This window comes from Sorex araneus, chromosome 2 (assembly GCF_027595985.1).
Source record: "Sorex araneus isolate mSorAra2 chromosome 2, mSorAra2.pri, whole genome shotgun sequence".
Lineage (NCBI taxonomy): Eukaryota > Metazoa > Chordata > Mammalia > Eulipotyphla > Soricidae > Sorex > Sorex araneus.
In genome coordinates, this window is record NC_073303.1 from 244,310,018 (window position 1) to 244,582,687 (window position 272,670).

Consider the following 272,670-nt stretch of genomic DNA (forward strand, 5'->3'; position numbering starts at 1 on the left):
TATATATATATATATGGCTTTTGAGCCGTTTTGCTGCTTGTGCCCATGTGGACAAGCAAATGTGTTGCCTGAGCACGTGTCATACTTTAATGCTTCCATGGCTAACTCTCCCTTGAGTGTGTTAACTGTTAACTCTCTTTCTCCCTCTTTCTCTCTCGCTTTCCTTCCCTCCTCACCTTCAAAAACCTCTAAATAAAATCTGGCATACAGTCTACTCCTGAAATTCTTTTCCGTGAGGCCAGACAAGAACCCCTTAGCCCTGGGTGAGGTTTAGGACCAACTCTGCTTTCCTGCCAAGAGCGATTCCTTGTCCCACCCCAAGTCTGTTGCTTCCGGAGAAATTGGGCGTTGGGGACCAACTCCAGTGCAGAGACGACCAAGCGGGCGTCAGGTGTGGCTTGTCGGCCACCTGGTGGGGCTGGCGAGGCTTTGGCCTGTGTCCAGCAGGGGCTCATCGAGACTTTAGCGGTCTTAGTCTTCCCAGCTGGGTCTCGGGTGGCAGAGGCGGATCGGGAGAAGGTGATCGACTCCTCCCTGCCTCCCATAAGCCACTGGTGGGCCCAGAACACCACAGATACACAACTGGGAGGAACACCTGGGCAGCGCGAGGTGTGGCCCCTGGGCAACATCAATCGATAACCCATAAATAAGAGTCAACTCTCGGGGCTGGAGCGATAGCACAGTGGGTAGGATGTTTGCTTTGCACTCGGCTGACCCGGGTTTGATTCCCAGCATCCCATAGGGTTGCCTGAGCACCGCCAGGAGTAATTCTCGAGTGCAGAGCCAGGAGTAACCCCTGTGCATCACTGGGTGTGACCCCCAAAAAAAGCAAAAAAAAAAAAAAGTCAACTCTCTGTCTCTGTATTTTTTTGCTTTTTGGGTCACACCCAGCGATGCTCAGGGCTTACTGCTGGCTCTGCACTTGGGAATCACTCCTGGCGGTGCTCAAGGGACCAGATGGGATGCCGGGGATTGAACCCAGGTGGACTGGGTACAAGGTCAACAACACCTTCCCTGCTGTACTCGCCTATCTCTGTGGCCCCAAGAGGCAACTCTACGGGTTGGCTAGGACAGCAGGCTGGGCTCCTGCCTCACACATGGCTGACCCAGGTCCTCTCTCTGACACCCTATGGGGTCTCCTGAGCCAGCCAAGAGGATCCCTGAGCACAGTGAGGAGTCAGCCCTGAGCACTGCTGGGTGTGGCCTGAAAAACACACACACACACAAGTGGGCTGGAGCGATAGCACAGGGGGTAGGGCGTTTGCCTTGCACCTGGCCGGCTGACCCGTGTTCGATTCCTCCGCCCCTCTCCGAGAGCCGGGCAAACGACTGAGAGTATCTCTCCTGCAGGGCAGAGCCTGGCAAGCTCCCTGTGGCATATTCGATATGCCAAAACAGTAACAACAAGTCTCACAATGGAGACGTTACTGGTGCCCACTGGAGCAAATCGGTGAGCAATGGACAACAGTGATAGTGATATAGATATATACACACACATATATGTGTGTGTGTGTAAATGCCAGAGATAGCTTAATAATCTGTGCAAGCTTTCCCTATAGGAACCCCACTTTACCTATTCAGCCCCCAGAACCATCTGGTTCCCCCACAGCACCACCCGAAATAACGGCCAGGCACAGAGCCAGGAGGAAAGAGCCCTGGAGAACCACTGGGGTGGCCCAAGATGGGAAAACGCTTGTGTGACAGTCGTGAGACTTGAGTCTAGGGACGAGAGCTGGGAGGAAGGACACTTTCATGATGAGCCTGGGGTGGATGAGATAGCACAGAACTTGAAGTACTTGTCTTGCGTGGGGCCAGTCCTGGTCAAGCCCCAGCACCACATACACTCCCTGAGCACTGCCTGGGATCACTCCTGAGGGGAGCCAGAGAGAGCACCGGGCATGTTAGGGGATGAACCGCCAAGAAAATGAAGCAAGGGGCTGGAGCGACAGCACAGTGGGTAGGGCGTTTGCCTTGCACGCGGCCCACCCAGGTTCAATTCCCAGCATCCCACTGGTCCCCTGAGCACCGGGAGTAATTTCTGGGTGCAGAGCCAGGAGTGTGACCCAAAAAGCAAAATAGAAGCTGCAGGGCACAGAACTTTTTCTTTTTTTTGGGGGGGGGGTCACACCAGCGATGCTCAGAGGTTACTCTGGGCTCTGCACTGAGGGACCACTAGGGGCAGGGCTTGGGGGACCCTATGGGATGCTGGGAATTGAACCTGGGTTGGCAGCGTGCAAAGCAAACGCCCTCCCGGCTGTACTATGCCCTGGCCCTCTAATGCTTTTCCCAATTCTTGCAACGTCTCTGTTGGGGATGGACTCAGCTATCAGGGCGAGCCCACGGTAAACTGTACTATAGACAGGAACATTTTCCCCCTTCAAGCTACCTTCAGAAAATTTCAGTGTATTGAAAAGAGTTGTTTTCCTTCTCTCACAGAAGCCAGGCTGGTATTTGACATGCAGATGGTGTTAGCCAGGCCTGACCTTTGATATTGTAAATTGTAGACTGGGCCCAGCCTAGTCTTTGGGATGTAGATTTCAGGTGGGGGGGAGGGGGGAGGGGCCCAGTTTTGTCTTTGGGATGTAAATCCAAGTGCTTTTAGCCCAAGAAAGGTTTCAGTTTTGGTTTTGTGTCTTCTTTCCGGAGGCCAAGAATACTGGCCTGCAGCTGCAAGGAAATAATGCATATTCTACTGCCTCAGTGTTCTTCCTGTAACTTCTTTGGATGCCTTTGGTGACGTCACTGTATTGAGCCCTTTAGAGGTACCATGATCAATAAAAGGAGATCACGGGGCTCTCTACCTTTGTGTAAGAGTCAGAGAGAATCTAGGCCCTCCAAGATCACTTTTCTTCTGCTTTCCTTGTCTCAGCACTTCCGATTGCAGGAATATTCACACAACACACACGAATATTCACGCAACATGTCTCTGCTTGAGAGCTATTACCCCAAGCAGGGCCCCCACAGATGGATGTGGGCAGGCAGGGGGATGTGGGATGAATGATGAGGTATTGGATGATGGGCGAATGAATGATGCAAATGTATGACAGGTAGATGGATGGGTGATGGGCAGATGGACAATGGGGTGTGCGGGTGGATGGACAAGGGAGGGGTATGGCGGGAGTGAGGAGGACACAGAGACCAAGGGTCACATGCTTGAGCATTTCCTGAGACACTTGACATAGAGGCTGTTTCCTGCAGGCTGAAGCCTTTTTTTTTTTTTGCTTTTTGGGTCACACCCGGCAACGCAGAGGGGTCACTCCTGGCTCTGCACTCAGGTATTACCCCTGGAGGTGCTCGGGGGACCTTATGGGATGCTGGGAATCGAACCTGGGTCAGCTGTGTGCAAGGCAAACACCCTACCCGCTGTGCTATCGCTCCAGCCACCCCCTCACCCCCACCCCCCTGAACCCAACTTTGGTTCAAAGAACAACAGGATCAATGGCCAAACCTAATTTGCTTCGGGTAAGCTAGTTTGTTTTGGACCATAACTGCTTAATGTGGAGGTTGACGTTTCCCCCCGACCCTGCCCCTTTTTTTTTTTGCTTTTTGGGTCATAAACTGATGCTCAGGGCTGACTCCGATATATACTCAGGGATCCCTCCTGGTGGTGCTCGGAGGACCATGTGGGATGCTGGGGATTGAACCTGGGTTGGCTGCGTGCAAGTCAAACACCTTCTGCACTGTACTCTACTCCAGTCTCTTACTCCCTTCTTTTGGGTACCATATCCCCCACTGCTCAGGGGTTACTCCTGCCTCTGCATTCAGAAATTATTCCTGGCAGGCTTGGGGACCAGATGGGATGCCAGCTAGCCAATCTGGGTTGGCAACGTGCAAGGCAAACACCCTACCTGCCGAGCTATCGCTCTTGCCCCTCTACCTTTATATTTTTTTTGTTTTGGGGCCACACCCAGCAATGCTCAGGGTTTACGAAGCATAGCTGGCTTGTACTAAGGAATCACTCCTGGTAGCGCTCAGGGGGGTGCTGGGGAATCAAACATGGAGCAGCTGTGTGCAAAGTAAGCACCTTGCTGGTGTGTTCTCTCTGCAGCCCAGAGAGGGCGGAGCTCTCAGTCATGCTCAGGGCTCAGGACATCATGAGGGCTGTGCATAAAACCGAGGCCCCGACATGCAAAGCCCGTGTTCTAGCCTGTTTCGTGACATTTCACTGGTACTTCCCCCCCGTTTCCCTTTCGGTTCGCACCGGTGGTCCTCGGGAACTATGGGGGATCATGAGGTGCTGGGGATGGGACTGAGGCTATCTGCGTGGTAGCCGAGAGAGGCAGGCACTCACTCTGAGTGTGGGACACTCCCTGGCGACCCTCTCCAGTTCTCTGGACAGAAGACAAGGAAATCACGCAGCAAGTAGAATTAGAATTCAACACAGCCAAGGCCAGAATTGGGACCCAGGGTCAGGGCGTAGGGAGCTTGCCTGGCACAGGGTTTCAATCCCAGCCGTTGTCCCCAGAGCACCAACGGGTGTCACCCCAAAACAACAACAAACAGGGACCTAGAAGGATGTAGACATACAAGTACTACTATGAAAACTTTATATATATATATATATACAGGACTTTTGCACACACACATAATGCAGAGGCATATACAGGAGGCATCTCTAAATGGACTGTACTGTACTGTACTGTCATCCTGTTGTTCATCAAATTGCTTGAGCGGGCACCAGTAACGTCTCCATTTTGAGACTTGTTACTGTTTTTTGGCATATGGAGCACGCCACGGGCAGCTTGCCAGGCTCTGCCGTGCGGGCAGGGATACTCTCAGTAGCTTGCCGGGCTCTCTGAGAGGGATGGAGGGATTGAACCCAGGTCGGCCACGTGCAAGGCAAACACCCTACCTGCTGTGCTATCGCTCCAGCCCATCTCTAAATGTACATCATATAAAATATACACATTATCTACACACACCAATTACATTTGCATGTATAAACATGCGTGCACATGGACAGAATATAGACATGTAGGTCACCCAAAGTATACAATATATGCAGCATATATATTAACATATTACTCATGCCTGTGGACTGTAAGAGCTTCCTTTGGAGAGGGGTGGTCTAGCCTTCTCTGGTCTGTGCAGGCACCGGGCAAACGTCTTTTTTTGGTCACACCCTGAGATGCTGAGGGGTTACTCTTGGCTCTGCACTCAGAATTACCAACGCGGTGCTCAGGGCACCCCATGACATGCAGGGGATCAAAGCTGCAAGGGGCAGTGCCTTACCAGCGCCTCCAGGCAAAGGTCTAATCAGTTCTTAGTTCACAAGGTGGGTCCTGACAGCCTTAGGGCTAGTTGGTTTTATTACTTCCCAGGAATTCTACTGCCACGGGATTTCTTCCCTATCTACCTGCATGCTTCCTTACCTACATTTGCACACGCAGAAGGAAATACTGACATGCATACAATACAGGAGCCATTCCCCAGCGGGGAGGGCGCCTGCCTTGCTCGCAGCCCACCCGGGTCCGACCCGTGGAATCCCACGGGGTCTTCCGAGCACCGCCAGGAATGATTCTGAGCGCAGCAGAGCCAGAAGTCAGTCCTGAGCACCCCCGGGCATGGCCCCCCAACCCTCAACCCCCAACCCCAACATGCACAAAACACACAGCAAAGTCGCACATCACGGGCCGTCCGGTGGCCTGTCCGGGCAGCGTGCGTCCTGCCCAGGCCGCCCTCGTCGGTCCTGCCAGCTCGCGGTCCTCCGACGGCGGGATTCGAACGCCCCGCCGGGTTCCCCGCGGCGGCGGAGGCCCGCAGAAGGGCAGCCGAGGACGCGCGGGCGCGCGGGCGGGCGCGGGTGCGCGAGCGTGCGCGCTGACGTCACGCGGGCGCGCGGGCGAGTCCACCTTCCGGGCCGGCCGCGGGGGCGCGCGCGGGGGCGCGGGTCTGCGCGCGCCGCGGCCCGGCACCGGGTTCCCCCCCACTCGCGCGCGCCGAGTGGTCGCGCCCGGCCCCGGCGCATTGTGCTCGCGTCCCCGCCGGCCCAAGATGGCGGCGGCGCTGGCGGCCCCGGGCCTGTGAGCACAAAGAGGGAGCCCCGGGGCGCCCCCGGACGCGCGGGCGGACGGACGGACCGCGGCGCGGCGGCGCGGCGGCGGCGGCGTCGCGGCCCCCCCCGCCCCCGGCGCGGGGCCCGACCTCCGCCCCCACCCTGCGCTCGGCCCGCCCCCCGCCGCGCTCGCCCCGCCCCTCCCGCACCCCCTCCCGCGGCCCCTCCCCCACCCGCCCGACTAGCATGGTGCGGCGGCCGCGCGCGCCGACATGGGGGAGAAGCTGGAGCTGAGGCTCAAGTCGCCCGTGGGGGCTGAGCCCGCCGTCTACCCGTGGCCGCTGCCGGTCTACGTGAGTGTCCCTCGGGTCCCCGCTCCGGGACCCCCGCCCGGGCTTCCCCCTCCGCCTTACCCCCCCCTCCCGCCCCGAGGCTCTCCGGCGCCGGCCGTTTGCAGCCTCCTCGTGCGCGCCGCTCCGGGGACGCCCCGAGCCGGCTCTGCCGTTGCCCCCCACCCCGGGACACCCTCCCTCTCCAGTCCCCCAACCCTTGGGACCCTCACTGTCCCCCGCACCGGCCCGGAGCAGGCGCCTCCCGCTTTTGGCACTTCCCGGGATGTTGGGGACGTTCGCGCTGTCAAGGGGACCCCCGCGTTCTCACCGGCTGCGCCCTTCTTCCCCGGCCCTGGGAGGGTGGGAGGGGTGATGGACCCACTCCCCTCGCCTCCCCACTTCTGAGCTCCAGGAGTCGCGCCGGCCGGACCCCGGAGCAACGGGGTGTCTGCCTTCACTGGAAGGGGTGCGCTGACTCCCCCGGGTGGTGGGCGTCTGTCTCCTACTCTTTGGAGGGTCACGCCGCCCGAATCCCCCTGGGTCGTGGTCTCCTAATCTGGAGCGTTGTGGGCGGGGGTCCTGGCTAGTAGGCGTCTGCCCCGTGCTTGCCCTTTTCCTTTCTCCCTCCGGCTCTGCCGGGGGTGCCGGCCGTGGTGGGTCCCGGCTCTGGAGTGACCGTTGGGGAAATGACAGCCTAGTGGAAATTTACAAGGGACGGTTTCCGCACTCCGGGGCGCCGCGTCCGCCCCCACCCCGGACCCGGTGTCCACCCTGGCGTAGGGGCACGGGCTGTCCGGTGTCCCTGCGCCCGCGCCAGGCCCGGCGCGGTCGGAGAGCGCGGCCGGTGTCTTTGGGGCGCCCTTTGGCGCGCGCGGCTCGCGGGGGAACCGGCTGGGAAGCCCGCGCGCCCCGCCCCGCCCCGCGCGCTGGGGCCGGTGTCAGTTTTTGGAAACGTCGCGCCCGGGGGCGGGGTCTGGAGCGGGAGAGCGCCGGGGAGCGCCCCGGTTCTCAGCAATCGCCGGGCCCCTCACCTCTCCTCGGGCCCCCCAGGTTTCCCGCCGCGCGCGCGCGCGTGCGCGCCTGCGCGCACTCGCCTCCGCCCGACGCTTTCCTATTTCTGCTCATCCGGAGCCTCCGGAGGCGACCTGAGGCCCCGGGCCCTGGCTTTTCCGGTTGGGCAGCTCGGGGCCAGGGCGTCCGGGCGGCGGCCTGAGCCTTGGGCAGGGCGCGGATACCGAGGCCGGACGCAATCCCCGCCCAGGGCTTGTTTGGCCCCGCGCGTGTGAAAAAATGCTGGTTGCGGCCACTCCGAACTGTTCAAGAGGTCTGGCCTGCACTTTGGAAAGTTTGGTTTGTTTGGGGGTCGCTTTTGGAGGTGCCCTGGGTTGACTCCTGGCTTGCAGCTGGGGCTGGCATCCGGGCGACCTGCCGGTAGGGCTTGAGTTGATAACTGCCCCCTCCTCGCCTTACTCGAGGTTTGCTGCTTGTGGAGGTCACACTGGCAGTGCCGCTGTGATGGAATTGAGCACGTGGGACTCTGCGGCTCCTACGTGCATGGGGGGGTGCCCTGCTGAGGCCCCACCCCCTCCAGCCAAAAGAGTCGCAGAGGCCTCTTTCATTCACAGGAGTGTTGTTGTCAGAGGTGAGGGCTGACTCCTGCCGCTGCACCCAGGGGTCACTCTCGGTGGTGCTTGGGTGGCTCTCTGGGGTGGCAGGGGTAAATCCAGGTCCGATGCCTGCCAGGCCAGCGCCCTCCTGCTGTGTTTTGGGCCAGGCCCTCATTTTCATTCCAATGGAGTTTCCACCTGCTCCAGGTGGTGAGATTCCCTTGTGCTTCTCCCCCCAATCTCTGCCTCCCTTGGGCACCCAGAGGGTCCCCATCTCTGTGTGACATTGCATTTACCTTCAGGGCAGGACCTGAGGGATGAGTCCTGCTCCCCTCCCCCTGGTGGGGGATTAGGAGCCCTCCCTTCTCCCACAGGCCCTGCAGGTTTTGTTTTTATTTATGGTTTGGGGCCACACCTGGCGATGTTCATGGCTGACTCCTGAGTCTTTGCTCAGGGATCCCTTCTGTGGGGTTCTCGGCGCGCTTGGGATGTGGGGATCGGACCCAGGTCCACTGTGCTTGCAAGGCGAACGCCTTCCCCGCTGTCCCATCTTCCTGACCTCTGGCCCTGCAGCTTTTGGTCCTGAAGGTGACTTTTCTCCTGGGAAGACCTGGGGTGGGGAGGGGCCTCCACTGCTGCCCCAGGGCTGGGTGGGTGCCTGAGGGGGGGGGGTGGGCAGGTCCAGAGCCTGGCTGGGATTGCTAGTTCTTGCAGCCCTAGGATGGAGCAGTTCCTCAGTGGGGGGCTGGCTTCCAGGGGTCCTGCCTGTCTGCCGTGGGCTCTGTTCTGTGCCCCCGACTTTTTCTCCGGGTCCTTTACGCAGAGCCAGGGAAGGGCAATGCATGCCGTCTGGCCTCGGGTGCTTGTACTCAGCCGCAAGCTGGGCACCTTCCGGCCAGCCCCAGGCCCTCCGGAACTGCCCACAGAGGGACAGGAGGGGACCGGCTGAACCCGCAGGCCCCGGGGTCAGCTGAGGTCAGGGAGGGTGGGGCTGCCAGCTGGGCCCTGGGCGAGGCCAGGAAGGACCAGGGCCAGCCAGCCGCCTCAACCAGCTCATGTCCCCGTTCCCACGGCGACCAGCCGCCCGCCCGCTGGGGCGTTTGGGAACAGTGGGCCGACGACTCACCGGAAGGGGCAGAGTTTTGGGGGGTGTTGGCAGCAGGGCACCGGGGGCTCTGCTGCTCTGTGGTCAGTTCAGCCGGGGTGGGGCGCCTGTCCCTGGGAGCCCCCCCCCCTCCCCAGGCCGCTGGGGGAGTGGCAGAGGTGGGCGGTGCTGAGCCAGCATCCCTGACTCAGAGGATGCCCTGTCTCCCACAGCTCACCCCCTTGTCTGTGTGGGCAGCCTGGCATCTGCGTGGGGCCGCGGGGTCCGGTCTCGGGCATCCCCCTCGTCCCCACCAGCGCTCTGACCTTTTTCTCTGAATCATGCGGTGACTCGCTGGGAGCCCGGGGGGGAGGGGAGCGGGGCGGTGTGACTGTGTGCGTGTGTGACTGTGTGTGTACGTGTGTAGGTGTTTGTCCCGTTTCCCCCGTGAGGGAGGGATGTGGGTCAGGACACGGCCACATTCCTGCTCATCTGTGTGGGCTACGGAGAGGGGAAGGGGTGACGGAAACCCCCTCCTCATTCTCTCCCCTTCCCTCCCCCTCCCCCACAGGAGCTGCCGGTAGTGGGGGGGTCACTACACTTGGAATGGGACCTGATTGTTCCCATTTCTCTGTAGCCCCCATGTCTCCATGGCCCCCCTTCTCCCTGGGTGCTCTATTCCTTCCGGCCCTCCCTGTCTCTCCAGGGACCCCCAGTTCTTTCCAGGGCTTCGGGCTCCTGTGCTGGTTGCTCCTGTCCTGTGGGAGTCCTCCCTTCGGGGTTCTGGACTACATCTGCCAGTGCTGGGGGGACCCTGTGCTGTGCTGGGGGTGGAGCCCAGGTTGGTGGGGTACCAGGCAAGCACTTGTCATCCTTACTGTTTCTTTAGATCTTTTTATTTTGTTTTGGGTGGTGAGGCGCACTTGGCAATGCTCAAGGGTTAGTCCTGGCTCTGCACTCAGGAATCACTCCTGGTGGGCTCAGAGGAACCATATAGGGTGCTGGGGATCAAACCTGTGTGCCCATTCTACTGTCTCTCCAGCACACCACTTCTTTTGTTTCTTTGAGGGGGGGCGGCCGCAACTAGTGATGCTCAGGGGTTATTCCTGGCTCTGCACCCAGGGATCACTTATTGGGGTTGGGGGACCCTATGGGATGCTGGAGATTGAATCTGGGCCGGCCGGGTGCAAGGCAAGCGCCTGCCCCGCTGTTTACTCTCCAGCTCTCTTCTTGAGTGAACTTACTTTGGTTTGGTGGGTCTCTGCAGCAGTGCTGGGGTGGCCCCTTCTCTCTCTGACTGGCTTCGGCTTCGGCCCCTCTTCGCGCCTTTCTCTCCTGCCCCTGGGCCTTGGGGCTCCTCGACGGACTTTTGCTCCGGGAGTGCCCCTCCGTGCGAGGCACAGCCCCCATTTGTGTGTACAGCTCTTCCGGGCTACACCTGACCCCAGCAGGTCTGACACCCCCACCCAGCCCCAGCACATGCAGAGGAAGTCCCACCACCTCCAGTCCCCAGAGCCTAGCCCCCACTTCCTTTCCCTAGAGTCCTGCTGTGGACCATGCCCTTCCGGGGGCAGTGGGGGGCTGCTGCTGCCCCTGCCGTTGCCTGGGGGTCTGCTCTGGGGCTTCTGAGGATCCCTGAGGACCCGGGCCTCTGCCACACCGGAGTCATGGTTAGGGCTAGAGCTGTGTGTGTGTGTGTGTGTGTGTGTGTGTGTGTGTGTGTGTGTGTGTGTGTGTGTGTGTGTGTGTGTGTATGCGTGTGTGCGCTTGTGCCTTGCACACCGCCGACCCTGGGTTGATAGCCTGTACCCCACAGGGTTCACTTAGTCCCACCAGGTATGATCACTGAGTGCAGAGCAGGAGTAAGCTGGGTGTGGCCCCCAAACTAAACAGTAGGTGGTGGGGTGTGTTTGTGTGACTGGAGACAGCTGCAGGTGCTGTGTGTGTGTGTGTGTGTGACTGGGGACAGCTGTAGGTGCTGTGTGTGTGTGTGAGAGAGAGAGACTGGCTGGTGACAGCTGTATGTGCTCTGTGCACGTGTTTGTGTTACTGGAAACAGCTGTAGGTGTGTTTGATTGGAGACAGCTGTAGGTCCATGTGTATGTTTGTGTGACTGGAGACAGCTGTAGGTGCTGTGTGTGTATGTATGTTTGTATTACTGGCAGCAGCTGTAGGTGTGTGTGTGTGTGTGTGTGCGCGCGCGCGCGTGCGCACTTGCCCGTGTGCTGCCTTTGGGGTGCCGCTGTGTTCTGTTCTCGTGTGCACAGCCCCCAGGGAGGGCCCCCAGTGCAGCCTGATGGATTCTGCAGCTGCGTCATTCTCGGGATCCCTGGGTCTCCGGCAGCCCAGTGCAGCCCGGCCTCCAGGGGGGGGGGGCCGTGGGCCCTGACTTTGAGCTGCTTGCTGAGGGGCTTCCCGAGGCTGCCTTACAGGACAGGTGTACTCTCCAGCCCCCTCACCCCACGGCTGAGTCACAGCCCCCAGGGCCGAGTCACCAAATGTGGGGGCATGGGGGACCCAGGAACCTGGGTGGCTGACTCAGCTGCCGGCTCCCCCGGGATGGAACAAAGGTCAGCCCTGACACCAGCTGGCCCCCTGCCCCTAAGGGGGGGCACATGGGCGGGTTCCGGGATGCAGTGAGTTGTGGACTCACGGGTGCCTGCTGTGTCCTCGCATCACCCGGATTGCTGAGCTCCGTTGTCATAGATACGCAGCACAGGCCCCCCCCTTCCGTGATGATGGTGGATTGGGGGCTCCCCACGTGGGGGGTGCAGCTCGTGTTCCTGTTCTGTGATGGGCCGGGGTGTCCCTGTGTGTTTGGGGGGCACAGGTCGCTCCTATAGCGGGAGACCCCAGCGGGAGAGCAGTTCTGCATGCCTGTGTGCGGGGCTTCCTGGGCGGGTGCTGGTGCTAGGTGTGACAGGGGCTTGTTCTGGGTGTATTTGTGCCGTCACTTCTTTGTGACATTTTTTTTTCATTCTTTGGACTGGGCTCGAATTTGGGGCCTGTACGGAGGCGCCCCGCTGCGGCCCCTGATATTGTCAACTCCAACTTCTCCTGAGGTTGCACACCATTGTTTCGGGGGCACCGGCAGGCCAGTGGGTGGGGGTGGGGGCCTGGGGCGTTGCTGGCCCGTGGGGGCTCAGAGGGGCAGTGGCCTGTGTCATCTGGGTGCACAGAGGGGGTGCTGCCTGGTGGGGGCAGCTGGGAAGCTGAGGGCCTGGTCCCCGGCTGGCCAGAGAGCCAGGGTGGGGGGGGGTGGGCTGGGTGTGTGAGCCCGAGGGAGGCCCCTGCTGCTGCCCTCTGGCCCCACCACGCCCCCGCCAGCAGCCAGCAGGGGCTTGATCCCTGGCCCATCCCTGAGGGCTGCAGGGGACAAGGGTCACCTAGAAGGCGGATTGGGCTGGAGTCCTCCAGGTGGTGCCGGCCTCGCCTCCTGCTACAGGGTCAGCTCTGCCTGTGCTCTGCAGGAGCTGCCTGTGATCTGCCGTCCCCATGGGTTCCCTCAGGAAGGCGGGGAACCCCGAGCTGGAGCTGGGCCACCCACAGCGTCCCCTTGAGGCCTGCACAGGGAAGGGCGTGGGGGGGCACACCCAGCGGTACTCAGGCTTACTCTGGGTTCAGTGCTCAGAAATCACTCCTGGCAGTGCTCGGGGGGGCTGTGTGGGGTGCCGGGGTTTGAACTGGCTCTGCCACGTGCAAGGCAGAGGTGCTGCCCACTGTGTTCTCCGCAGCTTCTGGGCCGTGTGGTCGGATCCAGGGTCTCAGCCTTGGCTTCTGAGGCTCCGAGCTGAGGCTTCCCCGGCCCCTCAGTGAACATCCTGTCGTTTCCTGCTCCAGCCCGGGGACCTCAGCATCTTCCCAGTGCAGAGGGCTAGGCAGAGGGCACCACTGCCCCCACCCGGCCCCATGCCCTGGGTCTGGGGCTGCTGAGGCCAGGCCCCAGGGCAAGGCTGGTCTGACCCTGAGATTCATCCCGAGACACAGGGACCGCAGAGACGTGTCCTGAGTGCTCTGGGTAGGGTAGAGCAGCACAGAATTTCCGGCAGAAAAAAACGGGGAAACTGGCCCAGTGACCTTTCAGGGCTAAAAACCCTCTCTGTGGGTGCCCGGCTCGGGGAATTCCTAGTGGGCACAGGTGGGGATGGGCACTGTCAAGTGTGGGTGCCTCTGGGGGTGGGCACTCCCAAACAAGTGTATACCCACTTGGTGTGCCCGGATAGTACTTACTGCTGGATGGGTGTGGTCTGACCTTGCTGGATGGGCATAGCATCGCTTGATGGGTGTGGCCTTGTGGGATGGGTGGGGCATTATCTGGTGGGTTGGCCTTGTGGGATGGGCGGGGCTTTGCCTGGTAGGTGGGTGGTGCTGCGGCATGGGCGTGGCTCTGCCGGTTTTAGGCACTGAGACCTTGTAAAGGGACCAGCTGCCCCCGGAATGTGTGCCTGGGTTGGGAGGGAGGGGATAGATACGACATCACTGCCCTTACCCCCCACTGCCCGCCGGGGAGGGATCTTGTGGTGGGAAACAGCCCTGCCCGGACTGGCATGTCCCCCAGATCAGGGTCTCCCCGCAGAGCCCCTGATTGTGGGCCGCCCATCTGTCACCCGCCCTGTGGTGACTGGGAACTCCGTGGGTGGAGAAGGAAGAGCTGGGAAGGGTGTGGGTGCAGCGCCCCTTCTCCAGGGACCATCATCCCTGGTGGGCGCAGGGCTGGCCGGCCGCCTCTGAACCCTGTCCTTTGCCTTTCAGGACAAACACCATGATGCTGCTCACGAAATCATCGAGACGATCCGGTGAGCAAGCGAAGCGCAGCCCCTGGCGGGGCAGGCCCGGTGGGCGTGGCCACACACGGGCGTGGCTTGCGGGGAGGCGTGGCCTCCTGTATGGGCGGGGCTTGGGGGCCTAAGGGGCTTGTGCAGGGTTTGGGACAGCATAGGCAGATAGTGGGGTGGGTTCGTGGGGGCCTGCGGTAGGCTGGATTTTAGGGTTGGGGGGTTGGGGCGGGGATCTGGTGGGAACACTCTGAGACTATGGGACTTAACAGAAGACGTAGGAACTCCTGGGCCAGAGCCTCAGCTGGGGTCTTTGGGCTGTCCAGGAGATGGGGGTGCATGTGGAGAGCCTTTCCAGAGCTCAGACTTTGTGGGTTTGTGGGATCCTTGATTGGGGAGATGCTTCTCGTCATCGCTGGGTCTCAGGGTGAGGCCCTGTGTGGGGGGCTGGGGCCAGGCCCCGCTCTCCCCAGCCTGCCTTTGCGAGCACTGCCCTGGTCTCTGGGCTCTCTGCGGAAGGGCGCGAGTGTAGCGTCTGCCTTCCCAGTCATTAGCGTGTCTGATTTCCCAGACGGATGCGAGTACTGCACCCCGCAGTTACTCCTGCAGACAGCCTCGCCCGGGAACAGGGCTCCGTCTGGAACAAGGCTGTCTCAGCAGCAGGTCTTGCTGGGAACGAGGCTTTAGCTGAGCTCGGCTCATGCCGGGCGCTGCCCCAGCCTGTGAGCGTTCATCTGTCCGGTCCTTTGCTGTGTGGTGGGCATGCCGAGGGGCTTTGGGAGGCCCCTCATGTGGAGAGGTAGGGGCGATTGCAGAGGTAGATAGGGTCCCCCTGAGCCCTGTCTCCTGGAAGGGACTGTCATCTTCATGGGGTTCCTAAGAGGCAAGGCAAAGCCAGGGCTCGGAGTACATGCTCCAGGCCGGTGCCTGTTCCCCAGACTACGAGTGTCACCCTTAGCCATTGTGCTGGGGGGCCAGGCCTCTGGTCTGCTGGCCCCTGAGATGGTGGCCCTGGCAGCAGGCTGCCTCCGCCTGCACTGACCTCTCGGCTTGGCTTGGGGGGCCACCTGTGTCAGATGGGCGTGGGGCAGATCACTGGGCCGCTGTACTTCGCTTCCCAGGTGGCCCCCGTGCTCTTGACCTCACCGCACGGTGGTTGAGGGGCGCAGCGGGAGTGCTGTGGCTTGTCCAGCTGCCTCATACCGCAGTGGGGTCGGTCCGACTGAAGGGTGAATGCCGGCTTTTAATTTTACAGTGAGTTTTTTTGGGGGGGCAGGGCAGGTTGCGGCTATGCTCTTTGGTGTTTGGGATACTCGTGGCTCTGTGCTCAGGAGGGAGCCTTTGGGGTGCTAGGGATCGGGGCGGACTGAGGCCTGTACAGGCTAGGGGCTCCTGCACTCCCAGCCCCGTTGCTTCTTTCCCTTTTTCCTTCGTTAATTTTATCCCATTCCTTTTTTTTTTTTTTTTTTTTTTGCATTTTGGGGTCACATTCGGTGATGCTCAGGGTTTACTCCATGCTCTGCACTGAGGAATTACTCCTGATGGTGCTTGGGGGGGCGGAGGGAACCATATGGGACCCGGGAATCGAACCCGGGTTGGCTACGTGCAAGGCAAATGCCTTCCCTGCAGTCCTATTGCTCAGCCCTCCCCCCACCTCCCCACTGCTTTTTTTTTGGTGGGGGGGGGTCACACCCGGCAATGCTTAGGAGTTACTCCTGGCTCTCCACGCAGGAATCACCCCTGGCGGTGCTCAGGGGACCCTGTGGGATGCTGGGAATCGAACCTGGGTCGGCTGCGTGCAAGGCAAATGCTCTACCCGTTGTGCTATTGCTCCAGCCCCCTCTCCCCCCATTGCTTTTTAAAGAAACTTTGTTTTTTGTTTTTGGGCTATACCTGGCAGTGCTCAGGGCTTGTTCCTGGCTCCTGGGATGACCCCTAGCAGGGTTGGGGAACCCAATGGGATGCTGAGAATCGAACCCAGGTCAGCTACGTGCAAGGCAAGTGCCTTCCCCGCTGTGCTGTTACTCCAGTCCTGCTTTTGTTTTTATTTCACTCTTACTTTGATTTAATTTTACTGATTTAACTTGAGGGGCGTCTTCCAGGTGTGGGTGGGGGGCGGGGGGCTAGGAGGCTCTCCTGGAGCTTCTTGGCCAGCCGGGCTTGGCTCACTGCTTGGCTCCTGCCATGTCAGTGACCGTGGGGCTCCCCTGTGGCCACCCTCAGAGGCCTCCCAGGCCACACCCGACAGGGCTGAGGATCGAACTTGGGACACTGTGCAGACTGGGGGTAGTGGGGGGAGCCTCTCCGGGTGTTTCCTGGGCTTCCTGCCGGGCCTATGTATGGGGTTCGGAAGGGCTTGCAGCAGAGAGGGGGGGCCAAGCTGTGGCATGGGCCGGGGCTCCCCGGAAGCCGGCGACAGCAGCCCCAAGGTTCCTGTCAGTCTGGGGAAACTGCAGCCTTCAGAGTTACAAGGATCACCTCGATTATTCACAATAATCGAAGTTTTTTTTTTTTTTATTGTTGGTAGGTTTGTGGGCCCCACCTTTCCCGGTGGGTTGTCAGATAGCGGGTGAACGGGGGCGTCTTGCCTGGGCGGCCCCCCTGTCCCCTCCATTGGCATTGTGATCCCGTCTCTTGGTCAGACTGCAGCTTTCCCTCCTTACTTTTATTTCCGGTTTGGGCAGGGGGCACTTCTGGCCACACCCTGGCTATGCTCAGGGCATCCTCCTGGCTCTGCACTCAGAAATCGCTCCTTGCTGTGCTCAGGGGACCATATAGGGTGAACCTGGCTTGGATGCATGCAGGACAAAGCACCCTCCATGCTGTACTATCTCTCAGCCCCTCCAGGCTACTCTTGGCAGTGTTTCAGGACCATGCAATGCGGCGAAAGAATCTAGGCCTCCTGCACACAGATCATGCACCCCAGGGTCCTCCCGGCCCTGGCTAGAAAGTCTTTCTTGTCCGCCTCACTTGGCGGTGGCTGGTTGTCCGGCCCGAGGGGTTTGGGTGAGGGGGTTTGGGCTTGTGAGGGCCCTGGTCAGTTTTTAGACATGGACGCCAGCCCCAGCCTGGGCCCCTCTCCCTGGCACCCTCCGGGATGTGCCGGAGGGGTGGGGTCCAGCCGGGGTGGTGGAACCTCCAGTCTTTAGTCTGCGAACACTATGGGGCTGCTCTTCCTTCCCCTTCTCCAGTGCCCTCCTGCTGGCCTTAGAAACACTGGGTCACCCCCGCTGTTTCTTGGGACGGTCCCAGCCGGTTGCCCCCGTGCCTCGCGCAGCTCACCGTGTTCTCGAGGCTTCTGTGCAGATCCCTTGGCCAGGGCCTGTGTCCAGGGATGGGTTTGTGTGGTCCTCTGCCGTCTCAGTGGGTCCAGGGACGCCCAGCTCTGCCCGTGGTGGCTGAGGTTTCTGGCCAGGCAAGGGTCCGAAGGGGAAAATGTTCCTGGAGGAAGTGCAGCCCGGACAGAAAGGGGCAGAGTTAGCCAGGAGCCGAGGGTGTGCTGGAAGGTGGCCCCACACACCTGTGGAGCTTGAGTTGGAACTTCTGTGTGCAGGGGGCTGAACCCTCCCACATCTGGACCGAGTAGTCACTCCGCCGCCCAGCTATGTACCCTGCCACGTTTGCAGGGGCCTGGGGGTGGGAGCTGGACCCGAGGGCAGGGGCGTTAGCTGGCCCTGTGTGTGTGTGTGTGTGTGTGTGTGTGTGTGTGTGTGTGAGTGTGTGTGAGAGAGAGAGAGAGACAGAGACACAGAGACAGAGAGACAGAATGCAAGTGTGAGTATAAGTGTGAGGATGTGAGGGTTAGTGTGCGAATGTGCGTATGAATGTTCGAATATGAGTGTGAGTACGTGTGAATGTGAGTGAGTGTGACTGCGTGTATGAGATTATAAGAGTGAGCATGAATATGTGTGTGAATGTGAAACTGAATGTGACAGTATTAGCATATGAGTGTGAATAAACACGAGTGTGTGTGTGATAGTATTAGAGTAGGAGTGTGAATATGTGTGTGTGAATGTGAGAGTATGAATGAATGTATGTGTGTGTGTGTATGAAGGTGAGAGTGTGTGATTGTATGTGCGGGAGTGGGTCTAGACCACTTCCTGCAGTCACCATGTGACCCTGTTTCTTCTTTTTTTTTCTTCTCCTTTCTGGGACTGAGCGGAACTGGGGTGGTACTGGGGCGTGGGGCTCTGTCCTCCTCCCCAGGGCGTGGCTGTCTCGTGTGGGCGCCCTGGTCAGCCTCTGCCTGCACGCCTGCCTCCTGGGTCTCGGCCCCTCCCCTCGCCCCATCAGCTCTACACTGCTGAGTCCCTGGGGGTTGGCTCTTTCCCTGGGGGTCCCCTGGTGATTTCCTCGCAATGCTTGTCTGTCGGGGTTCAGTCCTCCTCCCTGTCGGTCACTCTTGTTGGCCAGGAAGAGCAGTCACTTCTGGCTCGGGCTTGAGCCTTTCGCTTCACTTGGAACAGGAGGGGCTGACCATGGCCACCTGTGGCCACTGGCAGGGCTGCGGGGGTGGGGGCGCCCCAGGAGTGCTGCGGGCCTTCTTCTCCCGCCGGGGCTCCCCCCATTCAACCTTTGCTGCGTCTGCTTCCAGGTGGGTGTGCGAAGAAATCCCAGACCTCAAGCTGGCCATGGAGAATTACGTCTTGATCGACTACGATACAAAAAGGTGAGCATGCCGGGCACCCCTTACCTGCTGCTGCCCCCGTATTTGCTATCTATCTATCTATCTATCTATCTATCTATCTATTTATTTATTTATTTCTTGCTTTTTGGGCCACACCCGGTGATGCTCAGGGGTTCCTCCTGGCTCTGCACTTAGGAATTACTCCTGGCCGTGCTCGGGGACCATATGGGATGCCGGGTGGAACCTGGGTCGGCCACGTGCAAGGCAACCCCTCCCCGCTGACAGACCCCATGGCAAGGGTCTGTCTCCTCCTGCGGTGCCCGTGCTGGCTGGTAGCCCCCACACCCGGGGCCGAGAGGGCCAAGGTGGGAGCTCACTGGGCCCTTTTGCTTTTGTTTTGTGGTGGTGGGGCCGCATCCCGCTTACTCAGGACTGATTCCTGGCTCTGCATTCAGGGATCCCGTGGGATGCCAGGGATTGAACCCGGGTCAGCCCCCTGCAAGGCCAGCGCCCGCCCCACTGTGCGATGTCTCTGTTCCCTTGGTATTTCTTGTGTATGTGTTTTGAGCTGTATCCGGGGGCTCCTGGCTCTTTAGGATGTGCGGGGGGTGATGGGGAGGCATTCTGCACCAAAGCCTGAGCCCCTGTCCATGCTCCGGCCCTTGCACCTGGCTTTAAACACCAGAGGAGGGGCCTGATCAATAGTCCAGCCAGGAGGGTGCCCGCCTTGCGTGCAGGCGACCCGGGCTCAAATCCCGTTATCCCATAGGGTCTCCCAAACCCTGAGTGAGTAGCCCCTGAGCACAGAGCCAGGAGTAAGCCCTGAGCAAAGCCGGGTGTGGCTCCGAAACAAAACAAATAAAGAGATATATGATCAATTGGTGGCAGTTCCAGGCTGCTCCTTCCCAGTGTGACTGGGACCACATGTCTGTCCTGCCTGAGGACGGCTGGGCACCTGCTGGGAAGGATGCCTTGTTCCATGGGCAGGGCCGGGCCTCTGCCCCGAAGTTTTTGTTTTGTGGTGGGGCCGCATCCCGCTTACTCAGGCCCAGCTGGAAGGGGAGTTGTGAGAGGGACATGCACACCTGTCCCTTACGTCTGGGGCTCCTGCCTGGGCTTGGCCCCCAGGCCCTGCTCCCTGTTCCACTATAACCCCGATCCCAGCCCGTCTCCGGCAGGGGCCACTGCCTGTGCCCTCTCGCGATGACTTGTGTCACCCCTTCTCAATTTTCCATTCTGGAATTCCTGGCAGGGGCTCGCCACAGTGCTCAGGGCTCTGAGGCAGTGGGTGGGGGCATGGGCTGCTGGGCCCTGGTGTGGGGGGTCCCTTCTCTCCTTTAGAGAACTGGCCGACCCCCTGTGGCCACCGCCTGACCCTTGCAGGAGGGGCCACTGGTGCGGAGTAGAAAGAGACCCAGTGCTCCCCTTCCACACGGACCCCCAGGTGCTCCCCTTCTACGTGGACCTCCATGTGCTCCCTTCCACTCGGATGCCCATGTGCTCCCTTCCATCGGGTTGGCACGGGGCTCCCCGTGCTCCCGGCCTTACTGGCGTCTGGGCTCTCTGGGCACTGTGGGGTGTGAGCGGCTTTCCTGAGCCCCGCTGGAGGCAGGTGTCCCCGTGATGGTATAGACACCCCGAGACACTGGGTCAGGGGAGCTGACCCGCGGTCCTGATGTCACTGGCAGGCGTGTGGCGCTCGCCCTCAGGACCGGGCGTGAAGCCGGGGGGTGTGGGTGGTCCCGGCACCTGGGGGTGCTCTGGTGAAGGTGCCCCTCGGGCCGGGGCTGGGCAGCTGGGGAGCAGGTGGGGAAGACAGGGGTCCCCATGCTCAGCCTGAGCTGGGGTGCCCCCTTGTGTTGCAGCTTTGAGAGCATGCAGAGGCTCTGCGACAAGTACAACCGGGCCATCGACAGCATCCACCAGCTGGTAGGTGCCCAGGGAGCCGCCCACATTCCCGGCTGCACGCGGGGTCCCGTGGCTGGCGGCCTCAGCAACCCTCCTCGTTTCTGTGTCCGCAGTGGAAGGGGACCACGCAGCCCATGAAGCTGAACACGCGGCCGTCCAACGGGCTCCTGCGGCACATCCTGCAGCAGGTGTACAACCACTCCGTGACCGACCCTGAGAAGCTCAACAACTACGAGCCCTTCTCCCCCGAGGTGTATGGCGAGACGTCCTTTGACCTGGTGGCACAGATGATCGACGAGATCAAGATGACCGAGGACGACCTGTTCGTGGACCTGGGCAGTGGTGAGCGGGTGCCCCGGGACACCCCCTGGGACTGCCCAGGTCTTCCCTGCGCACTTGGCTGTGTGCACCGGCGCCTGCCCCTGGCCCACAGCTGGCCCGCGTCATCCTGCCGCCCCGGCCCGTCCCCCCGTGGGCCACGCTGATGGCCAGACTCTGATTGCTATATGTGGGGCCTGTCACGACCCTTGGGGCGGGTGCCCTGTCCCCTTGTCCACACCCGGCAGTGCTCAGGGCTTCCTCCTGGCTCTGTGCTCAGGGATCTTATGCAGGTCGGCCACGTGGGAGGCAGGCACCCTCCCCTCCGTGCTGTCACTCCAGCTCCCATTCCAGGCACCTGGCTGCCCCAGGAAGGGGCTGTGATGGGGCCAGAGGTGACTGCTGGTGGGGTCCACAGGGTCGCAGCTCATGTGACTGACGTACCCCACCAGCTGCACACTCGGCTTTCCGAATGTCATATGCTGCTCTTTCTTTCTCTGCTCTCTCTTTGGGCCAGACCTGGTGGCGCGTGGGGGCTGCTCCCAGCTTAGTGCTCGGGCCAGGCACTGCATGCAGAGTAAAAACTCCAGCCTGTCCTCTGAGTCATCTGCGCGCCCCCTTTCCTCAGCCCAGGGCATAGGGGTTTTTTGTTTGTTTTGTTTTGGGGCCACATCCGGTGTGCTCAGGGGTTCCTCCTGGCTCTCTGCTCAGGGATCGAACCCAAATCAGCTGCACTGTATCTCTCTGGCCCTGTGTAGGTTCTCGCCTTTGTTTTACCCATCCTGTGCCTTGTTTTGCGGCTTCCTGTGTCTCCTGACCCCACTGACCACCACGGCCTGGGGTCTCCTGCTACCCCCAAGCCCCCAGATCCCAGCAGTGCTGTGCTGAGCTTTTCTGATGAGCGAGTCAGACAGGGATCCCCCCACCCCTGCCATCTTCCTTCAACCCTGAAACTTGGGCTAGACTCTGGAGAGCAGGAACACCCTGTTTCTCGACACCCATCCCTGGAAGGTGGAGCACAGCTCACTGCCTGGGTGGGGTGGCCTGTGACCCCTAGCCCCACAAAGCCCCTCTTGAGGAGCCTGTCCTGGTCCGGGATGCTGGGCTGTGTCGCCTACTGAGCTTCTTTTCTCCAAAGGTGTGGGCCAGGTGGTGCTGCAGGTCGCGGCGGCCACCAACTGCAGGCATCATTACGGCGTGGAGAAAGCCGACATCCCGGCCAAGTACGCGGAGGTGAGTGCTTCCGGGCCAGCCCGCCTGTGCGTGGGCGCGCATGCTCGCATGGTGGCGTGTACGCGTGCATGTATGGTAACTCCTGCGAATTTCCTGCTGGGTTTCCCTGCTGAGACGCAGGCTGGTGTGCTAGGATGGAAGGATGGGGTGGGAGCTCTGAGACCCCCATTTCCAAACGCGCTGCCTTCCTGAGCGTCATTCCCCTCTCCTGCTTGAGCTGGTTGTGTCCACCGAGATGGTAGGGGCCAGCATGTGCATGCGTGCGTGTGTGTGTGTGTGTGTAGGGGGTTAAGGGGCCTTCCCGCCCAGACATCTGTGGGTGACACACTGCCTGCCTCCTGCAGACCATGGACCGAGAGTTCCGGAAGTGGATGAAATGGTACGGGAAAAAGCATGCAGAGTACACAGTGAGTGCCCGGCCCAAGCCCCGCCCCGGCCCTAGCCCCGCCCACTGCTGTCCAGGGCGAGACAGACACCAGGCAGCCCCGCCTACTGCCTGCTGTGCCCCCCTCCTGCCTTGGCAGCCCCACCCACCACTGCCCAGGGTGTAGCCCATGGTCCCCCGGCCTTCCACCCCGAGCCTTTGCCTCCCTTTACCCCTTGTCAAGCCCACCGTTGGGGCCCGCACACATACACCCCCTGAATCAAGTAGGTGTACTATTCCTTCATGGCTTTACCCAGTGGGCCCATGCCTGTGGGTCCCTGCTTGGCTGCAGTGGGCAGGAGGGGCTGCAGCAGGGTGCGTGTCTTCACAGTGGCTTCGGTGGGCCGGGGGCAGGTGCTGACCCCCCCCCCCCTTGCTGGCTCCCTCCTGCAGTGCTGCGTCCGGGGGAGAGCCTAGAGGGGCCAGAGCGTTGGACAGTGGGGACAGCACTGGCTTTGTGGACAGCGGGTCTGGGCTCAATCCTGGCTGCCCATAGGGTCCCCTGAACACTGCCAGGGATGATCTCTGAGCACCAAGCCATGACTAACCCCTTGGTGCAGCTGGGTATAAGCCCCAAAACATAGCCCTGGTGGGTGCTCTGGAGTCACATCTGGGAAGCTCCAAACTTCCTAGGGGGCCCTGGATGTCTGCAGCTGCTCTGCCTGCCTCTCAGTGCTGTCTCGTCTTAGCTCGCTGCACCAGTCAGGGCCTTTGGCGTGTTCCCCTGCGCCTCCCCTGAAGGTCTGGCTCTGCATCGGTGAGGGGGCGTCTCTGGGCTGAGTCTGCACAGACTGAGTTCAGGGCTCCCCTTGCAGACCCCGGGCCTTGGGACCCAGGCTCCCCTAGCTGATCTGGCCTGCTGAGGCCGTCCAGGCAGGGCTGCTGGCTGACCCCTCTGTCGGGGCCAGAGCGCTTAGACAAAGGTAGGGTTCTTGCTTTGCTCGTGGCTGACCCAGGCTCTGTCCCTGGCCCCTCTTGACATATGGCCCTCTCTGCCCTGCAAAGGATGATCCCTGAGTGCCAACCAGGAGTCAGCCCTGAGCGCCACTAGTTGTGACCTCAGAACCCTCCAAGCCCCAGTTAAGCGGAACACATCCTGCTTCCAGTTGGGGGCCACCCAGTTCAGGCACTGAGTTCAGAATTCTGTTCTGGCCCCTGGAGGCCTCCAGTGCTAACCGGGTGCAGCACTGCCTCTGGTGGCTTCGGGAGGGTGAAGGAGGCGGCTGCTGGGCCCCCCGCTCTGGCCAGCACCAGCCCCAAGGTGCTGCCTGGCTTGGCGTGTTTGGGGTCAGGGGGCCTACGGAGGGTCTGTGCCTCCCCACGTCCTCTGTACTCGAGGGCTGTGGTGCCGGGGGTGTGTGTGCTCAGGCTGGAGTCCAGGGGCGCCCGGACGTGTGGCCTGGCGTGAGCGTGGACCTGCTTCCTGTGCGGTCTGCGGGGCGCCGGCTTGGCATGTTGAGTGCTGCAGGCTGCCGCGCCCAGGCGCCCGGCCAGCTCCGGCTAAAAATAGCGCATGTCCCGCCAGCCCAGAAGGCACAGCCAGGCCTCCTGCCATCACCGCCGCTGTGTCCCCGCGTGTCCCCACGCTTCCGGGCCAAGCCCGCCTCCTGCGAGGCTCCGCTTCGGGCTGGGCCCCCGGAGGCTGGGGGCACCTCTAGCGGGGCCTCATCCTGGGAGAAGGGGCTGGCGCTGAGGGACTTCCTGGGGGCGCCCCCCGTGGACGCTCGCTGGGACGGTTGGTGGGTGCCGCTTCGTGCCCCGACTCCTGGAGCGTCGGGCAGTCGCTGGGCTGCTCTTTACTAGTTCTGGAGCCAGCCAGCTCGGGGTGCGGTGCTGGGGCATGTCCAATAGGACCTCCCCCCCCCCATCCCTGACCCCAGTCAGTGGGCTTGTGGCCCCAGGACACACAGGCCGGAGGTCATGGGAGAGACCAGCGGGTGTGGGTGGCCCAGCCCAGCGCGGCCCTAGGGTGAGGGCAGGGGAGTGACCACACCGATTGTGTGCTCCCCGCCCTTCCCTTCCCTGCCAGCCCTTGGGAGGACTTCTTGAGGGTGTTTGGGAGCACGGTGGCCCCTCTCCTAGGGGCCGGAGTGATGCAGTGCTTGCTTGGCATGCGGTCAACTCGGGTTCAATTCCCAGCGCCCCATAACATCTCAGCAGTAATCCTCGAGTACTGCTGGATGTGATCCAAAGCCAAAAAGTAAATGAATGGATAGCTAAAGTCTTCTTAGGAGTGAAGAGCCAGAAGCAGGCGGACCCCTGCAGCCCCCAGGAAGTGGGGGCCAGGATCTTTCCCTTCTGCTCAGTCCCCTGCCCCCACCCTCGCCCAGCCATGCCGCACCCAGGGCCCAGCCTGTTCCTGTGGACAGTGGCTCCAGGCCGGCGGGAGCCCGGCTCAGCGTGTGATCTTGGGGTGCTCTGGGGGCCCCCTCCTGTTCTCTGCAGGGTCGGGCCATCCCGACCATCTCCCGGCACCCTGCAGGGCACAGACATGGGTGAGCAGTGTGTGGCCTCACCCCTCCAGCCCCTGAACACACTTCTGATCTCCGCAGGGAGGGGCCTCTTCCGGAGTTTTCCATCCCTGGAGTCCTTCCCTGTGTGTGAGGTCCCGGGGATTGGGCTCTGGGGGTGCCCACGCGCCCCTGCGCCCCTTCACTGCTGTCCTGGTTGTGTCCTGTGGAAGAAGCAGGTTGCTCCTTGCTCTGGGGTGGGGAGGGATTTGCTCCCCCAGAGGAGATGTGGGTTGATGACGGTCCTGTGCGTGTGTGTGGGGCCTGGGGGACTCCAGTGGCCCTCGGGTGCTCCACACAACCACGTCTCCCCACGCAGAAGTGCGGGAACTCCCGGCCTCCTGGGTGACCCTGACTCCCCCCTCAGCCCTGTCTGCGTCCTCCACCCCGATTGGCTCCGACCATGTGGGCGTTCAGGGAGGAGGGGGCCTCCTCTGTCCCGTCCTTGCCTCTCTGTCTCCTCCAGCGGGTGGGCAGGGGCGCTGCCCTCCGCCAGACCCCTGAGCGGGCCTTTCCCGTTCCCTTTCAGCTGGAAAGAGGCGACTTTCTTTCAGAAGAGTGGAGGGAGCGAATCGCCAACACGAGGTATGTTGGGGGGCTGCCGGGCAGACCCTGTGGGGTGCCTGCCGGGCAGACCCTGTGGGGTGCCTGTGGTGGTTCTCCTGGGCAGGGACGCTGTATGTGGAGGCTTGGGGACCTGGGAGGGGTGCCAGGCTGAGCCAGTTTGGGCAAGGGCCCTCCCCAGGTTCTCATCTCCCCACCCGGGGCTGGACAAGAGCTTGTGTGCTGGTACCCTTTGCCCTCCCCTGCCGGACTGGGGGGCGGGGTGGACTCTCAGCAGGTGGCCCAAACCCTCATCCCCCCAAAAAACCTGGCCTTCTTCCCAGTTGACTGGATGGAGGCTGAGGAGGGTGGGGGTGGGGCAGGTGGCGATGATGGCAGTGTGGGCAGGTGAGGTGCTGAGAGGTGGGAGATGCTGGACGTAGGCAGCCTGGGCATGCAGGCAGGTGGAGGTAGTGCGGGCTCCGGGTGGGACTGGGGGGAGGAAGGGTCAGTGGGGGGGGGGTCTGCGTGCGTCTGGAGTCTTGCTGGCTGGCCCGGTCACTGAAGCGGAACATTGCCTTACAGTGTTATATTTGTGAATAACTTTGCCTTTGGTCCTGAGGTGGATCACCAGCTGAAGGAGCGGTTTGCAAACATGAAGGAAGGTAGGGCCTTTGCTGCCTGAGCAAGCGCCTCATCCTCGGGGCTGTGGGCTGCTAGCCCGGGGCTCTAACCTGGGGCCTGGGGGGCTTGGGGGCCTGGCATGGCCCTTCTGGGGGTGCTGTGCAGGTTGCCTAGCAACGGGGCCTTAGGGTCAGAGCCTTACCAGTGTAGAGTCTTGCCCACAGGTTTCACAGGAGAGTGATGAGCCTTTGTTGCTGGCTGGTGCTTGACCGTGTGTGTGTGTGTGTGTGTGTGTGTGTGTGTGTGTGACACACGTGCACACAGATGGCTTCCTCTGCTCTGACCGGCAGCAATGGGCTTTCTGTTTCAGGTGGCAGAATCGTGTCCTCGAAGCCCTTTGCCCCCTTAAACTTCAGAATCAACAGCCGGAACTTGAGCGGTAAGAACTGGTCCTCACCTGTGTCGTTCGGGTCCTCGGGCCTGTGTGAGCGTGGGGACACCTTGCCCCCACAGCTCTCCACGTGGCCTGAGTGTGCATGTGGCTGTCACACAGACATTGGCACCATCATGCGCGTGGTGGAGCTGTCCCCGCTGAAGGGCTCCGTGTCGTGGACGGGGAAGCCAGTGTCCTACTATCTGCACACTATCGACCGTACCATAGTGAGTGCCGGTGGACAGCACAGTCCAGCTGTGCCCCCTCCCTGCCCCAGGCCGTCCCCAGAGGTGTCCTGGGACCCTGTCGGTCTCTCTGGGTGGAGACCAGCTGAGCCCACATCAGGGTGCTGGGGGTCTCTGACAGGGGCGGGAGTGGTGGGATGTGGAGGCCTGCGGGTGGGCGGGTCCCTGACTGCTGACCAGACTGTGCCTCTTTTCTCTACTTTCCCTTTTTAGCTTGAAAACTATTTCTCTAGTCTGAAAAATCCCAAACTCAGGGTAAGCGGAGCTTCTCTCCTCAGCCGCAGGCGTTTGGGGATGAGAGGCACTGTGGCTCTCTGAAAGGGGACGCTGGCTGCCAGGAGGGCTGGGATTCGGGGGACATGTTGGGGGGCTGGCCTGGAACTGCTTGATCAGGGTGGGAGGCTAGGCTCCCTGCCCCTTGCCTGCCTCCAAGGCAGAGTAGGCCATGTGATAATGGACCCTTCTGGGGGCGCCGGCCATGAGGGACTGGGGCTGAGGGAGTGGTCTGAAGGTGGGGTGGTGATTGGGGTGGGCAGGTGTCGCCTGGAGGCAAGGCCAGCTGAAGTTGGGGTGGGGGGGGCAGGGCTGGCTGAAGTTGGGGGCGTGGTTTAGGCAGACTGAGGTGGGGGCGTGGCCCGAAGGTGGGTGGCTTGTGCGCATGCTTTGACAGGGTGTGTGTGGTAGTGGGTATATCTGAAGGGGGCCTAGGGGACCGGGTTGGGCGAGGCGCAGGGACAGGGATCGGGACTGAGGGGTGCGGATGGGCTGTGGGCTGAAGGGGGCTGAGGGGTGCGGATATGGGAGCTTGAGGGTAGGGGTTGGGGAGTGGGTCTGAGGGGCGGGAGTGGGGGTGTGGTCTGAGGGGTATGGGGGCTGAGGGGCGGGGTTGGAGTGTGGTCTGAGGGGGGTGGGGGCTGAGGGGCGGGGTGTGGTCAGGGGGTGTCGGGGGCTGAGGGGCGGGGGGGTGTTGTCTGAGGGGGGCTGAGGGCCGGGGTTTAGTCTGAGGGGGTATGGGGGCTGAGGGGTGTCTGAGGGGGAATGGGGGCTGAGGGGTGGGGGTGTGGTCTGAGGGGTATGGGGCTGAGGGGCGGGGTCGGGGTGTGGTCTGACGGGTGTCTGAGGGGGTATGGTGTGGGGCTGAGGGGTGTCTGAGGGGGTCTGGGGCTGAGGGGCGGGGGCGGCGCCCCAACTTGGCGGCATCTCCCCCCAGGAGGAGCAGGAGGCTGCGCGGCGGCGGCAGCAGCGGGAGAGCAAGAGCAGCACGTCCACGCCCACCAAGGCGCCCGAGAGCAAGGCGGCCGCCGCGCCCGTGGACGCGCCCCTGGTGAGCCCCGCGCCCGCCCCGCCGGCGCCCATGCGCCCCTCGCCCCGCCCTGCCGCTCATGCCCCCCCCCCCGCCCCCCAGGACTCTGGTGCTGAGGAAGAGAAAGCCGGGGCGACCACCGTCAAAAAGCCATCCCCCTCCAAGGCCCGGAAGAAGAAGCTGAACAAGAAGGGGCGCAAAATGGCGGGCCGGAAGCGGGGGCGCCCCAAGAAGCTGAGCGCGTCGCACCCCGAGCGCAAGCCCCGCAAGGGTCAGACGCCGCTGGAGCTGCTGCACGCGCAGGCGGAGCCGCCGCCCGCCTCGCCCTCACCCCAGGGTGCGCCGCGGGTGGGGGTGGGGTGGGGTTGGAGGTCGGCGGCCCGCTGGGCGCTGACAGACCCCCTCTCCCCTCAGATGCCTACAAGTCACCTCACAGCCCCTTCTACCAGCTACCTCCCAGCGTGCAGCGCCAGCCCCCCGACCAGCTGCTGCTGGCCCCCACCCCGCCCGCACTGCAGAAGCTGCTTGGTGAGCGTGGGGGAGCGCAGGGGGGTGCCAGGGGTCCGCAGGGGGCCGGGTGGGGGGCCCTGGAGGCTGCTCACCGCCACCCCCCAGTGGCCGCGTCGTGCGGTGCAGGGGAAGGCTGAGGGGAGCCCGTGTGTCCCCGCGGTCCCCGGGAATTAGGAACCTTGTGTTCTCACCCAACCCCACTTCCCCCCTCAGAGTCCTTCAAGGTCCAGTATCTGCAGTTCCTGGCCTACACCAAGACCCCACAATACAAAGCCAACCTGCAACAGCTGCTGGACCAGGAGAAGGTGCTGCCCCACCCCCACCCCCCAGTCCTCCAGACCCCCCTCCCTCGGGCCCCTGCAGCTGGCTCTGGGCCTCCCATGGGAACGCGTGGCCGTGGTAGTTCCAGGCTGGAGCTGGGCTTGACAGCCCTTGTGGCGTCAGTGTGTCCTGGCAGGCAGTTCCGGTGTCCTGACCCGCATGCACCCCCCCCCCCAACACACATACACACACACACACACACACACACACACACGTCTTCTGAAACGCCCAAACGCCTTTCCCACAGGAGAAGAACGCCAGGCTCCTGGGTGCCGCGCAGCAGCTGCTTGGCCACTGCCAGGCCCAGAAGGATGAGATCCGGAGGCTCTTTCAGCAGAAGCTGGACGAGGTGGGGTCGCGCCCGTCCACAGGGGTGGGGAGGTGGAGAGAGCTGGCCCAGAGGAGCCTCCTTGGCTGCCCCCCCACCCCCCATGACCACCACACTGTGTTCTCAGCTGGGCGTGAAGGCGCTGACCTACAACGACCTGATCCAAGCACAGAAGGAGATCTCGGCACACAACCGGCAGCTGCGCGAGCAGACCGAGCAGCTGGAGAAGGACACGCGGGCACTGCGGGGGCAGAGTCTGCAGCTGGTGGGTGGGGGTGTGGGGACCCCAGTGTCAGCATCTGCTGGGTGGGGGTGCGGGGGCCCCAGTCTGCAGCCAGTGTGTGGGGGCTCCAGGAAACCTAAAGCCTATCAGGTTTGTGAGGAATAGTGTCCGAGAACCTAAAGCAGGGGTCCTAGGGGACCCCAGAGCCTGTGTCTGCTGGGTGCATGGCTCAGGGGTCCTTGAACCTGGGGTGGGAGGGCCTGGGAGACCCTGGGCTCCCCTCCCGAGGACAGACTTCTTACAACCTGCCTCCTTTTGCACCGGACCTGGGGCCTCCTGTCCACTGAGACAGGAGGGGGCGTCACGGGCCAGTGGGGACATCAGCCTACTGCCATGCTGCTCCCCTGGGACTTCTCGTGGGGTGGGAGGGGACTGGGGAGCGCTGTGTCCCTGGGGCTGCCCTCTGGACCTCCCCGTCCCGTCCCGTGGTGTAGCTCAAGGCTCGGTGCGAGGAGCTGAAGCTGGACTGGTCCACGCTGTCGCTGGAGACGCTGCTGAAGGAGAAGCAGGCGCTCCGCAGCCAGATCTCCGAGAAGCAGCGGCGCTGCCTGGAGCTGCAGGTGCGGGCTGGGGTGGGCCCCTTCTCCCCGATCCTGTGCGGGTGAATCTGGATCTGGCCCCGTGGCTTGCTTTGAGGGGTCTGCACAGCAGGTCTAGAAAGGTGTCTGCTGGGAGGCGGAGGGCTTGGGTGCACCATGTGACCCCCGACCCCCGGTGGCCTTTCTCCGCCAGAACCCCCCCCCCTTGGCAATGGGGACTGACCCGCCCCTTCACATTGCAGATCAGCATCGTGGAGCTGGAGAAGAACCAGCGGCGGCAGGAGCTCTTGCAGCTCAAGTCATGCGGGCCCCCCGACGAGGGCCTGGGCCCCCAGCCCGGCCGGCTGCCCCCGGAGTTGGACGCCTCCAAGTTCTCCCTGGCACCCTTTAGTGGCTTGAGCCCCGAGCTCTCCCTCAACGGCCATGCGGCGGGCTACGAGCTCTGTGGGGCACTCAGCCGGCCCCCCTCCAAGCAGAACACCCCCCAGTACCTGGCGTCACCCCTAGACCAGGAGGTGGTGCCCTGCACCCCCAGCCACGGCGGCCGGCCTCGCCTCGACAAGCTGACAGGCCTGGCCCTGCCCGACTACACCCGCCTGTCGCCCGCCAAGCTGGTACTGCGGCGACACCTGAGCCAGGAGCCCGCAGCTGGTACCAAGGCCTCAAGCGAGCTGCACCCCCGGTGAGTGAGGCTATCCCCGGAATGGGAGATGGGACACTGGGGGGGAGTTGCTGCTGGCCTGGAGGGCTCCCGCCAACAGCTCGTTTGACCCCAGGGCCGAGCACGCCAAGGAGACTGGGAGCCCCGGCCTGGCCAACGGCATGAAGCTGAGCCCACAGGACCCGTGGCCTGCGTCCCCCGGGGCCCTGCCCACAGCCGGGGAGAAGGGCAGCGAGAAGGTGAGGAGGGCGGGCGTGACCCCTGAGAGGGGTGCAGCAGCACCATCGACCTTGGGCTCAGAGCTGGTCTGGGGCAGGTGAGCGTGCCGGGCGCCCCGCCCCGCCGTCAGCAGCTGCTGTGGGGTCCGCAGGGTGTGAAGGAGCGTGGCTCCAGCAGCAGCGGGGAGGCCATCACCAGCCTGCCCGTCAGCATCCCGCTGAGCACGGTGCAGCCCAGCAAGCTGCCCGTCAGCATCCCCCTGGCAAGCGTGGTGCTCCCCAGCCGTGCCGAGAAGGTGAGTGTGGTGGGCAACTACAGACCTGTTTGGGGAGATGGGAAGGGGGGCAGTGGGGGGCACAGGGGAATCCCGTTGCCCCTGCTTGGCGGAAGCCGGAGGGCCGTGTTCCAGAGACGCAGGACACACCACAGCACTTGCGTGGGGTGCTCAGTGTACTCCGGAACATTCCATGAGCTCACAGAGAAGTCCCGTCCCCATCAGTGTCGAACTGTCTGCTTCTTGTCTGGACAGGACCTAATCCTGAGGGGCAGGGGGAGTGGAACCTTGGGGGTCTGACTGTCCCAGATCCCCCTGGGGTCAGGACTACCCACATGATACAGGGGTCAGCTGCACTACCCTTACAGCTGCAGGGCATTCCTTGGTCCACTCTGGGGTGGGGTACTTTGTGTTCCGGGACAGCCCACGTGCAGGTTTGGGGTGGTCCTGGCCAGGATTCAGCTTGGTGTTTGTCTGCATGCCCCAGTTCTCTGCTGGCCTGGAGCCCACCATGCTCCGTGCCCACGTCTGGGCCCTGGCAGCTCAGCCGTCCTCTTCCCCCCACAGAGAAGCACTCCCAGCCCAGTGCCCCAGGCCCGGGAGGCCTCCACGCTGGACAAAGGGGGTGCAGGCAGCAAAGGCCTGGCACAAGTGCCCGCAGGTAACGTCCCCCTTACCGACCGCCTCTGCACTTGGTGCCCAGTAAGCAGGAGTAAGGAGGGGGCAGGTTGAGAGGTGGGGGTGGTTTCTGCAGGGAGTGGAGGGCCTGTGAGGTACCTCGGGGATGGCTGAACTCTGTGTCTTTCCCGCAGGCTTCTATGCGGGCTCAGTGGCCATCAGCGGGGCCCTGGCGGGCAGCCCGGCCTCCCTGGTGCCCGGGGCCGATCCCTCGACCTTCGATGAGTCCTCAAGCTCAGGGAGTCTCTTTGCCACCATGGGCTCTCGCAGCTCCACCCCGCAGCACCCACCACTGCTGGCGCAGTCCCGGGGCGCGGGCTCCATCTCCCCGGCCCACCAGCTCTGCACCAGCCCCCGGCTCGGTGGCGCCCTCCAGGGCCCCCTTCCGGACCCCGGCAAGGGGGAGCTGCCAGCGGAGGCCAGCTGCTCAGACCCCGAGAGTGACGCCAAGAGACGGATCGTCTTCACCCTGGCGGGCGGCGCCAAGCAGTCACCCTCCCACAAGCACAGTGGGCTGCCTGCGGGCGCCCCGGGCCACGGGCCCGACAGCCGCAAGCGAGGCCGCAGGAAGAGGGCAGCAGCAGCGGGCACCCCCAGCCTGAGCTCGAGCGTGTCCCCCAAGCGCCGGGCCCTGCCAGCCGTTGCCGGCCTCTTCTCGCCGTCGTCGGGCTCCCCGCTGAACCTCAACTCCATGGTCAGCAACATCAACCAGCCCCTGGAGATCACCGCCATCTCGTCCCCCGAGAGCTCGCTCAAGAGCTCCCCCATTCCCTACCAGGATGACCAGCCCCCCGTGCTCAAGAAGGAGAAGCCGCTGGGCCCGAGCAACGGCGCCCAGTACTCGCCGCTCACCTCGGACGAAGAGCCGGGCTCTGAGGACGAGCCGGCTAGTGCCAGGTGAGGCTCCCTGGGGCAGAGACGCGGGACGAGCACTCCCTTCACTCCTGCCCGCCCCCTGCCCCCCTGCTTCTTATCTCGGGGAGGAGGGGCTCCGCCAGGATGTGTCCCGGTGTGTCTGACTTTTGTCTCAGACACAAATGTTGGGCCAGAGCCATGCTACAGGGGGTAAGGTGCAGGCCTTGTTCATGGCCACCCCAGTTCCATCCTGGCACCCCATAGGGTCCTCCGAGCCCCACCAGGAGAGATTCCCGAGTACAGAGCCGGGAGTTACTCCTGAGCATCACCAGGTGTGGCCTAAAAACCAAAAACAAAAACGATGGATGTCGTAGCTGGGGTTAGCGTATCCTTCCTCTTCAGGGCTGAGAAAGGGGGTGCCAAAGAGCAGATGGGGTGACTCTGTCCTTGTATGTGGCTGACTCTGTTCAGTTCCTGGCACTGCTTAGGGTCCCCCCAAACTAACTCACCAGGGCTCACTCCTGAGCACTGAGTGGCCAGATGCAGAATGGCTGAGAAAGGTCCAGAGGGGGGAAACGGGGGACATGGCCACACACACATTGTGTGTGTCATCTGCTCATGGGCACCGCGGAAGCTTCTAGGTGCTGAGCACATGCAGCTGTGAGCCCTGCTCTGTGGGTCGGGGGTGGGGGGTGCTGGGACATGACAGTACAGGGGACCTTCCCCTGGACCTCCCAGCCTGGCCCCTCCGTGCTGAGCACTCTCACCAGGCTCCATGGTCCGGTTTCCACCAGTGTCACCAGCGTCCCCTCATAGTGGCTGCCCCTGGAGGCCTCACCCACTTCATTCACGTGTGCGCCCTCTGGTGGCCAGCATGCCCAGCTCACCCCTAGGACGAGCGAGGTCTTTGGCCTCTTTTGGAAGCACTGCAGCCCTGGCCCCTCTCTGTTCTTGTGTCCGGCTGAGTCAGGGCCCATCCGATGCCCAGGTCTCCTGGCAGCTGTGTCTCTGCCATCCATGTGCACCAGGGGCACAGATGCAAAGACCAGTGTAAGGGGCACTGGGACCACTCGGGGCAGACACTCCAGGCTACCCTGGGAGATGTGGCCCACCAGTGGGCCCGGGATCTGGCCCCGGTGTGGGCAGAGCCCGAGGCTCACACGCTGACATGCTCTGTCCACACAGGATCGAGAGGAAGATTGCAACCATCTCATTGGACAGCAAGTCGCCCCCAAAGTCCTTGGAAAATGGTGAGTATGGGGTGGGGGGCACTCCCTGCCGCCAGCCTTCCCCCAACAGACACACCCACCTGCCTGGTTCATCCCCACCTCCCACGCTCCCTGTGCCCCAGAGCTGATGTGGAGATGAGGCGTGGGTGCTGCTGACCACTAGGTGCCCATTCTTACCTGCCCTTTCCTTTAGCTCCTTAAACTGTGTTTTCCAAAGTGGGGGATCCCCACCTCCCAGGAGACACTTGCAGGACTGGGGGGTGGGGGGTCAGTCATTTTTTTCTGGTTCAGTCAGAGGGAACTTTGTGATGGTTGCTATTTAGTGGAGGCAGAGTTGGGGGAGAATGGGATTTTTTTTGCTGGAACGAGGCCCGTCAGTGTGGGGCCTCTGCCCGCCGGCCCTCTGTGGGCATCTGTGCCTGCAGCCTCACAGCTGCCCCTTTGCAGGGGGCAGCGTGACCGGCAGGAAGGTCACCCCGGTGGGCGAGCCGGTCAACAGCAGCAAGTGGAAGGCTACCTTCTCACCCATCTCGGACCTCGGCCTGCCCAAGGCCGCTGACAGCCCCTTGCAGGCGGGCACGGCGCTGTGCCAGGGCTCCCTGTTCGCCTTCCGGTCCCCCCTGGACGACGCGGCCGCTGACCCCAAGCTGGCTGCGCACTCAAGGAAAGGCTTCTCTGGGCCCCTGGCCACGGGGGGCCTCAGCCCTAGCAACCCCCCCAACGGCTTCGCCTTCGCCGACCTTAGTTTACACAGCTTCAACGATGGTGCTGGGCTGGCCCTCAAGGGCCCCGAGGCAGCCGGCCTGAGCGCCCCGCTCAGCTTCCCCGGCTCCCGCGGCAAGGAGGGCGCCGCCGAATTGGGCTCCTTCCTGAACAAGAGACAGCTGGACGGACTGGGGGGTCCCAAGGGTGAGGCTGGCAAGGGCAAGGAGGCCGCTGAGCCGGGCCCACCCTCCAGCGGGGCCCCCGACAAGCAGGCCCTCGCGCACGGGGCCAAGACGGGCCGGAGTCGCGACCGGGACCGCGAGACGGACTTCAAGGGCGGCCCCAACCTCTTCATCTCTGCCGCTGCCGTTCCCCCTGGGGGCCTCCTCAGCGGCCAGGGCCTCAGCACGGCGACGTCGACCTCGGCGGGCAGCGCGGCCACCTCGGCGCAGACGCACCGGCCCTTCCTGGGCACCTTCGCGCCGGCCCCGCAGTTCGCCCTGGGCCCCATGTCCCTGCAGGCCAACCTGGGCTCGTCTGTGCTCCAGTCCCTGTTCAGCTCCGTGCCCGCCGCCGCGGGCCTGGTGCACGTCTCGTCCGCCGCCACCAGACTGACCAACTCGCATGCCATGGGCAGCTTCTCCGGGGTGGCCGGCGGGGCCGTCGGAGGTAGGAAGTGGGGGGGTTCCGTCTGACCGGGCCGCGCTGCCCTCCAGTGCCCGGGCTTTCATCTCCACCGCCTTGCAGGTTCCCAGGGCCGCCCCCTACAAGCCCGGGCCGGCGCCCTCACCAGGAGCCGCCGCTTGCCCCGCGGGGCCTTCGAGCTGCCCCGCGGGAGGCGCCCTGGCGAGCCCAGAGGAGCCGCGGGATGCGCCCGCCCGCCGAGGGCACCGCGGACTCCGCCGCCTCCGTTGCAGGCCTTGGGGCGGGTGGGCGCCTCGTGGGTTAGCCGGGGTGGGATGGCGGGGGGCCTGGAGCTGACTACCAGGTGAGTGACCCTCCCTGGCCGCCTGAGCTGCTGCTGTTTGCCGCTTGGCCCCGCGCCCGCCCCTGCCGCGGCTGCTGGCCGGCGGCCCGAGAGCCGCTGTTGAAGCCGGTTTTCTCTCCTGTTTGCAGGTGTCTTTAACCACGCGGTGCCTTCCGCCTCCTCGCAGTCGTTCGGAGCCAGCTTCGGCAGTGGGGCTGCATGCCACAGCGCCGCGCTGAGCTTAGCCCCGCTGCAGGCCGTGGCCACCACCCCCGCCGCTTCCTTTCAGGGCCCGGCCCCCGCCGATCCGCAGCCGCCCCCGCCTCCGCCAGCTCCGCACCTGGGCCGGCCCCCGCCGGGGCCGCCCCCGCCCCACGTTCCCGGCCCCCCTAACGCTGCCTTGCCTCCCGCCCCCGCGCTGCTGGCGTCTAACTCGGAGCCTGTGCTTCTGCAGAGCCTCGCGCCCCGCCCGCCTAACCAAGCTTTCTTGCCCCCCGCTTCTGCCGCCTCGCTCCAGCCTGCTAACGCCTCTTTGTCCATCAAGCTCGCCTCCCTCCCGCACAAGGCCACCCGCCCCTCCTTCACGGTGCACCACCAGCCTCTGCCCGGGCTGGCCCTGGCGCCGGCCACGCCCGGGATCCCACCCGGCAGCACCACGGGGCCACCCGCCGTGTGGGTTTCCCTGGGCATGCCGTCTCCGTATGCCTCGCGCCTCGCGGGGGTTAAGCCACGCTAAAGACTTGCTTAGCTAGCAGTTCGTATTCTGTAAGGTAAGGAAGGCCGGCGCCCGCCCGGGGCCCGTGCTCGGAGAACTGAACTGCTTCCTTTGCAGAGGGCGCCCCGTCCTGGCCGCGGGCGCAGACCTCGGCCGTGCCTTGCCGGCAGGGCCCGCGGCACAACAGCTCCTTGGGGTGCCCGCCGGCCACTTGTCCGCATGAGGAGGCTGCTTAGCTTCGCGGCCGCTCTGCTTGGACGGGCGTGCGGGCAGCTTTCAGAGATTGGCGTGCCTGGGGCCGCGGGCAGGGGTCAGCTGTACCCTGCTCCTGCTGGGGTCCCCAGGAGCCAACAGCAGTGGCCCTGGCCCCCTCCCTCCGGGTGTGAGGCTCGGGGCCCCTGCAGGCTTGCTGGAGCAATGCAGGCCTCTTCAGGGACAGGCCGAGGAAAGGCGGGGGAGGTAGAAGTGTGGGGAGTCAGTAGTCCTGCGCTGGACTCACTGCCTGGCCCCTGGCCTGGGTAGAGAGCCACGGGTCAGGAAGTTGTGTGCCTTGGGATAGCACCTGTGACCCCCGATGGGCCCAGGCCTAGGGTGGGAAGTTCCGCAGAAAGGCCGGGAGAGCAGGCAGGACTTGGGGACACGCTTGGGACAGCCGCCTCCGGCCTCCTGTGCCCGCCGGCGGGTCCTGGCACGGCCTCCAGGCGGGAGTTCCCTCTTGACAGGACATGGGCTCCCTGGCGGGAGAGGCCACTGCTCTAGCCACTGGCATCCCTGCGTCCATCAGTCCTCTCCCCGTAGGGGAATAATGCCCGCCCCCACCCCAGCCTAGCCCTCGCTAACCAGTGCACTTCCCTCCCGCCATGTGTCTGCAGGTAACTAGGATTCTACCTCAACTGCGAGACCTATGCAAGGACGGGCCAGCGCCGCCGGATGGGCGACAGGACGAGCGCTACTGTGAAGCCGCGCGGCCGCCTCGGCTGTCCATAGTTATAGATAAAATATTTATCGTTTTTTAAAAAGTATAAAACTATTCTGACTTATTTTATTCCACCGAAGTGGTCGAGGCAACTCGCGAAGATGTATATAGTCTCTGGAGAAGAACTAAGCTACCGTCGATGGCTGCGAGCCGCCCGGCCCGGTGCTACCCGCCCGCCGCCTCCCGTCCTGGTGCTGACTCTCCACTCGGGGTGCTGGTGCTCGGGGCGGCGGCCTGGGAACAAGTGCATTGCTCAGGGCCTCGTGGGGGCCAGTGTGTCTGTCTGTACAGCAGAGGGTCGCGCTGAGAGCGACAGTATTTTATAGAGATGTGACGAGAGTTTATAAAGGGCAGGTCTGACTGCTTTATTTTTCCATGGGATAATGCACGGGATACTGAAGCCAGGAGGGGAGGAAAGCCAGGGGCCGCCTTGTTATTTATACTGTGCCGGGGCCGCAGGGGGGCCCAGCCTCAGAGGCTGAGGGAGCCCCAGGTCCCCTGGAAGGGGCCAGTGGCTGCCAATAGCTGTAGTCCGAGCCCTGCTCTAAGGTGCTGACACCTCCCCAAGGGGGGGCCTTGGGGTTGGTTTGCTTGTTGCTTGTGGGGAGCACAGCCCATCCCCAGATACGGATGCTGGGGGCAGCCTGAACCCCGAGCCAGAGCAATAGTGGGGCTCGAAGAAGGTGCTGGGGCGGGTTCCCGACCTGCCCATCCTCGAAACGGCTGCCCCCTGGCGCCAAGGTGCTTGCCCAGCCCTGCCCACCTCTGGGCCTTCCCAGCAGGGAGCCAGGGTTCCTTAAGCCACAGGACCAAGCACACGTCCCTCTCCTCTGTCCAGGTGCGAGGCTGACCCCCACCTCTGCATCCCACCCACCCTGGGCAGGCACCCAGGCATTAGGTTCAGGGTGTGGGGGGGAGGGGGTCCTCCTCGCTGGGACGCCACTACAGCTATGGAAAGGCCTGGCGCCGCTGCTGCTGCTCACATGGGCATTTGGGGGGGGGCGGGGCAGGCACCCCGTGGCTGGGACTGGCCTGTCTGCTTAAGCTCTAAGTTGTGACTAAGATCCTGCTTGCTCCCCCTCTCCGTGTGCTCCTTTAACTTGTGCCCAGCAAAGTAACCCCACTGGGGCCACCACTGCGTCCAGCCTCCCACCGCTGTAATAAACTGTTTCCACCAAAACTTGGCTGCGGGCCTTTTCTTTTCGCGCCAACGCCTCACTGGGGCCACCCTGTCCAGCAAGGACCCCTCAGGGTCTACAGCCACAGCACACAAGTAGAAAAGAGGTACCTTTATTGTGCAAAGTAAGGAGCCAGCAGGGCCTGCCCAGGTCAGCAGGTTCCCAGGCTCCCCACCCACCTTCACAGCATAGGAGCCCCAAAGTACATTCAGCCCCGCGGAGTGCACGCACTGCCCAGCTCCTCACTCGGTGGTCAGCATCGTACCGCTGGCCTGAGGGCGGCTGTCGAGGTGCTTCTCCAGAGACTCCCATCTTTGAGTCCAAACCCAACCACTGGGCGGGTGGGCAGCCCCAAGTGCAGTGTTCAAGCTTTCAGGCCACCCAGCTGAAACCTGGCCTCCTCGGAGATGCCAAACTGCTCCAGGGGGTCCTGTGGGCAGGGTAGTGGAGGGCTGTTGGGGGGACCCCGAGCGACGACACCCCACCCCACCCGCACCGGCACCCTCCACACCCACCTTGCCCGTCATCTTCTGGATCTCACTCCTGTAGAAGATGAGGCTTCGGCGCATGAACTCGTAGCTGGGGGCAGGAAGTAACTGGCTCAGCGCCTGCCTCACGTCTCCGCGGTTCCCCCTGCAGCCCCGACCCACGCAGCCCCCCGAGCCCCACCTGGCCCTCCGCAGAGCCTCCATCCATTCCTGACACTGCTCAGCACTGCAGCATTCGAAGTGGTACTTGCGGTCCGGGTCTTCCAGGAAGCCTGGGGGAGGGGGCGTGTCCCGTCAATGTAGATCACCAGGCCACCAGGCCACCCTGCGAGGAGGCGGGGCCCTCACCTGGCCGCGCCCTTGAACAGAAACGCGGAAAACGGCCAGCGCGGGCAGGGACAGTGATGGGGGGGGACCCCAGAGGCTGGGAGGGCAGCTACGGCTACCCCCCCCCCCGCTGCCCCCGGCTACCCCCCCCTGCCCCCGTTGATCAAAGACCACCCAAACCCTGGGGCGGAGGGAGGGAGCATACAGTCGGCGCCCTTCTCCCCCTGCAGCCCAGGCCTTAGCCTCCAGGGTCCCCCGCATCTTGTGGAGGCAGCGGGTCGGGGGGTGCACGCAGCCGCGGGTGGGGGCGCCCCACACTCACTGATGGAGAAGCCGCTGGGCTCTTCCAGGCTCACTTTGCAGTGCTCCAGCAGCAGGGCTCCGACAGGCTGGGGGCACACGGGGGGGGGGGTTGGGGGACGCATGTTGACGCGTGGGGGCAGGGCGGGCCCTCCGGGGCGGCTGCCACCCCGGCACCGCCCCCCCGCCCCGCCGCCCTACCTCGGCCTCGTCCGTCCGGAAGTAGAAAAGGAAATTGACCACCAGCTTCACCAGCCGCCGCTTGACCACTGCGAGCACAGAGCGGGCACGTGGCCGGCTGGCCGGGCGCTCCCCCCCCCCCGACCCCCACCTCCCCACGCCGTCCCGGGACCCCCGGCCCGCTCACCGCTGCCCTTCTTGGGGCCCCGCATGCCCAGCTCCGCTGCCAACTCGGCGGGCTGCCGGGACAGCGCCTGCAGCTCCTTTTCGTTGTAGCGCATCGCGCCCCGGGGACCGAGCGCGAGCGACACCGCGGAGACCCCGCCGCCGCCCTCCGGGCCGCCGTCCCCGCCCGCGCCAGAAACGTCGCGCGGCGCGCTCCCGGAAGTCCCGCCGCGGCGACTGCGCCTGCGTGTGCCCGGGTCGCGCCTTTTGTCGTTCACCGGGCCCGGGGGCCGGGGCGGCGGGGATGACACGTCAGACGGGGCAGGCTGAGGAACTCGGAAGGGATGGGGCGTTGTGACATGGCAACAGAAAACAGGGGCGGGCCCAGCACACGGAATCCAGAGCCCCCCTTCCTGGGGGCGAACTTTCCGACACGGATGTGTGGCGGCGAACGGCTTGGCCGCTCTCCCGCGAGAGAGACGGAGGCGAGCGCGAGCCCGCGCGCGAGAGAAGCGGGCCGGGAGCCTGGAGCGCAAGCGCACTTGGGCTTCCGACCTCGCTTCGCTCCCGCCCCCTCTCCCTGACACCGAAGAGCGCCGGGCTCAGCGGTTTGGGCATGCGCACAGGGGACGCTTTGGGTCCCTTTGACCCCGGAAGTGATTGGTGCGCCCAACCCGCGCGTGCGCAGAACGTAGTGGCGGCGGCGGCGGCAGCGACTGAAAAGGCGACGACGGCGGCGCGGTCTCCGTGCAGGTCTGGATTGCGGCAGGCGCCCTCGGGGTGGGCTGGGGTCCGGGCTGGGGGGCGGGGGACGGCCGTGCGTGACGGGCGCGGGCCGAGGCCGGCGAACCCGGGTCCGCGTCCCTGGCCGAGCAGGCCTAACGCCCCCCTGAGCTCCGGGAACTGTCCGCGAACATCCGTTGGGGTGGGGGGGGGGGGTTGCCGGTCACGTGGCCCGGCAGCCTTTGCGGGATCGCTGTGAGTTCCCGTGACGGGGGCGCGACCCTGGGACCCGGGGGACCCCCCCTCACGTGAATTCCCGTGACGGGGGTGGGCCCCCTCTCTCGGGTTTGCCTTTGGGCCGCACCCCGCGGGACTCAGGAGGACTCCCGGCTCTGCACGCAGGGATCACCCCTGGCAGTGCTCAGGGGACCCTGTGGCATCCGGGGATCGAACCCGGGTCTGCAGCAAGGAAGGCGACCGCCTTACTCGCTTCAGTCCCAACTTAGTGCTCTTTTTGTTTGCGGGGCGGGGGGGAGGGTGCACATCCAGCGATGCTCAGGGCTTCCTCCTGGCTCTGCACTTGGGGATCACTCGGGATCCGGTGGGATGCCAGGGCTCGAACCCGGGTCTGCTGTATTTAAGGCAACCTCCCCCTCCGCCATACTATGGTTCCGGCACCCCTCAAGTTTGTCCTTTTAAAAGAGGGGGGCGGGGGGAGCGGGAAAGTGGTACCTGGGAGAGAGCCCAGCGGGCTGGAGCGCAAAGTTGCAGGAGGTGCTGGTTACACCCCCTCGCGCTCCTGGTCCCCAGCGCCCCGCCCAGCCGGGGAGTGCATCCCCTTCCCCCGTCCCAGATAAAGGACCACTAGGGGCTGGAGCAATAGCACAGCGGGGAGGGCGTTTGCCTTGCACACTGCCAAACTGAGTTTGATTCCCAGCATCCCATATGCTCCCCCAGCACTGCCAGGGGTGATTCCTGAGTGCAGAGCCAGGAGTAACCCTTGTGCACCGCCAGGTGTGACCCAAAAAGCAAAAAAAAAAAAAAACCACCAGATAAAGGACCACTCTTCGCAGCTCCCACACTTGCCCAGAACCCGCCGTTTCTGGTTTCAGGCTGGGGTCCCCGAGAGAGGACAGCGGGTAGGGCGGGTGGGGCGCTTGCCTGGCATGCAGCGACCTCCTAGTCTTGTGCCTGTTAAGGACCCGCGCGTCTAGGCTGCCTTCTCCCCCCCCCCATTCCCTGCGGACTCCCCTTTATGGTCTGGGGTGCCATAACCACCCTGCCAACTGCCACAAGCGACAACCTCACGGCTCGAATCCAGAGCAGATCTGTTTGCTGGTGTTCTGGCCCGCCACCCCCACCAGGTCCCTCAAGCCCGGCAGGGTGCTGCTGTTCTCTTTGGGGGACCAGGGAACCCCAGTTGGTGGCACCTGAGGAAGCTCCCTCTGGCCCCTCTAATTTTTTTTTCTTTTTGGGTCACATCCGGGGATGCTCAGGAATTACTCCTGATGGTGCTCGGGGACCATATGGGATGCTGGGGATCTAACCCCAGTCAGCCACATGCAAGGCAAACACCCTCCCCGCTGTGCTATTGTTCAGCCCCTCTAACTTTTTTTTACATCCCCCACTCCATCCGTTGGGGGCTGCAGGGTGCTTGGGGGCCCTCCCTACCCAGACCCACTCCTCCTGCCATTATGCTGCGGGCAGGGGGGGTGTCCTTGGAGCTTTGGAGCAGGGGATTGAGGTCTGCCCCAGGAAGTAGGGGGAGGGGCACGGCTCCCACAAACCAATGAGCGTATGGGTTTGGGGGGCCTGGGGGCCCTAGCAGGTGATCTCGCTGACTTGGCCCGGAGCCGCTCACCCTGGCCCTTGGTGGACGGATGGGGCATGTCCACAGACAGTTGGGAGCTCTGGCCTATTTGAAGCCCCCCACCCCACCCCAGCCCTTGGCCAGCTGTTGCAGGGCATTGGGCTTTTTGCTTGTTTGGGGGGGAGGGGGGCGGGCTTTGGTTTGGGGACCGTACCCAGCAGTGCTTTGTTCCCTGCCAGGGGTTTAGCAGAGTTGTTCTTAGAAGGGGATGACAGTGTGAGCAGAAGAGCATCAGCGTGCACTGGGGAGCGGGTCCTGGCTCCCAGCGCTCCCTGTGGATGAGGCAGCTGGACTGCGGGGGGTGGGGGTGTTTCTAAGGGGCTGCATTTTGGGGGTGTAGGTGTCACTGCTTTCCGCAGGGTTATCTGAGGCCAAGGCTCTGGGGGTGGCAGAGCTTCCAGGAAATGCCCCAGCACCCAAGGAGTGGAGTTGGGGTTGGCAGTGTAGACCTCTCACAAGCTCTGAGGGAGAGGGAGGCAGCCTGGGAGGCTTCCTGGAGGAGGTGAGGCCTGGGAGTGGGAGCAGGGGTGCCTCTCCCTTACTGTCACCGCTGGACTCACCCATGGGCCCAGGGAGGAGGGGGCGTGGCCTTGCTGCCCCCCACCCCACTTCAGCATCCTGGCGTCTCCCGGGTAGGTTTCTCCCCCGGAGTGAAGCGCCCAGGCTTGCACCATGGACTTCCAGCACCGCCCCGGGGGCAAGACCGGCAGTGGGGGGGTGGCCTCGGCCTCCGAGAGCAACCGCGACCGCAGGGAGCGGCTCCGGCAGCTGGCGCTGGAGACCATCGACATCAATAAGGTGAGCCGGGCCCGCTGCGGGGGCGGGCGCGGGCGCGGGGCCTCGGGGGGCAGAAGCGCTGCCCTGGGCCGGGCCGCGGCGTGACAGGCACCTTCCCCCCAGGACCCCTATTTCATGAAGAACCACCTGGGCTCCTATGAGTGCAAACTCTGCCTGACACTGCACAACAACGAGGTGAGTCTCGGGACGTCCGGGTGTGTCGTGTCCCCCCCCTCCTCACTCCCCAGCCCACCTGAGCCCGCCTCTGCCCCACCTCCCACCCTAACTGGCCCCCTCTTCCCGCCCCAGGGCAGCTACCTCGCACACACCCAGGGGAAGAAGCATCAGACCAACTTGTGAGTGCCCGAGCCCAGCCCCGCTCCCCTTCCCTCCCTGCCTGGGCCTGGGGTGGGGGGCGTGGGGGCGGGACTGGGAGGGGCCAGCGCCGCCTCCCGGTCTGTCCCCTCTGCAGGGCCCGGCGAGCCGCCAAGGAGGCCAAGGAGGCCCCGGCCCAGCCGGCTCCCGAGAAGGTCAAGGTGGAGGTGAAGAAGTTTGTGAAGATCGGCCGGCCTGGCTACAAAGGTGCCAGTGTGTCAGTGTGTCTGGGACAGGGCCGCCCGCCACAAAGGTGCTCTGTGTCTCTGTGTATGTGTGCATGGGCAGGGCCGGCCCGCTATAAAGGTGCTGTGTGTGTGTGCACACACGTGTGTGTCTGTCTGTCTCTGTCTGTTAGAGCCGCCCCAGCTGCAAAGGTGCCTGTGTGTCTGTGTGTCTGTCAGAGCTGCTCCTGCCGCAGAGGTGCCTGTGCGTGGCGGGGGCCCCAGCTACAAAGGTGCCTGTGCCTGGTGTGTGTGTGTGGTGGGGGTGCCCACACCGTCAGCACACACGGCTGCCCTTCTCTGGGCCCCAGAGGCTTCTGCCTGCGATCTGGGACCAGGGGTTCCTGGGCAGCCCCAGAGCACGGGAGACGGGAGGCCGGAGGGGTCAGCACCGCCACCCCCGGCCACGGGTGGTAGCTGAGCCATCCCCCCGCATTGCAGTGACCAAACAGAGGGACACAGACATGGGCCAGCAGAGCCTGCTCTTCCAGGTGAGGGGTCAAGGAGACCAACTGCTCTTCCGGGTCAAGGGTCGGGGGATAGGCTGCACTTCCGGGTGAGGGGGTGTCCCGGAGCTCCGAGCAACGGTGTCCCCCTGGGTCCCCGCAGATCGACTACCCCGAGATCGCGGAGGCCATCATGCCTCGCCACCGCTTCATGTCCGCCTACGAGCAGCGCATCGAGCCCCCAGACCGGCGCTGGCAGTACCTGCTCATGGCGGCCGAGCCCTACGAGACCATCGCCTTCAAGGTGAGCGCCGCCCCCCGCCCGGGCATTGGCCCCCGCCCCCCCCCAGTCCCGGGCCCGTCCTGAGGGTGCCCCCACCCCGTGCCGCTCTGCAGGTGCCCAGCCGCGAGATCGATAAAGCCGAAGGCAAGTTCTGGACCCACTGGAACCGTGAGACCAAACAGGTGGGTGGGGTCGGGGGCATGAGCAGGGGTGGGGGTCCCGAGTCCCCAAGATCCTGCTGATCCCCCCACCCGCTGTGCACCCCAGTTCTTTCTGCAGTTCCACTTTAAAATGGAGAAGCCGCCGGCGCCCCCCAGCCTGCCCGCGGGGCCCCCGGGAGTGAAGCGGCCACCGCCGCCCCTGATGAACGGCCTCCCCCCGCGCCCCCCGCTGCCCGAGTCTCTGCCCCCGCCACCCCCCGGGGGCCTGCCTCTGCCCCCCATGCCGCCCAGCGGGCCCGCCCCCTCGGGGCCCCCGGGGCCACCCCAGCTGCCCCCCCCAGCGCCCGGGGTGCACCCTCCGGCTCCAGTGGGTCACCCCCCCACGTCTGGGGTGCACCCTCCAGCTCCTGGCGTCCATCCGCCTGCTCCCGGGGTCCACCCCCCGGCCCCAGGGGTCCACCCTCCTCCCGCCGCGGGGGTTCACCCCCAGGCTCCCGGGGTCCACCCCCCTCCAGCCGCGGGGGTTCACCCTCAGGCCCCCGGGGTGCACCCGCCAGCTCCTGCGGTGCACCCCCAGGCCCCCGGGGTGCACCCGCCAGCTCCTGTGGTGCACCCGCCCGCCCCCGGCATCCACCCCCAGCCTCCAGGGGTGCATCCCCCGCCCCCGGGCGTCCACCCAGCAGCTCCTGGGGTGCATCCCCCAGCTCCTGGCGTCCACCCGCAGCCTCCTGGCGTTCACCCCCCAAACCCGGGGGTGCACCCTGCAGCCCCCATGCCCCCCATGCTGAGGCCCCCGCTGCCGGCCGAGGGCCCCGGGAACATGCCCCCGCCGCCCCCAGCCAACTGAAACCCCGCCCCTCCCTGCAGGCCGCGCCCCCCCTCCCGATTTCCCACGCCGGCCTGGTGTTTTTATACAGGTGGGGGGCGGCCCCGAACCCAATAAACAGCCTCCCAACACCTGCTGTGCTGCCTCTCTCTGCTCCTCCGGGGAAGGGGGGTGCCACAGGCGGAGATCACATGTCCGGGTCCGTGGGGCTGCCGTGTACTCGGGGACGGGGTCCGCGACTCACCGGGACTCCTATTGTCCCTGCTGGGACCGAGATGGACCCCCGCCACCCCGCATGGGCAGGTCTGAGGTGCCCCCCCAGGTGGGTGAGCAGAAAGCACCTCCACGCCGCCGCCCCCCCACCCCCCCGTCCCAGGTCCTGTCCCCTCCCGGGCGAGCTCAAGGCCAGGCCTGCGGGCCAGCAGACACTATCAGGCTGATAGCCGCGGGGACAGAGGGGCTTTGCTCACAAGTGGGGCGCAGCCCGGGCCCCAAGGTCACCGCCCGCCCGCACACATTCCACGCTCAGCTCATATAAGCCGGGGCGCCCGACCCCTCGCTGCACCCACCATGCGCGCTCCCCCTCTCTCCCGGCTGGCTCTGGTGTTGGGCTTGGGGGCGCTGCTGAGGGCCGAGACCCCCACCGAGGAGATGCCCAGTACCCGCGCTGTGCCGGGACTGCCAGCCCCAGGCGCTGAGGGGCTGATCTTTAGCCGGGACTGGGACTGGGGGGACTCTGACCCCTGGCCGCCCAGGTGGCCCCGCGAGCCTCTGTGCCTGCTGACGCTGAGCGGGGGTGGCAACGCCCCCCTACGGGTGGTGGGAGCCCCGAGCGCCTCGGAGCAGGCCTTCCTCCAGGCCGTGGAGAGCGCCCGCTGGGACCCCCATGATCTGGCCACCTTTGGGGTCTGCAGCGCGGGCCCCAGCCAGGCTGCCCTGCGTTCTCTGCAGCAACTGGGCGCTTGGCTACGGGGGGCTGGGGGGCAGCGGCTGGTGGTCCTGCATCTGGAAGAAGGTATGTGAGCATCCCTACTCACCCCCCCATCTGCTCTGGGGAGAAGCCCAGCAGGACCCCCCAGGGCTCAGGGAGGGCCAGGTGGGACACCCCCTATACACTATTGCTACGGGGACTGCCCGCAGCACTCCAACCTCTCTCCCACTAGCTCCCCTAAGAGTGGGGACCCTCCAAGCTTTGGGAAAGGATGCAACTCCATGGGTCAGACGCCCCCTATCCCCCTGTGCCCCCGCTGCAGTGACCTGGGATCCGGCACCTGCACTGAGGTTCCAGGAACCCCCGCTGGGAGCAGCCAGCCCACCTGAGCTGGCGCTGCTGGTGCTGTACCCGGGCCCGGGGCCTGAGGTCACCGTCACGGGGGCTGGGCTGCGTGGCACGCAGGTACCCGGGCTAGAGAGGTGGCAGCGGGCTCGGGGCCCTCCCGGGGTCTGAGAAAGGGGGGGCAGGATCGACGCCCCAGCGCTGACCAGGCCCCCCATCTCTGTAGAAGCTCTGTCCGTCCGGGGACACCCGTTACCTGGCACTGGCCCTGGAGCGCCCGTCGGGGGCCTGGCAGGGACGCGGGCTCGCCCTGACCCTGCGCACCCGTCAAGACGGTAGGCGCGGACCCAGGGACCCCCAGCACTTGGGCCGCGGGGGATCGGGCGAGGCGGCGGCAGCCCCGGGGTCCTCGTCCCGGGGAGTCCCCGCCCCTGAGCCAGAGCCTCCATCCTTGCCCGCAGGTGTGGCCCTGAGCGCGGCGCAGGCGCAGGAGCTGCTCTTTGGCCCGGGGCCCCGCAGCTTCACGCGGCCCAGCCCGACCCTGTTCCTGCTGCCCGCGCCTCTGCCCGCACCGCTGCCCGCGCACGGTCGCCTGGACACCGCGCCTTTCCCGCGGGCCAGGTGCGCGGGGGGGGGGGGGCGCACCGTGGGGGAAGGGTCCATGGGGACCAACCCGAAGCTCACAGCCCCGTCTCCTTCCCGCCGCAGCCCGTTCCCGGAGCCCGAGGAGACCCCGGCCCGCGCCGACCCTTTCCTGGAGACGCTCACGCACCTGGTGCGCGCGCTGCGGGGGGCTCGGGGCCCGGCCTCGCCGCCCGGCCTGGCCCTGGACCCCGGGGCGCTCGCCGGCTTCCCGCAGGGCCTCGCGGTCAACCTGTCGGAGCCGGCGGCGCTTGAGCGCCTGTTGGACAGCGGCGAGGAGCCGCCGCTGCTGCTGCTGCTGCTGCCCACGGCCCGCGCCGGCGACCCCGCGCCGCCGCCGCCGGGCCCCACGTCCGCCCCGTGGGCCGCGGGGCTGGCGCGCCGGGTGGCCGCCGAGCTGCAGGCGGCGGCCGCTGAGCTGCGGGGCCTCGCGGGGCTGCCGGCCGCCGCCCCGCCTCTGCTGGCGCGGCTGCTGGAGCTGTGCCCCGACGGCGCGGGCGAGCGGGGGGCCCCGGGGGAGCCGCTGCGGGCTCTGCTGCTGCTGAAGGCGCTGCAGGGGCTGCGCGCCGAGTGGCGAGGCCGGGAGCAGGGGCGCGGCGGGCCGCCACGGGCCCAGCGCAGCGCGGGCGCCGCCGACGGGCCGTGCGCGCTGCGGGAGCTGAGCGTGGACCTGCGCGCCGAGCGCTCGGTGCTCATTCCCGAGACGTACCAGGCCAACAACTGCCAGGGGGCGTGCGGGTGGCCGCAGTCGGACCGCAACCCGCGCTACGGCAACCACGTGGTGCTGCTGCTGAAGATGCAGGCGCGGGGCACCGCCCTGGCGCGCACACCCTGCTGCGTGCCCACCGCCTACGCGGGGAAGCTGCTCATCAGCCTGTCCGAGGAGCGCATCAGCGCCCACCACGTGCCCAACATGGTGGCCACCGAGTGCGGCTGCCGGTGACCCCCCCGCACTCCCGCCCCGTATTTATTCCGTCCCCATCGCGCCCCAATAAAGACCCAGCAAGACCCAGATGGAGTGTCCGTGTGTGTTTTTTCTGGGGGGGAGGGGGAGAGAGAGGGGCTGACTCCGGGGCTGGGTCACCCCCCCCACCCCCCAAGGGCGCCCACTCCCTCCAGTCCAGGCTCAGTCCCGCCCTTTGCCCACACGGTGCTTCCGGCCCAAACGCCGGTCCTCCTCTTCGTCCGAATGGTGCCGCGAGGCCCAGGCCGGCCGCTTCCTGGGCTCCGGGTCCCCCGAGGCGCGTGCCCGCGGCCAGGGTTCCGGCTCTCGCGCCCTCCGAGGCTCCCTGGCGGCCCGGGGCTTCTCTTTCCGCAGCCCGGAGTCTCGCCGCGGCCTCTCCTGCCGCGGCCTCTCCCTCCGGGGCGCCTGCTCCTTCCTGCGCTTCTCCTTCTTGGGCTCCGGAGCTAAAAGGGGCGCGGGGTCCTCCTCCCCCGCGGGCTCCGCGATGTCCTCCTCTTCCTTCTCCGCAGCCTCCTCGCTCCCCGCAGCGTCCTCCCGCTCCTCTGTCCCGGCCGCGGGTGCCGGCGGTGGCGGGAGGGAGGATCTCGTCTCCTGCAGCTGCAAACAGTGGGGGTCCTATGGGGTGTCCGCCCCGTCCAGCCGAACCCCCGTCCCACCACTCGGACGGTGCGCTTACCACGGGCGCAGCTGCCGGCACTTCTGGCTCCTTGGGGGCCGAGCTCGGGGGGACCCCGGGCGCTGGGGCGTTGGCCACCCTTATCACAGCGTCTGGGAAAAGAAGATCCCCGAGCCTGGGGTTACCTCTTATCGCCAGGCCTCACCCCCACCCCCCTTTTATTTTTTGTCTGTGCTTGGTTGGTTGCTAGGGGTTCCCTCCAGGCTGTGCGCTCAGGGGTCACTCGGGATGGGAACTGGGGATTGAACCCCAGTCCGCTGCTTGCAAAACCAGCGCCTGACCCGCCCGCCCACTTCTCGGGCAACGCAAAAGGGGATTTTTCTGCAGGTTTTGCAGCCTGATGAAACCAGGGAATCCAGGGGTGCACTTGGCCATCCCGAGGGGCCCAGAGGAGGGAAGCGAGCGCGCTTGGAGAGAGACGAGGCTTGGGGCGCAACAAACAGAAGGCGGGGTGCAGGGTGACGGGGCCGCCTCGTAAGGCGCCTGCTCACCGCGGCACAGCTGGAACCCCGAGCCCAGGAGCGCCACGAGCGAGGCGACCACCAAACACTTGTTGAGCGATAGAGCACCCCAGAGCGGCTCTTCCCTGGGCGGCGGCGGAGGCGGCGGCAGCGGCGGGGGCTGCGCGGGCGGGGCGGGCTGCGTCTTCCTGCGCGCGGGGCTCCGGGGCGCTGCGGGGAGCAAGGGCCGCGCTGGGCACCGGCACCTCGGGCCAGCCCGAGAGCCGCCTGGCCGGGGCGGCAGCTGCTTGGCGGCCCTCCCCGACATGCCGAGAATATTCGAGACGACGATTAGCAGAAGCTTAGTCGCACCTTAGCATGAATTAGCGGCAACTCGGGTTCCGGGGACGAGGCGGCAGACGGACACTCGGCCACCAGGGCACCCCCAGGGCATCTCCCCCCCAAGCATCCCAGGACGCACTTGCCCCGCGCACACCCCAACCTCAGTCCAGACCCGCCTGCCTCCCCCCAAGCCCTTCGGCACCTGCTCTCAGCTTCTCCTTCCCAAGCCCTGGGTCCGTTTGCGACGCAGGCTCCATCGGCGGCTTCTTGGGCCCCACATCCTCACCTCCTGCGAGGCTGCCCTCAGCTGCCAAGTCCTGAGAACCGGACGGGGAGTCCCAGCCCCTTGCTCTGAGGAGGGGACCCAACCCAGAGAAGCCCACCTCTCTGTGAGAAACATATCCCGCCAAGGGGCTGGAGTGGGAGTACAGCAGGTAGGGCGTTTGCCTTGCACGCGGCTGACCCAGGTTCAGTTCCCAGCATCCCATATGGTCCCCTGAGCACCGCCAGGAGTAATTCCTGAGTGCATGAGCCAGGAGTAACCCCTGTACATCGCCAGGTGTGGCTCAAAAAGCAAAAAGAAAAGAGAAGAAAAGAAAAGAAAAAGAAACGTATCCAGCCACCCCAGAGACACACCAAACGGGAATTCTAGCCTCCCCCCACCCCCAATCCACCCACACACACACCACTGGCCCCGGAACTCACCAGGGGCCAGCTGCCGGCATCTGCCCTCCGGGATACCACTGCTAATGTGAAAGAGAGGCCCAAGATTATGGGGAACCCTCCACCTCCCACCCCAGACCTATCCCACCCTCTCCAGGCAGTGCCCGGTGCAATTCTCCAGCTAGCAGGCTTGCGGCACCCTGGCCTAAATCCCGGCCAAATGGGGATGCCGCCCCCAGCCCAGCCACATGACCGACGCATGTTTTTGCTTTGATTTTGGATTTTTGAGTCACACCCGGAGGATGCTCAGGGGTTACTCTCCTGGCTCTGCACTCAGCAATCACTCCTTATGGTGCTCTGGGGACCCTATGGGATGCTGGGGATCAAACCCAGGTCAACCATCTGCAAGGCACATGCCCTATCCACAGTACTACCACTCCGGCACCAACAACGTGTGTATGTTGTGGGACCCAGGGGGCTGAGATACAACTGGATAGCAAGGGTGTGTGTATGGAGCGCGTGTCGGGAATATGCCATTTGGCTTGGCGTGCACCGGGGGCAGGGGGGTACCACGAGCTCTGTCCCCCTGCAGGCAGTCTGCTCAGGGACCCCCAGACCAAGAGGTCCTTACCTGCTTGCAGGCTTCCCAGGCCTGTGTCCAGCTCCTCCAAGGCCCTGGCCGCCATGGAGACACCCCCAGACACAGCAGGACACTTCAGGTGGGGGCTGAGGAAGGGCCGGCAGGCGATACTATTAATTAGGTTTGATTTGGCTTCGTTTTGGGGCCACACCGACTGTGCACAGGGCTGACTCCTGGTTCTGCACTCAGGAATCACTCCAGGTAGGGCTCAGGGAACCCTACAGGGTGCCAGGGATCGAACCTGGGTTGGCCACATGCAAGGCTAATGCCTTCCATACTGTACTATGGTTCTGACTCCCAAGATTATTATTTGGGGCTGTTGGTGTTTGGGGCTGGAGCGATAGCACAGCGGGTAGGGCGTTCGCCTTTCACGCGGCCGACCCGGGTTTGATTCCTCCACCCCTCTCAGAGAGCCCGGCAAGCTACCGAGAGTATCCTGCCCACACGGCAGAGCCTGGCAAGCTACCCGAGGCGTATTGGATATGCCAAAAACAGTAACAAGTCTCACAATAGAGATGTTACTGGTGCCCGCTCGAGCAAATTGATGAGCAACAGGATGACAGTGACAGTGACAGTGTTTGAGCTATAGGGGTGCTCGGGGGACTCTCTGGTGCTGGGATGGAGCCTGGTTCCCCCACACGCACAGCCCGAGTTCAGGGCTGGAGCTGGAACAGCGGGAAGGGCGCTTGCCTGGCATGCAGCTGACCCGGGGTTTAGTGCCCGTCACCTCATACAGTCCCCCTGAGCCCTGTCAGGAGTGCCCGCTGAGCACACATCCAGGAATAAGCCCTGAGCACAGTTAAGTGTGTCCCCTCACCAAAAAAAAAAAACTAAATAAAGGGGCAGGGTGGGGCCAGAGCGATAGTACAGTGGAGATGGGATGGGGGGGGGCATTTGCCTTGCACAGGATGACCCAAGTTCAATCCCCAGCATCCCATATGGTTCCCTGAGCACCTGCAGGAGTTATTCCCAAATGCAGAGCCAGGAGTAGCCTCTGGGCATCACCAAGGGAGACCCCAAAAGACCCCCAAAAAATTAATTAAATAAAGGGACTGGAGCCATAGTGCAGCAGGGAGGGCCTTTGCCTTGCATGCGGCTGGCTCCGGTTCAATCCCTGGCATTTTATACGGTTCCCTGAGCACCTCCAGGAATAATTCCTGAGTGCAGAGCCAGGGGAGCCAGAAATAACCCCTGACATTGCTGGGTGTGACCCCAAAGCCAAAAAAAAAATACCCTAAAAATTAAATAAAATGTGGGGCTGGAGCGATAGCACAGAGGGTAGGGCATTTGCCTTGCACGTAGCCGACCCGGGTTTGAATCCCAGCATCCCATATGGTCCCCCGAGCCTCCGAGCACCTCCAGGAGTAATTCCTGAGTGCATGAGCCAGGAGTGACCCCTGTGCATCGCCGGGTGTGACCCAAAAAGCAAAAAAAAAAAAAAAATTAAATTAAATGAGACCCACACTCAGCTGTGAGCTCCTGCCCCAGCCCCACCTCAGTGTATGTTATTAGGACTTTGGGGGTCACACCTGGCTATACTCAAGGCTGGGGATTGGGCTCCGGTCAGCCACGTGCCAGGCAAACTTCCTCCCCGCTATACTATCACACCGGCTCCTCTCGGCCTTTTATTGTGTCGTGGGGGAGCATATGGTTTCTGAGATCTGGCTGGCTATTTTGTTTGTTTGTTTTTCGTTCACACCCGTTGATGCACAGGGGTCACTCCTGGCTCTGCACTCAGGAACTACTCCTGGCGGTGCTCAGGGCACCCTATGGGATGCTGGGAATCGAACCCGGGTCGGCCTCGCGCAAGGCAAACGCCCTCCCCGCTGTGCTATCGATCCAGCCCCCCTGGGTGGCTACTTTCTATCTGCAGGGCACTGCCCTCCCTTAGGCCTACCCCTGTGCTCCTGCCCCCCTTAAGCCCCGCTGACTGCCAGGGGACCCTCCCAACGGGCCAGCTGTGCCCGGGCCCCACCCACAGCATCCAGGAAGCTGCCTTGCCCAGAGGGGTGCAAGGGCATGACTCAGCCACAGCTGGACCCCGTGTCCATCTGCCCCGCCTGCTGAGGCCAGCGACTATTTTTATCTGCTGCCCAGGCCAGCGGGACAGAGCAGTCTGCGGCCCCGAGGCCTCCCCCACAGCCCGCCCCCCTAGATCTCTGCCCCACTGGGGTCTCTCTGTCTTTCTTGCCACAACTCAGGCCACCTAATTAATCCCCAGTCCCGGGCCCCTGAGGTCACTCGGGGGTCCCAAAGCCAGAACCCGCCTCACTCCGGTTTGGGCAAGGCAGGGGCCCGGAGGTGGGGGGACCCCAGGTTCACACCTTCCCCCATGGGGCCAATGAGGAAACAAAACCTAAGGAGCATCTTGGGCTTACAGAGTCTGACGGAGTTTGGGGGTGATGCCTGGATCTGGGGCCGGAGCGACAGAACAGCAGGGAGGGTATTTGCCCTGCATGCGGCTGACCCGGGTTCAATCCTCGACATCCCCCAGGGTCCCCCGAGTCCCACCAGGAGTGATCCCTCAGTGCAGAGCCAGGAGTCAGCCCTAAGCACAGCCGGGGGTGGCCCCCCACAAAAAAGAAACACAAAAACACAAAAGCACCTGGATCTGTCAGCTGACCCAGAGGCTGTTTTATTTTGGGGTCCCCAGTGACTCGGCCCCCCGAGGCTGAATGATCCCCACCCTGGGGGCAAAGGTGACCCCCCTTTTCTGCAGCTGAAGCCAAGTGGGAGAGAGTGAATGTCCCGAGGAGGGTGAGGGACCCCCAAGAGTCAGTCTGGGGCCCCCCTCGGACCCCAGACACACCTCCCCAGATTCTAGGGGCTGCCTCCTCTGCCAGACACCCCCAGTGCCACTTACCCCCCGAGCCGCCGAGCAGGACCCGTGGACTGGCTGGAGTCGGGGGAGGCTGGCCGTGACGGGGGAGACAGACAGATGGACAGTGACAGGTGGCCAGAGCGGGAACAGGAGGAGGCCGCACGCAATGGCTTCTGGGCACCCTCCACCCCCACTCAGCACCATGCCAGGCCCTGCGGACCCAAAGGATGTTAGTTCCTGTCTCTAAGCCTCAGAAAAGGGGGGTCCCAGGACCCAGCCCCCCAACCCCCGCCCCCCAACAAGGCTAATCTTTTCTCCTTTGAGTCCAAGATTGGGCTCCACCATTGTTGTCCCTGCCTCGGGTGCATAGGCCAGCAGAGCATCAGGGAGGGCTTCCTGAGGGAGGAGCAAAATGGCTGTGAGAAACCTCAGTCAGCCACACTAGCGCAAATGCCTCTGTATTTCCATTTGAAAAGTGGGGTCACTGCCTCCCTTTCACATTTTTCTTTTTGGAGGGCGCACACTTGGCAGTGCTCAGGGCTGACTCCTGGCTCTGTGCTCTGGCATCACTTCTGGCAGGTACAGGGTATCCTTTGGGGTGTCAAGATCAAACCTGTGGGCTGGAGTGAGAGTACAAAGGGGAGGGCATTTGCCTTGCAGACGGCCAACCCGGGTTCGATCCCCAGCATCCCATTGGGTCCCCCAAGCACTGCCAGAAGTGATTCCTGAATACAGAGCCAGGAGTAACCCCTGAGGTTCGCTGGGTGTGACACCCCCCCCAAAAAAAAAAAAAAGATCAAACCTGGGTCAGCCGTGGGCAAGCAAGTACCCTAGTCCTGCCCACTGTACACTCACTTTGGCCCTTCACTTACTCCTTTCTTTTTTTTTTTTTCTTTTTGGGTCACACCTGGCGATACACAGGGGTTACTCCTGGCTCTGCACTCAGGAATCACCCCTGGCGGTGCTCAGGGGACCATATGGGATGCTGGGAATCGAACCCAGGTCAGCCGTGTGCAAGGCCAAACGCCCTCCCCGCTGTGCTATCACTCCAGCCCCCCTTCACTTATTTCTTTATCTATTTTAGGGTCGCACTGCATCTATTTCAGGTGCTTACAAGCTTGGGGGTCCTTTCCAGTGACCATATGGTGCTGGGGATTCAGCCTAGGGCTCCCACTAACCCTCAGTCCTTTGAGCCACTTCCTGGTCCTGTCTTACAGTTTCAATAGCAGCTTAATTGACATAAAAATGCAAGCCAGGGGCTGGAGCGATAGCACAGCGGGTAGGGTGTTTGCCTTGCACGCGGTTGACCCGGGTTCAATTCCCAGCATCCCATAGGGTCCCCTGAGCACCGCCAGGAGTGATTCCTGAGTGCATGAGCCAGAAGTAACCCCTGTGCATCGCCAGGTGTGACCCAAAAAGCAAAAAAAAAAAAAGCAAGCCATACAATTCACGTTTTTTTTTCTTTTATGGGTTTTGGGCCACACCCAGCTGTTCTCTGGGCTTACTCCTGGCTCTGTGCTCAGGTATCACACCTGGTGGGGCTTGTGGGACCATATGGGGTGCTGGAGATTGAACCCAGGTTAGCCGTGTACAAAACAAACCACTACTAGCTGGACCATCTAGTAGGGTTTGTTTTTTTCTTTTTGGGTCACACCCGGCGATACTCAGAGGTTACTCCTGGCTCTGCACTCAGGAATTACTCCTGGCGGTGCTCAGAGGACCATATGGGATGCTGGGAATCGAACCCGGGTCGGCCACATGCAAGGCAAATGCCCTCCCCGCTGTGCTATCACTCCAGCCCCACATCTAGTAGGTTTTTTTTATTTTTTTTGGGGGGGTCACACCCGGCAATGCACAGGGGTCACTCCTGGCTCATGCACTCAGGAATCACCCCTGGCGGTGCTCAGGGGACCATATGGGATGCTGGGATTTGAACCCGGGTCGGACGTGTGCAAGGCAAACGCCCTACCCGCTGTGTTATCACTCCAGCCCCACATCTAGTAGGTTTTAAGTGAAGGTTTTTTTGTGTGTGTTTTGTGTGTGTGTGTGTGTGTGTGTGTGTGTGTGTGTGTGTGTGTGTTTTGGAACACATCTGGTGATTCTCAGGGGTTACTCCAGACTTTGCACTCAGGAATTACTCCTGGGGGTGCTTGGGAGAATATATGAAATACCACCAATCACAGTGTAAGGCCAAAGCCCTACCTGCTGTACTCTTACTCCCCTCAACCCCCCACAACTAGTGGGTTTTAAGTGAAGGGTTTTGTGTTGAGCATCTGGCTGCTCAGCCAGAAAAGGAGAGACACGGGATGGTCTCTCTCATCTGTGGCTTGTCGAGTGACTGGAACAGAGAGCGCAAACTATGGGAGAAGGAGAGAGGAAAAGAAATAAAACGGGGGCTGGAGCGATAGCACAGCGGGGAGGGCATTGGCCTTGCACGCAGCTGACCCGGTTCGATTCCCAGCATCCCATAGGGTCTCCCGAGCACCGCCAGGAGTCATTTGAGTCAGAGCCAGGAGTAACCCCTGTGCATCACCAGTGTGACACCCCCAAAAAAAATAAATAAAAAGGAGTAGCAAGAAGTGAAGGAGAGGGGGCTGGAGTGATAGCACAGCGGGTAGGGCGTTTGCCTTGCACGCGGCCGACCCGGGTTCGATTCCCAGCATCCCATATGGTCCCCTGAGCACCGCCAGGGGTAATTCCTGAGTGCAGAGCCAGGAGTGACCCTTGTGCATCGCCAGGTGTGACCCAAAAAGCAAAAAAAAAAAAAAAAAAAAAAAAAAAGAAGTGGAGGAGAGGTAATGTGGAGTATGGGTGAAGGGCGCAGGTGCCTCGGTGGGTAGAGGAGTGTTACAGCTGCAGATCCAAACTGCAGAGAAGAGCCTGGGAGATGGCACAGTTTACACACACTTGACCTGGGTTGAAGTGCCGGCACTCCACCCTGATTCTCACCGGGAGTGACCCCTGGATTCAGAGCCAGGAGTAATCCCTGAGCACGGAGAGAGGGGTGTGCCCCCCTAAATGAATAATTTGAACTGAGCAAACAGGAGGTGGCTAGAGTGTCCGGGGGCGGGGGGGGGTGGGGGGTGAAGGAGAGGGATGCAGGGGTCACTTGTGAGCAAAACCAGCCTGGGGCATCAAGTCATGGTCCCCAAGTATCCCTGTTATGGGGTAAGGACATCAAGGGCAGACCAAGGCCATGTTGCATGAAAAGAGCTTGTGTGACCCATAAAGCAAAAATAAAATAAAATAAAATAAATTTAAAAAAAATAAAAGAGTTTGTGGCTGAAAGTGGGAACATGGGGGTCTATGTGTGGTCACAGTCCCCAGAAAGCAGGACCAGCACAGGCAGGACCTTGGAAACGCAAACCAAACTCCTGCCTGTGGCTCCTTTGTCAAGGGAGAGAGGGTGGAGTCAAATGCACGGGCCAGTCCCTGGGCGGGCACAGCCTGTACAAAGGTCCTGGGGCCAGACCAAGGGGCAGGTGGGAGGAGCAGCAAGGGGACAGGGCTGGAACAGAGGATGCTGGGAGCTTTGGAGGGGCGGGGCCAGAGCAGAGGATGCTGGGAGCTCAGGGAGGGGAGGGAAATTGAGGGGGAGGAGCCCTGGCAGTGCTCAGGGGACCATATGGGATGCTGGGGATCGAACCCGGGTCGGCCGTGCGCAAGGCAAACATCCTACCCGCTGTGCTATTGCTCCAGCCACCAACCCCCCTTTTAAAATTTATTGTAGTGATAGTAAAGCACCCGGCCGACCCTGGTTCAATCCCCGGCCTTCTCTCCCGCAAAATTATTTTTGTTTGTTTGGGCTCAGAGAGATGGGACAGCTGTTAGGGCACTCGCCTTGCACAAAGTGATGTGGTTTGACCCTTGTCACCACACTGGGTTCCCTGAAGCCTCGCCAGGAGTGATCCCTGAGCTCAGCACCTGGAGTCAGCCTTGAGCCCTGCGGGGTTTGTCCCAAAATCAAAAATAAAAGGAGGCTTAGCTCAATATAGGCTGAGGACATGCTTCGCGTGTAGGAGTCCTGGCTCGGGCCGTCGGCACCGTATATTTCCCCAAGCACCAAGCCAGGCGCCCTCCCCAAATACAATAAAGTAGAGCAAGTGTATCTTAAAAAAATAAATACAGGGCCTGGAGCGACAGCACAGCGGGTAGGGCATCTGCCTTGCAAGCAAGCTGCTGACTGGGTTCGATTCCCAGCATCCCATAGGGTCCCTCGAGCACCGCCAGGAGTAATTTCTGAGTGCAGAGGCAGGAGTAACCCCTGTGCATCACTGGGTGTGACCCAAAAAGCAAATAAATAAATAGCACTGTCATGTAGCACTGTCATCCCCTTGTTCATCTATTTGCTCGAGCGGGCGCCAGTAACATCTCCATGGTGAGACTTGTGGTTACTGTTTTTGGCATAGCGAGTATGCCACGGGGAGCTTGCCAGGCTCTGCCCTGCAGGTGAGATACTCTCGGTAGCTTGCCGGGCTCTCCGAGAGGGATGGAGGAATCGAACCCAGGTTGGCTGCATGCAAGGCAATAATTAATTAATTAATTAAATTTGAAATAAATAAATTTTGAAATAAATAAATAATAAAGACAGGTCATAAAGAACCAGAAACACAGGCATTATTTTTGTGGGGTGGGAGGGGGGCACGTCCAGCGGTCCCGGGGCTCCTGCTGTGAGGGTGCTCAGGCGTCACTCCTGGTGGGCTGCGGGAAGCCCAGGGGGTGCCAGGTATGGAACCTGGACCGGCCTCCTGCCGGGCGGCGCCCCCCCCCCCCCCCGCTAGCCCTCAGGCCTTCAGCCCCGGCCTTCACGAGCACAGCGGGAAGAGCCTTCGTCATCAGATGGGGGGAGAGGGGGTGGGGAGGACCCATGCCTAGCACCTCACCCACCTGGCTCCATCGGGGACCTCCCGCAGGGTCCCCGAGCCCCTGAGCGCGCTGGGCGGGGGCACCCTCCCCGAAATAGAGGGGGCTTGGCCCTGCCCTCCGGACCAGTCTCCCCCCTCCCCCGCCGGCCCCTCCGCCCATCAGGGAGCGACTCATCACACGCCCTCTGCGTGGTGTGCGGTCTGCGGCTTATCAGCGGCCAGCAGATGCCCTCGCACCCTTCCTGGCCATCTGGGGCGCCCTGAGGAGTTTCCCGGCTTCCGCCTGGCTTTGCGTCAGCCACTGAGGCCCCTCCCTGAACTTGTGCTCCCCAAGCGGCCAGAAAGGGGGGCTCGCCCAAGCTGGGACTGGGGTGACCCCAGGAACACTCACTCAGTCTTGTCTCTTCCTCTCTGTCTTCTGGCTTTTTGGGCTGCAAATGGCATGCTCCAGGGTGACTCCTGGCTGTGTGCTCAGAAAGCACCTCGGGTGGGACTTGGGGGAACCGTATGGGGTGTTGAGGTTCAAACCCCGCTTGGCTGTATGAAAGATAAGAACTCTATCCACTGTACTATTTCTCTAGCCCCTCTTTTTTATTTATTTATTTTTGTTTGCTTTTTGGGTCACACTCAGCGATGCTCAGGGGTTACTCCTGGCTTTGCACTCAGGAATTACTCCTGGCGGTGCTTGGGGGACCATATGGGATGCTGGGGATTGAACCCAGGTCGGCCGCGTGCAAGGCAAATGCCCTCCCCGCTGTGCTATCGCTCCAGCCCCCCCTTTTTTTTTTTAATAATGTAAGAGCACTGCTGTGTATTCAGCCATGGATTAAGCTGATTGAATTGTAGCCCCACTTTTTATTTTGTTTAATTAATATCTTTTGTTTTGGGGCCACACACAGTGGTGCTGAGGGCTGACTCCTGGCTCTGGTCTCATCTATGGGAATGCCCGGAATCCAACCCGGTAAGTCGCAGGCAAAGCAAGTGCCCTCTTGACTGTCCTATTGCTCCAGCCCTTTGTTTTTGCTTTGAATGGAGTTTCTGTGAGTAACAATACTGTTTGCTTTAGTTTTCCGCCTGAGGGGTGTCTTTGCATCTATTCTTTTTCTTTAATTAATTAATTATTTTAAAATTTAAAATTTTATTTATTATTATTATTATTATTATTATTTTTGCTTTTTGGGTCGCACCTGGCGATGCATAGGGGTTACTCCTGACTCATGCACTCAGGAATTATTCCTGGCGGTGCTTGGGGTACCATATGGGATGCTGGGAATCACACCTGTTTGCATCTATTCTTACCCAATTTTATACAACAAAATGTCTTCTTTTAGGCTTTTTTTTTTTAATGTTATTAAAAACCAGAGCAATAGTATAGTCGGTAAGACATTTGCTTTGCTTGTGGTCGACCCAGGTTCGATCCCTGGCATCCCATAGGGTCCCCTGAGCAATGCCAGGAGAAGTTCCTGAGTGCAGAGCCAGGAGTAACCCCTGAGCATTGCTGGGTGTAGCCCCAAAACAAAACAAAAAAACAAATAAAGTGTTATTATTATTATTATTATTATTTTGCTTTTTAGGCCACACCCGGCAATGCTCAGGGGTTACTCCTGGCTCCGCACTCAGGAATTACCCCTGGCGGTGCTCAGGGGACCATATGGGATGCTGGGAATCGAACCCGGGTCGGCCGCCTGCAAGGCAAACGCCCTACCCACTGTGCTATTGCTCCAGCCCCAAAGTGTTATTATATTCTTCTCTTTGGAACTTTTTAGTTTTTGGATGCTCAGGGGTTACTCCTGGCTCTGCACCCAGGAATCACTCAGTAGGGCTTGAGGGACCCTCTGGGGTGCTGGGATCCAGCCAGGCATATGCCCTACCCATTATACTATCTCTTCGGCCTTGTTTTTTTGTTTTGTTTTGTTTTGGGGCCCCACCTGGCAATGCTCAGGGCTTGCTCATGGCTCTGTGCTCAGGTATCACTCCTGGCAGAGCTCAGGGACCCTAGAGGGTGCCGGGGATCAAGCATCAAGCACAGGTTGACTGGGTACAAGGCCAGTTCCTTTCCTGCTGTCCTCTTTGACCCTTGTTTGTGTTGTGGGTTTTAGTTTTTAAATTTATTTCCATTTTTGGGTCACACCCAGCGATGCTCAGGGGTTACTCCTGGCTCTGCACTCAGGAATTACTCCCGGTGGTGCTGGGATACCCTATGGGAAGCCGGGGATCGAACCTGGATTGGCCCCGTGCAAGGCAAACGCCAAACCTGCTGCACTATCCCTCCATGCGACCCCCCACCTCGGATTTATTTTTGTTGGGCTTGCCTCAGTGCTCAGGAGCTCCTCCCAGCCCTTTATTTAGGGGACCACACGCGGTGTGGGGCCTAAACCCAGGATGCCAGCCTGAAAAGTCTAAGCTCAGTCTGTTGTGCTGTCACCCTGCCTCCACAAATCCTTTTTATTTTATTTTATTTTGCTTTTTGGGTCACACCCGGCGATGCTCAGAGGTTACTCCTGGCTCTGCACTCAGGAACCATATGGGATGGATGCTGGGGATCGAACCCGGGTCAGCCGCATGCAAGGCAAATGCCCTACCCGCTGTGCTATTGCGCCAGCCCCCACAAATCCTTTTCAAAGTTCAGCTTAGGCCAGGGAGATTGGAGGCCACTTACCTTGGACACCAAGAGGAACCCCTGAGCCCCTCGGGGTGAGGCCGCCCCACTAGATTGTTCCAGATGAGGGGCCGGAGTGACAGGATGGCGGGGAGGGTGTTTGCCCTGTGTGCGGCCGACCCAGGTTCGAGCCCCAGCATCCTATTGCTCCAGCCCCGTGGCAGCTTCTTTGGGAACAAGAAAACTGCCCAATCACTGGGCTCTCGGGGGACTGTCTTTGCTGGCAGGGCCTGTGTCCCAAATCCCCCCCCCAGAAAATTCCTGAGTGCACAAGCCAGGAGTAACCCCTGTGCATCGCCGGGTGTGACACAAAAAAACAAAAAACAAAACAAAACAAAAAGAAGCTGCCTGGAACTTGAATTAATTAATTAATTTATTGCTTTATTTTTGGGTCACACCCGGTGATGCACAGGGGTTACTCCTGGCTCTGCACTCAGGAATTACTCCTGGCAGTGTTCCAGGGATCATATACGATGCTAGGAATCAAACCCGGGTTGGCTGCGTGCAAGGCAAACGCCCTACCCACTGTGCTCTCGCTCCAGCCCCTGGGAACCTGAATTTATGCCCCAAATGGTTACAATGAGGGCACTGGGCTCTGGGCGCACCCCCACATCCCCGTAAGTACTTCCCAGGGCCCTGGATAGTGCCCTGATGAACTGGGGAAAAGAAACATAAGAAACAAAAGAAACAGTTGGCTGATAAACCAACTGACCCATCCACCAGCAGCTCCCAGCTCCAAAGTTCCCAGGTACCAGATTCTGGCAAGCGAGAGGCAAAAGGAAAGGGAAAATCAGATTTTGAAAACTGGAGCCTTTCAAGAGCTTGGAAAAATGCAAGTCCCGGTCAGCACCAAGAACCAAGCAAGCAAACCAGGAATGGGGGGTGTTCACTGTAGGGAATGGCTCACAGGGTGTGGGAGAGCGCCCCCAAGAGGAACGAGGGCGCTCTGCAGATAAATCCAGGACAGTTCTCCTAAATTAAAGCGTCATCACCCGGACCTGAGCAATAAATAAGAGGGCGGGGAGAGTTGCTGCTTTTTTTTGGGGGGGGGGGTCATACCCGGCGATGCACAGGGGTCACTCCTGGCTCTTCACTCAGGAATTACCCCTGGCGGTGCTCAGGGGACCATATGGGGTGCTGGGAATCAAACCCGGTCGGCCGCGTGCAAGGCAAACGCCCTACCCGGTGTGCTATCGCTCCAGCCCTGAGAGTTGCTGCTTTGCACATGGCCAACCCAGACTTGATCCCGACACCCCCATAGGGTTCCCCCAAGCTCCCTCAAGAGTGATTCCTGAGCACAGAGCCAGGAGTAACGCTTGAGCACCCCGGAGCAACAGTATAGCAGGTAAGGTCACTGTCACTATCATCCCGTTGCTCATGATTTGCTCGAGTGGGCACCAGTAACTTCTCTATCGTGAGACTTCTTGTTACTGCTTTTGGCATATCGAATACGCCATGGGGAGCTTGCCAGGCTCTGCTGTGCGGGCAAGATACTCTCGATAGCTTGCCGGGCTCTCCGAGAGGGGCGGAGGAATCGAACTCGGGTTGATTGCGTGCAAGGCAAATGCTCTACCTGCTGCGCCATTGCTCCAGCCCAGGTAAGGTTTACCTGCTGTATAGGTCTAGATGACCCAAGCTCTGCCCCCAGCACCTCATATGGTCCTTTGAGTCTGCCAAGAGTAACCCCAGAACACCGCCGTGTATGGCCCCCAAACAAAACAAAAACCAAGCCACGTGCTCCTATAGATAGCCATCAGCCACGTCGCTAAGGAAAGGCACTCATTTACCTTCGCTGGGGAAAATTTCTTTGGCAGCTCACAGCCTGGAGAGAGAGGCCAGGGGCTAACGCACTTGTCTTGCAAGCAGCCAACCTGCGGTTTGGTCCCTGGCACCCCAAGGCTCCCCGAGCCCCACTGGAAGTGACCCCTGTGTGCAGAGCCAGGAGGTCAGCCCTGAGCACCACCTCAGGGCCAAAAAAAGAAAAGAGGGCTGGAGCGATAGCACAGCGGGGAGGGCGTTTGCCTTGCATGCAGCCGACTCGGGTTTGATTCCCAGCATCCCATAGGGTCCACTGAGCATCGCCAGGGTGATTCCTGAGTGCAGAGCCAGGAGTAACCCCTGTGCATCGCCGGTGTGACCCAAAAAGCAAAACAAAAAAAAAAGAGAAAAAGAAAAGAAAAGAAAGTTTTTGGTTGTCTCTTTGATTTGCAAACTTTTTTTTTTTTAATTTTTTATTTTTGTGGGGGCTGGGAATCAAACCCGGGTCGGCCGTGTGCAAGGCAAACGCCCTACCCACTGTGCTATCGCTCCAGCCCCTTTATTATTATTATTTTTAATTGGTGATGGCTAGCCCACACTCAGCAGTGTGCTCAGGGCTTGCCTCTGGCTCTGTGATCAGGGGTCACTCCTCCTGGCGGGCTTGGGAACCTTATGCAGCGCTAAGGATCGAACCCAAGTTGGCCAAGCACAAGGGAAGTACCTTACCAGATGTCTTACCACTCCACTTCCCGCCCCCCGACCTTTTTTTTTTTTTGGTGTATGTAGGGGGATTGGGCCACACCTGGTAGTGCTCAGGGCTGACTCCTGGCTCTGTGCTCAGGATCCTTCTTGGCAAGGCTTGGAGGACCCTCGGGGGTGCCAGGGACTGGACCTGGAAATCCTGTTGGTGGTGTGCAAGTGCCTTCCCCACTGTCCCATATCATAGGCCCTCCCTGATCCTTTTGTTGTTTTTCATGGGATTTTAGAGAGGATCACGCGTTATCTGCATTTGAGGAGATATAAGCTGTAATTAAACTTTAAAAATGTACTCCTACATGGGGCGGAGCCTGGCAAGCTCCCCGTGGCGTGTCCGATATACCAAAAACAGTTAACAGTAACGGGGCTCATTCCCCTGACCCTGAAAGAGCCTCCAATACGGCAGCCAGCGTTAGGAAAGATGAGTAAGTAGAAGATGCTAAAATCTCAGGGCTGGGGGCTGGAGCCATAGCACAGTGTGTAGGGCATTTGCCTTGCACGTGGCCGACCCAGGTTCAATTTCCAGCATCCCATAGGGTCCCCTGAGCACCGCCAGGAGTCATTCCTGAGTGCATGAGCCAGGAGTAACCCCTGTGCATCACCGGGTGTGACCCAAAAAAACAAACAAATAAATAAATAAATAAATGAAATAAAATAAAACCTCAGGGCTGGGACAAATGGAGGCATTACTGGCGCCCACTCGAGTAAATTGATGAATATCAGGATGACAGTGATACAGTGATACGTGGGGCTGAAGAGTTAGTGCACGCGGTAGGTATGGCGCTTGCCTTGCACATGGCCAACCCAGGTTTGATCCCTGCCATCACATAGGGTCCCCAGAGCACCACCAAGAGTGATCCCTGAGTGGCCTCCTGAGAGCAGAGCCAGTAGAAATCCCTGGGCATTGCTGGGTGTGACTCAAAAATACACAAAAATACTTCTAAGTAAATTACTACTAAGTAAATTAGTAAGAAGTAGTGTATGGCCACAGAGATAATCCACAGACACATTCATTGTTCTGAGGTTCATCCTATTTATTTTTATTTTATTTTGCGCTTTTTTTTTTTTTTGTCACAGCCCATGATGCACAGGGGTGAGTCCTGAGTTCAGTCACTCCTGGCTCTGAACTCAGGAATCACCCCTGGCAGTGCTCAGGGGATCATATGGGATGCGGGGAATCAAACCCCGGCCGGCCACGTGCAAGGCAAACGCCCTACCTGCTGTGCTATTGCTCTAGCCCCTTATTTATTTTTATTAATTTTTGTTGTGGGGAGCCACATTCAGCGCTTGGTGGTGCTGGGAGGACCCTATGGGATGTGGGTGATCAAACCCAGGTAGGATGCAGGAGGCCAATGACACACGACCTGCTACTGTCTCTCCGGCTTCTCTGAGCCGTTCATCTGTGGGACCAGCAGGAATGGACTCCAGCACACTGGGAGTAGAAATTCGTTTTTTTCTTTGCCAGGGCAAAGATACCAGGCAATGTTTGGAGTCTGGATTTGTGCCTAAACCTTAAAGTTGGGCTGGAGAGATCACAAAGTGAGCCAAGTGTGAAAAAGTCCCACCAGGAGTGATCTCTGAGCACAGAGTCTGGAGCCAGTCGGAGCACACAGCCAGGATTGATTCCTGAGCACAGAGCCGGGAGTTAGCCCTGAGCACAGGACCAGGATTGATCCCTGAGTGCAGCCAAGAGTGAACCCTGTGCACAAAGTCAGGAGTAAGCCCTGAGCACTGCCGGGTGTGGCTCCAAAATAAATGCAAGAAAACTGAAAGTTTTGAAAAGAAAAAAACCACTATAAAAAAAAAATCAAACCACCCCCCCACACTACCCAGACTAGGACCCGCGAAGGACCCTGTTTTTTTTCTTGACGAATGCAGACTGGGATCTGTCCTAAAATCTCCTTCCAGGCCCCAGCAGGGGAAAGTCTCCTCTTCTCGTTTGTTTTCGTGCCAGTCAATCCGGGCCTTTGAACTGGAGCCTCCCATCACCGTTTCACCACGTAAACAACAACATTTCGTTCCATTCACGTGCTTTCTTTGCCACCGGCTCCCCAGTTCCTCGTTACGGTGGTTTTTGAAACCAACGGAGAACACCCCCCGACTCCAGAACCCCCGTCTCCACGGGCTCTGGCCGAAAATGAGGGTCTCCGATAGGAAGGGGGCCGCTGGGGACCCCCGCAACCCCGAGTATCCGGGGCCCTCCGGGGCCCACGCCGCCAAGGAGACAGAGGCCCGCCGGGGGAAGGGACACTGGAGATAGCGAGAAGACGCATGCAAAGCAGGGGGTCCCCCAGAGACCACCCCCCCGCAACAAAATCGATCGGTCCCGACACCCCCGCCCCCCACGGCCCGGCGGTGGGGGCGGGACGGGGCGGGGCGAGCGCGGCGCGTTCCCAGCACCGCGGCGGCCCCGCCCCTCCAGGGCCCCGCCCCGCGGAAGCCGCATATTGCCCAATGGGCGGCGCGCGCCCGGCCCCGCCCCCTCCGCGGCCGCCAATCGGACGCCGCGAAGGGCGGGCGCGCGGCGCCCTTTTTCCCGGCGGCCCCCACGGCCCCGCCCCGTGGCGCCGGGCGGCGTGAGGGGCGGGGCCCGGGCGTGGCGCCTATAAAGGCGGGCGGCGGCGGCGGCGCCATTTTGCGGACGGCGAGCAGCGGCGGCGGCGCGGAGAGGCGCAGCGGAGGTTTTGCTGGTTTCGGACCCCAGCGGCCGGATGGTGAAATCCTCCCTGCAGCGCATCCTCAACAGCCACTGCTTCGCCAGAGAGAAGGAAGGGGATAAACCCAGCGCCGCCGTCCACGCCAGCCGCACCATGCCGCTCCTCAGCCTGCACAGCCGCGGCGGTCGCAGCAGCGAGAGGTGAGCCCCGCCCCGCGCCCCCGCCGAAGCTTCCAGAAGCGGCGCGGCGGCGGCGGCGGCGGGGGAGGAGGGCGGGGCGCGGCCGGGCTCGGGCGCCCCCCGGAGCGCGAGCTCCTCCCCTTTGTCGAGGCCACAATCGGCGCTGGGGGCGGGTTCGCGCCGTGGGGGGCGGGGCCATCCTCTCCCCTCCCCGGGGGTCCCGGCGGGGGGCGGGGCAGCATCGCGGGAGTCCCGCGAGGAGGGCCGGGGTGGACTGCTGGAGGGCGGGGTCCCCGAGCAGATTAAGAGACCGCAAGTGGGGGGGTTCTCGCGGGAGTTGGTGGTTTTGGGGCATTGGGGTGCGGGGGGGCAACCCGGGGGACACGTGACGGGCTCGGAGCGGCCCGCGGGGGCGCAGGGGGATGGGCTAAAGGGGGATCCTGCGGGGAAGCGCGAGTCCGGCTTGCGGGGCAGGGGGCAGGGGTCCCGGAACCTGCACCTGGTCCCCCGGGTCTGGGGGTCCCCCGCGGACGCCCCCCGACCCGCCGCCGCTTCAGTTCCAGGGTGTCCCCCAACTGCTGCAGTCACCCGGGTCCGGGGCCTCGGTGGCGTTCCTGATGCCCCTCACCCACCCCCGAAGATCCCAGGTGGGCGAGGGAATAGCCAGAGGGATCGCAGTCCGCCAGCTAACTTATTGTACTCGGTGAGTGGCGGGGGGCGCGCGCGCGCGTGTGTGTGTGTGTGTGTGTGTGTGTGTGTGTGTGTGTGTCCCTCGGAGCGCCGGCCCCCGCGCCCCCAGCCCTGACCGCCGCCCGCCCCCCGCCCGCAGGACCACCGGCTGGACGTGACCGAGGAAGGGACGAGCAGCCCGACGCGGATCCTGCACGTGCAGTCCCGGCTCACAGAGGCCAGGGCCGTCCACTGGCGGGCCGTGCTCAGCGGTAGCGGCCTCTACATCGAGATCCCGGGGGGCCCGCTGCCCGAGGGGAGCAAGGACAGGTGAGGCCCGCCCGGCCCGGGTTCCGGCCGGAGACCCCGCCCCGCCTGACGCCCCTCCCTCCCCCAGCCTCGCGGTGCTGCTGGAGTTCGCGGAGGAGCAGCTGCGCGTGCAGCACGTCTTCATCTGCTTCCCCAAGAGCCGCGACGACCGAGGTGGGGCCCCGCCCTCGGAGGGGAGGGGAGGTGGGGTGGGGGTCCCGGGGTCGGGGTCGGCCCCGCTTACCGCCCGCCTCTCCCTCCCGAAGCCGCCCTGCTCCGGACCTTCAGCTTCTTGGGCTTCGAGATCGTGAGACCGGGCCACCCCCTGGTCCCCAAGAGACCCGACGCGTGCTTCATGGCCTACACGATGGAGAGAGAGTCCTCGGGGGAGGAGGAGTAGGGGCGCACCCCCTCCCCGCCCCGCGCCCCGACCCTCGGCTCCGCCCCAGCCCCGACCCGGGTTTGCCCGCATGTTGTGATTGTGCAAATAAAACGCTCCGGATTAGCCGCTAGTTCCCGTGTAATAGTGTGTGTGACACTCAAGTATTTGCTTTGATTCTGAATAAAAGTTTCTATTTTACTTTCGTACCGCTGGTCCAGGCTGTTTGGGACGCCCCTGCCCGCGCTCAGAAACCCCAATAAAGTGACCTCAAGACGTGCGGCTCAGTGGTGTTCACTTGGGCGGGCGCCCCCCCCCCCCCCCCCCGTAGTTCCTGGGGCTGCACGGGCTTCGGCCTTGCCGCGGAGGTGGGTGGGGTTCTGGGCTGGTCAGCCTTAGGACTGGCTGGCCAGAGACCCCCTGCCAGGCCTGGTCTACCCCGAGGATGGGGGGGGGCCAGACCCGAGCGGTAGGGGCTGTGGCGCCACCTGCCGGCCGCATCTGGGAGAGTCGCCCAGAGTCACCTGCAGGGCCAGGAAACGACCCTGGCTCAGAGGGCTTCAGTATAACCACGGGTACCCGTCACCTGAGGGTTGAGGGGGCTGGGGGCGGGGTGTCGGCGCGCGGCCCTGCTGCACGGCAGGTGCGTTGCAGGAGGTAATTTGGCACTGCCAGAGACGGGCCAGCACAGCACCTCGGCAGGGCTCCAGCCTTGCACGCACCTGGGTTCGAACCCCGCACCCAGAGGGGTTTCCTGAGCTCAGAGCCAGGAGCAACCCCTAAGCATCGCCGGGTGTGGCCCAATGTACAAAAAAAAGGGCTGGAGCATTTGAGGACAGTGAGGCAGGGTGTTTGGGCCACACCCGCGGTGCTCAGGGCTCTCTCCTAGTTCTGTGCTCAGGAGTCAACACCTGACGGGGCTCAAGGTACCACTTGGGATGCCAGGAATTGAACCCAGGCAGGCGCCCTCCCCGCTGTCCTATTACTCTGGCCCTACTGTGTTCATTGTTAACTTCCCTTGGCCAGATTAGGGGAGACCTACCTGGGGGTGCTGGCGGTTGGGGCGGAGGGTGGGGGTAGAATCCAGAGCGTGCTGGGGTTTTGAGGTGCCTCGATGTAAAACCAACATTTTCTTATTTATTAAAAAATAATTGGGGGAGGGTGGACTGGAGCGATAGTACAGTGGGTAGGGCGTTTGCCTTGCATGCAGCTGACCCGGGTTCGAGCCCTGGCGTCCCATATGGTCCCCCTGCACTGCCAGGAGTAGCCCCTGAGTATCTCTGGGTAAAAAAAAAAAAAAAGTTGCATTAAAATAAAAATAATTTGGGGGCTGGGGAGTACAGCGGGGAGGGCGCTTGCCTTGCACGCGGTCAACCCGGGTTCGATCCTCAGCGTCCCATATGGACCCCCGAGCCGCGCCAGGAGTAATTCCTGAGCACAGAGCCAGGAGTAACCCTGACCACATCCCCGCCACCCTCCCAAATATATATATTTTTGCCACACCGTGCCCAGAGCTTATTGCTGGCTCCGCGGGGGCCCCTGTGGGATGCGGGGATTGAACCCTGGGCGGCCACACGCGAGGGGAACACCCTCACCAGGGTCCTATTGATACCGCCTGGAAAATAATTGGCGCTGGGGACCCGCCAGGAGGGGGCGCCAGTGAGCCCAGGAAGAGGCGCGGGGACCGCGGGGCCTGGAGGCGGATGAGGCTTGCGTGGGTCCTGGGAACCGCGCCCAGGAACGTGGGGGTGTCGGGGCTGGGGGAGGGGCAGGGATCACGGGGACACATACCGCGCAATTCTCCACCCGGACTTAACACTCAGGATTAGGGGGTGCTCCTGGCCCTGGATGGACAGTATGGACCCCGACCTTCAGACCCCAGCACCAGAATAGCCCCTTGCAACAAGACGGGGCCGGGTGTGGGGGGGTGGTCATACATTCAAAGTAAAAGAGGTCCCCACTTTTTTTCTGTGTGTGTGTGTGTGTGTGTGTGTGTGTGTGTGCGCGCGCGCGCGTGTGTGTGTGTTTGGGCCACGCCTGATGCTCCGGAAACTTACCTGACTCTGTTCTTAGGGATCCCTCCTGGTGGTGCTATGGGGTACCCGGGATTCAAACCCGGGTCAGCCACATGCAAGGCTGGTGCCTTCCCGGTCCTGTCTCTGCATCCTGGAGAATCTTAAGGGCTGAGAAGATAGTACAAGCGGGGAGGGTGCTTCCTTCCCGTACACTTGGGCCGATCTGGGTTTCATCCCCAATACCCCAGAGGGTCCCCTGGGCCCCAGCTGCAGTGATCCCTGAGCATAGAGCCAGGAGTCTTCCCTGAGCACCACCGGGTGTGGCCCCAAAAGCCAAAAACAAACTAATAAGTGAAAGGCAGAAAGAAAATTCAACTCCAGTAGAAATGAAGAAATGCAGAACATTTGTCGTGCAGGGTGGCAGGGTCACAGTGATAGCACAGCAGGGAGGGTGTATGCCTTGTTGCATGCCTAGGACCCGGGTTCAATCCCCGGCATCCCATAAGGCCCCCTGAGCACCTCCAGGAATAATTCCTGAGTGCAGAGCCAGGAGTAACCTCTGAGCCTCGCCAGGTATGGTCCAAACAACAACAATAACAACAACTGTAGCACTGCACTGTAGCACTGTCACCCTGTTGCTCATCGATTTGCTGGAGCGGGCACCAGTAACATCTCCATTATGAGACTTGTTGTTACTGTTTCTGGCATATTGAATACACCAAGGGGAGCTTGCCAGGCTCTGCCAGGTGGGCGGGATACTCTCGGTAGCTTGTCGGGCTCTCCGAGAGGGGCGAAGGAATCGAACCTGGGTCAGCTGCGTGCAAGGCAAATGCCCTACCTGCTGTGCTATCACAACAAAACAAAAACCAAACACCAGAAAAGACAGGGAACAGCACTGGGACATGAGGAACAGAGGAGACTAAGACAGGAAGTGAGGCCCGTGCAGGGGGGAGGGGTTTATGGCTTTGGGCAGCCCTGGGGCCTGGGGGGTTGACACTAAGGCTGACAGGGAACTGAGTCCTGATGAGTCAAGAGAAAACAGCCCCTGGAGATTTCTCTGTGGTTTCTGTTTTACTTCCTCCAATATTCACTCCCCACCTCACTCCCCCCCAGTGGGAGCATCTGAGAAGCCTCCGTCTGCCATCTCCCATTCCCCCACCACCTTGGACCCTCAATTGTGTTGGGGAGACTGGGCTTGAGATGTTGCTGGTGTCTGTTTAGTCAAGAGCCCAGCATCTGGCTTGCTGTGTGACATAGGTCAAATCGCTAGCCCTCTCTGTGCTGCAGATAATCAAGAATAGCTTCTTCCAGCAGCTGTGTTCTTAGGGCAGGGCATGGGCTGGAGTTCTCCTGAAGAAAATATGATGATCTCGGGCTGGAGAGATAGGACAGCAGGGAGGGTGCTCGACTTACTCATTGCCAGCCAGGGTTTGAGTCCCAGCACCCCCATAGGGGGTCCCTGAACGCTGTCAGGAATGGTCCCTGATCCCAGAACCAGGAGTAAGTCCTGAGTACTGCTGGGTGTGCCCCAAGCAACAAAAACCAAGTTATGAGCAGGTCCTGGTCACCCAGCAGCAAAACACGAACATGGAGGGGGCAGGGGGAAGGGGAGGGGGGAGAGGGAGATTGGGGGCCGGGGAAATGGGTCAGCAGCTAAGGCGCTTGCCTGTATGCAGCGGGCCTGGGTTCGATCCCCAGCACCCCATAGCCTCTCCCAAGCCTTGCCAGGAGTGATCCCTGAGCACAGAGCCAAGAGTCAGCCCTGAGCATCAGAAAGAGAGGGAGAAAGAGAGAAAGAAAAAGAAGAGAGAATGACAGAGAGGTGAGAGAGAGAGAGAGAGAGAGATGGAGAGGAAGGAAGTGAGGAAGGGAAAAAAGGAGAGAAAGAGAAAGAGATGGAGAGGCAGAGAGGGAAAGATAGGAGAAAGGGAGAGAGGGGAGAGAGAGAGAGAGGGAGAGAGAGAGAGAGAGAGAGAGAGAGAAAGACAATGCCTGCCATAGAGACAGACTTAGGACAGACGGGGGGGTGGCAGCAGGAGGGAAACTGGGGACATTTGAGGTGAAATGTAGACTGGTGAAGGAATGAGTATGAGTGTTGGAACTTTTTTTTTTTTTGGCTTTTTGGGTCACACCTGGCGATGCACAGGGGTTACTCCTGGCTCTGCACTCAGGAATTAACTCCTGTTGGTGCTTGGGGAACCCTATGGGATGCTCAGAATTGAACCCGGGTCGGCCACGTGCAAGGCAACACCCTACCCGGTGTGCTATCGCTCCAGCCCCGTGTTGGAACATTTTATGACTGAAACCAAATCATGGACAATTCTGTAACTGTGTATCTCATGGTAATTAAATATTTAAATGATTTTTAAAAATCAAGGCATCTGTCTTCATTGTCTGAAGCTCCAGGTTTGATCCGCACCACCAAGCACGACCCCAATTTATTTACTTTATTTTATTAAAAATTTTATTTTTGCTTTCTGGGTCACACCCAGCGATGCTCAGGGGTTACTCCTGGCTCCTTACTCAGGAATGACTCCAGGTGGTGCTTGGGAGACCCTGTGGGATACTGGGGATTGAACCTGGGTCGGTCACACGCAAGGCAAATGCCGCCCCCGCTGTGCTATCTATTGCCCCACAACCCCAATTTAAACCGCTACAGCAGGGGCCGGAAAATAGCAGAAGTGGAGAGGGCGTTTGCCTTGCATGCAGCCAACCTGGGTTCAATCCTGAGCACTGCCAGAAGTCATTCCTGAGTGTAGAGTCAGGAGTAACCCCTGAGCATCGCCGGCTGTGACCCAAAAAGTCAAATCAATCAATCAATCAATAAATGAACCACTACAGCAGGGAACAGAAGGACAGAGAAGGGCGCCTCCCTTGCATGCAGAAAACCCAGCATCGACCCCCGGCCCCTCCTATGGTTCCCTGAGCACCATCAGGGAATCATGCCTGAATACAGGGGCAGGAATGAGCCCAGACCATGGCTGGGTGTGGCCCCCTAAATTAAAAAAAAAAATCGGGTCCTCCCCACCGTGCTCCCCTGACTCCCCAACACAGAGAACAGGCTTCCTGGCAGACATCAAGCCGTGTCAGAAGTGGGGCTGCAGCTCGTCCCTGAGAAATGGCCATGACGTCACGGGCAGGGGTGTCACCATTGTGTCTGTCCCCCCACCCTTCGCCCCTCTCCCCTCTGCGTGTCCCTGATCCAGAGTTCCCAGGAACAAGGCACAGCGGGAAGATGCCAGACGTGTGTTCACGCACCAGCGCCTTTCTGGCCTGGCGGAGGCGCCCGCAGCCGAGCCGGGCGGGCGGGTGAAGGCTGAGGGTGGATTGGGGACAGGGGCACTGCTCATTAGGATCTGCGGGGGCGGGGGGACATCCTGGAACTAGATTGAGCCTCCCAAGGCTGGAGAAGGCCCAAGAGGGTCCCCCAAGGCTGAGGAGTCCAGAGCTACACAATCAAGATGCAGTGACTTTGTTATTCACCCTCCTTTTGTCAGTTTCCTACAAAAACCCAAAAGGGCCTGAGCCTAGTCCAGCAGGGAGGGGGTTTGTTTGCTTTGCCGGCAGCTGGCCGGCCCGGGTTCGATCCCAACACCCCGTATGTTCCCCTGAGCACCTCTAGGAGTAATTCCCGAGTGCAGAGCAGAAATAGATCTTGAGCACCACTGGGTGGGCCAGCCCCCCTCCCCCACCCCCCAAAAAATATCAGGGGAAGAATTCAAAGAGAAGTGCAGGGTTTTTTTTATGGGGGGGTGAAGTGGGAGGGGTGCACACCCAGCAATGCTCAGGGTTTGCTCCTGGATCGATCACTCCTGGCAAGACTTGGGGAATTTTTTTCCTTTCTTTGCTTTTTGGGTCACACCCGGCGATGCTCCGGGGTTACTCCTGGCTCATGCACTCAGAAATGACTCCTGGCGATGCTTGGTGACCATATGGGATGCTGGGAATTGAACCCAGGTCGGCCGCATGGAAGGCAAACGCTCTCTCCACTGTGCTATCGCTCCAGCCCCTGACTCCGAGAATTTTGTGTGGTGCTGAGGATGGAGGATGGAACCCAGGCCAGGTGCCTTATCCACTGTCCTATCTCTCAGGCACCTGCCGTGAGAATGTTTTATAATGACCCCCGGGGTGAGGGGCCAGAGTGATGGTAGAGTCGGGGGAGGGGGCAGCATTTGCCTTTCCTGGGGCTGACCCGGGTTTGATCTCCAGCATCCCAAGGGTTCCCCGAGCACTGCCAGGAGTCATTCCTGGGTGCAGAGCCAGGAGGAACCCCTGAGCATCAATGGATGTGGCCCTCAAACAAAAAAATAAACTAAAAATAAAGACCCTGGCGTGCTTGCCTTGTGTGCAGCAGCAAACCCCTCTTCATTCCTGCCTACTCTAAGGGTCCTGAACCTCACCAGGAGTCACCCCTGAGCACTGAGCCAGGAGTAGCCCCTGGGTACCACTGGGTAAGCCCTCACGCCCAACACGGAGAAAAAAAAAAGTCAGAGAGACTCTTTCCCTGTGGAAGATGTGGGTTCAATTCCCCTTTATGCATGGGTCCCTGGGCACCACGGTGACCCTTCCCACACAGGACCCCGGGGCTGGAACGACAGGACAGTGGGAAGGATGCTTGCCTCGCGTGCGGCTGGCCCAAGTTTGATTCCCGGCGTCTCACGGGGTCCCCAGAACCCCACCCGGAGTAAACCCTGAGCACCAAGCCAGGAGTGAGCCCTGAGCACTGCTGGGGTGGCCCCAAAAGACCAAATGAAAACAAAAACCAAACTTACCCAGAAGACACCCCTCAGCCCTCAGCACTGCCTGGGGTAGCCCGACGCTACCCCAAGAAGACTGAATGAGAGGCAGGGAGACAGCCTGAAGGGCCCAAGCCCGTGTGCCTTCCGTTCCCAGCCTCCCAGGGTGCTCTGCTCTGCCAGGCGTGACCCCTCACACGGCCCCACTGAGAATATTGTCTAACGACCCCATTATATAATGAGCATGGAACCATCCTGCACTGAGCACTGTTTATGGGAGTCCCCTCACTCTAGGGGGAAAATAAAAAAGACCTCTAGTTTGTTAGTAAATCAGTTCTGATTTTATTGGATTCCAACCAAATACAGCGTCGGGCAGGGTGGGGGGGGCTGGTGGTGAGGGCATGAGACGGCACAGGGGTGGGTGGGTGATGGGGGGGTCCTGGAGGGCGGGGTTCCACATATACTGGCGTTCTGGGGAGGGGGCTTGGTCTTGGAATCACCCCCTTTCTTCTGGAAGGTGCTGAAGGCACTTGGATGTTTTGGGGGGGCTCCTTGGAGCTGCTGTGACAAGCAAGATGAGGAAGAAGTCAGGGGGAACACTTGCGTAGCTCTGCGAGAGTCTGGAGGCCCCCAGGAGCCCCCCTTGGCCCTCGCACACATCCCCTCACAATTGGGGGTTTGGAGGTGGTGACCCCCTATGGGTTAACTGTGGTCGGAGGGTCACCATTTGGCTCTACTGGCCTATCTGTACATTGTGGGGGCTGGACCAGGCTGGGGGGGGTCTCCCAGAGTCTCGGCACCAGCCCTAGCGCTGGCTGTTCTCTAGAAGATCTCTTGAGTCTCCAAGTTGCCCCCCCCCAAAAAAACAACCTGGCCCCTGCAGGTGCAGCGGGGCTGGAACCTCAGATCCCTCCGCCGCAGAGGAATCTGAGTGAGGGTCCCCGCCCAGCTGAGGTGAAGCCCTTTCTCGCCCTCTCCCATCACTTCCGGGCCTGCCCCCACCACCCCATTGCCTTAGTGGAGGAGGTGGAGGGAGGGCGTGAGACGGGGCAGCAGGGAAGGCAGGATCAGAATCGGTCCCTTCCGGTGTCCTAACAGGGCTTGATACCCCCCCTCAGCATGGTGGACTCACCCCCGCGCTCTGCCAGCCTCCCCTGCCCACAGAGGCACACACCCAGTGCTCCCCGTACCCCCTCGCCCCTCCCCGCACCCCGCGCGCCGGTCTCCGCGGGCTCCCCCGCCCCTCCACTCACACAGCGGGACGCCCGGAGACCTCTCCGCACGCACACTGCTCCTCTCTCCCCGAGGGCAAGGGGCCTCGTGCGCCAGGACCACCCCCGAGACGGCCAGCTGCTGGCCCAAGGTGAAGGGTCACCCCAGCTGGGCTGTTGGGGTGGGCTCCAGACTCCACGCTGCTGGCCCGGGGCGGGTGGAGGGGGGCTCACACAGGCCTGGTAGCCAGCAGCCACGGGAGCAGAGGGCGAGGAGGTGGACAGCGCCGCTGCCTGCGGGCCTGGAGGGAGGAAGCCGGGTGGGGGCGGGGCCCTCGCGGCCAGTCTCACCCCAGGGAGGCCTGAGCTGGGGCCGGGTTGCAGCGCGGGAGCCAGGCGTGTCCCCGGGAATGAGCCGAGTGTCTGGGTGTGAGCCGAGTGTGACCGGGAGTCAAGTGTGTCCAGGTGTGAGCCGACTGTACCTGGGTGTGAGCTGAGCGTGTCCGGGTGTGACCCATATCCACGTGTGAGCCGAGTGTGTCCAGGTGTTATGTGTGTCCCTGCATGAGCCAAGTGTGTCCGTCCACATGTGAGCCTAGTATGTCTAGGTGTGAGCTGAGCGTGTCCTGGGTGTGAGTCCAGGTGTATCCGGGTGAGAGCCAAGTGTGTCCGGGTGTGAACTGCGTATGTTCCGGTGTGATCTGAGTGTGTCTGGATGTGAGTTGAGCGTGTTTGGGTGTGACCCATGTCCAGGTGTGAACTGTGTCCCTGCATGAGCCAATTGTGTCCAGGTGTGAGCCCAGTATGTCCAGGTGTGAGCTGAGTGTTCCTGGTGTAAATCCAGTGTATCTGGGTGTGAGCTGAGTGTGTCGGTGTGAGCAGAGTGTGACCTGGTGTCAACAGTGTGGGTATAAGCAGAATCTGGGTGTGAGCAATGTGTCCAGCTGAGTGTGTTCGGGTGTGAGCCCAGTGTCTGAGTGTGAGCCGAGTGTGTCCAGGGTGACTGTCCAGGTGTGAGTCCAGTGTGTCCGGGTGTGAGCTGAGTGTGTCCGGGTGTGAGCAGTGTCCGTGTGTGAGCCCAGTGTCCGGGTGTGAGCCGAGTGTGTCCAGGGTGACTGTCCGGGTGTGAGTCCAGTGTGTCCGGGTATGAGCAGTGTGTTTGGGTGAGTCCAGTGTGTCCTGGGTGTGAGCCAAGTGTGTCCAGGGCGACTGTCCAGCTGTGAGCCAAGTGTTCTGGGGGTGGTTGGGGTGACTAAGAGCAGGGGCAACATGAGTGTGACCCGGGGTGACTGTGTCTGGGGCGGAGCTGGGTGCGTCAGGGGTGACCGTGTCTGGGGGTGCACTAGTGGTACCCCAAGCATCACCCCCACAGAGGGCACGTGGTCAGTGCTGGCCTCAGAGAGCCGTGCGCACCCCCCTTTGGAGAGCTCGCCCTTATGCGCCCCATTGCGGATACACGTGAGCTCTGGGTCCAGGGAGGGGGTGTAGGCGAAGTGGGGGGGCAACCATCAGGGGAACCTAGCCCTTCCCTCAAGGGGGAGCTGTGTGTGTTGTGGGGCAGGGGCACCGTGGCTGTCAGGGTGTTATTTCCCTCTGGGGGTTCCCACGGCCCTCATGTCACCCCCACCCTGCTCAGTGCGCCAGCCTTGGGGACGGAGGGGGCAGAAAAATCGCGTCGAATTTTAGAAAAAAACGCAGGGGAAAAAAATCCAAGTCTGGAGGGAAAGGGGCGTCCTGCGGGGAGGGTCCCCCAAGGGGTGGAGGGGAATGCATAGGTGGTGGTTCCCAGGGGCCCCGGTGACGGGGGGAAGAGCGGGGAGCCTAGAGGGCCCCCCAACTGCGCGTTCTGGTAACTTTTTTGGGGGCCACACCCGTGGGCGCTCAGGGCTGACTCCCGGCTCTGCGCTCAGGAATCATTCCCGGTGATGCTCAGGGGACCCAACGAGATGGCGGGGATCGAACCCGGGGTCTCCCGCGTGCAAGGCAAGATCTCTGGGGTGGCGTTGGGGGGGGAGGGGGCCCAACACCCATCAGATCATTTTCATGTTGAACTTGCGCGCGCCGCCCTGGCCCGCGGCGGCCGCGGGCCCGTCCACCTTGCGGAATGAATACTCGACGGAGAAGTTGTTTTTGTGTTGCCCGCGCCCGCGGCTCCACACGAACAGCAGCAGGAAGCAGAAGAGCACGACGCCCAGGAAGGTGATGCAGCCCATGGCGGTGGACACCAGGATGGTGGTGAGGTCCAGCGGGAAGCGCGCGGCCGCCTGCGTCTCGTTGCGCCCCTCGCCCGGGGTCCGGTTGGCGGCCGGCTCGGGCTCCACGGCCAGGGTGGCGAAGTAGGTGTCGTTGCCGCCCGCGTTGCTGGCCACGCACGTGTAGGTGCCGCTGTCCTGGGGGCGCGCGTCGCGGATCTCCAGGGTGCCCCCGGGCAGCACGCGCGCGCGCCCGGCGCTGGCCGCGGTGACGGCGAGGTGCTGGGGCGTCACCCAGGCCACCGTGGGCGCCGGCTCGCCGTCAGCGCGGCACTGGAAGCGCACGGGCTCACCCGCGGCCGCCGTGACGCGCTGCAGCCGCCGCTCGCGGATCTGGGGCTTGCGGCACACGAAGTACTCGAAGAGCGCCGAGTCGGGCAGGTGGCGCAGGGCGTCGCCGCGCACCTCGGCCGGGCTGGCGCACGCCGGCAGGCGCCCGTCGAAGTTGAGGGTCTTGCGCCGCTGCACGATCCACAGCAGGCGGCAGTCGCACGCCAGCGGGTTCCCGTCCATGCGCAGCGTCTCCAGCGTGTTCACCGAGTGGAACGTGCTCTCCTCCAGCGTGGACAGCAGGTTGTCCGACAGGTTGAGCAGGCGGATCTGCCGCAGCCCCAGGAAGGCCTGCGGCTCCACCACGGCCAGCAGCGCGCCGGCCAGGTGCAGCTCGCGCAGACGCACCAGGTCGCGGAACGAGCCGCGGGGCACGGTGCTGATGGGGTTGTGCGAGAGGTTGAGGCAGGTGAGGTGCGCCTGGTGGCGCAGCGCGGCGGCCGGCACGGCCGTGATGTTGGTGTGCGTGACGGACAGCGAGGTCAGGTTGAGCCCCTGCAGGCTGCCCGCGCCCAGCTCCTCCAGCAGCGGCCAGTGGTCGATCTCCAGGTGCCGCAGCGCCGGCAGCCGGCGGAAGTTCTCCTCGTCCAGCGCGGCGATGGCCAGGTGGCGCAGGCGCAGCGCGCCCAGGCCGCGCAGGTGGCCCAGCGACTCGGCCGACAGCGCCGTGAGGTTGCAGCGCTCCAGCGTCAGCTCGCGCAGGGCCAGCAGCCCCGCGAAGGCGCGGCGCGAGATGAACACCAGGTCATTGTCGCCCACCTCCAGGCGCCGCAGGCTGCGCAGGTCCTGGAAGGCGTAGTCCAGCAGGATGACCAGCTTGTTCTGGCTCAGGTCCAGCAGCGTGAGGTTGTCCAGGCGCGTGAACACGCCCGGCGGGATGAGCTTCAGGAGGTTGCCCCGGAGGCGCAGCACGCGCAGCCGCGGCAGGTTGGCGAAGGCGCCCGGCTCCACGTGCGCGATGACGTTCTCGCTCAGGTCCAGCTCCTCCAGGCCCGGCAGCGCCGCCAGGTCGCCCGGGTTGAGGCAGCGGATGCGGTTGCGGCTGAGCTCCAGCACGCGCGTGTCGGCGGGGATGCCGTCGGGCACGGCCGTCAGGCGGCGCCGCGCGCAGGTCACCACGGCGCGCGCCGGGGCGCTGCACTCGCACCGGGCCGGGCAGCCGGGCGCCGGGGCCGCGGCCGCGGGCAGCAGGAGGAGCTGGAAGCTCAGTAGGCTGAGCCAGCGGGTCATGGTGCGGAGCGTGGGCCTAGGGCCGCGCCACCATCCTCGTGGGCACCTAGGGGCGAGGGGGCGGGGCAGCGTTAGCTCCGGGAACCGGCCGCCCAGTTTCCCCCCCCCTCCACCCCGTCCCTGCAGGAGAACTGAGTGGGGGGCGCCCCGGAGCCATAGGACAGCGGGGAGGGCGCTCGGCCCACCCGGGTGCCAGTCCCGGCATCCCGTAGAGACACCCCAGCGTCTCCAGGAATGATCCCTGAGCGCTGAGCCAGGCGCCGCCCCTGAGCAACGCGGGGTGTGACTCAAAAACCCAAAACCCCAAGAGAACCGAGTGGGCCGCACGACTACCTTCGAGTCTGCTGGCAGAGGGGAGGGCGTTGGCTCTGTCCACCGTGGACCCGGGTTTGATACCCGCAACCCCATAGGATTCCCCGGAGCTCCGCTGGGAGTAATCACTGAGCACAGAGCCAGGAGTCAGCCCTGAACACTGCTGGATGTGACCCAGTAACCAACAACCAAATAAACTCCTAGTGGTTCTGGGGGCAGGGAAACTGAGGACATTTGTGACAGGGAATGTAGTACACTGGTGAAGGGAGGGTGTTGGAACACTGAATGACTGAAACCCGATCATGAACAACTTTGTAACTGCGGTGCTGGGGAACCCTATGGGATGCCGGGGATTGAACCCAGGTCGGTCACTGCAAGGCAAACGCCCTACCCTCTGTGCTATCGCTCCAACCCCAGATTCAATGTTTTTAAATTTAGAAAATAGGGGCTGGAGCGATAGTACAGCGGGGAGGGCATTTGCCTTGCACACGGCCGACCCGGGTTCGATTCCCAGCATCCCATAGGGTCCCCTGAGCACCACCAGGAGTCATTCCTGAGTGCAGAGCCAGCAGTAACCCCTGTGCATCGCCAGGTGTGACCCAAAAAGCAAATAAATAAATAAAATAAAATTTAGAAAATAAAAATTTTCAAGGACAGATGCTTAGAAGGGATGGGTGGGGGTGGGAGCCCTGTACTTGATTCTGAAACCTCACTCTCTCCCCTACAGATGCCAGCAGAAACCAACCCAGCACTGAACTGGCCTCACCAGGAGGGTGTAGCCCCCTGACTGCAGCCCCCAGCCTACCGAGAACCGTTTTCCGTGCACCGTGTACCTGCCTCCCCTCAATAAAACCCTCCAAAACTCTCAGGCTAAGAACATCGTCCTCCACTAAGTTCCTCCTCCACCGGGGACAGGTTTTTGGTTTCCCCGCGGCTCTCAGGGCTGACTCCTGGCTCTGCACTCAGGGATCACTCCTGGCAGTGCTTGGGGGACCCTGTGGGGATTCCGGGAATCAAACCTGGGTCGCCGCGTGCAAGGCAAACGCCCTCCCCGCTGTCCCAGCGCTCCGGCCCCACTTTCCCTTCTACTTTCCAATAAACCTTTCTATTCCCCCGGCCCCACAAAGAAACTCTCAGGCAGTACTGGGTTAATTCGAAGGAAGGGGCATGGCCTGGGTGTCCCCACACTGTTTAAGGAAGAGACCACTTGGGTGTGAAGGGGAGACAGTTTTCCTTTTCTTTTTTTTTTTTTGCTCTTTGGTCACACCCGGTGATGCACAGGGGTTACTCCTGGCTCTGCACTCAGGAATTATTCCTGGCAGTGTTCAGGGGGCCATATGGGATGCTGGGAATCGAACCCGGGTTGGCCGCGTGCAAGGCAAATGCCCTACCTGCTGGGCTATCGCTCCAGCCCCGCAGAGCCGGTTTTCGAGACCCATGTCACGTGGGCACCCCTGGAATCCAAGAGGCTCAGGGAGAGAATTAGACCGCCAAAGGTGCCCCCTCCCCCGCACCAGGGGGTGTTTCGTAATCCTGGGGGTTGCAAATGTCCAGAACAGACAGGAAAGATGTGGGGGAGGGGAGACGGCTGATGGGCCATGGAATGTTCTGGAATTAGCATTCTGGGATGTTTAAAAATATAGTCCAAGCAGGGCCAGAACAGGAAGTGCACTGGCCTTGCATGCCCCCTCGCCCCCAGATTCATCCCCGGCACATCCCATGGGGTCTCCCAAACCCCCCCAGGAGTGATCCCTGAGTGCAGAGCCGGGAGTCAGCCCTGAGCACCGCTGGGGAGGCCCGAAAACCAAACCAAAACAAAACAAAAAAGAAATCCAAAGTTGACAGACTATGTGAGCCTCGCTCACCCCTTCAGAACCAAATGCTAGGGGCTGGAGCGATAGCACAGCGGGGAGGGCGTTTGCCTTGCACGCAGCTGACCTGGGTTCGATTCCCAGGATCCCGCTGGGTCCCCCGAGCACCACCAGGAGTAATTCCTGAGTGCAGAGCCAGGAGTAACTTCTGTGCATCGCTGGGTGTGACCCAAAAAGGAAAAAGAAAAATTTTTTTTTCAATCAAATGCAACAAGATGCCGAAGTGGACTCAAGGTTGGATGGTTGGATGGACACAGGAATCCCCAGGTTCCCTGCCCCGTCCTGGTACTGGTCACCCCACCCAGAGGTACCCGGGTGAGTGGCATGATGGGGTTGGGGGCAGCTCAAACCCAAGGGACGCCTTGATTCCAGGCACCCCTGGGGTCTGTCCCAGCTGGGCAGCATGGTAAGGGGGGCAGACAGGTGGGGGACCAGCTGCCAACACACCCCACCTGGACACGGCCGGGGAGGTGAGCCCTGCCGGGTCATTCTTCTAGAGGAAGTTTTTCGTGTCTTTTTTACTTTTGGGGTCATACCTGGTGATGCACAGGGTCCCTCCTGGCTCTGCTCTCAGGGATCACTCCTGGCAGTGCTTGGGGGACCCTAGGGGATGCCGGGGATCAGTCCTGGGCATGTGCCAGGCCAGCCCTGCTGCGTGACCTCTCCAGCCCCCCAGTTTTTTTTTCTTTTTAGGTCACACCTGGTGATGCTCAGGGGTTCCAGCTTGTAGGTATCAGGGTCTCGGTTGTGTTTCTTGTATTACATTTTTTTTTTTTTTTTGCTTTTTGGGTCACACCCGTCTGATGCACAGAGGTTACTCCTGGCTCTGCACTTAGGAATCACTCCAGGCGGTGCTGGGGGACCATATGGGATGCTGGGAATCGAACCCAGGTCAGCTTCGTGCAAGGCAAACGCTCTACCCGCTTTGCCATTGCTCCAGCCCCAGATCCCTTACCCCCCGTTTTTTCTAGGTCATTCTTCCGCAGAGTGATGACCTGAGGCAGCTAGGGAGAAGTTGGGTCTCCAGAGGGGCCAGCAGGCCCCCCACAACCAGCACAGCCCAGTCCAGCTGGGACCCCATGGCCAGGCCCTGTGCCCAGGCCGGCCCGCTGCCCTGGGCTGCATCGCTCAGTGTTCATGCCTCCCCTGGCCAGGAAGAACCAAGGTGGTCTGCTTGGAGATCAACCTGCTTGTGGTGGAGGAGGAGGAAATAAAGGGGTGGGACCTCTCAGCGCCCCAAAAACACTAGCCAGGCAGAGCCCAGCAGCACTTCCTGGAGACAGTGAAACTGACACAGAAAATGAAACAAAGTTGCTATACGGCTCCAAGGCTGGGAGGGTGTGTGTGTTTGTCTTGCGGGCACTGTGATTCCCCACGTCCCTTATGGTCCCCAAAGCACCACCAGGATTAATTCCTGAGTGCAGAACCAGGAGTAACCTCTGAGCATCCCCGGGTGTGACCCAGAAAGAAAAAAAACAAAAACGGTTCCCCAGCTGCCCTGTCCCTCCATCCTCCGCTCCAGCTCTGGGCCTCCCCCTTCCGCCAGAGCATACACCCCGGTTCTGGCCCCAGGCCCTGGTGGGTTGTGCCCGAGTCCAGCTTCCCCGTGCTCTCCCGCGCTTCACCTATCCGGTGCCCCTGTGCAGAGAATCTCTACCGTCCATCCCAGACCGCGTGTCCCCCCGGCGCCATCCAGCACCTTGCTTAACTCTCAGGCCTCCAGGCAGTGAGCACCACGGGACAGGGGAGATAGCACAGCAGGTAGCACAACCGGGAGGCGTCTGCCCTGCACTCGGTCAATGGGGCTCCATCCCCGACACCCCATAGGGCTCCCTGGGCATGGCCAGCAGGAGTGATCCCTGAGCACAGAACTAGGAGTCAGCAGCCTTGAGCACCACCAGGTGTGGCCCCCCCTCAAAAAAACTAAAAAGGCATCCACGTCACCATCACTGTCCTCATCATCACCCTCCCCCTTTATCTCACCATCAGTGGCATCACCATCACCATGACTACCATCACCATCAGCGGCACGTAACCACCATCTCACCATGATGACCTGATATCACCATCAGTGGCACATAACCACCATCTCACCATGACTACTATCACCATCAATGGCACGTAACCACCATCTCACCGTGACTACCTGATACCACCATCAGTGGCACGGTAACCACATCGCCATGACGGCCATTAACGTTGCCATCACCACCACCCTTGCTACCATCACCACCATCATCCTCATCAGCATTTCTACCACCATCAGCACCACAATTACCATCACCATGGCTGCCATCACCACCACCACCATCACCGCCACCACCACCACCACACTGTTACATTGTTGTTTTGAATCACACCCGGGGATGCTCAGGGGTTACTCCCGGCTCTGCCCTCAGCAATCACTCCTGGCGGTGCCCGGGGGGTGGGGGGGCCTATGGGATGCCGGGGATGGAACCTGGGTCAGCCGCATGCAAGGCCGGCGCCGGCCCCGCTGCCCTACGGTCCTGGCCTGCCAGGCCTTGCTCTGTGCCGGCCTTGGAGCGAGGTGCCACCTGGATTCTTCCATGCCACCGCAGGCTCACAGTGCGGGTGTTCTGCTCGTCCTCGTCCCTCTTGACAGGTGGAGCCCTGAGGCTCGAAGCAGCTCTGACAAGCCGCCCGGGTTCATGCCGCCAGCTGGGATGTCGGGGGGGGGGGGGAGGGGGGGAAAGTTCCGGGATGAGGCAGCTGGCGCCGACACCCCCGTGTCACTCTCATCGCCCTTGCTGTCATTCTGGCTTTGGCAGTGCCGGGAATGGAACAGGGCCCCGCAGGCCAGTGCTCGGTTCCTGAGCCCCGCGACAGCCCCTCGCTCGCTCGGCTGCTGAGGACAGCCTGACAGCTTGTCAGCAAAAATGTGCAACAGCCTCTGTGGCACCTGAACCGGCGTTCATTGCTCCCCCCTCCGAGATGCGATAATGCTGGTTTCCTGATTCTATCTGTCAGTCAGTCAACAAACGCGGACTTCATGCTGAGAGTCGCCGAGGCGTGGGGGACATCGGGGAGGGGACATCACAGGAGGGGACATCGGCGAGGGGACATCACGGGAAGGGACAAAGAGAACCTCTTACTCAGACCAACAAACAACCACGAGGTCATATAAATACCCCTTCCAGGGGCCGGAGTGATTGCACAGCGGGGAGGATGTTCGCCTTGCATGTGGCCAACCGGGATTCAATCCCCAGAATCCCATAGGGTCCCCCAAGCACTGCCTAGAGCGATTCCTGAGTGCAGAGCCCTGAGCATCGCCGGTGTGACCCCAAAAGCAAAATAAGTAAATAAATAAATAAATACCGTTTCTCAGGGGCTGGAGCGATAGCACAGTGGGGAGGGCGCTTGCTTTGCATGCGACCACCCCAGGTTCGATCCCCGGGCCCCCTTGTGTGGTTCCCTGAGCACCACTAGAAGTGATTCTGGAACACAAAGACAGGAGTAAGTCCTGAGCACTGCTGGCTGTGGCCCCCAAACAAAACCAACCGGCCGAACAAAAAAAAAAAATGCCACTTCTGGGGGCTGGAGTGATAGCACAGCAGGGAGGGCGTTTGCCTTGCACGCGGCCAACCCGGGTTCGATTCCCAGCATCCCATATGGTCCCCTGAGCACCGCCAGGGGTCATTCCTGAGTGCAGAGCCAGGAGTAACCCCTGAGCATTGCGGGGTGTGACCCCCCCAAAAAAAAGCCACTTCTCCTGTGTGTGTTGGAGGAAAAGTGGGAAAAAAAAATGCCCCCAGGTGGGGCCTGAGAGATTGACAGCCCGCGGCTGACCCCAGTTCAATCCCTGAGCACCATCAACCCTGAGCACCATCAGGAGCACCCTGCGAGCAGAGCCAGGCAGAAGCCCAGAGCACCGCTGGGTCCATCCCACGCGGACAGGGACAAAGTCAGAAAGGACTCAATGGCCAGCAGGTGGGGACGCGGAGGGGGGACGGCTACGGGGACGCTGAGGCAGAGAGGCCGTGGGACGCTTCTCTCTGGACGTGCTGTGTGACCCCCGGCAGACACACATCCTCTCTGGGCGCGCGCCAGCTGCCCTGCCCGACTGCCCCGGGAGTGCTCACGCTATAATTACTCCATGGCATGAGAGAACAGACGGCCGGCGCTCCGCACCCCAGCAGAGCCGCTCCAGCTGTGACCCACTTTGCTGGGCCGACCTCGCCCCCAGGAGCCGCCTGTCATCTCCCGGGCAAGGGGCACGGCGAGTCGGAGGGGGGCGGCCAGCAGCTGGGCTGGAGCTTCTGACACCCCCGCTCCCCCCCCACATTCGGGGATGCTCGGGGTCCGGGCGGAGGGAGAGGGGCCCGGCTGGATTCAGGGCTTCAGTGATCACCTCCCCCCAGCCCCCCCGGCCCCCCGCCGGCCTCCAGACCCCGGAGCCCCGCTGGAGGGCAGGGCTCAAGGCCAGGACCCCTGGCACTGTTCTTTCTTCTTGGGGCGGGGGCACACCTGGCGATGCTTAGGGCTGACTCCTGACTCTGTGCTCCATGGTCACTCCTGCCAGTGCTCGGTGGACCCTAGAGGGTGCCGGGGTTCGGACCCGGGTCGGCACTATTGCTCCGGCGGCCCCATGAAACAAATTTAAAGGAGAGCCGCGGGGAGTCACTGCAGGTTCGGGTGCAAGGCGTGTGACCCGTGAGTGGCTGTTCAAGACGGGTCGGACCTGTGAGCGGCCCCATGTCACCCCCGCCTGGAAAGTCCCGTCTCCTGCCTGGAGGAAGGTGGCGTGTGCAGACTGCCCAGGGCCAACCTAAGGGGCTGCGTCCTTTTCTGCAAAGGGCATGCATGCGTGTGGCCAGTGGCCAGTGAGAGGTGGGGGGTCGGCCCGGAGGGGGCTTGGAAAGAGTCTGCACAGGACCTCACCGAGGTGGTCCGCTCTAGGTCAGTCCCCTCCCTCCCCCCTCCCTGCTTTCCCTCCTTCTCAGATTCTTCCTCCCTCCTCCCCTCCTTCCTCTCCTCTCCTCCCTCTCACCCTTTCTCCCTTCTCCACCTTCCTCTGTCCTTTCTTCCCTCCTTCCACTTTCCCTCCTCCCCTCCCTCCTCCTCCTCCTCATCCTCCTCCTCCTCCTCCCCCTCTCCCTCCCTCGAGCATTCTGGGGCACCCTCTTCAGCTGTTCATTTCGGAGTCAGTACTGGAGCCCCCAGACAGATCCCTGCTGTTCCATCTGGGCGTGGGGGTCCCACGGAAGAGCCCTAGGGAACAGGCAGTGCTCAGGGAGCACCCATAAGGCGGCGGGGGGGCTGTGACCGGCAGAGCCACGGCTGCTCTGGGACCCACTTGATGGACCCCAGGACCACGAGGGACCCTGGGGGGGGTGAACCAAGGATGCTAATGAGCCACCTGGAGAAGGGGGGCTGTTGGGGGGGCAGTATCCTCCCACCGGGAGGGGTCGGGCCCAAGTGAGGTGGGCACTTCACTGGGGGGGACTGAGGAAGCCCCCCACCCCTGGGAGGCTGCACCTCTAGAGGCTGGAGGGTCCCCCGGAGCCTGTGAGCTCAGGGGTCTGGGCGGAACCCGAGCCCAGGACAGACGTTGGATTTCTTTTCATTATTTTTTGTTTGTGTATGTGTTGGGTAACACCCGGCAATGCTCAGGGGTTACTCCTGGCTCTGCACTCAGGAATTACTCCTGGCAGTGCTGGGGGACCCTATGGGACGCTGGAAATCGAACCCGGGTCGGCCATGTGCAAGGCAAACGTCCTCTCCGCTGGACTATCACTCCAGCCCCCTCATTTCCTTACTTTTATTCTTTATTTAGGGCTGGAGGCCCCCACCTGCTGGTGCTCAGGCTCCCTCCTGGCTCTGCACTCAGGGATCACTCCTGGCCGTGCTTGGGGGGCCCTAGGGGGTGCCGGAGATTGAACCCGGGTCGGCCACAAGCAAGGCAAGCACCCTCCCCACTGTCCTACGGCTCTGGGCGCCACTGCAATGCTTAGCCCTGGGAAGGGGGGCGGCAGAATGAGACTGGTGGGGTCCGAGGAGCGCCCCCAGCTCGCCCGGTCTCTCTGCGAGGCGTGTCCATGTCCCGGCCCCGGTTACGATGCGGATACGCTCCTGGCCTATCCCAGAAAAAGCCCAACTCCTGGGGGAGTCCAATGAGAACTGGGGGGCACAGCCACTCTGCACCCCCTCCTCCACTCTGGCTTGCCAGGCCAGGAGATGCCAATCCCCCCCACCCCGGCAGCCCCAGGGTGAGAGTTGAGCCCTGTGCGGGGGAAGGGGGCACGGGGGACAGATGCTGGGGACCCTGTCCTGAGGCTCCCTCCACCCCCCACCCCTGCAGTCAGCCGGAGAATCTGCTGCTACATACCCCCCCATCCAAGCACAGACCCCGGTATTGGGGGGGAGTCTAGCTGTGTGCAGCGACGGCCCCCAGAGGCCAGATTTGGGGACACAGTGCCCCCCATCGCCAGGACCCGCACCTCCTACGCCCCAGATCTGGACCCTCCCGGGGCACTCGGGCGTGACAACTCATTAAGTCCTAATTAGCCTCCGTCTGCCCTGTCACCCTTTGGGAATCAGAAGTTTGGATTCCCGACCCATTTTCTCAGCCGGTTGGCGCTGAGGGGCGACAGAGAAGCTGCGAGTGAGCAGAGAAGTCTCTGGACCCACACACGCTTTTTTTTTTTTTTTAAAGCCGGAACGATAGCTCGTTGGGGAGGGCGCTGGCCTTGCACACGGCTGGCCAGGGTTCGATCCCCGGCATCCCACAGGGTCCCCTGAGCACCATCAGGAGGGATCCCCGAGCGTAGAGCCGGGAATACGGCCTCAGCACCGCCAGGAGTGGGCCCCCCCAACAAAAACCCAAACCCAGATGCCTCCTATCTCCCCCACCCCTCCTACCAGCACGAAGCTGACTCGGCAGAGACCCGGGGTCCGAGGAGCCCCCCCCACAGCTCGCCCCGTCTCTCTGCGAGGCGTGTCCGTGTCCCAGCCCTGGTTCCGGAGCTGACACACAGGGGAGCCCGCCGCCCTGGGTGGGGTCCCATTGGGGGGGCAGGGGGGCTCTGACAGGCAGGTGGGCGTCCCGGCCCGGGCCCACCCCAGCCAGGCTCTCTGAACTCTACCTGGTGATGAGGTTGGTGACTCAGGAGGGCCCTGGAGTGACAGCTCCGTGGGAAGATGCGAAGCGGCACCTCGGATCGGCTCCCTGTGCCCACTCAGGCGCCCGCAGATCCCGGCTCCTGCTGGGGGTGGCTGGGAGCAGCCTCAGTGCGGGGGCTGAGGGGCAACGGGATGTCCCTGCACCCAAGTCTGCAGCAACTCCCCCCGCACCTGGACATCCATCCCCCCCACCCCCTCATGTGAGGTCACTCCGGGGGTCCTGCTCTCCACCCCCTGGGGAATGATAACACAGGCCAGTGCGCATCCCCCTCCCCCCTCCCCGCCCACCTCATTCACACAGAGACCCTGAGTCCAGCGCCCTGTCACCCACCGCACTCACTCTAGCTGCCACACCTCCTCCTCCAAGCAGCCCTCCCAGGTTGCTCCAGGCCTCACCACCGTTCTGCTGGGCCCCGAAAGCCAGACCCCTCTGCACGTGACCTCAGCGAGGTCCCCAAACTCAGAAGTTTGGATTCCTCAGAATGGGGGTGGGGGGGCTGGCGGTCCCCTGCTGCAGCAGCTCCAGCTCGAGCTGCTGGCCTGTGTCTGAACAGCTCAGCCACAGGCGGTCTCCAGGGAGCCCCTTCCTGGGCCCAGAGCGAAGCAACACGCGGGGTGCCTTCCCTTCCCCCAACTTGTTGAATGGGGTGCAGTGGCCGCCCCAGCCAGGCCCCCCCCAGCGGTCCAGCCCCAGCAAACGGAGCTGCCGGCCTGGCTGTTCTTGGTGCCTGAAAAAAAGGGGCCCACGGTGGTGTTGGGGGGCGGGGCGGGCAGGGGTTGCTGGGGATCAGCCCTGTGACCCCCAAAGCTCTGCCTGCCACGCGGAGCTGCACCCAGCCCCTGGGCACAGACGTCCTGGCCTGAACCCCAGACCTTCTTTTCCCCCTGGCAGTTCCGCGCGCCCCCAAGGCGGCACCAGCCGGGGCTCCCGGGGACAGGAAATGCCAGCGACGCCCCCATCCCGACAGAACCTCATCCTCTTCCCCTGGAGGGGGACGCGTCCCGCCAGGGGTCCCTCCCAGTCTGCAGGGAGACGCCCACCCGGCTGCCCGCTCCCGGGCGCCCCCCGCCCAGCTGCGCGGAGCCCCCCCGGCGTGGGGAGTGGTCCCCAAAGTTTGCCGGGGGGAGGCCTGGCGCGGGAGGGGTGCGCATGGGGGGGTCCGCGCGGGGGTGGTGGCGGTGAGGGAGGGCGGATGCGGGGCGCCCGGGCCCCCTGCGGCTACTCACCTGGGCGGCTCGGCCGCGGACACCGCGCGGGCTGCGGCGCGGGGGCCGCCCGGAGCCAACACCAGCCGCCGCCGCCGCCGCCGCCGCCGCCGCCTCCCGGGCCCGCCGTGCGCGCCCCCGCCGGCGCGTGCCCGACACCGCCGTCCGCGGGGCGGGGGCGCGCGGGGCTGCGCTCGGCCGTGCGCGCGGCCGGCGGTGCGCGGCGCCGGGGGCCGCAGGTGTGTGGCGCGCGCCAGGACACGTGCGCGCAGGTGCTGGGGCGCGGGGCCCCGGGGCTGGGGTCCGAGGACCCACCCGCACCTTCCCCGCCGGGCCCCGCTCCTGGACCCCGACACGCAGCATCCCCGCCCCCCCACCTCCCCCACCCCAGCGTGCAACAGATCCCCTCTAGGACCTACCCGCTCACTGGTTCAGTCTCGGGGCGCCTGCACAGCCCCCCTGGCTTCCAGGTCCAGGCCGCTCTGGACCCCAGGAGAAGCACCTCCAGGAGCCCCGAGCGTCCAGAGATCATTCTGATCCCGCCCCCCAATCTCAGCGCACCCGTGGACCTCCAACATGCAGGGTCCCCCACCTCAAGGTCTCTGCAGACCGCCTCCTCCCCCCCCCCCCCCGTTCCCCATGCTCCTCTGCCCACAGCCTCCCTCCCTCCTCTGCCGAGAAGTCCTCCGTCTCCAGCACACGATGTTCCCTGAATCATTGTGGGAGAAACCAGCCTTTGACCCGGCCAGGCCTGAGCAATTGTGGGGACTCCCGCGCATGGGGGCTCCTAGCCCTCAATATCCTTGTCACAGAACCAGATGCCCAGGTGGTCCCAAGCCTCCACCCCTTCCCCCAGAGTAGCCCTCACCACACATACGCGCTTTCTTTTTTTTTTTTTTGCTTTTGCTATTTGGGTGCTCAAGGCTGACTCCTGGCTAGGTGCTCAGGCAGCCCTTCTAGCGGGGCTCAGGGATTCTAGGGATGGAATCCCGGTCAACCACGAGCGAAGCAAGCACCATGGCCCCGGCGCTGTGCACCTTTCATTTAGAGCGCACGCAGTGTGGAGTTTGGGGGTGTCATTACTGCAGTGAGGTCAGGCAGAGGAGTCACAACCCCCGACCCTGTGTCAGCCAATGACACCAAGTCCCACAGGGTTGGGTCCTTCTAGCAGGCTCCTTCTGGCCACTTCATGATGAGTGGGGTGGGGGTGGGGCGTCGCTCCTGGCCGTGCTGTGCTGGGGCTCCCGCCCCCCGCCCCCACCCGGGACCTCCTGCATGTCCAAACCTGCGCTCGGCCCCTGTGGCCGTTTCTCCCGCACCGGCTCCCATATCACAGAGCCACCGTCGGAGGCTGAGCCAGGCTGGGGCTGGGAAGGTGTGTGTGTGTGGGGGGATTAGGGGGGAATGGAAGGATGGACTCTAACCTTGTCCCACCCCTCCTGCCCGCTGTGTCCTCCCGCTGTCATGAGGGGTGACCTGGCGTCAGCTCAGCCACCTGTGATGCCTCCGGGATGCTTCCCCAGGCTGCTGCATTGGCGGGAAGCCCAGACAGCGCATCCCGCATCCCGGGAGATGTGCTGGCTCGGCCCCCCACGGGAGGAGGGAGGGTGCAGCGAGATCCGGGAGGCAGATGTGAGATTCTCCCCCCCCCACCTCTCGGGCCACCCCCATTTACTTTTTTGTGACACTCCCAGCGATGCGCAGGGCTGACTCCTGACTCTGTGCTCAGGAATCACCCGTGATGGTGCTCAGGGGACCCTATGGGGATGCCGAAGGATCGAACCTGGGTCGAAAGTGTGCGAGTCAAGCGCCCTCCCAGCTGCATTATCTGCTGCTTTTTGTCTGTTTTTTTGGGGGGGGAGGGTTTGATCACATCCGGCGGTGCTCAGCGCTGACTCCTCGCTCTGTGCTCAAGGGTCACTTCTGGCGGTGCTCGAGGGACGGGTCCCACACGCGCCTGCAAGGTAAGAGCCCTCCCCACTGTCCTAACTCATCTCTCGGAGCCCCCCAGCACCGACAGGGGGATGTGGGGGTGCGCAGATAGGATGGAGGGGGGCACATAGAGATCTAACCTAGGTCCCGCCACTTTCTGGCTAGGGAGCCCGTTTCCCCAGAGCCTCAGTTTCCCCGTCTGTCCCTAGGGGCGTGTCTAGAGGCTGCAGCCCCGCCGTAGGGGCGTGGTCAGTCCAGGCCCCGCCCCACAGCCGCGGGCTGTTCCCACGCTCCAGCCCTCCAACCTGAGCTGCCCGCCCGCAGAGCCCAAGCTCAGGCCGAGCCCGCCCCCCCGCTCCCCGGCAGCTGCAGGTCGCCCCCTCGCTTCCTTCCTGACTCAGCTCCCCGCCCCTCGCCTCCTTCTGGGGCCGGGCTGCCTGCTGGGCGCCTCCCCCTCCTGGAAGCTGTAATTTACTGATTTAGCCCGGCTCCCGCTGGCCCTGCCTTTTAGCGCCAGCGCATCCCGGGTGGCACCCAGTAGGCGTCTTAATGAGCCTTACAGGGTTGGGGGCACAGGTGGGAGGTGCGGGGAGGACGGGACGCAGAGGGCAGCTTAGGGCCCTGTTTTTTTTGGGGGGGTCTCTGAAACTGGCGTGTTCAGCCTCCTGCCTCATCCCCTCAGTATACAGCTGGTATTCAGAAAGTGCAGGGGTGCGGGCGAAGCAATAGGGCAGCGGGGAGGGCGCTGATCCGGGTTTGATCCCCGGCACCCTATAGGGTTCCCCGAGCCCGCGGGAAGTGAGCCCTGAGCACCGCCAGATGTGGCCCCCACACAAAACATCCACAAACATACAGGAGGACAAGATTCATCCTGATGTTCTGGTGTGGGGGGGGCAGGGAGAGGAACTGGGGTCCCCCAGCCTGGGGCTGGGGGGGAAACCTGAGCCCAGCATTCCCAGACATTGTTGGTCCTGGGGATTATAGGAAAGGGGGTTCATGTCTAGTTTTGCCCTTGGAAGGGCAGGTGGTACCTGGCTGTCAAGGTTACAACCTCTTGGGATAGAGTCGTTGCCATGGAGATGGAGCACGTGGGGAGAGACAGGATGGCTTGGATGCCTTGTTGGGGGTGCCTGTTCCGGGGTCTACACCCCCTCCCCCGTCCTTCTCGAGGGGAGGGGCCCCGTGGCTTCATAGCTTACAAAGCCAGCAGGTACGCTCAGAGCTGGGTAATTATTTCTAAAATTAAACGCTCTGTCTCCCGGGGCTGGAGCAATAGGACAGTGGGGAGGGCTCTGGCCCTGCACTTAACCGACCAGGGTTCGATGCCCAGCATCCCGAACCCCGCCAGGAGTAATTCCTGAGTGCAGAGCCAGGAGTAACCCCTGAGCACCGCCGAGTGTTACCCCTAAACCAAACTAAAGTCCATTGCTCTCAGGCTGAGGCCCGGGCTGTGGGGGCAGGGGTTGTGGGGTGGGGGGTGACTCCAGAGAGGGGCATCTCCCCGTGATGGAGGGAGCCAAGTCCCAGTTACTGAAATACGTGTGTGGGATTCTGAATGAAAAACCCCCAGAATCATGTTGGGGGGGGGGGAAGTCTCAACTGTGTGACATACACCAATGACCTCCAAAGCCTCAGCTGGGGACAGTGACAATAGTGAGTGGGGTCGGACAAAAGGACAGCAGCAGGGCGGGGGGTGGGGGATTTGCCTTGCACACAGCTGACCCGGGTGGTTTGATCCCTGGCACCCTATAGGGGACCCCAAGCCCCACCAGGAGGGATCCCTGAGCACAGAGTCAGGAGTCAGCCCTGAGCACCGCCGGGTGTTCCCCCGCCACCAAAAAAAAAAAAAAAACGTAACTGTGGGTTTCAGATTGGGGTGGGGTGAGCCTGGGCACCCTCACAGGGCACCCCCAGCCCCCAGGAGCAGGAACCAGCAATCTGGCTTAGCCTGAACTCACTGACTGAATTCACGCTGGGCAGATTCCTGGGGGGAAGGAGAGGGGTGCTGGGGCTCCCCCTAAGCTGCTGTCAGCATTCCTGCCGGCCAAGCTGCCTCGCTCAGGGGACGTCACTCGCGGTGCTACTAGGGAACAGGCCAAGAGTGACCTGGAGGCGCCCTATAAACACCCCCTCCCCACCTGCTCCCTTGGGTGCGCCTTTGAAAAATGAACCCCATGGCAGAAAATCCACTCTCTTTAGAAAAAAAAAATTATTTGGGCTGGAGTGATAGTTCAGTGGGTAGGGCGTTTGTCTTGCATGCGGCCAACCTGGGTTCGATTCCCAGCATCCCATATGATCCTCTGAGGAGTGTCAGGGGTGATTCCTGAGTGCAGAGCCAGGAGTAACCCCTGTGCATTGCCAGGTGTGACCCAAAAAGCAAGCAAAAAAAATTATTTTTTGGGGGGAGGCAGATTGATAGTCCAGTGGGGAGGGTGTTTACTTTGCACGTTGCCAATCTGGGTTTGACCCCGGCATCCCATAGGGTTCCCCAAGCACTGCCAGGAGTGATTCCTGAGTGCAGAGCCAGGAGTCACCCCTGTGCATCGCCGGGTGTGACCCAAAAAGAAAAGAAAAAAAAAGAATTTACTTGTTTTGGGGATTTGGGGTCACGCCTGGTGTTGCTCAGGGCCTCTCCCAGGCTTTCTCCTCAGGGGTCGCTCCCGGGGGTGCCCTGGAGACCACAAGCAGTGCTGGGGTTCAGAGTTGGTGGAAGGCAGACAAGAGATTAACCCCGAGGGTATCTCTCCAGGCCCCTTGGGTTTCCCTTTTTTGGGGGGTGTGGGGCCACACCTGGTGATGTTCAGGGGTTACTCCTGGCTCTGCACTCAGGAATCACTCCTGGCAGTGCTTGGGGGACACTATGGGATGCTGAGGATTGAATCCATGGGGGCCAGATGCAAAGCAACTGCCCTCCCCGCAATGCTCGCTCAACAGCTGCCCCTCCGCCGCTGCATTGGTTTTCTTGTATAAATTTGGTCTGCGGGGCTGGAGCGATAGCACAGCAGGTCAGGCGTTTGCCTTGCACGTGGCTGACCTGGGTTCAATTCCCAGCATCCCATAGGATCCCCTGTGCACCGCCAGGAGTAATTCCTGAGTGCAGAGCCAGGAGTAACCCCTGTGCATCGCCGGGTGTGACCCAAAAAGAAAAAAAAATATTTGTCTTCTTGGAAGACTGGAGAGAGAGCAGATCGGGGAAGGCACCTGCCTTGTACGCGGATGGCCTGGGTCCGACCCCCGGCATCCCACAAGAGTCCTCGAGCACCGTCAGAAGTGATCCCTGAGCGCAGAGCCCGGAGTCAGCCTTGAGCACCCCAAGTGTGGTCCCCAAACAAGAAAAAACCTTTTTTTTTTTTCCACATTTGGCTGATGTCAGGATGGACACTGGCCAGCATGCATTCCACCCCGATCTCTGCTTCTCTTTCTTTGCAGTCAAGACAGCGGCTCCTCTCAGTGTTTTTTTTTTTGGGGGGGGGGAGTTGTTTTTGATTACTCCAAGGCATCCCAGGTTCTGTCCGTGAGCAGAGTGTGGCGCAGGTGAAGACAGGCCCTGCGGTCCCGAGTCATTGGCCCCGGGGGACCCCATGTCGCTGGGATGTAGCTTGCTGATCTGCGTTGGGAAGGTCTGAGACTGGTCTGTGGGAGAACCTGTTGGGTGCAGGAGATGCAGAACATTCGGAGGGTCTGCAGGAGAGGAGGGAGCCGTTCACTCAGGTCTGGGTCCGGGACTGCAGCAAGGGACTGTCACCCTCGGCTGGAGCGGCCGCACAGCAGATAGTGTGTGCCTTGCTCAGACACATAATGCTTTTTTCGCGGGGTTTGTTTTGGAGGTCATATCCTGTGCTCAGGGCTGACTCCTGGCTCTGTGCTCAGAACTCAATCCTGGCTCTGTGCTCAGGGCTGACTTCTGGCTCTGTGCTTGGGACTGACTCCTGGCTCTGTGCTCAGGGCTCACTCCTGGCTTTGTGCTCGAGGCTGGCTCCTGGCTCTGTGCGCGAGGCTGACTTCTGGCTCTGTGCTCATCAGGGCTGACTCTTGGCTCTGTGTTTGGGGCTGACTCCCAGCTCTGTGCTCGGGGATGACTCTTGGCTCTGTGCTCGAGGATGACTCCTGGCTCTGAGCTCAGGGCTGACTCCTAGCTGTGTGCTCAGGGCTGACTCTTGGCTCTGTGCTCAGGGCTGACTCCTGGCTCTGTGCTCAGGGCTGACTCCTGGCTCTGTGCTCAGGGATGACCCCTGGCTCTGTGCTCAGGGTTGACTCCTGGCTCTGAGCTCGGGCCTCACTCCTGGCTCTGTGCTCGGGGCTGACTCCAGGTTCTGTGCTCAGGGCTCACTCCTGGTGGTGTTCGGGGACCATGAGTTGGTGCCTGTGCCAGGGATCCCACCCATGTTGGCCACATGCAAGGCAAACGCCTTCTCTCCTCTCGCTGGCCTGCTAATCCTTTTTTGCTGGGGTCACACCCGGCTATGCCCTCCCTGGCCCTGTGGTCAGCTGTGACTCCTGACGGGGTTAGCAGGGCTGTATTTAGATGTTTTTTTTTTTTTTGAGGGGGGCCACACCCAGTCTTGCTGGAGGGAAGACCCCAGAGCTTAGGGGTCCCTCCCATCAGTGCTGGGGGGGGCAGTCTGCGCCCCTGGACAAGCTTCTCCTCCTGGGTCTGGAGCGATAGCACAACGGGTAGGGCGTTTGCCTTGCACGCGGTAGACCTGGGTTCGATTCCCAGCATCCCATAGGGTCCCCTGAGCACCACCAGGAATGATTCTGAGTGCAGAGCCAGGAGTAACCCCCTGAGCATCACCGGGGGTGGGAGGAGACAAGCTTCTCCTCCTTTCCTGCCCTCTGCTGCGTCCACCTCCTCCTTGCTGACCAGGATGCCCCAGGTCAGCCACACCCCAGGCCAGGGCTGGTGGTGCTTCTGCCCCACAGCGCACCCCTCCATGGCCCGACCCTCCCCCCCGGGGGAGCTTGAAGCAAGATTTCCACCCCCGTTCTGGGCAGAGTCAGACCTGGAGGGTGGGGGACAGCTCAGAGGTGGCAGCTGTGTTCCTCCGGGCTGTGTGACCCTGGGGCGCGTGGGACGCCCTCTCTGAGCCTCAGCCCAGATGGCCGAGGTGCCGCAGGGCAGTCAGGGGAGAGGTCGGGCTGACCTGCTGCTGCAGCCCAGGGGCACAGCCCTGTGGTCTCCTATGGGTGGGGCTCTGCCTGGCATCCATGGGAGCCATCTCGGGGCCCCTGGCGTGGCTTCCCAGATCAGGGCCCCGAAGGCCCTGGGTGTGACTGAGGGTGCAGCCTGGGGGTGCAGCCCGCAGGAGCAGACAGGGAGCTGGGAGGACGGGCCAGGGCAGGGTCAGAGGGCAGCCAGGCGGGGTGCGGGGGCGGCTGGCATGCACCCCCCGGAGTCCTGGGCAGAGGCTGCGGACGGATCAGGCGGCTCATCCCCACCCGTCCCGTCCTCCTTCTCGCCCGGCAACCTGCCTCCTTGTCCTACATTCCTGTGTCCCTGGCTCTCCGGTACCTTGTAAAATATTAAAATTTCAATATATCGGTTGGCATGTAAAATATGAAATATTGAATTCCCTCTTGTAAAATATTCAAACGTTGAGAAAAATGGGCTCTGGGATTAATGTCGCTCATTCCAGATCTTTCTCTTGGGTACATCGGAGGAAAGCCTTAACTTTATTTTTTTTTTTGGCTCTTTGGGTCACACCCGGCGATGCACAGGGATTACTCCTGGCTCTGCACTCAGGAATTACTCCTCGCGGTGCTCAGGGGACCCTATAGGATGCTGGGAATCGAACCCGGGTTGGCCGCGTGCAAGGCAAACGCCCTCCCCGCTGTGCTATCGCTCTGGCCCCAGCCTTAACTTTTTTCCCCTTCTTTTCTTGGCCTTGGGCCACACCTGGCGGTGCCCAGGGGACCCTGAGGTGTTGGGGATCGAACTTGAGCCTCCCAGAGGCAAAATCTCTGTTCAGTCTCACATGGAGAGACTGGAAAAAAACCTCATTTTTTGGGGGGGCACACCCAGTGGTGCTCAGGGGCTACTCCTGGCCCGGTGCTCACGGATCACTCCTGGCAGAGCTCAAGGGATCATAGGAGGTGCCGGGGATCAAGCCCAGGTGCGTCACAGTGCACCTGAGTGCATCAAACGTCTGTTGGAGGAATTTCTCAGCCCGAGAAACCCTTGTGAAAGGTCATTCAGGGGCGGGAGCTGTCACACAGCGGGGAGGGCGCTGGTCCTACCCCAGGTGGACTCAGGTTAGATCCTTAGTACCCCATAGGGTCCCCTGAGCACTGCCAGAGTGACCCCTGAGCACTGAGCCAGGTTTCAGCCCTGAGCACTGCCAGGCATGGCCCCAAACAAAAACAAGTTGCCAGAGAAATAAATCCCAGCCTGAGCCTGGGTCGGTGGAAGCTCCTCTATGGAATCTGCCGCCTGAGGCAGCGGCAACAAGCCCCTCCAATCCCTGTCCCGAGTCGCTGGGGGCACTGCAGGGGCAGTCAGGGGGCTTGGCACAGATCCCACCGGGTGGTACGAAGTCCAGGGGGACCCTGCCTTCATCCAGCACCCAGCTGTGTGTGGGGGGAGGGGCGGGGAGAGAGGCACCCAGATGGTGCTCCTGACTCTGGGCTCAGGAGCTCTCCCGGCGGTGCTCAGTGGACCCTATGGGATGCCTGATCCCACCCGGGTCGATCCGCGTGCAAAGCCAACCCTCTACCGTCTGCGCTACCACGCTGGCTCTGATAATATCCAGCTCCTCAAGCTAAGGGCCGTGACCCCCGGAGGTAGGGCAGGTCGGCTCCGTGCGTGTTGGCAGAGCCAGGGATGCGGCCCGTCGTGGCCGCTGGGACCGTCTGGCCCACAGTGATGTCCTCTAGGTGGCCTCGGGCAGAGAAAAGGTCCCCCACCTGGGGGGGGCACGAGCGCTACTACAGCAGGGAGGGTGTTTGCCTTGTACACAGCTGACCCGGGTTCGATTCCCTGCATCTCACAGGGTCCCCTGAGCGGAGCCAGGAATGATCCCTGAGCGCAGAGCCAGGAGGAACCCCTGAGCATCGCCGGGTGTGACCCCCAAAGCTAAAATCATACATGGGGGTGCACCAGAAGAAGCGGGGCTCACTGACCATTTGGTCACATGGGTTTCGGCTTGGTGCTAAGGGCAGGACCGTCAAGAAGGGCTGTGGGCCGGCCAGCTCCCGGCAGGGCCCATTCGGCGTATTTTCCTGGTCAGCGCCCCAAGCCAACTCTGTCCCCCCTCCCCCTCCCCCCCCCCCGCCAGCTGTGGTGGGGCCCAGCCAGTCAAGGTCGGGGTCCAGGTGGCAGGGGCGCTCAGGCCTTGCTGCCCCCCTTCCCTGCCTGTCGCCGGCCGCAGTGCTGGCCCCCCTGGCTGCCCTTCCCGGGGGCTGTCCCAGACCCCCCGCCCTCGGCTCTGGAGGGGGCAGCTGAGGGAGGCTGTGAGGGGGGGCCAGGCCAGATGGCCGGGGAGGGGGCTGGTCCGCAACTAATCCCTAATCCCCAGCAGCAGGGGACCCACACAGATGCCCCGGATCAAGGCCATCAAGGCCGCTGGTTTCTGTCCGTTTCTGACCAGCCCCCCCCAGCCAACTTGGCTCTTTCCGCTTCCACCCTGGTCCAACACCCCCCCCCCGCCCCGCCCTGCCTGCAGCAAGGACACTCCAGCAATGACACTCTGAGGGCAGACAGCTCCGTGGGGGGTGGAGGGTTTCAGGGAGGGGTTGTGCAGGGGAGGGGCTTCTCTGGCCTCGGCCTTTAGGGGCTTTAGGGAGTCCGCAGGGGAGCCTCCCCCAGGTGACAGGCCTGTCCAGGATGGGGGTCCCCCCGCCGCCCCCCACGGGGACACACACACTGTGGGCAGCAGAGGTTTGTCATTTTATTAAGAAAACAAAGGCGAGGGGTCTTTGGGGTGTGGGGGGTGGGGGGCCGGCGCTAGGCGTCCTGCTGCTGGATGAAGGGGTTGGGGATGGCCTCCATGCCGTCCTGCGGGCAGATGAGCACCACCGACGTGCCTCGGCACACCACGAGCCCCAGCTGCCGCGTGTCCTCTGTCAGCTTGTACTGGTCGTCGGGGTCTGCGGGGAGGGGGCGCTGGGGACGAGGTACAGCCCCCCACCCCCGTCCTCATTCCACCAGCAGCCCGGGGCCCAGGGGACGCTGGGAGCTAGTGGGGGGCCCAGAGGCCTTGGGAGGTGCCAACAGATACAGGCCCACAGACCCCCCAATCCTGGGGCACCCCTGGCATTGTGGGGGGAAGTGACCTTGGGGAGGAGGAGATTGGGGGGGCGTGGGGAGTGAGCAGATCTCCTGGAACAGGGCTGGGGGTGGCGGAAGGACGGCGGAAGGACGGTGATATCAGAGCCCGGCCCTGAGAATCCCTCGACCCGCGCCCCCCCCCATGACAATGCACGGGGGGGGGGCGGGGGGCTGTGGAGCTTGGAGGGCTGGGTGTGGGGGAGCCAGGCACAGGCCCATCAGGAAGCCCACCCCAGCTGCCTCAGCCAAGAGCACCTCCCCCCCGCCAGGGGTCCCCTGGAGAAGCCGCGGGCTGAGCACTTTCCCCAGGGCCAGGCTGGTCTCACCACCTCCCAGGGTGCTCAGACCCCCCCTCTTTTTTTTTGTGTGTGTGTGTGGGTCTCTCCCACAGTTCTGAGGGCCACCAAGGCTACACCTAGTCCCTGCCCCAGCCTCTGCCCCCTCTCCCTGCCCCTCGGGCACTTTCCAGCACGGGGCCCAGACTGAGTGCGTGCCCCCCCGACCCGACCCCCCCCCCCCACCCTCTGTACCTCTCATGTACTCGATGGTGCCGTCCAGCACAAGGTTGAGGAGCGGGTCAAAGCCCTTCAGGATTCCACTGGCTTGGAGGAAGCACCGGGGAGAGAGGGGCAGAGAAAGGGGGAGGTGTGAGGGGGCCCCACCCCGCAGCGCAGCACAGACGTGGGGGCAAGAGATGGGCGGCCCGGGAGGCCTGAGCACTGTACCGGGTCACCAACAGTCGCTGCCTGGATTTGGGGTGGGAGGACCCACACCCAGCAGTGCTCGGGGGATACTCCTGGCTCAGTGCTCGGGGGACCCTGCAGTGCTAGGACACGTAAAGTCTGGGTCCCAGCTGGTCTTCTGGCTCGGCACCCTTGGGGCGGTCTTACGGGGGATCCTGGAAACCCCCCACCTTGCAGGCTTCACCTCCCCCCTCCCCCCTCCCGCTCTGAGTCGCACAAGATCATCACCATGGCCAGACAGTTCCACGCAGCCTGACTCCTGCGTTTGTGAATAAAGCTTTATTGGCACACAGCCTGCACACTGGGCTCCTTGGGGAAATGGCGAACATCTCCCAAGCCAGCCGGGAAGGGGGGAGCCACCATCCCAGCCCTGGCTCGGGGGAACCTCAGCACCGTGGCCAGGGGGCAGCATTCTAAGAAGCAAAGCCAGGCCTGCCCTGGCCCCTGTGAGGGAGGTCCCCAAGCGGGCGACCCTTTAGCTTATCTGGGGGCAGGGGGGTCTCATCTCCAGGAACTGACCCGAGGCAGGAAAGGAGGGGCCGGAGCGATGGGACAGCTGAGAGGGCGCTTGCCTTGCATGCAGCCTACCCCGGTTGGATCCCCGGCACCCCACAGGGTCCCCCAAGCCAGCAGTCAGCCTGGAGCACCGCCAGGTGCGACCCCCCAAAAAAGATTTAAAAAATAAGGAAATAGGACTACAGAGTCTGAGCTGACACCCCCAAAGCTGCAAGCTTGTGGGGCGCCCCCAGAGCAAGCAATGCCCTTTCTCTGCAGCCCCATGAAGTCTGGGGTCTGGCACCAGGGGCGGCCGCCTGCTGGCTCTGGGAAAAGCGGAGAGGAAGCGGCACGGGCAGAGGCTGGAAGTCCTCAGGCCTCAGCTGCTGGCCCTGGTCTCAGACAGCCGGGCTACGGGGTGCGGTACGTGCTGCCTTGCGTGCAACTCACCCACTTCCACGCCCAGCAGCACAGTGTCCCCCTCCCCCAGAGCCACAAGTGGCCCCTAGGCACAGGTTTGTCTCAACCCCCCGCCCCAATAAAGAGTGCGGGGCACCCAGAGCCAGAGAATCCATCCAGGGCGGGAGCATGCCGGGGACAGGCTGCAAACGCTGCCAGGCGAGGGCGCAGCCATGCCTGTTATCTCCTTGGCTCTGTGAACAAGGGGTGGGAGTGGGGCTCTCCACTTCTGGGGGCTTTGGGGTCACGTGGCGCCAGGGACGGTACCCGGGGCTTCCACACGCAGAGCCTGCACCAGCCTTGGAGCCACCCCCTGGGCCCCCGCAAAGAGTAATTTATGGGGTCATGTTTAAGATTTTTTTTTTTTTTTGGGTCACACTTGGTGATGCACAGGGGTTTCTCCTGGCTCATGCACTCAGGAATTACTCCTGGCTGTGCTCAGAGGACCATATAGGATGCTGGAAATCGAACCCAGGTCAGCCACGTGCAAGGCAAATGCCCTACCCGCTGTGCTATTGCTCCAGCCCCTTCTGTTGGGTTTTATAAGTCATGCTCCGTGGCGTTTAAGATTAACCCCCAGTCCTGTAGTCCTGTGCTCAGGGGTCACTCCCAGCCATGTGTTCTGTGTGTGTGAGAGAGAAAGAGAGAGAGACAGAGACAGAGAGAGAGAGAGAGAGAGAGAGGTAATGTATGCATGTATGTATGTGTGTGTGTGAGAGAGGCTGGGGCTCCATGTGTGGAGTGTATGCATATGATGCATGTATGTATATATGTATGCGTGTGTGAGAGGGGCCAGGGCTCGAACTCAGTGTTTCCACAGGCAATCAACACGAACCCCGAGCTCAGTGCAATGTCCCTTGGACTGTCTCAGCCTCCCCCACTCCATTTCCCACTCCCTACAAGTAGTAATTCCCCCCACTGGGACGCTACCTGACCCTCAGAATCTTGGGAGGAACTGGGGGGGGGCCTCTCCTGGGAAATAAACGGAAGATCAATGAGGTGGGGCCACCTCCATGTGCTTCTCACCTCCAGGTAGGGGGAGCTGTTATCCCGTGATCAATGAGAAGTGATTTGGCTTCTTTTTTTTTTTTTTCTTTTTGGGCCACACCTGGCGATGCTCAGGAGTTACTCCTGGCTCATGCACTCAGGAATTACTCCTGGCGGTGCTCGGGGGACCCTATGGGATGCTGGGAATCGAACCCGGGTCAGCCACGTGCAAGGCAAGTGCCCTACCCGCTGTGCTATCGCTCCAGCCCCGAAGTGATTTGTTTTTTTCCAGTACTCAGGAGCTAACTCGGGCGCTCAGGGCTTGGGGGGGATCCTCTGGGATGCTGGAGATCAAACCCGGCTTGGCCACGTGCAAGGCAAGCGCCCTCCCTCGTCCTGTGTCTCTGGTCCCCTCAATGAATGAGAACCCGGAAGCACAGGAGGGTGGAGGAAAAGCAGAGCTGAAACCTGGGACCCCCCAAAGGGTCACCGCTACGGGCGGCCGGCCAGGAAGCTGGCCCCGACCCGGGCACTTCCCCATCTCCCAGCGGCCCACCGGGCAGGTGCTGATGGCGCGAGAGGGCGCCCACGGGGTGCAGCTGCACGAGCCTCTCCCGGGAGCCCAATCTGGGAAGGGCCCGAGTCCTCCAGGCGCGGGGGAAATCAGTCCCTGCGCAACCCCGCGGCTGTCGCGGTTACCCTAGAGGCACACAAACCCCGCCCGGTCCCCGCATGGGGCCACGCGCCGGGAGAAGCAACTGGGCTTGGAGGGGTCCCTCGGGGGCGCGCTGCCGCGGGGGTCGCGCGAGGCCGCCGGGGGTCGGGACTGCAGATGCACGCAGCAAAACACTCCCGCAAGACCCCTGGGTGGGGGGGTCGCAGGGCCAGGCGCGCCCTCCAAAATGAGTCAGGGCGCTGCAGCCCTTGGGGTGCAGGGGATGCAGCCACCAGAGACGTGGAGGGAAGGGGAAAGCGGGGCCCCCGGGGGGCTGCAGGCGGCTCCCGCGGGGGAGGCCCAGAGAGCCCCGCGGAGCACGGCGGGAGCCCCCGGGGGTCCATCCCGAGCGCCCTCCGGGGGTGCCTCACCTTCGCGGCCCCCCTGGAACTTCACCCGGATGGTCTTGTCAATGTACTTGGACAGGTCCAAGATACTCTCCTTCTTCTTCTTCTCTTTGTCCTGCGGAGGGGACGCGAGAGCGAGTCAGGCCGAGCGCGCGGCGGGGGCGGGGTGGGGGTGCTCCGGCCACGCCGCCGCCGCCGCCGCCCGCCGCTCACCGCCATGGCGCCAGGTCGCTGTGCGCAGGCGCGCGGGCCGCTCGGCGCAGGCGCCCTGTTGCCACCTTTCACCCGCGCCGCCGCCGCCGCCGCCGCCGCCGCGCCTGCGCAGAGCCGCGCGCCGGGGCGTTGGTGGGAAACCTTCGCGGACGGCCGCGGCGGGCCACTGGCGAGATGGCAGCGGCGGCGGCGGCGCTGTCGCGGCTCGCGGCCGCCTTCCTCCTGCTGACGCCCCAGGTGAGGGCTGCGCCCCGCGGCCGCCGAGCCCCCGAGTCCTCCCCGCGCCGGGCCTCGGCCACGCCCGCCCGCGCCGCTCCCAAGTCGGGCGTGCGGGGTCCCCTTCCGGGACCCGCGCCCGCATTGTCCCCCCCGACCCCGCGCACCGGGCCGGGGTCCGGGCCGTGACCTTGGCGGGCCCGGGGCTGGCCCGATCCCCGTCACCGCCCCCTAAGCCCTTCCCAGCCGCCGCGGCGCGCGCTTCCATCCTGGCTAGAAGTTTTAGGGGCCGCCCTCCCGCCGCCACTCTCCGTTGCAGCTTCCCACCTTCCCCGCGCTCCTCTCTCTGGTCTTTTTTTCTTTTTGGGTCACACCCAGGGACGCTCAGGGGTTTCTCCTGGCTCATGCACTCAGGAATTACTCCTGGCGGTGGTGGTGGGGGGGAACCATATGGGATGCCGGGGATCGAACCCGGCTCGGCCGCTTGCAAGGCAAACGCCCTCCCCGCTGTGCTATCGCTCCGGCCCCTCTCTCTGGTCTTTACCCGGGAATTGGGGGCTATTTCACTTGCCTGAGACCTCCCCCCCAAGTCTAGGTCCAGAATCGGGGCTCGGGGATACTGCCTCTTTCCCCGGGTCTCAGTTTCCCCCCTGGCGCGCCCTGGGTGCGCGCCCCGCGGCGTGCGTGATGCTTGGGTGCCCAAAGCCGCTGAAGCCCGGCCCGCGGCGGGGACTCCCCCTCCCCCATCGCGTCCCCACTTTTGCACTGTGACCTTGGGCGCCGGGACCCAACCCCCGCGTTTTTCTTTCTCCGGGCGGGGGGGATAACGTGGCTTGGTGTGTGTGTGTGCGGGGGGGGGGGGCGTGTGTGTGTGACCACAGGCGCCTCTGTCTTCGCTGTCATTTCCAAGTTCTCCCTCCAGGCGCAGAAAGGGGGAGCCCCACCCCCCCGCCCGCCTTTTCTCCAACAGCCTTGCAAATGCAGCTGCTAAACTGGTCTCCGCTGGCTGCTCTGCTGCTCGCGGACCCCCTTTTTGCCCACCTCCCTCCCTCCCTCCCTCCCTCCCTCCCCCCAAGTCCTGTTCACGTCATCACAGCGGGAGCCGCATCTTTCCAAGTGGGTCAGATCTTGTGTGTTCCCCCCCCACCCCCAGGCTCTCCTCTTCCCAGCCCTGGTTTTGTGGAAGATACATCCTGGGGGGCCGGGTTGAGGGGGGGAGAGAATCCTCCCCCCCCACTAGATTAGATGCTCTTTCCCCCAAATCTGCACCTCCCCTCCCATCCTCAATCCCTCAGTTCAGTGTTGCTTCCTCTATCCTCCACTGCCTCACCCCCCCACCCCACCCCCCTGTCCACAACTTGGATCATAGGGACTTTGGACACTTGGAACGAGGGTCAAGTCCGATGGGTGAAGTGAAGGTTCATGGGAACTCCGGAGCAACTTGGGCAGCCCTGGAGGGCTTCTCAGAAGTGGTGGCAACCAGCCTACAGGGGTTCTTGTAGGCCTAACAGGGGCTCGTGGGTGGGTGTTTGTTTTTGGTGGGAGTTGTGGGAGGTGGTGATCTCCTGGGGTTACCGTCACTCATCGGAGCTGTTTGTCCTGTACTGAGTGACTCCCTGTGGACTCTTCCCCGGAAGCTGGGGTGTGGGTGGCCTCCCTGGCTGGGGCGCAGGGGCCAGCCTGGACCACTCCCCCCACGAGGGGGCGCCCTCTCGACGTGGGGAGCCTCTGGGCTTGCTCCCCGGCCAGCTGAGCAGCTCAGACTTCACTGGGCTCTGTGCAGGTAGAGCAGAAGCTGGGCGCGTCCCCCCCACCCCCCGACACCGCAGCCCCCACCCTGGACTGGCTCTGGGTGTGCTGGGTGGCAGCAGCTCCCCCCACCCCCGCCTCTGTCGTCCCTTAGTGGGGGGAGATGACGCCCCCCAGTGTCAGCCCCCCCTCCCACAATAAGACCCCTCTGGGGGGCTGGAGCAATAGCACAGCGGGCAGGGCATTTGCCTTGCACGCGGCCAACCCGGGTTCAAATCCCAGCATCCTATATGGTCCCGCGAGCACCGCCAGGGGTGATTCCTGAGTGCAGAGCCAGGAGTGACCCCTGTGCATTGCCAGGTGTGACCCAAAAAGCAAAAATAAAATAAGACCCCTCTCGCAGCGAGACTCCCTTTCCCAGCCGCCCAAGGACAGCAGACAGCCCCGTGTGGGGGGTGGAGCGAGGCGGAGGGGGGTCCATCCTCGGCACCCCGTGGGATCCCCTGTGCCCTGCCAGGATGGGTCACTGAGCGCAGAGCCTGGAGCCGGCCCCAAGCACCACTGCCAGGTGTGGCCTGAGAAGCAAAACAAATAAAAAGGGTCCCATGTGGTGGCAATTACTGCCACTCCCTTTCCCGGCCCCGCCCCCTCCCCAGTGGGCCCGAAGGCAACGCCCTATCTCGCCTGCCCTCTGCCCCCCCCCCACGCCCGGCACCCCCTCTAGCGGGGGGGGGGCGGGGGGGGTGGATTCCTGGGGTGACCGTCCTTCCTTGGGTCAGCTGACTCCTCGCCCTCCCAATCACGTATCACGTGCTTTTTTGTTTGAGCCTCACCCCAGCCTCACACGTGGCGGGTTCTTGACGGTCCTGAGCGGCTGGACAGACTTTTTTGTAGGGCCAGGCACTGGCCTTCTGCATTGGGGGGGGGACACACACACACAGGCCCTGAAAAGAGGGAGGGGGGTGTCCTCAGGTCTCTGAGCAGGGGTGACCCACTGGCAGCTCAGGGCCAGGCTGATGGGTCTCTGTGGGAGCAGGGCCTGGAAGTGGGGGGCTCCCGGCTCTGCCTCGGGTCAGGGGGCCCAGGTGGGCTGGGGCACAGGCAGTAGGGAAAGGCCCCCCCGGGACCCCATGGGCCTCAGATAGCTCCCCCCTGCCCGCTCCAGTGCTTTTTCTATGCCGTGCCCTGTACCCCGTTTCTAAGGAAGTACAGCTATAGCTTCTCCCCCCACCCACAGCAGTCTGGTGGGTGGGCAGCCCCTCATTCACAGCCACAGAGTCACCCCGGCACCAGTGTGGACGGCCAGCTCTGAGGTGCTGGGGGGGGGGGTGTTTCAGTTCTGGGGGCCTGCTGTTGTTCCAGCATGGCCCCTTTCGGTCCTATGAGATTCTCAGCATCCGAGGGTGGTCCCTGCCTGTTCCCAACAGTGCCCGGGAGCCCCCCGCATGCCCAGTGCACAGTCCCATGCCCACCCCCCCCCCCGTCCCCCACCTGTGGCCCGGGCAGCGCCTTCACTCAGCAGGCTTGAGCCCGGGCACAGCTCCTAGAGACGGGCCATTCTCAGGGGCTCTGAGGGGCTGGGCTGGAGTATGGCTGGGGGGGGGTATAGGCACAGCCCCAGGGTCGATGGTGATCCGGCAGGGGAGAGCTGGTTACACCAGGGTCCTCGCTGGTGCCGAGGCAGCGCATGACAGGGGTCCCCCCTGGTCGAGCAGCTGGCACACAGGGGCCCAGGAGGTCTGAGGTTCCGGCCTGCCCCCCTGGTTTGCAGCTGGGTCCAGCGCCCAGCCCAGCAGACCCTGGTGCCAGAAATTGACAGAGGTGCTGGAAGGCAGAGCTGGGGGGGAACGCCTTTGGGACACGCCACCCTGCAGGTCCAACATCTCTGGCTTCGGGGTTCAGGGTCAGACCCCCGTCCCCAGCAGAGTCAGCTTCTGACCTGGCTACTGTATTGCCCTCTGGGAGGCTGTGGAGCCCCCTGGCCAGCGCCCTGTTGGGTCTGGGCATGTGCTGGGACTGGGCTCAACCCTCCCTCTGCAAACCTCCAGGGCATCAGGAGCGCCCCGGCCAGGGTGCCGTGTCGCCCTGAGGTTCCCGCCACAGTTAATGACCCGGACTCCCCAGGAGTGCCCTGAGCCCAGGCAGTGAAGTGGGGTAGGCAAGGGCCCCCCTCCCTCAGGTCTGTGCCGGCATCCCTGAGTCCCCCTCCTCCGGCAGGTGGTGGCCGAGTACGGCATGGTGCACGTGGTCTCCGAGCAGGGCGGCTCCGCGGGCAAGGACTACTGTGTGCTCTACAACCCGCGGTGGGCACACCTACCCCTCGACCTGGCCAAAGCCGTGAGTACAGGGGGTGGGGGCGGGGCCGGGGGAGTCCCCTGAACTCTGCACTTGGCGACCAGGACCGGGGCAGTCCCGAGCCCACTGCACCTGCCCCGACTGTTTGGACGCCCCTGGGGTTCCCCTACGGGAGGCCTGTCCGTGGGCATGGGAGCGTGCCCACACGCGCAAGCCTGGCGAACAAGTGCATGAATTGCGAGTGTGCACAGGTGTGCGGATGCACAGAGTTTGCGGGGGGGGGGGGCGATCCGCCTGCGTGGGGACATGCGTGACACACGCGGGCGCCGTGTGTGGGTGTGGGTGCTCACGTGCGCGTGTGCAGGTAAAGAAAGGCACAGTGTTCGCGCGTGGGAGGGCCCGGCCCTGCGCTCCATCCCGGGGATCTGGATCCAGGGACGGGGCACCTGTGGGTTCTGGCTCGGAGACACCCCATGCCCCCGCACCCCTGGGCTCAGCGTGGCCGTGGCTGGCAGCACGATGGTGACCCGCCCGCCCCCCTCGCAGTCTCTCTTGCCACTCAAGGACTGGTCGTCCTCCCTGCTCTGCTCCGCGGCCGACCTCCCTCCACAAGGCTTCAGCAACCAGATCCCGATGGTGGCGCGTGGCAATTGCACCTTCTACGAGAAAGTGCGACTGGCTCAGGGCAGCGAGGCGCGGGGGCTGCTCATCGTCAGCAAAGAGGCGCTGGTACGCCCCGCCCGGGCCCGCCCCTTCTGGTCACGCCCCCTTCTGGACCACACCCACCATGACACGCCCCTTCTGGGACACACCCTCGCACAACACCGCCCCTTCAGAGACACGCCCCTTCTGGTAGGGCAGGGCACTGGGGTTGCCTGGGCCTGGACACCAGCACCCCCATAGCTTAAATCTTTCTTTGTGCCCTCGCCTTCCAGTTTGGGGACAGCCTGGATGAGCCGGGCCGCAGGTCTGTCTCCTAACCCCACTCCTCATGAGGGGGTTCTCCTCCCTGCTGCTCACCGGGGGGGCCCCCTGCCACCCCCATCTCCACCCCCACCCCCACGACTCTCTACGGGTGGTGTCTTATCTTTGTGCCCTTGCGCAGGTCCTGCCCGGAGGAAACGAGTCCCAGTACCACGAGATTGGCATCCCGGTGGCCCTGCTTAGCTACAAGGACAAACTGGACATTTTCAAGGTGGGGCCCGCCCAGCACCTGGGAGGGGGCAGAAACAGACCGGAAGTCCTGGGAATAGCCCCTTGGAATCGCCCTGGGCCTGGCCTTACCCAGCCCTGGGCATCCAGTTGCCTTCCCTCCCGTGCACAGGTGCCCCAGCCTGAGCGGGCAGCATCTCGTGTCCACCCTCAATTCCGGGGAGCCGTGGGGGCTGTTCTGCCCATTCCAGCCCTGCTCGCTCCCTCCTTCTCTCCCCTATAGGGCTGCCCCCATGGTCGCTACAAACTGGGTTTAGGGTGCGCTGTTCTGAGCCTGCACCCGTGCTAGCCTGCTATGTCAGTGCTCTGTTCTTGGGGGTCAGGGCAGTAGGGGAAGCCTGGGCCTGGTACCCAGGGGCCTTGGGAGGCCTGACCTTGCCCCCCATGCTATCCTTCCGACGGCAGAACTTCGGGCCGGCGGTGCGGGCAGCGCTCTACGCGCCCAGTGAGCCCATGCTGGACTACAACATGATCATCATCTTCGTCATGGCCGTGGGCACCGTGGCCCTAGGTGGCTACTGGGCAGGGAGCCGCGACGTGAGGAAGTGAGTCATCCCAGCGGGTGGGTGGGCAGGCTGACACAGTGACCCGTGTCTGGGCTCAGCCCGAGGTGGGATGGCCCTGACTGACTCTCCCATCCCATTCTCTGGCCCTGTCGCCCCACCCCCAAAGGCGGTACTTGAAGCACAAGCGGGATGAAGGGCCAGAGAAGCAAGAGGACGAGGCAGTGGACGTGACGCCCGTCATGATCTGTGTGTTCGTGGTCATGTGCTGTGGCATGCTGGTGCTGCTGTACTATTTCTATGACCAACTGGGTGCGTGCAGCCCCGCCTCACCCCAAAGCCCTGTCCTGGTCCAACTAGCCCCACCTCTGGGAGACTGGTCCCGCCCCTGGGACACAGGCCCCACCCCATTTCAACAAGCCCCGCCCCTAGGAGGCTGGTCCCGCCATGGAAACAAGCCCTGCCCATGGGGCACAGGGCATGCACCCCCGCCCCAGCAAGCCCCATCCCTGGGTAAACAGCCGTGTCCCCAACCTCTGCCCTGGGGAAACTGAGTCCCACTCACTATCTGCCCCACAGTCTACGTCATCATAGGCACCTTCTGCCTGGCTTCCTCCACCGGCCTCTACAGCTGCCTGGCACCCCTTGTCCAGTGGCTGCCCTTCTGCAAGTGCCGGTGAGCGCCAGGGGCCGGGGGGGATTCCGCTTGTGCCCCTACTCCCCAGGAGGACCCCTTTCCTCCCGGGGACAGCTGGGCGCAGGGCACCCGGAGCAGAGTGGGCTTGGGGAGCCCAGTGTCTCTCTCTGTCCTAGTTGGGAGTGCGCCCCAGGACAGGGATGGAGGGCTGGTGGTCCAGGCTTGGCGGTCCCACTGTTTAGGGACTGGACAGACGGCTGCTGAGGAAGCCTGGGTTGGGAGGGCAGAGACTTTTCAGGGTGTAGTTGCGGGTAAGGGGCTGAGCAAGGCGGTCCCCCCTGCCTCGGCCTCCCAATCTCAGGGCCACGTGGCGGCGGGCGGGCGGGGGGTGCCCGCCGGTGCCGCCGGGTGCTGAGCCCCGTCTTCCCCCAGGGTCCCCAGCAACAGCCTGCCCTACTTCCACAAGCGCCCACAGGTGCGGCTGCTGCTGCTGGCCGTGCTCTGTGTGGCCGTGAGCGTGCTGTGGGCCGTCTTCCGGAACGAGGACCAGTGAGTGCCCGCCCCGCTGTCCCCGCGTGCCCCCTTGCCAGCCTTGACCTCGTGAGGCGCCGGGCACCCCCGCAGCTGGCCCGGCGCCTGGCCCATGAAAACCCTCCTTTCAGCCTCCTGGAAGTGACGGCCGCGGGGAGGCCAGCTGCCTCCCCCGGTGCCGCCGCCGCCGCTGGCCACCCCACCCACTGCCCCGGCCACACGGGCCACTGCGTTCGTCTGGAGCCGGGGAACTGTGATAGTGATCTGGGTCTCAGGGATGCCAGGCCTCCAGGAGAGCCTGGGCTGGTGGGCGGGGCACCCCGAGCTGAGGGGGGGGTGGGGCACCGAGTCCTTCTGGGTGGCTGGAGGGGACAGCAGGGCGCAGCCTCGCCCACGGAGCCCAGGCAACTCCTGCACGCCCCCAGGAGGGTGCAGGTGGGGACCTGTCCCTGCGACACCCCCGGTGTGACTCTCCATCTGCTCTTGGGCGCCCGCACCTCCCCCGGGCTGCGAAATGCTCTTGGCTCTGCAGCGCGCCCAGCGACAGATTTCCCTGGCAGAAGGAGACGGGAAATATTTGAAGTCCTTTGTACACAAAGCGAATCCAAACTCGCACGGCTAAACCCCCGCCAGAGACTGGCTGGACGGCTGGAAGCGGAACAGGCTTTGTGCCCACCCGCGCCTCATGGCCCGCAGCGGGGCAGGGGTGTGGGTAGAGCCTCGGGTGCACGCCGGGTGAGGGTCTGGGCACCCGGTGGTCCCCCTGCAGTCGCTGCTCCCTGGCCTGTCTGTCCCTTGGCACCCTCTAGGACTAGGCGGGCTGGAACCTGAGTTCCTGGCGTCAGAGCCGTGTGCACGGTCCGCGTAGCGTTGCTGAGTGGTTCCAAGCGGGCCCTGGGGAGAACTGTGCCCCCCACAGAGGCACCGGTTCTGCCCCCCCACCGAGACTGGGGGGTCACCTCAGCATATGTCCTGTGTCTGGGGGTGGGGGTCCCCTAGGTCCCTCAAGAGGCTTCCGTGAGAGGTGGGGTGAGGGTGGCTGGGAGTGCTTGGTCGTGGAGGTCCCCTGCCGGCCCCGTGCCCCCACAGCCTGCTGTGCCGTCCCCCAGGTGGGCCTGGGTCCTGCAGGATGCGCTTGGCATCACCTTCTGCCTGTACATGCTGAAGACCATCCGCCTCCCCACGTTCAAGGTGAGGGGACCTCGGCCCCAGGGGTACCTGACCTAGGGGCCCGGGCCCACCCCTCTAGGTGGGCGAGGTGTGATGGAGGGGAAGGCCCCCCGCAGAATCCGTAAGGTCCCAGAGGGCAGAGTGTGGGCGCTACCCTCACCCCATTCAAATAAACCAGAAAAAAGCAAACTTCAGTGCTTGCCCCCAGCCCTTGGCCTGGCTTTGCCAGGGCCTCTGCTTGTCCCGGCAGGGTGACTGAGCCCTGGGCGGGGAGGGGTTGGGGGTAGGCCAGGGCCCCCGGCGGCCACAGCAGTGAGGCCCCCCCGGTGCCCCCAGGCCTGCACATTGCTGCTGCTGGTGCTGTTCTTCTACGACGTCTTCTTTGTGTTCATCACTCCCTTCCTGACCAAGGTGGGCGCCCCCTGCTCTCCCCGCCCCGCCCTCGGCCCGGCCCCGCACCCCCACCCTGACACGACCCTCTGCCCCCTGTTGGTTAGAGCGGGAACAGCATCATGGTGGAGGTGGCCACTGGGCCAGCGGACTCCGCCACTCACGAGAAGGTGAGACGTGGGGTGGGCTTGAGCACAGGGGCGAGGCTTGGACGGAGGGGTGGGGCCTTGAGTGGGTGGGGCTTTTAGAAAGGGGCGGGGTGTGGGCAGGACTCATGGGCGGGGCTTGGGCAGAAGGATGGGGTGGGGCTTAGAGACTGGCGAGGTTTGGCTAGGGGCGGGGCTCAGGGTTGGGCGGGGATTGACTGGGTGAGCGGGGTTGGGGCTGGGCTCAGGTGAACCGGGGTTGGCTAGCTGGGCGGGGCTCGAACAGATGAGCCTGGCATTCTGGCATTGGCTGGGCACGGGCCAGATGCGTAGGGCCTGCAGACCTGGCCTCAGCCTCGCTCTCCCTAGCTCCCCATGGTCCTGAAGGTGCCCCGACTCAACACCTCCCCGCTGGCACTCTGTGACCGACCCTTCTCCCTCTTGGGCTTCGGGGACATCCTGGTCCCAGGTATGGAGCTGGCTGCGGCCGGGCAGAGGGGGCGTGGTTGGCGGCCATGGTCATCCTTGAGGAGCGCGGCTGCGGGGGGCAGCTGGTGGGGAGGGAAGCTTGCCACCCTCGGATCCCTGGGGGGAGCCTCCCTATGGAAGTAGGGTCCTTCCCCCAGAATTGGGGTCCCTCCCATGCATGGGGTGTGTGTCTTCCACCCCCACCCCGCTGTGCTGACTCTGCCTCATCCTCCCTCGCAGGGCTGCTGGTTGCCTACTGCCACAGGTTTGATATCCAGGTCCAGTCCTCCCGGCTCTACTTCGTGGCCTGCACTGTAGGTGAGCCGGGGTCGCTCTCCACACGCCTCCTCGGGCTGCCAGATAGCCGTGTGCGTGCTCTCCCTCTCTCCCTCTCCCCCCCTTCCTCCTTGATATCACCACAGCCAGTTCCATTTGGGCCCAGATTCTCCTTAAAGATATCCAGTCTGGGGGCCGGAGAGATAATACAGCTCGGAGGGTGCCTGCTTTGCACACGCCGCCCTGGGGGTCGATTGCCTGGATTCCATAGGGTCCCCTGAACCTGCTAGGACTGATCGCTGAGTAAACCCTGAGCACTGCCAGGTGTGCCCCCCCAGAGCAAAGCTGTGTGATGTGTGATGACCCCACGCTTAGCTCTTGAGGAAACCCCTTGTCCTGCCCCTGTCCTGTGGGGTCCCGTCCTGTCCCGCAGGGAGGACCCTTCGTGGGGTTAAGGAGGGGACGTAACCGAATGAACAGACGCAGAGTCAGAAGGAGGAGGAGAGAGAGAGAGTTTATTCACAGCAGTTACAATACTTATATCTCTTGGTGGGAGGGGGCAGTACGCATGCTTGGACCCCCATAGGAACAATAGTAAAATGCAGATCAGGCATGGGCGTTGGCTAGTGAGAGGAATGGCGAACTGATAAGATCAGTAAGGTCAGCAGTGGTGACCTTGTTACAGGAATCCCAAGTAAGCCTCCACTTGACTAGAGGATAAGAGCCGGGCTTGTAAAATGGCTCCCTACATCTCCCCCTGTTTTGTTTTAAATTAAATTGGTCAGGGGAGGCATTGTCCGGTATCCCTTGTGACACAAAAACTCCATTTTTGCAGGGAGAGGAGGGAAGGGATGATCAGATCTATGCAGGGGGCTCCTCACAGGCCCTATCAGTCCCCTGGTCTTGGAGCAACCTCTATGCTATACCGGAATACCTCACAGGGAGCCGGGCCCGGGTATCAGCCCTCCCTTGCAGTGCTTTGCCTGGCAACCTGAACCACAAGAATAAATCCCTGGGAGCCCGGCATCCTCAAGGTAGAGAACTAGGGGGGGGATGAGGTTTGAATCTGAACGGAGATGTAAGCGTCCTGCAAATCAAGCCAATGGTAGTGAACCTATATAGGCTCGACTTTAATACCAAATAAAGCTGAAGTCTTCATAGCAAGGGAGAAAAGGACTCACCAAAATCAGGCCCAAATTATTAGAGCTATATCCCAGCATCTTTCTCCCCCTGTTTTGTTTACAAAATTACAAAAATTTGAAATAGAAAGAGGAACAATTCCAAACACAATACAGTCTTATAAATTGTAGTAAAATTTCAGTCCGACCCTTGGCCAGAGCAGTGCTTGTAGTAGTAAAGCGTCCAATTGTCCTGCACTGTCCAAGGGTGAGGCAAGTCACCAATGATGAGAGTCAGTTAGTCCCATTCTGAAGAAATGAAGTGTCTGGATCAAAATTGAAGAGTTGTTTCTGCAGCAGCAGCAGTAGTGGTCACAGCAATGAGTCCTAGAGGAGCAGCTATAGGAGTCTGATGAATTTCATGAAGTACTGGATCAGGCAGGGAGCACTGGAACAGGAGCATCACAACTTCTGTCAGGAGTCCTTCAGCAGAGGGATGCAGCCATTCTCTGGTCAGGTTCACTAGCAGTCAAATCTGTGCAACCTAGCTTATGTTTGGAAAAAATACTTTTTAAAGTTATTAAAGGCTTCGACCATTGGGGTTTGGTACATCTCCACGCCTGTGGATAAAGAGACAGAGGAAAAGCTCCAATACAAATGGATATCCTAGAGAGAAATGAGAAGGTGTTCCTGTTAAAAGTCATTCCTTCCTCCTTTGGAAACTGAGGCACCTGTGAATTCCAAGGAAAGGGTAAAAGTAAAGAATTATTAATCCAAAATATGGGGTCCTGGCATTTTCCATTCTACAACCTGTAAAAGAAGGATACAAGGAATGCTCTTAATGTGGCCTTGTGATATGATAGAGGAGCTAGAGGCCTTTGCTGCAGGCCCTCTGATGCAAGCTCCTCTGTAAAAAACTAAAGCTCGCTGAAGGGCACGGGCACTCGCGGGCTCTCCGGGCGGCTCTGTCTCACCACCCGCGTTCGGTGCTCTGGAACCGCAGTGTGTGGACTGGACCGGGACAGCCGGTGGTCAAGGACAGGCGAAGGAAGAACGAGGACCAAGCTGGTTGCTGATTAGTTACCGTTTATTCAGTCTTCAAGCTTTCTCATCTCCCGCACTCCCAGCTCCGGCCTCTCTCTGGATCTACTGCTCAACTGCTGCTTCTCTCTCTGGCTTCTCTCTCTCCTCCTACTTACTTGTCTCTCCCACCTTACCCTCCAGGCTACAACCAGCCAGGTCGCAAAATCAACATAAGAAAGCCCTTCCTGAGGGCAGGGCACTCCAAAGCCCTTCTTCACTCTTAAGGTTTTTTTCTTTTCCTTAGTCCAGGAACTTATTAACATCTTAATACTAGTTATTTTTGTATGGACATAGCAAGGGATACATTGAGGCTTGCAAGGCAGCTCTCCTGGCAACATCTTGCCACAGGCTCAGACCACAGCACTCAGGCCAGATTAATCATTCCTCACCCTAGCAGGGTCCAAATCTAGTTATCACTGTTTGGATCATGACAGCATTTGTCCATGATCAAGCTCTTAACTTATAGTTAAGCATTAGGCACTTTGGCCAGGCCCATCTCGATGCCAGGGTAGCACACAACTCACCGCTTGCCCTGGGTCCTTCTTGTCCCACGTCGGACCGTGCTTTGGGGGTGCTAGGAAGTAAGGGCAGCTGAGGCTTAGGTCAAGAGAACAGATGCCCTGGAGGAAAATATCATGTAGAGTCAAATGACTCCCAGGTTACAAAAGCATAACATTTGTTAAGTCTTCCTGTGTCCATACAAAAAGGACTTGCTCTGAATAAACTATGCAAAGGACTCAAGGAGAAGAGAAAAACATTATTTACAAGTCAACAGAACACCAAGAAAGAAGCTACAAATAAACAAAGAGGAATAGGAGCACTGTAACGGGAGTAACCCAATAAACCTAAACTACTGAGGCTATGTTATCCTACATATCCCCCTTTTTCTTTTTACAAAAACACCAAAATTTGAAAATGAGGAACAATTCCAAATTACAACACAATTTCAAATAACAATACAGTCTCATTAGTTTTGCTAAGATTTCAGTCCGACCCTGGGTCCAGAGCAGTGCTTGTAGTAAAGAGTCCAATTGTCCTGCACTGTCCAGGGGTGGTAAGAATCACCAATGATAAGAGTCATTTAGTCACAGTTTGAAGAAATGAAGTTTCTGGATCAAAACTGAAGAGTTGTCCTTGTAACAGCAGCAGTAGTGGTAGCAGCAATGAGTCTCTGGAAAGCAGCTATTAGGAGTCCAACAAATTTCAGGAAGCACTGGATCAGTCAGGGAGCACTGGAACAGGAGCATCGCAACTTCTGGCAGGAGAACTTCAGCAGAGGAATGCAGCCATTCTCTGGTCTGGTTCCTCGGCAGTCATAGGTGCAACCTAGCTTATGTTTGGAAAAAACACTTTAAAGTTATTAGAGGCTTTGACAGTTGGGGTTTGGTCTCCATGCCTGTGGATAAAGAGACAGAGGAAAGCTCCAATACAAATGGATATCCTAGAGATAAATGAAAAGGTGTTCCTGTTAAATCATTCCTTTCTCGTTCAGGAACCTGTGAATTCCAAGGAAAGGGTGAAAATAAAGTATTGTTAATTCAAATATGGAGGCCTGGTGGTTGTCCAATCCACAACCTGTAAAAGAGGGGTAGAAGGAAAGGTCTTAATGTGACCTCATTAGATGTGTAAGGAGCTAGAGGCCTTTGCTGCAGGTCCTCTAACGCTGGCTCCTCTTCTTTCCTTGTGACTTCCAGCTGAAGTCAGTTTGGCGATGAATCAGAGCTGGAATTTGAAGGGTTGTGAGACTCTGGAGGTCTGAGATCCAAATCAGGTGGTTGAATTCTGCTTCTGATAAGAAGTAAAGGGATCCAAAGTTTCTTAGTGGGGTTATCATCTGTTGAAACAAAAGCATAGCCTTTTCCTCGAATAAGGAGTTTTCCTGCTACATTCAATTGAGAAAATACCTCCTTTTTGTATTTGATTTAACATTCCATATGTCCACTGAAAATGCAGAGGTGGTGGGCTTAAGGCCGCAGTGTTCTATACTGAAAAGGGGTTGTAGTAACTGTATCAGGGCAGGAAATAGGCTGCACTTCCTGCCATCCCTGGCTGCAGCGATTATACTGATTGGAGCTTTGAGACTCCACACTGGGGAAAGGGGCTGCAACTGAGAACATCCTCTGATCTTGCGGGGCCTGGGGCTGGCCCCCTTGCAGGTGTCCGAGTTGGGGTCACCCACTGCATCAAAATTAAAGCGACAATATCTGGCCCAATGATTTCCCCTCTTACACCGGGGACAGGGCCCGGGAGGTGCAAGTCTGGCTCTGCAGTCTCTGGCCCAGTGGTTTCCCTCCTTACACCTGGGACAGGGCCCAGGACGTGCTCTCGTAGCACGGCTTGGGGGCGCATTGCAATCTCTACGAAAGTGGCCTGGTTTTTTCACAATTAAAACATCTTTTCTGAGCTTGTCTCTGTAAGGCATAGACCTGCACCTTATGTTTAACAGAGACAACATTCCAGCATGCTTCCAAGTACCCGAATATGTCTTCCTTCTCCTTAATAGGGCGCAGAATGGCTTGGCAATCCTCATTAGCATTTTCAAAGGCCAATTGTTTAGTCAACAGCTCATGAGTCTCCTTACCCTCAACCTGCATTTCTATGGCTTCCATCAATCTTCCTACAAAGTCTGCATAAGGTTCTGAGGCTCTCTGGACAATCTTTGTAAAGCTTCCCTTAAATTCTGCTTCTGCATAAACCTTCTCCCATGCACGCAGGGCTCCGTCACGGACATAAGCAAGAACAGCACGAGGCAGGGTGACTTGCCTTTCTGGGTCGTGCCATTTCCCTTCACCAGTTAACATCTCACAAGTCAACTCAATCCCTGAAAAGTTTTGTCCAGCATGGCGTAGGCCTTGAAGCTTTGCCTTGGCCTCCTTGCTGAACCACATTCTCCACTGCAAGTACTGAGAACGGCTTAAGCACGTCTTAGCAACCCTGTGAAAATCTTGAGGTGCCCAGTAGGCCTTTTTACTCCAGTCTGTAAGATACTCTCTACAGTACGGAGATGTAGGCCCGTACGAGACACAGGCCTGTTTGAAACGACTGAGAGAATCCATCCTTAACCTGCGATAAGATGGATGCTGCTTCTTCTCTGCCTGGACTGGGCAATTGGGAGCATGTCCCGAGCGGTTTGGAGGCCGCTTGGCTGAGTCACTCTCGGACTCAGAATCTGAGTAAGTGGCAGAAGACTCATAACCAGCATCACTTCCATCTAATACACTAGAAGTAGAACAATATTCACCAGCCTCAGAAGTATTTTTACTATGGAAAACCTTTCGAGACTTAGGTGTGGGAGGAGCTGAGGCCGTATTGTTCCATATATTCTCCTCCACATCAACTGCACTTTTCAAAAACAGGAGAATAGAATTAACAATCTCCCAGGTAGTCCAGAATTCCATGGGGATCTTAGTCCCTTCCTTAGATGCCTTGGAGACATTTTTCCTAACTTGTTTCCAAATCTTACTTTCTAGAGTTCCTTCGTCTGGGAACCATGGGTTAACTGCATAAACTACCTTAAAGCAGGACCGGAGTTGGTCTCTGGAAATGCAGAGTTCCGGGTCTCCTGTTCTGCGGGAGAGACACTGAATCAAATCCATAAATGGCTTGCCCTGTTCAGTCTGGCTCGAGAAAATATGAAAGATCTTGGGAAGGCCCAGAATCTGTCCCATCTTAGTGGAGGATTGCTGTTGGATTCTAATCCGCAGCACACAAAAAAAATCCTGATCTCCCACTCACTTTCTAGAGTGGGGGTGCACCGAACGCTATTCTTACCTTTAGTTGGTAGTTCAGGCCCGCTCCAGGGACGCCAGCTGTAAAAAACTAAAGAACGCCGAGGGGGGGTGAGCACTCGTGGGCTCTCCGGGCGGCTCTGTCTCACCACCCGCGTTCGGTGCTCTGGAACCGCAGTGTGTGGACTTGATCGGGACAGCCGGTGGTCAAGGACAGGCGAAGGAAGAACGAGGACCAAGCTGGTTGCTGATTAGTTACCGTTTATTCAATCTTCAAGCTTTCTCATCTCCCGCACTCCCAGCTCCGGCCTCTCTCTGGATCTACTGCTCAACTGCTGCTTCTCTCTCTGGCTTCTCTCTCTCCTCCTACTTACTTGTCTCTCCCACCTTACCCTCCAGGCTACAACCAGCCAGGTCGCAAAATCAACATAAGAAAGCCCTTCCTGAGGGCAGGGCACTCCAAAGCCCTTCTTCACTCTTAAGGTTTTTTTCTTTTCCTTAGTCCAGGAACTTATTAACATCTTAATACTAGTTATTTTTGTATGGACATAGCAAGGGATACATTGAGGCTTGCAAGGCAGCTCTCCTGGCAACATCTTGCCACAGGCTCAGACCACAGCACTCAGGCCAGATTAATCATTCCTCACCCTAGCAGGGTCCAAATCTAGTTATCACTGTTTGGATCATGACAGCATTTGTCCATGATCAAGCTCTTAACTTATAGTTAAGCATTAGGCACTTTGGCCAGGCCCATCTCGATGCCAGGGTAGCACACAACTCACCGCTTGCCCTGGGTCCTTCTTGTCCCACGTCGGACCGTGCTTTGGGGGTGCTAGGAAGTAAGGGCAGCTGAGGCTTAGGTCAAGAGAACAGATGCCCTGGAGGAAAATATCATGTAGAGTCAAATGACTCCCAGGTTACAAAAGCATAACATTTGTTAAGTCTTCCTGTGTCCATACAAAAAGGACTTGCTCTGAATAAACTATGCAAAGGACTCAAGGAGAAGAGAAAAACATTATTTACAAGTCAACAGAACACCAAGAAAGAAGCTACAAATAAACAAAGAGGAATAGGAGCACTGTAACGGGAGTAACCTAATAAACCTAAACTACTGAGGCTATGTTATCCTACACTCCTCCTCTGGTTTCCTTGTGGCTTCCAGCTGAAATCAGCTCCTCTGGTTTCCTTGTGGCTTCCAGCTGAAATCAGCTTGGTGATGGCTTGTGGCTGGAATTTGGAGGGTTGTAAAACTGCAGAGTTCTGAAAGTTAAAGCAGGCAGATGAATTCAGCTCCTGATGGAATGCAAAACGGGACCCAAAGTTTCTTGGTGGGGTTGTCTGTTGAAAAGAAAAAAAAAAAAAACATAGCCTTTTCCTCGAGTGAGGAGTCTCCCTGCTATCCAATTTGTCAATTTTAATCCACATAGGAGAATTAGTAGTTTCCTGAGTCTGTGCATTTTCCTGAAAATGCCTTTCAGCTGCTGTATATGGCTCTCCTTAAGGTAAATTTTAAAAGTTTAAAGTGAACAGTGTCAAGGACAAGGAGTCAAACGGGGCATACCTCCTTTTTTTTTTTTTTTTAAACTGTGCTCAAGTCATAGATCCAGTCAGACCAGAATGAGATCAGATAAGAGTAATAAAGGAAAAGGAAAAAAAAAATTCAGAGCACTTTTGTAAAACAGCTTGTAGCTGCTGAAGCAATTTTTGAACTATAGTGTTTGATGCATTTAGAGACATAGTCATAATACCAGGGAAGAAACCAACAGCATAAACTGAGTTTGAGATGATATTAGCCAGCCCTGGCACATGGGCAATGAAAAAACCAATGTGGCAAGTTACAGCCTTCATTGGAAGCTCTTTTCTGGTATCCAAAATAACCTGCTTCATAACCATGCACACACACAAGCAGAAGTATCCTAGTGACAATGCCTTCTGTCCCTCACCAGACTCAGCATCTGTAGTGGCTGAGTGGGTGAGCACCCAGGAATGAGGCGTCTCTGTGCCTCCTGGGTCAATAAGCAATTGCTGAGTGGGAGAATAACCACGTACCCACTGGCCCTGAAGCCGTTTTCCTAGAGGTGGCATCTCATGAACTAGAAGTAGAAGTTCACTTCCCCAAAAATAAAACTGTACCAGCCTGAATTTTTGAATAATCTTCTTTGGAAATAGCATATCACCACAGGTTCTGATAAAAAACTTAAGATTCATTTGTCCAGACTGAGTTCCTGACTGATGGTCTTTGGAATTAAGACTAGAAACTAGACAAGGCTTCCTCCACCTCTGACCTGACTGAGGCCTCTCAGGGTAGCTGAGCCCTTTTATACAAAGTTCTGCTTGGTTTGCCAGTGCAAATTCACCAATAGACACAACTCTTTGATTCCAAATTTCCTTACTTTTATCCTGGCTCAAAACCTGATGCCCATTAGGTACAGAACTCAGCTCTGCATATCCCATACGCGGGATAGCTTCCTGTTCCCTGAACTCAGCCGCTTGTTGCTGAGATTCTAGATGCACTCCATGAGTGGAGTCAGAGATTGGCGACGCCTTTACCTTCACTGTTAGGAAATCCTCCAGACAACCATGAAAACCTGATGTGCTGCTTGCAAGGTTCACTTGAGCAAGCTCCCTTTCTACCTGGGGGCTCAAATCTTGTCCCTTTACACCAGAATTTAATATGTCGGGACTCTGAGTGGGGCAAATGGTAACTGTATCAGGACAGGGAATATCCAACACATTGCTCCCTGCAGTGGCTGGTTGTAGTGAATCTATTGACTGGAGCTCTGAAGCTCCACACTGGGGAGAAGGGCTGCAGCTGGGAACATCCCCTGGTTTTGCGGGGCCTGGGGCTGGCCCCGAATCAAGTTTCCCGGCTTGGCCTTCTGGCGGCACTCTGATGCCCAGTGGAAGCCCTGTTTGCACTCAGGGCAAAGAGTTTTAGGCCTGGGCTGTGATTTTTTATTGGGACAGTTTTTTAAAAAATGTCCAGGCTGCTGACAGCCAAAGCACAGCCTGTCCTGGCTGTTCACTGGTTGAATGGCAAACTGTTTGAAGGCCGCCCCTATAGCAAGCCCTATTTTTTGGGCGGTGGGATCGACATCGGAGCATAGCCGGATGTATTCTGAAAGGGTCTTCCCACGCTTATGGGGGCGAAGTGCGGCCTGGCAGGTGGAGTTAGCATTCTCATAGGCCAGGTGGCGGATCAGCTCATTATCTGTCTCTTCGCTTCCCATAAGTTTTTCAGCTGCCTCTGTGAGGCGCCCAATGAAATCACTATAGGGCTCATTAGCTCCCTGATGAACCTTGGCTAGGGATGTTACGACTGACCCTTTAGAGGGAAGTCTCCTCCAGGCCCGGAGGGCAGCGGTTTGTATCTGAGCAAGTAGCCCTGGGGGAAATTGAGCCTGCACCTCGTTAGAATCAAATGGTTCTTGACCCTGAAATTTAGCAAAGACCCAGGATGAGGAAGAGCCTCCTGCCGAGACATTGCCGAGCGCCATATCTTGGCATTGATCAGAATAATCTGCTTTCCACAAGAAATAGTCTCCTCTACTGAGGACAGCCTTAGCGACTGAGAACCAGTCGTTTGGCGTGAGCCATCCCTCACTAAGGGAGTCCAAAAGGCCAAGCGTAAAGGGAGCAGTAGGGCCGCAAGAAGAAACAGCAGCCTTTAAATCTTTCAGGTCCCCAAATTTTAATCTACTATAGCTTTGGCGGGTTGGTGCCTGAGGAATTACGTCCTTAGGAGGATTTTCCTCTCCAGCGTGTGCCCCTTCTTCAGGCAGATCGGCCTCCTCCGCTTCTCTATCTGAGGAATCATCATCAGGTGGAGCCGTGGCGGAGGTGGAGTAATTGGGGGCCCGAGAATGGGACCTGGTAACTGGAAAAGCAGCCACGGGTTTTAACGCTAAAGTGTGGCGGGGCGAAGGAGAGACCGAGCTTTTCTTACTAGGTCCTTGAGAGGGGGCAGAAGTCTGCTGGGCACTTACTAGTTCTTTATCCAGCTGCCTTATTTGAGTCAAAAGGTGGACATATTCCTGCTTCTGTTGTAGGACTGCGCGTAAGGCAGCAGTGTCCCGGGTGAGCTGGCGGACTGCCTCACTGGTATTATATGGGGAATTAAAAAAGGCAGTGGCATGGGACAGATAAGGGGGTGGCTTGTTTTCCAACGAGGGCCAAGGGGCTGAAGGCTGATTCCTCGCTACCTCATCTTCCTGGATAGCCCCGTCCTCTGGGGGTAAGAATTCGGGTTCGGGAGGAGAAGGATCAGGGATATCAAAAATCACAGGATAAAGTTTTGGAGGTGCCTCCGCTCGGGAGGGCTCAGGTAGGGGGGCAGAATGGTCAGAGTATACATTAGTAGAATTTGAGGAGTCAGCCTTCTGCATGGAGGGGACCTCATCCCCACAAACTAAGGGAGCCTTGAAATTCTTATACTTTTTCCTTAGAAAGGTCTTGGATTCAGAAACCAGGTGCTGATTCTCTGGCTGTCTTTTTTGCGGCTTAAGAGTCTCATTTATTAAGTTCCAATAAAAAAAAGCGGAAGTAGGAACTTTCTCAGGACCAAACCGTTTATAATAATCTTCCATACAATCACCTACTCTGGCCCATTTATTTTTACTAATAGTCCCCTCCTGAGGGAACCCGGGGCAAATATCTTTTATAAAGAGAAAAAATTGCACTAGGTCTTTTTTCCTTACTTTTACTCCACGGTCTTTAAGGGAGTCTTTCAGGCTATTGATAAAGAGCTCCTGTTTAGAAGGTTTTTGTCCCATAATTCTAGGGAGTAAAAGGGTGGAATCGGAAAAGGCACCGTTCGAAAATGGAAATAGCAGCTAGGATAAAGATAGCTAGAATAAAGATGCAACAAACGGGGAATTCCCAAGGGTGAACACAGGTGAAGGAAACAGAGGATAAGCAGACAATAAAGCAAGAAGAGAAAAGAAATGGTCACTGGTAGGCTGTTTCTGCCAACTCGACAGAAATGAAAACACAGGACAAAGGGGTTCAAGCCTTCCGCCAGTAACTGCTTCACTGGTAGGCTGTTTCTGCCAACTCGACAGAAATGAAAACACAGGACAAAGGGATTCGACCTTCCACCAGTGACCGTCTACACTGGGAGGTAGTTTCTGCCAACTCGACAGAAATGAAAACACAGGACAAAGGGATTCGACCTCCCACCAGTGACTGTCTACACTGGGAGGTAGTTTCTGCCAACTCGACAGAAATGAAAACACAAAAGACACAAGAAGGGGCGGGGGGGATGGGGACACTCATAACAAACCACTCAGATGCATGTCTGGCCGGTGAGGAACTTAGCCATAGTGGATCAGCCTGAGAGGTGACTTGCGGCCGGTGTCTAAACCAGCACCACCCTAGACCATATGTTCCTCGTGGAATCGCAGACAGCCCAATCGGACTCCGTAACCTTAAAGGGATCTTAAGGATGCCAAGTCGTGGAGCCACAGACTCAGTACAAGGACGAGGACATCCAAGACTGCACAATCACTCACACATACACACAAGACAAGGGAATTCAAGCCTTTCCGCCAGTGACCGTCTCGTCCTCAACACGAGACTGTATTCAAGCCCGGTCCCATACCAGGGTGTGCGCCAAGAGAGAGGCGACCCTCAGAGACACTCACTTTTCCGTGAATTCGTCGGCCGACGTGAACTTGACCGGGCGTTCGGTGGTCCCCTCGTGCCCCACGCTGGGCGCCAGATGTGGGGAGGACCCTTCGTGGGGTTAAGGAGGGGACGTAACCGAATGAACAGACGCAGAGTCAGAAGGAGGAGGAGAGAGAGAGAGTTTATTCACAGCAGTTACAATACTTATATCTCTTGGTGGGAGGGGGCAGTACGCATGCTTGGACCCCCATAGGAACAATAGTAAAATGCAGATCAGGCATGGGCGTTGGGCAGATCAGGTATGGGCGTTGGCTAGTGAGAGGAATGGCGAACTGATAAGATCAGTAAGGTCAGCAGTGGTGACCTTGTTACAGGAATCCCAAGTAAGCCTCCACTTGACTAGAGGATAAGAGCCAGGCTTGTAAAATGGCTCCCTACACTGTCCCCCCAGAATCTGATCTGGGCAGAGTGGGCGAGGTGTGTTGGCCCCTGGGAGCTGGAGCGTGGGGAGGGCGCTGTCCTTACACACGGCCGACCTGGGTTCCATCCCTAGCACTATATAGGGTTCCCCAAACTCCACCAGGAGTGACCCCTGAGTGCAGAGCCAGGAGTTGGCCCTGAGCACCACTGGGTGTGGCCTAAAAACAAGCAAAAAAATAATTTAAAAACTGGACAATATGGGAAGCTCCCAGTCTGGGCACTCAGGGCCCCACAGACAGCAGGCAGGGAACACGGGGGACTGGGTGGGATCATCACTCTGGACAGCGTCCCAGGCATCCCCCCACCCCCCTCCCCGCATCCGCTGCACCTCCCGCTTGTAGCGCAGGGCCACTGCCCTTTTCATTTTGTAGAACGATGACTGGGTGCGGCCGAAGTGTGAAAGGGTGGGCGAGTGCACGCATATGCACAGCCACTGAGACCCCGCACAGTCGGACACACGTACCAGTGTGCACAGGTTCATGCACTCGTACCCAGGCATGCATCCACACACACTGGGAACTCGTGTTTCCACACTCCTGCACACACACTTGATGTGCACACATACACATGCTCGTGAATACATGCCAGGTACATGCATGCATTCATACACAACCACCCACACCGGGTACCTGTACACATTTGCATGTTTTTGCACACGTCGGATATGCACATGCATTTACTTACTCATCATGTACCTCTGTTGGGTACACACCTTTACACGCTGATGAACCCAGTAGGTGCTTCATGGCACACGTGTAATCCCTAACACACACATAAACACACACACACACACACACACACACACACACGCTTCTGCGCATGCTGGGGCAGACTGTGTTCTGGACTGTGGGCCCTGACCTCAGGCAGACCCCTGTGCCCACCAGGCTTCCCCGCCAAGCACCACTCACCCCTGCAGTACAGAGTAGCAAGTCCATCGTCCCTGGGGGAGCCTGGGCCCCCCACTGGCACCTCCCGACTTCTCCTGCCCACCCTTTCCTGGCCCTCCTCTCTCCAGGCCTCCCCAGCCCCTCAGCTGCCCCCGTGCCCCCAGCGCGGAGGGTGCTGTGGGGGGCAGCCAGTGATGTGGTGTCTGTCCCACAGCGTACGGCATCGGCCTCCTGGTGACCTTCATGGCGCTGGCCCTCATGCAGCGCGGCCAGCCTGCCCTCCTCTACCTGGTGCCTTGCACACTCCTCACCAGCTGCGGCCTGGCGCTGTGGCGCCGGGAGCTGAGGATGTTCTGGACGGGCGGTGGCTTTGCGGTGAATACCGGTTTGCTATGACTGCCTGCCAACAGTACCCCCCCGGGCCCTAACTAGAGTTCAAGTTGAGTAAAGCTCTTGCGGCATTGCCGGCCGCCCGGCGGCCCGGTCCCAGGTTCCCCCAGCGGTGCTGGGGGGTGGGCATGTCTGGGGATGGGGCACCCAGTCTAGTCAGGTCACATGGTTCCCCCCAGGGATCCGCCCGGCCTGGGGCCTGCTGGCAGAGTCTCGTTGAGTGCCTCTCTGGTCAGCAGAGGCCCAGAACCCCCATTGGGGGGCCAGCAGTGACTGGCTGCTTCCTGCCCAGAGAAGACAGCCCCAGTCTTGGGGATCCCTGTGGGGGCGGGCAGAGTCCGCGGGGTGCTGGGAGCATAGCTGCAACTTCCTGTCTAAGGGAGTCCATGTGGTAGGGACTGGGGGTTCGGGTGCATGAGGTCCCCCTGAACCGTGCATGCAAGAATGGGGCTGAAGGGAAGTCGCAGGGCCCAGAAGGGGAACCCAGGAGCAGCACTGGCCCCCGCGGAGGGACTGAGGGCAGGGAGCTTCTACTGTGTCCTTCTCCCAAGGGACCTGAGCCCCAAGCAGCCCCTTCCCCAAAGGTTTCAGAGCAGAGAACAAGCTGCAGCCCTCACGTGGTTGTGCCTGTGTGATAGGGGTAGGGGGACTCAGGGGAGCCTGGAGCCTTGCCCTTGGGTACCAGGACCCCAGGACCTTCCCACTCTCACCGGTGCCGTTTTCTCTCACAGAAGGACCTACCTCAGTCTACCTGGGTGCCGGGTCCCCCCGAGGGCTCCCTGCCGGCCACAGACTCAGAGGGGCCAGCGGCCCAGCAGCCTGCAGGAGAGGAACCAGCTGGGCCGCCCTCGGGACCGAGTCCACCCCAGGAGCCTGAGCAGCCAGCGGCCAGTGTCCCTGGCCAGCAGCCCCCCACACCCACGGACCAGCCCGGCACCTCGGCTTAGGAAGGGGGCGGCATGGACTGCAGGGCCCGCCCGCACCTGCGAGAGATGAGGGGCTCAACGCTGGAGTTGCCTGGGCCCCGCAACTTGGTGCTCGCTCCGATGGACGCTGGCCCGTCCTCACCTGCTGGCCAGCCCCCTTTTGCTCCCCACTCCTCCAGCCAGCCCTGCCCCGCCTGGCTCCGCCCACCGGCCTTACCCTGCCCTGCCCGCCTCTAAGCCTGCCCGGCCCCGCCCCTGACTACCCTTGCCCACCCAGCCCCATCCAGGCTAGCCACGCCCACTCCTGCGCAGCCTCGCACCCGCTTGCATGGCTGCAGTAGCCTCTTTGCCGAGGTCACCGTGGGGGAGTACCCCACATTCTTGCCCCCAGGCCTCAAAGGGGCGCACGAAGCTGGAGGCACGCCCACATTGGTGCTTGAGGCTGCCGCTTTCCTTGAAGGGGAGCCCCTCCCCACAACACCCTGTCCCCGGCCCGCCCGAGCGTTGCTTTCCAGGGACGCCACCACCAGGACTGCAGTTGTGGCCCTGCACGCCTTGGCTGGGCGGGCCTGCAGGGCCCGAGTAGTGCAGAGCCCCCCACCCCCTCTTCCTCACCAGCCAGCCTGCGGGACCCCAGCCCCCCGCAATCCATCTGCACATTGACAGAAGCGGCGGAGGTGGCGCCACTTCTTAGGTTGAGAGTGCATCACCCCCCCTTTGAGGGCCCCTGCGGCTACCCCTAAGACAGGTCTGCACGTCCCTCCTGCCCAGGGCACGCACCACCGGCCCCCCACCCAGGCAGGCGAGCACCCTCTAGGGAGACCCCAGGAGCAGCCTGCACGTGGGAGAAAGAACATTCTGGAACTGGCATGTTGTCTTCTACCTCACCGCCAGGACGCTGCACCTCGAGACAGGTGCCATGGTTGAACTGGCCAAGGTCCCGCCCCACTGTGTCCCCCACGGCCCCACGTGGGGGCTCCAACCCCAGGCCGCTGACAGCTGGGCTGTCCTGGCCAGGGCGGCAGCTCCTCGGCTCCCCGCACTCCAAGAGGTGGTGCCCGCCCGCCCAAGCCCCCCATCCCCGCTGCCCTGTGGTTGGCGCTGGTCGCCTTGGTCATTCCGAGAACTACCAGCACAGATGCCCGTGTCAGCAGCTCAGCCGCGCTTCTGCGGGGAACGCTTTATTTTACAAACAGCAGCCCCTTCCTGCCTGCGCCCACCCGGTTCTTGACGGAGCTGTGGGTCCCGGGAGGCCACTAGCTGGTCCGGCTGCAAGAACTGGGGGAGTGGGGATGGGAGCCTGCCCTGGGCAGCGGGCCCTACACCCCCCTCCTTTCCTGCTGCCCCTTCAATCAAAGCCATTTTATACCTGGGTGGAAGGGGGCCCGCTCTGTCCCCCGGACATGAGACTGACACTCGCAAAGCAGATGCTGGTTGCCCGTGGGTACGGTTTCTTCTGCCTCTGGGCTGATCTCGTCATTAAACTTGGCTTTTGATAGTCACGACTTTGGCTCTGCACGTTCCCCGTAACTGCGCAGGGAGTTGGCTGGGTGGGCCCCTGGGCGACTCCTCGAGGTGGGGGCTCCCAAGAGGCTGCCGTGGGAAGTGGCTCTGCTTCCACGGACTCCCACGGACTCCCACGGACTGTGGGGGTTGCTCACATAATCAGCTCTGGTTGTTGCCACGAACTTCAGGCCAGAAGCACCCGGGCCCAGACTGGTTCCCGGAACAACAGGCCCCAAATACCTGCCCCGGAGGTTTGGTCATGAAATGCTCTTTGGGTATATTTTTCAGTGGCTTTGAAATGTCAAGCCAGAGGGACCAGAGCCTGTAATACAGCGGGGAGGGCGTTGGCTATGTGTGTGGTTGACCCGGGTTCAATTCCTCCCGACATCCCATAGGGTCCCCTAAGCGTGGACAGGAATGATTCGAGTTTAGAGCCAGGAGTCAGCCCTGAAAAGCAACAGCAACAACAAAACAGCATGAGGTCCAAGCAAAAAAAGGAAAAAAAGGGTGGGGCTAGAGTGATAGCAAGGCGGGTAGGGCGTTTGCCTTGCACGCGGCTGACCCCAGTTTGATTCCCAGCATCCCATATGGTCCCCTGAGCATCGCCAGGGGTAATTCCTGAGTGCAGAGTCAGGAGTAACCCATGTGCATCGCCGGGTGTGACCCAAAAAGCAAAAAAAAACAAAAAACTGCATGAGGTCCAGAGAGGTGGTACAGCAGGAAGGGTGTTTCACTTGGACGCAGCTGAGCTGCGTTTGGTCCCCAGCAACCCATCGGGTCCCCCAGACCCCACGAGGAGTGATCTCTGAGCACAGAGCCAGGAGTCAGCCCTGAGCACCACTGGGTATGACCTGAAAACCAAACGCAACCAAATAAAAAAATAACTTGGAGAGCAAACGTTTATTTCCTAAAATGTAGTTACTCGCATAAGCAATCCCCTCCCCACCGCCCCCACTCCTCCCTTCTGGCAAGTTCTGGTCAGCCCTCTGGGGCCTCTGTCCAGGTCACCTGGACTCACCCGGACTCACCTGGCCAGCCCTGTCCTCTCCCTGACTCCCAGAGCAGCCCCAGCGCCAGGGTACCCCTCCCCCTGGGCCCAGTTCTCTAAGTGGGGGCTACTGAAACGGGAGACTTGTCCTGAAGCCCCACTGCCCTCCTGGGTAGCTGGGGGAGCGCGGTGGGGGGATCGGGGTTCCCAGATGAAGTGGGGAGGCGAACTGCCAGCCTCGGTGTGGCCCAGATGGAGGAGGGAGGAGGAGAGAGCCCACTCCCACGCTCCCGCCCCGTCAGGGGTCCCCTAGTTTGCGAAGAGGGTGACCACCCAGCCGGGGCAACTACTGGGTTGAGGAAGGGACGCGCCCACAAGCCACGTGACTTCATGGTGGACGGCTCCAGACCCAGAAACACCCCCACCAGGGGGCCCCGGGAGAGAGGAAGCGGGAACCGACCTCACTGACGCCCCCATCCCTTGCCCCTCCCTACAGGACCTTTTGCAAGAAAAGAAAGGAAGAGGCTCCCCGCTGCCAGCACCTGAAGGCATCCCCGCCCGCTCCTAGCCCCTCTTTCTGGCCACGCCCCAAAACCTGTGTAGGCCCCGCCCTTCTACCTGTCCTCGCCTATCCAGACCGTCTTCTCACGTCAGGCCCCGCCTCCCAAGAGTCCCGCCCCAACCTGTAGGCCACGCCCCCTGTTAAGGCCACGCCCCTCCGAGCTCCCACGGGTCCCCGTGCGTCCTGGCTGGCGGGGCCGCCGCGGTGCAGCCTCCAGCGGGGTGAGTCCGGGCTGGGGGGCGCGGGTCTCCTCGGAAATGGGGCGGGCTCTCTCTCCCACCCCCGGTCGGCGCGGGCCGGGCCGCGTGGACAGCGTTGGGTGGTGTCGGTGCGGTGCGTTAGACGTGGCGAACAGCTTACGTGTCAGGAACCGTGTGTGCGCCCCGGGACTGGCTTTTGTGGATACGTCGCGGTGTAGACGGGGGTCGGGCTGTTTGGACCCTCAGGCACACAGTGGCACGGGGACCCCATAGCCGTTCCATGGGGGTCTGCCGTCCTTGGGTAGAACGCAGCTGCTGCAACCCAGAGTCGGTTAGAGAACCCCCAGGTCTCTGGGGGGGCTTCTAGAGCCAATGATTGAACACGGGGCCCCTGCATAAGTGGGAGTGCTGGGGCTATGGGGGTCCCTATTGGGGTTGCTCCCATTGCCTGGGCAGGGTCCAGGCCAGTGTTGGGGACCGCGTTCATCCCAATTCCATCTCCCATGTCCCTCGGTGGGTAAAGTCTGCTGTGACTCTGGGCGCCTGCGCGGCTTCATGTTTGCGCAGTGATGGGGTCCCATGGGCGGGGGTCTGTGAGGCCACACCCCAGAGCAGAGGGTCCACCCGCCTGCCCTTGGGTGCGCTGGCTGAGGGTAGTGGCAGGTATGACTGGTTAAGTGTGAGCGTGTGCCTGTGGCCGTGTGTGTGTGTGTGTGTGTGTGTGTGTGTGTGTGTGTGTGTGTGTGGGCATCATGGGTGTATGTTTGTGGACAAACACGTGTTCGTGATAGTACAGCAGGGAGGGCACTTGCCTTGCAAGCAGCTGACCAGGGTTTGATCCCCAACATCCCAAAGGATCCCTGTGGGGGCAGAGATAGCACAGTTTGCCTCATACACCTCCGGGTGTGACCCAAAAAGCAGACCCAGGTTTGGTCCCTGGCATCCCATAGGGGCTCCTGAGCCTCGCCAGGATTGATCCCTGAGCACAGAGTTAGGAGTCAGCCCTGAGCAGCCTCCCCCTCAAGAAAAAAAAATTACGTCCTGGGGGCCGGAGCAATAATACAGCGAGGAGAGCATTTGCCTTGCATGCAGCTGACCCTTTTTTACTCCCTGGCACCCCATGGGGATCCCCTGAGCCCTGAGGAGAGCCCTGAGCAGCTCTGAGTGAGACCCAAAACCTCCCCCCTCAAAAAAAATCACTTCCCTCCGAGGGTCTGAGAAGTAGTTAAGAGCACAGAGCCCGTACCTGCAATGTTTGAGGACCTGGGTTTGATCCCTGTGTACTGTCAGCAAATGCCCCCTCCTAGCACCCCTCACCACCCCCCAATCACGGTAGCACTGTCATCCCGTTCGTTGCTCATCGATTTGCTCCAGTGGGCACCAGTTTATGTCTCCATTGTGAGACTTATTGTTACTGTTTTTTTTTTTCTTTTTGGGTCACACCTGGTGATGCACAGGGGTTACTCCTGACTTTGCACTCAGAAATCACTCCTGGCAGTGCTCAGAGGACCATATGGGATGCTGAGAATCGAACCCGGGTCGGCCGCGTGCAAGGCAAACACCCTACCCGCTGTGCTATCACTCCAGCCCCTTATTGTTACTGTTTTTGGCATATCGAATACGCCACAGGGAGCTTGCCAGGCTCTGCCATGTGTGCGGGATACTCTCAGTAGCTTGCCGGGCTCTCTGAGAGGGACAGAGGAATCGAACCCGGGTCGGCTGTGTGCAAGGCAAACACCCTACCTGATTGGAAATGCCTTTCTTGCTTGCTTGCTTGCTTGCTTGCTTTCTCTCTTTCTTTTTTTTTTTGGGTCATACCTGGCGATGCACAGGGGTTACTCCTGGCTTTGCACTCAGGAATTACCCCTGGCGGTGCTCAGGGGACCATATGGGATGCTGGGAATTGAACCCGGGTCGGCCTCGTGCAAGGCAAACGCCCTACCCTCTGTGCTATCACTCCAGCCCCAATTCTTTCTCTCTTTCTTTCATTCTTTCTTGCTTTCTTTCTCTCTTTCTCTTTCATTCTTTCTTTTCCTTTTTTTCTTTTCTTCTTTCCTTTTTTTTTTTTTTTTTTTTTTTGCTTTTTGGGTCACACCCAGCGATGCTCAGGGGTTACTCCTGGCTTTGCACTCAGGAATTGCTCCTGGCAGTGCTTGGGGGACCATATGGGATGCCGGGGATCGAACCCGGGTAGGCCGCGTGCAAGGCAAACGCCCTACCCGCTGTGCTATTGCTCCGGCCCCTCTTCTTTCCTTTTTTAATTTTCCTTCTTTTTCTTTCTTTCTTTCCTTCTTTCTTTCCTGGGTCCCGCCCAGCTATGCTCAGGCATTACTCCTGGCTCTGTGCTCAGGGATCACTCCTGGCAGTGCTCAGGGGACCCCATGGGGTGTCGGGAACCAAATCTGGGTTAGCCGCATGCAAAGCAAACGCCTTCCCCGCTGTCCTATCGCTCCAGCCGCTTTTATTTCTGTTGTCCTCTATGAGTACTTATGAGTCTCTTTCTTTCCGCCTTCCTGGCAATTGCCCCTACTTCTGTGCTGCTTCTCTCACGCCCCCGCCCCTGGGCTGCCCCCAGAGCTGTCTGCCGCCTCCCTTCTCTTTCCTGCGCTTTCTAAAGGGAATCCGGTTATCACCAGGGCAAAGAGTTTCCTCCCAAAATGCTCTTCCCATGAAACACTGACAAAAAGTCCACAGACAAAAAGGGGGGAAAAAAAAACACCATCCCGAACCACACACAAACAGGCTTATTAAATTCCCGTAGGCGGTTGAGTGATTTATTTCATGGAGAGGGGCCCTGGGGGCGGGGAGGGCCTCAGGGCTGGACGCGAGCCTGGACAGAAGAGACCAGGAGCTTGAGGACAGCTGGGGCTCAGACAGGGATGGGGGCCCCAGACCAAAGGGCTCACGGGAAACCCCCCAATACACACATAAATACACACACACACACACACACACACACACACACACACACACACACACACACAGAAGTGCCCAAGGTCAAGCAAGACAGGTTCCGATCAGCAGGATTTTCTTGGAGTGGGAGGACAAGAATAAAGGTGGAGAAACTGGAGTAAGAGCACAGCGGGGAAGGCGCTGGCCTTGCATGTGGCTGACCCGGGTTCGATCCCCGCCATTCCCATCGGGTACTCCGAGCCCCTCCAGGAGTGATCCTGGAGCACAGGAGTCAGCCCTGAGCCTTGCTGGGTGTGGCCCCGAACCCCCCACCAAATCAAATCAAGGAGAAAAGTGGAAGGGGGGAAAGTGAAGAAACTCAGGAATCAGGTTGGGGTGACGCTGTTCTTAAGGGGGAGGCTGGGCCACACTCAGCAGTGCTGGTGGGAGACAATTATTATTCCAACTCTGGGCTCAGGGGACCGTATGAGGTGCCAGGGAATAAACCAGCATCAGCCACGTTCGAGGAAACCACCTTTCCTGGGGCTGGAGCAATAGCACTGCGGGTAGGGCGTTTGCCTTGCCTTCGGTCAACCCGGGTTCGATTCCCAGCATCCCATAGGGTCCCCCAGAGCACTGCCAGGAGTAATTCCTGAGTGCAAAGTCAGGAGTAACCCCTGAGCATTGCTGGATGTGACCCAAAAAACAAGACAATAATAATAATAATAACAACAATAATAATAATACAAAAATAAACCCACCTTCCCTGTAATCACTCTCCAGCTCCACAGCTGACTCTCTTTTGGAAAAAAGCAAAGTGGTGTGCCTGGAGTCCCTGTTAGCGCTGCCTGGATGAAAGAAGCCCTGAGGGGACAGAGTGATAGCACAGCGGGAGGGTGCTGGCCTTGCACGCAGCCAACCAGGGTTCGATCCCCAGCACCCCATAGGGTCCCTTGGGCACCACCAACAGTGATCCCTGAGCAGAGCCAGGAATAACCCCTGAGCATCGCCTGGTATGTCCCCCCAAAAAATAACAGAAGTCCTGGCTCCGGCCCCCATGTGAGTTCTCAGCTGCTCCTAGACCCGGGGTCCTGGCGTTCAGATGGTAACCACAGTTCTGGGGAATGAGGACAAAGTTCAAAGAGCTGGTGGTCCCCTGAGTACCCCCCCCCATGCCCTAAAACCAAACCAAATGAAAAATCCCCCAGACAGCCCACAACAGGCGCGGGAGCTTCGCGTGCCAGAGGCTCAGGTCTGCTCCCCGAACCTCCCGGTCCCCTGAGCACCACCAGCTATGAGCCCTGAGCACAGAAGCGGGAGTAGCCCCTGAGTAAAAGACAAACCAAAAGACTGTGTCCCCTCCCTCCTCTGAGAGAAATCCACTGGGCACGGGTGTGGGGGATCAGGAGACTGTGTAACCCAGACATGGGTGGGGGGCTGCCTCATGTGGAGGCGTGAGCGGGGTCAGGAATCTGCTTGTGGGGCCACTCCTCATGCGGGGGACAACCCCGAGTCCCCTGCCACATGCCCCTTCATTGAACACATGAGTGTACATGCACACACTTGTATGTGTGTGCTTACGTGTGCATATGTATGTGCATCATATATACATATGCATGTGTGCATATGTGTGCATACGCATGTATGGTTAAGCATGCGTGTGTTTATGCGCGTGTGTACATGTATGTATTGCTATGTGCACGTGGGTACTGTTAGTGTGCATACATGGGTGTATGTGTGTGTATGCATGTGGGGGAAAGGGGCAGGACCAAGGGCTCAGGGCTAAACTGGGGTGTCCACTCGGGGTGCTCAGAGCGTTCATACAAGTGCAGGGCCACATTGGGAAGGTCCCGCCTCTGTGCCCTTGGCCACCAGACGCTTGGAAGGTCAGAGGCTCTGTGGCTCGTGGCTCTGAAGCAGCTGCCCTCAGCACTCATTCATACTATTTTTGGGGGGGTTTCTTTAGTTTGGGGGCCACACCCAGCAGTGCTCAGGACTGACTCCTGGCAGGGTTCAGGCACAGTATGGGATGATGCTGGGGGGTCGAACCCAGGGCCAGGTGCATGCAAGGTAAGCGCCCTTCCCACTGGGTCTGGGTCCTCTCACAAGTTTTTGTTTTGTTTTGTTTTGCTTTTTTGCTTTTTGGATCACACCCGGTGATGCACAGGCATTACTGCTGGCTCATGCACTCAGGAATTACTTCTGGCGGTGCTCGGGGGACCCTATGGGATGCTGGGAATCGAACCCGGGTTGGCTGAGTGCAAGGCAAACACCCTACCCGCTGTGCTATCACTCCAGCCCCCACCTCCTCCCACAAGTTTTAAATGAACTTACCAGGCTTGGGGCAATTGCTGAGATACCTTGCATGCATGAGGCCCCAAGTTCAATCCCTGGCACCACATAAGTCCCCCACCCCAGCAAGCACCCCTGTTGGCCCCCAGCTTTCTAGTTCAGGCACCACCACATCACTGGGTCTGAGCATTGAACCATCAGGCCAGTGGTGTTGGGGTGAATTACCACTGGGCATGGCTACTAGGTCCACAGGACAGGCCTCCTGTGGAATAAAAGGATAAATAAGTGGGCCTTCTGTTACACATGGAGACCGAGAATTCATTGGAACTTTGCTGAGAGAGCAACCTTTAAACAAGCATAAAGTTGGGCTGGAGCAATAGTACGACAGGTAGGATGTTTGCTTTGCACGTGGCTGACCCAAATTCAATCTCCGGCATCCCATATAGTCAGTCCCCCAAGCACCGCCAGGAATAATTCCTGAGTGCAGAGCCAGGAGTCACCAACACCTGAGCATTGCTGGAAGTGACCCCAAAAGAAAAAAAGTAAAGAAAGAACATAAAGCAATGCAGAGGGGCTGCATGTGAGGATCCCCATGTCAGCGGTCTGCCAGGGTGACTCACCTGTACTGACCGCCTCTGCTCTGAAGCAAACTGTCACTGCAGCAACATGCAGTTTTTCTGCAGATGGAGTGGAAGGAGACACCAATCTGGTCTGAGGAACTGCAGGAGCCTAAAGGGTTCTGTGGGGGGCTGGAGTGATAGCACAGCGGGTAGGGCGTTTGCCTTGCACGCGGCCGACCCGGGTTCGAATCCCAGCATCCCATATGGTCCCCTGAGCACCGCCAGGGGTAATTCCTGAGTGCATGAGCCAGGAATGACCCCTGTGCATTGCCGGGTGTGACCCAAAAAGGAAAAAAAAATATATATATATATATGTATATAAAGGGTTCTGTGAACTGGTTGCAGTTGTCCAGCTATATAATCTCCTCAGGAGGAGGATGGAGAGGAAAGAGACATTGTGGAGAGTGGAATCCCAGGGCGAGCGATATGGACTAGGGAAATCCGTAGAACCCAATCTATGTGCTGACAACTTATGTCCGCCGGCACCTGCTGGGCTGTAGGGAGAAATGCGGAGTCTGTACCAGCAGCTGTAGAGAGACATCAGGGATGGAAACTCAGCTGGGATGCTGATGGTGGCCAAGGGCAGTCTCGGGGGTTCCCTTGGAGGGAGAAGGCTGCTCCCTCCAGACTGCTTAGTCTGACTCATGAAATAGATTTTGTCCTGTGGTCCTGGATGGAGCACAGTGGTGATACTCAAGAACGAAATCAGTTGGTCCAACCCAGACAACAGGCCAGTATTTTGGCCCAATCCCCTTGTGCTCTGTGATGGGCAGGCTTGACTCCAAGGTGAACCAATTGTCAACAGTGATAAGATGGGCAGGACTGTGATAGAATTGGTGGACCAATTCCTTGAAGGGATTGTGTTCTGTGATTGGTAGGCGTGGTTCCAGATGGACCAATCCCCTGAGGGGATGAAGGGCTGTGTTCTGTGATTGGTAGGCCTAATTCCAGGTGGACCAATCCCCTAAGGGGATAAAGGGGCTGTGTTCTGTGATTGGTAGGCCTAATTCCAGGATGGACCAATCCCCTGAGGGGATGAAGGGGCTGTGTTCTGTGATTGGCAGACCTGACTTTAGGGTAGAACAATCCCCTATGGGGATTAAAGAGCTCTGTTCTGTGATAGGCAGGTCTGACTCCGGGGGTGAACCAATCCCCGTGGGGATAAGAGGACAGGCCTGGCTCCTCGGTGGACCCTGTGGGGATAAAGGGCCCGTGTTCTGTGATTGGTAGGCTTGGTTCCAGGGTGGACCAATCCCTCGTGAATATAGGAATGATTGGCAGGCTGAGCAGCCCAGAGGGTGGGCTGAAGGCTTCCTAGGCCAAGCCAGGCGCTTCCTCCTGTGCCCCAGCTGCAGCGTTCCTCCTTCTTTATACGGGGACCTTCAGGGGGACACTGGACCTTGGGATCTGAGATACCCACACATGGTCCTTCAGCTCATGGCAGAGGCGATGGGGTTGCCATCACCCTCCTGAACACAGGGGTGCCCCGGAGCTGGGACTTCTTGGGAACCCGAGGGTCAGTGCCTTTTCTGCACTCAGCTGAGCTGCTGAGAGATTCTGTTGCCTGATGCTTATCTGCGCCCCGCCGGGGCTGCCAAGTGCGGGATGAGATTTCTCTGCCCTCCGTGGAGCGCCCCGCGGGGTCGTGCGGGGCCACAGGAGCTGCTGGGCGCCTGCCCTTCTCCCTGTTCCCTGGGCACCAGCTCCTGGCCCTGGCTATGCTGGATCTTTCTGGATGGAAAAGTGTGAGCTGCCACTGGCCTCGTCTGCACCCCTTGGGGTCTGGTCCCCATAATGCATCGTTCCCCCCTTCCTGTGTGTGGAGGAGGGTTGGGGGGCTTGGCCCACCATCACATCCCAAGGTGCACAGACCCTGTTCCTGCATGTTCCCCATGTTGTTACAGGGTCCTTTGGGCGTCTGGATGAAACCGGGGCTCCCTGGGGCAGAGCTGGTGTTGGACCCTTTGAGTGGTTGCCCCCCCCCCCTTCTCAGCTTTGGGACCTGGAAACAGCAGCCCCAAGAGATGGGGAGGATGTCCCCAAACCACCTTTGGATCGGGCAGCTCCTCAGAAAGATGGGCAGGACCAGAGATGGGGCGATAGTACAGTGGGGAGGGTGCTTGCTTTGCACACTGCCAACCTGGGTTCAATCCCTGGCATCCCATAGGATCCCCCGAGCACCACAAGGGATCTTGGAGTAAGCCCTGAACACCACAGGCTGCCAAAAAAAAAAAAAAAAAGCTGGCAGAAACATCTAGAATCTGTGACTTCCAGTCCTGGCCTGTTAACACTTGGTCACCTAGAAGCTCATGAGAGAACTGGAACAGAACCCCACCAACCTAGGAACAGAACTCGGTCGATCTGGAACAGAACCCCACTGACCCATAAACAGAACCCCCCCAACCCGGAACAGAACCAGAACCCCAGTGACCCGTAAACAGAACCCCACTGACCCGGAAAAAGAACCCCACTAACCCTGGATAGAACTGCTGACCCTGGGTGCTTGCCCCCCAGAGCTACAGGGCTTAGGTCCAGGCAATACAATTTGTTTTTTTGTTTTTTTGGTTTTTTTTTGGGTCACACCTGGCGATGCAAAGGGGTTACTCCTGGCTCTTCACTCAGGAATTACCCCTGGCGATGCTCAGGGGACCATATGGGATGCTGGGAATCAAACCCGGGTCGGCCTCATGCAAGGCAAATGCCCTACCCGCTGTGCTATCGCTCCAGCCCCCCAGGCAATACAATTTGGAAGGTGAGGGGACCACCACCCCAAGGAAGCCCTCAGTGCCCTTATCCTTGCCACAGACTCCACACTCGGGTCGAGCACAGTCACACACCCATCTCTGCTACATACTGTATTATTGTTGTCCAGTTGCTCATCGATTTGCTGGAGTTGGCACCAGTAACGTCTCCCTTCTTCCCTGTCGCGTTCAACATGATACATACATGTTAGCAATATTATCAGTAGCACCGGGGAAGTGCAGGCTGGACCCCAGCTCCCCTTGTCTGTTCCCTGTGCCGACATGCTCGGCCCCTCTGCCATGAACTGGGCTGTCCCCCATCACTTCGATCTGTGGAGTTCAAAGGTTTTAATAGGGGGCCGGAGAGAGAGGACAGTGGGTAGAGCGCTAGCCTCACACACAGCAGACCTGGGATCCCTGGCATCCCGTATGGTCCCCAAGCCCACCAGAAGTAGCCCTGAGCACCACCGGATGTGCACCCCCAGACAAACAACCCCCCCAAAAAATCACAGAAGGTCATAATTTTATGTTTGCTCTAGGGACATCTTCATGGATCAATTCATTAAGGCTGGTTTGGGGCTGGAGTGATAGTACAGTGGGTAGAACGTTTGCCTTGCACCCGCCAGCCCGGATTTGATTTCTGGCATCTCATAGGGTCCCCTGAGCACTGCCAGGAGGAATTCCTGAGTGCATGAGCCAGGAGTAACCCCTGTGCATCGCTGTAACCCAAAAAGCAAAAAAAAAAAAAAACAAAACCATTAAGGCTGGTTTTTGGATAATTTTTTAATTGAGCCAATGACTCACAGGGGAATGTATGGATTGATTCATTAACTGATTCATGGAGGAAACAAAACATTAATCATTTCTTCATTGATTCAGCGACGAATTCATTGGGGCATAGATTTATTGGCTCGTTGATTCACTCATTGATCGAGTGTGTGATTTATGGCTTAATTTATTGATTGGCGCATCAGTAGCCCTCGCCACTGGACTATGGCTTTGGCCCTCCTATTATTATTTTGGTTTTCATTGATCAATGCGTTGATTGATCCATTGATTTCTGCCCTGGTTAATTTCACCCTCCCAAAGGTCATCCTGCAGAAGCAGTTCCAGGGAAACAAACTCAAACTTCTTTCTGTGTTAGGCCACAGTGGGGGCCCTGTCTGCCAGGAGCGATCCCTGAGCACAGAGAGAAGAGTAAGCCTTGAGCACTGCCAGCTGTGCCTCCCCCCAAAAAAACACCCCAAAGTGGGGCTCTGCATCTTTTTTTTTTGGAGGAGTGCCACACTCAGCAGCGCTCAGGGCTCACTCCTGGCTCTGTGCTCTCGGATCACCCCTGGCAGTACTCAGGAGACCCTGGGGGTGGGTTCCGGGAATCGAACCCGGGTTGGCTGTGTGCAAGGCCAGGCTACCTCCTGCTGTCCCGTGTCGCCAGATGCAGGGGGACGTCGGACTTTGATAGATTTGGGTCCCGGATGTGCTCAGAGGACAGCCTGGGTGTCCCCGCCCCAGAGTTGGGGAGTTGGAGACCCCCCTTCCCCCCTCCCCCCCCAATCTCAGCACAGAGGCCCCAGCGGAGGGCCAGGGCCGGGAAGCTGCATGAATAGCGCTTCTATGTGCGGGGCTGAATAGCGCTGCTGGGCGCGGGCCGCGGCGATGACAGGACCGCGGCGGCGATGACAGGACCGCGGCGGGGACACAGGCAGCCTCACAGGCGGGGGGGGGGGGGGGGGGGGGTTGCAGCGCGCGGGGACACAGGCAGCCTCAGAGCCCGGGGGTGGGGCGTGCAGCGCGCGGGGGCGGCGTGAATGGGCGCAGTGTGCGCGCCCCGCGCAGGAGTCATCTGTCATCGCCTTTGTCCCCGAGCGAACATGTCATCGAGCGATTCTTGGAGATCCCCAGGCTCCTCTGAAAGCGAGTCCGGTGCCCGTGGGAGGAGATGGGATCGGCTTTCTGGGGTGCGGGTGGGGGGGGAGGTGGCCCCGAAACCTTGGGACATTCTCCTGCCAGCACCAGCTCCCTTGGAAAAGTGTGTGTGTGGGGGGGGGGAGGGTAGCAGATAAAACACCAAATAGGGTCTTTGATAATAACTTGGGGGGTTATTTTTTATTTTATTTTATTTTTTTAAAAGAGATGAACAGGGGCCAGAGTGATAGCACAGCGGGTAGGGCGTTTGCCTTGCACACGGCCAACCTGGATTCGATCCCCAGCATCTCATATGGTCCCCCAAGCACCGCCAGGAGTAATTCCTGAGTGCAAAGCCAGGAGTAACCCCTGAGCACGCCGGGTGTGACCCAAAAAGCAAAATAAATAAATAAATAAAATAAAATAAAATAAAAGAGATGAACATTTTAAATTTTATTTATTTTGCTTTTTTTTTGGGGGGGTCACACCTGGCGATGCACAGGGGTTACTCCTGGCTCTGCACTCAGGAATTACTCCTGGTGGTGCTCAGGGAACCATATGGGATGCTGGGAATCGAACCCGGGTTGGCCGCATGCAAGGCAAACGCCCTACCCGCTTTGCTATCACTCCAGCCCCTGGGGGGTTATTTTTTAATATTTATATATAATATATATTTGTATATATATACATATATATATATATATATATATATATATTTGCCTTTTGGGTTACACCCGGCAATGCTCAGGGGTTACTCCTGCCTCTGCACTCAGGAATTATTCCTTGCAGTGCTCGGGGGACCCTATGGGATACTGGGAATCGAACCCAGGTCAGCTGTGTACAAGGCAAACACCCTCCTCGCTGTGCTATTGCTCCAGCCTCAAGGCAAACACCTTCACTCCTATCACTCTGATAACCTCCCCCAATTATTTTATTTTATTATTTTTGGGATTTTTTTTTGGCCACACCCAGCAGTGCTCAGGGCTTACTCCCGTATCTGCGCTCAGGAATCCCTCCTGGAGGGGCTGGGGCGCCGGGGATCGAATCTGGGTCTGCCAACTGCCAGGCAAATGCCCTCCCCACTATACCATCGCTCCGGTCCTCTGCGAAGCTGTATTTCATCTCGGGAGTACCCGAGCCACCAGGCTTAGTGTAGGGTTCTTGGAATGAACTTGCAAGGGGCAGACGCCACGTGTCTCTGATGGAAGAGAGAACATGGCAGGCTTTTTAGTAAGTGCCGGAGCCAGGCAGGGCACTGCCAGCGGGCCAGGGTCCAGGCGTGCTGGGGATCAACCCCAGGCGACAGTCCCATCCAAACACTTGCATTTTCACTGAGTCTGGGATTTTTTTTTCTTTTTGGGTCACACCTGGCGATGCACAGGGGTTACTCCTGGCTCATACACTCAGGAATTACTCCTGGAAGTGCTCAGGGGACCATATGGGATGCTGGGAATCGAACCCGGGTCGGCCGCATGCAAGGCAAACGCCCTACCCGCTGTGCTATCGCTCCAGCCCCCATCTGGGATATTTTTTTGTTGTTGTTGTTAATGTTGCGTCCACACCTGGCGGTGCTCAGGGGTCACTCCTGGCAGTTTTCAGGGGACCCTATGGGCTGCTGGGGATCGAACCCATGTTGTCTGCTGCCCTGTCGCTGGAGCCCCCATCCCACCATTTTAAACCCCGCGCTATCCAGAGACAGAAGAGAATTCTCAGACCCCTCTCAGGATGTCCATTTGCAGGGACCCCCCCAATCCGGAGTGTTCCATAGCCTCGGACCCAGCTCCCGGGGAGGAACCGGAAGCGGTGGGGAGAGAGCCCCACGCCCCTGAACCCTTTCCTGCCCGCCCCCCCTCCAGGTACCATGCAGCCACCCGCCATGGGACACTCGCAGCTCGGCACTGGGGCCACCAAGGAGCACTGCCGCGCGGGCTGCCGCGAAGCCGTCTCAGCCGCGCTGGCCACTGGCGCTGTCCTTGCGGCGTTAGGAGTTCTCGTGGGTAAGTGGCGGCCGCGGTTCCCACGGGGCTGGGGTGGGGGCCGCGCAGCGCAGCGCCAAGGGGCCGCGACCTTCGCGTAGCTGAATCAGGCGTGGGGTGTCCTGGGCTTCCCATGCGCAGGGGCCGGGGCGCCCCTCCCCCTCGGAGGATTCCCGGGGCTTGGTGGTGTTTGTTTGTTTGGTTTCTGGACCACACCCGGTGATGCTTAGGGCTGACTCCTGGCTCTGTGCTCAGGGCTCACTCCTGGAGGGGCTCAGAGGACCCACCCTATGGGGTGCTGGGGACCGAACCCGGGTGGGCCGCCTGAAAGGTCAGCGCCGTCCACGCTGTGTCGCTCCAGCCCCCCCTTAGCCCATTTTAACAGCCACAGGCTTGAGAAATCAGTGGAAAATTTGTTTCTCTTCCCACCATCTGCGGGGGGGGGGGGGGGGCGCGGGGGGGGAAGGGGCAGGGGGGGAGGAAGATGCCTGGTGTTTGCATGTAAGGCAGCGAAATTTGGGTTTGGGTTGGGGTTTTTTTTTGGGGGGTGGAAGTGGCTACACTAAGCAGTGCTCAGGGGACCCCCGCGCGGTGCAGGGGGCTCGAACCTGGGTCTCTTGTGTGCAGAGATTGTGCTCAGCCCCTGGGGTTCTTCCTCCCACCACTCCCTTGGCCCCCAAGTTGTCACTTCAGAGAGAAGATGCACGTGATGATGCATCGTGTTCAGGGGTGCCAGGGTCGGAACCGGCAAGGGCCAGAGTGGGCAGAACATTTGCCTTGCACTAGGCCAACCCGGGTTCGATGCCTGGTTTCCCATAGGGCCCCCCCTGCCCAGCACCACCAGGAATAATTCCTGAGTGCAGAGCAAGGAGTCACCAATGAGCATCGCCGGTGTGGTGTGACCCAAAAAGAATAAATAAATAAATAAATAAATAAATAAATAAATAAATAAATAAATAAATAAATAGATAAATAAATAACACCCCCACCACCCCCACCACCAGTGTGTAGTCCAACTTGGTTGACGAGCGCCCCCTGGTGATTATCAGAGCAAGTGCAGGAGAACCAGTGTTCTAGGTCCCAGAGGTGCGGGGGCGTTTGCACTGTTTGTGCTGTGCCTGTGTGCACACGCATACACGTATGTGCTGTGTTGGTCCTTGTGTCTGTACGTGTGTGTGGTTGTTCACTGATACGGGGTGTGTTTGTGTGGCTGTGTGTGTGCATGCATGCGTGAACATGAAGGTATGTGTGTGTATGTGTGTGTGTATGTGTGTGTGTGTGTGTGTGTATGTGTGTGTGTGTGTGTGTGTGTGTACAGGAACACCTGTGTCCTTACACTCAGAGCAGACAGGACAAAATTTCACACCTATACTTTATTTTTATTTATTTTGGCCTCTCGAGTCACACCTGACGATGCTCAGGGATTATTTCTGGTTCTGCACTCAGAAATTTCTCCTGGAGTGCTGGGGGGACCTTATGGGATGTTGGGGATCGAACCCAGGTTGGTCGCATGCACGGCAAACACCCTCCCCGACGTGCTATCCAGCACCTCACCCCTGTACTTTAGAAGCACAGATCTCCAGAACAATAGCTGAATCTGATCTTCGTTGGTAGCCCTGAAACAGGAGCATTTTTTTTTCTTTCTTGAGTCACGCAAATTAGGGTTTTGTTTTATTTTGCGTGCTTGTTCATTAATTGTTCAGGGCTTTCTCCCGGCTCTGTGCTCAGGGGAGCAGATGGGATATTCTCCGTCAGCCCCACGCGAAGCAAACGCCCTCCCTGCTGTACTATTTCTCCCACCACCAAAGCAAAATGGATTGTTGGCTTGTTTGGAAGGGGGCGTTGTTTGTTGGTTTTGGAGCCACCCCCGGCAGTGCTTAGGCTGACTCCTGGCTCTGCACCCAGGGATCACTCCTGGTGGACTCACTGAGACCCTGTGGGATGCCAGGGATCGAACCTGGGTTGACCGCGTGCAAGGCAAATGCCCAACCCGCTGTATTACTGCACTTAAAGGGCCAGAGAGAGTTCACGGAGTAAGGTGCTTGCCTTGATTGTAGTCAACCCCAGACCTATCTCTAGTACTGAATCGGGTCCTCTGAGCCCCACCAGGAGTGATCCCTGAGCACAGAGCCTGGAGTCAGATCTGAGCACTGCAGGGTGTGGTTTCCCCTCCTCCCCAAAAAAAAGGAAAGGAAAAGAAAAAAAAGGAAGGAAGGAGAGAGAAAGAGAGAAAGAAAGAAAGAGAGAGAGAGAAAGAAAGAAAGAAAGAAAGAAAGAAAGAAAGAAAGAAAGAAAGAAAGAAAGAAAGAAAGAAAGAAAGAAAGAAAGAAAGAAAGAGAGAGGAGGGAGGGAGGGAAGAAGGAAGGGAAAGAGCAAGGGAGGGAGGGAAACAAATTGACATGTACAGTTAGGAAAGCGGCTGAGAAGCCGGGGTGCGGGGACAGATTCCCAGCTTGCACAGGTCCCGTGTTGCACCCCTAAGCGCCTCCCAAGCCCCCGTGAGTGTAAACCTGGTGAGTGTAAACCACTGTGGAGGCTCAAAACCCCAAGGAAATCCTGGACTGAAAGCTAGTTCATGTGGACAGGGTAAGGTCACGCATCCGGCCAACCCTGAGCACTGAGCTAGGAGCACTCTGCAAGAACCAGATGTAACGCAAATCACCCTCCAGCAAAAGAAACTGGGGCGGGGGGGGGGGGGGCGCTGGAGCGATAGCACAGCAGGTAGGGCGTTTACCTTGCACGCGGCTGACCGGGGTTCGATTCCCAGCATCCCATAGGGTCCCCTGAGCACTGCCAGGGGTAGTTTCTGAGTGCAGAGCCAGGAGTGACCCCTGTGCATCGCCGGGTGTGACCCAAAAAGCAAAAAAAAAAAAAACAAAAAAAACCGGGGTCGGGCCAGAATGATAGCACAGCGGGTAGGGCGTTTTGCCTTGCATGCAGATGACCCATGTTCTAATCCCAGCATCCCATATGGTCCCTCGAGCACTGCCAGGAGTAATTCCTGAGTGCAGAGCCAGGAGTAACCCCTGAGCATCGCCGGGTGTGACCCAAAAAGCAAAAAAAAAAAAAAAAAAAAAAAGCAAAAAAGGAAAAAAAAGAAAAAAGAAACCGGGACCCCAGGAATTGGTGCCTGTCCATGGGCCTTTGTGGGCGGCACAGTCCCTGCCCGGCGAACTGAGTGGCCGGCGTGTCCCCGGCGTGTTTTCCGAAAACGGGCATCGGGGGCTAGTGCGGGGTGGGCGGGCGCCTCTCCCGGAGGAGGGGAGGGGGCCTGTGGGAGGAAGCGCGCTCAGGGGCGCGGGGCCCCCCGCAGCCGCCGTGTCCACACAGGCCGTCACGGTGCAGCACGTGGCCGAGCTGCGGGGCATCCGGTACAGCCCCGGCCTGGAGCGCGCCGACTCCGACTATCGCCGCACGCTGACCCCCGCCCTGCAAGCGCTGGTGAGGGGCCCGCCGGGGGGCGGGGCGGGGGGCGGCGGGGCGAGGGGGCGGCGGCTCGGGCGTGGACGGTGTGGACGGTGCGGTCACTGCATGTGGTTGGGTGGTGTGGACGGCACGGAGGGCGTGCAGGGGGCCGTGTGGAGGGTGTGCATGGTGTGGAGGGTGTAGACAGGGGTGGTGGCGTGGTTGTTTTTGAGGGTGTGGGTGTGATTGGTGTGGATGGCGTGGGTGGTGCGGGAGGTGGGGAATATGCGGAGGGTCTGGTGTGTGCAGAGGGCGTGGTCGGCGTGGGTGGCGTGGATGGTGTGTTGGTGTAGACTGTTGTGTCTAGTGTGGGTGGTGTAGACAGTGTGGGTGGTGGAGGAGATGTGAGTGGTTTGGTTGGTGCAGACGGTGTGGATGGGGTGAATGGTTGGCTGGCGTGCTGGGTGTGGGTTTTGTGGTGGTGGGGGCAGTACGCCTGGTGTGGACAGTGTGAATCGTGTGGGTGGGTGGTTCTTTTGGGATGGACACTGCGACTGGTGTGGATCGTGTATGGGCACGGTTACTGCGGTGGGTGTGGTGGGTGTGGAAATGTTCTGGAACCAGAGATGATATTGGCACATCCCCATGGACATAGTCAGGTCATCTTTAAAGGGTAGAGCAATTTCTTTCTTTTTTATTTTTAATTTTTTTGGGTCACACCCGGTGATGCACAGGAGTTACTCCTGGCTCATGCACTCAGGAATTACTCCTGGCGGTGCTCGGGGGACCTTATAGGATGCTGGGAATCGAACCCGGGTTGGCTGTGTGCAAGGCAAACGCCATCCTCGCTGTGCTATCGCTCCAGCCCCAATTTATTTATTTTTTGCTTTTTTGGGTCACACCCGGCATTGCACAGGGGTTACTCCTGGCTCATGCACTCAGGAATTACTCCTGGCAGTGCTCAGGGGACCCTATGGGATGCTGGGAATCGAACCCAGGTTGGCCGCATGCAAGGCAAACCCCTACCCGCTGTACTATCGCTCCAGCCCCAGGGTCATGCAATTTCTTTATCTATTCTTTTTTAGTGTTTTTTTTTTTTTTTTGGTGCATACCCAGCAGTGCTCAGGGTTTACTCTAAGGTCTGTGCTCGGGAGCGACTCCTGGGGGCTCATTGGACCATATTTCCTGCCCAGAATTCAAATGAGGGTTATTGGGGTACAAAGCAAGCACCCTTCCCACTGTGCTGTCACTCTGCCCTATTGTGTATTCTTGGGCACCTCTAAATGTGAATTGTGCCCACTTTTGAAAGTGTGTCCGCTGAGTGACAGGACAGCGTGGAGGGCGTTTGCCTCGCACGTGGCTAACCTCAGTGCGATCCCATAATGTTCCCCCGATCTCAACATCCCATAATGTTCCCCTAAGGCAGCCAGGAACAACCCTTGTGTGCAGAGCTAAAAATTAATCCCTGAGCACAATCGCGTGTTGCCAAATGCCAAAACAAAACAAAATTAAAAGGGCTTAATTTTCGTTTAAGATGGATGGATGGAGAAAGCACCTGTAGGGTGTTTGCCTGGCGTGCGGCCGACCCCAAGTTCTCTCCCCAGCGTTCTGCGTGCTCCCCCGAGCACCGCCAGGAGTCACCCCTGAGAATCGCCAGTGGGGTCCCCACGCCCCAAATAAAACAAACCTGTCTTAAAATCGTGCATTCAGCTTATAGGTGTGAACACACAGACCCATGCTAGGGAGATGACTCGGGGGCTGGACGCCTCCCCAACTCCACTGCGTCTGGCCCCCCAAAACCAAAATTAATACTCAGACGCCAACTCCTGCCTTGTTTACACCGGGACGCAGGCTGTGTTTACACACCTATGGAGGGGGCGATATATGTACAGGGTGGGGTGCACCCAGGGGTGCTCAGGACTGACTCCTGGCTCTGAGCTCAGAGGTCATGTCCAGAACTTCCAGAAGCTTCCAGAAGCCAGAGGTCACACCTGGCTTTGCTCACGGAACCCTGTGAGGTGTCGGGGATTGAACCCAGGTCAGCCGTGTGCTCCGCAAGCACCTTAGCCCCTTTGCTCTCTCTCACTTTCGTGTTGGCTGTGAGGGGAGCTGGATTGCCATGAGTCTCCCCCATCCTCCCGCTCCCCCCTTCAGTCCTCGGGGAGCGTCCCCTCACGCACACACACTGTGCACCCCATTTGCTGCTGTGGTTTCTGTCATAGTTTCTTAGCAGCTTCCGGAAGACCGAGCTAGAGGCTCGCTGCGTGGACTGCACAGTGCTCAGTTACAGGTGAGTCAGAGGCTCCATCAGGATGCCAGAACCTAAGCTGACCCCTCTGGAGACAGTCTGGAAGCTTCTGGAAGTTTCCGGAAGCTTCCAGAGACTTCCAGAAGCTTCCAGAAGCCAAGGGGCCCTCTCTTCCAGGGCCTCTTGTTCTCCCTGCAGGCCCGGGAACGCCAGCGTGCTTGTGCGGTTCCAGATGCACTTCCTACTCCCAGCCGTTGGGGGGTTGAACCGAGCCCTGGAGGAGAAACTTCTACAGCAGGGACTCCAAGCACGCCTGCAGGAACGCGGCCTCCCCCTGGCTGCCTACGGCACCATCATGTCAGCTGAGCTCACAGGCAAGTGGGCCACAGACACGCGAAGTCCCAGGGAAAGTGACGGAGGCACAAACCAGTGGGGGTAGGGGAACCCAGTGGAAGTGGCGGTCATCCGGAACTTTCCCATACATAGCTCAGCAGTAGAGAGCAGGCGAGCGGCAACCAGCATGTCAAGGGCCACAGTGTCCTTGCAGCAGTCCATGGGGTCATCCTCTTAAGGAGGAATTAGTGGCCGTGGCCAGGTACCAATAAAGTTTTATTGACAAAGACAAGGAGCGGGCCAGATTCAGGCCGGTCACTGGTAACTAGGGATAGAACCACAGGCAGAAACTTGGCTCCAGATATGGTATGTATGTCTTGGGAGCCAGTGGGCTGTCAGATTAACCACTTGGTCAGCTTGACCTCGGCCTCCAGTCCTGCCACCCTGAGTCACTGGTTGGGGTTTCAGAACCCATGTATCTGTGTCATCCAATAGAACTTTCCAGGGTCTCTCAGTTATGTTTCTTGTATTTCTTTTTTTTTTTTCCTTTGTGTCACACCCGGCGATGCACAGAGGTTACTCCTGGCTCATGCACTTAGGAATTACGCCTGGCAGTGCTCAGGGGACCATATGGGATGCTGGGAATCGAACCTGGGTCTGCCACGTGCAAGGCAAACACCCTACCCGCTGTGCTATTGCTTCAGCCCCTCGGTTGTGTTTCTTTTCTGTGCCCTTCAGTGTGGGGGCTGTTGGGCCGTGGTTAGCATTGAGGTGAGCCTGAGGGATGGAAATTCTCAGGGGCCAAAGAGATAGCACAGTGGGGAGGGCACTTGCCTTGCATGAGGCCCACCCGGGTTTGATCCCCGGCATCCCACAGGTCCCCCTGGAGGGATTCCTGAGTGCAGAGCCAGGAGTCAGCCCTGAGCATCGCGGGGGTGAGGGAGGGGGCAAACAAAACCATTTCCTTGGGTTTCCTCTCAGAACCTTTGGTTGGGATGTGAGTGGTCCTGGGCGGGCATGTCGTGAGTTTCTCGATTGTTGCTCCTTTTCCCTGCAGGAAGCCAGACGGGGCCCTGGGCAGAGAGAGATCTGAAGTCAGGTATGTGGCCCTCCGCCCTCACCGACGGGGTTCTAGAGAATGCACACGCTTCCACAAGGCACATCTTCACAGACACGTGCGTGCACACCAGTGCACTCACCCACATACAGAGGGGCGACATGTGCACAGACCCACCTAACTATGGGCACACGTGTCCACATACTGCATGCATACACCGAGACATGTGTCCAGAGACAACCAGACACACGTGGACACAAAGCCAGACACAGAGATGGGGCCGGAGCCATAGCACCACGGGAGGGCGTTTGCCTTGCACGCAGCCGACCTGGGTTCGATCCCCGGCATCCCGTAGAATCCCCTGAGCACCGCCAGGAGTCAGAACTTGATCCTGTCTGTCCGTACAGGCCGCTGTCCCGGGAACACTTTTTCTTGCCAGAACAGCCAATGCGTGAGCAAAGTGAACCCCGAGTGTGACGACAGCGTCGATTGCGCCGACGGCTCGGATGAGGCTCGCTGCGGTCAGTCGGCCTGGTGGGCACCGCACATGCGTGCACAGCAACTCGGCGTCCTGGGAGCTGGGCGGAGGGAAGGAAGAGGGACTGAGAGAAGAGGAGGCACAGATCTGGGCAAAAAAAAAAAAAACACAGGTCGTGGGGCTGGAGCGATAGCACAGCGGGTAGGGCATTTGCCTTGCATGCGGCCAAGCCAGGTTTGATCCCCGCATCCCATAGGGTTCCCTGAGCACCGCCAGGAGTGATTCCTGAGTGCAGAGCCAGGAGTAACCCCTGAGCATCACCGGGTGTGACCCCAAAAGAAAAAAATGGGTCGTGGGAAACTGCAAGGCACCCCCAGACCAGCACAGGGGATCTGCACCATGAACCGTCTCTGTCCCGTTACCCAAAGAAGAACTGATGGGCCAGAGCGACAGCACAGCGGGGAGGGTGCTTGCCTTGCACGCGCCTCCCCCCACAAGCCGGATTTCATCCCCGGCCTATCATAGGGTCCCCTGAGCACCACAGGAGTGATTCTTGAGTGCAGAGCCAGGAATAAACCCTGAGCATTGCCAGGTGTGGCGCCCCCCAAAGTCAGGAGGGGCAGAGAGGTAGCACCGCGGGGAGGGTGCTTGCCTTGCGTGTGGCTGACCCAGGTTTGATCCCTGGCATTCCATAGGGTCCCCCGAGCACTGCCAGGAGTCACTTCTGAGCACAGAGTCAGGAGGAACCCCTGAGCATTGTCAGGCATGCCACTCCCAAAATATAATAATTCCTTAACAGAGAGCCAGGAATAACCCCTGAGCATAGCCCGGTGTGGCCCTTAAAAAGAAAAAAAAAAGAAAAAGAGAAGAGAAATAAACCCTCAAGTCCCTAAGCAAACCCTAAACTTAAAACAAGAACATGAGGGGGGGCTGGAGCGATAGCACAGCAGGGAGGGCGTTTGCCTTGCATGCGGTCACTCTGGGTTCCGTCCCTGGCATCCCAGAGGGTCCCCCGAGCACCACCAGGAGAGATTCCTGAGTGGGACCCTAAGTGTGATTCCCTTAAGGACCCTATGGGATGCCTGAGATCGAACCCGGGTCGACTATGTTCAAAGCAAATGCTCTCCCCGCTGTGCTCTCTCTCAGGCCTTCATGTTTTGTTTTGTTTTGTTTTTTAATTTATTTCTTTTATTTTTCAAGTGGGTCACTGTGAGAACAGTTACAGGGCTTTCAGGATCGAGTCTCAGTCATACTATGCTCAAACACCCATCCCTTCACCAGTGCACATGTTCCACCACCAATAACCCCAGCATACCCCCCTTCCACTCCCCCTCTGCCTGTGTGGCAGATGATTTTCACTTTACTCTTTCCTTACTTTGATTACGTTCAATTTTCGACAGGAAACTCACTATCATTATTTGGAGTTTTTCCCCCAACAGTCAGACCTGTCGGAATGGCGTCATTAGATTGTATGTTTTCTGTTGTTGGTAACAAAGAGCATATGATGTTGCATGGTCGCGAAAGCGGCTGCCCGGATTTGGAATTCTGGTATTAAGTCCAGAGGTAATTCTGCCAGCAGCCGCTGCATTCCAAGATTGGTTTCTGTGGCACTGGGGTCATGGCTGTTCAGGAGCGGAGGAGCTATCCATGGGCGACCGCTCGGGGTCTCATTTGGGCAGGAGGCAGGGCCGGTTCTGCCTCCCCCATCACAAGATTCCCCATGCATCCCATCCCCTCACTGCAAACTCCTACCTCTCTGTCCAATTGATTCTGAACAGTGGTGGTTGCCATGCTGTCCAGGGGGGGGAAAGGCCAAGGGACAGAGACAGGCCTTCATGTTTTCATCTGTATCATGTGTGATTGTGTTCTATCTTTGGGGGCCTCGGGCCAGGTCCCATTTACAGGTGGTGCCCTGGGTCAGAGTTTGTTCATTGTTTCTCTCTCTTTCTTTCTTTCTTTCTTTCTTTCTTTCTTTCTTTCTTTCTTTCTTTCTTTCTTTCTTTCTTTCTTTCTTGTGGAATTACTTGTAATTTTATTTATTTATTTATTTATTCTTAATTTTTATTATATCACCATGTGAAAAGATACAGTTTTCAGGTTTATGTCTCAGTTATACAATATTCAAACACCATCCCTTCACCAGTGCCCATATTCCACCACCAGAATCCCCAGTATACCCCCCGCCCCCCACCCCCCACTGTATAACTGATGAATTTCACTTCATTTTTTCTTTCTTTCTTTTTGACGGGGAATCCGCATCTGGCAATGCTCAGGGGTTACTGCTGGCTCTGTGCCCAGGAACCACTCCAGAGCCATAGGCTGGGACCCCATGGGGTGCTGGGGATCGAACCCAAGTCGGCCGCGTGCAAGGCAAGCGCCCTCCCCGCTGTGCTGTGGCTCTGGGCCCTTGAGCATCTCTCTCGGGAGACAGTATTCTGAGACCTTCGTTTCCACTCTGGCCCCAGCATCCCGCCCCATCAGTTGCTTTTTCCACCTTCACGGTGGCAGAACTCACAGCACCAGGAAACAAAGCTCCCCCGACACCAGCCAGGAGAAGCTTTCCCCCCGCCCCCCCGGAGCCCAAGGAGGGCCAGGCTTGCCCGGAAGTCTGCGGGGTCCAGGGGCTGCAGGCGGCTCCATCAGCCCGGGGTCTGTCCTGGCACCGCAGCTCAGAGCTGTCTGTGGAGGGCTGAGAGATGGGACAGCAGCAGGGAGGGCGCTCACCGTGTACACAGCCAGCCCGGACCCGGTCCCCGGAACCTCTTCGGGTCCCCCAAGCATCACCGGGTGTGAGCCAACCCCCCTCCCTGGCCTCCTCTCCAAGAAGCTGCCCGCGGAGTTCCGGGGTTCCTGGTGCCATCGTGTCTTGCAGACTGTGGCCGGCAGCCGGGCTGGCGGACGCTGGGCAGGATCGTGGGAGGCATGGAGGCGGCCCCCGGAGAGTTCCCGTGGCAGGTCAGCCTCCGGGAGAACGCCGAGCACTTCTGCGGAGCCGCGATCATCGGTGCCCGGTGGCTGGTGTCAGCTGCTCACTGCTTCAATGAGTGAGTGTCGGTCTTGGCGGGGGGGGTCGCAGATCTGCGTGTCCCCCGGCCTGGGGTCCCAAGCTGCCCTGTCCATTCTAGGGTCTGTCCCTCCTGGGGTCCTGCCCATTTGGGGGCTCTGTGCATCTTGGGGTCCATCTGGGCATTGTGTCCATCCATCCCAGGGTTCCCATTAATCCCACGGTCTCCTCCTGGGGTCCATCCTTCTTGAGGCCCCGTCTATCTGAGGGTCCATCCATCCCGGGTCCGTCCATGCTGGGGTTCGTCCATCCAGGGTCCCGTCCAGCCTGGACTTTGTTCTTCCTGTCCTGTGTATCTGAGGGTCCATCCCAGGCTCCGTCCACGTGCTGCCCGCGAGCCCCTGGGACTCCTCCTCTCTTCCTTCCTCCTTTTGTGCAGTTTTCAATCTGAATGGTGCCCGATCATAGGCCAACAGGGAAGGCACTTGGGTTTGGTCAGCTGGGCTCAATCCCCAGCTCCCCAGAGGATCCCCCATACCCGCTAGGAGTCATTCCTGAGTCCAGAGCCGGGAGTGAGCCTTGAGCCCAGAGTCAGGAGTTACCCCTGAGCACAGAGTTGGGAGTGAGCCCTGAGCACAGAGCCAGGAGTCAGCCCTGAGCACAAAGCCAGGAGTCAGCCCTGAGCACAAAGCTGGTAGCCAGCCCTGAGCCCAGAGCCAGGAGCCAACCCTGAGCACAGAGTTAGGAGTCAGCCCTGAGCCGAGAGCCAGGAGCCAGCCCTGAGCACAGTGTTAGGAGTCAACCCTGAACACAGAGCCAGGAGTCAGCCCTAAGCACAAAGCCAGGAGCCAGCCCTGAGCCCAGAGTTAGGAGTGACCCCTGAGCACAGAGTTGGGAGTCAGCCCTGAGCCCAGAGCCAGGAGTCAGCCCTGAGCATAAAGCCAGGAGTCAGCCCTGAGCACAAAGCTGGTAGTCAGCCCTGAGCCCAGAGCCGGAAGCCAGCCCCGAGCACGGAGTCAGGAGTGTTCCCCGAGTACAGAGCCAGGAGTGTTCCCCGAGCACAGCGCTGGGAGTATGCCCGGAGCCCGGACCGGAGCCAGCCCTGCGTCGCGTGTCCCGCAGGCTGGCCGCGCCCTCGGACTGGGTGGCCTACGCGGGCACCACAGCGCTGGGCGGCGCGCTGGAGGCGGGCGCGGCGCGCGCGCGCGTGGCGCGCATCATCCCACACCCGCGCTACGACGCCGACTCGGCCGACTTCGACGTGGCGCTGCTGCAGCTCCGCCGGCCGCTGGCCTTCGGGCGCCGCGTGCAGCCCGTGTGCCTGCCCGCCGCCGCGCACGTCTTCCCCGCCGGCAGGAAGTGCCTCATCTCGGGCTGGGGCTACCTCCGGGAGGATTTCCGTAAGTGCCCCGAACCCCCGGGAGCGCTTGGGCGGGAACCCGGGACCCACCTCCTCGCTCGCTGTCTTATTTTCCTTCCTTTCTCCTTCTCTCCTCCTCCTCCTAGTCCTCCTCGTCCTCCTCGTCCTCCTCATCCTCCTCGTCCTTGTCCTCGTCCTCCTCGTCCTCGTCCTCCTCGTCCTCCTCCTCCTTCTCCTCTCCTTCCTCCTCCTTCTCCACCTCCTCCCCTTCCTCCTCGTCCTCGTCCTCCTCGTCCTCCTCCTCCTTCTCCTCTCCTTCCTCCTCCTTCTCCACCTCCTCCCCTTCCTCCTCTTCCTCCTCCTCCTCTTCTCCTTCTCCTTCTCTTCCTCCTCCTCCTCCTCTCCCTCCTCCACCTCCTCCTTCATCTCTTCCTCCTTCTCTGCCTCTTTCTCCTCCTCCTCTTCCTCCTCCTCTCCCTTCTCCTCCTCCTCCTCCTCTCCTTCCTCCTTCTCCTCCTCTTCCTCTCATCCTCCTCCTTCTCCTCTTCCTCCTCCTCCTTCTCCTCCTCTTCCTCTCATCCTCCTCCTTCTCCTCTTCCTCCTCCTCCTCTCCCTCCTCCTCCTCTCCCTCCTCCTCCTCTCCTCCTCCTCCTCTCCCTCCTCTTCCTCCTCCTTCTCCACCTCCTCCTCTCCCTCTTCCTCCTCCGTCTCCTCCTCTACCTCCTCCACCTCCTCCTCCACCTCTTCCTCCTCCACCTCTTCCTCCTCTCCCTCTTCCTCCTCCTCCCCTCCTCTCCCTCCTCCATCTCCTCTCCCTCATCCACCTCCTCCTCTCCCTCTTCCTCCTCCTCCCCTCCTCTCCCTCCTCCACCTCCTCCTCCTCCTCTTCTCCTCCTCCTCCTTCTCTTCCTCCTCCTCCTCCTCTCCCTCCTCCACCTCCTCCTCCATCTCTTCCTCCTTCTCTGCCTCTTTCTCCTCCTCCTCTTCCTCCTCCTCTCCCTTCTCCTCCTCCTCCTCTCCTTCCTCCTTCTCCTCCTCTTCCTCTCATCCTCCTCCTTCTCCTCTCCCTCCTCCTCCTCTCCTCCTCCTCCTCTCCCTCACCTTCCTCCTCCTCCCCCACCTCTTCCTCCTCCTCCTCTCCTTCCTTCTCCTCCTCCTCCTCCTCCTCTCCCTCCTCCTCCTCCTCTCCTCCTCCTCCTCCTCTCTCTCCTCTTCCTCCTCCTTCTCCACCTCCCCCTCTCCCTCTCCCTCCTCCACCTCCTCCCCTCCTCTCCCTCCTCCTCTCCTCCTCTCCTCCTCCTCCTCCTCCCCTCCTCTCCCTCCTCCTCCTCCTCTCCCTCCTCCTCCTCCTCTCCTCCTCTCCTCCTCCTCTCCCTCCTCTTCCTCCTCCTTCTCCACCTCCTCCTCTCCCTCTCCCTCCTCCACCTCCTCCTCCGCCTCTTCCTCCTCCACCTCTTCCTCCTCTCCCTCTTCCTCCTCCCCTCCTCTCCCTCCTCCACCTCCTCCTCTCCCTCCTCCACCTCCTCCTCTCCCTCTTCCTCCTCCTCCCCTCCTCTCCCTCCTCCACCTCCTCCTCTCCCTCTTCTTCCTCCTCTCCCTCTTCCTCCTCCTCCTCTCCCTCTTCCTCCTCTCCCTCCTCCTCCTCCTCCTCTTCTTCATCCTCCTCCTCCTCTTCTTTCTTTCTTGGGGAGCCACATCTGATGATGCCAAGGGACCGCTTCTGGCTCTGCACCCAGGGATAACTCCTGGTGGTGCTCTGGGGACCCTATGGGGTGCCAGGGATGGAACCCGGGCCCACCGTGAGCAAGGCTAGCGCCCTCCCCCCAGCCCTGTCCTGTGGCTGTGGCCCTTGCTGTCTATTTCTACCTGGTCCCCCTGGATCTCCAGGAGAAGTGGGAAGGGGGAGGGTCAAGCCTGTTTCTGTGTTGGTATTTTTAAATTTTTTTTCTGATAAAAACTGTCCCCCTAGGGGCCGGAGAGATAGTGCAGCAGGTAGAGCAGTTGCTTTGCACGTGTCCAACCCGGGTTCGTTCCCTGGCATCCCATAAGGTGACCCGAGCACCGGCAGGAATGGTTCCTGAATGCAGAGCCAGGACTCAGCCCTGAGAAACAACCAGTGTGGCCCAGAAACAAAAATAAAAATTGATCCGCCCCTACAGTTCGGTCCAGAGTGATAGTACAATGCGGGGGCATTTGTCTTGCACATAGCTGACCTGGATTCAATCCAGGCACCCCATAGAGTCCCCTGAGCAGGAGTGATTTCTGAGCACAGAACCAGGAAGAAGCCCTGAGCACTGCTGTGTGCTTGGCAGTGGAGCACTTGCCTTCCATGTATAAGGCCATGAGCTCAGTTCTGCCACCATATGGATGAACAACTTGAGAGGAGTGAAAAGAGAGAAGCAGGGACCAGCATGCTAAATAGCTGGAATAGCACGTGCAAAGGCCCTGGGGTAGGCAGGGCAGCCTTTTAGGCTGAGCCAGGTGATGAGCTCCTCCCATCTCCACCAGAGTTTATGCGAAGCTGCTGAGGTGAGAATAGGTCCTAGCAGCGAGAGACCAAAATCAGCAAAGTCAAGAAAGAGGAGGTGGGGCTGGAGCAATAGCACAGCGGGGAGGGCGTTTGCCTTGCAGGTGGCTGACCCGGGTTCGAATCCCAGCATCCCATATGGTCCCCCGAGCACCGCCAGGGATAATTCCTGAGTGCAGATCCAGGAGTAACCCCTGTGCATCGCTGGGTGTGGCCCAAAAAGAAAAAAAAAGTGGAGGTGCGGGGTGTGGGAGGTTGGGAGAGGGAAGTGGCTGTTTTTTGGGGGGAATGATTCTTGGCTTATTTTTCTTTTCTTTTTTTTGCTTTTTGGGTCACACCCGGCGATGTTCAAGGGTTCCTCCTGGCTCTGCGCTCAGGACTTACTCCTGGCGGTGCTTGGGGGACCCTATGGGATACTGGGAACTGAACCCGGGTCGGCTGTGTGCAAGGCAGTCGCCCTATCCGCTGTGCTATCGCGCCAGCCCTGCCTTGGCTGATTTCTGAGTGCTGACGCGGGCGGGTGGGCTTGCTACAGGGGCAGTGGAGGGAGGGGATCTGCTTTGCTTTCTCGGGGCGACTGAGCAGGACCTCTGGAATGCTCAGCCCCTCGGGGTGTCCCCTTGCTGGCCAGTGGTCAAGCCGGAGACTCTGCAGAAAGCCACTGTTGAGTTGCTGGACCAGGCTCTGTGCTCCAGCCTGTACGGCCATGCCCTCACCGACAGGATGCTGTGTGCCGGCTACCTGGATGGGAAGGTGGATTCCTGCCAGGTGAGCCCCCACGCTCAGGCCCTAAAAGTGGGGAGGCGCTCTCATTCAGAGCATGGGGACAGCCCCCTCCTTTGAAAATTGGTATTCTACCAATGAGCTGTCTGGTGGCTCTTGTTGGCCAGCCAGATTGTCAGCCTAAGCAAGGGGTGAGATTATAAAGGATCTACCAGGATAAGAAGGGGAGGGGATATTGCTTACTCAAATTGGGGATTTTTTTTTTTGGCAGGGGGTGGGGGTTACACCCAGCGGTGCTCAGGAATCATTCTAGGCAGGGCTCAGGGGACCCTATGGGGTCACGGGAATTGAACCCAGGTCAGCTGCGTGCCATGCATGGGCCTTCCCGCTGTAGTATCTCTCAGGTTTGGACTTTCAGTGGCCAGTGACCCAGCTGAAAGTGACCTGGGTGGCCCCATAATCCAATGACCTGATTGATAGTGGGTTTTTGTTTGTTTGTTTTTTCTTTTGGGGTCACACCCGGAGATGCTCAGGGGTTACTCCTGGCTCATGCACACTCAGGAATTATTCCTGGCGGTGCTCTGCTCGGGGAGACCCTATGGGACGCTGGGAATCGAACCCGGGTCGGCCGTGTGCAAGGCAAACGCCCTCCCCGCTGTGCTGTCGCTCCAGCCCCTGACCTGGTTGATTTTTGGCTGGCGCAGGCCACGCTCTCCGCAGTGGTCACTCCTCAGCTCTCGTTTCCCCCTGGAGCAGGCTGTGCCCAGGGCTGTGGCTGGGTAGCCCCGCCTGCACCCCCAAGGACGTGCCTCTGTCCCCCAGGGAGACTCGGGAGGCCCCCTGGTCTGCGAGGAGCCCTCCGGCCGCTTCTTCCTGGCGGGCATCGTGAGCTGGGGCATCGGGTGCGCCGAAGCGCGGCGTCCGGGGGTCTACGCGCGGGTGACGCGGCTGCGGGACTGGATCCTGGAGGTCATGTCGGCGGCCAGCAGGCCTCCGGCGCCCACGGCCGCCCCTGCGCCCAGCACACCCAGCCCTGCCTGGCCCACGAGTCCCAGAGGGCAGGTGCTGGTCACCCCCAGCCCACCCGCGCTGGCCGCCAGCCCGGCGCCTCTGGGCTCGGCCACTGCAACCAAACTTCCAGGTATTGGAGGGGGAAACGGGCTGGGCTGGGCTGGGGGCGCTTCCCCTGCACGTTCAGATGCGTCGGTCCTGACTTCGTCCCTGGGAGAGACATGGGCGGTTGATTAGTGATGTCTGTCTAGGTACGGGCCGGCGCATGAGGGGCCCCGCTTGCAGCTTTCGGGAGATCACGGTCCAGCAAGTGCTACAGGGGGAGATCAGGAGAGGTCCAGAAGCATCTACAGGAAGCTAGAGGGGGCCTGAGCGATAGGACAGCGGAGAGGGTGTTTGTCTGGCACGTGGCCGAACCTGGGGTGGATCCCCGGCAACCCCCCAGGGGGGTGCCCTGAGCTTGCCAGGAGTGACTGCCTGAGCACAGCGCCAGGAGTCAGCTCTGAGCCACGCCGGGTGGGGCCCACAAATCAAGTCAAAACCAAAGCTGCCAGCGACCGTGATGGCGAGCTCAGGGTGAGAGCCTCCTGGCATCCACTCTGCGTCGTCTCAAAAACAGCTGGTCGACTTGCCTGCCTCATCACCTTCAGTTTTCCCCTCCCCCCGCGTTTCCCTGGATATTATTGGGCAAAGGAGGCTGCAGGGTGGCAGGTGTGGTACACCTGGCGCTCCCGGAAACGCTCCAGGCTGACTCATGGCTGCACTCGGGGCTGACCCCCAGCAGAGCTCAGAGGACCCCCGGGGTGCTGGGGATCAGACCCACATTAGCTGCGCAAGACTGGTGCCCGCCCTGCGTTCTCTCTGGCCCCTCAGAGATCTTTCTATCCTAACCAGACCGACGCTCTGTGCCCAGGAAACACCTCCAGGGGGCAGAGTGATAGGACAGCAGGGAAGATGCTGGCCTTGCACGTGGCTGAACCGGGTGGCTGATTCCTGACACCCTGTAGGGGCCCCCTGAGCCCCGCCAGGAGTGATCCCTGAGTGCAGAGCCAGGAGTCAGCCCTGAGCATCACTGGGTGTGACCCCCCAAAAAAAAAATAGAAAAAAGAAAAACACCGGGGCTGGAGTGATAGCACAGCGGGGTGTTTGCCTTGCATGCGGCCGACCTGGGTTCAAATCCCAGCATCCCATATGGTCCCCTGAGCACCGCCAGGGGTGATTCCTGAGTGCATGAGCCAGGAGTGACCCCTGTGCATTGCTGGGTGTGACCCAAAAAGCAAAAAAAAAGAAAAACACCAACAGCGCCAGCCTGGACCACCATGGCACTCCCCTTGTCCCTTACTCTTATCCTAGCTCCCATCCCCGGAGGGGGGGGCGCGGGGGGGCTCCGTGATTCTTGGAGGGGGACCTGGGAGCCGGTTCATTTCTGCTTGCTGGTGCCCCAGCTCAGAGGCCCTGAGCCCCCTATCTCGTGTCCCCCATCCCCCCAGAGTGCGGGGCCAGGCCGGCCCTGGAGAAGCCCACCCGCATCGTGGGGGGCCTGGGCGCCGCCTCGGGGGACGTGCCCTGGCAAGCCAGCCTGAAGGAGGGGACCCGGCACTTCTGCGGCGCCACCATCGTTGGCGACCGCTGGTTGCTGTCGGCCGCTCACTGCTTCAACCAGTAAGACCTGCCTCTGCGGGGGCGTGGGGGGCGCCCTGCACCCCACACTGGATATAGCCCCCCCCACGCCACGCCATCCTCCTCCTGGGAGCCTGGATGTCCGGCAGGAAAGGATAAACGGGGAGCAGGATGGAGGGGGGAGCGGGGCACGTCTTGGGGGGGGTGTGGAGGCTCCTTCCCGGCCTTTGTCCGCTACACGTGGGGAGGGGGGAGAATCTGAGACCCCGTCCCATCCTCCCGCGCCGCTCCCCCCCTCACCCCGTCCCCACAGCTCTTCCTGGCGGGGGGCGGGGCGGCGGTGTCTGAGCCCGCCTTTTCCGCAGCACGAAGGTGGAGCACGTGCGGGCCCACGTGGGCACCGCGTCGCTGGCGGGCATCGGGGGCAGCCCGGTGAAGCTGGGGCTCCGGCGGTTGGTGCTGCACCCCCAGTACAACCCGGCCAACCTGGACTTCGACGTGGCCGTGCTGGAGCTGGCGCGGCCCCTGCGCTTCAACAAGTTCGTGCAGCCCGTCTGCCTCCCCCTGGCCATCCAGAAGTTTCCGGTGGGCCGGAAGTGCATGATCTCGGGCTGGGGGAACACGCAGGAGGGAAATGGTGAGTTTGGGGGCTTACACCAGGATGCCTGGGGCCTCCCCCAAGAGGCCACCACCTTTGTCTCTGCCCCCTGTAAACTGTCTAAAACTCCATGTCCTCAGGGGCTGCAACCCTGGGCCCGAGGCTCTGTCTAAATAAGGTGTTTTTTTCTTTTTTTGGGGGGGGGGGTTCACACTCGGCGATGCACAGGGCTATTCCTGGCTCTGCACTCAGGAATTACTCCTGGCAATGCTCAGGGGACCATATGGGATGCTGGGAATCAAACCCAGGTCGGCAGAGTGCAAGGCAAATGCCCTCCCCGCTGTGCTGTCGCTCCAGCCCCTAAATAAGGTCTTACTGGCAAAGCCAGCAGCAGCCTCTGTCTAAATAAAGCTTTATTGGCAAAGCCAGTTGCAACCTGTGCTCTTCTCTGAATAAAGTTTTTTTTTGTTTGTTTTTGGTTTTTTGGTTTTTGGGTCACACCCGACGATGCACAGGGGTTACTCCTGGCTCTTCACTCAGGAATTACCTCTGGCGGTGCTCAGGGGACCATATGGGATGCTGGTATTAGAACCCGGGTTGGCTGTGTGCAAGGCAAACGCCCTACCCGCTGTGCTATTGCTCCAGCCCCTGAATAAAGTTTTATTGGCAAGCCCAGCTGCAGCCCCTGTTATGTCTGAATAAAGTTTTATTGGCAGACCCAGCTGCAGCCCCTGCTCTGTCTGAATAAAGTTTTATTGGCAGGGCCATCCCCTGACAGGGGCAGGTGCCTCAGAGCTATACCTCTCAGGCCTCTATATTCCTTTTTCTACTTTTTTGGGGCCACTCCCAGATCAGTGCTTGGGACTGAACTTGGGGGCCCTCGCCTGCAAAGCCACACTCGAGCCCCTTGAGCTGGCTTGGGGCCTTACTGCTGTCAGGGAAATGAATGGTCTTGCTGGGGGTGCGCAGTGCGGGGAGGGGGGAGGGAAGCTGGGGCGCACCTCCTCACCAGTCCTGAGTATCCCCTTTGTGGCCAGAGCTGGTTGCAGGTGGCTCAGGCTAACGGAATTGGGTTGCGGGGTTGGGGGGGGGGTCTTCCCTGCAGCCACCAAGCCCGACGTGCTGCAGAGAGCCTCCGTGGGCATCATCGACCAGAAGGCCTGCAGCGCCCTCTACAACTTCTCCCTCACAGACAGGATGCTCTGTGCCGGCTTCCTGGAGGGCCGAGTGGACTCCTGCCAGGTGAGCCTGGGGCGGGAGGCGGCCACACCCCCCCCAACCCCCGTGGCCCTGAGGGCTTGAGTGAAGCCCAGAAGCAAGAGAATCACGGAAGGCTGATTCCAATCCCGCCTTTCTCCTTCCTTCCTTCCTCCTTCCCTTCAGTCCCTCCCACCACCTGCCCCCACCCTGTCTTTCTGGTGCTCGGGGCTGACTCTTGGCTCTGTGCTCAGGGATCACTCCTGGAGAAGTGTGGGAGAGGCTACGGGGTGCCGGGGATGGAACCAGGTCAGCTGTGTACAGGCGAGCGCCTTAACCGCTGGCCTAATCTCTCTCCGCTCCCCTCCTCCCTCCACTCCCTCCCTCCTCCATCCATGTCCCTATTCTGCCCCGGGGATGACCAGGACTTACCCTTGAATTTTTTTGGGGGGGCCACACCCTGTGGTGTTCAGGGCTTACTCCTGGCTCTGCACTCAGGGGTCACTTCTGGTGGTGCTCAGGTGACCTTCTGGGATGCTGGGATAGAACCCAGGTCGGCACTTGCAAGGCAAACGCCCTTCCCACTGTGCTATCGCTCCAGCCCCTATAAGTGACAAATTTCTACCAAGCAACTCATCAGCTCTTATGAGTGTATTTTGGGGAGCAGGGGGGGACACCGGGTAAAGCTCAGGGGTTATTCGGGGTCCACTGCTCAGGGATTGCTCCTTTGAGCCTCTCCCCCACCCCATGCCCCCTGAGCTTGTTTCTTTAAAAGCGCTCCAGGTGGCTTGAGACAGGGCACAGAGGGGAAGGCACCCGCCTTGCATGCTGCCCACTGGGGTTCAGTTCCCAGCACCCCATAGGGCCTCTGGAGCCAGTCAAGAGCACAGAGCCAGGAGTCAGCCCTGAACGCAGCCGGGTGTGGTCCCTAGTCCCTCCTCAAAAAAAAAAAAATCGCTCTGGTAGTAAAAGCAAGTTGCAGAATGTTTTAGGTTCCGTGGAAGGTTTCACGTTGAACTTGGGACTTGCTAGAGCCGAGAGGGCTGCTGGGAGGGGCCGGGAGCCTGGCTCCGTGTCTGGGAGAAGCCTGCCTGTAGGGGGCGCCCGCTGCGACACTGCCACGTCCCTTCCCTCTGCCAATGAAAAAAAGGCCTCGCAGAGGTGAGGCTGGGAGGGCCAAGAACCTAATTCCCAGCAGATCGAATCTGCAAACTCAGCCCCGAGTGCCAAGTGCCAAGTGCCCACCCGCCCCCAGGGCCCCGCAGTCGGCTTGACAGCAAAGGGAGCATGTGAGGGTCATGGACGTGTGTATGTGTGTGTGTGGCGGGGGGGGGGGGTATGCTGCCCTGCACGCCGCTGTGTCCATGGCTTTGGTGGCTGAGCCCAAGAGGCACTGCCACGGGCAAGTCCCCAGGGCACTGCCAGCCCTGACCCCTCCATCGCCTCTTCACACCTCCTCCTCTGTACACGGCAAACCTGGGTTCGATCCCCGGCATCCCATGGTGGGGGTCTCCTCCCTGCCCAGTTCCACCCGGAGTGCAGGGCCAGGAGTGACTCCTGAGCATGGCTGGGTGTGGCCCCCAAAGCCAAACAAAACGCAGTAAGCAGAGCCCTGGCAAGCTGGGCGGGTGCAAGGAGAAGCCCCTTGGGGGTCACGGCCCTGTGGGTGAGGAGCTCAGGGCCGGCTCGGGTTCTGGGGAGCAGGCGGGCCCCTGCCGGGGGCCTGGGGGCTCAGGGAACATGGGACTTCCTTTGTAGGGTGACTCCGGGGGCCCCCTGGCCTGCGAGGAGACGCCCGGCATGTTCTACCTGGCGGGCATTGTGAGTTGGGGCATCGGCTGTGCCCAGGCCAGGAAGCCCGGGGTGTACACTCGCATCACCCGGCTGAAAGGGTGGATCCTGGACACCATGGCGCCCCTGTCCCACGCCACGCTGCGCCCTGTCCTCCCTGGGACCACCACGGCTGTCCTCCCGGCCCCCGGGGTCCCGGCCAGCACTGCCTCGTCCCCAACCACCAGCAGCCTCGTCAGCCCGGCCGGCCACAGTGTGAGCACCGGCCCGGGGCCCTCTTCGTGGGGGCCGACTCCGCGCCCCCACACCCCGACAGCCACCACGAGCACCCAGCTGCCAGGTACGGGCAGAGGCGTGGGAGGGAGGGATTGTGGGGCGCTGCTGCCCCCCTCGACTCACCCCTGGGCGGCTGAAGCCACACAGGCAGGGCCAGGGCCACAGGACACTTGCCGTGCATGCGGCTGATCCGGGCTTATCTCCGGCCCCCGGTAGGGCCCCCCCGGACCTGCCGAGGGTGACGCCTGAGCACCGCTGGGTGTGGGCTCCCCAACCCTCAAATGATGAAGCCACAAGAGTCTCCGCAGCCCTGAAGCGCCCTGTGACTTGGTGTCTGGGTGGGGAGGGGACCACTGCCCCTCCCCCATCTCCCTCCGTGGGGGTCCCCAGCCTCCTTCTTGGGGATATCACGGGCAGGCTCCCCCACAGCCACTGCATTTGGGGGTCCCCTTTCCTCTCTCCAGACACACCAGGGATGCTGGGGGGAACTCAGGGCACCCCGAGGTGCTGGGGCTCCATGCTCAGTCCTTTGAGTGGTGCCCCCCGACTCCCTCTCTCAAGACCCTCTGCTTCCACACATAAGTGTGGGGGACTGACCCCTCACTCTGGTCCTGGCAGCTGTGGGGGTGTCCCCGGGGTTAAGGTGGAGGGCCCACTTCATCGACCAAGGGAACTTGGGGTGCCAGGACAGGGACCCCACTAGGATGACTTCCCAGCCCTTCTGCTTCCTGAGCCCCCCTGTCCCGGGCCTTTAGTTTTGGGGTGTAGCTCCCACATTCCAGAGAAGCGGGGGCTCCCTCCAATTCCCCCAGCACAGACGCCCAGCCCCCACGACCCCCTGTGGGGCCCTGCCATGGGACAACCCGTACGCTGGGCCATGGCACGGCCCGCAAGGGAAAGGGCAGATGTTTAGGGGTCCCGGGACCCCTGCAACCACAGCGAGGCAGACAGGCAGGAGGGGAAGCAGCTCCCTAAAATGTCCCTTGTTGGGAGTAGGGAGAGATGGGGGTGCAGGGACCCTTTGCCTTGGGGATGAGGGTGGCCTGTCCCAGGGCTGGGTGCAGGGTCCCCAAGGGGCCACCATGGCTGGTAACGGGGTTCGGGGGAGACCCGCGGCAACTAGCAGAGCTCCGAGTGTCCCCAGGCAGGAACGGGGTCCTTGCAGCACCCCTCGAATCCACCGGTGTCGTCCTGAGGGGTCACTTGCGAAGGAGTGGGGTCCCCACAGCCCCTAGGGCCGGCACAGGGAGAGCATGTGAGTTTGTGCCAAGGCCCCGGGGCGCAGACCTTGGCCCAAAGCTGCGGTTCTAGGCACAGACACGTGCTTTGAGCAAAGCCTTGAGGATGGTGGGTTTATGTGGGGGGGAAGGTCTCACCCCAGGCCGCCCCCGCCCCCCGCAGGCTGCGGCGTGGCGCCGGTGGGCGCGCTCACCCGCATCGTGGGCGGCAGCGCGGCGGGCCCCGGGGACTGGCCGTGGCAGGCGAGTCTGCGCCTGCGCCTGCGCGAGCATCGCTGCGGGGCCGTGCTGGTGGCCGACCGGTGGCTGCTGTCGGCCGCGCACTGCTTCGACGTGTGAGTCTGCACCCCGACTCCCCCGTGCAGCCTCTCCTTCGCCCAAACCCACCGGGGGGTGGGGGTACCCTCAAGCCAGACCCGCCGGGCAACGCGCCCGAGAGATGCCCGGCTCCGGGCGTGCCCCGTCGGCGAGGGGTGGGCTGCAGGATGCGTGGGGTCTCCGGGGGGTCTCCTCCCTGCGGGAACGGGAGCCGGCTGACCCCGGGTCCCCCGGACCCCGCAGCTACGGAGACCCCAAGCAGTGGGCGGCGCTGCTGGGGACCCCCAGCCTGGGCGGCGCCGACGGGCAGCTGGAGCGCGTGGCGCGCGTCTTCAAACACCCCTTCTACAACCCCTACACGCTCGACTACGATGTGGCGCTGCTGCAGCTGGCGGGGCCCGTGCGCGGCGGCCGCCTGGTGCGGCCCATCTGCCTGCCCGCGCCCCGCGCCCCCGACGGCGTGCGCTGCGTCATCACCGGCTGGGGGTCCCTGCGCGAGGGAGGTAGGTGCGGGGCGCCGCCGCCGCCCGCGAGCCCCCGCCGCCCCGGGCGGGGTGGCCCTGTCCCACCGGCGCGGGTCGCCCGCAGGTGGCATGGCGCGGCAGCTGCAGAAGGCGGCCGTGCGCGTCCTGAGCGAGCACACGTGCCGGCGCTTCTACCCGGTGCAGATCAGCAGCCGCATGCTGTGCGCCGGCTTCCCGCAGGGCGGTGTGGACAGCTGCTCGGTGAGCCCCCCCCCACCCCGGGCCCTCCCGCGCCTGGGGAGCTGTTGGCGGGGCGTGGGGGGGTGGGTTCCAAGGGCTCTCCCGGGCAGCATGGCACGGGCTGCTGCGCTGAGCGCTCCTGCCCTCCACTTAGGGTGACGCCGGGGGACCCTTGGCCTGCAGGGAGCCAACCGGCCGGTGGGTGCTGACCGGGGTCACCAGTTGGGGTTACGGCTGCGGCCGGCCCCATTTTCCCGGCGTCTACACCCGGGTGGCGGCCGTGAGGGGCTGGATAGAGCAGAACATCCAGGAGTGACTGTCCTTGCGCGGCTGGACCAGAGAGAAGGCGGCGGGGGACGCTGTCCGGCCACCCCGCTCCGGGAGGGAAAGTCAGGATCCGGGCGGGGGGTGCAGGTGGTCTGCAAACTTGGGTGTAATAAAAGAGCCCCTGATCCTGGCTTGGCGCTTCCACGTGAGGGGCGGGTAGGGGTTGGGGGAGAAGGACAGGCACAGCGCTTCGGCGTGGGTGGGCCAGGGTCTCGGTTCTGACACCACACCTCCATTTATTAGCCCATCCCCCAAGTCGGGGGGCTCAGCGAGACCCTTATCCTCCAGCTCCAAACAAACTCTAGGCGCCCGGGGGCATGCAGTTTGAGCTGGGCACACCAGTGGTCAGCCCACCCTTTGAAAAGTTCTAGAGTCCTTGGTTCAAAACCCCAGCTGCGCTCGCCACTGTCAGGTCGGGGGGTGGCCGGGTTTGCGGAGGGGGAGGGAGGGAGGGGCGGGCGGCCAGGCCCCAACTGTCCCGGCCTCCGTGCTGTCCGCGCGCGAGGCAACGCTCACGCCCGCCGGCCGGTGCGGGGCTGACCCCGGGACCGAGGGGCGGGGGGCCGGTCACATGTTGGCTCGCTCCCGCTGCAGCCGCGCGTTGTAGGCGCGGGACACGGTGTTCCAGGCGTCCATGTAGCGGTCCATACACATGGCGATGCACTTCTGCGGGCGGGAGGGCGGGGGCGCGCGGCTCAGGGCTAGGCCCCCCCCCAGGCCCCCCACCCCCCCGACGCCCGAGGGGTCAGGGCAGCTCACCTGCTCCGAATTGTCCAGGGAGCCCCCCGGCTTCCCGATGCACTTCCGGAAACACTTGTCCGTCATTCTCTGCGGGGGTGGACACGCGAGCCCTGAGCCGCGCCGCCCGTGCCCGCTCCGGGGGCCGCCCCCGCCGCCCCCCTCGGGCCCGGCCCCGCACCTGGAGGAGCTCCTGCGCGTTGGCCACGGCGATCTGCACCTTCACCTGCTCCATGATGGCCCCCGGGTCCAGCTTGCCGCTGCCCGAGCCCCCGAAATCCGAGCCGAAGCCACCCTCCATGGCTCCGCAAAGTCAACCGGACCCAGGCCGCGCGCGCCGACCCGGGTCGCGCCGGAAGTCGGGCCGCGCGGGGCACCACGGGAAACGCGCCCGAGAACGCGCGGGGGCGAACTACAGATCCCAGAAGGCCGCGCGACCTGCCCCGCCGGTCGCAAGCGCCGGACTTCCGGCACGACCGGGCGGGAGGCGGGGCTTGCGGCCGCGCTCGAGCCCCGATTCGCTGGTGGGTCATGTGGCCGTCCGCATCACGTGCCCTACGCAAGGACATAGTTATGGGGCCGGGAGACCCAGTCACAAGTCACGGGGTGGCTGGGTCGCCTGGGGGCGCTATAGCGCCCCAGCTCCGCGGGAAACCGAGGCAGAACTTAAAACCAAAACTTTCTTTATTGGCGTGTTGTACAAAAACAAAAGATTCCAGTCATAAAATGCGTATTACAAATCATTGGAGGAAAAACAAAAAACCAAAATAACCCATTTTGGCATGCAAAATCCGCGACAGGTGTGCACTAGACGCCCGCGCCGACCGCCGACCCTGGCACACTCTGCCCAGGCTACTCGGGGCGACCTAAGACCTTGCCCGTGACTCGGGACCAGAGGAAACGGGGGTCGGCGCGCCCACGGGGACATGCGAAGACAAACATGATTGCGGCTGGGTGGGCAAAAACATCTGCGGGTGAACACGGCGGCGGCGGCCAAGACCCCAGCCGGCTCAGGGACCCCACTCCTCAGGCAGGCCCGCCCTCCTCACTAGGGATGGTGCCAGCTTGAAGCTGGGCGTCCTCGGCGCCAGCTGTGTGTGTCCTCCTAGTTGCCCCCCCCCGGCCCCCTCCCAGTTGCAACAGTGATTTATGCTGTTTCCAAATCCGTGATTGCAAATGACTGTCCGGCGGGCCTCCCAGGCCCGCTTCCGCTCCCCAGAACGGGCTGAGGCGCCTCAGTGCCTTAAACACTGCTCAGCTCCACCCCGACTGACACGGGACGGGACGGGGCGGGAACGTGGCAGCCTCTGCCAGGGACACCCCACCGCGGTGGGGACCTGGCTCCGAGCCATGCTTGCCACCCAAGGTTAGCTGGTTACTCCCCCCCAAGACCCCGAACACCCCAATTTCAAGATACATAGTTTTAAGCCCTCCCCAATACAGGCCAAATGCCATAACCAGGTAAGAGTGCAGCTGTCCCGAGACCCACCCATCAGCTGTCCCGAGCCCTCTGGGGAAGCGGCTAGAAACCCCCCAGAAGTAACACATAGGGCCGGCGGGACTGACCCTGCCCCATTCCACAGGCTCTTCGGCTCCTCTCTGCCTCAGAACAGACCTGCCCGTGCCTCCTAGGTGTTGCTTTGGTGATGCTTCCTTCTGGGGTAACAGCATCCCCCCCAACCCCAACTGACCTCAATCCACCAAGGACCCAGCACTGGGGTTGTGGAAGGTTATAGGGGCTAAAGTTAGAAGAAGGTTCTAAACCCAGCAGTTTCCTCCACCACTGGCCCCTTTGGGGGCTCGGGGTGAAACCCTTTGACCCTCCTCAGAACCAACAAACCCTGGAGAGCTGGGGAGGCAGGAGGGGAGGGCGGAGGGGGGGTGACGTCCCCCTGGGCGATCCGAGGATTCTGGCCGTTGCCTCCTGGCTCAGTATAGCGTCACTAAGACTCGAGCTGCACTTTCTGAAGTGAGTTTGCCATGGGGGCGGGAGGGGGGGTCACAGGGGGCCCAGAGACTGCCCCGCCATGTTGGGGAGGCTGGCAGGGGAACTCCCCCAAAGTGGGTCCCCAGCCATCTCTGTATTGACCCATGTAAAAAAATAAATATCCATTAAAAAAATAACTTCTGTGTATCTCGGCAGGGAAGAGGTGTAAACGGTGAGCTAACATAGGGGGTGGGGATGGGGGGCCGGCAGGAAGCAGGGGGGCAGAGGGGGGAGTGGAAGGGTTGGCCGAGATCTCGGGAAGCGGAGACAGTGAGCTGTGTGGAACTGGGGTGCTGGGGAAGAGGGGGTGCTCGGCCCCGGCACAAGGCACGGTGGGAAAACGGGGAGTGCTGGGCTCCCCAGGAGTCTGTCCTCCCCCCCATCCCAGGGGAGGGCCGGGGAGGAGCCGCCCCACTGCAGAGGGATGGGGTGCCACCGCCGTCTGCTTCCGGGTGGTAACCCGGGCGCCCCTTCCGTGCCATCACCTGCTGCCCAGACTGAAAGTCATATTGTCGCCGGGACCCTAGGGGGCAGGCCGCAGACATCGGCGGCAGAAAGTTCCAGAAGGTGGAAGGGCTGGGAGGGCACCCAGGGTCTGTGGGAAGGGCTGGGGAACCCCCACCTGTTCTGAAACCTCGTTCTGGTTTCCGGTGGGCTGAACCACGAAAATGCCCTGGGGTGGGCGCGGGTACCCCTGACCATGCCCTCCCCCCTACCCCCCCTCCCCAATCCAGGGAACCTGGATTCTGAGTTTGGTTTTTCAAAAGCTTAAGAAAAAAGCTGCTAACAACCCCTAAACCCCACTCGCTTGCTCTGTCTGCCTCGAGTCTGTGGAGCTGGGGGGCTCTCTGGCCCCTTCCCTTCCCTGGGGAGCAGGGAGCCCCCCTATCCCATCCCTCCCCCCGCTCACTGCCCCTTTAGCAGTCAGGGGCCCGGGGTCTCAAAAAACGGGGGCACCAGAGCACACGCCTCGACCGCAGTGACGGATGTGGGGTTGCAGGGGCCCACCCAGTACGAATGATGCAGAGACACCCCCCCGCCCCCCAAATCCTGGCAGTTCGCTTAAAAATTCTCTAGAAATGTATCAAGGACTAAGGAGAAGCCAAGAGTAGAAAAATAGTGTCAGTGGCTCTGGGGGACGGCGAGTGGCGGGCGGCCTGTTCACATCACACGGCAGCCTCGTGAGGTGGTCCTGGGGTCTCCCTGAGAGAGAGGGGGTGTGGGAGGGCAGTCAGCAGACAGCTCTGCCACCCCCCTGTGCCCCCACAACCCTCGGTGGCAGCCTCCCCGGGCACCTGCCCCAAGGCACCAGCGGGCCAGTGACCCCCCGGGGCTGGGGGGGTGGGAGCCAGCGGCATGGAGGCACAGCCCCCCTCTCCCCGCCTCTACCTGCTGGTGGAAGAGGTCCTCCTCCCCAAACTCGGCTCCCTCCTCTTCTTCCTCCCCATTCTCGGCCTCCGGCGCCACCACCAAGCTCTGCTTCACCGTGTGCTGGGCCACTTCCTGTTGGGGACAAGAGCCGTAGTGCTACCCTCCGGCCCCGACCTAGGTCGCAGGGCAGGGCCCCCCCCCACCCCACCAGGGTCGGGGCACGCACCTCCCCATCGGCGTTGACCAGGACAGTCCGGAAGCTCTCGCCGGCACCCCAGCTTCTCTGGCTCTTCCATACCAGCGTCGAGGGGGGGCTGTGGGCCACCCCGGCCCCGGCTGCCCACACCTGGGGACACAGGAGCAGAACCTCATCAGCCCCAGCTGCAGGGCCCGGCCAGAGAGGAAGCCCCTTCCAAGCTGGCGTTTCTGGGCGTCGGGGGCCCACAGCAGCAAACAAGGCCAGCTTGGGACCCCCCACCCCCCAGGTGCTGTCCCAGGGACCTCACTTACCGTGACGGTCTGGCCGGCGCGCAGCACATACTTGGGTGTGAACTTGTAGGCGATCTCCTCGCCGTCCGCCCCCTGCCGCCGGATCCTCCAGTTGCCCAGCGACTGGTCCTGGTCCGAGCTGTTCTTGAGCCGCACGAAGCGGCCGTCCAGGTCCAGCTCGTCGATGCTGACGCTGCCCGACGCCGAGGCCTGCTGGGCCACCTGGAAGCCGCCGGCGCCGGGGCTGCTGCTGGCCGAGCCCAGGCCGCTGCTCGAGCCGGACGCCGACTCCACCTCCAGCCGTTTCCGCTTGCCCCGGCCCCCGCGCCCGCTGGACACCGACACGCTGCCGCCGCTGCTCGACGTGGCCCGCGAGATGGTCACCCGCGACGAGGGGCTGGGGGACAGCTTCAGCCTGCGGGTGGGCAGGGCGGGCCTCAGAGACGCCTGGCCACACCGGGCGCGCCCCCGGGCCCCCGCCCCCCTTGAGCCCTGCCCATCGCCCCCCACCTCTCCTCCTCGCCCTCCAGCAGCTTGCGGTAGGCGTTGATCTCCATGTCCAGGGCCAGCTTCACGTCCAGCAGCTCCTGGTACTCGGCCAGCTGCTTCTGCATCACGTCCCGCAGCTCCGTCATCTCCCGCTCCTTGGCGTCCAGCATCTTGCGGAACTTGTCCCGCTCGCCGGCCATGGCCGCCTCCAGCTCACGGATGCGGTCCTCAGAGGCGCTGGCCTGGTGGGGCGGCCGGCCGGGTCACGGAGCAGCCCCACGGCGGGCGGGCCCGCACCCCCCCGCGCCGGGGACCCCGCGGGCATCACCTGCTTCTGGAGGCCCGAGAGCTGGTAGCTGAGCGACTCGAGCCGCATGCGCGCCTCCTTTAGCTCCTCGCGCGCCGCGCTGGCCGCCTTGTCGTTCTGGTCCGAGCTCAGCTTGGCCTGTTCCAGCTGAAGGGACACAAGGGGCAGGGGGCCACCTGATGGTTAAGGACCGTCTGACTGCCGCAACAGGGAGTGGGAGGGGCCCTCTGCAGAAATGGGGCGGGGCCAGACAGGATGATGGTCGAGGGGCGTGCTCCAGCAAAAAGGCAGCATGGCAGGGCTGAGGGCAGCCCGGGGACGGGCCTGGTGAGAGGGTGGGACCGGGAGGGGGCCCAGGAACAAGGCCTGGAGAGGGCGGTTCAGGGTCTGGGGCCTGGAGAAAGCAGCCGGGGGGCGTGGCCTGGAGAGGCTGGTCTGGGGGAGGGGCCTGGAGAGGCTGGTCCGGGGGCGGGCCCCGGAGAGGGCGGTCTAGGGGCGGGGCCGGCAGGGGCGGGGCCGGCAGAGGGGCGGGCCCCAGCACACCTTGGCCTGGTACGTCTGCTCCAGCTCCTGCCGGTACAGCCTCACTTGCTCGTCGTGCTGGCCCCGCAGCTCCTCCAGGGCCTGCGCCACCTTGAAGTCGTACTCCTGTTGCCGGCTGCTGTCCACCTCCACCAGGCGCCGCTCGTGCCGCCGCCGCGTCTCCCGCACCTCCTGTGAGGGCAGGGCGGGGCCACCGTGAGCCCCCCACTGGCAGGTGGGCGCAGGACCCGGGGTTGGGCTCCTTGGCCTGCAGCAGCCACCTCTGGGGGGGCACCCAAGTTTGGACCACTGTCGTGGCACTTCATTATTCACTGTCGCTGTGGTGGGACACATGTTCCCTACCCCACACCCCTGGGACCCGGGACACACAGGGAGCAGGCCAGAACCCCAAGGACCCAGAGTGAGGGCTGGGACCTACCCTACCACAGACAAAAAGTGATACTGGGGAGGGCCCTGCTGGAGCTGGTGGTCTTTTTTTCTTTTTTGGCCTTTGGGTCATACCCGGCGATGAACAGGGGTTATTCCTGGCTGATGCACTCAGGAATTACTCCTGGCAGTGCTCGGGGGACCATACAGGATGATGGGACGCTGGGAATTGAACCCGGGTCGGCCACGTGCAAGGCAAGCACCCTACCCACTGTATATCGCTCTAGCCCCTGGGGTCTCTTTAGGGCAGAGCCCCTAAACACATCTGGCCTGACCCCCCCTTTGAGATAACTCAGCTTCCCTGTGAATTGACCTTCACTCAATGAACAGAAGGTGCCCCCATTACCGCTGACCCCCCCAACCTTCGCACCGAAGGCTGGGGATGTAAGTCCTCCTCTATGATGAATGTTCTGGAATTGGAGGTGCAGGAATAAACTGCCAAGCACTATGAGAGGCTGGTTCGAGGGGATGGGAGTGACCCAGAAGCTGTCGTAACAGCTGAGCAGGGCGGGGGGGGGGGGGGGGATGTGGCACGCTGAAGGCAGCTTTGCATGTGGAGGGCCTGGGCACCATCGCCAGCACTGCTTGGGCGCCCCCAGAGCTCAGAGCCGGAGTGAGAACCCCATCCTCTGCAGAGACCCAGAAGTGGCCCAAATGCCCGACCCCCAGGCTGACTAGGTGGGTCTACGGGGTCCCGGCAGAGCTCTTCCTGGGGTCCCGCTGAGAGCTCCCTGCCCCAAACAGGGACCCCCTGAGGTGTGAGCAGGTTCCTTCCAGGGATAGGCTGGGGCCCCCTCAATTGTCTTCATGGAGTCTCATCAAGGACCCAGGGCTCCTCCCAGGCCAGGGGTCCCTCAGGAACACAGGATCCCTCTGGGGCCCCCTCCTGGGTTTGGGGTTCCTCCTAGGTCCAGGGTCCTCACAGGTTGGAGGTCTCTCACAGGTCAGGGGGGTTGCTCACTTGCTGAGGTTTCTTCCAGGCCTGAGGGCCCCTCACAGGGGTGGGAGACTTCCCCGCATCTCTCATGGCCTTCATAGGGGCGGGCAGGGGCGGCTGCAGGGGACGGCCCCTCAGCAGCACGGAGCCCCCACTGCGGGTGCCAGACAGTCAGGCCCAAGTTCTGGTTCTGTTCCGAGCTCTGAGGGCACAATGCCCCCCCCCTGCCCTCCCCCGCCCACCCCACCCGGCTCGAACTAGAGGCTGCAAAAGAGGTACATCTGTATACCCACAAACACAAGGATGGTCGGACAGACGAACGGAAACGGAGGGGCCTTATCTGGAAAACGGGAATGCTGTGAGGGCCCCGCCCAGTGCTGGCACCAACGGCGCTGGGGCCCCCTGGCTCCATCTTCAGAGCCACAGAGGAGAGCCCCCACAACGACCAAGACGAAGACGGTCCTGATGCCCCAAACCCAGGTCCAGGTGTGTGTGTGTGTGTGGGGGGTGCCCCCAAGAACTGATAGAGGCAGACAGGAGCTGGGGCCCCCAGACTGGGCAGGCCGGAAGTGCCAAGACGCAGACCCCGAGGGTGGTCCCGCCCCCCTGCTGCGCACTGGCCTCCTCGAAGACGCTGCGGCGGAAGTCCAGCTCCTCCTGCAGGCTCTGGCAGCGGTTCTCCAGGTCCACGCGCATCAGCGTCTCCTTCTCCAGCTGCTGCTTGGCCACGGCGTGGCCGTCCTCCGCCTGGGGAAGCCGGGGGTCAGGCGGGCGCCGGGCGCCGGGCTCCGGGCGGGAGAGGGGTGCCAGGCCCGCGCCCCGCGCCCCACCTTGGCCAGCTGAGCCCGCAGCTCGGCCACGTCGCTCTCCAGCGCGCGCTTGTCGCCGAGGGCGGCCGCCAGCTCGGCCTCGCTGCGGTGGAACAGGGCCTCCAGGTCCTTGGCGCGCGCCTGCGCCGCCGTCAGCTCGCCCTCCCGCTTCTTGGAGCTGCAAGGGCCGAGGCGCCATGAGCAGAGCCGCCCCCAGCCCCGCGCGTGGCACGGGGAGCCTGCGGGTCTCCAGACTAAGGGCGCCCACTGCCCCGGCACGGGGGGGGGAGGGGGGAGGGCGGGCACCCCACTTGGAGCCTGCGGGTGGGAAGGCGGCGATCCCCCACTCTGAATCTAAATTGGGGAGGGGGGCTGCTGGAGCGATAGCACAGGGGAGGCCTTGCACGTGACCGACCCGGGTTCGATTCCCAGCATCCCATAGGGTCCCCTGAGCACCGCCAGGAGTAATTCCTGAGTGCAGAGCCAGGAGTAACCCCTGTGCATCACCGGGTGTGACCCAAAAAGCAAAAATAAGTAAAGGGGGGAGAGGGGGTGTTCTGGGCACAGTGGGGGGTGAGCAGCGTCCCCGCTCCCCCCTGCCCCCAGGATCTCCCCTGGTGTCCCCAGGGTCACCCACTAAGACACCCTCAGCCCCCACCTGGGGAAGCAGAGCACAGGCCCCCAGCAGCCCCTCCCCGACCCGCCCAAGTCTTGCTGCTCTGCCAAGGATGGGAGGGTCCAGCTCTGTCCCACAGACCTGCAGGGGGCAGCGGGCCAGAGCAGGAGCCCGAGAGAGAGGATTTAGCTACGGAACATTCCAGCAAGGGCCCAGGGCAGCCAGGGAGGGTGAGATGACAAGTTGCGGGGGCGGGGGGGCCAGGGAGCGGGAGGGGGCCGTTCGAGGGTCCCGGGGGGGTGCCCACCTCTTGCTGATCTCCTCCAGCTCGGCGCTCAGCTTGCCCACGTCGATCTGCAGCCGGGCGCGCTCCCGGGCCGTCTCGTCCAGCACCCGGCGGGCGTCCGCCAGCTCCGACTCGTACAGGTTCTTGATGCCGCTCACCTGGGGACGAGCTGGTGTGACGGGGACACTCTCGGGCTCCCCCTCCCCGCCTCCCACGGCGCCTCCAGACACCCAGAACCCCCAAAGACGGGGGGAGGGGAGAGACGGAGACCCCACGGACAGGGAGGAGCCACGGACTCAGCAAGAAGAAAAACGGTCCCAGGAGCCGGAGCGACAGCGCAGCGGGGAGGGCGTCTGCCTTGCACATGGCCGACCCGGGTTTGATCCCCGGCAGCCCAGAGGGTCCCCGAGCACCGCCAGGAGTGAATCCTGATGCAGAGCCAGGAGTCAGCACTGAGCACTGCGGGTGTGACCCAAAAAGCGCCCCCCCGCCCCTCCCCGCCCACAGGGATGGTCATCCGCATCTCCAGAGTGGGGGCACAGGACCCGTTTCACCCCTACCCTGCACCAGGAGGGGCGTGGAGGGAGGAAGCAAAGGAGGGGCCGGAGACCCCACTGCAAGGCAGGGGTTCAGCCCTGCATGTCCCCCCGCCCAGGATCCCCAGCACCACTGAGGCCTCGGCTCTCGGACTGACCCGCTGGCACGGAGGGCTGCCCCCCGCCTCTCTGCCCCCCCCACCCAGGTAAACCAAAGCAGGGGGGCAGAGTGGCAGTTGGGCACACAGGAGATGGGCAGAGTCCCCACCCCGAGGGTCCTGGGGGTCCCCAGACCCAGCAGCCCCTCAAGTCTGGGCCTGCAGGGCTGGCGAGAGGCCAGCAGGGAGGGCGCTGGCCCTGCACGCAGCAGCCCCGCACTGGATCCCCGACGTCCCATCGGGTCCCTGAGCACAGAACCAGGAGTCAGCCCTGGGCATGGCCGGGGGTGGCCCCAAAGATTAAAAAAAAAAAATCCTCCCACCAAATGTTTCCCTGGCTTTGGGGGCAGACCCAGTGGGTCTCGGTCACTCCCGGTGGTGGCCGGGATTCAAACCGGGGGTCAGCCGTGTACAAGGCCAGCACTTGCGGGGGGAAGGGTTTGTGGGGTCGCCGGAGGGGTCGCTGCTGGCCGGGGCCCTCAGGGCACCCGGGGGAGACGGGGAGCTCAGAGGGGGACACCCCGGCAGGATTCACGCCCGCCCGTGCCCTCCCGCAGGCTCTGGCCGAGGAGTCCTTTTTTTGATTTGAGTCCCCCCATCTTTCCCGGGGAGGGGGGGCGGAGGGCCCCCCAAACGATGTTCCTGAACCCAGGGCCCTGCAGATGGTTCTCAGCCCAAAAGGCCCCGTTGCCTGGGCATGAGGAAACGGGGCAGTGGGTGGGCCCCGCAGTGCCAGGGACACAGACCCAGCCCACACACGAGGCCTGGCCCTAACCACTGCGCCATCTCCCCTCCGGAGGGAGCACCGTGGCTGGTGGTACCATGACCAGGAGTATCTCGGGCGTCGCTGTCCCAACCCTCCCCCTGACCCTGCCAACCGCTTTCACTGTTTTGGGGCCACCCCTGCAGTGCTCGGCGTGACAGGGCGGGGCCCGGGGATTGGACCTGGGCCGACCACCGCACGGTCCGTAACCCTGGACACCCTGGGTCCCCGGGAGACGTCACATAAGGACTTCTGTATTTCCTTCCGTATTTCCTTCGGCAAACCCCCGGGAGGTGGGGAGGGGGTGCAGGGCTGCCCCAGCCTGTCGTGACCTGCAATGTCTGTTAGGGCTCTCTCGTGTATGTGGGGAGGGGGTTTTGTTCTCTTGTTTTGGGGCCACACCCAGCAGTGCTCTGCACTCAGGACTCGCCCCTGGAGGTGCTCAGGGGACCCTAGAGGAAGTGGGGCACTGAATCCGGGTGGGCTGTGTAGAAGGCTATACTCTCTCTCTGATCAGTGGGGGGGGGAGGGAGAGATGGGGTCACAACCAGCAGTGCTCAGGGCTGACTCCTAGCTCTGTGCTCAGGGATCACTCCTGGCAGTGCTCAGGGGACCCTGTGGGGTACCGGGGGAGGAAGGAGCCGGGGTCTGGACCGTACTGGGTGGTACTCTGGGGGACCATGTCAGTCAGGACATCAAACCAGGGGGACACCCACCCCCCACGGCAGCAACTTCCCGTGCCAGGAGGGAAAAAGCTTCCAGGAAGGAAAGTGCAGAATCCCACAAGCCCCTCCCCCTTGGTGGGGGTGACCCTAGTTCTCGGCATCCAGAGATGGGGGGAGCAGGGAGAACAGCCAGAAGGCGCTGCCCCACCCCCTGCAGGCGGCTGACCCGGCTCCAATTCCCAGCAGCCCCTGGGTGAGCCCTGAGCCCTGGGCACCTGTGCTGTAGGGTGTGGCCGCAAAACAAAATGACAAAAATTTGTTTTGTTTCTCCAGGACCATCCCGGAGGTCCAGGGACGTATAGAGGCCAGGCTCCCGCTGACCCAAAGTGAGTGCCCTGAGGTCACTGGAGGTATCTCCCCTGGCCCTGATCTCCCTTTCGCAATACAAAAGCAAAAAACCAAAGTGCCTGGGGGCTGGAGCGGGTAAGGCATTTGCCTTGCACGCGGCCGACCCTGGTTTGATTCCCAGCATCCCATAGGGTCCCCCAGCACTAACAGGAGTAATTCCTGAGTGCAGAGCCAGGAGTAACTGTACAACACCAGGTGTGACCCAAAAAGAAAAAAAAAGCCAAAGTGCCTTTGGGAAGGGGAAAGGGGAATTTAAAGGAAAAAAAAAACATAAAGGGGAGGGAGGAGAGGCCAACCTGGATTCAATCTATAGGGTCCCCCAAGCCACGCTAAGAGTGATCCCCAAGCACTGAGCCAGGAGTCAGCCCTGAACACCACCAGGCGTGGTGACACCAAAAACCAAAGCCTGGGAGGGCAGAAGAGGGATCACAGCCACAGACAAGCAACAGACCCTGGTTCTGGCCCTCCCCAAGGTGCTGCCCACCCCATCACCACTCGGATGCAGTGCACCCACCCCATCACCACCTGGATGCAGTGCGCCCCCCATCACCACCCGGATGCAGTGCACCCACCCCATCACCACCGGATGCAGTGCGCCCCCATCACCCAGATGCAGGGAGCTCACCCCAAACCAATGCCAGCCCTACAGTTCCCAGCCCACCTTGGGCTACCAGCCTGCCCCCCTCGGACACCAAGGCAGAGAGTGCAGCAGCACCCTAATTGCTGTACCCTGGGCCCACCCACCTAGCCTGTGGGGGCTTCGGGGAAACCTCCCAGCCTCAGTGACTGGGTGACGCGGCTGGTTCGGTTTGAAGTGAACCCTCAGCAGACAGGTGATGTTTAAGATGGGGGGAGGTCACAGATTATTTCCTTACTTTTAGTTTATTTTCTCTTATGGCAAGGGGACACATTTGGGTCACATCCAGTGGTGCTCAGGGCTGACTCCTGGCTCTGTGCTCAGGGTTGACTCCTGGTGGGGCTCTCTTGAGTCCTAGCCGGGACTCAAGCAGAGCCCCCGCCCCTGACCCAGGGACTAGCCCCTAGCCCTGTCCCTCGGGTTGATGAGACTCCTCTTTCGGATTTCTTCATGAAGACTGATGTTGCTTCCTCCACATCCCTGATAAAAAGCTGGTCCCGAGAGGTAGCCAGGAAGGTGTGCGCCTTGCATGTGGCCGACCAGGTGCCGCGTGTTTAGGGCCCCTCCTGCCACAGCCAGATGTAGCCGCCCCAGCCCCACCCCCAAAAGACACAACCCCAAATAAAAGCAGAAAGGAGGCCGGAGAAATAGTACAGGGATCAGGTACTTGTCCTGCAGGCAGCTGACCGGGGCTGCCTGGGGCTCGACCCTCAGCACTTCCCAGGGTCCCCTGAACCCCTCCAGGAGTGATCCCGGAGCACAGAGCCAGGAGTCAGCCCTGAGCACTGCAGGGTGTGACCCCAGAACACAATAAAAGAACAAATCAGGGGGCTGGAATGACAGTACAGCGGGGAGGGCATTTGCCTTGCATGCAACCGACCTGAGTTCAATCCCCGGCATCCCACAGGGTTCCCCGAGCACCGCCAGGAGTGATTCCTGAGTGCAGAGCCAGGAGGAACCCCTGTGCATCAGCCGGGTGTGACCCAAAAAGGAGAAAAAAAAAGAGGGCCAGGGGGAGGGCCCCAGAGCAAGTGCCCCGGATCCCCACCCCCCTCCCAGGGTGCTGCCCCACGGCAGTCCTGGGCATGCCAGGACAAGAGAACAAAACGCAAGCCCGGCCAGGAGGTGGAGGCCGGACGGGCCCCGGGCCCTGCGGGAGCGGCACAGCCACATTCTTCCTTTCCCCGGAGGAGCAAGTCCTCGGGCTGCTGAGGGCCCCGGGCACCCCTCAAAGTCAGGTCCCCGTGCCGGAGAGGCAGCGGGGAGGGCGCTGGCCTCGCACAAGGCCAACCTGAGTTCGATCCCTGACATCCCATAAGGTCCCCTGAGCACCGCCAGGAGTCACCCTGGGCGTGACCTGGTGTGACCCCCCCTTCAACAACAACAACAAAAACAGGTCCTGTGAGCTCGCTCGCCACGGAGCCGCCTGGACCCATCACCCCCCGGCGCCAGCCCCGCACCTCCACGGCCTTTGCGAAACCACACGCATTTCTGACAGCCACGCCGCCTGCCCTCACGAACAGGCACCATCTCCGGGGGGGGGGGGTTGGTTTCTGCGGGGATGGCTGGCGTGGATCCCACCCGGGGTGGCCAGGCGCTGCTACTCCAGGCGCAGTGCTCAGGGAGCATCCTGGCAGGCCTCAGGGACCACATGCAGAGCCGAGGATCAGACTGGGGCCTGCCAGGGGCAAGGCACCTAACCCCAGACCAACAGGCCTTGGCTTTTATTTATTTTTTGTTGCGGGGGGTGGGGGATGGGGGTTCCACATCCATGGATGCTCAGGGCTTGCTCCTAGCAGTGCTCGGGACCACATGAAGTCCTAGAACAGAGCCCAGGCCGGCCTGTCTGTAGAGTGGAGAGGCACCAGCCTTGGACCCGGTGCACCTGGGCTCATTCCCTGGCACCTCACAGGACGCCCGGAGCACAGAATCAGGAGTCAGCCCTGAACAGCACTGGGTGTGGCCCAAAAGCCAACATCAGAATCAGACCCAGATTAGACTCGGCAAAGGCCAAGGGACAGGAGGGAGAAGGTGCCTTGCGCCCAGGCCCTGACTCCAGGGCTGGACCCTGTGCTCGGCCACCCGGCCCGGCCACGCAGCGCGCTGGGACAGGTCCACACCCCGCAGGATCCGACCCCCTTCCGGCCCCACTCAGCAGGCAGCAGGCCCGAGCAGGGGAACCCTGACTCTGCAGCCTGCCAGGAGCCCCCCAGTGCCAGCACCACTGAGGCTGTGGGTGGGGAAAGACCCCGCCCCACCCCGCAAGCACCCCCAAAACCCCTGATGCCTCCCGAGCCCCACGGCAAGGCAGCAGTGAGGGCGGGAGAGGGGCACACAGGCGTGCATCCCCGGGGGTCCGCTGCCCGTCCGTGACAGGTCACTCTCTGGGACACCCTCAAAGCTGACTCAACCTTGGCAAGTGGATTTGGGGCACCCACTGGGGTCACTCCAGCAGCAGAGCCGCCACCCGGGCCCCCACCCTGGCCAGAAGCACCCCAGGGTGGCAAGTGCTGAGGTCCCTGGGGCAGGACACGCCCATTACAGGCACACACATGCTTTCACACAGCCCCTCACAGGCGCACACGCTTACACGCCCATATTCACTCACACTCACACACACAGCCCATCACACACACTCACACGTTAACAGCCCATTACACACACATTTGCATGCTTGCATTCACTCACACATACATTCCTATGTACGCTCACACGCACACACACGGTCACACTCACACACTGACTCGCTGTCTCACACTCAAGCACAATCACACACACAAACACACATGTTCACAGACACACACAGACACACACCACCCAGGGGAATGAACACAGGCACATTCACAGCTGCAGTCATTCAGTCTCACGTTCATACTCACACATGCACTCACACAGTCACACACACACACGCGCGCACACACACACACACACACACACACACAGAGAAATGGACACCCCCCACACACACACACCAGGCTCAGGCCAGCTGACAGACCCAGTCCAGCTGCAGACGGGGAGGCCTGAGGACCCCAGTGGAGGGCCCGGCCCGGGCAGGGGGGCTGCAGCCCACAGGCCGCCCACTAGGCCTGGCACTGAGGTCTGGGAAGGCAACATCCACGTCTGACCTGGGGGCCTTGCCAGCATCTGCCCCCCCAGCCCAACTCAAGAGGTGTCCCAGCTGCAAACACAGGACAAGCACTCAGGGGCAGGCCCCCCCCCCCAAGGCGGCAGGGTTTAGCCTGAGGTCACGACCCCACCCCGCCTGGTGCGGGTCTGTAACCCTCCCGAGGGTCCCCAAGCCCCTCCCCTACTCCAACTCCCAATGCCCCCTGGGTCCCTAGACCTCAGCTCTCTCCAATCCTGGCCAGGGGTAGGACCTCCCTCGCCGGAGCGAAGCCATCCTGGGGCGCAGGAAGGTCTCCCCAACCCCACACACCTGGGGACCCGGGCCCGGCCCCGCCCCCAACTCACAGGACTCAACTAAGGGCTCTAAAGTGACAGGAGCGACCACGTGACTCCACCAGGGAGACACCCCGCCCTCCACCCTCCCTAGTGCCTCAGTTGCCCCAGCAACTAGAGGAACCCCCAAATCCACAGAGCCAAGCCCAAGGTGAGCCAGCCCTCGGGGGCCGCCCCACCCCCTCCATCCCAGGGCCCTCCAGAACGCGGAGTCGGCGGGGTCTGCGCCCCTCCCTGGGGCCCCGTCGCAGGACCCTGGGAGTGTGGGGGGCTCCTGACACCTTCGAGCGACCGGGAGGGGAGCCCCGAGTCCTCCCCGCACCCCCGCGGCTGTGCTGGGGCACAGGACAGCCGAGAAGACCCTGGGGAACCCCTCTTCTCCCCGGACCCGGCCGCCGCCACCCCGCGCCCCGAAACGCCCACGTACGCCCCAGGAGCCCGCAGCAGCGCGCACCCCGCGCCCCGGGAACCTGCAGGACCCCCGAGACCCCTCCAAGCCCCAGCCCAGACACCCCGCCCCGCAGTGGGGATTCCTCGACGTGCAGACCACGCCCCCGACGTGCACCCGTCCTTCGCCCTGGGACCCCCCCGCCGAGCCCCCGCCAAATGTCCCCTGGGGACCCCATGGTGGGCAGACCGAGCCTGAGAAATGCACGCGAGCCCCCGCCCCCTCCCCGCCCAAGAGGCCCTGGGTGGGAGAGGAGGCGCCCCCGCGCCCGCCAGCGGCCCCCGCCGCCTTTCCCCGCGGACGCGCGCGGCGGGGGCGCGCACACACGCGCGCGAGCGGGGACGCGGGGGCGCGCACGCCTACCTCGCGCGTGGTCACCTCCTCGCGCTCCGAGATCTTGACGAGCAGCCGGTCGTTCTCCAGCTCGAGCGCGCGGACGCGGTCGATGTAGTGCGCCAGGCGGTCGTTGAGCTCGCGCAGCTCCTCCTTCTCCTGCAGCCGCGACAGGCGCGTGGGCGACAGCGGCGTGGCCGGCCCCGCGCGGCCGGGCAGCGGCGTGGCCATGGCGGCGGCTCGCGGCCTGCGCGGCTCGGGACGGCGGCCGCCCGGCGGGCTCATTCAATCCGCGCCGCGGCAAGATGGCGCCGCCGTCTCCGCCCGCCCGCCCGTCGGCGTCCCGCCGCGCGCGGGGCCTGCTGGGAGATGGAGTCCGCCGCCCCGCGCGCGGGCTGCTGGGACTGGTAGTCCCGCGGGGCACGCCGGGAAATGAAGTCCACCTTCCACTCCGGAGCGGAGGGGCTGCAGCTCAGGATCTCCGCCTGGATGGCGCCCGCGCCCGCCTCTGTAGAGTCTTTGGACCATGCCCGGGCCTCTTGCAATGCGCCCCCCGTCCTTCTCTGAGCATTGCAAGAGGAACAGCTGCATGTCCCCCCAAAATGATGCCAGTAGTGGTAGCACCTGTCAGCGCCAGCCACCAAAAAAGGCAAACAGGGGGCTGGAACGAGTAAGAGCGTTTGCCTTGCACGCCGCCAACCCGGGTTCGATTTCCAGCATCTATAAAGGTACCCGAGCACCGCCAGGAGTGATTCCTGAGTGCAGAGCCAGGAGTAAGCCCTGAGCATCGCCGGGTGTGACCCAAAAAGCAAAAAAAATTTAAAAAAGCCGAACAGACAATGACAGGGCCAGAGCAATTGAGCACAGCAGGTAAGGCGCTTGCTTGCCTAGCACACGAAGAGTCGGGTTCAATCCCCGGCACCACATTTGGTTTTCTGAGCGCCGCCAGGAGTGATCCCCGAGTAACTGTTGAGTGTGGCCCCAAACCCAAAGCAAACAACGCAACAAGTTATCTGCCCATAGATTCCTTGGTTGCTTCGATCCTCGGATCTGCCTGAGTGTTCTTTCTACCTGGAGCTTCCGTCCTCCTCCAACACCCTTGGAGAAGGTGGACCGGATGCGAGACAGCCTTTAGGTGACCCCAGAAAATGGCAGGTGGAACAAAATCCCCCCAGACTGCACAGTTAGAAGCCCAAGCATCCCCAATCCTAAAACTCAAGGTTTCAGTATCTGTATTACAAATCACAATGCCCACAAGGAGAGAGAGAGAGAGAGAGAGAGAGAGAGAGAGAGAGAGAGAGAGAGAGAGAGAGAGAAGAAAGAAAGGTGAATGAATGACATAGAGGCAGGCAGGGGGTGGAGGCTGGGGTGACAGGAGAAAAACTGGGGACCTTGGTGGTGGAAAATGTACACTGGTGAAGGTATGTGTGTTGGAATATTGACTGAAACACAATCATTATCAAATTTGTCACTGTATCTCCCGGTAACTTAATTTTAAAAAAAGATACAGGTGAACAATAGCTAAAAGAAAAGATGCTCAACATCACTCATCACCAAACAGATGCGGGTCAAGCTCAGAACAAGGCATCACGTCACATCTGCTTGAATGGCTGCTATCAAAAAGAAATAGCAATTACCAGCGAGGAAATGGAGAAAATGGAGTCGCCGCATACTGCTGGTGAGACTGAAAAGTCCTGCACAGGGCCGGAGCGATAGTCTGGTGGGAAGGGCGCTTGCCTTGCACGAAGCCAACCCTGGCTCCATTCTCAGCATCCCATATGGTCCCCTAAGCACCAGGAGTGACTCCAGAGCGCAGAGCCAGGAAGAACCCCTGAACGTCGCCGGGTATGACCCAAAATTTTTTTGAAAAAATAAAAGAAAAGAAGAAATACTGAAAAATCATAGCTACAGTGAAAAACAAGTAAGGGAGTTTTTTCTTTTTGGGTCACACCCAGCGATGCACAGGGGTTACTCCTGGCTCTGCACTCAGGAATTACCCCTGGCGGTGCTCAGGGGACCCTATGGGATGCTGGGAATCGAACCTGGGTCGGTCGCGTGCAAGGCAAACGCCCTACTCGCTGTGTTATTGCTCCAGCCCCCAGGGAGTTATTTTTTTTAAATAAAAAAAATTAGAACTCTCATCCATTAAAAAATAAAAATTGGGGCCGGAGCGATAGCACAGCAGGTAGGGCGTTTGCCTTGCACGCGGCCGACCCGGGTTCGATCCCCGGCATCCCATATGGTCCCCCAAGCACCGCCAGGAGTAATTTCTGAGTGCAAAGCCAGGAGTAACCCCTGAGCATCGCTGGGTGTGACCCAAAAAGCAAAAATAAAATAAAATAAAATAAAATAAAAATAAAAATAAAAAAAGAACTCAGGCAGGACCGAGTTCTAAGAGTGTCTTCCCAAAGTTGGGGGATGGGGGAGCCCGCCTCCTGTTTTCTGCCCCCCAGAACAAAGACAAGAAAGAAGTGGTCTGGAGAGACAGTACAGCGGGGAAGGCGCTACTTTCCTTGCACGCGGCTGATCCAGGTTCCATCCCCTGCACCCCTGAGCCCCTCCCCCCCAGCCCTTTTAGCTGTGATCCAAAAACCAAACGGTCTGGGGAGTATGGAGGGTCTTGGAGCTAGCCCCAAATGTGAATTACGGGTGACGTGGGGTCTGCTCTCCTACCTGCGCCCCAACTCTTGGCTGCAGCCCCTCCCAAAGCTCCTGACCCCTCCAGGCCACAGGCAGAGCAGAATCCTGACGGGGGGGTGTGGGGGGGAAGGGGGATCCCCCTCCACCTACCACCCACTAATGGCCTGGGGTGTCCCAGCAGCCAATGGCTGTTGCCCACCCCACACCCCCAGCTTCCCTCCCCTTCCTGGAACCCCAGGACGCGGCTGGACTCCAAGCCCCAGAAAGCCCCGCGTGGCCTGGAGTGGGGCCGGCCGCCTCGGGGCGGAGTCGCCGCTTTTGAATTTTGGCGCTGAGAGGGCGGAGCCGGGCTCAGCCTGACCCATCCCTGCATCCCCCGCCCCCGAAACCCTGGGTAGCGGGGCGCGAGAAACTGAGGCACGAGAGCGCGCGACCCGGGACGCACACGCGGCCCCCCACTCCCCCGATAGGAGTGTCGCCGTGCGGGGACTCGAACCTGCGACCCTCTGAGCCCGGGTCGCTGGAGTGAACGGTCCGCTTTGGACGCGGGGGATGCGTGGGTCGGGGGGGAGGGGAGGTCCCCTCCCTAGAACTGGACAGTCCCGCCTCGTCGCCCGCGCCCCGCGCCCGAGTTTGGCGCCACATTTTTCAAATGTCTCCGTGCAACGGCTCATGTGTTGGCTGCCAGCCCGGGTCGCGAAGCCCTGAGCCAGGAAGTTCCCACCCCCTCTCCCGCCCCCGCCACACTCACCCCTACCCCATCCCCAGCTCTGGCGTGGGAAGGGGTGAGGGGGTAGGACTCGGGGATTCTGGGCACTGCGGGGGTGCAGGTGCCCACTCTGGAGCCCGAATCACAAGAATTCAGATTCTAGGTTTTGGACTTTGATTTGGGGACCCACCCAGTGATGCTCAAGGCTGATTCCCGGCGGGGCGCAGGGGGGAAACAGAACCCCGAGTCTGCCCCGTGCAAACCCAGCGCCTCCCCGCTACGCTATCGCTGTGGCTCCCTGGGTTTCAGTTTTGGTTTTGGTTTTGATATTCTAAAATCTGAGTCTTAGGAGGACCCTGATTGTGACGCCTAGATTGGGCCAGGGGACGGGGGGGGCGGGGGGGGGGGCGGGGGGTAACGGGTCCAGGTTCAGAAGATCTGGGATTCTGGATTGGATTTGGGGGGGTTGGGGGGAGTTAGGGGTGTCTCAGATTCTGAACCCAGACATCAGAATCTGGGATGGGAAGTGGGGAGGTATAGCCTGGAATCCCTGCTGAACCGTCTTTTGTCACTGGGGGTGGGGCCACACCCAGCAGTGCTCAGGGCTGACTCCTGGCTCTGTGCTCAGGGAATCATTCCAGGCACTGTCCAGGGGACCCTAGGGGGCACCTGGACCGAATTCTTTGGTCACCAAGGCAAGGCCTTCCGTACTGTACTCTCTTTCTGCATTCAGAATTGCCTGTTTAAAAACGATGATAGGTAGGGCTAGAGCAGTAGCACAGCAGGTAGGGCGGGCGTTTGCCTTCAATTAATTTATTGAATCGGGCCGGAGCGATAGCACAGCAGGTAGGGCATTTGCCTTGCAAGCGGGCGACCCGGGTTCGATCCCCGGCATCCCATATGGTCCCCCAAGCACTGCCAGGAGTAATTTCTGAGTGCAAAGCCAGGAGTAACCCCTGAGCATTGCTGGGTGTGACCCAAAAAGCAAAAAAAAAAAAAATTATTGAATCACTGTGAGATAGTTACAAGCTTTCATGTTTGGGTTACAATCTCACAATGATCAAACACCCATCCCTCCACCAGTGCATAGTCCCCACCACCAATATCCCGTGTATACCCCCCCTTTCCCACCCCCCCCAGGAGTAATTCCTGAGTGCAGAGCCAGCACTAACCCCTGAGCATCGCCGTATGTGACCCAAAAAGCCAAAACTTTTTTTAAAATTTAAAAGGGTTGGGGCTGGAGTGATAGCACAGCTGGTAGGGCGTTTGCCTTGCACGCGGCCAATCTGGATTTGATTCCCAGCATCCTTATAGGGTCCCCCGAGCACAGCCAGGAGTGATTTCTGAGTGCATGAGCCAGGAGTAACCCCTGTGCATCGCCGGGTATGACTCAAAATGCAAAAAAAAAAAAAAAAAAGGGTTGGGGCTGGAGTGATAGCACAGCGGGTAGGGCACTTGCCTTGCACGTGGCTGACCTGGATTCGATTCCCAGCATCCCATATGGTCCCCTGAGCACTGCCAGGAGTGAATCCTGAGTGCAAAGCCAGGAGTAACCCCTGAGCATCGCTGGGTATGACCCAAAAAGAAAAAAAAAAAGAAAAAATTTTAAAGGGTGTACAGGGGCCAGAAAAAATAGTACAATGGTTAGGGCATTTGCCTTACATGAGGCAGACCCAGGTTTGATGCCCAGCATTCCATAGGTACCCTGACTGCAGCCAGAGCCAGGAGTAATCCCTGAGCTCAGAGCCAGGAGTAACTCCTAAGTATCACTGCGTGTGACCCAGAAAAAGAAAAAGAAGAAGAAGAAGAAAAAAGGATGTGCAGCAGGGAAGGTGTTTTCCCAGCCCAGTGCCAACCCGAATTCAACCCCAACACCCCATACAGGACCCCCCCCACCCCGCGGGCACCGTCAGGTTGCTTATCCCGGAGCACAGAACTAGGATTAAACTCTTGAGTGCAGCTGGGTGTGGTTCAGAAACAAAGAAAACAAATGATAGTTATAATTAATATTATTATATGACTTTAGAGTTTTAGCTAGAGGGAAACTATGTTGCAATACGCATATGTATCATATCCCGGCCTCAGACTTATGCAATGTTACATGTCAGTTAAGTCTCAATTGAGTAAGAACACTTAAAAAATATATGAGCTTACTATGGGCGGAGCCATAGTAAGGCGGGCCAACGAGGTTTCTAGCCCCAGCATCCCATATGGTCCCTGAACGTTGCCAAGAATAACCCCTGAGGGGCTGGAGTGATAGTACAGCGAGTAGTTCATTAGCCTTTGCACGCAGCCAACCGAGGTAGGATTCCCAGCATCCCATATGGTCCCCCGAGCACCGCCGTTGGGAGTAATTCCTGAGTGCAGAGCCAGGAGTAACCCCTGTGCATCTCCAGGTGTGACCCAAAAAGAAAAAAAAAAAGAATAACCCCTGATATGATTGAAACCCAATCATGAACAGCTTTGAAACTGTATCTCTGAAACTGTATCTTGAAGTGACTCATTTAAATAATAAAAAAAAACAGCATCTCTTGATGTGTGGTGAACCACCCTCCCCATATACATTTGGGCCACCTATGCTGCCTTTGATTTTTTTTTTCTTTTTGGGTCAACCCGGCGATGCTCAGGGATTACTCCTGGTCTGCACTCAGCAATCGCTCCTGGCAGTGCTCGGGAGACCCTATGGGATGCTGGGAATCAAACCCGGGTTGGCCGTGTGCAAGGCAAACGACCTACCCGCTGTGCTATCACTCCAGCCCTGCATTGGTTTTTTCTTTCTTTTTGGGTCACACCTGGCGAATGCACAGGGGTTACTCCTGGCTCATGCACTCAGGAATGACTCCTGGCGGTGCTCGGGGGACCCTATGGGATGCTGGGAATCAAACTCGGGTTTGCCGCGTGCAAGGCAAACGCCCTGCCCGCTGTGCTATCGCTCCAGCCCCCTGCATTTTTTTTTTAACCACACCTGGCGGTGCTTCTCAGGAGTCACTCCTGGAGGTACTTTGGGGTGCATGGGATGGAGCCAGGATGGAGTCACCTTCAGAGCAAGTTTCTTACCTCCAGCTCTTAGCCACAACATTGTTAAGAGTACAAAGGGCGGTATTTAGGGGCTGGAGGGATAGTACAGTGGGTAGAGGGTTTGCCTGGCACGCAGCTGAACTGGGTTCAATCCTTGACATCCCATAGGGTCCCCCTGAGCGCGGCCAGGAATAATTCCTGAGCACAGAGCCAGGAGTCATATGTATCTGTAGGTTTTTTGTTGTTGTTTGGGGGTTTGGGGAGGTTTTATTGTGGAGGGAGATAGTTTGGGGGCCACACTCGGCTATGCTCAGGGGTAACCCCCGGCTCTGGATTCAGGAATCACTCCTGGCAGTGCTCAGGGGACCCTATGAGGTGCTGGAGATCAAACCTGGGTGGGCCACCTGCAATACAAATGCCTGACCCAGGATACTATTGTTGTAATGAGAATTCGCTTCATCATTGGGGCTGGAGCGATAGCACAGCGGGTAGGGCGTTTGCCTTGCACGCGGCCGACCCAGGTTCGATTCCCAGCATCCCATATGGTCCCCTGAGCACCGCCAGGAGTAATTCTTGAGTGCATAAGCCAGGAATAACCCCTGAGCATTGCCAGGTGTGACCCCCCCCCAAAAAAAGAGAATTCGCTTCATCAAGTGCATCGAGACAGTCATGACTGAGAACAAGAGGATCTATTTACACAGTTGTTCAGCCTGGTGGATCTAAGCAGGCGAGAACCACAAGCCTCAGACAAAATGCGGGACCGTGGGGCTGAGGTGATAGTACAGCGGGGAGAGCGCTCGCCTTGCACACGGCTGACCCCTGTTCAATCCCCGACTTCCCATAGGGCCCCGAGAGCCCCGTCAGGAGTGATTCCTGAGTACAGAGCCAGGAATAACCCCTGAACATCGCCGGGTCACTGTCACTGTCATCCCGTAGCTCATCTATTTGCTCGAGCGGGCACCAGTAATGTCTCCATTGTGAGACTTCTTGTTACTGTTTTTGGCATATCGAATACGTCACGGGGAGCTTACCAGGCTCTGCCTGTGGGAGAGATACTCTTGGTAGCTTGCTGGGCTCTCCGAGAACATCACCGGGTATGACCAAAAAAGTCAAAATAAAAAACCAAAACGCATTAGCCTGTGGACCTGAGAGAGAGGAAGGTAGGTACGGAGTTTGCCTGGTTTCAATCCCCGCCATCACCACCAGGAGTCACTGCAGAGCCAGAAATAACCCCTGAGCTGAGCACTGGGTTTGAATGCTCAGAAATCAAGAAAATTTGGAGAGATTTCGAGAGTCTTAATTCCTAAACTATTTCTCCGGTCCCGGTAATAACTTTCTTTCTTTCTTTCTTCTTTCTTTTTTTTCTTTCTTTCTTTCTTTCTTCTTTCTTTCTTTCTTCCTTTTTCTTCCTTCCTTCCTTCCTTCCTTCCTTCCTTCCTTCCTTCCTTCCTTCCTTCCTTCCTTCCTTTCTTTCTTTCTTTCTTTCTTTCTTTCTTTCTTTCTTTCTTTCTTTCTTTCTTTCTTTCCAGGAGAGGGTCCACACCGGGCAGTGCTCAGGGCTGACTCGGATCATTCCTGGCGGGTTCAGGAGACACTATGGGGTGCAGCAGGGGCCCAAAACCAGCTGCAAGGTAAGCACCCTGCCCAGTATACAATATTGCTCCAGCAATATCTGCTGTTGTTGTTACTTAGGGCCACACCCGGAGGTGTGCTCAGGGCTTTACTCCTAGCTCTGTCCTCTGGAATTACTCCTGGCAATGGTCAGGATGCGAGGAATCGCAAGGCGAGCGACCTGCCCGCTGTAGTTTTATTTTATTATTTTTGTTTCTTTTTTTTTCCTTTGGGGTCACATCCAGTGATGCTCAGGGGTTACTCCTGGCTCTGCACTCAGAAATTACTCCTGGCGGTGCTGGGGATTACTATGGGATGCCGGGGATCTAACCCAGCTCAGCCTCGTGCAAGGCAAATGCCCTACCCTCTGTACTACCGCTCCGGACCCCCTTTTCTTTCTTTCTTTCTTTCTTTCTTTCTTTCTTTCTTTCTTTCTTTCTTTCTTTCTTTCTTTCTTTCTTTCTTTCTTTCTTTCTTTCTTTCTTTCTTTCTTTCTTTCTTTCTTTCTTTCTTTCTTTCTTTCTTTCTTTCTTTCTTTTTGGTTTTGGGGCCACACCCGGCAATGCTCAGGGCTAACTCCTGACTCTGCACTCAGGGATCCCTCTTGGCAGGGTCAGGGAGCCCTATGGGATGCCGGGGATCGAACCCCGGTCCGCTGGATGCAAGGCCAGGGCCATGACAAGTTGGTTTTCCCAGGAACGTGGAGCGTCTCAGAGACGGGAAGTCACCGACCCAAGGGCACACCTCGGGAGGGATGAGGCTGAGTTCCGCCTCCTGGGGGGTGAGGAGGGCTGCCCTGAGACCACCCCTGCCCACGCCCCGCACATCCTGTCCTCCCCCCAACCGTCTCGGAGTTCAGCCCTGAGTCACCTCCCCTAGGAGAAAGCTGACCGCGGGCCAGGACTCACTCCCGGCAGACAGACCCAGACCCCTGATGTCAGCGCCGCTTCCTGGCGCGCCCGAGAAATTCACGGGCCGCCGCCCTCGCCGCTCTGAGCTCATCCCCAGCCCCAGACGTCGCGGGGGTCCCCTGGGCTCTTGCACGGCAGCAAGGGCTCCCCCAAGGGCGCGCCAGCTAGGACAGGGGCCCTCCTACATTCTGTCTCTTAAAAAAAAAATGGTTTGGGTTTGTTTTTGTTTTGGGGCCACACCCGGCGATGCTCAGGGCTGACTCCGGGCTCTGCACTCAGCAATAGTGACCCTGTGAGACAACGCAGATCGAACCCAAGTCTATGACATGCAAAGCAAGCTCCCTCCCTGCTGCCCTACCTATCGCTCCAGACCCCCGATTTTTTTTTCATTTTTTGGGTCACACTCGGCGATGCACAGGGGTTACTCCTGGCTTTGCACTCAGGAATTACCCCTGGCAGTGCTCAGGGGACCCTATGGGATGCTGGGAATCGAACCCAGGTCGGCCTCGTGCAAAGCAAATGCCCTATCCGCTGTGCTATCGCTCCAGCCCCTTGGTTTTTGTTTTGAGGGCTACAACCAGTGGTGCTCAGGGGTTACTCCTGGCTCTGTGCTCAAGAGTCACTCCTGGCGATGCTCAGGGGAACCTATGAGATGCCTGGAACCGAACCCTGAGTTGTGCTAGGCCAGTGCCCTCCCCGCTGTACTATCGCTTCGGTCCTGCATCTTTTGCTTTTGCTTTTGTTTTGGGGTTACACTCCGTTGTGCCCAGGGTTTACTCCTGCCTCTGCACTTGGGAATTACTCCTGGCTGTGCTCTGGGACCTGTGGGATGCCAGGGATCGAACCCCCATCTGCCACGTGCAAAGCAAGCTCTCTCCCTTGCCGCCCTAGGGCTCCAACCCCCAATTTTTTTTGTTTTTTGTTTTTGGGCCACATCCGGCCATGCTGGGGCTGACTCCTGACTCTGTGCTCAGGGATTAATAAAAATAAAAATAATAAAATAAATAAAGGTTTCAGTTCCATGCCCAGCAAAACCCTGAGGCTCCTAATTTGTTCTAGAAGGGAATCCTAATTGCCTCCTGAATAGATCGACCCCCCCCTCAACTTTCTAGAAACTTGGGGAGTGCCCAGCAGCTAAGGAAGGGCAATATCCTAAAAATAATAATAATAATTAAAAAAATAAAAGCAGGGGCCGGAGCGATAGCACAGCGGGTAGGGCATTTGCCTTGCACACGGCCGATCTGGGTTCGATCCCCGGCATTCCCATATGGTCCCCCAAGCACCGCCAGGAGTAATTCCTGAGTGCAAAGCCAGGAGTAACCCCTAAGCATCGCTGGGTGTGACCCAAAATAAATAAATAAATAAACAAATAAACAAATAAATAAATAAATAAAAAGCAGAGGGTTGGGGCCGGAGTGATGGCACAGCGGGTAGGGCGTCGCCTTGCACGTGGCCGACCCGGGTTCGATCCCCGGCATCCCATATGGTCCCCCAAGCACCGCCAGGAGTAATTCCTGAGTGCATAGCCAAGAGTAACTCCTGAGCATTGCTGGGTGTGACCCAAAAAGAAAAAAAAAAGCAGGGGGTTGATAGTCAATCTACTGTGCTAGGGGTAGCTGGGATGGAGAGAGGAGCACTAAATAAATGATGGTGGGAGGATCGCTCCGGAGAGTAAATGCATGTTGAAAGTAGACTATGCATCAAACAGGATGTTGTTTTGTTACCTGAATTGCAAACCATAACACACAAAAGGACAGAGCCGGTAATAGGGATTGTGCCTGCCACAGAGGTAGGAGGTGGGAAGGGGTGAGGGTGAGGGGAGGGATACTGGGAACCTTGGGGGTGGAGAATGGGCACTGGTGGAGGGATGGGTACTTGAATATTGTTTGACTGAAACACAATCATGAAAGTCCATAAGTCTGTAAATGTATCTCATGATGATTCACTAAAACAAAAAACAATATGGTTGAAAAAAATAAATAAATAAATAAAAGCAGGGGGGCTGGAGCGATAGCACAGCAGGTAGGGTATTTGCCTTGCATGCGGCCAACCTGGGTTCGATTCCCAGCATCCCATAGGGTCCCCCAAGCACCACCAAGAGTAATTCCTGAGTGCAGAGCCAGGAGTAACCCCTGTGCATTGCCAGGTGTGACCCAAAAAGCAAAAATAAAAGCAGGATCCTGGGTAGGAGAAATAGCTCAATGGCTAGAGCTCAGACCTTGGAAGTAGGAGGCCAGGGTTTGCTATAACCTGGCACCCCAGGGTTTCCTGGATTCACCACCTCTGGCCCCAAAAAGTTCCATCCCCAGCATCCCTTAGGCACCCCCGAGCACCAGCAGTGATTTCTGAGTGCAGAGTCAGGAGTAACCCCTGAGCACCAACCAGGTGTGCCGCCCCCCAAAAAAATACTGCAACATGGAGTGAGAGCAATAGTACAGCTGGTAACGCAACATGGTACAGCTAGAGGGTGTTTGCCTTCCACGAAGCCGGCCCGCGTTCAGTCCTAGGCACACCATAGGGTCCTCCAAACACCACCAGGAGTGACCCCTAAGCTCAGAATCAGGAGTCAGTCTTAAAGGTTGCCAGGTGTGGCCCTAAAACCACACACACACACACACACACACACTCATACATACACACACACTCACACACTCTAAAGGGCAGGAGTGATAGGACAGAGGGGAGGGTGTTTCCCTTGCACACCGCTGACCTGGGTTCAATCCCCAGTATTCCAAAGGGTCCCTTGAGCATCACCAAGAGTGATTCCTGAGGGGCTGGAGTGACAGTACAGCGGAGACGGAGTTTGCCTTACACGCGGCTGACCCGGGTTCGATTCCCAGCATCCCATAGGGTCCCCTGAGCACCACCAGGGGATAATTCCTGAGTGCAAAGCCAGGAGTAACCCCTGTGCATCGCCGGGTGTGACCCAATAAGAAAAAAAAAAAAAGAAGGAGAAGAAGAAGAAGAGTGATTCCTGAGTCAGGAGTCAGCCCTGAGCATCGCCGGGTGTGGCCCCCAAGCAAACAAAAACCAAAACAAATCAAGACACCAAGGGAAGGAGAGAGAATGGGGCAGGTGGCTCACAGGTTAGAGCACATGCCGTGCCCAGGAGGCCCTGGGTTTGGTCTCGGCACCACCTGCGGCCCGGAGCCCCACCAGGAGCCCGGCAGGCGGCCACCAGGATCCCGCATGCAGCTGCCTCTATCTATCAGAACAACAACAAAAGCCAGAAACCAGAGAGAGGACTTATCTTGCCTTCTTTTCTCTTTGAGGTTTTGGGCCACACCCAGCTGTGCTCAGGGCTCACCTTGGTGCGCTCAGGGTCCCCTTGCAGGGTGGTGGGGATCGAACCCCAGTGGGCTGCGTGCAAGGTTAGCCCCCACAACCCGCCCCTGCTGTGCTGTCCCTCCAGCTCCGAGATGACTCATCTTCATGATCAGTGACCCAGCCTGGCACGTTGCACCCAAGATCTCCACGGTGACCTCACCCTCACCCCCCAGCCGGTCGTGGCTGCCGAGGGCAAGGAGCCGTATCCACACCTTTCCGTGCCTACGCCGTGGATCCCCGCAGATGGCGCATCCGGTCAGTGCCTGGGAAACCCAGCTTCTTGGGGCTGGGGAAAGTGAGAGTGGGAATTACCCAGCGATGCTCAGACTCCCCGTGGTGGATTCGAGATGCCAAAAACAGTAACAACAAGTCTCACCATAGAGACGTTACTGGCGCCCGCTCGAGTAAATCGATGAGCAACGGGATGACAGTGACAGTGACGGCTCAGGGGCTACTCCTGGCTCTGCTCTCACGAACCACCTTGGGGGACCCTGTAGGACGCTGGGGACAGAACCCCGGTCACTCTTTCTTCAGTTCAGCCCTAAAGCACTTCTTTTTTTGGGGGGGTCAGGAGTCACATCCAGCCAGGGATTAATTAGCCCTGGCTCTGCACTCAGGAATTACTCCTGGAGGTGCTTGGGGGACCATATGGAATGCTGGGGATCGAACCCAGGTCAGCCGCGCACAAGGCAAACACCCTACCCACTTGTACTATGGCTCCGTCCCCCTAATGTGCTTTTTTTGGGGGGAGTCACACCCAGCGATGCTCAGGGGCTACTCCTGGCTCTGTACTCAGGAATTACTCTTGATGGTGCTCAGGGGACCCTATAGGATGCTGGGAATCGAACCCGGGTCGGCTGCGTGCAAGGCAAATGTCCTACCCGCTGTGCTATCGCTCCAGCCCACCCCCCACCACCACCATGAGCTTCTTGCATCTTGCACACAGCTGACCTGGGTTCACACAGATATGCATGAGCTCTCTCTCTCTCTGTCTCTGTTTCTGTCGGTCTCTATCTCTGTCTCTGTCTCTGTCTCTCTCTCTCTCTCTCTTTCTCCCCGCTCTGCACTCAGGAATTACTCCAGTCTACAGCTACAGTTCAGGCTGATTCCCCTTCCCGAGCACTCCCCCGCCACCCCCCCCCACACCGCTGTCTAGATGTCAAACATCCGCCCAGACTTGCACCCCGAGGCTATCTTGCAATGTCATCTGGGAAGTGCGTGGCCCTGACCCCATAATTCTGCCTTCCTGTCTCTCCGCCTTCCTCTGGAAACCTTCCTTCAGTAGCTTCTAGGTAGCACTGAGAGACAGGACAGCCGGGAGGGCGCTTGCCTTGCATGTGGCTCATCAGGGACTCGAACCCGGCACCCCATATAGGGTCCCCCCCAAGGACTGCCAGGAGTCATCCCGGAGCACAGAGCCAGGAATAACTCCTGAGCATCTTGGGCTGCGGCCCCCAAACCAAATGCTCACTACCTGCTTCCTGATGGAACAGCAGTGGGTTCATTTCAGGTTAATTTCCGAAGACAAAAGCCTTTTCTTGCCAACTGGGTGTGGATTAAACCCCTTTTCCTGCTTGGGCTGGCTCCCCCGGCACCCACACACCTGGTACGGGGAAGGTAGTGGTATGGAAGGAGTCACCCTCTGTCCGTGGGGCTCCCTAGCCTGGGGCGGACAGGGAAAGTCTTGGGGTGCAAACTAGAGCAAAGAAGACTTGAATATAAATTTGGGGTTGGTGAGTGCGCACATGCGCTCTCATGCGTGGTCCCCGGGGCCATGCCCGCCTGGCAATACTCGGCCACCAGGCTGGCATTTCAGTGGTAGAGTCTGAGAGCGTAACCCAGCTCAGGCCTCGTTTTGCCGCCTCCGTGGCCTTAGGGGTCCTCCAGAGCTGAACCTGGGCTTACATGGGGACCATGTGTTTCTGGGGGTCAACTGGGGTCAGGCACAAGCAAGATAGGTGTCTTAACTGGCTTATTATCTCTCTCCTGCCTTTCACGAGGCTGACCCGAGTTCGATTCCTCCGCCCCTCTCGGAGAGCCCGGCAAGCTACTGAGAGTATCGCGCCCGCACGGCAGAGCCTGGCAAGCTTCCCGTGCGTATTGGATATGCCAAAAAACAGTAACAATAAGTCTCTCGATAAGAGATGTTACTGGTGCCCGCTGGAACAAATTGATGAGCAATAGGATGACAGTGATCAATTAATGTATAAGAGGGCTGGAGCGATAGCACAGTGGGTGGGCGTTCGCCTTTCACAGTGACAGTGATTATCTCTCCAGCCTCTGTCCAATTCTATAGGGTGTTTTTTTTTTTTCTTTTTGGGTCACACCCGGCAATGCACAGGGGTTACTCCTGGCTCTGCACTCAGGAATTACCCCTGGCGGTGCTCGGGGGACCCTATGGGATGCTGGAAATCGAACCCGGGTTGGCCCCCGGGTTGGCCGCGTGCAAGGAAAACACCCTACCCACTGTGCTATCACTCCAGCACCCACTCTGTCCAATTCTAAAGTAAATGTTATTTGGGTTGATTGGATTTTTGTTTGTTTGTTTGTTTGTTTGGGGGCCACACCTAACTCTGCACTCAGACAATCATTCCTGGTAGTACTTGGGGGACCCTATGGGGTGCCAGGAACGAACCTGGATTGCATGTGTAAAAACCAAGCGCCCTGCCTGCTGCACTATTTCTCTGGCTCTAAATTTTAATTTTTCATAAAACATTGCATGTGAGGGGCTGGAGCGATAGCACAGCGGGTAGGGTGTTTGCCTTGCACGCAGCCGACCCAGGTTCAATTCCCAGCATCTCATATGGTCCCGGAGCACCACCAGGAATAATTTCTGAGTGCGTGAACCAGGAGTAATCCCTAAGCACCGATGGGTGTGACCCAAAAAGAAAAAAGAAAAAAAAACATTGCATGTGACTACTGTTTATCTTGGTGACTTGAGGGTTGTTTATTTTTTTGTTTTTAATTTTGGCTTTTTGAATCACACCTGGCAATGCTCAGATGTTACTCCTGACGCTTCACTCAGGAATTACTCCTGGCAGTGCTCAGGAAATGATATGGGATGCTGGGGATCAAGCCCAGGTTGGTCATGCATGCGCAAGGCAAATGCCCTCCCCGCTCCAGCCCTGCTGACCTGAGTTTTGCAGTATTCTCTTGAGAGCTGCGCCAGAGGCAAATGTCTCACTGGCCTCATCCTAAATCTGTGGCTCAGGTTTCAATAAAACTTTATTGACCGGGGGCTGGAGTAACAGTACAGCAGGTAGGGTATTTGCCTTGTGTGCAGCCAACCTGGGTTCAATCCTGACACCCGTATGGTCCTCTGAGCACCACCACGGGTCACTTCTGAGCCTAGAGAGGAAATAGTCCCTGAGTCATAGTGCGTGGCCTCATCTGTGGCCCTGGTTTCATTAAAACTTTATTGGCCAAGGGGCTGGAGCGATAGCACAGTGGGTAGGGCGTTTGCCTTGCACTCAGCAAACCCGGGTTCGATTCCCAGCATCCCATAGGGTCCCCTGAGCACCGCCAGGGGTAATTCCTGAGTGCAGAGCCAGGAGTAACCCCTGTGCATTGCCGGGTGTGACCCAAAAAGCAAAACAAAACAAAACAAAACTTTATTGGCCAAACTGGTATATACAAAAGTGAGAGGGTAGAAGAAATTCCGTGTTTACCAAAAGTATATTAATAGGGTCAGAGAGATAGTAAACCTCTCTGCTATCTCTCTGACCATCTCTCCCTGACTCCACCCAACCAGAGAGAGAGAGAGAGAGAGAGAGAGAGAGAGGTGGTGGAGAGTTCATATACTGCTGGAGCAGAATCTATGTCAGGAATGACAAAATTCTTTGGGTTTAGAGAATGATGATGGTTCCCCAACATTATGTGTTTATTTATTTACTTTTCCTGTTTGTTCATTATTGGGCCACACCCTATGGTGCTCAGGGGTCACTCTGGGGAGCTCTAGGAACCCTATGTGGGTGTGGGGACTGAAACCTGGGTTAGCCTTGTGCAAGGCAAAAAACGCCCTCCCCGCTGGATTATCACTCAGCCCAGCTGTGAGTGTATTAAATTCCACTGATTTGAACACTTATCAACACTCAAAACTACATACACAGGACCAGAGACAAAATTACTTGCACAACAGGTGAGGTATTTGTCTTTGTTTGTTTGTTTTTTGCGTTTTGGGTCACACCTGGCAATGCTCAGGGGTTACTCCTGGCTCTGCACTCAGGAATTACTCCTGGGGTGCTCAGGGAACAATATGGGATGCTGGAAATCGAACCCAGGTTGGCCTCATGCAAGGCAAACACCCTACTCGCTGTGCTATTGCTCCGGCCCAGGAGGTGTTTGTCTTGCACATGGTCTATCCAACTTCCATCCTGGGAAACCCGTAAGATCCCCTGAGACACCAGCAGGGACCCCTGAGTCCAGGGGCAAGAGTCAGTACTGAGCACCACTGGGTGTGAATCCAAAACAACAAAATTATGCACATACACGCTCGCGTGTGCGCGCACATACACACACACACACACACTTCTGCCCAGAGGCAAACACCTTCAGGCAGAAGTTTGTAGATTTATCTTATTTGTAAATTTGAGAGGTGCTATACCCAGTGCCCTTTTAGCAGGCCCCAGGAGTAACCCCTGTGCATTGCCGAGTGTGACCCAAAAAAAGCAAAAAAAAAAAAAAAAGAGGCTGCTGGGAACCCCGCCAGGACCAGCGTGTGTGGGGGGCCAGGGCTGGGCTCCTGTACCTTGAATACCTTGAAGGATCAGATCTTCCTGGGGGGATCTGATTTTCATTCTTTTCAGGAGGGAGGGTTGCACGTCCGGCAGTGCTCAGGGCTTCCCTCCTGGCTCTGCATTCAGGGATTGTCCTGGTGGGGCTCAGAGGCCCTTATGGGGTGCTGGGGATCGAGCCCAGGTGAGCTGTGTGCAAGGCAAGAGTCTTACCTGCTTAGGGTTTTTTTTTTTTTCTTGTTGGGTCACACCTGGCTCTGCATAGGGGTTACTCCTGGCTCTGCACTCTGGAATTACTCCTGGCAGTGCTCAGGGGACCATATGGGATGCTGGGAATTGAACTCTGGTAGACCGTGTGCAAGGCAAACGCCCTCCCCGCTGTGCTATTGCTACAGCCTCCTAGGTCTATCTTTCTTCCTTCCTTCTTTCCTTTTTAATTTCTTTCTCTCTCTTTTTCTTTCTTCCTTTTCTTCCTTCCTTTCTTTCCTGCTTTCTCTCTTTCTTCTCTCTCCCTCTTTCTCTCTCTCTCTCCCTCTCTCCTATATTGCATCAGTCAAATATTGTATATAGGGGGCGGGGGGTATACTGGGGATTTTGGTGGTGGAATATGGGCACTGGTGAAGGGATGGTGTTTGAATATTGTATAACTGAGACATAAACCTGAAAACTTTGTAACTTTCCACATGGTGATAAAATAAAAATTAAAAAAATATATTGTATATAGAATATAGTCCTATACTGTTTCTCTCTTATTTTTGTTGGTGTTTTTTTTTTGGGCGGGGGGGGGGAAGCCACACCCAGCGATGCTCAGGGCTGACTCCTTGCTCTGCATTCAGGGATCACTCCTGGCGGTACTTGGGGCATCCTATGGGATGCCACAGGTGGAGCCCTGTTCCCCCTTATGTGCAAGACAAGCGCCTCCCCGCTGTGCCCCTACACTGTTTCCTTCACTTTTAAATAAATTTTCTTTCTAAAATTACGTATATGAGGTATATAATACTATATATTCTATATATATGTATATAAAGTACTAAAATAGTACAACGTTTCTCCTAACCCTCTGCCCTGCGGGCCGCGTCCCACCCCCTTCCACGGCTGCAGATACGCCACGTGGTCACCAGGTGGCGCCGCCAAGCCTCCCTGCACCCGTAGAGCGAGCGCACGCACCCACGGTGGGCGGCGCGGAGGCGGTGCCATGAGTCAGCGGGCACTGCTAGCTGGGGGGGCGCGAGGTGGGGGAGCCGGGCCGCCTGGGCCGAGGCCAGAACCCAGGTTGGCGGGGGAGGGGGACACAACCGTGAGTCACCCGGGAGCCCCCGATCGACCGTAGGAGAGTCCCACGCGGGCCTGCCCGCCTGATTCGTGAACTGCCTCACCAGAGCGGTGGTGAGCCTGAGGCCACGTCTCTGCAAGCGCACTCGAGTGACCTCCCCAGCGGGTGGCTCGCGGGAGCGGTGGCCTCGCCAAACCTCAGTATCCCCCGTTTTTTTTTTTTTTGCACAACGTCCCCTGTTTCCCGGGACCTACGGCTAATACAAGGAGGTCACAGTTCGCACCCCGAAAAGGAAGGCGCCCCGTGGCCACTCCAGTGGGTGCACGAGGGCCCGAAACTGTAGCGTGCAGGGCCAGTCAGCACCAATCCCGGGCCCCCTCGCCTCCTCCACCGCGGCAGGTGCGCAGGTATGCGAGTGGCCAGCAGGGGGCGCGCTGCAGGGGGAGCCCAGCCGCCTCCCACGCACGCCCCGCCCTGAAACTCGCGGGGGGTGGGGAGCGGGCGCCCCTAGAGAGCCTAGGGCTTTAAATCCCCCTATTCGGGGGAACCTCGAGGTGACCAATCGAGACCCCCAGGTGACATTTGTGTCTCCCTGTGTACCCCTAATTTCATCGAATGCTTCCTGCAAGCCCAGGCAAGGCCCTTGGCTCTGGGACCTTCGCAGCAGCTCCAAGACCCCTGCCGCGACCACCACCGTTTACAGGGTCCCTCCCTGCGTGCCCCTCATTTGCTTTACTCTCCATTCAAGTAGGTGACATCCCCCCTTTACATTCCCATTCGACATGCATGAGGCCAAGCGGAGTGACCCAGGGTCTGGGGTCCCCTAGCAACCAGGAAGGAATCAGTCTGCAAACCCGGTCCCCCAGCTCCCCGGGTGCAGAACCTAGAAGGTCACGGGCCGGGGGACTCTCCGAGGGACTGGGAGGGGATTCCGAGTCGCCCCCGCCTCCTCTTCCTCCTCCTCCTCCTCCTCCTCCTCCTCCCCCTCCAGCCCCCGAAAGTCCAAGCCGCCTCGCGCGCTGGAAATCCCGCGCGCGCCCCGAAACGCGGCTGCAGCTGCCGGGAAATCAGGAGAGAAACTTCTGCTTTTTTTTTTTTTTTCTGGCTCTCCCTCCTCCCGCGCCCTCCTCCCTCCTCCCGCGCCCACGTGGGCGCCCCGCGAGACGCTCCACCCCCCTCCCCGCCACAGCCAATCGCCGCGCGTTCCTTTCTGGCCTTTCTGAACAACCAATAGGAAGAGCGGACGGGCCCACGGAGGCCCGCCCCTTCGCAGAGTCTTTATAAAGGGGCAGCCGGCAGCCGCGCGCTCAGATTACTGAAGCCCCGAAACTTCACCTTGTCCGTGGCAGCTCCCTGGATTACTCGCCGACGCCGAGCCAGACTTAGCAGTTTTTTTGTTTCGATTTTTTTTTTCCCCTCTCCTGTCTTTTTCCTGGAGGACGATTTCGCTGCCTTCCAAAGGTCTTGGACGGACGCTCGGACAGAGCCGTGCAGACGCTTTTGTGGACATCGCCGGGCGCTTTTGCAGTTTGACCTCCCCGCCCGTGGACCTGTCGTGGGGGCTGGATCTTATTTTCCACTGTGGATTATAACTGCAACATGACGCTGGAAGAGGTCGTGGCGTGCGACAACGCGGCGCAGAAGTAAGTGTCCGGGCTGGCTCCCGGCGCCTGAGGTCGGCGGCGGGGCGGGGGGCGGGGGGGGTGCTGGGAAAGGGCCGGGCCGGGCGCGGGGTGCGGGGCCACGCACGCAGACCTGGCGGTGCTGACCGCCTCCTTCCCGCCCACCCCAGGATGCAGACGGTGAGCGCCGCGGTGGAGGAGCTGCTGGTGGCCGCCCAGCGCCAGGACCGCCTCACGGTGGGGGTGTACGAGTCGGCCAAGCTGATGAATGTGTGAGTCAGACCCCCTTGCTGCAGGGGCGGGCGTGGGTGGGCTGGGGACCCCCGCTCCGCTCCGCACGCTGCACGATATATGCCCCCTTTTTCTTGCATGGGGCTGGCGCTTTCCTCAAAGCCGGTGCCCTCCACCCCCCCCCCCCCCGCCGCCCGCCCCGCTGCGGGTTGACAGTTTCTACCGGCTGCTTAATTTTCTCTATAATCTTCTTCGGCGGGGAAGGGCATTGGGGTCTGCAGCCTCCTGAGGCTGCATCATTTGCGGGTTCTACCCCCCCACACACACACCCCGTCCCCTTTGAACCCAGTGTCCTTCTCTCTCCCCCCCCTCCACCGCTCTGACACCTGCAAGCGAGCTCGGTCACTGGCGGTTTCTCTTTCTCGCAAACCCTCCTCCCTCCTCCCTCTGGGCGTCCCAGCTGACCGGTCTCCGCCCCCCCTCTGTTCCCCCCCCTCTTCCAGGGACCCGGACAGTGTGGTCCTGTGCCTCCTGGCGATCGACGAGGAGGAGGAGGACGACATTGCGCTGCAAATCCACTTCACCCTCATCCAGTCCTTCTGCTGCGACAACGACATTAACATCGTGCGGGTGTCGGGCATGCGGCGCCTGGAGCAGCTGCTGGGAGAGCCCCCCGAGACCCAAGGCGGCCCCGACGCCGCCGAGGACCGGGACCTGCACTGCCTCCTGGTCACGGTGAGCCACCGCCGCGCCCCGCCCTGCCACCTGCACCCCTGTTTGTCAACAAAGTGGCTCTGGCTAAGCACCCAGCCATGCTTGGCATGTCCCGGGGAACCTTGTCAGCCTCCCGGACACTTGGAGCCCAGCCTGCTGGAGGCGACTCTCGGGCTGGAGGTTCCCCATCGGCCACTCCCTTTATTTGAGGGGGGCATACCCCGGGGAAATGCTCCAGGCAGGGGGGGGAGGGAGGTTATGGGGAATCTCTGTTTGTTTGCGGTAGGGGAACCCGGGGCTTCCTGCATGCAAAGCCCTGAACCCCAACATTTCCCTTCTGAGCTGGGGCTGCAGTCGGGGGCGTTTGCTTTGCATGCCAAGCACAGACAGGGGTGGGGGGTGGGGGCGTGGGGGGATGGGGGTGTCGATCCCCAGCATCCTGTAGGGTTCCTCTGAGCACCATGGGGCGGGCATGATGCCCGAGCACAGAGCCGAGAGTACTTTACTCCTAAGCATCGCTGGGCGTGGTTTCCAGAACCAAAAAGTGACACTCCCCTTCTTTCCGTGTCCCTCCCGTGCAGAACCCGCATACAGAAGCCTGGAAAAGCAATGGACTGGTGGAGGTGGCCAGCTACTGTGAAGAAAGTCGGGGCAACAACCAGTGGGTCCCTTACATCCCTCTCCAGGAACGCTGAGGGCCCCCGACCCACCAGCCGCCCAGCGTGAGAACCTGTGGAATTGCTGGCATAAAAAGAAAAAAAAAAGCGACATAAATAATTGACCGTCCTCCCTTCCTGCCAGAGCCAAGACCACCCCACCCCCCCCAAAAAAAAATAAGAACCCAACCTCTGATCTGAGGTAAGGGGGGGACAGGTCATTGGAACAAGAAGACCAGGAGGAGGAGGAGGAGGAGGAAGGAGAACAGGGGGCAGGCAGGAGCCGCAACAGCGCCATCAAGAGGCCAGCACGAGAACTAGCGGAGGAGAGAGGGGGGGGTCCCCGGCAGGAGAAGGGGCCCCCCCCAGAGCGCAGGCCTGGTGACTGACGAGCAGAAGCTGGACGCAGAGGGCCTGGATTCATACTGGGGAGTGGATGGCCGGGCGCCCCTCCCCCACCCCCCATATGGGGGCTGGAGCTGACCGCTGCACCGCAGGACTTGCAGATGGAAAGGGGGGAGGGGCGCCCACCGAGCCCTCCCCCCCTGGGACTCTATCTCTGGAACTCTTGGGAATGGGGCTTGGATCAGAGCACCCTTGCCACCGACCTGGAGCACCATTTGCAGGCTGAAATGCACAAACTTTTTTGTTGTTGTTGTTACTTGCACTCTTTGACTTGAGCCACTGACACGAGATAAAATTAAAATGACAAGTACCTATATTTTTACTGCTACTAGGATGGCCTTGTAATAAATGTCTAAAGCTTCTGGGTCCTGGTTGTCTCTGCCCGCAGCGCTCCCTCTCTCCCTCCCTCCCTCCCTGTTCCCTCCTTCCAGGAGGACCCAGACCCCCTCAAACCCCGCCCCCTTTTGCAGGAAGTGTTACTTAAGCCTCCACTAGCCACCCGCTTTGGGCTCCTTTGCAAAAACAGTGCCTCTTCTCTGTTCCCTCCGCAGACGCCACCCTAGTCCAACAAATCTTTGCCTTTTTTTTTTTCCCCCTTCTCCCTCCTGCCCCGTAGCAATTAAAAGACCGGTTTATTACGAAACCTGGCTGCCAAGCCACTGCTGTTACTGGCTTAACTGGAGCCAGCTCAGGGCTGCAGGGCGCCTCTGGACATGGGGGGGCGGGGGACGGGGAGCGGGGAGGGAGGGCTGGGGGCAGGCTGCAGACCCCCCCATCCTCCCCGACCACCCCAGGTCCAGAGCAGCCAAGGAGTGCGTGGGACCACAGGGCGGTGGGCGGGGGAGGGGGGGAACCTCAGCTGCTGGGAGCCCTCGGGTCCTGCGGGATGTGAAGCCCCTGAGGGAACCCCCTTTCTCCCCGAATCATGCCAGGGCAGCCTCTTCCGGGAGCTGAGGACCCAACTTTTCTTGTTTTTGTTTTCTTCCCCAAACTAAAGCAAGAAGCAGAAAATGCCCCCCCACTCCCCACCCCACCTCCTACCTCCGCCCCGGAAGTCAGCCCCGGGCTGAGCTGGCCTTGGCAACACCTCTGTGTGCCTTTTTTTTTTTTTCTCTCTCTCTCCAAACCGAAACTGGGTGTCTGGACAGCTGCCTCCTCCTTCACCCCAAGTTGCAGGCGGGCCGTGCACCCCTCCCCAAGCAGGTGGGGACCCCTGGCCAGCGAGGGGGTTGCAGCCCCTGAATGTGTGGGTGCAGGCTGACCTTACCCCCCACACACACACTCCTTGCTCCTGCCTGGGAACTGCGTGGGGGAACCCCCAGCTCTAGCTGTGACCTTTCCACGGAGCCTCACGTGGGCGCGCTAGGAAAACCCCGCTAGGCACCCCCAGGAATCCAGGGCAGGCTCCGGGGAGGTCCGTGGGGGAGGGAGCGGGGAGGGAGGGGAAGTCCCTTAGGGTCCCAGAGAGAAGCAGGACCTGGCTGGCTGTGTGGGGGGGAGGGGATGCTCAGGGAAGAGATTCTGAGAGGAACCCCAAAGCCAAAGTGAGGAAAGAAGATGGAAGGGAGAGAGGGAGGGGAGACCCCAACTTGGGGGGGGCTCAAGTGAGAAAGAGGGTGCTCCTGCTGGGGCTGGGGGAGGAGCCCCAGAGATGGGGGCGGGCTGGGGGATTCCTGCAAGCAGGCTGCAGAGAGAGGGACCAGGTTGCCCTCTGGAGCGGGGGAGGGGGGGGCTGGAGCGACAGCACAGCTGCGAGGGGCCTGGCCTTGCAGGTGCCTGATAGAACTCAGGTTCGATCCCCAGCACCCCATAAGGTGTCCCGAGCACCGTCAGGAGTGATGCCTGAGCACGAGAACCAGGAGTCAACCCCAAGCATCAGCAGGTCCGGCCTCCGAACAGAAACCCTACTAAATAGTTGGCACTTTCATCACCACCACCCCGTGCCTCAGTTTACCCAGTTTACCCAACGAAAGCCAGAGGTTGCGATTCTGTCTTCTCCGGCAGATTAAGAAATTTTCAGGGGCTGGAGCGATAGCACAGCAGGGAGGGCGTTTGCCTTGCAAGAGTCGGACCCAGATTCAATTCCCAGCATCCCATAGGGTTCCCCGAGCACTGCCAGGGGTTACTCCTGGCTCTGCATTCAGGAATTACCCCTGGCGGTGCTCAGGGGACCATAGGGATGCTGGGAATTGAACCCGGGTCGGCTGCGTGCAAGGCAAATGCCCTCCCCGCTGTGCTATCGCTCCAGCCCCTTCACTGGTCATGTCTGACTTCCGTAAACTAGTAAAATCTTGGGGCCAGAGAGATAGCGCAGCGGGGAGTGAGCTGGCTGGGCGCGGCCAACTCAGGTTTGATCCCCAACACCCCCCCACAGAGTCGGCCGGGAGAAATGCCTGAGCACAGAGCCAGAGAGTAAGCCCAGAACACTACTGAGTGTGGCCCCCAAACTCTGTCACTGTCACTGTCATCTCCTTGCTCATCAATTTGCTTGAGAGGGCACCAGTAACGTCTCTCATTGTGAGACTTGTTGTTACTGTTTGGGCATATCGAATACGCTACAGGGAGCTTGCCAGGCTCTGCTGTGCGGGCGAGATACTCTCAGTAGCTTGCCGGGCTCTCTGAGAGGGGCGGAGGAATCGAACCCGGGTCGGCCACGTGAAAGGCGAACACTCTACCTGCTGTGCTATCGCTCCAGCACCTCCAAACTCAAAAGTCTTTAAAAAAAAAAAGGATCTTCAATTGGAGCCATAGGGCACGTGGCTAACCCAGGTTCAATCTCTGGCATCCCACGGGGTCCCCTGAGGACCACCGGAAGTGATTCCTGAGCACAGAGCCAGAGTCAGCCCTGAGCATTGCCAGGTGTGACCCCCAAAGGAAACAAAAAACGTACAAACAAAAAAAGAAATTAATCCAACATTTATGTGTGGGTCTAGATATATAATTAGGATCACATTCCCACCCCCCCGCCCCCAACATCCAGCCTGTCAGGGGGGAATTTGGTGGTTTCAGCACATTCTTGAGAGATACACCGTTCTCCGATTCCAGAACATTCCAGCACTCCCTCCACCCAATGGGGAAATCTGGTCCCCAGAAACACTCACCCCTCACCCCCCAGCCCACCCCATCTCCACGATTTGCTTCTTTCTTTTTTTTTTTTTTGCTTTTTGGGTCACACCCAGTGACGCTCAGGGGTTACTCCTGGCTTTGCACTCAGGAATTACTCCTGGCAGTGCTTGGGGGACCATATGGGATGCCGGGGATTGAACCCGGGTCGGCCGCATGCAAGGCAAACGCCCTACCCGCTGTGCTATCGCTCCGGCCCCACGATTTGCTTCTCTCTAATCTTTCTTTTCTTTCTTTTTTATCGTGCGGAGGGGGTGTACACCTGGCTGTGCTCAGGGGTTACTCCTGGCTCTGTGCTCCGGGGTCTCTCCTGAAGGGGCTTGCGGGACCCTATGGGATGCCGGGGATTGAACCTGGGTCTGCCATGAGCAAGCCAAGCACCTCCCTGCTGTGCTCTCTCTCAGGACCCTTCTCCTCCACCTCCTCCACCTCTTCCTTCTTTTTTTTTTTCAAATGACCTATGCCCCCTTTTTTTTTTCTTTTTGGGTCACACCCGGCGATGCACAGGGGTTACTCCTGGCTCTTCACTCAGGAATTACTCCTGGCGGTGCTCAGGGGACCATCTGGGATGCTGGGATTCGAACCCGGGTCAGCTGCGTGCAAGGAAAACACCCTACCCGCTGTGCTATCGCTCCAGCCCTGACCTATGCCCTTTTGAACTTTGAACTTGTTGGGCCTTCCCCAGGATGTGCGCTCCAGGGAACGCTACACTCAGCGCTTGCTGGCACCCTTGGCCCTCTCACCTCCCTGACCTGCAGGTGTTCCTCTCTCTGCAGAGAACCTGACACACGTTCTCCTGTTGGACCTCGGCTCATAAGCCTCCTCTTCCAGGAAGCTCGCCAGGCCTGCCACCCATGCTCCACCCGCTTCCCTTTCCTAGCACCTGCCTTCCTCCAACCCCCAGCCTTTGTCAGAGTCTCTGGGTTCCTGCTCTCATTCCTTCCCATCTCTCAGGCTCAGATGCTGAAAGGTCCACTGAAGGGCTGGAGAAATAACACCTCGGGGAGGGCGTTTACCTGGCATGATGCGTTCGACCCGGTTTGATCCCCGGCATCCCAGAGGGTCTCCTGAGCACCACCACAAGTGATTTCTGAGCACAGAGCCAGGAATAGCCCCTGAGCACTGCTGGGTGTGGCCCAAGCCCTGGCAGGGGGAACCCCAGGCCCCCCCCACACGCACCCCTGTCGGTTAAGCTCAGGCAGAGCAGGGCCCTTCCCGAATGTTGTAGGATGGTGCTCGGCAGATAACTCAAGCCCAGTCCAAAGACTTTTTCTTTTTTGGCTTTTGGGGTCACACCCGGCGGTGCTCAGGGCTGGCTCCTGGCTCTGCACTCAGGAATCACTCCTGGTGGTGTTCAGGGGACCCTACGGGATAGCGGGAATCGAACCCAGGTCAGCCGCATGCAAGGCAAACACCCTCCCCCACTGAGCTACGGCTCGGGCCCCATCTTCCTGGAGGTTGGGCCAGTCTGTGGCCTTTTCAGGGACAGACTGCCTATCAGGGACACACAGTGAGCTCCCAAGCCCTAGCCACCCCCGTCCCCCACAGCTCCAGTGGCACCTCCCAGGGCCCTGAGGTGGCAGGACAGCCCTGGGCGTGGGGATGGAGCTGCTGGCCCAAGCCCTGAGGGCAAATTGCTCCACTTGTGGCCTCAGTTTGTCCATCTGTACAATGAGGCCGGGCTGAGGCTTGGGGCTGCTACCTGTCTTACGTGTCTTGCTCTGCATCTAGGATACCCAGATATGGCTGGGCAAGAGCAGTGGAACCTTCTGGAATCATGTCTCTGGGGGCGGAATGACACTCTGCATGCTGTCATGTCCTGAGGTAACAGGAAGGGATGGATTCCTGGGGTGCATAACTCAGGGTCTGGCCCTGTCCCTTCCCCCCACAAACACCTCCCATCAGTGACTAGGTGGTGGCACCTTCGTGGTGGGCTCCCCTGGGACTCTGTGGGTTCCGAGGGTGACACCCCCATCTCCTCCCATCAGACCCAGACTCAGGGACCCCAGTTCTCCTCCTCCTCCTCCTCCTCCCTCCCTCCTTCTCCTCCTCCTCCTCCTCCTTCTTCTTTTGTCACACCTGGCAGTGCTCAGGGCTGACTCCTGGCTCTGCACTCAGGATTCACTTGTGGCAGTGCTCAGGGGCCCTTCGGGAGGCTGGGGATCAAAGCCAGGTGGGCTGCTTGCAAGGCGAGTACCCTCCCGGCTGCGCTATTACTCCAGCCCCAGGGCAGTTCTGCCTATTCCAGGTGAGTGGGGGGTCCCAGCGGACAGCGGGACTGTCTGTTGGAAGCCGTGGTCTCCCGTGGCAGCCACGGCTGCATGCACGCACAACGTGGACTTGGTTGCTTGTTGGGTTTCAGGCCGCACCTGGCAGCGGTCAGGGCTGACTCCTGGCTCAGGGGGATCCTAAGGGATGCTGGGAATTGAATCTGGGTTGGCTGCGTGCAAGGCAAGCACCTTCCCTGCTGTCTGATCTCTCCAACCTCCCACTGTTATCTTCATTGTCCTGCAGCCTCAGGGTCCCTAACAGAGCCCCTCTGCCAGGGCAAAGCGATAGTGGGGAGAGCGTTTGCCTTGCACACGGCTGGCCCAGTTCGATCCCCGACATCGCATATGGTCCTCCGGCACTGCCAGGAATAATTTATTTTCTTTTTTTGTCTTTGTTTTTTGTTTTTTGCTTTTTGGGTCACACCTGGCAATGCACAGGGGTTACTCCTGGCTCTGCACTCAGGAATTACTCCTGGCAGTGCTCAGGGGACCCTGTGGGATGCTGGGAATCGAACCCAGGTCAGCTGTGTGCAAGGCAAATGCCTTACCCGCTGTGCTACCACTCCAGCCCCTGCCAGGAGTAATTTCTGCCCGCAGAGCCAGGAGTCACCCCTGAGCATTGCTGAGCATGGTCCAAAACACAAAAAGCAACCAGCCCACCCAGAGCTCCCTGCCGTCTGCCCCCCACCACTCTAGAACTTTGCCCTCTTGTGGGGGCTGGAGTCCAGAGCAAGATCAGAAGCAAGGGGCTGGTCGCACAGCGGGGAGGGCGCTTGCCTGGCACGTGGCCGACCCGGGTTCGATTCCCAGCATCCCATAGGGTCCCCTGAGCACTGCCAGGAGCAATTCCTGAGTGCATGAGACAGGAGTAACCCCTGTGCATGGCTGGGTGTGACCCCAAAAGCAAAAAAAAAAAAAAAGATCAGAAGCAAGTGCAGGACTTAATGGCCTCAGCTTAAAGACATTGTCACTGGGGCTGGAACAAAAGTACATCGGGTAGGGCGTTTGCCTTGCACGCGGCCGACCTGGGTTCGATCCCCGGCATCCCACATGGTCCCCCGAGCATGGCCAGGAGTAATTCCTGAGTGCCTGAACCAGGAGTAATCCCCCCACCAAAAACCTTAAAAAAAAAGTCACTCAGGATAGAGGGGTGGGGTGGGGAGGAGGCCCCCCTGAAGTTGGTGGCGGGGGGGGGGGCCGCTTAGAAACCTGTCTGGCCCCAGGTCTCTAAGCACGTCTGGGGAGAAACCCCCCCAACTCCACCCCATGAAGACGACGTCGCCCTGCAGGCAGGAGAGATCTCGGTGGGCCGTCAGCTTTTGCACGTAGGAGCTGTGGGTTGGATCCCGCTTAGCCACCAGACTCGGTCAAAACGACTAAATCAAGGTCTGGGCAAGGTGACAGCACAGCAGGAAGGGCACTTGCCTGGCATGCGCCAACCTGGGCTCCATCCCTGGCACCTGTCCCACAGGGTTCCCTGTGCCAGCCAGAAGTGATCCCTGAGTGCAGTCAGGAGTCAATCCTGAGCATCGCTGGGTGCGGCTGCCGGGGTGATGGGGGGAGGGGAGGGGACCCTAGGGGCGTCGTCGTTGGGGAGGGGACCCAGGTCAGCAGCAGGCAAAGAAGCAAAGCAGCTTCTTTGCTTCCCCACTGTCTTCTCTCCAGCCTTCTCACCCCCATTTTCTATCATTTTTTCGCCCCTTTTTCTCTCCAAACTCGTGACCTTGGCTAGAGGTTCAAGGTGCCCGCCAGGCCAGACGGCTGGTGAAGGCCTTTATCTGCTGGATAAGCCTGGGGCTGAAGGGGGCCGGCCTGGAGCCTCCACAGAGCTTCAAGCTGCCCGCTGCCCCCCCCTCCCCACGTCCCCCCACCCCTGTTTTCGGCTGCAGCCCAGTGGGGCAGGCTGGACACAGGAGACCCCAAGTCTGCAGTTACATAGAAACCAACCGGATCCAGCAGCTGCCTTTGGAAAACGCAGAGAGATCCAGAGGTAGGCGTGCGCCTTGCACCCGATACACCCGGGTTCCAACCCCGGCATCCCATAGGGGTGCAACACCAGGAGTAATTCCTGAGTGCAGTAATTCCTGAGCCAGGAGTCAGCCCCGAGCATCCCGCGGGTGTGACAGAGAGGAGACAGACAGACAGACAGATAGACATCCAGGTTCCTGGATGTCAGGAATCAGTGCAAACACACTTAGTAGTTTCTTGTGGAGGAAGGGGGGGCCGCTTCCTGTCCGGGCCCCTCCCCGTTGTTCTCAGGCTGAGTCGCTTTCCCACCCCACCCCTCCTTCGGGGCACGGCGCTTCTCTCAGTTTCTCAGGCTTTGGGACACGGCGGGTGGGGTCTGTAAGATTGTCCAAGGGACCTTAGGGACCAGCCCGCCCCCTGGGACACCGGGGTCCTCAGCCCTATGAAAGACATATAGGGTTGGTTGGCGGTTCTCACTTGGTGCCCCCCGCCCCCGCCCCGTGTGCCTCGGTTTCCCCGTCTGCCCAAGGAAAGTCCTGCATGACCTCCCACGTGGCGAGGTGAAACTGGACCCAATGCCGGGCTTGAAAACCCTCATTAAGGTCGGTCTCCCCCTTTCCGCCACCCCCCACCCACCCTGCCAGACACTCTGGGGGTGGAGGGGGGCCCGCGGAGCCCGCCCCAGAGGCCCCTCCCTCCCCAGCAGGCAGAAATCCCGGCTTCTTCTTGGGTCTTTAAATTGGATAATTGGAGAAAGAGGCGGGCGAACTGGAGACAGTCACCCCGAGTGGGCGAGATGCAGCGCCCCTGTTCTCCCCGGCCCTGCAGCCCCCGCGCCCCGCCCGCCCCCTGCAGCCCCCCCGCCCCCCCCCCCCCCCCGCTCCGACCCTCACCAGCGCCTCCTCCTCCGTGCGCCCTGGCTGCGCGCACCGGAGCCCCCCTCCCGCTCCTGCCGGCCGGCCGCCGACCCCCTCCCGTGCCCGGGGGTGCCAGCCTCCCTCTGGTGCCCGCCAGGCGCGGTGTCTGCGGCCGCCCGGCGGGTGGGTCCGAGCCGGCGGCGGCTCCGGCGGCGTCTCCCTGCCCCCCAGCCCCTGGCGGCGGGCGGCGGGGGCCGAAAGGCGGGGCGTCTGCACAGACCCTCCTTTTGTGAGCGGCGCCTTCTCCTGGGCCGCCTGGCGCGCAGGGCCCGGGCACCGCGCCAGCGCCCGGAATAGCCTCCCTACCCTGCCGGGCCGCCCCACGCCCGGGTGGAGCCTCCTGACCTGCCGGGTCGCGCGCGGGGGCGTGGGGGGGTGGGGCGGAACCGGGCCGCCGGGGACCTGTGCGTGCACAGTTGCACGGGGCTGCAGGGCCGCGCCAAGTTGCATGCAGCAAGGCCTCTGTGTGGTCAGTCTCACCCAGCGTGCAGACCTCTGGTAGCGTGCAACCACCCGCATCCTTCGACGTGCAGCTCCCTCACCTGTGAGCACGCCCCAGAGCTGCGTGCAGGGCCTACTGGGTGCAGAGCGCGGTGCGCCTGCTGTGCCTACTGTGTGCAGCCCCTTACCTGCACATAGGCATCTGCTGTATGCAGAACCCTGTATGCCTGCGAGACCTACAGTGTGCAAGCTCCCGCTTGCATGCCGGATCTACTGTGTGCATGCTCCCGCTTGCATAACAAACCTACTGTGCACAGGGTTCTGTGTGCATGCACGTCCTACTGTGTACAGGCTCTTGTATTGCACATAAGACATACTGTGTGTTTCTATGTGCATGCTAGACCTACTGTGTGCAGGCTCTTGTGTGCCTAAAGTCCTGCTGCGTGTGCGCTCTTTTATGCATGTGAGATCTGAAGATCTATTCCTGTTTGCATGTCAGACCTACTGTGTGTGGTCTCTTGTGTGCATGCAATCCACCCCAGAGGCCTGCAGAAGCCCACCCTGTGCTGGCGGCACCCCCAGCACACAGCACATGAGTGTTTGCTCTCAGCACCTCCACACATGAAAACCCCTAAATATAAGCCTTCACGGAACTACTCCCCACTTGCAGGGACCCCTGTTCTATGCCTGCCTGGGAGTACCCACTTGTTTGCTGACACGCCCCAAGGGTGGGCAAAGGTTGCCTGCAGCCCCCTACAGTTCTCTCTGGCCAGTGTGCAGGAACCGGTACTGGGGGGCGGGGGTCCTGTCTAAGGGCCCTAGAGGGGCCTATCTCCGTGGGCTCCTCTGGGGACCACACTGGCTCTGACTCACAGGGACTTGGAAGGGGTGGGAGGAAGAGGTCCGGTGCCCATCCAGCTTGGGTGCCCCTGGCCAGTGGACTCGGCTTGCAGGGCCGGGTATGGGCTCCTGGGGTCTTCCTGGAATTCCAGAGGACAGGTGGGTGAGTGCCACGGGCAGGGCGCCAGCCGGTGGCTTCCCTGAAACTGGGCACAGCATCTGGGAGAGGCTTCCGGGCCCGCCCGGCCCCACCTGGCCCCGGGCACTCTCGGCATGGGGGCGGGGCGGGCGGGTCATGCCAAAGAGGAGCCACACTTGGCCCGTACATGCCCGCGCCGGCTGTGCACACACACTCGCCCTCAGCACAGGGAACCCATGGAGATCTGTAATTATGGACGGGGCAGGGGTGGGGGACAGGGCAAGGAGGCAGAAGATCCCTGGGTGGGTGCTGGTGCAAAGAGGGGGGCACGTAGTTGACATAGCTGGGGACCCAGGATCAGGGCACGACTGAGCACTCATTCACGTTCAAGAATCCAGGCCAGCGGTGCACATACAAGGCAACATGCATACACGTGTGCATGCATGTGTGCACACAGACAGACATGTATGTGTGCAGGTAGGCATGTACATGTGTTCATACAGAAACACATGCACACAGGGCACACACATGTGCACAAACATACGTGCACAAATATACACACAGGTCGTCTTACCTGCTTTGTCATCTGGCTCCAGACCTTATTCCCCTCTTTTCTGTGCTGCCTCTTTTTTTTTTTTTTGGCTTTTTGGGTCACACCCGGCGATGCACAGGGGTTACTCCTGGCTCATGCACTCAGGTATTAACTCCTGGCAGTGCTCAGGGGACCCTATGGGATGCTGGGAATCGAACCCGGGTCGGCCGCGTGCAAGGCCAACACCCTACCCGCTCCAGCCCCAGGGCTGCCTCTTGAGACAATAAAGAAGTTAAAGCGTTTGGGGGCCAATGGTAGGACGCTTGCCTGCCAGAGGTTTCTCTCAGCACCACCAGGAAAAATTCCTGAGTGTAGAATCAGGAGTCATCTCTGAGCACCACCAGGCTTGAAACCCACCGGAAACGTTAAGGCGTTTGCCTTGCACTTGGTCAACCCTCCACCAATCCCTGACCCCCTACAACACTGCCAAGAGTGACCCCTGAGCAAACCGGATGTAGCTACAAACCACAGCCCTCCATCAAAAAAAAAAAAAAAAAAGATTTGCCTGCGGGTTGCAGAGATAGTCCACAGCTGACATGGGTTCAGTCCCTGGTAACCCATGTGGTCCCCTGAGCCCCACCAGAAATATTCCCTGAGCTCAGAGCCAGCAGTAACCCTAAGCACAGATGGGTATGGCCCCAAACAAAAATAAAGCAAAAAAAAAAAAAATTGCCTGGAGGAGGGAGGTAGTATGTGCCCCCTCCCCAGTGATTCCCCACATCCACCCCGGGCTGTGTGCATGAAGTCCTACTGTGTGCAGGTTCTCTCTGAGGCTCCAGGAAGTCCACAGTGTCTCCCGGTCCCAAACACCTGTTCCCACTGACCTCTGGCTTGGAATTTCCACCGTTTTGTAGACTGTGGAAAGTTCCAGAAAACATGACAGGGAGGGACTGGAGGGATAGTGCAGAGGGGAAGGAGGGGAGAGCGTTTGCCTCTTTTGCAGCTGACCTGGGTTCGATCCCCAGCATCCCATGGGGTGCTCCGAGCGCCGCCAGGAGTAATTCCTGAGTGCAGAGCCAGGAGCAACCCCTGAGCAAACTGGGCCCAAACTGCCCCCACACCCCCAACAAACCCCAGATACATGTGAGTCTCTTTGTTTGCAGACTCACATTTTCACACAACAGCCCACAACCTGGGATAAACACACACAGCCTGGGGGTCCTTTCCCGCCAAGGTGCCCTGGAAGCGTTCAGGGACCATGGGACGTCAGGAATCGAACCCTGGTTGGCTGCATGCAAGGCAAACACCCTCCCTGCTGTGCTATCACTCCAGCCTCTGGATTCTTTCTCTATTTCCTTCTTTCTTTCTCTTTCTTTCTTTCTTTCTTTCTTTCTTTCTTTCTTTCTTTCTTTCTTTCTTTCTTTCTTTCTTTCTTTCTTTCTTTCTCTCTCTCTCTCTCTCTCTCTTTCTTTCTTTCTTCCTTTCTTCCTTTCTTTCTTCCTTTCTTTCTCTCTTCCTTTCTTTCTTATCAGTGCTGGGGACAGAATCCAGGACCTCACACATACATACATACATATATCTACAAGACTTGCGTGTCCACCCCTGAACTAACTTTATGGACGTTGAATTCCCGAAGAGCAAAAACCCATTTTGAAGGAGTGCCAGCTGCGAAGTGCACCTTTGACAAGCGGTGCAGGTCTGTGCAGCTTCCCTAATCAGCTGGGGGTAGCATCAGCTCCTGGTGGTCGCCTTGGGCTCTGGCTCTGATGACAGGCCCGGCTAGCACACCACCTTGCTCTGGCTCTAGCTGGTCTTTTCCCAGAAAGTCTCATTAATTAATGAGATCTCAGCCTTTGGAGCCTGCTTCGAACTGAGCAGAGTGACCGAGACCCTGCCATTTGTCAGGAGTCCGCTCCAGGACAACCCCCCTCCCCCCACCCCAGCTGAAATTCACACGCTGTCAAGTGCATAGGAAACAGACATCAGGGCCCCATCAGCTCCCTCCTGGCCCCGCCCACCCACTTCCTGTCTGTGGAGGGGGCCACCCTGGGATTCTAGCTTGTGTGTGTGGGGGGGGGGGGGCTATGGGGGCCACCTCTGGGATCCCTGAGAAACTACTTACAATGCTGGCACTTCTTTATCCCCCTCCTGGTGACCTGGGGTAGGGGGCCAGCTTCTGCTACTTAGTTTTGGGAGAGATTAGAAAGTTTATTTTTTGGGGTGAGGGGGCACACCGGCCATGCGCAGGGTTTATTCCTGGCTCTGTGCTCAAGAGAACACTCCTAGCAGGCTCCAGAGACCCGACCGGATGCCCAGGATCGAACCCCGGGGCAGCAGTGTGCTAGGCAAGCGCCCTCCCCGCTGTGCTATACTAGCTCTGGCTAAATTAGAAATAAAATTCCTTAGAACATTTCCTCAGAGGGGATGCGGAGCCAAGTTTTTCATGTCTCTTGGAGAATGCCGGAGTAGGATTGCGGGGGCTTCTGCATGAGTAAACACCTCCCATTTTAAACTCAGCTCTTCCTAACCCCCGGCTAAGCGCTATGATGCGGCGCGTCGTCTCTGCAAAGAGGGTGGACGTCGCAGATGTGTCCCCCACCCCCTCAAAGTGGGCTGAAATGCAGTCGCGTCACCTACGTCCCCACGCAGACGTCCAAGGCGCCCCGGCACACACACACACACACACACACACACACACGCACGCACACACACACAGCTGCGTGGCTGTCCCCCTTTACCCTCGGCACAGCCGCCAGTGGGCCCTGCCGCCCAGACGTGCTACAGACACACAACGATTTGTTCCTCTTTCCAGCCTCCCCGTCTGGTCCTGACAGTAATTAGCTCCCAGACTGGCGGGGAGCCGCCGGTGAACAGGGAGTCATCACTGCGGGCCCTACGCCTACGGGCACCGGGTGTGTGTGTATGTGTGTCTAGGCTGCTGGAGACGGAGGGCAGTTTGGGTTGGGGGGGCGGGGACGCCTGGGTGTCCCCTCCTCTCCTGCACCCCTCACAGGACTCTAAAAAAAAACTGGGGGCCACACCTGGCACCGTTCAAGGGTTTATTCCTGGCTCAGCACTCAGGAGCCATTCCTGGTGCTGCTGGGGGACCCTCTGGGGTGCCGGGGATGGAACCTGGGTGGGTGGCTTGCAAGGTAAACGCCCTCCCTGATGTACTATCGCTCTGGCCCCTCAAAATAGACCTTCTGGGGTGCAGCCTACCGCGCCTCCCACGCAGGGCCCGTTGCACCTTTGCAACGCTGCCCGCGACCTTTGCACGCACCAGACACGCAAGTGCGGGGCGTGCATCCAAAAGGGCGGCGGGTGGGGAGCGTGGGCACACACCGCGGAAGGGGTGTGGCCTGCGAGGCTCCGCCCCGACCCTTAGCGCCACCGAAGGGGTGTGGCCTGCTCTAGGCCACGCCCCCGGAAGACCCACGGCGGCGGCGGCGGCGGCGATAGTGGAGCTGACGTCACGGATTTCCACTGGGGCGCGCGGGGCCCGGGATTCCCTGCAGCGGGAACGCCCGTGACGGCGGCGCCCCGGCGGGGGTGGAAGGATGACGTCAGCCCTCGGCGCTTCTGCAGCCGACGGTGGGCGGCGAGGCAGGGAGTGGGGGCGCCCCGGCTGGAAAGATCAAAGAGTCTCCTCGGCGCCTGGCTTCTGCGCTTGTGTTGCTCCCATTTCGCAAATGGGGGAAACTGAGGCCGCGCCTCCCCACCCCCGGCCTGGGAACCGTCAGCGCACTGCTGGCGCCAAGGACCGAATTCGGGGGCTCCTCCTGGGGGTTCTTGGAGAGTCCAGAAGCAAGGGTCGTGGGGCTGCAAGATCCCTTTGCTCAGGGTTGGGTTTCGGGTGTTTTTGTGTGCAGCACCCGGCGGTGCTCCGGGCTGACTCCTGGCTTTGCGCTCGGGGATCACTGCTGGCGGGGCTGGGGCGGGGGCGCCCATGGGGTCCCTGGGATCGAACCCGGGTCGGCTGCGTGCAAGGCAAGCGCCCTCTACCCGCTATTCTATCGTTCCCACCCCTTACTCAGCTGAGTTGAAGGGGGGCCCACCCCGGCACCCTGGAGGTGGGGGGGGCACCCAGCCAAGTCGGCCGCTGCAGCCACATCTGTGTTCGCTGGCGGTCAGTGGCCAGCTCGGCCTCTGCGGTGGCCAGAGGCGGTGCCCGGGTCCCCGCCAGGGCGTCCGCGCTGCCCGGCGGGCGTGCCCACCGCTGGCTGCCTGGGCGCTGAGGCCTGGGCAAGTGGATGCTAAAAATAGCCAGGGAGGAACCCGGAGCTATTTTTAGCCGGAGTGTCTCAGTCCCTCCCGGGGTCAGCTGCCCTGGGGCCAGGACCTGGAGCGAGAGACAAAAGAGAGGGTGTGTGGGGGAGAGGGCTGCCTGGGCGCGAGTTCCCAGAGCCCCCCCCACTCCCGCCGACCCCATCCCAGCCCGGGCGCCGCCAGCTTGCACCTCTGCGCACTGGCGGGGCTGGGGCAGGGGACTTTGGGGGTGGGGGGGCGGGCGGATTGGGGCCAGTTCTTCTTTCACCTCCACCTCCCGCTGCCGCTGCAGCCCGGCCTTTTGTGCAGGGAGAGGCGCCCTTCTATTTTGGGAAGGTGCTGGAATAATTTCCTTGGCTATTTTTAGCCCGTTTGGGGATTCCTCCGCCCAGGCCAGTGCTGCCCGCCCCGCCTTCTCTACCTCCACTCGGGGCTGACCCTCGGACCGCCTCCAGGGCCGAGGGGAGCAAGCGCCCCCTCCTCGGGATTGATTGTGAGTGGGGGTCTCACCTTGGCACAGGGATGCAGAGGTGACCCGTTCCCACCCCCCCTCCCCCCTCCCCCCCACACCAAGTTTCCAGACTGGGCATGGGGGGAGGGTTCTCCAGGGCGGTGCCACGTGCCAGGTGAGGCTGACATTCCAGTGGCCCTGGAATTTATGACACCCCAGTTTCAGGATTCTCCAACGCCTCTCCAGGGCAGGGTGGGGCGCCCCATCCTGACCTTTCACCTCCTTTCCAGCTGCTTGCCAGTCTGAGAGAGAACAGTGACCCTGAGCTGGCAGGGAAGCGGTGGCTCAGCAAGGGTAAACTGAGGCCCAGGAGGGGTGGCGACTTTTTCCAGGCAGTCCCTGGGAGTTTTTCGTTTTTTCCTCCATCCAGACTCTTCAGTGATCTCAGTGACAGGCCCCCTGCTCCCGCCTCTTTCAAAACATGGGGTAACCGTATAGAATTTTCATTTTGGGAGGGGGCACACAGGACTTACTCTTGACTCTGCACTCCGGGATCACTCCTGGCGGTGCTCAGGGGCCCCTATGGAATATCGGAGATTGAACCCGGGTTGACACGGGCGAGGCAAGCGCCCTCGTCACTGGACTATCTCTCTGACCCCTATAATGGCAATTTTTTTTGGTGGGGAAGGTGGAGTTTGGGCCACAGCCACAAATACTCAGGGAAATTCCTCCCAGCTTAGTGCTCAGGGGTCACTCCCGCCGTTATTGGGGCATCATGGGATGCTGGGAATCAACCCAGGGCTTCCACCTGCAAAGCGAGCACTCAGCTCTGAGCCCTCTCCCTCACCCCATGATCAGATTCTTTTCTCTCTTTTATTTTTTGCTTTTTGGGTCACACCTGGCCATACTCAGGGGTTACACCTGGCTCATGCACTCAGGAATTACCCCTGGCGGTGCTCGGGGGACCCTATGGGATGCTGGGAATCGAACCCAGGTTGGCCGTGTGCAAGGCAAACGCCCTCCCTGCTGTGCTATTGCTCCAGCTACTCTTTCTTTCTTTCTTCCTTTCTTCCTTCCTTCCTTCCTTCCTTCCTTCCTTCCTTTCTTTCTTTCTTTCTTTCTTTCTTTCTTTCTTTCTTTCTTTCTTTCTTTCTTTCTTTCTTTCTTCCTTTCCATTTTTTTGAGTTTTGTTTTTTGGGTCACTCCTGGCTCTGCACTCAGGAATTACCCCTGGCGGTGCTCAGGGGACCCTATAGGATGCTGGGAATCGAACCTGGGTTGGCAATGTGCAAGGCAAACGCCCTACCCGCTGTGCTTCTGCTCCAGCCCCCTCTTTCATTCTTTCTTTCTCTTCCTTCCTTCCTTCCTTTGTTCCTTCCTTCCTTCCTTCCTTCCTTCCTTCCTTCCTTCCTTCCTTCCTTCCTTCCTTCCTTCCTTCCTTCCTTCCTTCCTTCCTTCCTTCCTTCCTTCCTTCCTTCCTTCCATTTTGGGCCACACCAATGCTCAGGGCTGACTCCTGGCTCTGCATCCAGGGATCACTCCGGGTTATGCTCAAGGGATCACTCCTGGCCGTGCTCAAGGGGTCTAAATGGAGTGCTCGGGATCGAACCCAGGTCTGCCACTTGCAAAGCAAATGCCCTCCCCACTGCACTATGGCTCCAGCTCCGTGGTCTTTCAGCCCCGTGGTCTTTCATCGTGAAAGTGGCCTGGCAGGAGAGAAGGGAGGGGAGAAGCCCAGGAAGGAGGCAGAGACGGCACCTGCTGGGTTCTAGCAGTTTCCACATCAAGGAAGGACTCTTGCCATACCCGCTCCTTCCTCTTCAGTCTCCCCCTCCTCTTCCCCCCCCCCCCCCCCCCCCGCCTCCCTCAGGGCTGCAGATGTAGAAACAGACTGTGGATTCCTTTCCCAGGTTCCAGGATCCTGTGACGGGTGACACACGGGAGCCGGCGTATTCCACAGCTGTTTTCCACATTCTTTCATCTGTTCCTTCACTCATGCATCAAATATTTGTGGGGCGCTTTTAAGAATCTCCTTTGGCTGCCTAAAGGAGTCGCCGCAAGTTTACTGGCTGGAAAGGGCAGGGAGGTAATTGGTGTCTGGAGGGAGAGGGTGGAAGCCAGGCTTGCCCGAAGTCTGGATTCCTGGGGCTGGAATGATAGGACAGCGGGGCGGGCATTCGCCTTGGACACGACCGGCCCGGGGTCTATCTTCGGCATCCCACAGTGTCCCAGAGCACCACCAGGAGAGATTTTTATTGTTGTTTTGGCTTTTTTTTTTTTTGCTTTTAGGGTCACACCCAGCAATGCTCAGGGGTTACTCCTGGCTTTGCACTCAGGAATTACTCCTGGCGGTGCTCGGGGGACCATATGGGATGCTGGGAATCGAACCCTGGTTGGCCGCATGCAAGGCAAACGCCCTCCCCGCTGTGCTATCTCTCCAGCCCCAAGTTCTTTTGGCTTTTGGGGGTCTCACCTGGTGATTCTCAGAGTTCCTCCTGGCTCTGCACTCAGAAACTACTCCTGGCAGTGCTCGGGGGAGCCAATCCTACAGGATGCCGGGGATTAAATCTGGGTTGGCTGCGTGCAAGGCAAATGCCAGACCTGCTGTGCTATCACTCCGGCCCCACGGGAGTGATTTCTTCTTCTTCTTTTTTTTTTTCTCTTTTTGGGTCAGGGATTACTCCTGGCTCTGCACTCAGGAATTACTCCTGGCGGTGCTTGGGGGACCCTGTGGGATGCTGGGAATTGAACCCAGGTCAGCCGTGTGCAAGACAAACACCCTACCCGCTGTGCTGTCGCTCCAGCCCTCTCTTTTTTCTTATCTTTTTAAAAATTTTTTCATTTTGGGTCACACCCAGCAATGCTCAGGAATTACTCCTGGTGGTGCTTGGGGGACTTATGGCTTGCCGGGATTGAACCCGGGTCAGCCGCATGCAAGGCAAACACCTTATCCTCTGTGCTATCGTTCCGGCCCCCAGGAGTGATTTCTGATTGCAGAGGAAGGAATAAACCCTAAGCATCGCTGGGCATGCCCCCCCCAAATTTTTTTTTAAAAGAAATTTGGGGCTGGAGTGATAGTACAGCGGGTAGGGCGTTTGCCTTGCACGTGGTCGACCCGGGTTCAATTCCCAGCATCCCATACGGTCCCCCAGCACCGCCAGGAGTAATTCCTGAGTGTAGAGCCAGGAGTAACCCCTGAGCATTGATGGGTTGACCCAAAAAGCAAAAAAAAAAAAGAAAAAAGAAATTTAATAATATCTGGGTTTGGGAGGGTTGGAGTTATAGTACAGCGGGAAAGGATTTTGCCTTGCATGCGACTGACCTGGGTTCTATGCCCGGCATCCCAAAGGGCCCCAGAGCACAGTGACAAGAGCTAGTCCTGCCAGGTGGGGCCCACTTACAAAACAAAACAAAACAGCATGTGGCTGATTCGCATAGAACCACATAGGGGTCACTCCTATGAGCACAGAGCCTGGTGTAGACCCTGGGGTATGCCCCCCCCAAAAAAAATAAAACCCTATGTTTCTGCAGGGCTAGCTCATTAGGGGTTTCAGAGAGCCCTTTTTCAGGCCAGAGTCCTCATAAAGTGGGGGGGTGGGGGGAGGCACTTGCTTTGCATGTACTAGACCCAGTTTCAATCCCTGGTCTCACATGCGGTACCTGAGCACTGCCAGGAAGGAGCCCTGAGCACCACCAGGTGTGGCCCCTAAACAAAACGAAGTTAAAAATAGAAGAAACTGCCCCTGACTTTTCTGGCTTCTAGAGGTACTACATGCACAAGGGCCCTTTCCACGGCCACCCAGCCCACTTACCCTATTTCTGCCCTGGGTCTTTCACCCCCCACTGAGGATCCAGGGGTCTCGGGGGGACCCTGAGCCCCTGAATCCCCTCCTGAAGATCATGAATTGAATCCCATCAGCAAAGTCCGGCGTGTTATTAGCCTAGGGTGTTATTAGCACGTGCACGTTTTATTTTATGTTTTGGTTTGGGGGCCACAGCCAGCAGTGCTCAGGGCTTACGTCGGGCTCTGAGCTCAGAGATTGCTCCCAGCTGGGTTCAGGGGACCTTATGGGGTGCTGGGGATCAAGGCCAAGCTGGTTGCATGTAAGGCAAGTGCCCTTCTGGCTGTTCGGCCTTTCACAGATGTTCTGTTTCAGAGGCGCTTACTGGTCTTCTGCTGTGTCTTCAGACATTTGTAAATTTCACTTCCTTACTTTCGGATTATTCAGTGCCCGCTTTTTTTTTTTTTTTGGGGTGTCACGCACAGTGGTGTTTGGGGGGCTGTTTCTAGCTGTGTGTTGACACTGCCAATGTTCAGGGGGCCATATGGTGCCAGGGATCGAATCTGGGCCTTCTTTACACACAGAATGTATAGCAAATCTTTATTAGGTTTGGGGGGGTCACACCCAGCAGTGCTCAGGGCTGACTCCTGGTTACTCCAGACAGTGCTCGCTCGAGGGATCCTATGGGATCAAACCCAGTAGGCTGCGTGCAAGGCAAGCGCCCTCCCCGATGTCCTGTAGCTCTGGCCCTCTGCTGTTGATGCCCTGTGTGTTTTGGTTTTTTTTTAAACGTTTTTGAGTCACACTCAGTGATGCACAGGGGTTACTCCCTGCTGGCTTTGCACTCAGGAATTACTCCTGGCAGTGCTCGGGGGACCCTATGGGATGCTGGGAATCGAACCCAGATCGGCCGCATGCAAGGCAAACGCCCCTCCCCGCTGTGCTGTCGCTCCAGCCCGCCCTTGAACTTTTCAGTGATTTTCCCCACAGTACTCTGGGTGCTCGGATGGTGCTCCCGCTGGCCATGTCTGCACTGAGCAACTCTGGTCAATGATTTTTGAAGACAGGCCCCCGCATGAGGCACCTGGTGCTCTTTGGAGGTTTTGTGACTCAGATCTTGCCCTCTCTGGGGGAGTTCTAGGAACTCACGAGTTGCTGTTAGTCTGAAGTTGAAACTGCTCCCCTGGCTGGTCGCAGCTGTGGGGAGCATCTCAATTTGCATTTCTCCTTGCTGGATTGTGTTAGAAAGGGTCGCTTGGAGCCTGGCCGGATTCTTCTCTGTCCCTTTGGTATTTCTGTTTGTTTTGGGCCCACTCTGGCGAGGCTCAGGGCTTACTCCTGGCTCTGTGCTCAAGGGACCGTATATGGGAGGCTGGGGATGGAACCCGGGTCAGCCACTTGCAAGGCGAGTGCCTCCCCAGCTCTTGCCCCTAACCTGACTTCCTTTATGGGCTTTCCCAGAGGCCTCGTGGATGGAAAACTCGGCAGACGGGGGAGCGTGGGGGGAGCTTCCAAGCAGTGAAACCATCCCCCGTATAGATGGTGCTTTGGTCTCTGTTTGTTTTTTGGCATTTTGGGTCACACCCAGCGATGCACAGGGGTTACTCCTGGCTCTGCACTCAGGAATTACTCCTGGCAGTGCTCGGGGAACCCTATGGGATGCTGGAAATTGAACCCAGGTTGTCCGTGTGCAAGGCAAACGTGCTCCCTGCTGTACTAGGGCTCTGGCCCTTCTCCCAGTTGTTTGGTGGTGGTGGTGGGGGAGGCGTTGGGCCCTTCCTCGTGGTGCTCAGGGCTTACTCCAGGCTCAAGGGACCCTATGGGGTGCCAGAGATAGAACAGGGGCTGGGGGCTGGAGCGAAAGTACAACGGGTAGGGCATTTGCCTTGCACGCGGCCCGAGCACTGCCAGGAGTAATTCCTGAGTGCAGAGCCAGGAGTAATTCCTGAGCATCGCAGGGTGTGACCCCCCCAACCTCCCTACAAAAAAAAAAAAGAACAGGGGCTGGTGGTGTGCAAGGCAAACGCTCTGACTGCTGTTCTACCCCTCTCGACCCCGCCTGCCCTCACTTTGGACTCCCCCACCCCGCAGCAGCCTTCACTAAAAACTTCCGGGGGGGGTGGCGTGTGTAACCCCACTCCGATCTGGGAGTGGAGGGGGTGAGGGTCTGTGGGTAGCTGGAGGCCAGGGCAAGAAAGGGGTCAAAGCGTGAGATGAATATCTCCCCAGGCCCGGGAAAAGACAGACTCAGGCCTTTCCCACGGCACCCTCCCCCCCCACCCCGGGACCTCCAGGAGCCTGACGGCTGGGGGTGGGGTGCCAGTCTGTCCAGAGAGCATCTCTCCCAGTTTTTGTTTCGTTTCTTGTCTGGGGGTGAGGGGGCCCAAGTGGTGCTAAGGAGGCTTGGAGACCCCCACTGAGTCTGTCCTAATCTTCACTGATAGGGTCTGTGGTGCAGAAATTCCAGCTTCCCCCCGCCCCACACCTGTGCACATGGGACGGGGGACCCAATCCCTGCAGCCTTAATCTAGTACTAATAGACATCCCGCTTTTCAGCACCTCATGGCCAAGATTTTCTTTCTTTCTTTTTTTTTTTTTTTTTGCTTTTTGAGTGACACCTGGTGATGCACAGGGGTTACTCCTGACTCTGCACTCAGGAATCATTCCTGGCGGTGCTCTGGGAACCCGAGTTGGCAGCGTGCAAGGCAAACGCCCTACCCGCTGTGCTATCACTCCAGCCCCAAACCCAGCATTTTTTTTTTAAATGCTTCAAGTGACAGTGCAGGGGGACCCATCTGGCTCACTGGACACCCAAAGGAAACTCGAGACTGTCACTGCGGGTTGGTTAATTCACGTTGTATTAACTATTCCACGGGATATTAAAACACGGCGAGAGAACGGGGTTGGCCACGCGCGCACGCGCACACGGGGAAGTTTTTGTAAAAATTGTGAACCCGGAGCCCCAGGCACAGCTGGGGTGGAAGGTGAGAACTCCCCCTCCCCCCGGCCTGAGAGTGTCCCGGCGGGGGTCCCCTGGGGGTGAACGGGCAGTGTCGGAGGGACAGGGCTGGGGATCTTCCCAGGGAGGTCCCTGCACCTGTGTGTGTGTGTGTGTGGGGGGGGGCAGTCACTCCCGAGGGGGCGGCGGCCCAGGGCCTTTTCCTGGCCCTTCCCCATCTGAGAAGGGCCTGAATGGTCGGCGGCAGAGGTGGGGCTGTCCGGGAGGCGGGGGACACGCCAAGGAACAGACCACACTGGGCCCCTCAGGGCTAACGTCCTTGAGACCAGAGGGTCAGGCCCTGAGGTGACAGTGATGAGGTGGCCGGGGGACACCGTGCCTTCAGCCTGTGGCTCACGGATAAGCGAGGATATGTCCTCACTTACCCGACGTTAAGATCCTGGCTTCCGCGGCACCCCCCAGCCCCCGGAGAGGCCCCCCCTCTTCCTGCGGACACTCCCCACTCTTGCCAACACGCTCTTACGAACATTTTCAGTTCCGAGGTCCCCCTGGGGACCTCAAGACCCAGGCCCAAGGGGTGCAGGGAGGGCTTAGGGGTGCAGAGAGGGCCTAGGGGTGAGGTGGGGGGCCGGGACGGGACCCCCCACCCTCCTTGCGGTTCCAGTTTGCTCAGGGAGCATGGGGGGGTGGTGCGGGGTGTGGGTGGTTGTTGGGGGATCCTGTCTTGTCCCCCTCAGCCCAGGTGGCCCTGCTCTGCTGGCTTCTTGGGGGGGCAAGGTGGGGCTGGGCTTGGCACAGGTGGCAGGCAGGGGTGGGGAGCAGACGTGGGCAGTTGAGGGATGCCCCTGGCTCCGAGCCGGAACTCCCGCGGGGTCTCAGGGGCCCTGGGGTCGGGAGGAGGGGGGCCTTGCACGGAGGTACCTTGGGCTCGAAGGATTAAGGCCTCTTTCGCAGACAAAGGGGGTGCCGGTGCACAGGCACCCCAATGGCTGGTGGGGAGGGCCGGACGGGGGGTGGCGTCTCCCCTTCTGCCTCCCTCCCTTTGGCACCCCCCGGCTGGCGCAGACTCGGGGGTCTGTCCGGCCGGGCACAGTGTGGCCAGGAGCCCGGGGGGTGGGGGGGCCTTGGCAGCCGACGCCCCTGGTCCAGCCATAGGCCTGGAGACGCCCCAAAGCTCCTGGTACTCCCGGACCTGCCGGGGAGGAAGTCTGGGCCCTCCACGCTGACCCCTCAGGGGTGCAGCCCCCCGCCCCTCTGCACCTCCCGCACCAAAGCCTTCTCAGCGGGCGAGAGCTGAGCCAGGCCGTTCACAGGGGGCTGGGGGGTGCACAAGGTGTGTGGGGAGCCCCAGGCTGGGCTGAGGGGGCAGCCCAGGACCCCCGGAGCCCCATGGGGCCCACAGGCAGAGAGCTCACCTCATCTCGTTGCCTCTCTCTCTTTTTTTTTTCCCCTTTTTTCCCTTTGTCCTATTCTGGGCCACACCCAGCGAGGTTCAGGACTGACTCCTGGCTCTGTGCTCAGGAATCATCCCTGATGGTGCTCAGGGGACCCTACTGGGATGCCGAGGATCGAACCCGGGTCGGCCATGTGCAAGGCCAGCACCCTCTCTGCTGTAGTATCGCTCTGGCACCGGTAGCTTATTTTTTGGCCACACCCAGCGAGGCTGAGGCGTTATTACTGGTTCTGCACTCAGAAATTACACCTGGCGGTGCTGGGGGTGGGGGACACACGGGGTGCCGGGGATCGAACTTGGGTTAGGTGCGTGCGAGGCAAGCAACCTTCCCCGCTGTACTATTGTTCCAGCTCCCATCGTTTTTATTCCCTGAGGGGCTCTTACTTCAGGGAGGGACCCTTCAGTGGGGGCTGGGAGAAAGGGGGTGTGCCTGGCCCCCCCGCCTGCTCCTATGACATAGTGACGGAGAGAGGGGGTGAATGACAGCCCCACCGAGAGCCGAGTCTGGCTCTAATGAACCACAAGTCCCCTCTCTGACAATGTCGGGGGACCTCGAGTGAACAGGCCAGAGCCGTGGGCAAGGCTGGGCGTCGGGGACACGGGTGCTTGTGCCTGGAGCCTCTGCTGACCCCTCCAGGTCCCCGGGCCCCTCTGTGGAGGCTCCGGATGGCTCCAGCCCCACATCCTATGATCTGGGTCATTTCCGGGCCCAGGGTGTTCTGGGGGCGGGGAGGGGGGGACACCAAGTGAGATCCAGTGAGATAAGTGCTATGGGGAGGTGACACTTGGTGACATGGGGGAGGCATCACACACTGAGTCCCCCAGGACCCCTGATCCTCTTATGGGTGATCGTGGTTGGACGGTCAGACTCTGATGTTTTTTTTTGGGGGGGAGGGAGGTTTGCACCATACCCAGTGGTGCTCAGGGCTGACACCTGGCTCTGTGCTCAGGGATCCCTCCTGGCAGGGCTCAGGGGACCCTGTGGGATGCCGGGGATCGAACCCTGGTCGGATGCATGCAAGGCAATCACCTTCCCAGCTATTGTGTCTCTGACCCCAGAATCTGACCCCTACGTTTTTTGGGGGAGGAGGGGTACACCCCATGGTGCTCAGGCTACTTCCTGGCTGTGCTCAGGGAACCATACTGGATGCTGAGGATTAGACCCAGGATCCCGACCACCTCAGCGGGCACTCCCTGAGCCCCAGGAGGGTCTGATTTGATTTAAATAAGGAGGCGAGACTCCACTGCCCCCGTCCAGGCCCCCAGGTTCCTTAAGTCACCCACCTCGCCCCTGCCCCCGTGAACCCGGCTTCCCCAAGGCCGTCAAGGTGGGGACGGGGCGTGGGTCTGGGCACAGGGGGCTGGGAGTGGGGCGGCACGGGGGTCCACCTTGCGGCCCCCTCCCGGCTGGCCCGGCGCCGGCACCCCCATCCCGGTGTGGCCCGAGGGACGGTCACCGGAGCGCGCGGGCATCTCGCGGGGTGGGAATGTCCATGTCCGGCCTGGGGACGCCTTCACCCCATCTGGGAACCCGCATGCATTCCTGCGGGGAACGTGCGGGGGGGGTTTCGGGGGGCTTGGCTTGGTGAGGTGGGGGGGGCCCTGAACGAGAGAGCGGGGCGGCTGGGGGGCGCGGGGGGCACGGCTATAGGATGATACACGGCTTCTTGTCCTTGAAGGGGTTCTCGGAGGCGGGGACCCCGACCAGCAGGGGGTCGTTGCGGGCGTGCTGCTCACAGTAACTCATGAGCTCCGACGACGCTTTGGACACCTGCGGGAGAGGCAGAGGAGACAGACGGGGACTTAGAGGCTTGGCCGGGCTCCACCCCCAAATCACCCCAGGCCCTGCCCCCAGAGCACCCCCAGGACGAGGCCCCGCCCCCAGAACACCCCCAGGTCTAGGCCCCGCCCCCAGATGCCTCCAGAGCCAGCCCCCAGATCACTCCCAGGCTCAAGACCCACCCCAGATGACTCCCAGGCCCAGGCCCCGCCCACCCGTTTCCACCCATCTATAAGGCTCTACCCAGCCCCACCCACAGCCAGACCACGCCCACCCTCCCAGGCCCCGCTTCTAGCCCCACTCCTCTACCAGGCCCCTCCCATCACAAGTCCATCTCACTGTACGGCCTCACCCGCCTTCATTCACTACCAGACTCTGTCCTAGCCCCTCCCCCTCCTACCATCCCCACCCCACCCTACTTCAACCCACTGCGGACCCCTGTCCCCCAGCTTCCCAATGGCCCCCGCCCCCGCCGCGGGACATAGCCTACAAAGTGAAGGAACACGCAGGGCTACCCCAACCCGGTATTCCCCTAGGCCTCGAAGGGGCGGGCAGCTCTGAAGCCCCCTCCTCCACTGCGTGGTCGCCCTAGGAATCTAGGGGGCTAGGCGGAGAGAGCCAGATTCCCAGGGTGGGGTCCCAGAGACAGAAACATCCGTAATAGGCCCCTAAAAGTTCCCTATTCTCTGCAGACAGGAAGTGGGAGCGTGGGACTGGGGGCTGGGTCTTTTGGGGTATTTTTTTTGGTTTATACCTGGTGATGCTCAGGGGTTACTCCTGGCTCTGCACTCAGGGATCACTCCTGGTGGACTTAGGGAGCATATAGGAGATTGGGGACCAAATCTGGGTCAGCCGCGTGAAAGGCAAGAGTCCTCCCTGCTATACTACTGCTCTGGGCCGGGATGCTCTTTCATTTATTTATTCATTTTTAGTTTTGGGTTCACACCCAACCATGCTTGGGGCTTACTCCTGGCTCTGTGCTCAGGCCTTATTCCACGGCAGTGCTTGGGGAACTGTCTGATGAAAGGGATCGAACCCTGGGTCAGCGGCGTGCAAGGCAAGCGCTCTCCCTAATGTCCTATAGCTCTGAACCCTGATGTCCATTTTTCATGTGTGTTTGGATCCTGGGCTGCACTTCAGGGCTGAGTTCTGACTCTGTGCTCAGGGATCACCCCTGGTGTGGTTCAGGGAACCATACGGGGTCCCAGGGATTGAACCTGGGCCGCATGCAAGGCAAATGCCCTCCGCACTGTCCCGTTTCTCCTGGCCCCGGAAGAGGTTAAGACTCAGAGCACTGGGGCCCGAGCGATAGCACAGTGGGTAGGGCATTTGCCTTGCACGCAGCCGACCTGGGTTCGATCCCCGGCATCCCATATGGTCTCCCCAGCACCGCCAGAAGTAATTCCTGAATGCATGAGCCAGGAGTAACCCCTGTGCATCGCCGGGTGTGACCCAAAAAGGAAAAAAAACTCAGCGCTGCCCTCAGTGACTGAAGTCTGGGGGAGGCCTCCTGATCCGGCAGGCCTGCACCCCTGAAATCCCCAGGATGCCCCCACTTTGTCCTAAGCTGCTGACCCCCTTGCTTGGGGGTCAGCCGGTGTGAGGAGGGGGCGCTGGGCCCCGGAGAGTGATAAGGCAGAGGCCTAGGACAGTCCCGTTTCGGGGACACACTGGGCTTGGAAAGTTGCCCCACGGGACGAAAATAGTCTCTGGGCCCCTGAAAATAGCTGCGTGGTGGTGGCTGGCACGGGGCCCTGCCCATGGGCTTGGCAGGCTGGTCTGGCTCCCCCCCACCCGGCCCCCATGTTGTGGCCAGGCCGGCTCTGCGGTTCTGATGGCCCATTTGGCGGCTCCTCGCACTTCCAAAGGGGGTTCCTTGGGAACATCAAAGGGACCATGAATCATCCGCCCCGGCTGGCACGGGCTCCCAGAAGAAACCACTTCAACCGGCTCTCGGGCTTATTCAGCCCCAGGAACTCGCTGCCGGAGTTCTGGAACATTCTGACTCCTGGGTGTGGGGGAACGACACACATAATCTCCCTCCTTGGTGAGGTCCCCGCTTGGCTGGGCTCATTGCTGCCACCCTCTCCCCCACCCCCACCCCAGGGTGCCTGTGCTTTGGGACACCCAAGCCACCAGGTCTGGCTGTGGGAGAGTCGTGACTGTTTGCTTGTGTTTGATTTTTGGCCCTCCATGCCCGGCAATGCTCGGTGCTGACTCCTGGCTCTGTGCTCAGGGATCACTCTTGGCGGTGCTTGGGGGACCCTATGGGATGCCGGGGATGGAACCCGGGTCGGCCACGTGCAAGGCAAGTGCCCTCCCTGCTGTGGTATAGCTCCAGCCCAGATTTCTGGGTCCGCCTGATATGTGTGTGTGTGTGTGTGTGTGTGTGTGAGGGGTGACTGATGAGCTGGAGAGGGGAAGTTGCCATGTGCAGCCCTGAGCTCAATACTCCACTTCCTCATGAACCCCCCAAGCCCTGCCGGGTGTGGCCGTGGGACCCCAAGCACTTCGGGGCTCCAGTACTGAACCCCCAGATTTGCAGAGTGGGCCACGCACCACTAGGTTGGCCCCCAGGACCCCTGTAACCCAGTCCAGGGATGGCGGTGGGGTGCCCCCATATATCCTTATTTTTGGTTTTAGGGTCACACTTGGATATGCTCAGGGCTGACTCCTAGTTCTGTGCTCAGGAATCACTCCTGGTGGGCTCGGGAGATCATTTGGGGTGCCAGGGATCGAACCCGGGTTGGCCATGTGCGAAGCATGTGCCCTCCCTGCTCCACTATCCCTCTGGCCTTTGTTTATTATTTTTTTGTGTGTGGGGGGGCACACCCAGTCACGTTATCTCTCCAGTCCCTGGCCCTTATTTTAAAATTTATGAATTTAGGGGGCCAGAATGATAACACAGTGGGAATGATAACACAGTGGGGAGGGCACTGTGCTCCTGAGTCCAGGAGTGATTCCCGAGTGCAGAGCCAGGAGTAAGCCCTGAGCAATGCCGGGTGTGGCAAAAATAAAATTTTATTTATGGTTTTGGGGGCCTCCTTGCTGTACTACCACTCCAGGGATAGATGTACATGTAATATATATGTACATATAATATATACATAGATCATTTAATATAAATATTTTAAAGGTCATCTTGAACATCTGAACAATTCAGCAAGCTCTGGCCTGTGGGTGAGCCGCGTCTCATCAGTAGACGGCCTGCAGGCAGGTCTGCTGTCCCGGGGCCCTGGCGCTCGGACTGTGCCATCCACACTCCCCTGGGCCGTCAGTCAGGCCCGGGAGGTTCTGGGCTTGCCACTTGTGGGCCCATGTGTGGGCCAGTTCCCTCGGATCGTTGCAGTCTCTGTCCACACACACATGGTCACATGTTGCTGAACAATGGGGACATGTGACAAGCTCTGAGAGTGTGTCACGCCCTTGTCACTGTGCGCAAGTCCTGCGGGGCGAGGGCGCACGTGCATGGAGCAGCCCGGGATGCACCTGGTGGACGGCAGAATCCTTGCGGATCCCCCCCCACCCCATCTTTGTCCCCCACAAGGTGCCTGGAGGGCAAGGACAGTCAAGTGACATGTAACTGTCCACACAGGGACACGTGCACAGAAGCATAGATGTGCACACACGAACAGCCTCACACACACGAACATACACACACACGGACACATGCACACTAGTACACAGTAACATCATCACACACATATAATCGCACAGTCACACAATCACACACTTTTAGTCACACAATAACACATTCTCACAATCACACTGTCACACAATCACACATTCCCCCATAATCACACACTCACAGTCACACAATCGCACACTCTCACACAATCTAACAATCATACACTCACAGTCACGCAGTCACATACTCTCACAGTCACACAATGACACACTTCTGGTCACACCATCATACACTCTCACACCACCATATTCTAACATAATCACACACTCTCACAGTCACGCAACCACACAATCACACTTCCCCCCCACACACTGTTTCCTGCTCACATTCATACACACTCATACTCGCATACACACACGTTCATATACTCATACACTCTCACTCTCCCCCACAATCACACTCCCACACAAACTCTCCCTCACAATCACACTCTCACACTGTCACCCTCACACACACACACATACACACACACTCTCCCTCTCTCCCACACACAAACTCCCCCACACTCCTACACTCACTGTCACCCTCACACACACACACACACACACACACACACAGTCTCTCTCCCACACACACTCCCCCCCACACACTCCCCCACACTCCTACACTCACTGTCACTCACACACACACACATATACACTCTCTCTCTCACACTCACCCGTCCCTGGCTGACACCCGCCCCTTCCGCCTGAGTTCCCATGTTTGGGCAGGGCTGACTCCCACCCATGCCCTCCACCCCCAGGGCTTCTGGATGGAGGCCCAGTGTCAAGTCCCTCATGGATGTCCATCGCGCCCCCCGACACCACCTCATCCGCTCCGGCTGCCCCTGGACCTTGAAGGGGAACCCCTGCCTCCCCACTTCGTGTGGACACGTCTCGGACCCAGAACACCCAGGGAGAGACCCAGCCCTCAGCCTCTGGGGGAGGGTCCCAGGGATGGACACATCCAGGACAGGCCCCTCCCGCCACAAACAGGAAGTGGCTTAGGGACCCACAACCCTGGGGGGCATGATGATGGGGAAGGGCTTGATGGGGGGGATGGGATGTCCTGGGACCAGGCGGGTGGGGGGGCTATCGGTGAAACTCGCCGAATCATGCCTCTTTGGGGTTCGTTTTTGGGCCACGCCCAACAGTGCTCAGGGCTGGCTCCTGGCTCTGTGCTCAGGAATTCTTCCCAGTGGGACTTGGGAAACTCTAGGGGCTTTGGGGATGGAACCCGGGACTCCCCCAACCCTGGGGCAGGCCCAAGGGTAGGACACAGGGTGGGGGGGCGAGGGGGTTCCCACACCGCCCCTCTGGCTACTGAGCTCTCGGGGCCCTGCGGGGTTCCGGCTGGGACGACCTGTCCTTTTCTTTTTTAAGCACGAAAAGCAAACACACTTATTTCAACAACAACAAAAATTCCAACAAGGTCCAAGTGAAGAAAGAAGCTGGTGGTGGTCCGGAGGGCTCGGGCAGGGCTGAATCTCCAGAGAAGGTTCTGGAAGGTGTGTATGTGGTGGTGGGGGGGGTGGGGAGGGTCCTGCAGTGCTGACGCTGCTACCCTGGGGGTTCACGTTGGCTGAGACTTGGCGCCGTGGACACTCAGGCTGGGAGAGCTGGGCCCAGTGGCCACACAGCGAGGACGTCACCCCGCCCCACCCTCACCGCCCCCCCCGCCCCCCCGCGCACCTTGATTCTCTCGATCCCGGCCTCGATGCGGAGCTGCTCCACCAGCTTCCGTGCTTGGGCGATGTTGTTACTGGTGGACATGGTCTGCCATCAGCCTGCGCCCGATGTCCAGAGAGCTGGGGGAGTGGGAGCAGACGGCTGAGTGGACCCCTTCCAGAGACTGCCTGCCGGGACCACCCCGGGATGGACCCCACAGAGAGGAGGGGACGGGATCGGGAATCCCCACGGGGGGAGGCCCCTGTCTGCAGCTCAAGGTCCATCACTGGGTTGGGGGCTGGAGCGATAGCACAGCGGGGAGGGCATTTGCCTTGTACGCAGCTGACCCGGGTTCAACTCCCAGCATCCCATAGGGTTCCTGAAGCACTGCCAGGAGTAACCCCTGTGCATCACCAGGTGTGATCCTCATCACCGGGGAGAGAAAAGAACACTTACTCTTCCTTCCTTCCTTCCTTCCTTCCTTCCTTCCTTCCTTCCTTCCTTCCTTCCTTCCTTCCTTCCTTCCTTCCTTCCTTCCTTCCTTCCTTCCTTCCTTCCTTCCTTCCTTCCTTCCTTCCTTCCTTCCTTCCTTCCTTCCTCCCTCCCTCCATCCTTCCTCCCTCCCTCCATCCTTCCCCCCCATGTGGACGGGGTGTCTGGGGGAAGCTCATTCAGTCACCACCAAAACTCACACCCCCCCCCCGCCCCGGACTGCCTTCCAGTTAAGCCTCCTGGCTCGGAGGCCTGGTGGGTGGGGCAGTGGGTGCTGTTTCTCTGGCGCCCATCCTGCTAACGAGCTGTTGGCACTCCCTGCACCCCGGGGGACTGCCTGTCCCAAAGTGTGGGAGTTTGCTGTGAGGCGGTGGGCCTGCCCTGGCAGTCCTGGGGGTCCACCCCGGAGCTCCCGAAGGCACAGACTCCGAGCGATCAGCAGCGCGTCTAGGGCGTTGGCCTTGCAGGCGGCTGACCCGGCATCCCAGATGGCCCCTGGAGCATCGCCGGGAGTGACCCCTGCACACAGGGGCCCCGAGCATCTCCGGGTGGGGCCCCAAACAAAGCGAAAACAGAAAGGTTTTCTCGGACTTCCCGGGGGTGCGGGAGGCTGGTGGGCGTGAGCAGCGGTAGTTCCCGCAACGACACGGCAGCGCTGGCGGGAAGCATCGTGCACACCTGTCCCCCGTGCACCTGCACGCGTGTGCACTCGTGGAAAAAGCCTGCGTGAGCCGCTGGGCCCCGAGGCGGGGCTGCGGGTGCTGGGCGCCGGAGCGGCCGTCTCTGGGGACACCGGGCCCGTCCACAGGGCAGGGCTCCCTGCTTCCCGGCGGCTGCCCGGCGCCCCTGTGGGGGAGTGGAGGCCCGTGTGTCTGCCCGGGACCCACGGAGCCTGTGCCGGAGCTTCCAGAGAGTTCTGATTCAGCAGACGGCTTCAAAGCGGCCACAAAACATCCCAGTCAGAGAAAACCGCCCTCGGGTCGCCTTAAAAATACCCAAATTACTCAGCGCTAAATATAGACGCGTCCCCGAGAACAAACGGTTGGCCCCAGAGAAGTGTTTGCCTTGGCAGACTGGGGCGTCCTGCCCAGCCTCGTCGCGGCCACTGCCACCCAGGAACCCGGCCACCCCCTGAGCCACCTCTGACCACGGCGCCCTTGTAGGCTGGAGGTCCCCACGCACCAGGGGCCTCTTGTGCCACCCTCCAAAATGCCCAGGTGCTCCCCCAGGGGGGCACTGCACCCCCGACTCTGAGCATGGTCAGAGATGGACAATGCAGGGTAAACGTGCAAGCGTGTCTGCATGCATAAGCATATTTGCACACGTGTATATGCATGTGCAGGCATGCTTATGAGCACCGCACACATGTGCAGACATATACGCACACAGGAGGACCCGTGTGTAGAGAGCGTGCACAAACACATGTTACTGCATGTAGATGGGCGGTGGGTGTGTTCTACATGTGTTTACACGCATGCATGCACACATACATGCAGGCACTGTATGTAAATGTAAATATACCCTGTGTGGTATATACCTGCACACAGAGGCACAGGCTTATGTGACAGCGTGTGCACATGTCCGTGCGCATGTGTGCACATGTCCGTGTGTTTCTGTCCATGTGTCGCTGTGTGTCTGTGTCAGTGACCACCTCCTGTGGCTGTATTCGGTGGGGCAGAGTGGCCATGGGGGGACACGCACCCACTTGTGGCGGGCTGGATCAGCCCAGATGCTCAACAATCCTTTGGTTTTATTTTTGCTTGGGGGCCACACTTGGCGGTGCTCAGGGCCGACTCCTGGATCTGTGCTCGGGAATTGTTCCAGGTGGGGTTCGGGGGTTCTTATGGGGTGCTGGAGATCAAAGCCAGGCCGGGGGCTGCGTGCAAGGCAAGCGCCCCGCCCGCTGTTCTGCCAACCGCTCTGGCCCCTCCACACGGACATTTGCTTGCTTGTTTCAGTTTTGTTTTGGAGCCGCGCCCGGCGGTGCTCAGGGCTGACTCCTGCCCCTGTGCTCGGGGATCCCTCCTGGCGGGGCTGGGGGACCCTTGGGGATGCCGGAGATCGAACCTGTTGTGCCGCTCCGGGCTGCATGTAGCCGCCTGTGTGCGTGCGGGTGCCCGGGTGTCGTCAGTGCCCGCGTGCGGCCGACTCACGGCCCGGCCTGACTCAGCCTGTGCCGGGCCCGGGGGAGGTGGCACCCAAGCAGCGCAGTGCTGAGTCAGCAGCCCCCGAGTTCCCCTCACGTGACACACGGGCACCCTGACCACGCCGGGGCCTGGAAGCAGGGAGGGGGGAGAGTGGTGGCGGGCGCATTCGCAGCCTCCTGGGAGGCAGGGGCCGGGTCAGGCCTGGCAGGGTAACTTGGGGTGAGAAGCATCTAAAAATAGCTGCTGCGAAGCTGCCAGGCCTGGGCGGGCCTCCCGGGAAAGGGCAAGGAGGGCATCATTTTTTTTTTTTTCCCTGGTTTTGGGGCCACACCCAGTGATGCTCGGGGCTGACTCCTGGCTCTGCACTACTCAGGGATCACTCCTGGCGGTGCTCAGGTGATCCTAGAGGACGGTGGGAGTGGAATCCTGGACAGTCGCCTGCAAGACAAGTGCCCTCCCAGCTGTACTTTTACTCTGGCCCTGTTTTGCTGTTTGTTTGGGGGTTTTGTCTGTTTTGTTTGTTTGTTTTGTTTGTTTTTGGCAGTACTCAGGGATTAGAGCATCCCGGGACTCGAACCTGGTCAACCACGTACGTGAGAGGCAGGCGCCTTCCCTGCTGTCCGATCGCTCCGACCCCAGGACATCAGATGTGTCGACAGATCTTGCTGAGGAATCCCGGGGCGCGATACCCAAGTCAGCACCCTGGGACGGTGGCCCCAGACACCCCAGCTGAGCTATGGGGGGGTCCCACATGGAAGCAGGGAACCAGATCACGGGAAGAGGCCTTGGTGGCCAATGGGAGAGCAGGGGATGTTCACCCTTGCTCACTTGGGGGGGGTCTCCCCCTAGGAACAGGGTAGGTGACACATCTCTGGCTCTGCAGTCTGGCTGGACCCCTGGCCCCCCCAGCCCCTTGTCACAGAGCAGCCCAGACAGCACCCGGTGTCTTCCCGGGTAGGTTCCAAATCTGTAGCGTTAGAAACGGCAGCATCAATAGATCCAGTTCAGGGGCTGGAGCGATAGCACAGCGAGGAGGGCGCTGGCCTTGCACGCAGCCGACCCGGGTTTGATTCCCAGCATCCCATATGAGCACCTGAGCACCGCCAGGAGTGGCTTCTGAGTGCAGAGCCAGGAGTAACCCCTATGCATCGCCAGGGGTGATCCCCCCAAAAAAAATAGATCCAGTTCTCAGTGCCAGAGTGATAGGACAGTGGGGAGGGCGCTGTCCTTGCATGCAGCTGACTCGGGTTCGATCCTCAGCATCCCTCAGGGTCCCCCGAGCACCGCCAGGAGTCATCCCTGCGTGCCGGGCGAAGAGTCAGGACTGAGCATCGCTGGATGTGGCCCCCAAACAGAACAAAACAAACAAAGAGAGTTTCAGGGCTGGAGTGATAGAACAACAAGGCGGGCGTCTGTCTTTCACGCAGCTGAGCGGGGTTCAATCCCGGGCACCCCACAGGGTCCCCTGAGTCCTACCAGGAGTGATCGCTGAATGCAGAGCCAGGAATCAGCCCTGAGCAACACTAGGTATGTTCCCCCGACCAAAAAAAAAAAAAAGCAAGTTTTGGGGTTGAAGAGCTAAGACAACAGGCCTCGCACAGGGCTGCTTTTGGCTCAATTTCCAGCTAAAATTCCTAGTGGGTCCCCTGAATCCCACTAGGTATGATTCCCCAAGCAGAGACCCAGGGATAAGCAGTGCAGGATGTGGCCCCCCAAAAAACCAAAAAACAACCAAACAAGCCAAAAAGCAGGTTTCAGGGTGCTGGGAGAGAGCTCAAAGCCCTGGGGTGTACAAGGCCCCAAGTTTGATCCCCAAAACTGTATGTACCCTCTGAGCACAGCAGGGTGCTTTGGTAGCCTTGGAGAGCTGTAGCCCAACCATCCCACCTCTGCTCCCCAGGCTGTGCGGCTTTGGGAAAGTTACTTGCCCTCTCTGAGCCTTACTGTCCTCAGGGCAACAGGCTCTTTGTTCAAAGTGCTTGGCAAACCTCCCGATCCCCTGTGGGAGGAGAAGGGGGGAGGAGCTGGCCGCCAAGGAAGGGACGGTCCCTTTTCAGGCACTGGTGACAACTGGCAAGAATAAACACAGCTGCTGGAGTGATGAGGGCGGCAGAGGTGTCGTGGACGTCCTGTGGCCCGAGAAGGTGGACCAGGCGGTTTGCTGGCGGCAGTTGGGAAACGCCAGAGTCCCGGGTGACCAGCTCGTCCCCAGGCCACGCTCCTGAACCTGGGGTGCCTCAGGGAGGTGTAAAAGCCCGTCTGGGCTTGGGAGACCCCTGATCGTTGATTCAAGAGGAGAAAGAAAAAAAAAAAAGTCTCAGGGTGGACGATAGTTCAGGGGGGCGGGTGCCTGTCTTGTAACTTGCACGCGGCCGACCTGGGTTCGAATCTCCGGGACCCCACAGGATCCCTGGAGCTCTGCCAGGAGTGATCCCTGAGCGCAGAGCCAGAAGTCAGCCCAGAGCACTGCCAGGTGCGGCCCCAAGACAAAAATAAAAGCACGAGGGGTGGAGCGATAGCACAGCGGGGAGGGCGTTTGCGGCCAACCGGGTTCTAATCCCAGCATCCCATATGGTCCCCTGAGCACAGCCAGGAGTAATTCCTGAGTGCAGAGCCAGGAGTGAGCCCTGTGCATAGCCAGGTGTGACCCAAAAAGCAAAATAAATAAATAAATAAATAAAATAAAATAAAAGCACAAAGGCTGCAACACAGATTTCAGATGCAGGAGTGCCCAACACCTCCAGGAATGGCTCAAAATCCAAAACCACACACAGGTGCGCGCGTGCGTGCGCACGCACACACCCATACACACCCACACGCATGTACGAGTGCACACACCCACACACCCTAGGAACCCTGCAGCCTCTGCAGCAGCTGGCTGGAGCCTGGGGCAGAGAGCAGGAGGCCTGGACTGGGGCCCCAAGGCGGTCCTGTGTCCTGCGGAATTCGGGGCGGGGTGGGGGGCGGGGGCGTATTTGAGGGCCAGTGGGTAGAGCCTCACACAGCGCCTCCTTCCTGATTGGTTGGGAAGCGGCTCAGTCTGTGTCCCCTCGAGGACATGCCCAGGCTTTGCACGGCGGCAGATAAACCCCCTGGGGGTGGAGCCTTAGCACAGCACCGCGGGAGGGCGCTGGCCTTGGACACGGCCAACCTGGGTTCGATCTCCAGCGTCCCCTGGAATCCTCCAAGTCTGGTGAGGAGTCATGCCCGAGTGCTGAACCAGGCGTCAGCATCATTTTGTGCAGCCCCAAAACAAACAAACAAAAAAAGCTCCTTGACCCGGGACTCAAACCTGCGCTCCTGCTCTCGCGGGCTGAGCGCCACCCAGCTCTTGAGGGCCTGTGTCTGCCCTCTCTGGGCTAGTAATAAGGGGTTGGCGTCTTTCGAATGGCCCAACCCGCTTCCTTCCGGTCGAGGGAGTTGGAAGAGGGGGCCAGGCACCCCAGGTGAGGGGGCTAGAGGGATAGCACAGCGGGTAGGGCATTTGCCTTGCACGCGGCCGACCCGGGTTCGAGTCCCAGCATCCCATAGGGTCCCCTGAGCACCGCCTGGAGTAATTCCTGAGTGCAGAGCCAGGAGTAACCCGTGAGCATCGCCGGGTGTGACCCAAAAAGCAAAAAAAAAAAAGAAAAAAGAGAGATGCATAAGAGAGAGAGTCGGGCAATGACAGGCCCTCACTCCAAGATGCAATTTGGGTGCTGTAGTCCTCCAGGGAGAGGATGCATGAAGAATTGGCACCCCTGGCCCTGTGTTCAGGAAGGGGGTCCTGGAATGAGGATGGCGGGGGGGTGGGGGGAGGCTACAAAATGCAGCCCAGCCTGATGGGCAGAGGGTGAGAAACCAGAGATTTATACGCATAGGGAACGTTTCCATAGCAGCGCCCCCTGCCGGTCAGTCCGGGTCAGGCCCACCTGCGGGCTCCTGCAAGCTGGCGGGTGGAGGGGGCTGGGGTCCGCCTCCACGTCCTCTGCGGCTCCCCTGTCCTGGACTCAGAGGTGTGTCCCCCCCCGCCGCCCCCAGACAACGGGACCGGATACAGGATACGGTGACAGCCAGACCCGAGGGGGCCGCGGAGCCTCCGGATTCCGCGCATAGTTCTCATAGCTGGGCTGGACAGCCGAAGGAGCCGGGCGCGCGCGCAGGGCAGCCAAACAGACGGACTGACGGACAGACTGGACGAAACGTCGGCCCGGCTGGGCTGCGTCAAAGGAAAAGAATGTGAAAAATGTGCCCGGTGGGGTGGAGGGAGGGCCGCGCCAACGGCTCCACTGCAGGGTGTGTGTGTGGGGGGTGCAGGGAACTGTGCCCTCTTTATATTTTTGGAAATTTGGGGGGCCACTGTCGGCGGTGCTCAGGGCTGACTCCTGGCGGGCTCTGGAGACCCTATGGGGTGCCGGGGATCGAACCCTAGTCGGCCGGGTGCAAGGCAAATGCTCTCCCGGCTGTGCTAGGATTTAAACCGACTCCAGGAGACAAAAGGCTCAAAGAGAGACCCAGAGCTTTGCAGGAGGGAGGTGAGGGTTCGATCCTGGCACTGCCGGGTCTCTGGGAGGGTCAGCGCTCCCTCCAGAGGGAGCAAGGTCAGAGGTGGGCCTAAGAGGGGGCGGGGTAGAGGGTCTTGTGTCAGGTGGCACACCTGGGCACCAGGAGCTGCTGGAGGGGGCAGGGAAGGTGTCTCCTACCAGCTGGGGTGCCAGGGGGCTCTCAAGTTTACAGATGAGGGGAGGGGCCACGGGCCTGGGAAGATGAGTAGTACAGCGGGGAGGGCACTTGCCTTTTTTTTTTTTTTTTTTGCTTTTTGGGTCACACCCGGTGATGCACAGGGGTTACTCCTGACTTTGCACTCAGGAATTACCCCCTGGCGGTGCTCAGGGGACCATAGGATGCTGGGAATCGAACCCGGGTCGGCCACGTGCAAGGCAAACGCCCTACCCGCTGTGCTATTTCTCCATCCCCAAATAATTTGAATAGAGGGCACTTGGCTTTTACGTGGCCCACCTGGGTTCCATCTCTGGCATCCTTAAAGGAGGTTCATTGAGCCAGTTTCCTGAGCATGAGGAGCTGCCAGAGAGGGGATGATGGGGTGGGCTGCCCACAAGGCCACCAAGTGCCCTCAAAAGCTAGACCAGGTTTCCTCCCTCAGATTAGGGCTGATTTTTGGTGGGGTGGAGTCCTGAGTCCCGTGGGCGGAGTCCTACACCCTATAGGCGGAGTCCTGCCCCATGGGCGGAGTTCTACACTCTGTGGGCGGAGTCCCACACCCTATGGGCGGAGTTCTGCACCCTGTGGGCGGAGTCCTGAGTTTCATTATGGGTGGAGTCCTGGGCCCTGTGGGCGGAGTTCTGCATCTGCAGGTGGAGCCTGAGCTGCTGGTCTCGCCCATTGGATAGCTGGAGGCTCTGTCCCCAGGGAGGATCTCACTGCCCTGATGCCCCCCCCTCGTAGGAGTGGGGTCAGGACCATCCCTCATGGGGCTGTGAGAGTGACGCATATTCCATGCTGGTCTGCCCTTGAACAGAGAGGGGGGGTCACAAGGAGCGTGGGATTAAGGTTCTCAGAGCCCAAGCTCAGGTGTGGCCTGGAGAGCTGGCCCTGGGTTAGCCCTACCCAAACCTGGACCCCAGTAAGGGGTCAGTGGGGGGTGGGGGCTGCGTGCCCCTGAGAGGCCAGGAGGTCTGGCCAGCGCCCCGCGGGTGACTTCAGGGGCGGGACCCCCAACAGAGGAGGGACCCCCCCCAACAGAGGAGGCTTCCTACCTAGCGGGGAGAGGGCCCTGGAAGGCAACAGGGGTGGTGTGCAGCAGCTGAGAGCGAGCCCCAGAGGTGAGGGCCATGTTTGTCCTGCAGCCAGGAGGCTGACAGTTCTGGAACATTCTAGCAGAGCGATTAAGAGGAGACATTCCAGCAGGCGCTCAGAGCCAGGAACCCCAGCGTCTGTGCAGCCGCTGCATGGACAAAGCGGCTGAGAAAGTCGGTCGTGCTGACCCCGGAGAGATGGTTCTGGGGCTCAGAGGGGAGGGTTGCATTGCCTATGGCCCTGGTTCAATCCCTGGCACGGCATAGGATCCCCCTAGGAGGGTCAGGCAAGGTCACCCCCAGCACCTCCAGGAAAAAGAAAGTCAATTAGGCAGCAGTTTCCTGTGCCAGTCTGAGACCAGAAGGGAGGAGGGTGCGCTGACAAATTTCTAGCACCTTCCTCCCCCACACGGGGACATGGGTTCTGGGGACTCGGACTCATTTATTCCTTCACTCCTTTCAGTCGAGCACGGAGCAGCCTTCTGCAACTTTCCATTTACGTACTTATTATTGGGGGGAGGGGGGGTTCTCCCGGACTAACCCAGGAGCAGTAAAAGTGCTCCAGACAGCTGTAGAGCTCAGGGGTCTTGGGCCTCCACGGGGAAATAATTGGCTCTGAGCCATCTCCCCCCTCTTATTCCTTTTGAGAATTTTTGGGGGTGCCCAAGCCTTGCAGTGCTCAAGTTCTAGGGAACTTACGTGGGTCAGTGCTTTGACTTAAGCCTTGTACTGTACAGCTGCTTTTTTTTTTTCTTTTGGGTCACACCCAGCAATGCACAGGGGTTACCTCCTGACTTTGCACTCAGGAATTACTCCTGGCGGTGCTCTGGGGATCATATGAGATGCTGGGAATCGAACCCGGGTCAGCCGCGTGCAAGGCAAACGCCCTCCCCGCTGTGCTATTGCTCCAGCCCCCATGTATGGCTTTTTTTTTGGGGGGGAAGGGCACACCCAACAGTGCTTTGGAGCTGACTCCTGGTTTCTGTGCTCAGAGATTCCTCCTGGTGGCGCTCAGGAGACCCAAATGGTGTGCTGGGGATCGCACCCCAATCGGCCGTGTGCAAGGCCTGTGCACTCCCAGCAGTTCATGGCTCCAACCCTGGTTGCTTTCCTGATAAGCCTTTAGGAAGGCTGTCCCGTTCCCCCACCCAGGGGAGCACAGGAAATAGCAGGGCTCCGCAGTGCTTGGGATCGAACTTAGGACCTTGAACGTGCAAGACGTGCGCTTGGAGGCACTGGAGGAGTCTCTGGGCACTTTGCCCTTGGCTACTGTGCGGTCCCCTCGCCTTCTGCAAACGGGGCCACGCGTGTCCTGGGCTCTTGAGCTCCCTGAGGGTTTGCAGCGTCCAGGCAGCAGGCTGGGCATCCTGGGGTGACTGGGGTGGGGGGCGCGGGAGGAGGGGGCCTGTGGGCCCTAGGGTGCCCCCGTCTTTGCAGGGAACAGAAACTGCCTTCATGTGTCTCTGGAACTTCCCGGACCCGCCCGCTTTCCGGCTCCCCGCTCTCCTGATCTCTTTCCTCCGGATCCCCACGCGCCACCCACGGGACCGGGAACCCGCAGCCAGACCCGGCGGGAGGGCGGGCAGGGCGGGAGAGGGACGAGCGCGCCCGGGTACAAAGTGTTCGGGAGACCAGGAGGCCAGAAGACAGCGTGTTGTGCTGGAAAAGTGAGAAAGAAAAAAAAAAAACTAAACCAAAAATAAACAAAAACCAAACAAGCACAGCGGAGGGCTGGCAGCAGGAGCAGCAGCGGCAGCCGGGGGCGGAGCCTGCGGGTCACGTGGTGCAAAACCCGCCCCCACGCCGCCCCCCTGCCCAGCCGGCTGCAGGGGTCAGCTCTGCCCCACGCCTATGCGGATGTCTATGGTGTCATTCTGGGGGTGTTCCTGGCACTGTGGGGGTAGGGGCGGGAGGGGGGAGGTGGATGGATCCCACTTAGACTACAGGGAAAAAAAACAAGACAATTCTGAGGGTGCAACCTGGCTCTGCACGGTCCCCCAAGCACCCTCCAGCAAGAGCCCCAGAGAACCCCCAGATGTAACCCCCAAACACACATTTATTGTGGGGGCCGGAGAGATAGTACACCGGGGAGGAGTCTTGCCTTTTTTTGGGGGGGTGCTTGACTTGAATATCACTGACCCTGTTCTGATCCCCCCCGCACCTCAGGGTTCCCCCAAACCCCATCAGAAGTGATTCCCGAGTTGAGAGCCAGGAGTCAGCCTTGAACATTGCCAGGCTTGTGGTCCCCCCAAATCCACTGTTCGTCCAGGATCCTAAATACCCCTGAGCCTCTGGGAGTCCCCCTCTCTCCCACCCCTGCCCCAGTGGGTTTCATTACACAGATTCCAGCACCTCAAGAAAGATGACAATGATGGGGCTGGAGCAATGATAGCACAACAGGGAGGGCGTTTGCCTTGCACGCAGCCGATCTGGGTTCGATTCCCAGCATCCCATATGGTCCCCCGAGCACCTCCAGGAGTAATTCCTGAGTGCAGAGCCAGGAGTCAGCCCTGAGCATAGCCCGGTGTGACCCATAAAGAAAAAAAAAAGGTGACAATGATGAATGATGATGGGTTAGAGGCTGGAGGAAGCGGGATGGGGGGTGGGGGCTTACTCAGGGATGATTCTTTTGTCTCCCAGGAGATTCTGGGGGATGGCTGGGAACAACCATCACAGTGGGTATCACATGGTCATCACAGTGGGTAGGACTGGCATGGAGAGGGCAGGGCCAGGAGGCTGCCTCGATTCCCCAGAAAGAGCATCCAGTGGAACGCCCCCCCCAGTAATATCCAGCCCCAAGTCTACAGCCTGATGGGGGGGTCCCTAACTTATTTACAGGAAGTGGGGGGTTGGGGCCAGAGCAATAGTACAATGAGGAGGGCGCTAGCCTTGCATGAAGTCAACCTGGGTTCGATCCCCAGCATCCCATAGGGTCTCCTGAGAACAGCCAGGAGTGACCCCTGAGTGTAGAGCCAGGAATTGGCCCTGAGCACTGTCAAAAGAGAGAGAGTAAGAGAGAGACAGAGACAGAGACAGACAGAGACAGAGAAAGAAAGAAGGGAACCGCTGGATTTTAGGGAGGTACAGTGAGGGCAGGTTCCTGCCTTGTGCCCCCCCGCCCCCACCCTGGGGCCCCTGGCAGAGTCCCACTAAGCAGGGCCCCAGGGGAGAAGCCAGCTGATCCCGTGGGCCTCAGAATGAAGCAGGGACAGAGCCATAGCACAACAGGGGGGGCGCTTGCCCTGCACACGGCTGATATGGGTTCGAGCCCCGGCATCCCATGGGGTCCCCTGAGCACCGCCAGGAGTGATCCCAGATGTAGGAGTCAGCCCTAAGCACTGCTGGGTGTGGCCCAACAACCAGGCGCCGGGGGCCTTCATCAGCCCTGCAGGCTGGTCTGTCTCTGATCTTGGTTCCAGGATGTTCGGCCCTGCCTCCCCCCCCCCGCCCCTCGCCCTGCCCACACACACACATCACATATCCCCATGCCTGCAGCTGCTTGTGGGTCACCGACGTGTGGGGCGTGTAGAGGGCCGGTCTCGTGAGGGCCTCTGGGTTCCTTTGTGCCCTGGAGCCCTCGAGACCTGAGTGGGGTCCAGGCGTGCGGCGTTGGGGACAGTCTTGTGACTCTTGGTCAGTGTGCTCCTTTTGTGTCCCGGCCATGCCGCAGCTATATTTAGACGGGTTGAAGGCAGAGAAGTGAGTGTGGTGGCCTCAGGGTGGGTGCCCCCGGGGGTGTGACAGCAGCAGACAGGCCATCCTCTGTCTGCAGGGAGCCCCCGCTGTCACATGAAACTGACCGATCCCCGGCTCTGTCACCTCGCTTCCCGGATTCCCGGTGTGGAGGGGAGGCGGGTGCCATCAGCCTGCCCCCACCCCCTGCAGGGTCAGCCTGAGAACTGCAGGCTGGGTACAGAGGGTGGGGAGAGGACAGGGCTGATATGGGCCTCCCCACCCAACTCCTATGCATCCTGCAAAGCCCACTCTAAGGCCCTCCTAAACACTGCCAAGTGCTTGGAACAGATCTCCTATTTGGTGGCTTCTCACCACGCACCTGTCCTCTCTCGGTCCTGGGCTCAGGGCCTCCCTGGACTCCTGGGTCGCATCACCTGGTCCCGGGAGGTTCTAGGGCACCCTCTCTGTCCCCTTTCAGCGCTTCCTCTAGGGCCTCAGCCCGCAGTCAGGGGCTCCCTGACTCAAACTCTCCTTCCCTATTAATGAGCATCCTGGGGCAGGGGGACACGGGGACTCCGAGGACCCAGGACGACCCCTGTCCCAGAGCGTCCCATGTGCACGATTCCTTTACCGTGTGTGTGGTGGGAGGGGCACACTCCCCAGATTTTGCAGCAGAATGGGGACATCTGGGAGAGGTTCCTATTCTGTGGCTCTGGCCACGGCAGGAAGGTAAGGTTAAGGGGTCCCACGGGGGGGGGGGCTCCCAATGCAACCTCTTTCCTGGACCTGCTGTCCACAGGGTTGGGGCCCCGGGAGCAGCCAGTGGGTCCGGGTGGTCACTGCAGCAATTCTTGGCCAGTTGGACCTGAACTGATGTTCAGGTTGGAGAATGTGGTACTACAGGGGTACTGAAGTCTGGAGTTACACCCCTCCAGGCTGGGGCGGGGGGGCAGGGGCTGGAGTGATAGGTCAGTGGGATGAGCGCATGCCTTGCAGGCCGCTGGCCCGGGTTCAACCCCTGCCATCCCATAGGCTCCCAGAGCACCTCCAGGAGTAACCCCTGAGCACAGAGCCAGGAGTCAGCCCTGAGCACCGCTGGGTGTGGCCCCCAAACATACAAACAAACAATGCTCTCCCCATAATAAAATCTTCCCAGCATAAGGCTGGGCAAGTGTGGAGATGGGTGACCACAAAAGTCGCCTCTGGGGGTCCGGAGTGATAGCACAGCGGGCAGGGTATTGTATTGCAGCCTTGCACACAGCCGACCCAGGTTCGATCCCCAGCATCCCATATAGTCCCCCAAGCACCGCCAGGAGTAATTCCTGAGTGCAGAGCCAGGAGTAAGCCCTGAGCATCGCTGGGTGTGACCCAAAAACAAACAAACAAAAAGTCACCCTCTGACTGTTCTCTGGTTTGTGGCGCCTACAAGTTGCCTCACTGAAGGCCCTCCACCCCCGCCCCAGGCACAGACCCCTGGCTGCTGAGGGCACACAGAACCAGGGTGGGGGCCACACTGGTGGCATACAAGGCTGATTCCTGGCTCTGTGCTCAGGGACACCTTCTGATGGGGCTCGGGGGATCCTATGCAGAATTGAACCCAGAAAGGCAAATGCCTTCCCCACTGAACCATCTCTTCAGACAATTTAATCATTTCTTTTTCTTTTTTCTTTTTGGGTCACACCCAGAGATGCTCAGGGGTTACTCCTGGCTCTGCACTCCTGGTGGTGCTTGGGGGACCATATGGGATGCCCGGGATTGAACTCAGGTCAGCTGCATGCAAGGCAACACCCTCCCCGCTGTACTGTCGCTCAGGCTCTATTTAACAATTTTTGTTTTTCTTTTTAGGTCACATCCGGTGATGCACAGGGGTTACTCCTGGCTCATGCACTCAGGAATCACTCCTGGCGGTGCTCAGGGGACCCTATGGGATGCTGGGAATCGAACCCGGGTCGGCCGCGTGCAAGGCAAACGCCCTACCCGCTGTGCTATTGCTCCAGCCCCTATTTAACAATTTCTTCTAGTGGGCCCAGGAAGTCCTACTGGGGGCTCCTCTCAGCCTCTGCTATCCCTCACCCCTCCATGCGCCCCCGCCCCCCAGTCTCACAGTTGCAGGGACCCTCCAGCAGCAGGAGGTGGGCAATGCCCCCCAAACTCCAGCACTGAAGTCTCCAGCGGCCCCCCCCCCCCCCGCCCCATGTCACTGGCCCTCCTGGCACACCCCCTAGGAGTCTACAAGTGAGGCGTCTTCCCAACCCCCCCAAGGGTCCAATCCTAGGCCAGAAGCACTGACAACACCTACTGTGTCCCTGCACCCCATCTCCCTCACACCAGGATCTCCACCCCGAGAAGACATTGGGGTACTGGGGGGGAGGAGGTGGGTGACACGTGGATCTCCAGCTCACTTCTCCAGCTCACCCGCCACTCTGCCCCGCCTTGGGAGCCGGAGCAGCACTGGGGGTGCCGGGTGCAGACACAAAAGCCGCCAGAGGAAGCATCGGAGACTGTGACATTTTGAGGCATTTGAGACTGAGCTCTGAAAACCACCAGGAAAGCGAAAGCTCCCGGGGCACACCCCCTCAGGAAACCAGGAGCTGCTGCCCGGAGAACACGGGCTGAGCTGGCCAGAAAAAAAAGTCGGGCGGCGGGACGGGAGGGAGCGGGAAGGGCGAGCTCCCGTCACATTTTCCACGCCAGCCCGTGAGGTCATGCACGCGCAATATTTGCACAGGCTTCCCGGAAACACGGGGCCAAATGCGCGCGACGGTCCCCAGGGACCCGCTTCCCTGCCGGCCGGCGGGCCTGGGCGCCGGGATGGATGCTCAGTTTGGGTGACGCCGCGGGGAGACGAACTCAGGCGGCCGGGAAGGACCCCGGCCGGCGGGCGGGGCCGGGGCCGGAATCCGGGCCCGGGTGGGCGGGGCTGTCATTGGTGGGCGGAGCCTGGCTAGAATCGAGAGCCAATGGGTGGGGCCTGGATGGAATCCTCCGCTGAGTGGGAGGGGCTTGGGCGGGGCGGGACCAGAGCAGGCAGGGCGGGGCCGGGACTAGAACCAGGTTTCCTGGCGCGGGGCCCAGAGCTGCCGTAAGGGGTGACACCATCCCCAGTGTGTCATGGGCGCGTGAAATACCCGAGCCTGTTTGTTCCTTTTTCGAAAAAACAAGAGATTCCAAGCTTGTGAAGTAAGACAAAAGAGTCACCTACCTTTTTTTTTTTTTCCCTTCCCCTTTTCGGTTTGCAAGCTTTTTCCAAGAAAAGCAGCTTCGCCCTGTTTAGAAAAGGAGAGAGGAGAGGATCACAAGGCCGGTTCACACACTGGGGCCTGGCTCTGGCTAAGAAAAACCCGTGGCCCGTGAATTGGAGATGGGGTGCCCCGCAGAGGAACGGGGAATTGCGGGGGGGGGCAAATTGAGTTCATTCTCTGCAGTTTATCTCTGCAGGAAAGTTTATTCCCTCTTTGAAGGGGGGTTGGTGTGGGGGAAATCAAATTGTCCTCTAGCACCTTGTATTCTTCCATCTGGGGGACGCGAAGAGCCAGCAGTGGGTTGGCCCCGGGGACAGGCCAGGCACAGGGCAAACAAAAACAGAAGCAAGAGGAGATGATCTTGGGGCTGGAGCGATAGCACAGCGGGTAGGGCGTTTGCCTTGCACGCGGCCGACCCGGGTTCGAATCCCAGCATCCCATATGGTCCCCTGAGCACTGCCAGGAGTAATTCCTGAGTGTAGAACCAGGAGAAACCCCTGTGCATCGCTGGGTGTGACCCAAAAAGAAAAAAAAAAAAAAAAAAGAGGAGATGATCTTGAATATGGGATGCGTGGGGCACTGCCCTGTTCTCGGCTGGGATGGGAGTCGCATGGTGGAGCAATCCTCGGGGCCTGTGGGTGTTGGTGGGGGGTACGTGGCAGGTGTATAGGGACCTGTGGGGAGGTGAGGCTGTCCAGTGGGTGGGACCACCAGGAAGGGCGGGAAGGCAGGGGGCTTCACCCCTAGGATCGGGTGGATACTTCCCAGCCTCTACTTTGCAGGCTGGGAGGTGAGTCTGATCCAAGCTAGGACTCTGTGCTCTGAGGTCACTCCTGGTGGTTCTCAGGGGACCCCATGTAGCCTGGGGGGGATGGAGCCAGGGTCGGCCAACTGCCTTCACCCCCGTGCTATCTCTGTGGTCTCATGCTGATCCTCAATGAACGTAGCATGACATTCTGGGAGACCCTGGGTCTTGCTGTCGGAGTAGCTGAGACGCACCATGGAACGCACCCCCTTCCTGGGGACCCCGTCCTGCCTCTTTCTCACTGGGCTGCGGAGCCCCAGCCTGCGGGCCGCATCCAGCTTGCTGGGGGGGGTCCCTGATCTGTGTTCCTGGGGGGGCAATCTACAAAGCCTGGACCACCCTGGGGTTTCAGGGCCCCCGGCAGCCTCCACCCCGTGCCAGGGGCCAGCCTGGCTTCCTGAGCAGGGCCGTTCCCTCTGGTTCTCTGGGTCGGGTGACCCCTTTTCCTGCGCAAACATCTGCTTTCCACAGCCCAGTGGGGTTTTTCCATCCACCTGTGGGGGTGCCGCCGCCGCCGTCCCACCCCGGTCCCGGAGGGTAAGCCTTTCATGCTGGCTGGGCCTGGGGGTACCCAGAGGTCGGTGGAAACCTCCTCTCCATCCCCTAGAGGGGCAGGGGGTGCAGGGGGGTCCCCTAGCATCTTCCTCCCGAGCCAGAGACCCCCCCAGCACTACAAACCTGGTGCTCTATGCTGAGGGGCCTCCTAGGCACAGTGGGGGGGGGCTGAGCAGCCTGGGGCCCTCATTATTAGATACCCAGAGCACCCCCTGCCATGGGGCAGCCACGCAGGTCCCAGACATAACTGAGTTCCCTGGATGGGCATAGAGGGGCCCTGAAATGTCCCAGAGGCTTAAATGTCCATCAGCACTGACCCCAAAGGGCCTTGGGGTGCTACACCCATTTATTTATGTTTTTTTTTATTTCTTTTTGTTGTTGTTGTTGTTGTTTTGGTTTTGGGGGTCATACCAGGCAGTACAGAACTGTTTTTTTTTTTGTTTTTTTTTTTTTTTGCTTTTTTGGGTCACACCTGGCAATGCACAGGGGTTCTCCTGGCTCTGCACTCAGGAATTATTCCTGGCAGTGCTCAGGGGACCCTATGAGATGCTGGGAATCGAACCCGGGTATTATTCCAGTCTCAGAAATGTTTTCTTTTTCTGCACTCAGGGACCATTCCTGGTGGAGCTCAGGGAACCCTCTGGGGTGTCAGGATTGAACCCGGGTCAGCTGCATACCAGGCCATCGCCCTCCCCGCTGGACTATCGCTCCGGCCCCTGCAAGTGTGATTTAGAAACTGAATAACAGGGGCCAGAGAAACAGCACAGCGGAGAAGGCGCCGGCCTTGGCCTTGCATGTGGCCAACCTGGGTTTGATCCCTGGCACCCCACGGGGTCCCCCGAGCCCCACCAGGAGTGCTACCAGAGTGCAGTCAGGAGTCAGCCCTGAGCATCACTCAGTGTTCAGTGTCTTCGGTCTGAACGTTGCTTCTGCCCCAGCTCGGTCATGTGGTGCCGTGTGCGTGCGTGCACGTGTCTGCGAGTGACAGAGAACATCTGGCCGCTCGGCTGCGAACACTGACTGTCCCGGTGCCAGAGACGGGTCTGCATGCTCCAGGCACTGGGGCCAGTGGGCGGAGGAGGGAGCCAGGACATCCCCAGGCCAGGGCAGAGCGCGGCCCCACGGTGACAGGGGCGCCCCGGTGGGCAGAGGTGCCCAGGGTCAGCCAAGAGTGCAAAGCTTTCTCAGAGGTGCCTTTCCTGAGGCCACACGGGTCTGGGGGCGGAACACACAGGCAGGCACGTACACCCGACACGCACGCACATAGACGCACACGTGCACACATGCACAGACACACGTGCACACACAGACACACACGTGCACACACTCACAGACGCACATGCAGAGACACAGATGCACCCCCGCACACCAGCACACACATGCTCACACACATGCTCACACACTCAGACACATTAAACCCCAGGAGGCTCAAATGTCCATCGGCACTGACCCCAAAGGGTCCTGGGGTTCTGTGCCCATTTATTTTACTTTTTTTTTTTTTGCTTTGGGGGTCTGTGTGCACACAGACACACACATGCCTCCCCACATGCTCACACACATGCACAGACACAGATGCACGTATGCACCCCCATATGCACACAGACACAGACCCACATGTACACAGATGTACACATGTAACCCCACATGCACAGACACAGATGCACATGTGTACACAGACACGTGCACACCAACATATAGGTTCACACTCACACACACATGCACATATGCAAACCAACACACACTTGTACACAGAGACACACACATGCATACCAACACACAGATGTATATACACCAACACACTCACATGCACACACGTGTGTGCACACGAACACTCAGACCTCCAGAAGGAGCACACACATGCACACCAACACACATAGACACGCTCACACAAATGCACACCAAAACACATGTGAAGTACATACACACTAACACATACTCATAGATGCACATGTGCACACAAGAGCATTCAACCTCACATTCAACCTCATATGCACATCAACACAGATACACATGTGCTACCTGACCCCCCCACGCCTCTGGAGATGGGTCCCATGAACTTGCTCACGCCAGGAGGGCATACCCTGACACAAGCTCCTGTGCACACTCACATGTACACATAACCATCTATGCCACAGGCTCACAGACACGCACACACACTCACACAGTGAGTGAACACATGTCAATACTGACACACAGTCACATCCACACACACACACAACAGCACAGAGAGGCGCGTGGTTGTGCATGGAGGGAAACGCCCGTCCCAGGTGCCCCGCGGTGCCCGGTGACAGGTCAGACTTGACTCCTGGTCAAAGGGCGCAGACGGGGCGCTGGTCCCGGAGAGAGTTGAGGGGTGAAGGCGCTGGCCTTGAATCCCACCGACTCCAGTTGGAAGCCTAACACCCATGAGGGTCCTCGGAGCACAGAGCCAGAGCACTGTCAGGCGTGCCCCACCTCTCCCCCCAAAGAACACATAAAACACAGGGCCATTTGTTGACATGGCACTAGACCCGCCGTCTCCCTGGATACTGCAGACGGGGGGGGGCTCAGTCATTCTTGGGGTACCCAGGGGCTGTGAGCAGGTGTGGGCCCAAACCATGGATGCCAGGGAGCCCCCCGGTGTGATGTTGAAACACAACATTAGAATTACAGACACGGGGGCCGGTGCCATAGGACAGTGGGGAGGGCGCTGGCCTTGCATGCGGCGACCCCAGGACCCCATAGGCTCCCCGAGTCTCACCAGGAGTGATCCCTGAGCACAGAGCCAGGAGTCAGCCCTGAGCACTGCCAGATGTGGGCCAAAAAGAAAAAAAAATTATAGAAACAACAGTGACTCCCCCCAAAACTGGCACCATGAAACGGGGTGGGGGGGCCCCAAGTGGTGGATGGAACCACACGAGGGGCCGGTTTTGTGGGCTCAGAGTTGACCCCTCCTTCCTGCCCGTTCCATGTGGGGGTCTGACTTCTGGGGAGAGCTCACCCCCGCAGGGGCCAGGTGCAGACAGCGGGGAAGTACAGCAAGGTTTTCTAGGAACAGACACCCCACCCCCTACACACACACACACACACACACACACACAGAAGCAGAAACATGGCTGTGAATGGCGTGGACACGGGAAGGCAAGCCAAGACAGAAGTTCAGGCCTTATTTTTGCACTTTGGGGGCCACACCCAGCAGGGCTCAGGGCTGACTCCTGGCTCTGTGCTCACTCGGGTGGTGCTCGGGGGGAACTAGTGAAATGCCGGGGATTGAACCCGGGTCAGCTGCGTGCAAGGCCAGCACACTCCCCGCTGGTCCCAGAAGCTCGGTCTCAGCTTAGGAAGAACCAGGCTGCGTTGTGGGGCCCCATCACTTCCTGTCTCACTGTGGGGGGGGTGTCTCGAAGGCCTCCAAGGTAGGGGTCCCCCGGGACATGTCCCTGTGTGTCGGGCTCCTGTCCCTCGGGTCCCTGCAGGCTGTAGTAGGCACTGGGAGGCCCTTCCTCCTTGAGGCTGAAGAACGTTCCAGAGTGTGGGATGGGCGTGTCCGGGCGATGCTCGGGGCTGCTCCCCATCACTTGGTCCTAGGGTTTGCTTGCTTGTGCTTTGAGCCACACCCTCACTGTGCTCAAGGGTCACATTCCTGGCGGGACCTGGGGGACCCGATGGGATGCTGGGGATCGCACCTGGGTCCGTGACGGGGAAGGCCAGCCCTCCTGGATGTCACTCGGCCCCTCTTGGTGCCTGTTGATGTCGCTGCTGTGTGTGTGTGTGTGGGGGGATTCCACCCCCCGATGTGGCCTTACAGGGTGCTGGTCACCCCATGCTGTCCTTGCCTAAGGCCCCCATCACGCCGCACCCCCCACCCTCCACCCTGCACAGGGGCCTCCCATGCTGCACTGATCCCTGTTCCCAGCTGCTGGCCTGGGGTCTGGAACCCAGAGCCCCGCACGCTTGCTGCCTGGGGGAGCCCGGCCCGCCCCCCTCTGTCTCAGGGTCCCTTTTTTTTTTAAGTTTTTTTTTTTTCTTTTTGGGTCACACCTGGCAATGCACAGGGGTTACTCCTGGCTCTGCACTCGGGAATTACCCATGGCGGTGCTCAGGGGACCACATGGGATGCTGAGAATCAAACCCAGGTCGGCTGCATGCAAGGCAAACGCCTACCTGCTGTGCTATTGCTCCAGCCCCCAACTCAGGGTCCCTTCTTGAAACGGGGGGCGTGCTGCCTCCTCCGTGCGGGCATTTGTCCCGCTAGCTCTGCTTCCGGGAGAGAGAGGGTGGGGGAGACACTCTTTGGTGTTGCTCTGTTTGGGGGGTGCCCATGCTGGCAGCGCTGGGGTTGGGGGGGTCTTTCCCGGTGGGGCTCGGGGCTCCCGGGCTGGACGTCGAGGCTCCTGCAGGCAGAGGCCATGCTGCGGCCGGCAGGGCCGTCTCCCCAGCCTGCTTTGACAGTTTGTCCATTTGGACGGCGGCCGGCAGCTGCCCCCCGGCACGCAGACACGCGCGCGGCCGGCGGACGTGCTCCCGGAGTCGGGCGGCGGGCCGGGGCCGACGTGCAGTGACCCAACCGCGGCTGCCGCCACCACGCAGGCGAGCGGGTGGGGCGCCCCGGACGGGCTGAGCCTTCCTGCCCCGCAGTGGCCGCTGGCACGTGGGGGCCCCTGGCCGGGAGGGGCACCCTCACAGGATGTGAGTGTGTGACCCTGTGTGTGTGTGTGTGTATGAGTGTATGTCTGTATTGTGTGATTGTGTGTATGTGACAATGTGTGACTGCGAATGTATATATGTGTATGTGCCTGCATGGTGCGACTCTGAGTATGCGTGATTGTGTGTGACTGTGGATGTGTGTGGGTGTATGTATGTGCCTGTACTGTGTGACCATGAGTATGTGTGATTGTGTGTGTGGATGTGTTTGAGCGTATACACGTATGTTTGTATCTGTGGCTGTGTGAAAATGTGTATGTGTGTGTGTACTGTGCATGTGGTACATGAGTACAACTATGTATGAGTGTACATTTGTATTGTGTGACCGTGTGTGACTATGTATGATGGTGTGAGTGTGTGTGTATGCTTGTGCTGTGTGACTGTGTGACTGTGAGTGTATATATCTGTATTGTGTGACTATGTGTATGTGTGTATAGTTGTACTGTGCATGACTGTGTGACTGTGAGTGCGAATGTGTCTGTGCTTGTGTGCGACTGTGTATGTAAATAGGGCTGTGTGAGGGTGTGCGTGTGTGTACTGTGTGTGGCTGTGTGTCATGTGAACATGTGCACTGTGTTGTGTATGTGGTGTTTGTGTCTGTTGCATGTATCGGGCACGAGTGTGTGTTGCATGTGGGTTTTGGTTTTAGTTTCTATTTGGTTTTTGTCTGGGGGCCACACCTGGCAGTGCCCAGGGGACCCTGTGGGGTGCTGAGGAGCGAAATCGGGTTGTCACGTGCCAGGCCAGAGCCCTCCCCACTGCACTAGGGCTCCAGCCCCAGCCCACCCTGGGTGCGGGGGCCAGTGCGGGGAGGTGCGGGGAACTCCAGGGCGCAGACTGCAGTGTTGAGACTGTCTCCCAGGGCCCTGCAGGAAGCAGATGCTTGGCTCAAGCCTGGCCTGGGTTCGATTCCTGGCACCGCCTGGTCCCCCCAGAACACCGCCAGGTGGTGCCCTTGGGGACCCCAACATTGCCGGTGGTGGGGGCGCAGGGGCCTTGGCACTGCAGGACACAGGTGGCACCACGCGCTCGGGCTGGCACTGACCTGCTGGCCCTCTGAGCTGAGAATCACCTGTGGGGTCCCTGGCGCTCCAGAGCACTGCTTGGAACCCCCCATCCAATGAAAGGAGAGAGAGGAGAAAGGGTGATGGGGAGCTGGGTCGGGTCATACATAAACGTTCGGGTGGGAGGAGAGCGCAGCAGGAAGGGCACTGGCCTTGCACATGGCCCACTCCAGTTTGATCCCTGAGCACAAAGCCAGGAGTCAGCCCTGAGTACTGCCGGGTGTGACATAATAAAACAAAACCCCAACAAACCAGCACTCGGCACCCTGGTAAGTCTGCACCCAAAGCTGCCACCCCCCCAGATTGTTTCTGTGGCCCCTAGGGGGTCTTGGGGGCTCAACACCGGGTCCCTCCCCAGCCAAGTCCCCGGAGGAAGGGCACGGAAGGCCCCCACCGTGTCCTGGGCCCTTTGAGGTTCAGTTTTCTTCCTCAACGATCAGCTTGAGGCGTCCCGGCTACAACCCAAGGGCCTGAGGTCCCCCGGCTGGCCCAGCACTGCCTGTGGGGTGCCCGGCTTCACCCATGCCTAGGAAATGGGGGTGCTCTATTCTGCACAGGGCATATGGGGTGCTGGCTCTGAACAGGCGACAGCAGGGGCACTGGGCTCTGCACAGGAGAGGTGGGGGCACTGGGTTGTGCACTGGGGGGGGCAGGCGGGGGGGCGCTAGACTCTGCACGAGGCGGGGAGGTGGGGGCGCTGGGCTTTGCACTGGCGACAGCAGGGGTGCTGGGCTCTGCACGGGGGCAGTGGGGGCGCTCGGTTCTACACGGGGCTGCGGGGTCGCTGGGTACTGCACGGGGGCGGCGGGGGCGTTGGGCTCTGCACGGGGCGGCGGGGGCGCTGGGCTCTACACGGGGGCGCTGGGTTCTGCACGGGGGCGGCGGGGGCGCTGGGTTCTACATGGGGGCGGCAGGGGTGCTCAGCTCCGTCTGCACACAGTGAGGTCAGGCTCAGCTGTCTTGGGATTTCTGGGGGTGTGGAGGAAGCTCATCACCCTCCCCCGGACCCACAGCGACTCTGAGCCAAGTGCACCCCCAGCTGTGACAACCAGACACCCCCAGGCATCACCCGGGGTCCTGGGCAGCAAAACCACTGAGCATGGGGACCCCCCCCAGGAGACGCTCTGTTCCACCGTTGCCCGTTGCCTAGGTGGGTTGAGCCTGGGGAAAGGAAGGAGTTTCCAGATTGGGGGTGGGGGGTCCTGGCTGACCCTGGCAGACCCCTCGGGGATTCACTGTGCTGTGGGGTGTGTGCAGGTGGTGAAGTAGATTCCCCCCCCCAAATAAGTCATAAACTCAGGCTTTTTCTTCCAGGTGCAGCTGTAGGGGGGAGGGGATCTTCCTCGGTGGGGGGCCATTCACCAGACACCGGCAGTGCCCCACCTGGCCCGCCCCGACCCCTGGGAATCATCCGGCGCCAAACACCGACGGTGCCAGGTGGAGTCACCGCGCGAGGGTCCGGGTCACGCAGCGGCTGGGAAGGGCGGAGCAGGGTGTGGGGGCGCCGAGGCCCCCAGACTGACCCCTGCATGGAAAAGCACCAGGCCTGGCGGGGCGCCAGCGTCCCTCGTGTGTGAGGGGCCGGGAAAAGGGGGGGGAACCGATCACGAGGCTGCAGACAGCGCCCTCTCCCTCCCCCGTCCACCCTTGGGGGGGGCGGTGCCCAGAGACACCTTTGAATGTCCCAGGACCCCCCAAAGTGACAGCCGCAATCCTGAGACTGGGGACTCCCCCACACTGGGCTCCCAGACCCCAGCCCTGGCCACCGTCTGGGGCTTCCCCTACCTGAGACCGGGGCACCCACGGGAAGGCCTGGGGGGGCACCCTGGGGTGTGCTGGTCGTTCTGAATCGGTGGGAAGATTTCCCAGCCCCTTTGTAACACGGGGTACCGAAGCCACATGGACATGGCCCAGCCGGGGCGGGGAGGGCGCCCGCCTGGCACACAGCCGACTGGGGTTCGATCCCTGGCACCCCATGGGTCCCATGAGCACCGCCGGGCAGGATCCCTGAGCACAGAGCCAGGAGTCAGTCCTGGGACCCCCGAGCATCGCCAGGGGCCAGAGCAACAGCACAGCTGGGAGGGCGCTGGCCGTGCAGGTGGCTGACCTGGGTTCTGTGCCCCGAATCCCATAGGGTCCCCCAAGCCCCACCGGGAGTGATCCTTGAGTGCAGAGTCAGGAGTAGCCCCTAAGCATCACTGGGTGTGACCCCAAAACATGAAAAATAAACACGATGCACAGGAAGGGGAGGGGGTAGGGTGGGGGGGGGCGGCTGGGGGTGTTGGGCGCCTTCGACCTCCATGCACGGGTGTCCCGGGGAAGGGTTCCCGAGGAAAAGTCATAAACCTCTGAGACGCATCACTTGTTGCTGTTTCGGGTTTAAAAAAAAATTTTTTTTTTTTTTTGCTTAAAAAACGAACCCCCTGGGGCCGCAGCGATAGTAGGCACGTAGGGCATTTGCCTTGCACGCAGCTGACCCGGGTTCAATCCCTGGCATCCCATAGGGCCTCCCCCAGCACCGCCAGGAGTAATTCCTGAGTGCAGAGCCAGGAGTAACCCCTGAGCATCATTGGATGTGACCCAAAAAGCAAAATAAATAAATAACATGCAAAAATAAAAATAATAATAACATGCTGGGTTAAAAAAAAAAACACAAAAAAACGAACCCCCAAACCAAACCAATGCTGGGGTCGACAGGAGGGTCCTGGGGCCCCATCCTTGACCAGGAACCAGAAACCGCGGGGTCAGAGGCATTAGGGGGGCGGAGGAGGCCAGCGGATCCCTCTCCCCTGGGGCCCATCTTTCTCCTCTGTCGTCCTCTGACCTGTGACCCCCCACTGCCTATGACGCAGGCGCCCAGCCCTTTCCCGTTTTTTCTGGGCCCCGCCCACTGCTCTCCAGGTCCTCCTTGGCCGCCTCCCCACCCCCCGCTCCTCTTGCTCCCCCCAGACTCTCCCTTTGTACCTTGGGCCCCTCCATCTTCGTTCTGAGTGTCCCAGAGGCGACCTCAGCCTCCCCCCAGCTGTCTACTCCCAGGTCTTCATTCTTGGGGTTCAATGCCCACCCCCCCTCCAGTTCCTACGGCTTCAATCTGGTCCTCCCGCCCCACGCCCAGGCTATGGGACCCACAGAGGGGGCGTCCAGGCCCACCCCCCCACAGGACTGGTCACTTCAAACATTTCAAACATCTCCCCCCAACACACACACACACACACACACACACACACACACACACACACACACACACACACACACACACGCATCGTGAACTCAGGGATGCTCAGGAACGGTCCAGAGCCTAGGGGACATGGCTGAGTCCCCAGTCCAGGGCAGGACAGCACAGAACTGGCCCCTCCATTGACCGGAAGTAGATGTGTTTGGGGCTTTAGGGGGCTGGGGTGGGGGAAGGCCAGTGTGGGTGAGGGGGCGGGCTGAGAACCTCAGGGGTTTTACTTGCTTTTTTTTTTTTGCTTTTTGGGTAACACCCGGAGATGCTCAGGGGTTACTCCTGGCTCATGCACTCAGGAATTACTCTTGGAAGTGCTCAGGGGACCCTATGGGATGCTGGGAATCGAACCCGGGGGGGGGGGGGGGGGGCGCATGCAAGGCAAACGCCCTACCCGCTGTGCTATTACTCAAGCCCCGGTTTTACTTGCTTTCTTTCTTTATTGTTTGCTTTGGGGCCACACCTAGCAATGCTCAGGGCTGACTCCTTGCTCTGTGCTCAGGGGACCCTATCGGATGCCGGGGATCGAACCTAGGTCGGCTACGTGCAAAGCGAGCGTCCGCCCCCTTGTGCTATCTCTCTGGACCCTGGCTGGGATGTTCTGGAAGCTTTGCATATAGGCTCAGACTGTTCAGCCCTTGGAAGGTCAAGTTCCGGGAACGGCATGGACCAGAGGCCCCGCACCCCCAAGGATGTTTCAAACACATATTTTTTAATTATTATTATTATTTTTTGCTTTTTTGGGTCACACCTGGCGATGCACAGGGGTTACTCCTGGCTCTGCACTCAGGAATCACTCCTGGCGGTGCTCAGGGGACCCTATGGGATGCTGGGAATCGAACCCAGGTCGGCCTCGTGCAAGGCAAACGCCCTCCCCGCTGTGCTATCGCTCCAGCCCCACATTTTTTTTTTTTTAATTACTAAAACACAGAGTCTCTTGCCCGCACGCACGCCTGGCTGTCTTCCCCGGGGGCCCTTGGAGGGGATGGGCTCCAGCTTCCCTCCCCACCCCGAGCAGAGCTCCCGGCGGCCGAAGACCACTGGAACCTAGCTACAGCCATGCTCAAGGCCCCTCTCCACACTTTGGGACAGGCCTCATGCATGAAGGTACCGCAGAGGAACCCAGGTGTGTGTAATCCCATCAACGGCCAACATCCAGAGAGAGACTTAAAAGCGAGCTCCCAGAAGCAATATCTTGTAGCCTACTTCTCCTCTGGGAGAAACTGGCAAACTTCTGAGAGTTTCCTGCCCACATGGGGCAGCCTTGCAACGGTGTATTCATATGCTAAAGCCAGTAACAAGCTGGATCTCATTCCCCTGACCCTGAAAGAGCCTCCAGTGAAACATCCTTGAGAGGGCCCAGCCGAGAGAGACTTCTAAGATCTCAGGGAAAGGATGAATGGAGAGGTTACTGAGCCCGCTCAAGAAATCGATGATTAACGGGGATTTCGTGATATTTGTGACTAAAACACAAGATGGAAGTTCGTATTTAAAAAATAAAATAATAATAATGCAGGGGCTGGAGCAATAGCACAGCGGGTAGGGCGTTTGCTTTGCACGAGGCCGACCCGGGTTCGATTCCCAGCATCCCATAGGGTCCCCTGAGCATTGCCAGGAGTAATTCCGTAATTCCTGAGTGCAGAGCCAGGAGTAACCCCTGTGCATCACCAGGTGTGACCCAAAAAGAAAAAAAAATGCAGGCCCAAAATGATAGTATTGTGGAGAGGGCACTTGCAATGCACGTGGTCAACTTGCGTCCAATTCCCTGTACCCCCTCTGGTCCTGAGCACTGCCAGGACTGATCCCTGAGTGCAGAACCAGGAAGAAGCCCTGAGCATCACTGGGTGTGGCCCAAAACCCCCAAATAAAATTTTTAAATGCCAAAAAGCTAGAACTGGTAAGGGAAAGAAGAATGATCAAGTCTTGGGGCTGGAGTGATAGTACCGTGGCCAGGGCCCAGCCTACTGTAGTACTCGGCCCACCCAGGTTTGATCCCCAGCACCCCATAGGGTTCCCTGAGCACCGCCAGGAGTGATTCATGAATGCAGAGCTAGGAGTAAGTAACCTTGAGCATCACCAGGTGTGGCCCAAAACCAACCAAACAAAAATAGATCAAGTTCTACTCCACGGAGGTACATAATCACTGCCACCGGTTTTACAAATAAGGAAGCAGCCTTAGAAATGACAGTATTCGGGGCTGGAGAGATAGCACAGCAGGTAGGGCATTTGCCTTGCACGCGGCTGACCCGGGTTCAAATCCCAGCATCCCATATGGTCCCCTGAGCACAGCCAGGGGTAATTCCTGAGTGCAGAGCCAGGAGTAACCCCTGTGCATCACCAGGTGTGACCCAAAAAGCAAACAAACAAACAACAAAAAAAAAGAAATGACAGTATTCTCTCCCAATCACTAAAATCTGTTCTCTCTCTTTCCTCTCTAACCATCCATCCAACTATCCATCTACTATCCATCCATCCACCAACTAGCTACCCACCCGCCCATTCATCAGTCCACTCATCCATCCGTCCACCTGCCCATCATCCATCCATCCATCCATCCATCCATCCATCCACCTGTCTACCCATCCATCCATCATCGGTCCACCCACCTTCCATCCATCCACTTATCCATTATCCTACACCCACCCATTCATCCACCCACCCATCCACCACTCATCTCTACCCATCCATCCATTACCATTCACTTGTCTGCCAATCCATCCATCAGTCCATCCAATTTCCATCCATCCCTCCTCCACCCACACATTCACTATCCATGTGCCCATCCATCCACCCACTCGTCCATCGATCCACCTACCCACCATCCATCCATTCATGATCCATTATTCTATCCTCCCATCTAGCCACCTACCCACCCCTCTCCTTCTCTCTCCCTCCCTTTCCCACTCTCCCTCTTCCTCCCTCCCCTTCCCCCCCTCTCCTTCACAGAGGCAGAATTGCATCTGCCTCCCTTGGCTTGCCGACCAGGACCCAGCATGATTATACTGACGACACCTCTCATCTATTTTCTTCTTCCGAAGCCCAACGCTGCTTTGTTCCTGCATCGCCAGGGTCCTGGGTAACCTAGCAACTCGACATCTCAGCGGAGAACACAGCGGACCGTTCTCGGGCAGCTTGTCTGACCCTGGACAATGTTCTCAGTGAGAACAGTGGGTGCAGACGTGAGTGGAACCCCAAGTTCTCGGGCCGCTGCCGACACATGCTGAGCCCTGCGGCTGCCTGCCACTCCCATTCCGTCCCCCTCTCTCCGGGACCCCTTACAACGGTGATGGGGTAGGCGACTCTGCATCTCACATCACATGTGCGTCCCCAGAACCCAGGATGCTCAGGGAGAGAAACAGACCCCCAAAGCCCCCCCGAGTTGGGATCCCAGAGCTGGAAGCATCTAGAGCAAGACCCTCCCCGTGCAGACAAGAAGAGGGGCACAGGGAGTATAAAAACACACCAAGCAATGATGATTTAAAAAATAATAAAGGGCCGGAAAAATAGCACGGGGCGGGGGGGTGTCTGCCTTGCAAGCAGCTGACCCGGGTTCAATCCCTGGCATTTCATAGGGTCCCCCAAGAACCACCAAGAATAACTCCTGAGGGGATGGATCAATAGCACAGTGGGTACGACATTTGCGTGGCACGCAGCCGACCCGGGTTCGATTCCCAGCATCCCACAGGGTCCCCTGAACACTGCCAGGAATAATTCCTGAGTGCATGAGCCAGACTAACCCCTGTGCATCGCTATGTGTGATCCAAAAAGAAAAAAAAAATAACTCCTGAGAGCAGAGCCAGGAGTAACCCCTGAGCATCGCCAGGTGTGACCCAAAAAGCAAAAAATAAAATAAATAAATAATAGGGCCAGAGCGGATAGTCCAGACCTTGCACACAGCCCACTGGGGCTGAGTCCCAGCACCCCAGAGGTTCCCCCGTGCATGACCAGGACTGAAACCAGGACTGATCCCTGAGCTCAGAGCCAGGAGTCAGCCCTGAGCACTGCCACGTGTGGCCGAAAAAGTAAATAAAATTATATGTATAGTATATATATAGAATAGAGAATTATCTATAGAAATATATATTCTATATATATAGAATAGAGAATTATTTTATATTTTATATAAAAAAATTCGTGGGTTGTATATATATATATAAACCCCCACAAATTACAGGCAACACTTGAAGAGTCTATGATTTCAGCCGATCCAGGTTCGAGCCCCGGCACCCCATCCATAGCGTCCCCAGAAATAATCCCTGAGTGCAGAGCCAGGAGTAGTCCCTGAACAGAACCGGGTGTGACCCCAGAAAACACACACGAAACAAAACAAAACAAAACAAAAACCCAATCAAAATGGTAACGCTCCAGGCTGGCAGGCAGCGCGTCCCTGGTTTCCATGGTGACGCGACTGGTTTAGGGAGCCGGGTCCAGACAGGCGCATGCGCATCAGTCCAACTTTGGCTCTGGGTAGCTGGGATGGAAGAAGGGGTACCCTTTTTTTTTTGGGGGGGGGGGTCCTTTCCCTGCCTGTGTCACCACGGCTTGGCGGCAGGAGCGGAAAACCGCCTGCACGGAGGGCGCAGCTGTGCATGGCGGCAGATCCTGCCCGGGAGAGGGCAGCTTGGTGGCGGCCGCGGGGGCCACGGGGGCATCTGGTTCAGCCCCTCCAGCCCCGCACCCCACCCCCACCCCCACATGGGTGCAGATGCCGCCTCCGAAGCCCCCGCAGACCCTGCGCGTGAAGACTCAGCAGCCGCGATGGGCGACCCTGGCCAGGCAGACGGAGGAGGCGAGGGTCCCCGTGTCCCGCGTTTTCAGGCGTGTGCGTGGGACCAGGATGCCCCATTCTCTTTACCAACGGGCTTGCCTCCCACTTGCAATTTTTTTGGAGGGGGTGTATAACACCCTAGCAGTGCTGGGGCCTGAAATGGGGGCAGACAGACACACGCCCTAACGCCCTTCCCGCAGTCCGAGAGCCCCCGGCCCTAATCGCTGATCCAAAAGGGTCAAGAGAAGCGTCCTAGGGCCGCCCCCTCCGCCCCGCCCCGATGTATAGGGACACGCCCCAGGCCCAACGAGTTTTTGAGACTTTTTAACCGGGCGGCCAGGGCCAGCGGCCAAAGCGGTTATTTTGGGCGGTTATTTCTGCAGGAGGCGCGCAGGAGGGCGCCGCGGGGGTGCGGCGGCGTCCCAGCCCCCGGAGGCTGTTGGGGTGCGCCGGCCTGTGCGCGCCCAGAGGTCCGGGGGCGCCGGGGCGCATCTCCTGCAGCGCGCGGCGCGGGCGGCAGGTGGGCGGGGCCGGGAGCGGCGCCGATAGGGCGCTCACGCAGGGCCCGCCCACCAGCCCGAGCCCGCGCGCAGCCTGGGAACGCGGCCCGGGTGCGCCCGGGCCCTGGGGACCGCACGCGGGGCAAGTGACGCGGCCGCGACAGCTGGTTCCCGCGGCCCCAGAGGTGTCCCCCAGCGCACCTGGCTGCCCAGGCCTCCGCCCAGAGCCAGCTGGCAGGCGCCTGGGATTTGCTGCACCCCCACATGCATGGCCCGGGCGCCCCCAAACCTGCCCCCCAAGTGACCTTCCCTTGCAGAGCTCGCGGGGTAGGGGGGTGGAGTGGCGGGAGAGGCCCAAGGCTCCCCACTGGGGTGCTAAGGCGGCTGCCCCGCGTGGCCTGGGGGCCACCTTTGTTTGTGGTTCCCTGGATCCTTTGGCTGAGGTTTTGGGGGGACAGTTCCCCCCACGTGCACACACCTGCCTCCAAGCCATGCTGCCCCCACCCCCAGTCTTGCCAGGGCTTTCTTTTCTCTGCATTTTGGGTCACACCCGGCAATGCACAGGGGTTACTCCTGGCTCTGCACTCAGGAATTAACTCCTGGGGGTGAACACCCTATGGGATGCTGGGAATCGAACCCGGGCCGGCCGCGTGCAAGGCAAACGCCCTCCCCGCTGTGCTGTCCGCTCCAGTCCCTTGCCAGGGTTTTCTAAATCGATGTGAGATTCGCATCAAGTCCTAGTGGGTGCGCGGGGGCTGCGGGTGGGGGCTCCCAAGTGGGGCTCAAGGGGGTTGGGGGTATTTTGGGGGTTCCTCGGCCAACTGGTGGGCAGTCCAAAGCTAGGGCAAGGGCGCTGCGACCCAGGCAGCTGCTTCCAAGTGCAAGGCTGTTGCTGAGGGCATTTGCAGCGGGATTCAGAACATTCTGTAAGTCTCTTAAAGGAAGCCGGGCCCCACCCCCACCTCCTGGCCCCCTGAAGACCCACTTCCTGTCTGTGGAGGGGCCTGTCCTGGACTCTTTCCTCTCTGGACCCCCACCCAGGGGAGTCCTGTGTCGGGGGCAGGGGGGTGTCTGGCTCTCTTCCTGACTGCCCTGGGTTCTGGGGTGTCCACAGACAGGATCAACAGAGCTGGCTGACCAGGCAGAGGTCGAGGGTGGGGGACGCGCGAGTTCTCTGTGATGGACACTCTGGCCCTATCCAGCGTTGGCCACTGTGGCCCATGTGTGTGCATATTTCACTATCCCCGTCGAGCTTTTAAAAAATTATTATATTGGTTTTTGGGGCTACACCCGCCAGTGCTCAAGGCTGACTCCTGTCTCTGTGCTCAGGAATCACTCCTGGTGGGGCTCGGGGGACCCTATGGGGTTCTGGGGATCAAATCCAGGTCAGCGCGTGCAGGGCAAGGGCCCTCCTTGCTGTCCTCTCCTTCCGGCCCTCCCCATCTGATTTTTTGGGGATCTAGAAGCAAAATTCCTAGGGCAGTGGATGCACTTGCCACCTTCCTGATGTGGGGACCCCCACAGGCGAGCCCGGCCCCACTGCCCATCCCGTACCCCCCTGATGCCTTCTCTGGAGTCCGGCTGCCTTGGGGTGCTGGGCGCCCTACACCCTGGGGCTGATCTTGTGAGCCAGCCAGAGGCTCATTTTCGGGGGCCCACCCGGCAAAGGAGGCAGAACAAGTGCTCACGGAGGGAGAGAGAGATCATATCCTCGAGTAATGCTGTCACAGAAATCAGAACCTTCGAGAAATTCCACCAGCAAACCAGCTGTGACTCTTTCCCATCCAAATGGGGCCGGCATCAGGCTGAATTACCGAGTGTTCTGGTACACGTGTGTTGGGAGTGGGGGAGCAGACTGCTGCGCCCCTCTAATTTAGCAGAGCCTCCCTTCTGGAATGTTCCTCCCTCCAGCGAGGCTCTTAGAAAATTACTTGTTTCTGGGGCTGGAGCCATAGTCCAGCGGGGAGGGCATTTGCCTTGCATGCAGCTGACCAGGTTTGATCCCCGGCATCCCATAGGGTCCCCTGAGAGCCAGGAGTAACCCCTGAGCACCGCCATGTGTGACCCCCAAACAAAAAAAAAAACCAACAACAAAATATAATACAGGGGCTGGAGCACAAGCACAGTGGGGAGGGCGTTTGCTTTGCACACGGCCGACCAGGGTTCGATTCCCAGCATCCTATAGGGTCCCCTGAGCACCGCCAGGGGTAATTCCTGAGTGCAGAGACAGGAATAACCCCTGAGCATCGCCGGGTGGACCCAAAAAGAAAAATATATATATATACATATATGTAATCCATATGTTCCAGGGGCCGGAGTAATAGTACAGCAGCCCAGCCATGAGGAAGCCCTGAGCATCGCTGGGTGTGTGCCCACCCCCCAAATAAAAAAGAGAGATGAACTGTGACCCCCATGTTCACCCACTGGAGCCCCCCCCCAGGCCCCGTAGAGAAAGTACCCTTATAGCATTGCTAGCTGAGGGGACCTCATGTTGCAGCGGAGTGACCCCTAATCCAGTGCTGGGGTGACCCTTTCTGAGGGGACATTGTATGTATACAGAGACGCCTGCAGGGAGGGGCAACATGAAAGTGAGCAGTAAAGGGGTGATGGATCCTCAAACCCAGGGACCCCCAGGATTGTCTGGAGGCCCCAGAAGTGGGGGAGGGCCCCCAGCATTGCCCAAGTCTGGACCCCCGAGTTCTGACCTCGGGGAAACAGGAGTGTCCCATCCTTCTCAGACAACCCCAGCAAGCACAGGGTTAATTTTTTTCTTTTTGGGTCACACCCTGCGATGCACAGGGGTCACTCCTGCCTCTGCACTCAGGAATGACTCCTGGTGGGGATGCTGGGAATCGAACCCGGGTTGGCTGCGTGCAAGGCAAACACCCTCCCCGCTGTGCTATCGCTCCAGCCCCCCCCAACACCACAGGGTTAAATATACACGTAGTCATCACCCCAGAAATCCGTGCAGAGGCCCCCTGCTGCAGCCCCCACCCCATGCCCCACCTCTGCATCCCGGCCTATGTGGTCTTCTGAAGGGTCCAGCTCAGTTTTGGTGCGCAGACACCTGCACTGAACAATCCTGCGAAGACCGTCCCCCAGAAGGGCAGCCACGAGGCAACGCTGCAAGCCGCTGGAACCTCCCCCAGCTGCCAGCACCCCAACCCTGCTGGGGGTGGCTGACCCCCTTTCTGCCTTTGATGTGGGGGGAGGGTTTGCTCCGGGGCTCTGCACTCAGGGATTGCTCCTGGTGGGCTTGGGGGAAACCCTGGGGGGGAAGGGGGCCAGGGTTCAAACCCGGGTCCGCCACGTGCACTGGCAAAGAGCCTTCCCCTGCCGCCCTGCCGCCCCGGGTCCCCCTTTCTGACGAGCGCCCTTCCCTGCCGGCCCTTCTTCGGAAGCCACCCCGGGGTGACCCGGCTCCTGGCGCGACGGGAAGGGATGACCCGGGCGGGCGGCGGCTGAGTCAGGGGCAGAGGAATCCCGCCGGCCGGCAGCGCTGTCTAGACTGCGGGCTTCTGGGGGACACGGCGCCAGGGAGCCCCTCGCGGGCCGGGCTCTGCTGCCACCTGGCGGCCAGGGAGCGCAGCACAGGCACCGGGGACCTCCGCGGCGGGGCATCCCCTAGACACTGGCCCCATCATCCTCTGACCACCCCCATCTCCTGGAGCCGCTGAACCCCTTTATTTCCTTTTCTTTTGGGGGACACACCTGGCAGTGCTCAAGGCTTAACTCCTAGCTCTGCCCTCAGGGATCACGTTTACGAGGTGCGTGCAAGGCACGTGCCCTTCCTGCTGTCCCGCTCTCTGACTACTTCACCCCTTAAAACACACAACAGGGGGGCCGGAGCGATAGTGCAGCGAGTAGGGCACTTGTTCTGTACGCGGCTGACCCGGGTCCCCCAAGCACCACCAGGAGTAATTCCTTAGTGCAGAGCCAGGAGGAACCCCTGAGCATTGCTGGGTATGACCCCAAAAGGAAAAAAAAAAACACAACAGGATGAGGGCTGGAGAAATAGGACAGAGTAGGCATCCATGTGTCAAAAATAATAAAGGAAATTTCACGCGTCCGACCCGAGTTCGATTTTCCCGCCCCTCTCCGAGAGCCTGGCAAGCTACCCGTGCGTACTGGATATGCCAAAAACAGTAACAATAAGTCTCTCAATGAGAGACGTTACTGGTGCCCGCTTGAACAAATCGACGAGTGACAGTGACTTGGATGATGGTAGGCCGTTTAGAACTTGGATACTTGGGTTAATGCTACACATGTGTTATAAATTATTAGGTAAAATGAAGCTGGCATGGCATGCTTAAAAAGATAATAGTAAACCTTTAGTTTAAAAAAAATAATAAAAAGGGAATAATTTTAAAAAGGGGGAGGACTGGAGCCATAACACAGTGGGAAGGGCGTTTGCCTTGCACACTGACAACCCAGGTTTGATCCCCGGCATCCCATAGGGTCCCTCTGAGCACCGCCAGAAATGATTTCTGAGTGCAGAGCCAGGAATAACCCTTAAGCAACGCCGGGTATGATCTCAAAAAGCCAAAAAAGAATTTTAAAAAATATACACAACAGGGGGCTGGAGCAATAGCACAGTGGTAGGGTGTTTGCCTTGCACGTGGCCAACCCGGGTTCGATCCCTCCATCCCTCTCGGAGAGCCCGGCAAGCTACCAAGAGTATCTGCCCATACAGCAGAACCTGGCAAGCTACCCGTGGTGTATTCGATATGCCAGAAACAGTAACAACAAATTTCACAATGGAGATGTTACTGGTGCCCACTT

At 60.1% G+C, this 272,670-nt stretch overlaps 14 protein-coding genes across 22 annotated transcripts in view; 7 read left to right on the plus strand and 7 right to left on the minus strand.

Moving 5' to 3' along the window:
- Positions 1-6,217: 6,217 nt before the first annotated feature.
- Positions 6,218-38,390, plus strand: DOT1L (DOT1 like histone lysine methyltransferase). Of its 4 annotated transcripts, XM_055126588.1 has the most exons (29): positions 6,218-6,348; positions 13,771-13,814; positions 18,388-18,462; positions 20,286-20,349; positions 20,442-20,670; positions 21,785-21,879; positions 22,224-22,286; positions 25,343-25,398; positions 25,942-26,021; positions 26,351-26,419; positions 26,534-26,640; positions 26,872-26,913; positions 27,869-27,982; positions 28,064-28,298; positions 28,376-28,489; positions 28,685-28,776; positions 29,040-29,141; positions 29,248-29,385; positions 29,838-29,963; positions 30,185-30,624; positions 30,719-30,842; positions 30,974-31,117; positions 31,664-31,757; positions 31,909-32,468; positions 32,553-32,671; positions 33,815-33,879; positions 34,306-35,232; positions 35,680-36,300; positions 37,118-38,390. In XM_055126588.1, the coding sequence occupies exons 1-28, from the start codon at positions 6,268-6,270 to the stop codon at positions 36,264-36,266; spliced, it is 4,986 nt and encodes a 1,661-aa protein (XP_054982563.1). In that variant the 5' UTR covers positions 6,218-6,267; the 3' UTR covers positions 36,267-36,300; positions 37,118-38,390. The 4 variants fall into 4 exon arrangements, with proteins under 4 accessions (XP_054982563.1, XP_054982562.1, XP_054982565.1 ...); XM_055126587.1 differs by having other exon boundaries at positions 31,909-32,671; XM_055126590.1 differs by lacking the exon at positions 35,680-36,300 and having other exon boundaries at positions 31,909-32,671.
- Positions 38,391-38,495: 105 nt separating this feature from the next.
- PLEKHJ1 (pleckstrin homology domain containing J1) lies at positions 38,496-40,123 on the minus strand. Its single transcript, XM_055128661.1, has 6 exons — positions 39,882-40,123; positions 39,716-39,783; positions 39,537-39,603; positions 39,069-39,159; positions 38,915-38,978; positions 38,496-38,829 (listed from the first exon to the last, which is right to left on the minus strand). Exons 1-6 carry the CDS (start codon positions 39,973-39,975, stop codon positions 38,764-38,766), a joined length of 450 nt encoding a protein of 149 aa, XP_054984636.1. The 5' UTR covers positions 39,976-40,123; the 3' UTR covers positions 38,496-38,763.
- SF3A2 (splicing factor 3a subunit 2) lies at positions 40,124-45,675 on the plus strand. Its single transcript, XM_012934184.2, has 9 exons — positions 40,124-40,612; positions 43,089-43,250; positions 43,353-43,424; positions 43,539-43,585; positions 43,702-43,811; positions 44,270-44,319; positions 44,438-44,578; positions 44,671-44,739; positions 44,825-45,675. The coding sequence occupies exons 2-9, from the start codon at positions 43,125-43,127 to the stop codon at positions 45,563-45,565; spliced, it is 1,356 nt and encodes a 451-aa protein (XP_012789638.1). The 5' UTR covers positions 40,124-40,612; positions 43,089-43,124; the 3' UTR covers positions 45,566-45,675.
- A 439-nt stretch (positions 45,676-46,114) lies between these two features.
- Positions 46,115-48,468, plus strand: AMH (anti-Mullerian hormone). The gene is made up of 5 exons (XM_055128658.1): positions 46,115-46,559; positions 46,798-46,940; positions 47,047-47,155; positions 47,282-47,441; positions 47,529-48,468. Exons 1-5 carry the CDS (start codon positions 46,115-46,117, stop codon positions 48,403-48,405), a joined length of 1,734 nt encoding a protein of 577 aa, XP_054984633.1. The 3' UTR covers positions 48,406-48,468.
- A 104-nt stretch (positions 48,469-48,572) lies between these two features.
- Positions 48,573-54,179, minus strand: JSRP1 (junctional sarcoplasmic reticulum protein 1). Of its 2 annotated transcripts, none has more exons than XM_055128660.1 (7): positions 54,051-54,179; positions 51,179-51,273; positions 50,590-50,627; positions 50,087-50,201; positions 49,594-49,773; positions 49,103-49,194; positions 48,573-49,023 (listed from the first exon to the last, which is right to left on the minus strand). In XM_055128660.1, exons 2-7 carry the CDS (start codon positions 51,231-51,233, stop codon positions 48,589-48,591), a joined length of 915 nt encoding a protein of 304 aa, XP_054984635.1. In that variant the 5' UTR covers positions 51,234-51,273; positions 54,051-54,179; the 3' UTR covers positions 48,573-48,588. The 2 variants fall into 2 exon arrangements, with proteins under 2 accessions (XP_054984635.1, XP_054984634.1); XM_055128659.1 differs by having other exon boundaries at positions 50,590-50,630.
- A 12,479-nt stretch (positions 54,180-66,658) lies between these two features.
- OAZ1 (ornithine decarboxylase antizyme 1) lies at positions 66,659-68,445 on the plus strand. The gene is given in 6 exon segments (XM_055127310.1): positions 66,659-66,903; positions 67,440-67,497; positions 67,499-67,585; positions 67,712-67,881; positions 67,949-68,034; positions 68,127-68,445. Coding segments are annotated over 6 exon segments (681 nt in total). The 5' UTR covers positions 66,659-66,757; the 3' UTR covers positions 68,261-68,445.
- Positions 68,446-75,308: 6,863 nt separating this feature from the next.
- On the minus strand, positions 75,309-91,079 carry LINGO3 (leucine rich repeat and Ig domain containing 3). 3 transcript variants are annotated; one of them, XM_055127671.1, is made up of 2 exons: positions 90,962-91,079; positions 75,309-80,059 (listed from the first exon to the last, which is right to left on the minus strand). In XM_055127671.1, exons 1-2 carry the CDS (start codon positions 91,072-91,074, stop codon positions 78,232-78,234), a joined length of 1,941 nt encoding a protein of 646 aa, XP_054983646.1. In that variant the 5' UTR covers positions 91,075-91,079; the 3' UTR covers positions 75,309-78,231. The 3 variants fall into 3 exon arrangements, with proteins under 3 accessions (XP_054983646.1, XP_054983647.1, XP_054983648.1); XM_055127672.1 differs by lacking the exon at positions 90,962-91,079 and adding an exon at positions 90,564-90,669; XM_055127673.1 differs by lacking the exon at positions 90,962-91,079 and adding an exon at positions 89,300-89,412.
- Positions 91,080-100,347: 9,268 nt separating this feature from the next.
- Positions 100,348-104,817, minus strand: LSM7 (LSM7 homolog, U6 small nuclear RNA and mRNA degradation associated). Its single transcript, XM_055126107.1, has 4 exons — positions 104,700-104,817; positions 104,511-104,601; positions 101,271-101,342; positions 100,348-100,559 (listed from the first exon to the last, which is right to left on the minus strand). The coding sequence occupies exons 1-4, from the start codon at positions 104,703-104,705 to the stop codon at positions 100,417-100,419; spliced, it is 312 nt and encodes a 103-aa protein (XP_054982082.1). The 5' UTR covers positions 104,706-104,817; the 3' UTR covers positions 100,348-100,416.
- Positions 104,788-130,034, plus strand: SPPL2B (signal peptide peptidase like 2B). Of its 3 annotated transcripts, none has more exons than XM_055126104.1 (15): positions 104,788-104,936; positions 108,882-109,001; positions 109,506-109,688; positions 110,065-110,154; positions 110,577-110,716; positions 110,844-110,986; positions 111,254-111,350; positions 111,744-111,860; positions 112,952-113,033; positions 113,349-113,423; positions 113,510-113,572; positions 113,918-114,017; positions 114,257-114,334; positions 127,428-127,588; positions 128,335-130,034. In XM_055126104.1, the coding sequence occupies exons 1-15, from the start codon at positions 104,874-104,876 to the stop codon at positions 128,548-128,550; spliced, it is 1,728 nt and encodes a 575-aa protein (XP_054982079.1). In that variant the 5' UTR covers positions 104,788-104,873; the 3' UTR covers positions 128,551-130,034. The 3 variants fall into 3 exon arrangements, with proteins under 3 accessions (XP_054982079.1, XP_054982080.1, XP_054982081.1); XM_055126105.1 differs by having other exon boundaries at positions 127,428-127,652; positions 128,335-128,471; XM_055126106.1 differs by lacking the exons at positions 127,428-127,588; positions 128,335-130,034 and adding an exon at positions 115,988-116,839.
- Positions 130,035-144,111: 14,077 nt separating this feature from the next.
- On the plus strand, positions 144,112-168,544 carry TMPRSS9 (transmembrane serine protease 9). Its single transcript, XM_055124705.1, has 18 exons — positions 144,112-144,232; positions 147,525-147,652; positions 149,839-149,906; positions 150,063-150,242; positions 151,259-151,296; positions 151,662-151,775; positions 154,605-154,776; positions 155,859-156,136; positions 159,255-159,391; positions 160,169-160,487; positions 161,848-162,019; positions 162,343-162,614; positions 163,681-163,817; positions 165,531-165,903; positions 167,241-167,412; positions 167,639-167,898; positions 167,984-168,120; positions 168,254-168,544. The coding sequence occupies exons 1-18, from the start codon at positions 144,112-144,114 to the stop codon at positions 168,413-168,415; spliced, it is 3,240 nt and encodes a 1,079-aa protein (XP_054980680.1). The 3' UTR covers positions 168,416-168,544.
- Positions 168,545-168,615: 71 nt separating this feature from the next.
- On the minus strand, positions 168,616-169,530 carry TIMM13 (translocase of inner mitochondrial membrane 13). Its single transcript, XM_004614811.2, has 3 exons — positions 169,346-169,530; positions 169,186-169,254; positions 168,616-169,092 (listed from the first exon to the last, which is right to left on the minus strand). The coding sequence occupies exons 1-3, from the start codon at positions 169,463-169,465 to the stop codon at positions 168,994-168,996; spliced, it is 288 nt and encodes a 95-aa protein (XP_004614868.1). The 5' UTR covers positions 169,466-169,530; the 3' UTR covers positions 168,616-168,993.
- Positions 169,531-169,830: 300 nt separating this feature from the next.
- LMNB2 (lamin B2) lies at positions 169,831-185,148 on the minus strand. Its single transcript, XM_004614954.2, has 11 exons — positions 184,862-185,148; positions 177,446-177,582; positions 176,544-176,700; positions 176,335-176,460; positions 174,351-174,521; positions 173,829-173,954; positions 173,522-173,742; positions 173,033-173,426; positions 172,749-172,868; positions 172,541-172,654; positions 169,831-172,354 (listed from the first exon to the last, which is right to left on the minus strand). Exons 1-11 carry the CDS (start codon positions 185,114-185,116, stop codon positions 172,313-172,315), a joined length of 1,863 nt encoding a protein of 620 aa, XP_004615011.2. The 5' UTR covers positions 185,117-185,148; the 3' UTR covers positions 169,831-172,312.
- A 19,207-nt stretch (positions 185,149-204,355) lies between these two features.
- GADD45B (growth arrest and DNA damage inducible beta) lies at positions 204,356-207,043 on the plus strand. The gene is made up of 4 exons (XM_004614812.2): positions 204,356-204,696; positions 204,846-204,947; positions 205,410-205,641; positions 206,202-207,043. The coding sequence occupies exons 1-4, from the start codon at positions 204,653-204,655 to the stop codon at positions 206,313-206,315; spliced, it is 492 nt and encodes a 163-aa protein (XP_004614869.1). The 5' UTR covers positions 204,356-204,652; the 3' UTR covers positions 206,316-207,043.
- Positions 207,044-228,245: 21,202 nt separating this feature from the next.
- Positions 228,246-272,670, minus strand: part of GNG7 (G protein subunit gamma 7) — a 76,295-nt gene continuing 31,870 nt past the window's right edge. The window contains exons 3-5 of the mRNA XM_055126180.1: positions 252,248-252,311; positions 236,961-237,076; positions 228,246-231,593 (exon numbers count right to left, since the gene is read on the minus strand). Of these exons, the coding sequence (XP_054982155.1) occupies positions 231,468-231,593; positions 236,961-237,041 (207 nt within the window). The 5' untranslated portion in view covers positions 237,042-237,076; positions 252,248-252,311 and the 3' untranslated portion in view covers positions 228,246-231,467. The remainder of the gene's footprint in view (positions 231,594-236,960; positions 237,077-252,247; positions 252,312-272,670) is intronic.

What these genes read in the sequence shown, in the direction of transcription:
- DOT1L (XM_055126587.1), top strand. Translation starts at nt 6,268, where the DNA reads ATGGGGGAGAAGCTGGAGCTGAGGCTCAAGTCGCCCGTGGGGGCTGAG. An exon ending in GTTCGTGGACCTGGGCAGTG is followed by an intron (nt 20,671 to 21,784) that starts GTGAGCGGGTGC and finishes TTTTCTCCAAAG; the next exon opens with GTGTGGGCCAGGTGGTGCTG. An exon ending in GAGCGAATCGCCAACACGAG is followed by an intron (nt 25,399 to 25,941) that starts GTATGTTGGGGG and finishes ATTGCCTTACAG; the next exon opens with TGTTATATTTGTGAATAACT.
- LINGO3 (XM_055127671.1), bottom strand. Translation starts at nt 91,074, where the DNA reads ATGATCTCTGGACGCTCGGGGCTCCTGGAGGTGCTTCTCCTGGGGTCC. An exon ending in GAGACTGAACCAGTGAGCGG is followed by an intron (nt 80,060 to 90,961) that starts GTAGGTCCTAGA and finishes CCTCGCCCCTAG; the next exon opens with GTGCCCACGAGGATGGTGGC.
- LSM7 (XM_055126107.1), bottom strand. An exon ending in GTTCCAGGGGGGCCGCGAAG is followed by an intron (nt 101,343 to 104,510) that starts GTGAGGCACCCC and finishes GCTTCCTCCAAG; the next exon opens with CCAGTGGAATCCTGAAGGGC. An exon ending in CACCATCGAGTACATGAGAG is followed by an intron (nt 100,560 to 101,270) that starts GTACAGAGGGTG and finishes CCCTCCCCGCAG; the next exon opens with ACCCCGACGACCAGTACAAG.
- GADD45B (XM_004614812.2), top strand. Translation starts at nt 204,653, where the DNA reads ATGACGCTGGAAGAGGTCGTGGCGTGCGACAACGCGGCGCAGAA. An exon ending in TGCGACAACGCGGCGCAGAA is followed by an intron (nt 204,697 to 204,845) that starts GTAAGTGTCCGG and finishes CGCCCACCCCAG; the next exon opens with GATGCAGACGGTGAGCGCCG. An exon ending in TGCACTGCCTCCTGGTCACG is followed by an intron (nt 205,642 to 206,201) that starts GTGAGCCACCGC and finishes CCTCCCGTGCAG; the next exon opens with AACCCGCATACAGAAGCCTG.
- TMPRSS9 (XM_055124705.1), top strand. Translation starts at nt 144,112, where the DNA reads ATGGGACACTCGCAGCTCGGCACTGGGGCCACCAAGGAGCACTGCCGC. An exon ending in GGCGTTAGGAGTTCTCGTGG is followed by an intron (nt 144,233 to 147,524) that starts GTAAGTGGCGGC and finishes GGCCCCCCGCAG; the next exon opens with CCGCCGTGTCCACACAGGCC. An exon ending in GGGGTCCCTGCGCGAGGGAG is followed by an intron (nt 167,899 to 167,983) that starts GTAGGTGCGGGG and finishes GGTCGCCCGCAG; the next exon opens with GTGGCATGGCGCGGCAGCTG.
- SPPL2B (XM_055126104.1), top strand. Translation starts at nt 104,874, where the DNA reads ATGGCAGCGGCGGCGGCGGCGCTGTCGCGGCTCGCGGCCGCCTTCCTC. An exon ending in TCGTCAGCAAAGAGGCGCTG is followed by an intron (nt 109,689 to 110,064) that starts GTACGCCCCGCC and finishes GCCCTTGCGCAG; the next exon opens with GTCCTGCCCGGAGGAAACGA. An exon ending in CTATTTCTATGACCAACTGG is followed by an intron (nt 110,987 to 111,253) that starts GTGCGTGCAGCC and finishes TCTGCCCCACAG; the next exon opens with TCTACGTCATCATAGGCACC.
- LMNB2 (XM_004614954.2), bottom strand. Translation starts at nt 185,116, where the DNA reads ATGAGCCCGCCGGGCGGCCGCCGTCCCGAGCCGCGCAGGCCGCGAGCC. An exon ending in CTGGAGGAGATCAGCAAGAG is followed by an intron (nt 176,701 to 177,445) that starts GTGGGCACCCCC and finishes CGGCCCTTGCAG; the next exon opens with CTCCAAGAAGCGGGAGGGCG. An exon ending in TGCGGGCTCAGCTGGCCAAG is followed by an intron (nt 176,461 to 176,543) that starts GTGGGGCGCGGG and finishes CGGCTTCCCCAG; the next exon opens with GCGGAGGACGGCCACGCCGT.
- SF3A2 (XM_012934184.2), top strand. Translation starts at nt 43,125, where the DNA reads ATGGACTTCCAGCACCGCCCCGGGGGCAAGACCGGCAGTGGGGGGGTG. An exon ending in AAGAAGCATCAGACCAACTT is followed by an intron (nt 43,586 to 43,701) that starts GTGAGTGCCCGA and finishes TCCCCTCTGCAG; the next exon opens with GGCCCGGCGAGCCGCCAAGG. An exon ending in AGCAGAGCCTGCTCTTCCAG is followed by an intron (nt 44,320 to 44,437) that starts GTGAGGGGTCAA and finishes GGGTCCCCGCAG; the next exon opens with ATCGACTACCCCGAGATCGC.
- JSRP1 (XM_055128659.1), bottom strand. Translation starts at nt 51,233, where the DNA reads ATGGCGGCCAGGGCCTTGGAGGAGCTGGACACAGGCCTGGGAAGCCTG. An exon ending in GAAGGAGAAGCTGAGAGCAG is followed by an intron (nt 49,774 to 50,086) that starts GTGCCGAAGGGC and finishes TGCTCCCCGCAG; the next exon opens with CGCCCCGGAGCCCCGCGCGC. An exon ending in TGCCGGCAGCTGCGCCCGTG is followed by an intron (nt 49,024 to 49,102) that starts GTAAGCGCACCG and finishes CACTGTTTGCAG; the next exon opens with CTGCAGGAGACGAGATCCTC.
- PLEKHJ1 (XM_055128661.1), bottom strand. Translation starts at nt 39,975, where the DNA reads ATGCGCTACAACGAAAAGGAGCTGCAGGCGCTGTCCCGGCAGCCCGCC. An exon ending in GCCCAGCGGCTTCTCCATCA is followed by an intron (nt 39,160 to 39,536) that starts GTGAGTGTGGGG and finishes CCCCTCCCCCAG; the next exon opens with GCTTCCTGGAAGACCCGGAC. An exon ending in GAGGCTCTGCGGAGGGCCAG is followed by an intron (nt 38,979 to 39,068) that starts GTGGGGCTCGGG and finishes TCCTGCCCCCAG; the next exon opens with CTACGAGTTCATGCGCCGAA.
- AMH (XM_055128658.1), top strand. Translation starts at nt 46,115, where the DNA reads ATGCGCGCTCCCCCTCTCTCCCGGCTGGCTCTGGTGTTGGGCTTGGGG. An exon ending in CTGGGCTGCGTGGCACGCAG is followed by an intron (nt 46,941 to 47,046) that starts GTACCCGGGCTA and finishes CCATCTCTGTAG; the next exon opens with AAGCTCTGTCCGTCCGGGGA. An exon ending in CCTGCGCACCCGTCAAGACG is followed by an intron (nt 47,156 to 47,281) that starts GTAGGCGCGGAC and finishes CCTTGCCCGCAG; the next exon opens with GTGTGGCCCTGAGCGCGGCG.
- TIMM13 (XM_004614811.2), bottom strand. Translation starts at nt 169,465, where the DNA reads ATGGAGGGTGGCTTCGGCTCGGATTTCGGGGGCTCGGGCAGCGGCAAG. An exon ending in ACGCGCAGGAGCTCCTCCAG is followed by an intron (nt 169,255 to 169,345) that starts GTGCGGGGCCGG and finishes CCACCCCCGCAG; the next exon opens with AGAATGACGGACAAGTGTTT. An exon ending in CCCTGGACAATTCGGAGCAG is followed by an intron (nt 169,093 to 169,185) that starts GTGAGCTGCCCT and finishes TCCCGCCCGCAG; the next exon opens with AAGTGCATCGCCATGTGTAT.